At 40.7% G+C, this 288,358-nt stretch overlaps 7 protein-coding genes, 1 long non-coding RNA gene and 1 other non-coding gene across 16 annotated transcripts; 4 read left to right on the forward strand and 5 right to left on the reverse strand.

The window, feature by feature from the left end:
• The first annotated feature begins 15,907 nt into the window (after positions 1 to 15,907).
• NPAS2 (neuronal PAS domain protein 2) lies at positions 15,908 to 98,247 on the forward strand. 2 transcript variants are annotated; one of them, XM_060769760.2, is made up of 20 exons: positions 15,908 to 16,591; positions 48,125 to 48,178; positions 48,791 to 48,939; positions 52,606 to 52,697; positions 56,814 to 56,903; positions 59,133 to 59,253; positions 60,533 to 60,646; positions 63,485 to 63,603; positions 64,410 to 64,492; positions 65,992 to 66,098; positions 67,845 to 67,992; positions 69,015 to 69,096; positions 76,308 to 76,449; positions 80,777 to 80,886; positions 82,027 to 82,173; positions 89,616 to 89,816; positions 90,593 to 90,783; positions 91,625 to 91,717; positions 94,530 to 94,695; positions 96,998 to 98,247. In XM_060769760.2, the coding sequence occupies exons 1-20, from the start codon at positions 16,314 to 16,316 to the stop codon at positions 97,172 to 97,174; spliced, it is 2,664 nt and encodes an 887-aa protein (XP_060625743.2). In that variant the 5' UTR covers positions 15,908 to 16,313; the 3' UTR covers positions 97,175 to 98,247. The 2 variants fall into 2 exon arrangements, with proteins under 2 accessions (XP_060625743.2, XP_060625742.2); XM_060769759.2 differs by having other exon boundaries at positions 15,909 to 16,591; positions 94,530 to 94,728; positions 96,998 to 97,083.
• LOC132771580 (uncharacterized) lies at positions 89,559 to 101,718 on the reverse strand. Its single transcript, XR_009631093.2, has 2 exons — positions 101,633 to 101,718; positions 89,559 to 89,783 (listed from the first exon to the last, which is right to left on the reverse strand). It is a non-coding gene; the product is annotated as an uncharacterized lncRNA (long non-coding RNA).
• Positions 101,719 to 101,758: 40 nt separating this feature from the next.
• On the forward strand, positions 101,759 to 108,468 carry RPL31 (ribosomal protein L31). The gene is made up of 5 exons (XM_060769761.2): positions 101,759 to 101,842; positions 104,684 to 104,790; positions 107,129 to 107,254; positions 108,093 to 108,205; positions 108,397 to 108,468. The coding sequence occupies exons 2-5, from the start codon at positions 104,684 to 104,686 to the stop codon at positions 108,426 to 108,428; spliced, it is 378 nt and encodes a 125-aa protein (XP_060625744.1). The 5' UTR covers positions 101,759 to 101,842; the 3' UTR covers positions 108,429 to 108,468.
• Positions 108,469 to 109,573: 1,105 nt separating this feature from the next.
• Positions 109,574 to 170,318, reverse strand: TBC1D8 (TBC1 domain family member 8). 3 transcript variants are annotated; one of them, XM_060769758.2, is made up of 20 exons: positions 169,949 to 170,317; positions 160,066 to 160,221; positions 143,534 to 143,652; positions 140,737 to 140,965; positions 137,525 to 137,765; positions 133,347 to 133,554; positions 131,485 to 131,679; positions 130,692 to 130,859; positions 128,810 to 128,960; positions 126,222 to 126,436; positions 124,099 to 124,216; positions 123,283 to 123,568; positions 121,754 to 121,883; positions 121,503 to 121,601; positions 120,405 to 120,473; positions 113,298 to 113,541; positions 112,510 to 112,575; positions 111,754 to 111,843; positions 111,156 to 111,256; positions 109,574 to 110,449 (listed from the first exon to the last, which is right to left on the reverse strand). In XM_060769758.2, the coding sequence occupies exons 1-20, from the start codon at positions 170,073 to 170,075 to the stop codon at positions 110,003 to 110,005; spliced, it is 3,459 nt and encodes a 1,152-aa protein (XP_060625741.2). In that variant the 5' UTR covers positions 170,076 to 170,317; the 3' UTR covers positions 109,574 to 110,002. The 3 variants fall into 3 exon arrangements, with proteins under 3 accessions (XP_060625741.2, XP_060625739.2, XP_060625740.2); XM_060769756.2 differs by having other exon boundaries at positions 160,111 to 160,221; positions 169,949 to 170,316; XM_060769757.2 differs by lacking the exon at positions 109,574 to 110,449 and adding an exon at positions 110,456 to 110,623 and having other exon boundaries at positions 169,949 to 170,318.
• Positions 170,319 to 181,641: 11,323 nt separating this feature from the next.
• On the forward strand, positions 181,642 to 193,961 carry CNOT11 (CCR4-NOT transcription complex subunit 11). Its single transcript, XM_060769755.2, has 7 exons — positions 181,642 to 182,420; positions 186,898 to 187,062; positions 190,162 to 190,314; positions 191,348 to 191,550; positions 191,976 to 192,178; positions 192,560 to 192,656; positions 193,644 to 193,961. Exons 1-7 carry the CDS (start codon positions 181,970 to 181,972, stop codon positions 193,839 to 193,841), a joined length of 1,470 nt encoding a protein of 489 aa, XP_060625738.2. The 5' UTR covers positions 181,642 to 181,969; the 3' UTR covers positions 193,842 to 193,961.
• Positions 193,962 to 201,668: 7,707 nt separating this feature from the next.
• Positions 201,669 to 223,030, reverse strand: RNF149 (ring finger protein 149). 3 transcript variants are annotated; one of them, XR_010909681.1, is made up of 8 exons: positions 222,496 to 223,030; positions 213,944 to 214,194; positions 211,704 to 211,772; positions 210,029 to 210,111; positions 208,936 to 209,032; positions 205,948 to 206,134; positions 203,325 to 205,047; positions 201,669 to 201,900 (listed from the first exon to the last, which is right to left on the reverse strand). XR_010909681.1 is itself a non-coding variant. In XM_060769754.2 (7 exons), exons 1-7 carry the CDS (start codon positions 222,935 to 222,937, stop codon positions 204,992 to 204,994), a joined length of 1,185 nt encoding a protein of 394 aa, XP_060625737.2. In that variant the 5' UTR covers positions 222,938 to 223,030; the 3' UTR covers positions 201,669 to 204,991. The 3 variants fall into 3 exon arrangements, 1 of the variants encoding a protein (XP_060625737.2); XR_010909680.1 differs by having other exon boundaries at positions 201,669 to 202,147; XM_060769754.2 differs by having other exon boundaries at positions 201,669 to 205,047.
• Positions 202,724 to 202,832, reverse strand: LOC132772461 (small nucleolar RNA SNORD89). The gene has a single exon (XR_009631194.1). It is a non-coding gene; the product is annotated as a small nucleolar RNA SNORD89 (small nucleolar RNA).
• An 11,609-nt stretch (positions 223,031 to 234,639) lies between the features above and the next one.
• CREG2 (cellular repressor of E1A stimulated genes 2) lies at positions 234,640 to 256,898 on the reverse strand. 3 transcript variants are annotated; one of them, XM_060769752.2, is made up of 4 exons: positions 256,370 to 256,897; positions 247,698 to 247,867; positions 235,992 to 236,105; positions 234,640 to 235,483 (listed from the first exon to the last, which is right to left on the reverse strand). In XM_060769752.2, exons 1-4 carry the CDS (start codon positions 256,802 to 256,804, stop codon positions 235,336 to 235,338), a joined length of 867 nt encoding a protein of 288 aa, XP_060625735.2. In that variant the 5' UTR covers positions 256,805 to 256,897; the 3' UTR covers positions 234,640 to 235,335. The 3 variants fall into 3 exon arrangements, with proteins under 3 accessions (XP_060625735.2, XP_067322934.1, XP_060625736.2); XM_067466833.1 differs by having other exon boundaries at positions 235,402 to 235,483; positions 235,965 to 236,105; positions 256,370 to 256,898; XM_060769753.2 differs by having other exon boundaries at positions 235,421 to 235,483; positions 235,953 to 236,105; positions 256,370 to 256,898.
• A 12,620-nt stretch (positions 256,899 to 269,518) lies between these two features.
• Positions 269,519 to 282,395, forward strand: LOC132769984 (acetylserotonin O-methyltransferase-like). Its single transcript, XM_060766886.2, has 9 exons — positions 269,519 to 269,624; positions 270,035 to 270,165; positions 270,626 to 270,800; positions 272,540 to 272,669; positions 273,592 to 273,660; positions 273,748 to 273,866; positions 276,679 to 276,819; positions 278,247 to 278,369; positions 282,078 to 282,395. The coding sequence occupies exons 2-9, from the start codon at positions 270,094 to 270,096 to the stop codon at positions 282,284 to 282,286; spliced, it is 1,038 nt and encodes a 345-aa protein (XP_060622869.2). The 5' UTR covers positions 269,519 to 269,624; positions 270,035 to 270,093; the 3' UTR covers positions 282,287 to 282,395.
• Positions 282,396 to 288,358: the final 5,963 nt, after the last annotated feature.

Consider the following 288,358-nt stretch of genomic DNA (forward strand, 5'->3'; position numbering starts at 1 on the left):
TGTTGATCTTAGTGACAACTTCCCAATTTGTGGGAACTTGGGGCACTGGGACAGGATTCGCTTTATAGCATTTACCTAATATATTTATGTATATATAAATCCTCAAAGGGATTCTGGCCTCTGTCAACATTGGAATACTTTTTAACTTGCTGCCTGGAATATTCAGCATGGATTAAACTTGGACAGAGATTTTGTATTTCACACAAATTATCCTTGGCAGTTACTAACAGTTTTTTTAAGTATTTCATAGCAGTCTCCAACTAATAAGGGGACCAAGTCAAATCATGAGACCACTTGGCTGTGAATGAGAAATGGTCATATACTGTATCTCTAGGAATTTAGATATATATTTCATTTTCTGTTATTTTGTGTATTTTATTTTAATGTTATTATTTGCTGTTTGTAGTTTATTTTATTTTATTGTACTGTAATTCTGGGCTTGGCCTCATGTTAGCCAACCTGAGTCCCCTCTGGGGAGATAGTGGCGGGGTATAAATAAAGATTATTATTATTAATAATAATAATAATAATAATATGTGTGTGTGAGCCAAACAATATGCAGATGTAGCCGATTCTAAATAACATTTCTTTTGATTCATCCCAGACATCTAGTACAATGTATATCAGGGGTCCTCAAACTTTTTCAATAGAGGGCCAGGTCATAGTCCCTCAAACTGTTGGAGGGCCGGATTATAATTTGAAGAAGAAAAAAAGAATTAATTCCTATGCACCCTGCACATATCTTATTTGTGATGCAAAACCACTTAAAAACAATACAATAATTAAAATTAAGAACAATTTTAACAAATATAAACTTATTAGTATTTCAATAGGAAGTGTGGGCCTGCTTTTGGCTGGTGAGTAGGGTTGTTGTTGTTGTTGTTGTTGTTGTTGTTGTTGTTGTGTGCTTTCAAGTCATTTCAGACTTAAGTTGACCCTAAGCGAGGGCCTTCTTGGTGGCTGCTCCCAGGCTCTAGAACTCCCTTCCAAAAGAGATTAGAGTAATGTTCTCCTTGCTATCCTTTCATAGGCAGTGAAGACCTTGATGTTTCATCAAGCCAATTCCTCCAGGATGTGGAGACATTTCACATACTATGGCGATCATACTTCCTGTTCTTTAAAATGTATAATGTATTGATTTATTGATTGATTCTATCCATTTTACCTTTGTAAACTGCCTTGAGTCCGAGATTGGGGAAAAGGAGGCAACAACAACAGCATCAACACTGACAGCAATACACTTGGCAGGTGATACAAGTAGAAAGTGTATCAGCCCTGGAGATAGTGCTTAGGGTCAGTGTAAACTCTCTGTCGTGTCCCTCTCACAACCCCTTAGCATTAAACCCATGCTTATGGATCCATAACTTCTGTGTGCAAACTTTATATTTTCAGTGTAGGCTTATGATGGTCTAAATGCAGATCTACAAGAGTGAAGTGTGAATTCAGCAGAACTAAGTGCAGCCTTCAGAGACCAATGCTGTGTTGTTCATGACACTGAATCCACCACAAGATACAACAAACTTTTTTCTAGTTTTGCTTGCAAAACGGAACAGCAGTGGGTGATATTAATGGCAGAATATTCCTGAAAGCTTCTTGCATTTTTCAGGGTGGGGTGGGCAGTGTAAAAGCCTCTGCACTCCATCTCGTGCCTAACAATTCACCCAAGGCATACAGTAAACCTTCAAAATAGCTTGGCCTGTCATGTCTTGTTGCTCAAAGTTAAACTGCTTGTTATAAATAAACATGTTCCTAATAATAGTTTTCTGTCTCTTCATGACCTGGTTCACTGGAGTGGTTCAGGACTACAAATCAGACTTTCAAATGAAGGGGGACTGCAATGGTTACAGAAAATGTAACATGAAAAGGGCAGAAGAGGGTAGATTAGGGCAAGCTACATGAGCCACTGCTCATTGCAATGCTGACATTTTAATGGTCTTGTTATAGCATATATATATTCTGCTTCAAAGTCACACTAGACAGCCATCTGTGTTTTGCAGAAAAAAACATGTGTATACTGCCTCTCTCCCCCTTTTCTCTCTGTACTTACAAATTACTCATACACTGAGGCCAAGTCTACATGGCCAAATTAAAGTGGACTTATTGCTGAACTGCTGCAGGGAGTCCACATGACACATAGAGTTGCACATAGGATTTACTCTAGTTTTGGAGCTGTTGACAGGTGGATTGGACTAGATCCAGCCAGATCCGTGGTCCACATCATCCTTGGAAGCAATGCCACTGTCTTCCAGAGGCTTATTGGAGACTTCCCATTTTGGGTAATGTCATTCCTGTTGCTGGACCATGTGACCAGAAATGCGACATCTTCAGCAAACCTTGGGATGCAGACCACTATGTCACTGTATGCGTCCTTGGACTGTTCAGCTATGTAGATGGCCAAAGGGCTCCAGGGAGGCTCCTGAGATGCATCCAAACAAGTTATGGAGCCCTTTGCTCTGGATATTTCCAATATGTAATGGCATGCCCTGAGTCACAAAATATAGTAACTATTTTCAGGGATGGAAGTTCAGCTCTTTTAGGTAGTTCCTAGAGAGATCAAACTGAATTTTTAAAAATTATTATTTCTCTCCATTATGTGCTGGACCTCATACGTGCACATGCAAATCTGTTTGTGTTTGTATCACATGTGTGCATATATGGTCCAGCGCATAACAGAGGGATATTTTTTTTAAAAAAACTTCCACCGGATGTCTCTCGTCAGCCCTCCATCTTGATCTGCTACAGAGGAAGGCTGTGAGGACAGCGGGGGAACTATATCTACACAGAGACTGACAGGTCTGTGTGTAGACCTGCTGTCAGGTCCTGGGGTATTTTGTCTTAGATTTTAAACATGTATTTTGACACTGCCTGGAAGCACCCTCAAAGGATGCCATACTTTCATGCCGGCTGTGATACTGACAGCTATAACGTTGCAGCTGAACTTGGAAAAGTTACATTTGGAGTGGTTATGCTGATTGAGTGTTTGCGGGTTGGTAGCAAAATCAAAACCTTTCTGTGTTTTCTATCCCTAAGTAAGTGGTTCCATTTATACCTTTTCCAGAACTGGAATGTTAAATGCAAGGACACTTTTAGTGTCGTGTTAGTGTTGCCAGGTATTCAAAACAGCCATAAGGGACAGTTGAAATTCATGACATGTAGGCTTAACAACTGAAAAACAGCTACTAACAAATTTGTGCTCTACTTAACTGCCAAGTGAAAGTATATATTTTAGTTAGCTCAGCCATGTATTTCTTTGTAAAATCAACTTATTCTTCACATTAATAAATTACATGATGCATCTTGTTCAGTCTGTATAAAAGGAGCTTTCCAGCCCCTAAATAGAAGAGTGTTAGAAATAATTCCCTTCTTAATAGACTGATTATTTTTTAAAAAAATCATATTTTGGAGTGTGATAGAAATGGGTGCATGTCCTCAAATTGGGGGGGGGGGCATTTTTACAATAAGGGGCACCATCCAACCTTATAAGGAACCAGCTTTCCAGCCCACAAATAAGAACCATTCAAACTTTAAATGCCAAGTAGTAATTTACTAGTCTGTTCTCCCCCTTCATTTTCTGAAAATTAAAGCCTAAAATGTACTTTGTAATTTTTTTTTGTTCCAATGATGAGTAGGAACGCGCACATGCAAATCTGTTTGTGTTTGTATCACATGTGTGCATATATGGTCCAGCACATAACAGAGGGATTTTTTTTAAAAAAAACTTCCACCAGATGTCTCTCGTCAGCCCTCTGTTGGATTAGTCTTTGCTGGGGCCAGCACAGAAAAGCTCGTTAACATTTTTTTCCATGAATAAAAGGTTCTGATGTCCACGTTATGATACTTACTATGGGGAAACTATAGGCAACAATCTCCTCACTAAAATGGTGTCCTCTTTCACGTCCATAACATTTGAGGTCACCACCCTTTATGGAAGGGATCCTCAAACTAAGGCCCGAGGGCCGGATGCGGCCCTCCGAGGTCATTTACCCGGCCCTTGCTCAAGGTCAACCTATGTCTGAAACGACGTGAAAGCACACAACAACAACAACAACAACAACAACAATCCTATCTCATCAGCTAAAAGCAGGCCCACACTTCCCATTGAAACACGAATAAGTTTATATTTGTTAAAATTGTTCTTCATTTTAAAATGGTTTTTAAGTGATTTTTGCACTACAAATAAAATATGAGCAGTGTGTATAGGAATACATTCATGTTTTTTTTCAAATTATAATCCAGCCCTCCAACAGTTTGAGGGACTGTGACCTGGCCCTCTGTTTAAAAAGTTTGAGGACCCCTGCTTTATGGCCTTACAGGTGTCTGGTGCATCAAAGATTGTCATGTCAAGGTACAAAAACATGGCTGTATTGTACCATGTCGTGCAGGTGTTCCGGTAAGCTCTGACAGTAATGATGAGTGGTTGGAGCTGTAGACCAACAGCTTTCATCAGCAGTCCCAGCAAAGTATAGTAGCTGCAGGAGGAGAACCCTTAGCAGTAGCCACTATGCCCCAGCAGGAGGAGCAAGCAGAAGCCAGCACAGGGTAGGCTAATGAAAGGTTAACTGCTCCTTCTCATGTGCAATTTCACAGAGAGCAAGTTCAATCACACAGGTCTGCCAGGTTAGCTGAGAATCCACAAGCAAGACCTGTGGCCTTAGCATAAAAGTCTCTTGAGTTCGCCGTGTTGTTGCTGGAGGCAACATCTTGTTGGATGGTGTTATTGTGAACTCGTGTGACTGCCTTTGTGAACCCTGGACTGGATCTGGACTTAAGCACTTTGGATTCTGTCTTTCAATTAGTTATACTGTTACTTACTGGCTTTTTGGCCTTGGTACAAAATTATAAGACTATTAGCCTTTGATGAGTAAATAAAATTAATCTTGCCATATTTAGGTTAAACATATTTAATTGGAAAAACAGGTGTGGTTACTGTACAGGTATTTCCTTGCATAATTCAATGCATGTCTATTTATTTATTTTGTACATTTCTAGCCTGCCCTTCTCCCCATAAGGGGACTCATGTTCCCTCTCCACTTTGACTCACCTTTCTTCTAAAACAAAAAAGTCCATGAATCGTAACTACAACCCACTCCCAGACAATATGGGTGTGCAAGGAGTGTCACTCCTGACCACATCAAGAACCCGGGATCACCTCAAAGGACCTCACTTCTTCCATTTGCCCCCAAGACCACATGTAAGGAAGAAGTATGCCAGACAGGCATCTTGGGGCCACTAACAACGTGTTAGGTTTCCTCACAAGCAGAGCTTCAAAATGCTGTTTATTTGCATTACTGTTCTAAGAATTCTTCCAGTCAGTAGTTGCCACCACTTGCTGTGGAAATTAATGTCACCTCAAAAAAAAATTCTCCCTGTGCTCTGCTCAGGAGAAGTAAGATGTCACTCATCTAAGGATCCACTGGGATCAAGACCCAGGTGACAGCCAGGAAAGGATGAAGCCTCCAGCTTTTTTCTAAATGTGCCATTTGGGAAGAATTGTGAGCCAAGCAACAGCTTCCTTAGAGATCTGAGTCCCAAGTGAGCCTTCTTGAATTAGGAACATGGACAGAGATTGTGTTCATTTGCCTGACAGGTTGTTGTAAGGATGACTAGAATAATAAATCTGAAGTGCTCTGAACTCTGCCATGTCGTACTGTCTATTATTAATTCACACCTTTTACAGTGGGTGACAGCATTGCTAAGGCAGATGAACTCTTGTGTTCTAAATAAATTGTTAAATGTCACTGGATTAAAAAGCCATGGAGGGTTGTAATCCTGTGCTGGGTTAGATGAGGACAGCAATTGCTTGAGAAATTCAAAATCACAGCTTTATTGCCTCTGATATTTTTTTAAAAAAATCTGTCGTACAAAAGCTGTGCAGGTTACTCCTTTTGAATTTCATGTATTATCACAAATACTCCTAATGTTTGCCAAAGCAAATTGGGTAACCCTGTTTTACTTTAAGTGAAAGAGTTGCAATATGGGGCAAGTGGTTTTCTCTAGGTTTTTGGTGCCAATGCTTTGGAAATGGGTTGGTCTGACACTGTGTTTTTCAAACTTGCACATATATGGATCAGTGGATTATTGTTGATGGGTTCCTAATGGTCATCTTTGAGTAATGATTAGTCCAGGTTTGAAATGATCATGGAAATTCCTTTGCAGGTCAGAGGGAGGTGGTGACTCTAGCACTGTCTCTGGTAAGAATCATAACTGATTAATATACTTTGACATATAGTTATAGACATTTAGGAAATGATAGGTTAGGGAATAAAAGCATAACATGGGCAGGAGATTACAAGGAGGGATCCAAAGTAGACACAATGAAGGATAGACACATTCTATTTAAACTGGAGATTGGGGTTTTGCTGTGCAAGAGATCCACTGCTGCAGACTCGGTTCGTATGTGTTCTGGTACGAATCAGCACATATCTAAGCACTATACACACACACACACACACACAATGGGGACAGGCTTTGGGGGTCTGCTACTGCTGGTCCACCATAGGGGTTGCGGAGACCTCGCAGAAAGTGAGGGAAAAGAAATGATTTAATTTACTTTGACATAGGTGTCCTTGGTGGACTACAAATCATCGGGGAGAGGGCTACCATGTTCGACAACAGCATCACATCACTTTTGGGCACAGATTTGGTGACTTGACAATATTTTCAAAGATTAGGGGTTCTGATATTGCATGGAAACAAACTACTTCCTATTGTAGGTTTTTTGTTTGTTTTTTGAAGGGGTGGCATTTGTAACCTTTTTTGTCTTGTTTTTTTATTAGGTTTGGGATTTTTGCTGACTTCTTGAGAGGCTGCACAGGCTGCAAAAATGGCATTTGGAGGAGACATGTTGCCTATGGTTGCAGTTTTTTCATTAATGCTTTATAATATTCAAGTAATTTCTATATTATGCCAGAAGTCTATATTACTGCATCAAGTCAGTAAGATACGTCATCACCATCATCATTTTTCCTTCTAAGCAGCTACAGAGAGATAGAGAGAGGAAGAGAGAGAGAGATACATCTAATAATTGAAATTATTTTATATTCTGTTTGATAAGATTACTTTATACCACCACAAGGATTCTTGAAACAGAGAATTTTCTAGAGCTGCATTTTTTAAAAAACCCAACATGAATAAAGACTTTCCATTCATGTCTTCAGTTTCAGTGAAGCGTAAGACTTTGTATGAAATGACAGGAAAGGTTTGCAAAGCTTCTTTTCACTTTAAATAAAATCACTCCTACTACTTACTGACGGCTGAAGTGTCCCTATATTTTATCTGAGTATTACAGGAGTAGCATGAAGGTTAATAAAATTACATTCACACCAAGTGTCTGCGAGACTTATCTCAATCCCCACTTACATTTTTCTACTATCATTGTTTTGGTTCAAGTGACTTGGAGGCTATCCAATCATTTCTGAGTCACGGTGACCCTAAAGTTTTCTTGGCTTTGTTCAGAGGGGCTTGCCATTGCCTTCCTCTGAGGCTGAGAGAGTGTGACTTGCCCAAGGTCACCCAGTGGGTTTCTATGGCTGAGTGAACATTTGAACCTTGGTCTCCAGAAACAGGCCAAAGTTCAAACCACTACACAATTTCTTATAGTACTTAAGAAAGCACTCACCAGTGGGGGTGAGAATTCACATGAGAATTCTCATTATTTCTGGCACTGCTTTGCTTAATGTAAAAAGAGACTTTAAATGTCAAAGCATCAGCATTTTACCAGTTAGTATAACTTTGACTTAGCCAGTATTTGCCCACACATTGTGGAGAACAAGAGAAACGGCTGAGCACAGCCTGGGAAGCTCAACAGAACAAGTATTTTCCTTTGTTCATGGAACATAATGTTCACTCTGATGTAATAAGAATAAGAGGAGGAGGAGACAATGTAGGATGAAGCTGTTTCTCATTCAGTTTCTGTCTTCTTTGGTAGCTGTACCCACGTTGTTTATACTACAATATGATTTAAGACTTTCTCGTTTTTAAAAACACCATGGAGTGTGGCCTTGGTATCCACTGGTTTGGCTCCAGGCCCGTTTCTGGGGGTACCAAAATCTATGGATGCGCAAGTCCCTTTATAAAGATTGGTGTGGTGAAATGGTGTCCCTTAAATAGAATAACAAAGTCAAGCTTTTCTTTTGGAGATTTAAAAAATACTTTCAAGCTATGGAAGGTTAAATCCATGGATATAGATCCCATGGATATGGAGCACCAACTATATTTGCAAAGACCCCCTCACCATTGCAAATGAAATATTCATAAAGCAGCCTTTGCTACGTGCTTACAATGTTAAATATAATTAAATAATGTCATGTATCCTGTCTCCCTGATATAAAGCCCAATCCGTGGATTTCTGAGGCATTTAGAACTGACTTGGCTTTGCAGTGGTAAAGTAAAAGCTCTTCCTAAATGTTTATTTATTAGTAATTATGTTTATTTACTACCCATTTAGCACAAGGTGGCATACTATGATACTCTAACCACTATACCATAATGACTATCAGTGCTGAATTTCACATTCTTTGTAAAATTGTTTTAATAACAAAGCTGTATGTTATCACAACAAAGGGCAACTTCCAAGGACCAGGAGGTTGCTACAGGGCCCCATACAAAATCCGTCAGGGGATGACTAGTCCCAAAAGTTAACTCTGTGTCCAGTAATCATCTTCCCTGAATCTACTATTTGGTGATGGATCTGTGCATTGTATGTTTTTACCCTGTTTCCCCTTCCGCTCCCTCACCCATATTGTGCTTCAGTAGTTATATTTATATTTTTAATGTACTAAGCGTACCAAGTGTGTATGAAAATGTGACTTCTATTTCCTGTGCTGGTCTATGACCGAAATAAATGATTTGATTGATACAGGGCCCCTTGGAAACATAATATCCACCCTGCACCTGCCATTTTAGGGCCGTTTTGACATTCTTCCCAGGACTAGGAGCGCTGTGTCAAAATTGCAAGTGATAAGAAATAACTTCCAGATTTGAAATGCACCCCCTCCCCTCAATTCTAACCCTATCAGAAGTCAGAATGGTGGCCCAAAACAGCTACTAGGGCTGCCATTTTTCAGCAGTGTGGAAGGAGGCATTTCAGGACATAAAGACAGCTACTAGGGAGGAACTACGTATTTATCACTCCTGCTTTAACCCCTAGATGCTCTGATCAGGCCAAAAGTTTCTGTTAATGAGAAACACCATACTAAGCAACTTTTTCCATGTCAGGAGGAGCGACTTGAGAAAATGCAAGTCGCTTCTGGTGTGAGAGCAATTACAAGCATAGATACTATATATCTATGTATAGATATATACATAGATATATAAACCCCACTTGCCTAGTTTCCAACAGACCTCACAACCTCTGAGCATGCCTACCACAGATGTGGACAAAACGTCAGGAGATAATGCTTCTGGAACATGGCCATACAGCTTGAAAACTCTCAGCAACCCATAGATACTACTGCTAGTGATTTCTGCTGTAATATTTCAACTAAAATTAAACTCTTGTTTAACTAGATTATTTATCATCTTACATTGAGAGGATGGTTCAGAAAGAGGATAAAGCATCACACTAAATTACAATGTGTCATTCTGCTGTTGAAGATTTTCTCTTGATGCTTCGTCTGTGGGAGGCTTCTTTCATCTATGGCAGGATTAACCCAGATATTGTTGGGTTTCATTGTCCATAATTTCTCTCCATGGGCAATCCTGGCTAGGGTGGCTGGGACTTACAATCCTACAACTTCTGGGGGGGGGGGGGGGCATGTGACTCCTAACCTGATCTAAATAGTACTAAAATCATTATTTTCATGGAAGTATGTCAATTCTGGGATCATTTCCCTATAGATTTATACCACATACACACTTTTTTGTTCTTTCAGCACCAGACAAAGCCTTTTTAATTTTATTTTTCTCTCTGGGTCTTTTGCATCTTAATTTTAGCTCAACCTCAATTTTTTCTCAGTCTCTTCAGATGTATCATAACATAAAAATCAGAAAAAGGCAGTGTGTAATAGAATTAACTACCAAGTAAAACTTGTAAAACTTCCAAACTATTAGGTTTGAAATAGGTATGAGAAAAAACTTTATCAATAAAGGAAAACCTAGATGGGAAACCTTTCAGGTACACAAGCAGCAGAGTTTGCGGTGCTATGTTAAACATTAATTAATCCTGATTATTAGAAATAGGAACATTGTTTTTGTTGAGTTATTGTTCATTCGTTTGTTAATAAAATTGACATGGGAGTTTACAGATATCATGCTTGGCTTCACTGTTTCCCCCTAGTGGCACATTTTGTTATTGTTCCTACAAAAATGCACTTCCTGGAGTTTTCAAGTAAAGTTCTGCAACTTGCCATTTACCAGATGCTTTCACATTAAAAAAATCTGCAATCTGATTGATGACTGAGGATGGTGTTGTAGTCTGGTAAGCATCAGAGGATTATTCTGAATGTTCAGAGCATGAGGGGGGGGGGGGTGATGGGTATCAAAGTGAGGAGTCTGTGAGGTTTTTTTTTTATATGAGCGACTTGAGAAACTGCAAGCTGCTTTGGGTGTGAAAGAATTGGCCATCTAAAAGGATGTTTCCCAAGGGATGCCTGGATGTTTTACCATCCTGTGGGGGCTTCTCTCATGCCCCCACATGAAAAGCTGGAACTGACAGACGGGAGCTCCAGGAGTGTTCCAGTGCTAGAGTGCAACAGATGATGAGATTTATAGCCTACCAATTTGGTAAGGCTTATCTCAATCAAGGAATTTAACAATCTATTGCTCACCTCCCCAAAACATTTAATGTAATGTGAAAAGATGTCCAAGGTATGGAGAAAGGATTATATATTGGCACTATTGCTAAGAAAGTAGTCTGATACTTCAATAATAATTTTAAGATGTTACTTTCTATCTTGAGCAACATAGTGATAACAGAAATAAACATACTATTACAACCAAAAGTAAAAAGGAGATGTGTTTTTGTGTTTCAATGCTCACTTTAATCTGATTATGACTACAGCCTTTTTATTAGAACAAGACAGAAGAGAGAATGATACCAAAGATCAAAAACTCAAGCTAAAAAAGGTCTATAACTTTTAAATGGTGGCTGAAATAATTCACTATTATATTCCAATGTTTAATCCAATTACTATTTTTAGGTAGACCCATTAAACCAGTTGCTGAATGGTGAATCAACATGCATGTAAATTCCATTAATTTAATGTCTGCTCCAGATTGTAATTTAGTCCCAATTCTTTATAATATGAAAAGAAGATAACTAGTACACAAGGGTTACACAACCCTAACATTACGTGATTTTTTTTTCTCAGAATCTATCATGCTTCTCCATGCATCAATGAGTTTTCAAAAGGAGTATTAGACAAAAATAATACAAGTGAGGAGAAAAGAGACTGACCTATTTTCTTTTTGTCTTCTAAAAAGCTATATGAAAGGTTCTGCTCTAATTGACTGTGTGGCACCACATCATAAAATAGTTCCTTCGTGCTTTGAGAAGCAAAGAACTTTGCAGGGGTGTTTTCTTTTGTAGGAAAACACACCAGCATCCTCTCCCCTTTCTTTCTGCCCATTGATTTCAGTAGGCTTGGGACAAATTATTTCTGAACAATTACTTCCCTTAGGTGTGGAAAGAATCCTATACACAGTACCTCTGAGGATGCTTGCCATAGATGAAGGTGAAACGTCAGGAGAGAATGCCTCTACAACATGGCCATATAGCCCGAAAAAATCTACAACAACCCATGAAAGCCTTCGACAATACAATCCTATACACACTTGAAATATACACACATACACAACAGGAATTATTCCACAGCAGACATTCTCTAAATCAAGGGAAGAAAAAGATTCAGCAAAATGTGATTTGGAAGCCATGGTGTAATTCACAAGTAGCTTCTGGACAAGTGAAGAAAGCTTAGTAAAGGGAAACCAAAGTGGGAGCACTGAGGCAATGATTCAGCTCCTCCCTGCCACTTCCAACTGCAGTTATAGCTCACAAACTCTGGACCCTCATTCTGCCTGCTTACATGGTCCGGGAGCATCTTCATGCAAAACAGAAAATCCAATTAATATTGCAGAAGGTTTGGAGATGTGGCCTCTTTTTTGTGTGTGTGGGAGAAAATCATGCTGGAAGCATCGCAAACGATGTTTCCCTCTTATATAAGACACTTCTGAAAGTTTCTGGTGTAATATGAAAAGACCAGAAACATTTTCTATTCCCTTTCTTGCCTTTTATTTGCAGACATAGAAATGCTAATATCTAACCGTTCAATATGTTAAAACTATGTTTGCATTCCATATACAGTACCTGTCTTGCATGGGAATTTTACCTGCAGCCAGAGGCAAACAGGCTTGCAGAAAGCAGCATGCAGGAGGGGAAGGTGATCGTTTTGCCCCATAGTTTGATCCTAATGAAAGCTGTCACAGACACACACCATTTGCTATTTTCTACAAGAAGGAATTGGTTGTTGATGTCATTTACTGCTTCTCTTCCATGGCAAATAGAAGCTTTTTTATTGGGGGGTGGGGTTCTATTGTGATCTCAGCATTGACAGGTAACCCTCCATGGACCTATATGTGCATATATATGTTTAAAAACCCAAATAAATCAAATGTGATTATTTTCAATGTTACATTTAGAAACTTAGGATTAAGAATTAGTGCCATTTGACACCACTTTAAGTGCCCAAAACACTATGGAATCTTGGTAGTTTTACAAGGTCTGTAGCCTTGTATGTCAAGTTGTCTGTTGCCTTATCAAATTACAACACCCATGATTCCACAGGACTGAGCCATGAATTAATTCCGCAGTGTAGATGCATCTTGGTCACCTATTAACTATACGGAATGGAATGGAGGTCTTTGTATTACACCTATATGTAATGAATCTGAGTTTACAGGTGTTTTTGAATCTGCATCTTTGTATACTATCTGTTTACCTCAGTTTCCAAGGTGCCTAACAAAAAGAAGCAAGATGTTCAACAGGGACCAATACAAGATACTCCACTCAGGCAGAAAAAAATGATATGCAAAGATACAGAATGAGGGACACCTGACTCGACAGCAGTACATATGAAAAAAAGCTTGAAGTCCTCATGGATGGACAAGTTCAACATGAGCCAATAATGTCATGTGGCAGCAAAAAAAAAATCCAATGGGATTTTGGCCTGCATAAATAGAAGTCTAGTGTCTAGATCCAGGGAAGTCATGCTACCCTATTCTGCCTTGGTAAGACCATACCTGAAATACTGTGTCCAATTCTAGGCACCACAATTGAAAGGAGATGTTGACAAGCTGGAATGTGTCCAGAGGGGGGTGACTAAAATGATCAAGGAGAACAAGACATATGAACAAGCGGCTCAAAGAGCTGGGCATGTTTAGCCTGAAGAAGAGAAGGCTGAGAGGAGACATGATGAGGGCCATGTATAAATATGTGAGAGGAAGCCACAGGGAGGAGGGAGCAAGCTTGTTTTCTGCTGCCCTGGAAACTAGGACGTGGAACAATGGCTTAAACTACAAGAAAGGAGATTCCATCTGAACATGAGGAAGAACTTCCTGACTGTGAGAGCCATTCAGCAGTGGAACTCTCTGCCCTGGAGTGTGGTGGAGGCTCCTTCTATGGAGGCTTTTAAACAGAGGCTGGATGGCCATCTGTCGGGGGTGCTTTTATTGCGATTTTCCTGCTTCTTGGCAGAGGGTTGGACTGGATGGCCCACGAGGTCTCTTCCAATTCTATGATTCTAAGAAAAACTTAGTGAGCTTGAGGGTAATATTATAACATTAATTCTTCAAACTCCTTCAACTCAAGTCAGATTCCATGGTCTTGGATGTGGAGACAGACATTGCACCTGGAGAAACTTCAGCCCATATGTTATGTGGGCTTCTCTGCTGAGATGTAAGGCAGAGAATTAACTTCATTCTCAATTTAGCTTTCATATGTTGAGTTCTGAGGCACTTTTGTGTGTGTGTGCCTTCAAACTGCCTTGTGCATATGTGCCTTCAGAGATGGTTTGCCATTCCTTCTGAAATACAGCTGTCAGGATCCAGCACAGTCTTCTTTGGAGGTCCCCTGGCCAAGGACTAAGCCATGACAGTTAAAGTATTTTGTTTTGTTTTTTACGTCAGGAGTGGCTTGCAGTTTATCGCTTCTGGTGTGAGAGAATTGTCTGTCTGCAAGGACGTTGCCCAGGGGACACCTGGATGTTTCGATGTGTTACCATCCTGTGGGAGGCTTTTCTCATGTCCCAGTTAAAGTGATGTCAAAACTATATTGATTCTATGGTGTACATGCATCCTCTGTTTGGCACTAAAATTATAAAACAGGTGTGCAGACTTCAGTTGGGGGCGCTTTCCTTGTGGATGGCCCTTGTGGTCTCTTCCAACTCTTATGTTTCAATGGTTCTACTTAATAAACATTAAAAAGTCATTCTGGAACCAAATTTCAAATCTTTCAAAACTGTGTCTTGGAGCACTTTGAATTTTTAAACACATACATACTGTGAACATTTTAAAAAATCTGACAGGCAGACATTTATATTTAGAAACAAATGCCCGTCTAAGCAGTTTAGACTCCAGAAAGTGTCCTCTGCACCTGCCTGGAAAGGGAACACAGGTTTCCAACCAGGAGGCATCTACACTGTGGAATTAAGGCAGTTTGACACCACTTTTAGCTGCCATGTCTCAATGCCATGAAAGCCTGGCAGTTCCTAACTGCATAAACAGGAGTATTGTGTCTAGATCCAGGGGAGTCATGCTACCCCTCAATTCTGCTTTGGTAAGACCACACCTGGAATCACACTGTGTCCAATTCTGGGCATCACAATTTAAGGGAGATGTTGACAAGCTGGAATGTGTCCAAAGGAGGGTGACTGGCTTAAAAGCAGTACATGTGAAAAAGATCTTGGAGTCCTCATGGACAACAAGTTAAACGAGCAAAAAATGTGATGCGGTGGCAAAAAAAGCCAACGGGATTTTGGCCTGCATCAATAGGAGTATAGTGTCTAGATCCATCTATTCTGCCTTGGAATACTGTGTCCAATTCTGGGCACCACAACTGAAAGAAGTTGACAAGCTGGAATTTGTGCAGAGGAGGGCAACTAAAAGGATCAAGGGTCTGGAGAACAAATCCTATGAGGAGCAGCTTAAAGAGCTGGGCATGTTTAGCCTGAAGAAGAGAAGGCTGAGAGGAGACATGATAACCATGTATAAATATGTGAGGGAAAGTCATAGGGAGGAGGGAGCAAGAAATGGCTTCAAACTGCAAGAAAAGAGATTCCATCTGAACATGAGGAAGAACTTCCTGACTGTGCAAGCTGTTCAGCAGTGGAACTCTCTGCCCCGGAGTGTAGTGTTGGCTCCTTCTTTGGAGGCTTAAACAGAGGCTGGATGACCATCTGTCGGGAATGCTTTGAATGCCATTTTCCTGCTTCTTGGCAGGGGGTTGGACTGGATGGCCCATGAGGTCTCTTCCAACTCTGTGATTCTAGTTTTACAAGGTCTTTAACCTTCTTTGCCAAAGGGTGCTGGTATCAAAATGCCCTCATTCTCCACTATAGATGCACCCAAGGTCTGAGGACAGCGGGCTCAACCAAAGTCCTGAACTCCCTGGGTGAACTCTGTCTCCTGCAAGTGTGCGTTGCCCGTGTGCGCTGCCTTCTTGCCGACGGCTCTCCGGGCACACCTCGGAAGGGCTCGCTCGGATCTCAAGGCCGGCCCCAAATTCCTCTTCTCCTTCGTGTGGAATCCGCCCCCGCCTCCTCCTCCTCCTGGGAAGGAAGGGGAAGGTCAGGTCTGTTTGGCAAAATAATATGTAGGTCAGTGGAGCGCTTCCTGCCCTTGTGCAAAAACAAGAGGCGGGAGAGAAAGAGAGGGAGAGGCCGCGCGCTCTTTTTCCCGCGCAGCTGCCTTTGGTTCTCCTCCTCCTCCTCCTCCCCACGCGCCAAAAAAGAAGCCGAAAGAGCCCACCCTTCAGCCCACCTTCTCTCGGGAAGGGAGGAGGAGGAGGAGGGCGCGCGAAGGAAGCGCCTTGCCTCCCTGACCCCATTTCGCAGCTCCCTCTTGGCCGGGAGCCTCCTCAACCCAGAGAGCGAGAGAGAGAGCCCCACGCAGAGAGCATGTCGTGAGGGAAGCTTCCTCCGTGGCTCGAAGAGGATGCCCCCTCCTCCGCAGACCCCGGGGCAGCAGCCACTTTGGAGGCGAAGGGCCCCCGCGGTCTTCGTCGCAACTTAATGCCCGGCCCCGGCTCCGCTCTCCCTTCCCGCCAGAGCTGAGGAGGGAAGGGAGCGGGCAGCGTCCGGCATGCGGGGCTCCCTCACACCATGAGAGACCGGCGGCGGAGTGGCGGAAGCAGCAGCAGCAAAAAAGAAGGCGCCTCGGAGCCCCCCGTGCCTTTGAAGAGGGAGAACTCGGCCAGCCGGCAGCGCGAGTGGGAGACCCAGGGCGGCGGGAGTCCGCGCGCGCAAGTGGCCACCGCGGATAGCAGCAGCAGCAGCGGGTGCAGCAACATCAGCATTAGCAGCAGCACTCCCGCCGCCCCGCTTTGGCCTCGCGCCCTGGCCGCGCGCGCGCCCCTCTGCCCTCCCGCCAGGCTCCTCAGGTAAGCCAGCCCCGCGCGCGCCTGGCACAGTGACACACTTCAGCCTCCTCCTTCTCCTCCTTCCTCTGCCCGCGCTAGGGGGCGCCCTCGCCACCGCTCCCACGGGTGGCCCAGGTTCACCTCCCCGCACTCTTCGCTTCTCTGGGTCCTTCCACACAGCCATCTAACACAGAATATCAAGGCAGGAAATCCCACAATCTCTGCTTTGAATTGGAATATATGGCAGGGTGGACTCAGATCACCCAGTTCAAAGCAGATACCTATTGTGGGATTTTCTGCCTGGACATTCTGGGTTATATGGCTGTGTGGAAGGGCCCTCTGAAGAGAGAGGTCACCAAAAGGGTTAGAAAAGGCTGTCTTAGGAGGAGGCCCCTTCCACACTCTGGATTATATGCCAGTGTGGACTCAGCCAACCCTGTTCAAAGCAGATATTGTGGGTTAGTAAAGGGAAAGGTTTTCCCGTGAACAGACGTGGCCCTAGGTAATTTTCAATGGTAAGCAAACAGTATTTTGGTCCCCGCCCAACCAATCACTGATATATATTTTCTGTTCGTGTGGGAGTTCTATGTGCTATATTTGGTTCAATTCCATCATTGGTGGAGTTCAGAATGCGCTTTGGTTGTAGGTGAACTATACATCCCAGTAACTACAACTCGCATATGTCAAGGTCTATTTTCCCCCAGGAGCACCCCAAGAGCCCCCCTGGGCAAAATCAACTATACTGCAAATGCTTACTTTGCGTAATGGGTTGAGCCACCCCTGCCTGTGAAGTCCAGTCATGTCTGATTCTAGGGGGTTGGTGCTCATCTCCATTTCTAAGCTGAAGAGTTGTCTGTAGATGCCTCCAAGGTCATGTGGCAAGTATGACTACATGGAGCGCCTTTACCTTCCTGCCACAGTGGTACCTATTGATCTCACATTTGCATGTTTTCAAACTGCTAGGTTGGCAGAATCTGGAAGCTCATGCCACTACCCTGATTCGAACCTGCAACCTTTCAGTCAAGAAGCTCAGCAGCTCAGTTGTTTAACCCACTCTGCCACCAGGGGCTCCCAATTGTGGATCATCTGCTTTGATATTCTTGGATATAGGGCTGTGTGGAAGAGCCCTTAGGCCCCCTCCACACAGCTGTATCAGGTCCACTGGATTATATGGCAGTGTGGACTCAGCCAGCCCAGGGCCCTTCGACACAGCCCTATATCCCAGAATATCAAAGCAGAAAATCCCACATTATCTGCTTTGAATTGGGTTATCTGAGTCCACACAGATAATGAGGGATTTTCTGCCTTGATATTGTGGGTTATAGGGCTGTGTGGAAGGGTCCCCAGTTCAAAGCAGATATTGTGGATTTTCTGCCTTGATATTTTGAGTTATATGGCTGTGTGGAAGGGCCCTCTGAAGAGAGAGGTCACCAAAAGGTGGAGAAAAGGTTGGCTTAGGCCCCCTACACACAGCTGTATCAAAACAACTGGATTATATGGCAGTGTGGACTCAGCTAACTCAGGTCCCTTCCACAGAGACATATTACTCAGAATATCAAGGCAGAAATTTTCACAATATCTGCTGTCTGTGAACTGGGTTATCTGAGTCCATACTGCCACATATTCCAGATCCGAGCAGATAATGTGGGATTTTATTCGACTGTGTGGAAGGGGCCCCATTCAAAGCAGATATTGTGGATTTTCTGCCTTGATATTCTGGGTTATATGGCTGTGTGGAGGGGCCCTTTGTTGCAACATAACACATAGTTTCCAGCAGAACACAATAGACGTGACCTGCGTATCAGTATAGCAGTGGTTCCCAACCATTGGTCCTCCAGGTGTTTTGGACTTCAGTTCCCACAGTTCTTAACAGCTGGAATCTGGCTGGGAATTCTGGGAGTTCAAGTCCTAAACTACTGGAGGACCAAAGTCTGGAAACCACTATTGTACAGCATCACTCCTCAGAGCACTAGTCCCTGGACTAAGCCTGGAACCACTGCTTCTGACCTGTGGTCAATTGTTAGGAAAGAGTTAGGAGATAGGACACAAGTCCCATTTTCCCACACCACAGAGCCTGAGAAGTAGGTGCTTGTGTTGCCTGCTGCTGCCGAAAAGTATGGCAAGCCTAAAGTGACACCATCACAGGGTTTTCTGGGGCAGAGAGTATGTGACGTGCCCAAAGTCACTCAGCAGATTTCCAGGGCTGAGTGGGGGTTCAAAGGCTAGTCTCCTGGCCCCTTCCACACAGCTGTATAAAATCCCACAGTATCTACTTTGAACTGGGTTATATGGCAGTGTGGACTCGGGGCCCTTTCGTATCAAGGCAGAAAATCCCACAAAATCTGCTTTGAACTGGTTTATCTGAGTCCACACTGCCATATAACCCAGTTCAAAGCAGATAATGTGGGATTTTCTGCCTTGATATTCTGGGATATTGGGCTGTGTGGAAGTGCACTTTACTGACTTTCCTGAGAAGCCTGCTACAGAAAAATTCCAATGGTAAGTGGGACCACTTCCATGTTCTTAATTTCAAGTTCTTAATGGGACTTCCTTCATTGAGTCTACCCATCTGGAATGCAGTCTTCCTCTTTCCCTACTGCCTTCTTCCTTACCAAACATATTGTCTTTTCTAGTGAGTCATTTCTTCTCATTATGTGGCCAAAGTAAGATAATATTAGAGGTCCAATGTTTCCAGCAATGGAAAAGAAAACCTTGGGGTGCTTCAATCCTGCAGTATGAATACACTTTAATTGTCTTGGTTCAATGCTATGGAGTCATGGGGTATGTAGTTTGCCAAGGCCTTGAATCTTCTCTGCCAAAGATTGCGGATAGCTCACCAAACTACAAATCCCAGCATTGCATTGTGTTGATCCATGACAATTAAATTAAAGATGACATCTCTCAAATTGGAGCTCCAGATGCTCTTGAAATAGCTTCCTCTTTGGCTCAGCACCATGGTTACTGTATGATGTGAATCTAATGCGCACCCTAAATTTGGCTAGGCAATTTAGCCAAAAATGTGAGTGTCAAATTCAAGTAAATACAATATTTGTCTTTTTAGAAGTCCACATTTTCCATTAAGCTTTTCTGCAGCACTATATTTGAAATGAGTTGATTTTCTTCGGATGAATCTTCACTGTCCAGCTCTCACAGCAATACGTATAACTTTAGTATTCAATGACGTATCTTTACATGTCAGGATCCCACTTAGTTCCTTCATAGCTGCCTTTCCTGGTCCTAGGGCCCTTCCACACAGCCATATAACCCAGAATATCAAGGCAGAAAATCCCACAATATCTGCTTTGAACTGGGTTATCTGAGTCCACATTGCCATATATTCCAGTTCAAAGCAGATAATGTAGGATTTTATTCAGCTGTGTGGAAGAGGCTCTAGTCTTGCTCTGATTTCTTTACTGCAGCCTCCATTCTTTTTAATCATGAGCCAAGATTTGGACAATCCTGAACTATTTCAGTGTCCTCATCATCTATTATGTAAATCATCCATGGTCATTATTCTTGGTTTCTTAATGCTCAACCTTAAATCTGCCTTTGTACTTATTAATTTATTTTATTTACTTTATTTTCACCCCAAAGGGGACTCAAAGTGGCTTACAGGTTCTGGCAAAAATTCAACGTCGTATCATAGATTTAGCAATAATACATACCCTATCAAACTATAAAACAATTAAAACATATAAACAAGTCAAACACACAAAAATGATAAAATAGATTAAAAACATATAAAGTGCCGAGTCTTGATTTCCATACTTTCTTCCTTGACTTTCTTCAGTAATCATTCCAAATACAGTATTGTCTGCATATTTTGAATTGATAATTACCATAGTCATTTTACTTGTATTCAGGGTTATTTTCAGCTGCATTCCTGAAATTTTCCCTGGCTTCAGTCCAGAATTCTTTTGGCTCCTGGAACCTTTAAGTTTAATAGTGCAAATCTGTTTTTCCCATTATTTTTAGATTCCATGGGGATATTCCTCAGGTTGCATTTTGTCTTAGTGTTTGTTGTTGTTGTTGTTATGTTTATTATTATTATGTTTATTTATACCCTGCTTTCTCTCTTCACAAGGAAACTTAAAGTGGCTTACATTAAAAGCATTTCAATACAATTTAAAATCTACAAATATACAAACATTAAAACTGAATTAAATATCAATGGTATTAAAAAATTCACAGTTAAAATCCATTAAAAAGTTTCAACCTGCTGCTGGAAGAGTTCCAGAGTTGAGGGGCAGCCACTGAGAAGGAAGGCCCACTCTACTGAGTTTCCAATGGAGATTTATTCTGGTTTTTTTTTAACAATTTATGTGTCTTTTTGCTGTGAGTGTAGGGCTTCTCCATATTGTGCTCCCAATTATGTAGTCGTAATTGATATCTATCTATACAGTTGTCACTTGGGTTGCTTGAAAATGTTTTCATGATGAACAAATTGTTAGTTTTGCAAAATTCATCTCTTGCTTCATTTCTTGATTCTAGGCCAAATTTTCCTACAATCTTTGCTTCTGCTCTGTTCCTTGTCTTTGAATTCAAATTACTTCTGATTTCACTTATTTTAAAATTCTATGGGAATGTTCTTTAGGTTGCAGTTTGGCACAGTGGATGGTTTAGTGTGTTTCTTTAGCTTTAGTCTAATTTTTAATAGTAGTAATTCATGGTCTGTGCCACAATCTGCTTCGTTTATTGTTTCTTTTTTTCTTTTTGCAGAGAATGGCAATTCTCCATCTTCTGTTTGATTTCTTTATTGAATATCAGTTAATCTCACTTCTTGGGTTGCTTGAAGAATATGTTTATGATGAACAAATTGTTGGCTTGGCAAAATTCTTCTACTTACTATTTTTCTGGAAACAAATTCAGCTGAAGACAGATCTTTATACTGAATTGTTTGGGATGCATGGTTGGCTTCGGAAGAGATGTGTTACATACACATGACCTCAATTTTATTATGGCCTATGTAGATTTGTTCTACCGCAAAGAATATGTGCTGTATATTTTCATGGTTGCTGAGAAAGTATTTTAAGAACAGAAAGATTGTTATTTATGATTGGGTTGCTCCTCAAGTCGCTAATAAGGATACAATTTGAATCATAACAGTAAGGATGGGACATTTTGTCCATCTCTTCTGTTTTTGTGATTATGAGGTTATGGGTGGTCCAAATACCAGCTCAGATATCCATGTGTACAGATGTATCTGTTTGTAAACCTAGAAGAGCATTTCTCAGGCTGATTTGGGGCATTTGTACCCCGTCCTTCTCACCCCCGAGGAGGGACTCAGGGCGACTTCACAACAGGCACTCATTTAGTGCCATCCACATTCATAAAAAATAAATTTAAAACAATTCATTCAAACATTACATTAATAAGGCATTTGTTTAAAATTAAGCTGGTTTAAAATCCAAGTCGGGGTCAGACCATTGTTATTCATATCACCGGAGACTTATTCTTAATTGCTGCCTCTATCGTTCAAACGCTTGGTCCCATAATCAGGTTTTGAGTTTCTTTCTAAAAGATAGGAGAGAGATAGCCAATCTGATGTCACTGGGGAGAGAATACCACAGGCGAGGGGCCACCACTGAGAAGGCCCTGTCTCTCGCCCCCACCAGTCACATTTGCGATGATGATGGGATCGAGAGCAGGGCCTCTCCAGCTGATCTTAAACTTTGTGATGGTTAGGGTTAAAGGTTAAGACCAGCACTTTGAATTGTGCTTGGTAGTAGATCAGCAGCCAGTGGAGTTGGCATAGCAGAGGAGTTGTATGCTCTCTGTATGCTGCTCCAGTGAGCAACCTGGCTGCCAACTGTTGGACTAGTTGGAGCTTCCAGGCAGTCTTCAAAGGCAACCCCACGTAGAGTGCATTGCAGTAGTCTATTCAGGATGTAAAAAGAGCATGGGCCACTGTGGCCAAGTCAGATTTGTCAAGGTACAGGAGCAACTGGTGCACATGTTTTAGTTGAACTGGATTATATGACAGTGTGGACTCAGATAATCCAGTTCAAAGCAGATATTGTGGATTATATGCCTTGATATTCTGGGTTATATGACTGTGTGGAAGGGCCATTAGTCTACCCAGCCCCCCCCCCTCCCCCCAAGATCACTTACTATACTCAGATGCAGTGGAAAACCTCTCCTGGCACAATTGTTAAAGTAAGATATATCTTCAATGTAAAATCCATTAAAATTTATGGAATTTACTTCTGAATCGATATGTGTAGATTTTATTGTAGACGCCAATGGAGGCGGTAGTCCCATATGCATTTATGCAAGATTTAATCTCACTGAATTCAGTAAGATTTGCTTTTGAGCGGATACTTTGGTGTACCGTAAGACTGGATCTACACTGCCATATAATCCAGTTTCTGAATCTGGATTATCTGCTTTCAACTGGATTATATGAGTCTACATTACCATATAATCCAGTTCAAAGCAGATAATATAGATTCAGAACCTAAAGCCCTTTCCACACAGCCATATAAAATACAGATTATCTGCTTTGAACTGGATGAGTGTAGACTCATATTATCCAGTTTGAATCAGATAATGTGGACTATGTGCTTTGATAATCTGGATTACATGGCAGTGTAGAAGGGGCCTACGAAGTATTATTGTGTGCCAAAACGAATGCTAGAATGAATGGAGCTTGTGAGTTCAACCCTAACTTAAATTTCAGTGATGTTGGTGAGTCTACTTGGATTTAATTGGATATGTCAGCAATATATTGAAAGTCTGCACATGCTTTGGCCTTTTTCAAATGAAAATAATTTAAATTTAATAAAATAAAATGTAAATAACCTGATTAGCAGCTCAAGCTCTAAAATCCCAGAGATGAAAATGATTTCTTCTGATATTTCTGTGGGAAAAATGGTAAGATATTTACACTATTTGTCAGTTTCAAAGGAAACAATTTTATTATTATTATTTTTCTCTGATGTGAGTAGGTGACAAAATGTAGCATGAATAGTTCTAGCTACCACATTGTAATTGATTCTGGCTGTGAAATGAAATTATATACTGTAACTTTATCTATATATTTACTTTTTGTTATACTGTACTTGCTTTCTGGTGAATCAAGATACATTTTTGCAGCATGAAGAGTGTGACAATTTAAAAGCTACATAGAAATTGGTTCAGCAGGATGACTCATTATTAATGGTAAAGGTAGGAAATAACTTGTCCTTCAGCTCATATTTTGCGTAATATTTATAAGTTATTTTAAGTTGATAGCAAGGACAAAATATTTTTTTACAACTGTGACATTCTGCAGTACACACTATAGAATAGTAGTACTTTTTAAATGTATTTTATATCCTGTTAATGATCAATATGAATACATATTTATTTACTACACTCTTGGTTTTTCATATATGATTCATTTTTGTCATAATCTTCAATTACGAATTGAGAGAAGGCGAGGTGGTGACTGCTATATGCCCAGCACTTTGGCCTAAACAGAAACTGGGGATCTATTTGTTCACTTTAGAGCTTGAAATCCTGAAATGAGCCAATTGAACAAGTATGTACTAGTAATGTGGCTGAATGGATGTGCAATATCACTCTGTATCTATAGAACTGATATACATGTTTAACATCCACAGTTTCACTAAGTCTCTTCGTTTGTCCCAATGAAAATAATGTTTGCTGTTAGCCATCATTTCACATAGCTATGCAAAGTACAGAAGTGTGAATTATAATCTATGCCTTTTTGAACCATAGTATACAAAAGCAACAGTTTCAATAGATTTATTTATCTCCATTTTTGTATTAGGCAATTTATGCAAAGCAAATGTGATTCACATCATTATTGTTTTCATTAGAAGCATGATAAACTATCTTGTTCCGAGTAAGAGCATGGTCCTTCCAGCTTAGTATTATCTACAGTCCATTAGTAGGTGACATCTTTCTAATTTTTCATTGTTTCTTTCCCAGCCCTGACTGTAGCTTGAACCTGTGCCTTTTTGGGTGCAAAGCACGGCCTATAGCAATTAGTTATGGCTCTTCCCCCTCCCCTTTGTTCCAGCAGGAAACTTGGGGTGACTAAAGGTGCATCTACGTTGTAGGATTAATTAAAGTTTGACACCACTTTAACTGCTATGGCGCAGTACTATGAAATTGTGGGAGTTATAGTTTGGTGAGTTTCCAGAACATTTTGACATTATTCCATAGCACTGAGCCATGGCAATTAAATGTTGCCAAACTGCATTAATTCTACAGCAGTGGTTCCTAACCTTTGTTCCTCCAGGTGTTTTGGATTTCAGGTCCCACTGTTTCTAGAAGGTGATAAGATATCTGGGATTTCTGGGAGTTGAAGTCCAAAACGCCTGGAGGAAGAAAGGTTAGGAACCACTGTTCTACAGTGTAGGTGCATCCTAAGGGCTCTTCTACACAACCATATAATCCGGAATATCAAGGCAAAAAATCCCGTAATATCTGCTTTGAACTGGGTTATCTGAGTCCACACTGCCATATATTCCTGTTCAAAGCAGAAAATGTGGAATGTTATTCAGCTGTGTGGAAGGGGCCAAAGATCCATGAAAAGGTCTTCTGTTTTCTCCTCAGAAAACCTCTGTAATACAATTTGGAGAGTGTGGGAGTAATGGACCCAAGGTAATCCTTCTGAATAAGTAGAGGTGTAAACTAGCTATTGCAATCCTTAGTTTTTCAAATGGTTTTGGACCACAACTTCTTACCATTTGCTAGATCTGGGGGCCGAATTTCTGAAAAATCTTGGTGGAGCAAAGTTTTCTGTATTTGCTATAAGCATTGCCTAAATTCAGCATGCTACTGGTTCCAGTTCTCGCTATCAGACTGGGAACTAAAGTAATATGGTAACTGTATATTATTACAAATCCCAAGGCTAAAAAACCCCAGATATCATAATCCACCTGATGGGTTTTATAGCAGAATTAGTATGTTCACGATCTTATTTTCTCTCACTGCAGCCAATTCAGTTTGCTGCATCCCGCATACCTCTGCTTGCAACACAGACATCAAAGCCTTAGGTTGTTGGGGATGCGTGGAGAAATGAGATCTAGAAGAACTGATTCCACTGGTTTAATTTTACTGCTTTGCTTAGGGCTTAGATCTCCAAACTGAGAATAATGAGGTCAATAGGTAGTTTGAGTTTGTGCATCATTTCACCTTATAATAACTTGACATTTTGTTAAGCAGCAAAGAATATAGGATGTGATTATACAGTATTTGTCCATTAATTCTGTCAGGCTGAGTGGAAGCTTTCATATGGATGTTCAAGGAGATTAGTTAGTATTTTTAAGTGTAGCAGCACAACTTTACTCAGTTCATTGTTGTCATGGTAATGAAGTGGTCAGAAATCTAAAGAGGAAAAGAAACCTCTTAGCACTATTGTGATTCATAAAGAAACATATTGTATGGTTAAACACATTTCAGGTAAGAAAAAGGAACAGAGGATATCATTGTGGAATTAAGGGTCAAGCCACACACGTGCTGATAACTTATACATGTAGCTTTCTTCTACTATGTAGTTTGGTTGTGAAGAAGTACTGTAGATACAGAAGTGGGATTGGAGCAGGATATGTTTGATTTTTTTAAAAAAAGAGTAAAATGTAATGTTCCACATTTTTTGGCTCAAAGTGCCCTGTGCATTCCATTGAAAAAGGAAACCATGTGTACAAAATGTGGTTAACACATGGAGAAAAACTTTTTTAAAAACTGCACAAATTTCAAAGATGATTTGTAGTTTCAGACTTATATAAAATTTGCAAGTATCAGTTCTGCTGACAAAATACAATTTTTGGTATGGAAAATAATATTTCAGTGCAGAAGTGTTAATTCTTGTGCAAAGAAATGCTGTTTTCTATGCAAATCAACTATGCTACACATAACTACAGCATTTCTTTTGTTAGGAATGAATATTTTCACATTACAAGACTTTTTCTGCAAATAATGACCATGTGTGAATTTTGTGCAAAGTAAGTCATAAACTGTGAAAATTATTCTCAGTCCAAGATTCAATCATCAAGGGGCCCTTTTGGACACAGCTAAATTCCAGGAGGAACTGGGATATTAAATCTATTTATTTAGTTCCCACCCACACCCCCAACCCAACCCCCGGACTTTCCCAGAGGTTGGCCCAGGAGGAAATCCAGCCCCCGCAGCCCCCCATTCCCACCAAACATACCTGAGGGGCCTGTCACCAGCTCTTCTGACGTGTGAAAAGGATGTGACGATAGGGTGGTGAGGGGAGAGGAAAATCCCGCCTCCCCCTCCCCCACCAACTGACGCGTCATTTTCAAACATCAAGATAGTTTTCCAGATGGGCCTGCACTTTGGGGAGAAATGGGAGCTGGGGGGTGAGGGGGTAGGAGTCATCTCATCTGAAGAACCAGGATCACTGTGGGGATTAGTCAATTCCCAAAGGCTCCTCACCTGGAAAGATCTGGACTTTAGCTAAAGGTCCAGATCTATCCAGTGTTTAATCCAGAACAAACTGGGAGATCCTAGTTTTCTCAGGATTAATTCGATTTTACCTGAGGATAATCCTGTCATTTAGATGCCTCAGGTAAAACTGAGACAGGCCCTGTGTTTGGGCCTGTCTGAAAAGGCCCAAGGTTTCTCAGTAGTCAAAAAACATTTTCCCAATCATTTCCTGAATATTTTCTAATATTCTTTTCATCTCTACTGTGTATATAACCATTGGGGTTATAAAGTCAGACTCAGATTTGCAAGTTTTTAACAGTACAAAAATAAATGTTCTAAGTGTAATCTCTGGTCAGAGCAGTTAACTCTTGTTGATGTCCATTTGTTGTTGCCCCGAATGGAGTCTTTCTGTGCAGATCAGCTGAGCATAAAACAGGCAAGCCTGCCTCTTTTCTAGCCTTGGGGCTTGCACCAATGCACAGTCATAATAATAGTTTGGTGTCATCCAAGGATTTCTCTACTCAAACGAGTTCAGATGCTTTAAGGCAACTATGCATATGAAACAAAAGTGCTCTTTTTAATGCAAGATTTTTGTTAAAATACAAAAGCTTTCTCATGGTGAAAATAAAGAATGAGGTTGAATACTTGAAGTATTGCATGTTACTATTAGGTAATGAGTGTGATCAGTCTTTCAACAAAATGATTGCAATTGATTTTTTTAAAAATGATGATTATTTTATTTACAAACCAACCAAACCCTAACATTTTGTTAAGAGTCTATCTCTTTTCAGAAAAATAACATTTCCAAGCTCTAGTCATTTTTTTTCATCTTGCAGCATTGCATATTTCCCTGCTTTCTGTATTAAGTCTAGACCTTTCTCAAACCTTGAAAATTTATTTTCAAAAACTAACTCAGTTTTTATAGTTTTTTTCAAAAGTAACTTTTCCAAATGTTGGGTTCTACTTTTCCTAGAGCTTTGCATATGGAAGGGGCAGGGAGAAGTGAATGTAAAGTCCATTTAGACTTTATGGGAAGGATATTGGGATAGGAGACTGTATTGTTCCTTCCTATTTCATGGGTTTTTTTCCTGTATATAAAATCTATTGAGTAGATGTATTCCAATTTTCTGTATTTTTTCACAAAACATTAGTCCTTGCAGGGATTTTAAGCATAATGAGGCGGCATCCCAATGGAGAAGAACATGAATATTAATTAGAGGAAACATTTATATATAACTAACTAGCACCAGACATTGCATCACAGGAATTCCCACAGTGATATTTAAGGAAAGTTAATTACCTTCTACTGTTATCGTAACAGAGGATCTCTTTGTAGAAATAAAAATACTTCTACTGCTTCTCCAAGTAGTATCAGCTATTGATGAAGAGAGCTAATTCAGCCTATCATATTTTTTCAACAGAAATAACATTTGAATAATATCTCTATACATCTTCATTGAAAGCCATTTTGTTTTTGGAAATGAAAAAGAGATGATTTAAACTGAAAATAGTTTTTTCATTTGCCTGATTTAAAAGGATTATTGAGATGATGGCCATAATTATAAAGATATGAGGTTGGATTTGAAGGCTTGTTCTTTTGTGAGTTTTGTCTTTGAATATGAATAGACAACTGTTAGTCCAGAAAAAGAGTTTGTGACTTACACTAGGATGCAGTATTACTTGTTTCTTCTGTCTTCAGTTAAGTGGTTTCCATTTATTAACTATAACAATATAAATGGGAGGAGGTTGAAATTTGAAATTGTCCTCCTATTTGTTCCTTGGCTGCTATGACATTAGTTGGACATAAGGAAAAAGAACGTTTCTCCACATCAGATTCTCTGTCATTTTGGGTGATTTCTCTGCCTCAAAAAGTAAGAAAGGATTAGGTACTGTGGATTAGGGGCTAAATATTGAGAACTTTCAAATAATTACTCAAGAGGACAGTGTTTTCCCAAGAAACAGAAAATAAATGTACAGATCTCTTGGCTAATAGGGTCACAAATCTTGATAATTGGACACAGTGATAAATGGGGCTAAATCCAGTCCTTAGCTGGTGAAAATACTGGCCTTTCTTTGCCTCCCTTGTCTTTGACTCCTCTCTTGAACCACCTGATGCCTGAAAACTGGCTAGGGGAGTGGTAACAGTTGGCTAGAGTTGTTTTAGGGTCTTCCAATATGATATGGAATTATAGCTTTCAGTCCAGTCTATACTTCAGGAAATAAAACCTGACTGCTCACTGGAGGGAAGAATATTAGGGGCAAAGATGAAGTACCTTGGCCATATAATGAGAAGGCAGGAAAGCTTGGAGAAGACGATGATGCTGGGGAAAATGGAAGGAAAAGGGAAGAGGGGCAGACCAAGGGCAAGATGGATGGATAGTATCCCTGAAGTGACTGGCTTGACTTTGAAGGAGCTGAGGGTGGCCATGGCCAACAGGGAGCTCTGGCGTGGGATGATCCATGAGGTCTGAACAAATAAACAACAACAAGGTCCTCTGCAATACCATTTGTGCCACATAATACTTGGTATCAGGCTGGATATTTCCCCCCTTTTTCTCCCTCTCATGTTCAGCTTTGGAAGAACATCACAAATTACACTTTAAGAGAGATTACAAATATATAGACTTCAACATGATCCATGATACCAGGTCATTTTTTAAATGTTTTTGTGTGTATGTTTCTTCACATTGTCTGTAAATTTATGGTGACTCCATGCATTCCATAAGTTTTTCTTAGGCACACCTTACTCAAAGGTAGTTTTGCCAGTTTCTTTCTCTGAGATATATGGGTTGGGTGTCTTCCACCCAAGTACGAACCAGGGCTGATCCTGGTTACCTTCCAAAATGAGATGGGATCTGGTACCTTTGGAGTACTTACGCCATTTTAATACATGTATTCTAAAATTTAAAACTCAAACTCATAATTGTCTCATGACTCAAGTTACAACATTGTTAAAATACATTAAAATGTAAGACCATTAAAATATACATATTTAAAACACAGAGATTAAAACACATAGTTTAAAATTGACTGCTTTAAAAGGGCATTTGATACAGAAACAAATGCAGTGATTTTTTCCAGGCATCCAGCCAGAGTCTGAATCAATATCTAATTGTATTCATGGAATAATAAAAGAAGAAATTAATAGTAGCTTGGCAACTGGAGAAGTAATGCAACCATACTAATCCATTTGAGGAATAATAGCTGATTCAGCATTGGATAAGGCAGTGATGAATATGCATGAGTATTTAGAATAAATATTTAAGCCTTTAAAATTATAAATACACTGTTTCAGAACTTTTTTCATTGAATAGAAGTGAAACTCAGCCACATATATTTGTTAACTACCTTGAGTGATTAACAACAAACACATGTTTCTGGGTTGTTTACTCGCACAACCATTTCTGTCAATTGCAAAAATAAAAATAAAAATTGGGAACAGTTGTACTTCTTAAAATAATTTTTAAAAATTAAATATTTATGCCCAATGCTGTAAGCTATATCAGAAAAAGGAACTGGCAAACCCATCTGTGAGTATTCCTTGTGTAAGAAAACCCAAGAAAAACCAACAGAAGTCTGTAGGAGACTTGAAGACATATACCTTGAGTGAATTGGTGCTTGTTGTTGTGATATAGAGAAAATGAGGACATGGCCACCTTAAGAGGACAGCACTGAATTTATGATGGCTTATTTGCATGGGAGAGAGGGGGAGAGTATTCATGGGATCTGAGTGTACCCTATCTTAACATAAGTCTACAGGTTTATTTAATGTTGATTCATACATGTCCATGTAGTACAGGACACATTACAGGACATTTCTGGGATTTATACTGTATGCGGAACAGTGGACGTGAAGACTCATAAAAAGGATTAGGTTTACAATAAATTAAATTTACTCCCTTTTCTTGCACAGCCATAGTATTTTAAAGACCACAGATATATCCTTGTCTGTCTATAGTTACCAGTGTACCATGATAGATAGATGACTTAATGACAGAACAGGATAATTCAGTGAATAATAAGCACTATGTTATTACAAGAGTGCACCAAAACAAAGCGACAGCCTGTGACTCACTTAATTGTAATCACTATGTTGTTATAAGATTCCACCAAACTCTACTCCACTGAAAAATAATCATTATATCGTAGCATGTATACCTCTGTTAACAAAAAAAGTAGATAACTTCCTGGACACGATTGTTTTAAGAAAAACTTTGGTATAAGAGGAAAGAATAGAGATTGATTCCTACATCCTAAAAAATAAACAATTCAATATGTTTCATCAAAAAAAAATTTCTTAAAGCACATGTAACATGAAACAACTATATCAAATAAATCTTGCTTAAGTAGGGAAAAAAATCCTTTTAGAAATGGCTTGAAAGCGCCTTCAGAATTGTATTCAGAATCAAAGTTTTATTTCACTATCCTCCACCATTTTATTATTTCAGTGTTTGTGACCAAACCAATATATCTGTGCTCTCCCCACCCAAACATACTGGTGGGAGCTACTAAGATTGACTTATGGTATATGTTTTCTCCTTTTTACATAACACATATGTTCAGTAAGGGGTTCTAGAGGGAGCTACTGTTTACTTTGCCTGTTGTGGGCAGGCACAACAGTTGCAGTACAATTAGCTGACACTTCTGAAAACTTTCCAGCTAGAAAAAAAAGATAAGGAATAAAGGGGAGCTGGGCAGTCATAAAAAGATGCTGTAAAGACTTTATCCGGGACTTTATCCGGGACTTTGAGGTGTAACTGTATACGTTTCTGTAAATGCTGTATCATTTCATCTCTTGTATAAGTTAAGGGCAAGTTTTGGGGCCAAACTTAATCAATTTTGATACAACCCATGGATAAGCTGAGGATCATTCCACAATCACCAGTGCCATTTGGGGCGGGGGGGGGGGGGGGAGGAGATGCCCCTGGCTATCTTCACCTTTTCCCCACCCAGGCATTCATAAAAAGCCATGGCAGAGAGAGTAGATTGAGTTGGTGCTTCTTTTAGGCTGCCCTAAAATGAGCTAAAATCTTGCCTTTTGGCACTTTACTTAGAGAAGGAGACAATTCTGTTTTTGAAAAGAATTAAGGTACAGTAGTCACAATGACCCATGGATAAGTCAACTCAGGTTTTTTGACTAGATTTTTAAGATTTATACATGAGTATATAGGGTATTGGAATAAATAAATGCCACCAATTTTCTACCATCACTTCTTCAATTTGATCAGTGTCTTTCTTCGCTTTTGGCGAGGACATTGCTTAGGGGACGCCCACATGTTTTTGATATTTTATCATCTTTGTGTGAGGCTTATCTCACGTCCCCACATGGAGAGCTGGAGCTGTCAGAGGGAGCTCATTGCACTCTCCTTGGATTAGAACTTTCAACCTGATGGTCTTCAGTCCTGCTGGCACAAGGGTGTAATCCATTGCACCACCCGGGGGCACCAGAAGCGACTTGCCATTTCTCAATTCGCTCCTGACATGAAAAAAAAGTGTGTCTTTGACTTTGGAAGGCTGATCTAATAATAAAGTTTACATCTCAAACCTTATTAATCCCTTGATGCAAGAGTTTGAGCAAATGTTCTCCTGCTTTATTTTGGCTATAAAACAAGATGTTAAAAATGAATTTAACATTAAGTTTCCTGACATATGACAGAATAAAAAAGTGATATACGTAACAGCAGTAACAGCATTCCCAATGCTGAATTAGGCTTCAGTCCTAATGCTAATTGTCAGACTATTTGTGGAACGGAAAAGAGTTCTTTGAAACTTGTTCTTGGTGCAAATGCTTAAGTTATTCATTTTAAATGTAGCTTTGATAGATGCCTACAAAGCTACATTTGACAATAACAAACAGGAGACAAGCAGAACACTTAAACAGATAAAATGTATGTGGGCATTCCTCAAGTAACTCTCTGGTTGTATAACATAATAACGATGGGCACCAACCCATTCTCAAGGAAAAGACAAGAATCACAGCTCAGCCTCAGAAGTTAATCGAGAATCATTGGAAGAGAATAGGGAAACATTGCAAGAGGCTAGCTTTTATAAATAGTTTGTCTGATGCTGCTTACAGAATGAGAAAGGAATAAACATACTGCACTTAAAGAGTCTCATCGACCCATTTGATCCAGGCAGATAATGTGATTTTGCTAAAGCAGGTCACTGCACATCCTAACTCCCAGTTACTTTGGGCCAATGTAAACTTACTGTAGCGTGAACAATTGCATTTCTTAACTTGGCATCTAGAATATTATATATGTCAGTATAGTATATTTTAATATGCTTATTTTAAAGCTCTGTGATTTCTTTTTTTAAAATGCTACCCTTATAGTAGATGGATCCAGAATATTGGGTTACAAACCAGTGTTGAACTCCTACTGTCAAAACAATGGAATCTAATGCATAATGGAGGTTGATCCCCCCTTCACACTACACCTATTCCATTCCCCCCCTCTCCCCTGCAAATGCTCCAGAGGGGTAGGAAACATTTTAGAACAGATTAAGAAGCAGTTCTGAGGGTGCCAGTTGGAGAGGGACTTCTGTCAAGCCAGGCACCCCCCATTCTATATCTTTGCATTTCATTTTTTCTGCCTAAGTGGAGTATCTTGCCTTGGTCTCTGTTGAACTTCATTTTGTTAATTTTGGTCCATCTCTCTAATCTGTTCAGATCATTTTGAATTCTGCTCCTGTCTTCTGGAGTATTAGCTATCCCTCCCAATTTGGTGTCATCTGAAAAACTTGATGATCCTGCCTTCTAGCCCTTTATCTGAGTCATTAATAAAGATATTGAACAGAACAGGGCCCAGGACGGAACCCTTCGGCACTCCATTTGTCATTTCTTTCCAGGATGATTATACACCCAGAAGTCATGCTACTGAAGAATTTTGTCACCAAGTTCATCTAGCCATCAACACTGAAATGTTTGATTACCATGTGCTATGCTACTCTCCTTCCAGTCAGCCTGTTGAAGGGTCAATAAGAAGAGACTGGTCTAGGCTCATCACTCTGTCACAAAGTGAAGTGCAGCCTGACATGTTGATTGGTGTTTTTTGGTCCAAGAGAATGGTTGCACTGAATCAGCCTATTTTCTTCTTCTTGCTATTCTTGCTATGTAGATTGACTTCCACTGTGATTAGTTTTGAACATGGAAGCTCTGGCAGACTGGACAACCAGAGAAGACAGTACACAACAACACCATTGGTGATTGACTTAAGGGTTGTCGCTGTAATTTAATGTCAATAACATGAGTGAAATTATATACATGACTGTGTACTGACAGCTAGGAATATAGCATAGGAATAGTAAATAATATTAGATCATTTCTGGCAGTCTATGAAAATAGAGAAAAGCATGGAAAAAACTAGTGTTCAACCAACATGGCCACATGGTTCTCTCAGAACGGCCATTCCCGTCTTGGAAATTCAGGAGTTGTAATCCAAGAACTCACTTTTCCAGTAAACAAAATTGAATAAATTTATGTAGTATTGTCACTGACAGAGAGTAAAATTCAGTTGCTTTCTAGACCTCAATCAACAATATGAATCAGTAGAAAAGATTGGAGTTTCTTCATGAAGAGATTATGTATAGTTTTCAAAGTACTGTTTTCCTTCTGTTGCTCAAATTAAGTTACTTTCCTTTGTACCTTTTTTTTTAAAAAAAAAATCTTTGGCTCTTCTTTTGCCTCTAACTCCTCATTTTAGAGAACCCAGTTTGTTTTCCTTTACTTTACACAAGTATTTTTTGCTCTTGGTTAAAGATCTTACTGACACATGTACCTCCTGAACATATTGACAGTGTATATGTGGATGGAGGCATGTGCTAACAAGGTCTGCCATGTTTTTAATCTGTATATAATACTTGATACATTTTAAGTTCTTTGTCACTGATAAATAAGGATGATGGTCATAAACTTAACTAACATAAAATCAGTACATAAAATCTTCAGTTAATGAAGTTATTCAAGCCATCAGCTAAAATAAACCTTGCTTATGTAAAGAATAACAATTGGAACCTTCCAGCATGGCGTAGCAATTTGAATTTTGGACTAGGACACTGGGAAACCAGGACTCAAGTCCCCAATCAGTTGCAGAAATCTACTCAGTCACACTCTTTCAGCCTCAGAGGAAGGCAAGGGGTAAACCCCCTCCTAAGGTGATGCAAAGAAAATCCAGTGATACATTCACCTTAGGTTCATCATTACATAACGGACTTGAAGGCACACAACAACTACAAAGAGACAGTTTGAAGGCTTTTTCCAAAATGCATCTATTGTTTTACCAGGCTGCACTTTTTTTTTCAGATTTCAATTTTGATGAGCTATTCTTCTTCAATATCTTGGGAATAGTTGGTAGAGGCTTCTCTGCTTCCCTCTTTTATTCTCTTTTCCTGTTCATGAATATTCAGTAGACCTTTCTAGAGGCTGCTGCCATTTACTTGCCTTTTCTAGGCTACAGTAGTATTGGCCAGAGGAGAATCCCATTCCTTCCCAGTTCAAGCTTGATTGTATTGTTTACTTAGACATGCTATTGTGACCCAACAGTCATCCTTCACCATTTCCCCAATGGTAGCATTCCTTAATGGAGCCCCCGGTGGCGCAGTGGGTTAAACCCCTGTGCCGGCAGGACTGAAGACCGACAGGTCACAGGGTCGAATCCGGGGAGAGGCGGATGAGCTCCCTCTATCAGCTCCAGTTCTTCATGCGGGGGTATGAGAGAAGCCTCCCACAAGGATGACAAAAACATCAAATTATCCGGGCGTCCCCTGGGCAATGTCCTTGCAGGTGGCCAATTCTCTCACACCAGAAGCGAATTGCTCCTGGCATGACAAAAAACAAACAAACAAAAAGCATTCCTTAAAAATCCAGGTAGATAAAGTGCAAGGAAGAAAGGGTTGGACAGGTATAAAAAAACTTTTTACAAAACATCATGAAATGTAGTATGTGTATATAAAAGTTAAAGGTTTCCCCTGACATTAAGTCTAGTTGTGTCCGACACTGGGGGGTGGTACTCATCTCCATTTCTAAGCCAAAGAGCCGGCGTTGTCTCCTCCAAGATCTGTGGCCAGCATGACTGCATGGAGTGCTGTTACTTTCACGCAAGAGCAGTACCTATTGATCTACTCACATTTGCATGTTTTTGCATTGCTAGGTTGGCAGAAGCTGGGTCTAACAGCAGGAGCTCACCCTGCTCCTCGGATTCGAACCGCTAACCTTTTGATCAACAAGTTCAGCAGCTCAGCAGTTTAAATATATTCCCCATGGAAACTAGTCTTATATTTAGCTTTTATAGGTTTCTAGATGGCAAGAATCCCCACCTTTTGCCTCCTACACAGCATAACTTTCCTAAGTACAACTCAATTTATTTCATTTCTCAACAGGTCATATAGAAGGTATGGGCTTGGTTACTGCTGTTGCAATTCCAAATATACTGCTAGTGTACTCAGCTACAAAATATAATATTTGTCTTGACTAACCTTACCAGACAAGCTACTAAGAAAATGCTGGAGAACTGGAACAGATAACTTCCTACACAGCTTCTGCTAGGAGAAATCTTTCTCATCCTATCAAGAAGAAAAGGAATGATAGGCACATCCCATAGTAACATTGGCAGTAATCTACAAAATATGGGTCATTGGTTTTCTGCATTGTTTGTTCACAAACATGCAATGACTGCCTATTTCAACCAGAATACATCTCAAGAAGTATATGTACTGTGTTACCTTGAGGAGGTAAAGATTAAGAAGAAATTTAATTTTACAAATTTATGTCCCTACGAGTAAGTTATCTGGCAAAGCAATGCATAGCTTTTATCACTCTGCTCTAATGCCAGTTAAGAATGTGTATTCTAAAATAATCACACAATGAGAAGTTGGAAAGAGCTCATTTTTATTTCCAAAGTGACATTTCTTCATATAGTTCCAGTAGCTCATGTTTGTGGTAAGTAAGATAAACTTAAGCCAGTATGTCTTTTATGGTGTGTGATTCATTGATGCTGCAAAGATAAAGGATTGCCAGCATCAGCTACATCACTATGACTACCAGAGGACTTCCCAGGGGCATAATATTTTTTCCTACCTTAGCAAAGATATATGCATAAAAACTACATGGTGGCCTTATTATTCCAAGCAAGTGAATCCTTTGCTAAGGTTACAAGATACATTTTACAAACATTACCATTTCAGATTTCATTTTAGGAATGGCTGTCTAAATATGAAAGTTTAATAACATCCATGTTAAATGTACACAGTAGAACACTCATTTCCATGGGGAATATATTTCAGGATTTCATGTGGCTATGTGAAGCTATGGGTAATAGTGAAGCCTACTGAATGAACAACTTCTGGCAGAAGCATACTATACAATAGGGCCCCTTAAACTTTTTCAATTGCAACCCCTTTCCTCCAGGGAAATTTTTATGTGACCCCAGGTATATCTATATAAATAAAAATGTAATGTTCGTTTGTGGGATGAACATAACTCAAAAACCACTGGACGAACTGACACCAAATTTGGACACAATACACCTATCAGGCCAACGAGTGACCATCACTCATAAAAACACTGAAAAACACAGCAGAAGTGACTTAAAAAGCCAAAAAACAAAAATTACAATGCAACGCATGCACAAAACCACATATATATACACAAGCACACATATATACACAAATATATACAAACACAAAACACAACACATGGCAGGGTATAGGTATATAAAATACATAGAAAATCAAACATTTACTGAAAATTAATCAGCATTTGCAAGGCTTGCTAAATAGGCTGATTTTTCTTTTTGTAGAATACAGCTGAAATGCTTTCTGCAGAGTCCACTGTAAATACTTCACATTGTTGCTAACAGATCCATGTAAATGGGTGGCATTTATAAACTTTTACTGTAGCCAATTTTTGTGACCCCCAACATGGTGTGAATGTAGTGGTTTTCAGCCTGTGGGTGTCCAGATATTTTGGCTTTCAACTCCCAGAAATCGTAACAGCAGATAAACTGACTGGGATTTTTGAGAGTTGTAGGCCAAAACTCCCGGGGACCCACAGGTTGAGAACCACTGTGTTAAAAGGACCACATTTGGGGGTGGGTCCTACAGTTCAAGAAGCAGCGCCATAGAGTTGCACTGGAGGACATAGGAATGCCTAGAGAAGAATCCTCTGGGCATTGGTAGGTCTACAGCCAACTACTAGTGGAAGTTTACCATAGAATCTCCTGAAGGATCTAAATAGCCTAGAGAAGTGAGTAAAACTGCAGATATCAGTACCACAGTTACTGAATTTGTACTGTATACAAATGTCGTCTCCTTCATATGTTATTTGTGTGGAGGGCTCACACACATAAGACCATGCCTCTGTCTATGCCTGAAATGGCATGTGCTGTTCCTGTCATCCATGTGTAGCCTGGATATCTGAGTTGGGAGCTTATACTCATTCACAAGTGTGGCTGGTGATTCCAGTGGGGCAGTGAAACCATTCTGGAGATTTGTATGAACTTTAAGGGAACTATTCAGGGTGCTGAATCCTGCCACCCAAATGGACTTACCATCTTAGACAGAAACTTTAAAGCCAAGAGTAGACTCACCACTTCCTCATGATAGATGTCCATGCTAATGTACATACTTAGTGACATAGGCAAAAATGTGACTCTGCATTCTCCTTTTAGTGCATTTTGACCCTTTAGATATGTAACATCAATAGATAAGATGGCAAATACAGTACAGCTTTAAACATAGAAACAAATGCAGTGGTCAGTAGTACTGGATATTACATTTAAATACTTTGAAATGCCAAAATGAACTTGCTGTGCCTTCATATCTGTATGTAACTGTAATATATAATCCAAACTGAATACAATACATTGATTGGACAGACTTGGCTTGGTCATTTCTGTAGCCCAAATCACAGCTTGTATACATTTTTCTTTGTACTATATCTTCCAGAATCCATGGATTTTGGGGATTGTGGTTCAAACTCGTATTTTATCCATGCTATACCCCAGGTATCTGCATTAAGATGTGATTGGATTGGGAGTTGGACTGGATGGGCCACGAGGTCTCTTCCAACTCTATGATTCTATGGTTCTATGATCATTCTTACTTGTATCTGGTCCTTTGCCCCCTCTATTTCAACCCTACTTTTCCTTTGTTCTGCATCATTTGAATCTATCTGTTTTGTCCAAACAAGTATATGAACTATGAAACTATTGCTATCTAATATCTTTCATGTCTATAAATCATCACAACTGATGATTCAGAGAAAGTGTACAGAAGCCTACAGGGTATTTGTACGAGTTAGTCATCTCATGTCATTTGCTCTCAGCTTCAAGCAGTTATTTTAAGAAGGGTGCCCTTTGTAAGTACAAAGGAACAAGCAGCAGAAGTGGATGTTGTACAGTCCATTAACAAGGTCTCTTTTATATTTCTATGCTAAATCTAACAGAAAGAAAACAGTGGTCCTTTATGTTTCCATGTAATTTAAAGGAATTTAAAACAGTAGCTTCCATCTGCATGCTGCCATCCAATACATTTTCAGTGAACATCTTTTATGAATCTAGTATTGCAGATCCATGGAAATTACATCACTGTCAGACTTTTTGGTTTTATATCACACAATTCCAGCTTTCACCCAAGACCTCTTATATAATTTACCACTTGCAAAAAGAGGAGAATTTGCAAAAAAAAAAAAAAAAAAAAAGAGAGAGAGGGGAAAGTGATTTAACACCAAATTATGAAAATGATACAGAAATAAAGTACATTGAATGTTTATCTACTTCACTTTGAGTTTGCAAGGTTCTTAGATTTCTAACAGAGGCTCAGATCAAGGATTGCTAATAAAGTCCATGGGTTTGGGGAGCATGAAAACCAGGCCTTTTTTGTGATGGCTGTGACATTATCAAATTTGGTTTCCCTTGAGACTATTTTAAATAGACTTTATTTATTTATTTATTTATTTACAATATTTATACACCGCCGTTCTCACCCCAAATGGGACTCAGAGAGGCTTACAGAACATACATAGGGCAAACATTCAATGCAGATTATGCAATTAACAAGGACAGACCACACAAACAGAGGTAAAGGCAGTTTTCCCCATCTTATTTCCGTCATCTTAGAGTTGGTACTTGACTCCGGCCACCGGGGGAAAGGGGGAGGTGCTGTCACCCCCATCTCCCATTCTCAGGAGCTTTCCTCCTATCAATGTCCTTAAGGGCACCTTTATTACCTCCACACTAAAACAGTATTTTATCTACTCGCATTTCTGCTTTCGGCCTGCTAGGTGGGCAGTGAGCTGGGATTAATGGTGGGTGCTCACCCCAACCCGGTCTCAAACTGCTGACCTTTCAATTGACAGGATTTTTCCGCAGCACAGTGGTTTAACTTGCTGTGCTAAGCCCAGCCCCTTGATCATCAGGAAGATTTGGCCTTTAACAGCCTCACTATATTACAAACTCCAGAATTCTGCAGGAGGCAGAAATCAGATTTAAGGTGGATTCATTCTCTAGTGTGATGAAGAAGCTGGTCTCAATATGATAAGGCCCTAAGATTCCCAGATCCCTGTTGCCAATATATGAAAAAAAAACATTGGAGAAAAATCTTCACGGGGATGAACTGCCTATGAAGGTTTTACCTTGAAATGTGGCATAAAATATTATAAATAAAAAACTAAATAAATTGATTGTCAGGCTATTGATATATCAAGAGGAGAGAGAGAGAGAACTCTTAGCAGGTTCTTGTGAGCCCAGCTTCCTCCCACTTTCACAATTCTTGAATAAAAACGTATATTAAAAACTTCATCACTGTTTTAGTCATAAGACTTGTCTCTTCTTGCTTCTTAACTGGGATGCCAGCTCCTTTTATTTTTTTTTGAGAGTATTGCGTGGGTGTATATTTATTCATACATCTGACATTATTTTAAAAAGGAAAATGTTTTAATATAATGCAAATCTATGGTACTCTGGGGATTGGGAGGGGAGGATTTAGTGAAATCATGTCTGATAGTCAGAGTCATGCCCAGTTAAGCATCTGCTGCAAATTTGGCAAATCATTTTCTTCCCTGTACAAATGAAGTTAGTTTATACTGAACATAGTCTAGTTATTTGGGGTTGTTGTAGTTTTTTCGGAATATAGGGCCATTGTCTTAAGTGTTCTAAAATGTTTGCTTACACATTGACAGGCATATAATAAATGTTTTATTCACCATATTAGAGATTGTATGAATCTGTCCTCTTTGCCCAGCTTTAGGTGGTGCTCCAATAATGCCCCTTTCTGGGTAAAGTAGATTTGGCCATGGTAGTTTACAGCTTAATTGCTTCCTAATTTGACAGTTCTAAAGCATTTTATATGAGGTTGGACTTTTAAAACATTTGGAAGCTGAAGTTAATGCTAAAGGGGGTTATCAGTCTGATGAGACTACATATTATGATCTTGTATCAACCACAGGCTCCATATACACTGCTATATAATGCAGTTTCAAACTACATTGTATGTCAGTGTAAACTCATATAATGCAGTTCAATACAGTTGAATTGCATTATATGAGTCTACAACACTGACTCATGTAAAGCAGTTTCAAACTGCACTGTATGGCAGTGCGATGAGGCCACTGCATTATATGACAGTGTAGATGGAGCCACTAACTTCTGGTTTTCACTACAAAAGACCACATTAGTGTGCACATGTCATGGCTCTTTCTCTGTAGCAGCATCCCATACCTCCTTCCCAAGGTAAACTGGTCTAGCTCCATTACAGCTGATCTTGTGGCAAGCATGAAAACTGCAATGTTCTGCGTGACTTTAGCTTTTTTTTTTGCCCAAGGTTGGATTTGAAGACTGTTTCTTTTAAAACATTTAAATTTGTTTTTAAATAATAATATGTTTAACTGTTGTGCGTCATCTTTAAAGCCCCGAGGAGGTAAGGTGAAATGAACAAATGGTTTTAGAAAATAATAGATATTACCATTGGTGTCATTAGTGGAATATAGAAATTTGTTTCCCAAGTCTGCAGGCTGAGTTTGTGCACTTCTATGGAATATGATAGCTTTATTTAAATGAATAGTGGTGGCATATATTAATGAGGTAATCCTTCTCAAAAATAATCATATTTCTATTTGGTTGTCTTGCTGAATTAGATATTTATTCAGTCCTGTACAATAAATCAATAAAATAAGATATTTGATCTCTTCTTAGACACTCGGATTGATTAAACTTTCTTTCTTTTTGGGGGAATAAAATACAGAAAGATGAAATGGTGTACAGGTTTATCAAAAAATCTGAAATAGTCCAAAATTGTCCAAATGGGTAGCTGGGATAATGAAAAACTTTGTTTCATGCACAAAATTATTAAAATGTGTATAAAATTGCCATTAGGTTATGTGTACTAGATGTATATGAAACATCAATAAATGCTGTGTTTAGGCTTGAGTTTCCATCTCCAAGATATCTTGTTTACCACTCCATCACACTGAGCTTTTTTTAGCATTTTAGGACACTTCCTAGCTAGCCCAATGATGGATGGGCACGCTGCCCATCACATGACATCAGTGGACTTCCAGCAGAGGCTTTGCGCACAACTGGAGTGGAAGCATCTTAGGAAGCTTGCCTCCAAACATGGGAGCCTGCATGGATCTGTGCTGCTTCAGCAGTGCATCTTCCATGTGATGAGAAAAATGTTGCCGCAATGAAGTGGTGTGTGGGGCAACAAGAGTCTCCCCTCATCTTTGCTGTTTCACCACAGAGGCTGGCAAAATGGCCCTGTGGAAAGTCGCCCATGTGATGAAGTCCTTGGATATGCAAATATTCCAAAATCATTACCAAAAATATGAAATCCAAAACACTTCTGGTTCCAAGCATTTCATAAGGGACGTTTCAGTGAAAAAGAAATATGATATGACAAGGGGTTAGAGCTCAGCAGGACACTGGAAGGCCACTTATACTTTCTGACCATCTTTGGACTTAATTTGGAACATCTGTTGAGGCCACTGCAGTTGCCTCAACAGATGTTCCAAATGAATATGTGTTTTCATTCTTGCTTTTGAATGCCATATAGCACACACATCAAACACAAGGCCTGTAGGCCGAATCCGGCTCACCACGTCATTTTCTGCCTCATCACACAAGAGCATGGATCCACTTTATATCTGGTTACTGTAGTTTAGTGATGCCCGGGGTTTCTCTGGCTGAGCATTTTAAAGGCCTCTCCCCTAAACTACAAGCTCCAGAATTCTCCAGGAGGAAGCAACTGGATTTAAAGTGAATCCATGCTCTAGTGTGATGAGGTCCTCAATGTGGCCCACAAGGTTTTCAATGCCAGGGCAGCATAGTTACATGTATACAGTATCACAATTACAACTGGTCCTTTGAAGGCAACCATAAGTCTACTGCGACCCTTGGTGAAAGTGACTTGAGCACTCTGCCTTGGTCTTTTTGCCTCATTACTGCTTGGAATACACATATCCTTGATAACACTTCATGCAGCAATCTTCTTAGGTCCTTCATTGCTGAAGTCATGTGAGAAAGAGAGATGACTGTGAACAGACCATTACAATCACATCATCAATGCATCACATGGAACAGTGTTGCTGAAGTGACCTACTTTTTCTGTTTTGCGTTCAGAAGGCTAATCCTGTTTAGCATTGCTGGGAGGGAACAGGCACACCAAAGAGTGCTTTGAATTGTGCAGATGGCTGCCCTAAATGATAAATGTTTGTTTGAACTGTTTGATCTTCTCTCTCTCTCTCTCTCTCTCTTGGTAAAGGACACTTTGCAGCAGAAGTAGCTCATTTCACACACAGCTGATTCATTGTAGTAGTCCTAAGAAGTCTCTATTGACATAGACAGTACATCTTTCTTTCAGACAATTAAGAGTTCCCCAAACATTGCTGGGAAAGATATAAATATCACAGATACAGGAGTTATGCACCTTATTGCTCTCACCAATAGGGGAAGAATGGGGATTTATTTGATTTGCTGTTTAAAAAAATCAGAAAACTGTAATAGCTACTTACAGTCTCATCACACTAGAGCATGGATCCACTTTAAATACAGTTTTTGCCTCTTGCAGAAGACTGGAGTTTGTAGTTTAATGAGGCTCAGGACCTGTCTCACTGAGCAGTTTAAAGGGCCCTCCCAAAACCCAGAAGCTCCAGAATTCTGTAGGAGGCAGAAACTGTATTTAAAGTGGATCCATGCTCTAGTGTGATGAGGTGTTTAATCAGGTTCTTACAGAATTGGAAAATACAGCAAAGCTAGTGCAGTATATTGACCAAAGTGGCAAACCATGGGCCATTTCACACTAGTCAATAATAATTGTGCTGTCGCACGCTGGGCCTGTACATTAGACCGTACACAGGACATAAATTCTCTGTGCCCAACGGGACGCCGTGGCTGCCTCAGAATAAAGGCCCTTAGATTCCCCCAAACAGAGTCTTTAGAATGCTTAAAGTAAGTCCAACAAAGTTCTTTTATTAAGGAACAAACAGGTACTTTAACGGTTTTCTTTACAGTCTATAGGCTCTTTCAATCTTGTCCACTAGGAACAGGCACTGTCTTCTTAACTGTAGCTAACCGATGGGGAAATCCTAGCTTCTAATCTGGGCAGTCTGTACTTGCCTCTGTTGACGTGGAGCCCCTGCACCCGGTACCAACTGCGTCTGGCTTCCGCGAGTGACTTGCCTCAACAGAGCTTTGTAGACCTCCAGGGAAAAAGAAGGAGTTCAGGTTGCTGTGATGGCTGGCTGGAGTCCCTCAGCCAAGCTGTGGCTGTATGTCTCCTGGCCAAGCCGTAGGGCTGTATAACCCCGGCCAAGCTGTAAAAGACGAAGCTTTTCTACAGGAGCCACTTCGTTCTATGTCCTGTGTGAAAGGCTTCTCTGTGAGAACTAACTCAAAATGGCTTTTTTCCCTCCAAAACTCAAAAAGGGGCGGGATCAGGGAACCTAACTATAACTGGCAGGTGGCTTACCCTATAAATGCAGCCTATAACAGGAAGCCACCCTGCTGCAAAATCCCAAGCATGGGATTGCACACAAACATTTAAACACAGCAAATACATCTGGAGCTCCTGGAACAGCTGTTCCAGAACAATAATAATCTTCTTCATCATCATTATTTGTACCCTGCCACCATGTCACAAAAGGAACTTGGGGTGGCTTACAAGGTACTACAAGTATAGTATATAGCATAAACAGTACATGAGTATAAAAAAAATATGACATACAAGTTATAAAAACAACCACTATTAACTGATTGCCCTTTAACCACTTTGAGTCATCCTATGGATCCTGGGATTTGTCATCTGGTGAGGTACTAGATCCCTCTGGCTGAGAATTCTCTGAACTGCAAACGCCAGGATTTCATAGGATGTTGCCATGGCAGTTAAATTGGAATCAGAGGCACTATAACCGTAGTGTGGAAGTACCCTAGCATCGAGTCACCATGAAGTCACGGCCTTACTGAGTGATCTACCAAATTATACTTACAAAGATTTTGAAATGGTAAATTGAGATGGTCAGTTTTAATTCCATTGAAAATTCCATTCAAGGCAAAGTGGGAATAAATAGAACATTTTTTTTCTTTTGAATATATAATTGGACTAAGATATGGGAGATAGTTTGTTTTAGAGGAGAATTGTAATTTACAGAGAAACATTTTTTTTCCTTCACAAAAACTGCAGGAGTGTGGTCAGGGCTTTAGGGGTGACAGGAACATCAGAGGGAGTGTTGTACTTGGAGACCACAACCTGTGTGACTCCCATTACTTTTGTACATTAATACATATAATGTTTTGTAATTCAAAGTGACACAAAATTCTTCATGGTGCATTATTTGTGATACAGCAGGAGTCATGGTTTATTTGGATTGTGGCCCTCCATACTTGAAGACCTCAGGTGTAGTACCACCATTACAGCAAGTTCTAATGAAACCTAAAGTCAGTATACATGTTAATGAACTTGAATGATGAAAAAACAATCCTAGATCCAAAGCTAGGTCATCCTTATTTAGTCCCATCCATTTTAAGCTCACCCATATTTTTAGCTTTCAGTTTTAAAAAACAGGCTTGGCTCAGGCTTTGAAGAAAGAGGAAATTGTAAGATGGGTGTGGAAAGTGTTTCCTCAGGTATAGTGAACCTTAGGGTCCTTCTATACTTAACTAAAACCCAAGAGGAAGAGGGTTAAAAAACTGCATCCTCCCGGGTTTCAGTCCTCACTCCCTCCCAGAGGGCCGGAGTTTAGCACAGCTGGTAAATCACCAGCAACTATAAGATCTGTCAACCCAAAGGTTGCAAGTTCAAAGCCCCAGATCTGCATGAGCGGTTGACTGTCAGCCCTGCTCACTGTTTACGGCTTTAGCTGTAATTAGAAAAATTAGGTACCGCTAAAAGCGGGGTGACCAAAAAGGAAGGAGGAAGTCCTGATGGCTCTTCGTCATAGAGAATGGAGCAACATAGTGGCTGGACTCACCTTTCTTGGCACCAAAAACAGCTGGACACTGAGTTGACAACACCTCCTTTCTGTTCTGTCTGTCTGTGTATTGTCTATACAAAGCAGCATTGAATGTTTGCCATGTATGTGTGCTATGATCTTCCCTGAGTCCCCTTCAGGGTGAGAAGGGCAGAATATAAATAAATTGTTGTTGTTGTTGTTGTTACTACTACTACACCAGGCCTACTGGAGAGGCCTGCCAGCAGCGCAAGCCCCTCTGCACAGTCCTTCTGACACTTGAAAGTGATGAGTCAGGAAGTGGGGGGGGGGGGGAGATTTCCCTCCTCCCCCCTCCCACCTCCTGATGGAGAGTGGCATGCACTGCTGGCAGACCCCTCCAGTAAGTTTTTTTTTGTTGAGGAAAATGTGTGGCTAGCGGGGAGGGGCGTGTGCCCTCATGTTCCTTTAGCCTCCAGGAGCTTGAAGGATCAGGATGGCTGTGGGGATTGACCCCCGAGATAATGGAGCGTGGTCCCATCGGTCAATCCCCACAGGCCCAGTACCTCAACAGACCCAGATCTTTCACCCAGTTTCTTTGGATTAATCTGGTTTTACCTGAGGCATTGTTTGGACATCTCAGGTAAACCCATTACCTACCACAAATTTTGGGCCTGTGTAGAAGGGCTCTTAGAGTGATGTCAAAGATTGTAACAATACAAGAATGCAAAAGTCTTATAGGCAGTGTTGCATATTTTTTCAGTCATAGGAGCTAGTATAATGCTAGATAGGCATGTTTATATAAACATACACCTATGCACACACACACACACACACACACACACACATTTTAGTAGTCCTCTTTCTTTGCTGGATGGAAACGAAGAGCCCTTTGTTCACTCCCTCCTCTAACATTCTTTATACAACTTTGTCTTTCTTTTTTTTTCTGCTACCAATGGCACATAAAAAATGATACAATCGTTGAAGTGGTAGTGGGCTGGGTCAGAGTAGCCACAATTGATGCCCATAGGTTGACTGCTTGTTGTTTATGGGCTGCAGGTTCTCCACCTATACCCTCCATATCTGAGAATCCAAGGCATTTAGAGTTTAATAGAACTATCTTTTTTAATGACACTCCTGTCAGAAGGAAGGACAGAAAAGATGTTGAAGCAACAGGATGATGTTTCTGTGGTCCTCATCCATTTCAGGATTTTCTTCACATGCTTTATAGAATGCATTGTATTAGCTTTCAGCGGTGTCGCACAACTCACAGTTGCTCAGGTTTGAGTAGGACATCTTCGTTGTAGCTTTTCTATGTGATAGAATTGGCAAAATAATAAAGCTCAGAACCTATTTCTCTTTGGTCTCATGTGGAGTTTGTCATACTCTATTTCCTTTGCATTTATACTTTCTGGGGGTGGAGCAAGGGAACCAGCTTCAAGTTTTCTCTGGGATGCCCCTCAACAGTCTGTAAAACTCACAGCTCAAAAATATGTTTGGGCTTTTCATGTATCATTACATTTGGACTGCAATTCCCAGTATCCTATAGCCAGCCTTGAATTTACTATAGCATGTTCAAAACAAGCAGAATAATGGAATTGAGTGATGATTCATGGGGCCCACTGATTTGAATGTCATGATGAATTACGTTAAAACAATAATGAATCTGTCTGAAAACATTATAAGCATCTAGTGCACGTATGTATTACAGCTGTCCCGAATTCTTTCAACAGAACAAGCTGTTTAGACAATCTAATGGATGAGGATGAAAAAGACAGGGCAAAGAGGTGAGTACTCGGCTTCTTGAAAATTTAATTGCTTACTTGACAAAGCTATATCTCTCTCCCCCCCCCCCCCCATACACACACACAATTAACAAATCAAAAGAAAAACAAGATGAAAGCCTGGCATATGTTAAAAAAGTTTGACTCATAAGGCACTTCTCTGTGCCGTGATTTTATTTTATTTTTAAGGATAGTTGACATCTGAAACTTTGCTGGATCCAGTGATGGTGTTGGTTTTCTTTTCATTGATTTTCATTGGAATTTCTATATGGCTTTCACTTACACCGAAATACTTTGCTGGAGGAAAACAGGAAGGGTGACAATAAGATAGTCAAGTCAATATGCTGCAATCATAATATTCAGTGTAAATCTTGTTTTGCTGTGTGTCTAGTAGTAGCACTCTTTTATGTGTAGTACAAGGGTCTTTTCCCCCTGTACTACAGGTACAGTGAAAATCTTCATCACTTGATTAGGTAGAAATAATGTTTTTCTATGTCAGTTTTTAGTCTTTCACTTCCATGGTGAAGTGCTACTTTTCATATTAGCACATCATAGTAAGATATCGTAGCGATAGCAAACATTTTGCTTCTGTTAATACTTTCTTTCTGCTCCTAGGGCTTCACGTAACAAGTCTGAAAAGAAGAGGCGTGATCAGTTCAACATTCTCATCAAAGAGCTCAGTTCTATGCTTCCAGGAAACACCCGTAAAATGGACAAAACAACAGTACTTGAAAAAGTCATTGGCTTTCTTCAGAAGCACAATGGTAACCAATACAAACAAGCCTCAAATAGTCATGGCATTACCATCTTGCTATCAGTTTGTTGCCATTGATAGTGGTAAATCTTGCTCAAGCAGTCAGGATTTCACAATATAAGTTTGTAATCACAGTAGCAGAGAGATTATTAATTTTTCTGAAATAATATAGCATCAAGGTACCACCAAATTTGTAACATGTAAACTAGAGTCAGCAGATTCATGAATAAAGTCAACTCCAGTTTTAATTTTTGCAATAGATAGTGAAGCCAAGCCACAAGTCACTCTTGTGTTTTGATTAATACTAACTGAAGGGACACCTGAGACAATATGCTGAACTAGTTTTGATAAACATATTTGCACAACCAAAAAGAATGCTCATCCCATATATTGGCTTTGAATCAAACATTGTCATATTTGGAAACGCCCTCCTGCTTTCAGGCCATCTTATGTGACTTAACAACTTAAATAGGCAACTTTACAAGTTGTGACTAGCTTAAGGCTCATTGATTACAAATGGCATACTCAGACTGAAATTTGTTTGGGCCTTTACAAATGTGTAATATAGCAACATATCACATTTTCGTATTAATGATTCCTACATATCCTCTAATTTAAGGTCCAGGCAATCACACAGTCTGCACATACAGGAAAGCTGCTGCTGCACCCAATAAGGTCCATTTTGCTGTTTTTAAGGAAGCAGGTAGATCACTTTCTCCTTCTGTGAGTGATCTCTGATGTGAGACAGGATTGTGACAAGAGGCCTGCTTCTGCTGGCTGCACCAGATATCGCTCACAGGAGGGAGTGAATCCATCTTTCAGCTGCTTCATGATAAACAGAGGAACAAACACCTGTTGATTACAGCAGCTGCATCCCAGGGCTCTTCCACACAGCCCTATATCCCAGAATATCAAGGTAGAAAATCCCACAATATCTGCTTTGAACTGAGAGTAATCTGAGTCCACAGTGCCATATAGTTTAAAGCAGATAATGTGGGATTTTCTGCCTTGATATTCTGGGATATAGGGCTGTGTGGAAGGGCCCGCAGTAAGTGGAGATAGGGAATGGGAGGCTTGGATCAGAATTTACAGCTCTATGTTGTTTAGACATATAATCATAAACAACATCACTTTTTTTAAATCACTGGAGCGTTTGGGGGGGGGGGGGCACAATAAACATAAATGTCCTAATCATCTGTTGTTATTGTTCTGAATTATTTCTTCTAGTTAGAAAACATTAGGCTAGATTTATTATTTTATCATTTGAAAATATTTTGTTTGTCAATAAACTTTAATTTTTGAGTCATATTCTACAATGCTTCTATTATTGCATAGTTATCCACACTGTGGATTTGCAACAACATGTCAAAGATCCCTCTACTCCAGGCATGGGCAAACTTCGGCCCTCCAGGTGTTTTGTACTTTAACTTTCACAATTCTTAGCAGCCGCTAGGCTATTAGGAATTGTGAAAGCTGATGTCCAAAACACCCAGAGGGCCGAAGTTTGCCCATGCCTGCTTTACACATTACAAGAGAGAAAGGTGTACAGGTACAAGCAGGGAATTCCATCCACAGTTGCTATTATTCTGTTGTGTGCACCTTTCTTTCAAAAATTGGTTTTTCCCACTTGTGTTAGTGATGTTATGTGCCTGCCATATCACATCTACAGCCATATGTTTGATATGATTAGCCATGTCCACCATTACCCTCAACTATTATTCTAGATAGTAGATGAGGACCTCATACTACACAAGGTTTTCCAGGGCTAGACTCTATTTCTGTAGAGGGAGACAAGAACCTGTATTGTGTTGTTCATCTCAAGTAGAGTTGTCCCATTATATCTGTTTCTTTACTAAACATAACTGCAGACCTATCATTCAGCAGCTGATTAAATGAGTTTACTTTAGTGGAGACTAATCAAGTGGTTTGAGGCTGAGAATGACATCAGCCTTATGCCCAGGTGTACCTCCTACCCAGTTTTGCTTAACACCATCCACCTTTCACATTTCTCAAATTAAGAAGCAAATCCCCAAATAGGAAGATATGGTTGCTAGGCAGCTGTGAATTCCGACACACAGATACACATTAGTAAGGGGGATAAAGTGTAATTACACGCCCTTCCTTCCCTGTGTTTTCCTCTGCTTGACCTTCTTGTTAGAACTTGACCCTGTGTCATTAGTATTTGGCAAAAGATTTTGTTGATACATTTTAGTTGAAGGAATGAGGTTACCATTATCTCATCAACTCTTCTAATACAAGAGGAGAACATTCTTCCCACTCTAGAAAATTTCTGATGTGTGATCAGAGGTTGAAAACAATGGCTGGAATTCACTGCCACAGTTAGGAATGTGTAACTTAGATTTATGCATTAGTAAAAAAAAAATCTTATTCATGGTCCCTACATATTCATACTTGTGACATTTATCACAACCATGACTACTTCCACACAGCTGAATAAAATCCCATATAATCTGCTTTGAACTGGAATATATGGCAGTGTGCTCAGATAACCCAATTCGAAGCAGATATTGTGGGATTTTCTGCCTTGATATGGGTTGTATGGCTGTGTGGAAAAGCCACGTGTTAAAGGTTCAGAAGTCCTGCTTTAACAGCCAGAGGTCTGTTCTCCTATCAGTTGGAGAGCAGCACACTGAGGTTTCCACTCGGGTTCTGCCAGCGATCTCCAGGGTCAGGAGGAATTGTAACATGGATCCTGCTTTTGGTTGTCACACCAGAGATCACTTGAGGAAGGGGTTTAAAATGTCAGAATGCTGTTACCAATTTATTTCTGTTCCTTGCAGTCGCTACTGCCCAGTAAAGCAGGATCAGGGCAATTTTTGAACCAAATGGAACAAGTTAGGGCCCCCGTCTGGACTGCCATATAATGCAGTTTCATAATGCAGTTTAATGGCATTGAATTGGATTATATGGGTCTGCACTGTCATATAATGCAGTTCAGTGCAGTTAAACTGCATTATATGACATTGTAGATGTGGTCTTAGACACTAACTGATCTAAGATTTTGACCATTAGTGTTTTTAAAAATTTTAAAATAGAACCTGATTAGTGTTTTTGGTACGTTTTAAAGCTTTTAAAGTGATTTTAAATTTAAAAATATATAAAATTCATCAACTCATTTTAAAACTCACTTCCTCTTGGAATGGAGGCCACACAGCTGGCCCAGACCCCGGGTTTTTGCAGGAGGCGTAGCTAGATGCTCTCCCGTGCTGATCTGAGATCAACAGAGGTGGGCAGGGACACTGCCAGCCTTCCCTCCCCTGCCCTCAATTTCCCCCTCCACTTAGTAGAGGAAGGCTCTGTTTGAGGCATGGAGCCTTTCTCTCCTCCCATCTGTCCCTTGGAAGAGCTGAAAGAGGGCTTTGGGGAGGGGAAGGGGATTCTACTTCCAATGCCCTCAGTTGGCTCTTGTATGGAGAAAGGAGAGGGGAAAAGGCTCCAGGCATCATCATCTGGACGCCTCAGGCCAATCAGTCTTTTAGCCTGAGTTTTAGGGCTGTGTAGAAGGGCCCAAATTTTCATCCATGTCAAACTCTTATAATGGTCAGGGTCTTTTTGTCAAATTGGTTCTTTAATTTGCACCTCTTATTGGTACATTCTGTTTGTACATAACTTTACTTATGGCTAAATATATAATATTGTTTCTGTATTTGTTTAGAATTCTCCACACAGACAGAGATTTGTGACACGCAACAGGAATGGAAGCCTTCCTTTCTCAGCAATGAAGAATTCACTCAGTTGATGCTGGAGGTGAAAAATGCAATTTTTGGAACAATGTGAATATGGACATTTTTCCAAAGTAAATGGTGGCTGTACACTGCAAATTAGACACTTTTAGGCCCCTTCTACACTGCCCTACATCCCAGGATCTGATCCCAGATTATTAGATCCTTTGAACTTGATTATACGAGTCTACACTGCCAGATAATCTTGGATAAGCAGATAATCTGGAATCAGGTCCTGCCATAGAGGACAGTGTGTAAGGGGCCTTAATATACAGGTCAAGAGCTCCATATCTTCATAAGAGCAAATGGTCTCTCTCTTGAGATTGGTTGCTTTCTTTCATGCCAGTTTCTGAAAATAGAGCTTAACAAGGCCGTTGATTACACTATGTAACAAAATTTGAAAAAAAATCTGTTCCTGGTTTGAATGTGTTCTTTCCTGTTTAGTTGTACAGTGTTCGCTTTGAAAGTAGTTGTTATACTCCAGAAACTTCATTTTTGTGCCTGAGGGTAAATGCTATTGTTTCCTTCAGTTTAAGCACTTTATTTGTAATTTTCCTTAATGAAAATATGCCATTTTTTAGGTTAATAAACTTTTTCCACATTTTATAATAGATCCAATTAGGAAATGACATTCATAGCCCAAGAACAAAAATCGTGTTACATAGTATTGTTGGCCCGCTTTGTTGGTGCTTTATATTTTGTACAAAATTGCTTTGGAAACTAACATAGAATCTTAATGTGCTATGTAGGGAATTATTTTGCATTCATTTCCAAATCACCTGACACATTAACCTAGTTAATTATAACTGTACTAACAATAACTTACATTCATGTTGTGACATCTAAGAGCAGATGACCTATTGTTAGATTCTTTGTAGACATTTAGAGTGTTCATTCATTCATATTTGTTTTTCTTAACATGCTTGTTCTGAAACAGTTTTTGAGGCTCCTAGGAGATTTATATAGTACAATATAAACACCTCTTGAGTTGTTTGCTGTTGTGTTATTTTACAGCTTCGTAATAGAAGTTGAGTGTCCTTTATCTGGAATTCCAAAAACTAAACTATTCCAAAATCCAAAATTGCCCATATGGGTGAATGAGATAATGACACCTTTGTGTTGTCGAAGGCTTTCATGGCCAGAATTGTGGGGGTTGGTAAATGTAAATAAACAGAAGCATTACCATAGTTTTTGAAGCAAGATATACCCTGCAGTATAATAAAGTGTCGCTTGGGCTTGTGTAACAAGTAACATTATCTTTACTTCAGTTCAAAAGGTCAAATAGCGCAACAATATATACAGCAGTCTCTGAATTAATACAGAGAACAGAGGGAATAAATAGTTCTTTTAAACAGTCTTTTAAAAATGCTTCATGCCTTAAAAATGATCAGGCTTCAGAGAGTTGGCAGCCATTTCCTTGCTAGCTGTTTCCAGATAGCACTCTCTTCACTCTCCAAAGTGAAAGTGGCAGTTAAAACTGTTTGCCTCAGCAGCAAACCAGAGACAGCAGCCAATCAGAACTCTAGCTCCTGGTATGCTCAGCCAGTCAGCTGCCAGCACATATCTTTTCAGTCAACCCATTACATCATGGCATCTCTTTAGAAATTCTCACAAGAATCACTGGGTTGCTGTGAGTTTTGTGGGGCTGTATGGCCATGTTCCAAAAGCATTCTCTCCTGATGTTTCACCCACATCTAAGGGTGCCTGCCATATAAAATCAGGAGAGAATACTTCTGGAACATGGCCATACAGCCCCACAAAACTCACAGCAACCCAATGACACCTTTGCTTTCTGATAGTACCCAATCTTTTTTCATGCCCCAAACTACTTGAAATATTATACAAAATTACTGCCAGGCTATCTGTATAATGAAACATAAATTAATTTTGTGTTCATACTTAAGTCCCAATCCCCAGATATCCCAGTATTTACACATATGGAAAAACATGTATTTTAAACTCCAAAACAATGCAGCATTCAGAAAAACTCCTAGTCCTAAGCATTTCAGATAAGCAAAACCCAATCTGCAAGAAACTGGAGAAGATTGTTAGTGTTTGAATGGGTAATACAAAGTTCAAGCAGAAAAACTTTATTTTCCATTTTAAAATGTGTCTTTTGATAAAATTGAAAAAAAATATCCTGGAATAATAATATTCAATCATCATCATCATCTCCTTCTCTAAAAGAGACTCAAAGTGGTTAACTGTAGTAAAAACAAACTAGATAACATTTATTTTATAATGATATCATTTGTATTAGGATGATGATTAGCTGTAAGCTTTTTTGTGTCAGAGAGCCTCCGTGTTTAACAGCTGTGCAATAAGCAAAATTTCGGAAGATGGTTTTTTGCTTTTCATCATTGCTTATTCAAAGAAAGAATTTGTTTGCCTGTCTTTCAGCTCCTTTTCTACTGATGTAGCTATTTCTGCGAGTCATCTATATAAAAATATACTGTCCTCTGTTGCATAAACAGTAAACTGGGAAGCAAAAATAGAGGCATGACTGAATACATTCACATGATTATTCCATAAAATTCTGATGAGTGTAAATTGCATAATGGATTCAAATGAAATATATTATTTACTTACAAAAAACCTTGTTAACTCATCCAACACAAATATCTCTGTCTGTCTCTTCTTTGGATTAAGGGCTGCTTATTGTGATATATGGCTTGAATAAAAGGGTAGGAGTCTGTGGGATCAGGACTCAGATTTCCATGCAGTATTGGAAACACACTGAGTGGCTTTGAGCAAATCATACTCCCCTCAGTAAAAGAAGAAAGCAATAGCAAACTTATAGAAACATAGAGTTGGAAGCGACCTTGTGGGCCATCCAGTCCAAACCCCTGTCAAGAAGCAGGAAAACTTCCTCTGAATGAATAAAGCTTGCCAAGAAAAAAAAAACTATGATCAGACCACCATAAATTGGAATTGACATAAGGGTATATGACAACAATAACAACAACAATAATTGGAAGCATGTAGGCATGTTAAGAGTATCCACTAAATTTGCCACCTTTTCAGTGAGAAATTTCTCGGTCATAGGATACTTCCGCTTCTTTTCAAGCATGGAGAGCTACTGAGTTCATCACATGAGTTAAACTACTTCCAGCTGTCAAAAGAGGCAGAAGTGTCCAGAAAAGAGTGAACTCTGGCAATTGACCTCATCACATTGAGAAATTTCCCCCTTGTAGGACACTTCAGCCTCTTTTCAAGCATGGAGAGGTATGGAGCCCATCACATGTTCCAGGGTTGAAAAGAGGCAGAAATGTCCTGAAAGGAGGGAACTCTGACCATGGACCAGCAATTGTGTTCAGAGTTCCTGCCTCTTATTGCACTTTACTCCCATATTTACAACTGAAAAAAAGTGAGATGGGAATCATCATAAGTTTCCTGTCCTATTTCATTACCCAACCATCAGCAGTCTGTTGTATCCTATGGGCTTTGATGCAGAATCATAGGATCCTGTAGAAACAAATGGTTTTAACCTGGATCAGTATCTCTTCCATCCTATGGGCTTTGATGCAGAACCATAAGATCCCATGGAAAGAAATGGTTTTAAACTGATGTCAGTCTCTTTTAATGTAAGAGGCTTTGGGCAGGGCAAGGGATCTCTTGGTTTTTGTTTGTCCTGATTAATAACAAAGAAGTAATACTGACCTTGTGATGAGTGTAAGATGAATTTATTGCCAGCTCTTAAATTTTCGCATGTGAGTGTGATGGAGAGGCAGAATGCTGAAAGGGACTGCTGATGATATAAGAGGGGCAGCCACCCTTGGTTTCCCCTCTCAATGTGATAGTAGGTCACAATACGAAGAAATCTCCCCCAACCTTCCCCCTCCAAACTCCACAGCTTCAGTTGCTAAAATTTCTGTTACTGCAGTGAAGAGGGATTAAACCCAGATATTTCAAGGAGCAAATTAAAAAAAAATTCAAAAAGCTTCAACTAAAGTGCAAGACAAAACATTGAAACACCCTGTATAAATGTGCCGCTTTCAAGCACAGAAGCTCTTTGTGACATTATGTTTAAGATTCTGCTGTTCTGATCTAATTAGAAAGTTCTGATCTACATTGGAAATGTGTGAATCGGTTCACAGTAAATAACACTTGCACTGTGTTTTTTTTTTATTCTTTCCATCAGGCATTGGATGGGTTTGTTATAGCTGTTACAACAGATGGAAGCATTGTATATGTTTCTGACAGTATTACTCCTCTTCTTGGACATTTACCAGTGAGTAGTTCTTGCACATTTCTTTTGTAGCCTAGATGTGCTCAGCTTGTTACAAGGCATGAGACTTTCTTACAAACACAGCAAGCTACAGAAGCAGGACTGGACAGAAAAGGAAATATTAAACATGCCCAGTTTAAGTTAGCTTTCAATTTCATCCTCCAGTTGGTATTAGAAATAACAAAGGGAACTGTTTCTTGGCTTTAGATCTGACCAAGGAAGAAGTGGTGGATGAAATGAACATGGAGGGAATCTTGGGGGGAGAAGAAAAATATTATGTCATCTTCAAATTCATTGTAGCAAGGACTGTGAAAATTATTGGAACCTTTGCAAAGACTGTTGTCAAAGAAGAGTTGAGTAGATTGCCATGGCTAGAAATTCGGAGAGAAAAGGGATTGAAAGAGATGAAAAACTGCAAAAAGTGGAATATTGCAAATGTGAATTACTTTAATGAGCAGGAAAAGGAAGAGACATCTAATATTCTGAGGAGCTGGGACGTCAAAATATAATTGGAGTTCGGAAGGAATAAAGTTGACAACAGCAAAGTAGAAAAAACAGTGAGAGAAATGTTAAAAACACCAAATCCAAAATCTGTTGAGGCTATTGTGAAAGACCAAGAACAAAAAACAGGCTTTGGGGTACATTTATAGTGAGGAGAAATGCAAGGGAGGAGTAATTATGTTTCTTGGGGAAAATGACAAAGTGATAACAGAGCAGAGAGAAGGTAAAACTACTCATCTAGGTCTGTTTAATTGGATTAGTGGTTTCATGCTTTAAAAACCTTTGTACATTCTGTTTATCTATTTTTGACTTATACTGGTAAGCTTTAGATTCCATTTGGGAGAATACTCAGTTTACTTCAGTTAGATGTAGAATTATTCTTTTTCTGTCTGCAAATGAAGAGTGCTGAATATCAGGCTATCTTTAAAGTGGATCCTACCTTTCTCCTAATAATTAAATGCTCATCTCGAATTGTGTCTACTGTCTTTCAGAGATCCCATGCTTTTTCACCATTTTAAAAATATATTGGATAAAAGAGGTTTGTTTATCATATCAGCCAACAGTTTGAGGGTGAGAAGGATAGCTAATGCAGGTTGAGCCTCCCAAATTTGAAATGCTTGGGACCAGAAGTGTTTTGAAGAGTGGCTAGTGAAATAAAGCTCATAACATTATACTAAAGAATAACAGTGTTAAAGAAAGCCTGATTTTCAGCACTCTTCCTTTGCAGACAGAACAAGAATAATTCTACATCTATTAACTGAAATAAACAGAAAGACTATTGCTGACCTCAACACATTAGAGCAATGGTTCCCAACCTGTGGTTCGTGAACCACCAGTGGTCCGCAAGAACTAAAATATGGTTCGTAGCCTCACTGTTACTACACTATTGCAATGAGCTTGACTGGTTGTGTGAAACCCGTCTTATGGTGCTGAGGTTTATTAAATATGGTTCTATGTCAGCGATCAGATGGAGACTACTGGATGGCATATGTTCTGAATCAGAAACTAGAGCTGATGTGGTCTATCCAATGTAATTTTCTGAATCAGCACCCCAAATAACCAAGTCAAATCTAAAGTTGACCAAAAACTGATTCATAACCATTTTGATACTGATGTTGGAGAGTGGTCCCTGGTCAAAATAAGGTTGGGAACCACAGCACTAGAGCATGGATCCACTTTAAATCCAGTTTCTGCCTCCTGCATAATTCTGGGGCTTGTAGTTTAGGGAGGGGGCTTTAAACTGCTCAGACAGAGAGGTCCTTGGCCTCACTAAACTACAAACCTCAGAATTCTGAGACAGGCAAAAACCGGATTTAAAGTGGATCCATGCTCTTCTAGTGTGATGAGACTGAAAGGGCTATATATTAGATTTATTCCACATAGCCAATATTATTTTTTTACATTAACTTGTTCTTAATCATAGCGGTTAAGATAAGCAACATGTGTCCTTCTAGATATTGGTGCATTCCAACTCCCACCATTCCTAGCCGGAGAACAATGGTAACTAATTATGGAAGTTGTAGTTCAACAACACATGGAGAAGCCTTGCCTTTTTATATCCCAACTACCAAAATTCCTACGGACTGGTGATATATTTATATAAATTTATAGACCTGCCTACATACAGAATCACATAGGCCAGTTATCCTTTGAGTGTGCATGTTTGTGTATAGAAGGAAAACTATTGAAAGTTTTTTGTTTTTCTGATACATATTGTTTTGTCATTTACAGTCTGATGTAATCGACCAGAATTTGTTAGATTTCCTTCCAGAACAAGAACAGCCAGACATTTTAAAAATATTATCATCTCATATGCTTTTGCTAGACACTGTAGCATCAGATTACTTAAAATGTGAGTATTTCTTCATATAGATTAAAATGTCATTAGGCTATTTTATTTACTTACTTACTTACAGTATTTATATTCCACCCTTCTCACCCCACAGTGGATTCAGGGCGGATTACAATGCATGTATACATGGCAAACATTCAATGCCATTTAGACATACAAAATATATAGATAGACAGAGGCAATTTAATATTCCAGCTTTCCGGCTTTATGAGAGTATATTCAATTCCAGCCACAGGGGGAGCTGCCGCTTCACTGTCCACTTGTGACACGGAGTCCCTGACGGAGTACTTCCTCATTCTTACCCATGCTGCTGGAAGGTTTTATGGTGTCGTAAATTAGTTAAATTAGCCTCCTCGCATAATGCAGTACTTAAATTTCCTACTTGACAGATGCAAGTGTCTTCCGGGCTGCATAGGTTGACAGCAAGCTATTAATGGTCAGGAGCTCACTCCGACTCGGGCTGGCTTCGAACTCATGACCTCTTGGCCAGTAGTGATTGAATGTGTCTGGCTACTAACTAGCTGCACCACAGCCCAGTCCTAATTAAAGATACAAAACTAAAAGGAACAATAAAATGATATTATAGATACAAAACTAAAAGGATCAGTAAATCAACTACTAACATGAAATCAGATTACAGGAGTAATTAGCCAAATGTTTTGGATTTTGTCATGGCAAGAGGAAGCAGCTTCCAGTACGAAATCATTGAAATGTAAGATTAGTATCTCCTACAAAGGTCGGCACAAGTTATCTTTGGAAGTGTTTTGTCCACACATATTTCACCTTGAAGTTTATTTCATATTATTTTCATTTATATTCATAAATATTTTCATGAAGTGCATATTTATTATTGTAAAAAATAATTTGTTCTAATACATAATAGGATAGATATGGGAGAGAGACAAGGGATACACTTTCAGTAATAGGATTAGTACATTATTAAAATGTGTTATTTTGTGGTTGCTTGTCAATTAGTTGCAAAGTAGAAAGTAGACTAGTGCACTGCCCTGCTTTTTACTTGAGCCTGTGTGATTTATTTGCTGGAATGATACTGAATACTTGGGTAAGAGCTAAACCCAATCCTTTTAAGTATGCATGAGAAATGACTATTTTTAGTTATGAGCAGCCTACATTCATGCAGAGGTTCATCCAACAAAATATGAACCTTTGTAGGGTTCCAGAAATAATAATTGAATTAATTAGGTTTCTTCACAGTTTAATTTGTTTTAATTTACAAATAATTATTATTATGTCCTTCTTTCCTTTTTAATAATCCAAGCTGATGATGATTTAGAATTTTACTGTCATCTTCTGAGAGGAAGTCTGAACTCCAAAGACATTCCAACGTATGAATACATAAAATTTGTAGGAAACTTTCTGTCTTACAGTCATGGTAAGTCTATTCTGTAAATATAAGCAATGATTTGAATCAACATAGGACACTTCAGCCTCTTTTTTGTGGTGGTTGATGGTTGTGCTTGTACAGAACAAGCAGTTTACTTCTGAGATGCAGTCATGTCTGGAACAGTGGTTATTTCTAAGGGAGCTTCTACACTGACACAATCCAACTTGGAACCAGTTCAAATGGAAATGGTTTTGCTGTGAGGTGATTAGATTGACAGGTTTGGAGACTGCTTGAGGCCAGGTGGGTAATTATGTTGAACATAAAACCTGTTTTTTTCCCCTCCCCATTTCCAGGAGAGGTGCGCATCAGTGCACAAGAGGCAGAGGGGTGAAAATAAATAAGGGAAAGTGACAGTTAGCAGCAGAGGTGATTAGCCCCCTGCTGCCCAGCCATGCTCTTGAGATGTTTTTCATCAGCCCTGGTTTGAAACTCTTTACTATGCTTCAACAGGGACAGATGTCTACATTGTTCTCTGTATTTTGTGAAGTAGATTTTGCCCTGGAACTGGGCTACACAGGGATCAGCTGCAATGCAATTTTGGCTGAACTTAGACATTCTGGTGATTTTTAAAAGTGCTCTGTATTTCCCTTAATGTACACTACAGTGCATATTGGTAATGCGTCTTTTGTAGCCACCATGATCTCGAGTCAGCCATGAACTGCATTATATGGTCAGCGTAGGAGCGTTAGGAGTATATAGGACTCTTTTTTTGAAGACCCCACTGGAAGATTTTAACCTTAAATTGGCCTAGAATATTATACATAAATATAAGTTGTATAATTTGTATTTTTAAAGCAACTAGTTATATTTTGGTTGAATGAGAAAGGAAGTACAGTAGGCGCATGGATCTGACGTGGTTTGGTTCTAGAAGTCCCTGTAGATATCAGCATCCATGGATGCTCAATTTCTAAGTTGTCCCTTGTATTAATAGCAAAATCAAGGTTTGCCATTTGGAATTTATGTGGGAGGGGTTTATTTTCAAGTTGTGGATGACAACCTGTGGATGCAGAATCTATGAGTATGGAGGGCCAACCAAAACAAAGTGCCTGTTATTCCCTGATGACATAATCAAGACTATTCCTCTACCATCATTTGCAGTCTCTATGCTTTTTTATTCTACTTTACTTATTTTATGGTAGAACTTGGTTTATAGAGTGAAGAGGAGAATTGCTTTCATTATTTTTCAATATAGTATTTTATATTCATTGAGTATAACTTTCTTACTGTATGGAAAACCATACAGAAAGTGCTATGCAGCAATATATAAAAGAAACCATTCTGTAGTCTTCTCCATCTTCTTTCCGTTTCTCCATGCTGCTGAAATGGAAGCCCAGGGAGCCTGTTACATGATGCAGGGTGCCTTCCAGTGGGACTCCATTTCAACAGAATGGAGGAACGGAGACCAGAGTGCGTGCGGAAGAGTCGGATGTTACCCTACTCCTAATGGCACAAAGCAGAGAAATGCAAGGGACCTAAATGAAGAAAGGATGTAAGAGGGCAACAGATAGACCTGGATGAGAAGAAACAGAGCAAAACAGTTCCCTGCTGTCCCCTTCTTTCCCCCACGTTCCCTCGCTTTCCTCCTGCCTGTTTGATAAGGTTCAAAGACTACCATCTTTCAGATATTTCTTTGAATTCTCTCCAGGAATTTTTTACTTCAAATGTTGCTGGTATTACTGTTCAGCAATTAAAAAAGAAACAACCTCACTGTGTCTGTCAGAAACCCCAGTTTCACAATATGCAAAACTTCATTGATTGATCATAGCTTTTCAGGAGACAGGTTTATTTGTATAGAGCAGAGGTCCTCAAACTAAGGCCCGAGGGCCGGATACGTCCCTCCAAGTCATTTACTCGGCCCTCACTCAGTGTCAACCTAAGTCTGAAATGACTTATCTCATCAGCCAAAAGCAAGCCCATTGAAATACTAATAAGTTTATATTTGTTAAAATTGTTCTTCATTTTAATTATTGTATTGTTTTAAAGTGTTTTTTGCACTACAAATAAGATATGTGCCGTGTGCATAGGAATTCATTCTTTTTTTTTAATTATAAATTTAAACTGGCCCTCCAACAGTTTGAGGGATAGAGCCTATATTATCTTATTCTCTAGCCTATAAAATCCTATATGCATGATAGTTCTGCTTCATGGAGGTAACAGACCAATCCTTTGCATGTGTTCTTGGAAAATAAATCAGACTGGGTCAATTGGACTTATTACTAGTTAAGCGGGTATAGGATTGCAGCCAAATGTTGTATTTATACATATAACAATACACTAATATAGATTAAAATCAATCAGTAAAAGGGTTCCTTCTACCTCCACACAGCCACTTTTAGAAAATGAGATGAAGGCCTAGCATTAGTTTCATCACATTGCCTTGGGATTGTATTTCCTTCCTTTGAGGTAGAATGAGATGTGGAACAGCTGTGCAATAACAGGAGATTTTTAGGTGGAATAGCAGATAATTTATATTTATAGAACAGGCATGCACAGACACACAATGGGTCCATGGCAACTGCTTGGTTTCATTAAATACATTGGAATAGCAAAATGGTGTCCCTTATATAAAATGGCAAAATCAGTGTTTGATTTTTGGATTTTTAAAAAATATTCTTAAACTGTGGATGGCTGAATCCACAGCTTCGAAATATGGAAGACCAACTGTGTGCATATGTAGGCTATACAGACATACATAACTTGTAAAATATGTTCAACTCATATGTCTGAGAGATATCAAATATCAGTGCATTTCATATGTATAAAGTAGGCATTGGGAGCAAATGCACTAAGAGGCACAATTCTCTGTCTTGTAATTTTCTTATATAGTGCCTATATCCACTTATAATGGATTTGATGGTGCTGTTCCAAGAGGTTACAGAACACCACTAGGAAAACAAGTCTGCTTTGTTGCTACTGTTCGGCTGGCAACACCTCAGTTTTTAAAGGCAAGTGTGTATGTCTTAGAGTCTGTTAAGTCTTAGCGACAATATCAATCCTTTGAGTCAAGTGTCTCCCCCATTCATGAGCAGAGGGACAGATGTTGCCTTCAACTTTGGTTGAATGAAGAAAACTAGTGGTTTGCAAAACTACTTAAATACATAGTTCTTCTGCCAGTTAGATTTGGGATGATGTAAAGACTATGATGCCAAATATTTGTAGATGTGGAAAAATACAAAAAGCAGTAATGTGCCAGTGAGAGGTTCCATGGGTTAATGAAGGCCATTTTCAAGTTGACATCTTCCCATGTTGCTAAAATGCAGATTTGAGGGGGGAGGGGATATTTTTCAGAAGCTGACTTTTCCCATTATTTTATATTTAATCAAACAAAAGCTCATCACAGAGACTGATTTCTGCTGTAATTGTAGTTTTTAGGAGTGTATTCCATCAAAATCTTGTTATTGTCATGATTAGCCTCTATGCCTTTAATTTAAAACACCCAGACCTAGAGGTTCTCTATTTAGGGATAAGCAACAATGTGTTAATTAAGTTTTAAAGCTTTCATCTGTACTTGATGTCACTTGTGTAACATGCCCTTTGTGTGTTAAACATAAAATGCATACATTAAATTAGCTATATAATTTTCTAAAAGAATTGTGCTATATACAGGATGCAAACTTGCTGAGATTGTAAACTCTAGAGTTGTTATCTTCTAGAATAACAACTATACAGATTGTTAAAACTGATAAAACGTGAAAATAGATGTATTAGTCATTTGTACTACTTGTATTAATATCATTTATTTCTAACACAGGAAATGTGCATAGTTGAAGAACCTTTAGAAGAATTTTCTTCAAGACATAGTTTGGAATGGAAGTTTTTATTTCTGGATCACAGGCTAGTAAATAAAAAATTGTATTTGAAATTTTACTTGACCATTCGCTAATGCTTCATGAGGCAGATTTTGAAAACAATGCCGTTGGTGGAATTGCATTTCTGTTTTGCTTTTTAAGGAGCAAAAGTGGATATTCCTTTGCAGGAAGCCTCCTTCAAAATGTCCCAAAGCTACAAAATGCTAACTTACTGTGTATGATTACCTGTCCACCACGTCTCTGCTTCAGATAGTGTATGAATTGTCAGCAGCCTCCCCCATCCCCCAAGTGGTTTCAAAGCCACATGCTTATTCTTGGGGAAAATGTAGCTACGTCCCTGGAGACGGCAAGAATAGCTGCTGTGTGATTTGAAGTAGAAAAATGGCATGAAGGGAATAGGTAACACTTTCCTATGTTCTTTTATCTTCTCTAAACTGTCGTCTCTTAAAATGGGTCTTGTAATAAGAAAAAAGACTTGAGGCTCTTACTCTGTTAAACCCCTGAAGCAAGAAACACCTGTATAGGTCTAAGAAGGAACCTGCTCTTGTTCCTTCAAAGCTTTACTGACATACCGATTGCTTGTGCTAAGGGTGCCAGAATTCCCAATTGAATCAATTGCATAAGGTGAAGCTCTGGGAATTCCTCTCAGCCTTGTTTGTATGCTTTCTCTTTGCAAAAAGAGATAGTAGGATCCTTGAGATCAAGCATCAATACACAAAAGTGCTCAGGAAGCTGTCATTGGCTTAAATTGTTCAGTAATGTATTCTATGCTGGCTAACTGGTAGCTAATCTTGAGATAGTTCCACATGGAGATGAGGCTCAGGAAAGTTACTTTTTGTGGCTGTAATATCCAGAATTGTCCACCCATTCCATCCAGTGGCTATGCAGAATGTGTACAGGGTGCTTGGACAATTGCTAAATTCTAAAAGACTGACCAACATAATTCAGATTTCAGGGAAGAAGATGCAGAGGCCTTAAGAGTCCAGTCTAAATCATATTGGAGGTACTTGGGGGAAATAAAGTAGATGCTCAATCGCAGGCCTAGGTCTCTTTCCTAATAAGCAATTATCATACTATAATTTCACTTTAATTGCCCTAAGTCTGTCTTGTAGAAAGCTATCTAGAACTCTTTCCCACAACTGTTATTTGCTTTAATGGACTTTAAGATATGCCACTTTCAAAAGATCTTGAAAGTTTTTTCTCCAGATGATTGGAGTTCTGTCTTTAATGATATAACATAGATACATTGCGCTGCTTCACGTCGTAATGCTCCTTAAAGTTTTTTTTTTAAATCTGTAACAAATTTGTTCATTTTGCAATGCTGTCTGGGAGGGGGACATGCTGGCTGGGAATTTTGGGAGTTAAGAATCCAAAAAAAGTTTCCAAACTCTAATCCTAAGTAATCTGTAACACGCTTTCTTGATACCTTTTCTGGTGTAAGTAGAGGGATGTAGAGATATGTAACATTGCTGCTGGAATTTTTAATCACCTAATACAAATATCTACATTTATTTCTTGATACAGAGCACCACCAATTATAGGATATTTGCCTTTTGAAGTACTGGGTACTTCTGGATATGATTACTATCATGTAGATGACCTTCAGCTCTTAGCACAATGCCATGAACATTGTGAGTATCACATTTCCTACCATCATGGGAATCCAGTATAATATTTGTTTCTACATGAAGAATCAGAGAATGAGATAAATCTTAACACCAAACAACAGCTGTCATCCTATAATCCCTTACCTGGGAGAAAGTCCTATAGAAGTCAATGGCTCTAATGTTGAGGGGAACGTGTAGCATTGTGGTGTATGCACTGATAACATGGCAAATCTGACATTGAACTCAATTCAGGTTAATATTTATTTTTTTATCACGTAATTCCACATCCTTCTTTTAAAGTACTCAGTTGAGACTAACTATTTCTGTCAAACAAGCTAATTCTGCCTATGTATTTTTCTTCATTTGGAGCTACTGCTGTTTAACATGTAAATGGATATGAAATCTCAGGATGAGATGGATATCTGGTGGCCCTCAGAAACGTTTTATGATTTAAAACTGTAGAATGGAATTAACAGAAACCCGAAAAATCCAATATATACTCTTAAATAATGTTTGTCTTATTGCTTAATGGTTTGCAATAGTTCTGTTATTTGTGGTTCTGTTAGTAAGCTGATAAATTATACCAATCAAAATTATTTTTAACTTCCAGGGGTAGGAACTTAACTTCCTAACTTTATCTGCCATGATATGACTCCAGTGTCCATGGAGCTGAATTTGGAATACCTTTGGTGTGGTTCTGCTATGATTTTACCCTATGGATCTTGGGATTTGCAGTTTATGGAGGAGTATTTAGAATTCTCAGCCAAACAATTCTTGTACCTCACCAAACAGCAAATCCCAGCTTCCATACAGTATTGTCAGGACAGTTAAAGTGTCATTAGTATGATAATTACATTGTGTGAAGGGATTCTTGGTCATAGATATGCTAGTAATGGGCACTGCCATGAATTCAAACAATTGACAGTGTAGATTTAAAGTCTATGTATCTTTGCATATAGAGGTTCCCCTTTGTTTTTCAACATATAACAACTCCTGAATGAATTAGGAAATTTAAGGCACACCTTTTTCAATTCAGATCCCCTTATACAAACCTGCCTGGGCCCTGAGATCTTTGGGAGAGGCCCTTCTCTCGGTCCCACTTCCATATCAAGGTTGATTGGTGGGAACGAGAGAGTGGACCTTCCTTCCTTCCCAGGAAAGCCAGAATGGCACCCTCCTGCTGTCCTTCTGTTGTCAGGCTAAACACTTTTTATTCAGGCAGGCTTATAAAGATGAAGGTGTTTAAAATCAAGTCAGGGGGTGCTGTGGTTTTAATTTTGAACATTTTTAATGATTTCAGCTGTGAATTTTAATACTAGTTATATGTAATTCTGATTTAATGTTTGCATATCCATATATTTTAAATTGTATGCTAATGCTTTTTTATGTCAAGCTGCTTTGAGTCTCCTTTGGGAGAGATAAAGTGGGGTATAAATAATAATAATAATAATAATAATAATAATAATAATAATAATAGTCCTGGAGTCAAATAAACCATGTCTTCAGATGTGCTGTCTAGCACAACCTTCTCATGGGAAGGCAGGATGAGAAATATGATCTTCACTCCACTCAATTTTACTGTTTTTGATATATTCCATTTTATGCTGTGAGGCTATGTGCAAGATAGCTTGGCAACTGTGTTTCAAAAAGGGAAATTTATTGTTCTTAGGAAAATTTTGTTTATATTGGGAAGCCTCCAAGAACAAATAACTTTTGTTTGTTTTTTTAAAAAGATTATTTGAAGTGTACATTTTTTCTGCTCACAAACAGTAATGCAGTTTGGCAAAGGGAAGTCTTGCTGCTACCGGTTTCTGACCAAAGGACAACAGTGGATCTGGTTGCAAACACATTACTATATCACTTACCACCAGTGGAACTCCAAGCCAGAATTCATTGTGTGCACCCATACAGTTCTGAGGTATGAGGAAATAAATGAGGTTACTCTTAGGTCAATCATTAGTGTGCCTGAAGTAAACAAGAAGACGTAAACTTGGATTAAGAGACTCATAACTGCTTCCTTATTGCCCTCTCATATGAAAAAGAATTGCTAATTTTGTTTTAAATTTTGGATACATTTTGAATGGCTTGAATAGGATAATACAAAGGATCTATATGCCAGTTCAGGAAAGTTTAAATTGTAATTTGTACATTAAAATATGAATTTAGTAGTCGTTTTATAATGCAACCTTCTGGTTGCACAGTTTTGACAAAACATAACATTGTTTGTTTTGGCAAAGTGTGCCCTTCTTCACTTTCTCCCCTACTTTGCAATGGAGAGACACATGCTGGGTATTATAGACTATATCTGTTTAAAAGACTGATCAAAACTATATTGCAAATGATCTTCATTGCACTGAGGCTGAAAGCAGCTTCTTGCTGGATTCAAAAATAGGCATTCTAAAACAAATATGTTTTATCTAGAATCAGTATTATGAATGGCAGTAACATATTGGCATGCTAATAGGTCTGTAATTTTATTCCCGTCTGTTTGGCACTGTTGTTTTGCATACTATGCAACAACTACATTTTATTTATTAAGTGCATTTTGAATATAGAGGCACACCTAATCATTCTTGCCTGGCATATATACTAAAACACCAAACTTGGTGGCAAACATCATTATTATATGTAGAGATAACATTTCATAACTATATGTAAAGAAGAACATTCAAAGCAGAAGTTAGCCATACTGTTTGGGGATTTTGGAATTGTAGTCCAAAAATTAACCTTTTCAAGCTCCAATTTAAGGTTCTAGTCATTTCAGTGCAGTCTTGTACACATAGTTAAGCATAAAATTTAGTTTAATGCACCATCATATATCCATACACGAAATGTAGAATTTAATAGTGGAATAATTCTAGAAAAAATCATCAACAAACTAGTTTTCAAAACAGTAAAATGGGATATAGATTTCTACAGAAAGTTACAATTTTTCATCAGTTATGCAGATGTTCGAGTGGAAAGACGACGAAACATGATCTTGGAAGACTCACCTCCAGAAATAATCTCTTCAGTATTAAAGGTATGCTGGAATGGCAATTTTCGGAGTCTCTCTTCCATTTTTTACATAAGTTCACATATCATCAGTCTTTGAATATTTGCATAATTAGATATCATAAAATGCGAATTCATTGCTTATCTGAGCAAAGGTTGGCTAGGAACATGATTCTGTTTTCCCAAATGAAATGTTAAAAATGAAAGATGTAGTGGAATGCTGGCATATGAGAAAATTGATATTATGTCCTATGAGATACTGCTGTTCCCTTTAAACTATTTGAAGGGAACACATGGTAACACCAGGTGCTGGGCTCAAAACTGTTTAGATAGCTTTAAAATATATGCTACTTCCATTCAAGTGAGTTGGCTATTGATATCATCTCACACATGCAAATCCCTACTTCCTTTTTGGCTCTGTGTTGCCTCTTCCTCACAATTATTGCTGCCCTTTTGTCTTTTGTTATCCAGTTCAATAACTGATAAGCCTGCTGGGGCAAGCTTGCTCTCTACCGAACTCATATTGAGAATGTTATTGGTTGTCCTGTTGAGCTTGGGGCTGCCATGTCAATATGAGCTGGCATTTTATTATTTATTTATTTACAGTATTTATTTATTTACAGTATTTATATTCTGCCCTTCTCATGCTGCAGGGGACTCAGGGCAGATTACAATGTACGTATACATGGCAAAGATTCAATGCCATAGACACACAACATATATAGACAGACACACAGAGGTTAATTAACTTTCCAGCTTTCCTGAGGGTATTCTGGCCACCAGGGAAGCTGTCGCTTCACTGTCCACTGGAGTACTTCCTCATTCTTTGCTTGTTTGCTTGCTGAAGATTTTTATGGCATCATAAATTAGTTAAATTAGCCTCCCCGCATAAGCGATACCTAAATTTCCTACTTGACAGATTCAACTATCTTTGAGGCTGCAAAGTTGACAGCAAACTACACAGAATGGTCAGAAGCGCACTTCGATCTGGGCTGACTTTGAACTCATGACCTTTCGGTCAGTAGTGATCTTAATACAGCTGATTCCCAGCCAGCTGCGCCACAGTCCTGTTGTACTTACGGAGGTGTAAATCCAACTTACTCCTGCATAACTCACTTCTTAAGACATTGCAGAGTTCAGAATTCTTTGCTGAATTTGCTCAAGTCCCTTGCTTCAAAAAAACATAGCTGTTGTAGAGCAGGTTGGAGAGAGCAGAGATTTATCCAGTTATATTCCTAGAGTTAGACCAATTACAATGACCTGATTCTCTGGGAGGTCTACAGCTATGCTTTCAGCAACCAGAACATAACAGTAAATAAAGAACAGCACTCAAAGACAGGGGAATTCCAGACAAGCAACAATCAGGGTCAGGTAATCACCTCCCAACAAAGGATTCCCCCAGGGAGTAAGAAGCTAGACCCTAAAACTGCTAGGCCATTAAATGCTAATCAAGATGGTCAAATGAAACATTCACACTTACCTCAAACGGACAAGAGTTTTTTTCCCCACCCTTGACATTCCACAGATATATAAACCCAATTTTCCAACAGACCCCTTAACCTCTGAGGATGCTGCCATAGATGCAGGTGAAATGTCAGGAGATAATGCTTCTGGAACATGGTCATACAGCCCGGAAAACTCATAACAACCCAGTGATTCCAGCCATTAAAGCCTTCAACAATACATTAAACAAGAACATAGTTGAATACTTCTCTGCTTCCCCTGATTTTCCACTGGCCAGACAATGTCATGTGGGAGGGTGCTGCCTCCTCTTAAAATTGGGTGCTTTGGGGGGCTGAGGGAGGGGGAAACATGTCATAGTTTCAGCTTTGTGAAGCTTTATCACTTTCCCTGGACCAATATGCCAGCCGTAGTCTTTTGGAAGCTGCTGCAAATGTACAACTGTTATGAGTCATATTAGAAGAACCAGTCAATGTGATGAATAGATATGTAAGCTCTTCCCACATCTTATAAATAATAATAATAATAATCTTCAGTTGCCCCAGTATAATTTCATGGTTGAAAATAAAGTTGAAAGAAAAGCCTATATTTAGTACCACAGCATTTAGGGAAAAACATGGAAGGCAAACACTCCATAAGCCATGCATGGAGAATAACTTCTTTTGAAGTGCTTGTGGTATTGGCCTGAGCTCATTCCCCAATGCGTAGCTTCCTGCCTATTAACACAGATTATGCATTAGCTGCATCTCAGCAATGAGCTCCTACAATCTGTATCCTCAGTGTTTAGTGAAGTCAGTAACAGTATATTTTATGAATGTTTTACCTAAATTCATAAGGAGCCCCCGGTGGCGCAGTGGGTTAAACCCCTGTGCTGGCAGGACTGAAGACTGACAAGTCGCAGGTTCGAATCTGGGGAGAGGCAGATGAGCTCCCTCTATCAGCTCCAGCTCCTCATGCGGGGACATGAGAGAAGCCTCTCACAAGGATGATAAAAACATCAAATCATCTGGAAGTCCCCTGGGCAACATTCTTGCAGACAGCCAATTCTCTCACACCAGAAGCGACTTGCAGCGACTTCTCAGGTCCCTCCTGACATGTCCAAAAAAAAAGAAAACCTAAATTCATTTTACACCTCTGTTGCTCAGAACTATGGCTAGCAAAAGATGTGGCTTTTTATCTTCAAAAATGCATGTTTTAAAAATACAAATATCAGCAGCGCAGCCTCATTATTAATCATATACTGCAGAAAGGGATTTTTTTTTTCCGTGTCAGCCCTGATCTAGGTATGGATGTATGTTTGAACCACAAGGGCTCCTACGTGGCTTAATGGATCTGGACCAAACTTGGCACACATCTCCCTCATGATCCAAATTAAAATAATGGTGGGTTGTTTTCTTTTTTGAGTTTTTTTTTATCATGTCAGGAGCAATTTGAGAAACTGCAAGTTGCTTCTGGTGTTAGAGAATTGGCCATCTGCAAGGAAGTTGCCCAGGGGATGCTCGGATGTTTTACCATCCCGTGGGAGGCTTCTCTCATGTCCCTGTAGGAGAAGCTGGAGCTGACAGACAGAAGCTCATCCTGAGCCCCAGATTCAAACTGCCAACCTGCCAGCACAAAGAGTTTATGCAATTTAACAATTTCATCCCCTGCTAACGTGCTAGGAAAACAATGGAGAACTTCTTTTTGATACAAATAACACCTTCAAAGATGGGACTCTCCCTTAGGATTTAGCAAGTGGAAAAAGGTTTGTAGTCCCTGATAATTATAAACCCTCCCATTGATAGTGATGCCTTTCACGTCAAATGCAAAGGTGCATTTATTGTCAAGTCTAGTTGGATCTTTGCAGAGGAAAATTTACCAGTCTTGTCAGTTTGCAGACCAGAGTATAGTCATTCTTAACAGGCTCTGAAAATGCCCTTCTTGCTTTTTATTTCTCCAATCACACTTGGAGCCTTTTGATCCTTCCTCCTTGGAATAGTGAAGGTGGAATGATTTCCACTCCTAATTATGATCCACTTACGTGGGATATGTAGATGTTCACACTATGCAATTATAGCACATTGATAGCACTTTCAACAGCCTTGGCTCCATATTACAGAATCCTGGGACATGTCATTTCACGTGGTATTTAAAATTTTCTTCTGTGTAGTTCCAGTGCTTCACTAGACTACAAATCCCACAATTCAGCATGAGAGTTAAAGTGGTATAAATGCTATGATTTGTCATGTAAAAGAGGTGTAAGTCAAATTAAATCAAGATGGTTGGGATGTTAATCATATCACATTCTTGACTTGAAGCTAAGCTCCCATTTTATGTTCTTTGGGGTCTGTTATATGTCATCTATAAACAAGAATATGTGAAGAATATACTTCTTTGGGGTCTGTTATATGTCATATATAAACAAGAATTTGTGAAGAATATACTTAGGAGTTATTACTTTGAGACCCTTTTCATCTCTGGCTTGGTGTCTACATATTCAAAAAGTGTGTGATATGCATGTGCCTTTCTCTCCCTGATGCCTCCTACTTTGGGCACACCGTGACATCTACCATGTGCCCACTTGAGTTCACTTGCTGTTGATGTGTACATACTCATGCCTTGGTTGGAGACACTGTCTTTTCCACAGTGAAACTGCCTTTACTGAAATGCACATAGGAATTATATTTGTGTCTGGCAACGCATGCAGGGTGATGTGGAGCAGAGCTACTTCAACATACTAAAAATACACAGAGCTGTAATTTTGACTGGATCCCCTGGTGGTGTAGTGGTTAAACCGCTGAGCTGCTGAACTTGCTTACTGAAAGGTCAGCAGTTTGAATCTGGAGAGCAGGGGTGAGATCCTGCTGTTAGCCAACCTAGTAGTTCAAAAACATGCCTTTGATTTTCATCTTAACCCTGGAAATATTACTAAACAACATAAGAAAGGACAAGGAATTACCAGGGCTAAAAATAAGAGGCCACTCCTTTAAACTTCGTGCATTCGCAGACGATGTAGTGTGCTTTGTCGAAGACCCCATTAACAACACAAATAAATGGCTAACGGTAATTGAGAAATACGGGGAAGTAGCTGGCTTAAAATTAAATAGAGAAAAGACCCAGATCATTGTTAAAAATATGAATAAGGAAAACCAAGAGAAGTTGCAAGAACAGACAAAAATAAAAGTCAGCACAAAAGTAAAATACTTAGGGATAACAATCACACCCAACAACAATCACCTCATTAAAAACAACTATGAGAAGAAATGGTCCGACATTCAAAATAAGCTGCAGAAATGGTCGCAACTCAACCTATCGCTACTAGGTAAGATAGCAGTAATAAAAATGAATGTTCTACCTGACATTCTTTTTATATTTCAAGCGCTCCCAATCTTGAAAACAAAGACACTACTGAATAAATGGCAGAAAGCAATCATCAAATTTATATGGAATAACAAGAAACACAGAATAAAAGCAATACACCTAGTAGATGATAAAAGGAGAGGGGGACTAGCTCTCCCCGAGCTACAACTATACTATGAAGCCTCAGCGTTAAGCTGGGTGAGAGACTGGGCGACCCTAAAAAAAGAAAAGATCCTGGCGGTGGAAGGCTTCGACATAAATCAGGGGTGGCATGCTTACCTCTGGAGAAATAAGGACAAAAAGGAAAAACTCTTTAAAAATCACCCTATAAGAGCCGCATTAATTAATACCTGGAACAAATATAAAGATAAATTCCATCAAAAAACACCAATGTGGTTCTCCCCTACTGAAGCACATCATAAAAGGGAGATACCCAGGAATATATGGCTCCCATACAAGCAACTTATAAATATCAAGAGACAAGAAATCACACTCAAGTCAAGAGAAGAATTAAACCAAGCAGACCCCTCTATCTCATGGTTTCATTACCATCAGATTAGAGAAAACTTTAAGATCGATGAAACAATTGGCTTTGAAACAAAGGCATCCTTTTGGGACAACATATTAACAACGGACACAAAACTCATAAGAAAAATATACAATCAGTTACTAACGTGGGCTACTGAAACAGAACAAATCAAGACTAACATGATAAAATGGGCAAGAGACCTAGGCCATTCAATATCTCTTATCGACTGGGAAAAAATCTGGAAAAGCAAAATTAAATACACATACTCAACAGACCTAAAGGAGAGTTGGTATAAGATCTTCTATAGGTGGTATTTAACACCCGAAATCCTGGCCAAAATCAATAAGAACAAGAAAAATGACCGCTGTTGGAAATGCGAAAGAGAAAAGGGCACATTTCTACACATGTGGTGGGAATGTAAAGGGATCAAAAAATATTGGACACAAGTTCACAAATCGATCGAAAAAATCCTAGAGATAAAATTTGAACTAAGACCAGAAACCCTACTATTAGGACTCCACAACCTCAAACTGGAAAAGAATGAGGATAAAATAATTTTTTATCTAACAACAGCTGCTAGGATGGTCCTAGCAAGACAGTGGAAAAATAAAGAAATACCAACACTGGAACACTGGACCCATAAAATACTGGATATAATTAATATGGATATTTTGACACAGAGAATCTCTCAAAACTACAGTAAACCTCAGAAAACCAGTTGGAAACCAGTATTAAAATTTATACAGGAAGAGAATAAGGGGATGTACTTAATAGAGATATAACAAATACAATAACAATAATAATAATAAAAATCTTTATCCAAGAAAAAGACGAAAGTTAAAGAAAAAGCAAAAGGGGGTAACCACCCTAAGCAATTAACAAGATTAGCATTCATACTAACTCCAAAGAAAATAGCCAAAAGACACACATAAAATCAGATATCTGTTCTAAATACAACAGATGGGAATATTATGTGAAAGCTAAACTCAACGGGTTAAGCCAAAAAGTTTGTACCATACTGGATAAACCTGGAAGTTTCCAACCCCCATCCTTGTCTTCCCCCCCCCCACCTGTTTCCCCCTCTTCCCCCATGTGACCATCCCTTCCCCCCCCCCATTCCCCTTTCCTTACCCATAATTTCCCTTCGTAACCGTCCTTCACTTCCATTCCTTGTCTTGTTATTTTTTATCAATGTGTTTTGTAAAACAAAAAAAATCAATAAAAATATTTATTAAAAAAAACATGCAAAATGTGAGATCAATAGGTACGCTTCTGCAGGAAGGTAACGGTGCTCCATGCAGTCATGCTGGCCACATGACCTTGGAGGTGTCTATGGACAACACTGGCTCTTAAAAATGGAGATGAGCACCACCCCCCAGAGTCTAACATGACTAGATTTAATGTCAGGGGAAATCTTTACCTTTACTTATAAGTTTGGCTACTGATAAAAATGGTAAGTAGAGGCAGTAATTCCTGGGTGCATTTTGGAAGATGTTTCATATGGTATCTTGAAGGTTTTCTTTTCCTGTTGCAAGGATTACCTGACCTGGTTGTTTCATTGGTTTTGAATAAAATGTTACCTAAACATCTTGAGCCTCCTCCTCCTCCTCCTCCTCCTCCTCCTCCTCCTCCTCCTCCTCCTCCTCCTCCTCCTCCTCCTCCTCTTCTTTTGGGGTGTAGGAACCTAGTCCTATTCTTTCCAGGTTATTTCTGCCTCTGATACCAATTTTTTCTTTAAAGAAATTATGCCCAGGAACTTGTCCACTTTGGTAACTGAAGTATATTAAAACATCATCCTTCTCATCTAATATGCATTCATCCAAGCTTTATAACAACTGTATTCAATCTGTTTAGGTTTAAAATGACCCAAGTATCACTGGCTATTATATAATGTCTACTTTGTTTTTAAGGAAAGTAGCTCGGGTTTGGACTCTCAACAGCACTTTAGCACAATTGAATTAAGGGCATCGATTCTCAACACGAGTCGGACACTTTCTGTATCCTCACAAGCCTCTCTGAAATATGCACCTCAATCTTTATCTGAAATTGCAGGTGAGTTTCTGGTTTCTATGTAAATAATTTGAAATGTGAACTGTGATACATTTAAATATGAACAAGATTTAAATATTACAGATCAGTTCATATAAAAATAATGAAGAAAAGGTTCTGATAAGGATTTTATGACTAGTGGATAATGTCAAAGGGGCAACCCAAATCCATCTGTCTATCCATCCTGTAGGTACTCAGGATATTTTCCTTTCAACAAGGACAAAATTATCTATCCCTACTTCAGCAAAAGGCTTGGATGGTCAGTTGGTCCTCCTTATGATTCCTGTTTATCTTTGGGCAGGGAATTAGTCAAAGAAGTTACATTCATCTTTGTTTTCATAATTACTTGTGTCCTCACACATAGTGAATACACAGTAAATAAATTGTGAAATTATTGTGTCTTCGAGCCAGATCTCTGGCAGTGAGTTTAAAGAGGGGCATCAACCAGAGGTGAAAGAAAATGTATTTTAAGAGGATGCTATGCTATTGGGCTCCAGCAAAGGATCACCGCCTTGTCGGGGCGCTGGAGCTTGAGCACCTCAATGATGTCATGAGCGAAACCTTGAAGGGCCACCCAAGACGGGACGGTTGTGGCAGAGAGGTCAGACCAAGCGTGATCCCTGGGGAAGGCAATGGCAAACCACTCCAGTATCCTTGCCAAGAAAACTAAATGGACCAGTACAACCAGAGATATGTCGGTATGCCATTGGAAGATGGGACTCCCAGGTCGGAAGATGGCCAAAATGCTACTGGGGAGGAGCAGAGGATAAGTTCAACTAGCCCCAGATGTGATGACGCAGCTAGCTCAAAGCCGAAAGGAAGGCTAGCGGCCGACGGTACTGGAGGTGAACGACGAATCCGATGCTCTAAAGATCAACACACCATAGGAACCTGGAATGTAAGATCTATGAGCCAGGGCAAATTGGATGTTGTTATTGGTGAGATGTCAAGACTAAAGATAGACATTCTGGGGGTCAGCGAACTGAAATGGACTGGAATGGGCCACTTCACATCAGATGACCACCAGATCTACTACTGTGGACAAGAGGAACATCGAAGAAATGGAGTAGCCTTCATAATTAATAAGAAATTCGCTAAAGCCGTGCTTGGATACAACTCAAAAAATGACAGAATGATCTCAATTCGAGTGCAAGGAAAGCCTTTCAACATCACAGTGATCCAAATATACGCCCTAACCACAGCTGCTGAAGAAGCAGAAGTAGATCAGTTCTATGAGGATCTGCAGGACCTACTGGATAATACACCAAAAAGAGACATTATTTTCATTACAGGAGACTGGAATGCCAAGGTGGGAAGTCAAATGACAACTGGGATCACAGGCAAGCATGGTCTGGGAGAACAAAATGAAGCGGGATGAAGGCTGATAGAATTTTGCCAGGAAAACTCGCTGTGTATAATGAATACTCTCTTCCAACAACCTAAAAGACGGCTTCATACATGGACTTCACCAGATGGTCAACACCGAAATCAGATTGACTACATCCTTTGCAGCCAAAGGTGGCAGACATCCATCCAGTCGGTGAAAACAAGACCTGGGGCTGACTGTAGCTCAGATCACGAACTTCTTATTGCCCGATTTAGAATAAAACTAAAGAGATCAGGGAAAATACACAGACCAGTTAGATATGATCTCACTAACATTCCTAGCGAATATACAGTGGAAGTGAAGAACAGATTTGAAGGACTAGATTTAGTAAACAGAGTCCCAGAAGAACTATGGACAGAAGTCCGTGACATTGTTCAGGAGGCGGCAACAAAGTACGTTCCAAAGAAAAAGAAAACCAAGAAGGCAAAATGGTTGTCTGCTGAGACACTGGAAGTAGCCCAAGAAAGGAGGAAAGCAAAAGGAAACAGTGATAAGGGGAGATATGCCCAGTTAAATGCGCAATTCCAGAGGTTAGCCAGAAGAGATAAGGAACTATTTTTAAATAAGCAATGCATGGAAGTGGAAGAAGACAACAGATTAGGAAGGACAAGAGACCTCTTCCAGAAAATTAGAAACATTGGAGGCAAATTTCAGGCAAAAATTGGTATGATAAGAAACAAAGATGGCAGGGACCTAACAGAAGCTGAAGAGATCAAGAGACGGTGGCGGGACTATACAGAAGATCTGTATAGGAAGGATAATAATATCGAGGATACTTTTGATGGTGTGGTGAATGAATTAGAACCAGACATCCTGAGGAGTGAGGTTGAATGGGCCTTAAGAAGCATTGCTAACAACAAGGCAGCAGGAGACGACGGGATCCCAGCTGAACTGTTTAAATCTTAAAAGATGATGCTGTCAAGGTGATGCATGCCATATGCCAGCAAATATGGAAAACTCAAGAATGGCCATCAGACTGGAAAAAATCAACTTATATCCCCATACCAAAAAAGGGAAATGCGAAAGACTGCTCAAACTTCCGTACAGTGGCCCTTATCTCTCATGCCAGTAAGGTAATGCTCAAGATCCTGCAAGGAAGACTCCAGCAATACATGGAGCGAGAGTTGCCAGATGTTCAAGCTGGGTTTAGAAAAGGCAGAGGAACGAGAGACCAGATTGCCAATATCCGCTGGATAATGGAGAAAGGCAGGGAGTTTCAGAAAAACATCTACTTCTGCTTCATTGACTATTCTAAAGCCTTTGACTGTGTGGATCATAATAAATTGTGGCAAGTTCTTGGTGGGATGGGCATCCCAAGCCACCTGGTCTCTCTCCTGAGGAACCTGTACAAGGACCCAGTAGCAACAGTCAGAACTGACCACGGAACAACAGACTGGTTCAAGATTGGGAAAGGCGTACGGCAAGGCTGCATACTCTCACCCAACCTTTTTAACTTGTATGCAGAACACATCATGCGATGTGCGGGGCTCGATGAATGCAAAGCTGGGGTGAAAATTGCTGGAAGAAACATTAACAACCTCAGATATGCAGATGACACCACTCTGATGGCTGAAAGCGAGGAGGAGCTGAGGAGCCTTCTAATCAAGGTGAAAGAAGAAAGTGCAAACGCCGGATTGCAGATAAACGTCAAACAAACTAAGATTATGGCAACAAGAATGATTGACAACTGGAAAATAGAGGGAGAAACTGTGGAGGCCGTGACAGACTTTGTATTTCTAGGTGCAAAGATTACTGCAGATGCAAACTGTGGCCAGGAAATCAGAAGACGCTTACTTCTTGGGAGGAGAGCAATGTCCAGTCTCGACAAAATAGTAAAGAGTAGAGACATCAGACTGGCAACAAAGATCCGCCTAGTCAAAGCCATGGTATTCCCTGTAGTAACCTACGGATGTGAGAGCTGGACCTTAGGGAAGGCTGAGCGAAGGAAGATCGATGCTTTTGAACTGTGGTGCTGGAGGAAAGTTCTGAGAGTGCCTTGGACTGCGAGAAGATCCAACCAATCCATCCTCCAGGAAATAAAGCCAGACTGCTCACTGGAGGGAAAGATACTAGAGACAAAATTGAAATACTTTGGCCACATCATGAGGAGACAGGAAAGCCTAGAGAAGACAATTATGCTGGGGAAAGTGGAAGGGAAAAGGAAGAGGGGCCGACCATGGGCAAGATGGATGGATGGCATCCTTGAAGTGACTGGACTGACCTTGAGGGAGCTGGGGGCGGTGACGGCCGACAGGGAGCTCTGGCGTGGGCTGGTCCATGAGGTCACGAAGAGTCGGAGACGACTGAACGAATGAACAACAACAATGCTATTGGGAGAGAGAGAGTACAAACAGAGCTTCGTGTTTGAGTGTGTATGAGAGTGTGTGTGTGTCGTTCGCACAGCTGGAGACCAAGCTGCTGTTCAATTTTAAAAGTGACTGAAAACGGATGTAGTAAAAGCAGCAAGCTTATAAACTCTCTCGGTACGTGCAATTTTCTTCATGGGCATGTTCCGTTTTTGATCCCAGAATATCTTAGAAGCAACATGAGGACATTTGCACAGAAGCATCCAGTGCTCTCGGTTCAGCAGTAAAGTAGACGTTAGAAGAAAAAAAGCAAATAGTGTGGCCCAGGGAATCCTTTTGAGATGGAATCAGTAATGCATTTGCTCTGTAAGAAATCTGAAAGAGCTGCAGGCAGGATTAACAAAGGAGATGGGTGGGAGGAAGCAGCCTATGATTCAGACCAGAGAAAATGAATTTCCCTTCCCCTTTCCTCTAATTCTGTTTATTTTATTTTTTTGGCTTATTTGTGCTGTTTTTCATCCTATCACTGACTTGTTTTGTGGATTTTTCAGTATTTTAATGTATATTTATAACAACTTCAACAACACTGGTTTAAATTGTGGTCATAAATATTGCCAATTTAATTAATTTCCTGTAGCCACAACAACAAAGCTCATCCCCGAATCGCCTTCTTTGCAAAGAACATCCACTGTAGAGCAGGATTTATTAATACAGAGGTCTAACCAGCCTTCCAGAGATCCAGTTCAGGTAAGGAACTGTGTGAACAGAAACTAGACATACTTCGTCACATTAGAGAATAAATCCACTTAAAATTCGGTTTCTGCCTCCTGCAGAATTCCAGGGTTTGTAGTTTAGTGAGGCTGTTAAAGGCTCCTCCCTAAACTACAAACCCCAGAATTTTGCAAGTCTACAAAAGGAGGGAAGAACATTCAAATTGCCCCTCCATGGTTCTATCGTTAGTGGGAAGTGATAGCATAGCAGGCTACAGTTCAGGGTCTTAATAATGCTAAGTATTTGTATGTGTCTAACCCCTGGCAGCACAGTGGGTTCAACCACTGAGCTGCTGAATTTGCTTACCAAAAGGTTGGCGTTTATAATCCTGGAGTGGGGTGAATTCCTGCTGTTAGCCCCACCTTCTGCCAATCTAGCAGTTTGAAAACATGCAATTGTGAATAGATCAATAGGTACCACTCTGACGGGAAGGTAAAGGTGCTCCATGCCGTCATAGATGACCTTGGAGGCATCTATGGACAATGCTGGTTCTTCAGCTTATAAATGGAGATGAGCACCAACCCCCAGAGTCAGACATAACTAGACTTAATGTCAGGAGAAACCTTTACCTTTACTTTACCATGGTGTGGACTAAATTTAAAATAGTGATTTAACAATTAAATTATATTCTTCCAGTCAGTGTCATTTCATTTTGGAGGTGCATGGGAGCAACATAATTTGCTGTATCCAATTTCAAATAAAAACCAAGTCTTCCAAGAAGTTTTAACTTTGAGAAAATGGATTCTATCAACTCAACATGAGGTTCATTTATCCAGTGATGCAGTCCTTTCATTGTTCTCTCATGGATAAAAATAAATGTTCTAAGAGGGTGATTTAAAAGACAAAATGCATTTCTGATTGGAGGATTCTAATTATTATTTTATAATAATGAAAACAAAGGAAAAACTTTCTACTTTAAGAACTGGCATTCTAGGGAAGAGGCTTGCATTATCTAACAAATGGGAATGGTTCCATGGTGGCCTCAGGAGAAAGGCATGTATAGTAAAGTGTACCAATTTATGTTATTTTGCACACTTGTTATCTAGGACAGCTTATATAATAACAGCTACTATACCTAGCAGTAAAATAACATAGCTCTTTATTTTATTATTTAAGCTCTGTGCTCAGTTTAGCATGTTCCAAAACATCAAGGACCAGCTTGAGCATCGGACTCGACAACTCCAAGCCAACATTCAGTGGCAGCAGGAAGAACTGCAGAAAATCCAGGAACAGCTGTGCATGGTACAGGACTCCAACATGCAGGTCAGCAGGAGAAACTCCAAATAACACCTTTTCCCAGATGGGTTTGTTATGTTCCAGTGAGGTGAAATCCCACAGCAGAAATAGATTTCTATGCACAGAACACCTTAATGCTCATGATCTGCTGGATTAGGGTGTGGAGCTCCCTCTTTGCAACAACTTCACTTACATATTCATTATATTAAGGCAGGGGTATCAAACTCATTTTCATTGAGAGCCACATCAGTATTATGATTGTCTTCAAAGGGCCATTGAATCCATGGATGGAACATCTGTGGATACGGAGGGACCACTATAACCTTTTACATAGTTATCAGTACCCTTTAGTTTTTACCCAATTTGGGTCCCCAGATATTCTTGAACTCCCATCACTTCTAATTATCTGCCATGCTGACTGGGGATAATGGTAAATGCAACACAGCAGCACTTGTGGCTCTGAAGTTGGGGAAATGTTATAGACTTCTTAAAGTCAGACATCATATGCACAAGCCTTGTATATAAATTCAAACCCCACTATCTTGACTAAACAGAAGAAACTGCAGCCTTGCAGATGTGACTGTATCACAATTTCCTCAGCTCTAGTATTGATGTCTGATAGTGTAGAATACAGAAGTTGGAGTCCAGCATCTGGAGGGCCACAAATTTGGCCTGCAAGTCTTGAACTTGGCACATTTGCTTAAATGGGCATATTTAGGAGTGGCCTTGTAGTCTATGCAGTGAAATAGAGTAAAATCCCAAATCTGCAAAAGTTGTGGAATCTGTGAACCTCTGCTTTAAAGCCGTACATCACTACTCTGGGTTTTCCCTGCAACAACTGCCTCTATCCCTAACTGGCCTAACTTCTTATTGCAGAACTTAACTGTGGTGGAGTAACCAACACTGTAAAAAAATTGGAGGGCAGGACATCGAAAGAGTTGTCAAATGACAAAAAAGGGGTTTGGAGGCAATTATTATTTGGAGCCCCCGGTGGCGCAGTGGGTTAAACTGCTGAGCTGTTAAACTTGTTGACCGAAAGGTCACAGGTTCGAATCCAGGGAGCAGCGTGAGCTTCCGCTGTTAGACCCAGCTTCTGCCAACCTAGCAGTTCGAAAACATGCAAATGTGAGTAACTCAATAGGTTACTCTGGCGGGAAGGCAACGGCGCTCCATGCAGTCATGCCAGCCACATGACCTTGGAGGTGTCTATGGACAATGCCGGCTCTTTGGCTTAGAAATGGAGATGAGTACCAACCCCCAGAGTCGGACACGACTGGACTTAATGTCAGGGGAAAACCTTTATCTTTACCTAGGCAATTATAAAAATATTTTACAACTATTTAATAGTCATATGAATATCAGTAACAAAATTTAAAATGTCTGCAAAAATGTTTTTATCTGATGCCTGGAAAATGATGTTTATGCCAAGTAGACTTTTTTGAAAGGGGCAGCCCATAACTTGGGTGCTTCTGTATAGGAAGACTGCCACAAAAGGTCCCACTCGGTTGCTAACATCTAGCACATCTCTGATGGAGGAAACACAGATAATGTGACAACCTTAATAGTGCTCATTAAAATGGGATTGGTGTGAAATTAAATGTTTTTCAGTTGTCCCTTTTTAAAAATGTTTTAATGACAAGCAATTTAAATTAGAGTTGGAAGTGAACAGTAAGCAGTAAATATTACCGTCTCACACACATTGCGTTTGTGACACTACTGATGCAGCCACACTTTTCCTCAGGTTATTGAACTATATAACCCTTTCGTGTGTTGTTGTGAATTTATTTTTTGTATCTTAATCCATTTGTTAACAGAGTGAGAACTTTTACTGTCTTGATATTATTGCACTGCCTATCATTATATCCAACCAAACAGTTTTAAGGCTTGAATCCCATCAGGACTAGAAATTTACAGATGGCAATATCCATAAAACAGTAATTTACAGATCAGTTTATTTTTCTGAAAGAAATGTCTTTTAGCTATAAATTCAGCTTCCTGTCTTTTCTTGTGATATCTTTTTAAAAATAATTGCTGTTGGTGATAACGAGTTTCCTGTTTGATCATCACAGATGGTTCAAAATGCCTGTTTTCTAAAGGGCACATACAGAAAAGCTTTTTTCTCATATCTTTTTTAAATATGGTGCTGTCTGTTTCCAGATCTGAGAGCTGTTGTGCTTTCATGTTTTTTACTTCTTTTCTGAGAATACTAACAAGACTGCCAATTAGAAGAGATTAGTAATGTGCCTCTCACGTCTTGACACTCTGCAGAAATCGTCCTGAGGTTTGTGCTGACACATATGTGAGCTTCTGCTTTACTTTTTTGACATATCTACTTAAGAGTTACTTACAATCAGAGAGTTGGGAGAGCTGTGTGTTTTTTTCCTTTTTCTTTTTAATCTGTGTGTTTGTTTTGCTCTGTTAGAATTGTAATTCAGTGGTTGCTGATGACACGATAAATAAGAGAGTTGGGAGAAGTTCTCTTTACAACTTCTAGAATCCCTCAGAAATCGAGAAAATCAGACCTCCATCTGTAGAAACGAAAGAGAGGCCCTCGACACTGGAAACACAAACTGGGGATTGTGGGAGTTGGTTCAACATTTGGAAACCTAGTTGAGGACTGCTAGTCTAGTAAAGTTTGGATTTCGGTTTCCCCAACTCCAAAATCATTATTTATTTATTTATTTATTTATTATTATTATTATTATTATATGACATCTATTATTATTTAATGGATGTCATATAATAGGGTGGACAACTGCACCCTTTGAAATGTTGGCCTGCACTTCTTGCTCATCATTAGCTGTGCTGGTGAGGGCTACTTAGAAGTGTGGTCCAGTAACATCTGTGGAGCACTTGTCCCACATTTTTATATACAAGTTCTTGACTTTATATTCCCTCCCATAATGGTATTTCCCAGATTGCATAGCTAAGGCCCCTTCCACACTGCCCTTATATACTAGGATCTGATCCCAGATTATCCATTTACCCCATATTATCTGGTAGTAGAGACTCATATAATCCACCCTAAACAGATAATCTGGGATCAGATCCTGGGATATAAGGGCAGTGTGGAAGGGGCCTTAGCTATGCAATCTGGGAAATACGTATCCAACTCATTATGTACATCTAATAATATGTATTAGATATACATAATGAGTTGGATCTAAATAAATTCAGAGTAGATCCACTGATATCAATGGGACTTAAGTTAGTCATGGAAAAATTTTCCCATTGATTTCCATGGTTCTGCTCCAAGCAGGGCAATTTCTAGTTTAGGGTTGTAACTCTTCATTTATTTTATGTTTCTGTTCCAATACAAAGAATTAAAAAAGCTGACCCTCCAATGAGATCATGACAGCTTTTATGCATTTTTAAATTATGTGTCACACTTTGGCACGTTTGGTGAAAATTAGTTTCAACAAAAAGACTGATGTTCAAACAACAACGTTTTTCATAATTCACAGTAATTTCACATAAACATCCACACTGTTTTTTGGGTGTGTTTTTTTTTTAACTTAACCCATGGCGTTTCTGCACAAATGGAGTTTTGGATAACACACACACACACACACACACATACACCTCTGTGAAAGCCTAATGACAGTTTATGGGGGTGTTTTAACATTGACACTCATAGGCTGAGAAAACAAATCTTTTGCACACTGGGTTTCCTGCTACACCAAAGTGTTTATGTGTGAAACTATGTGCTGTTGCAAAAAAGGCTTGCACTCTTCCACAGTGTGATCATTCAAAAAGCAGGAAAAATGGGCGAGAATGATCCTGGGTCTTCAAAGCATTGCCTGCAAGGTCACATATGGCCTGCAGCTTGTATTATTCCTGTCCTTATGTAGACTCTATAATTACACATAATTTTCAAGGATAGATGAAATATGACTGATGGACTGGAGGCAATTTCTGGCAATGTATTTGATATTGAAATGCATGACTCCTGTTTCCTATAATAAGATGCCCATATTTCATCATATCCTGAATATGTAGTTACTCTGGTTTCCATAATAGCTTTATGCTTAGTTTTAGTACAGTTGTATGTGAAAGTATAAATAATTATTGTTTTTTGTTTGTGCTCCATCCTTAGATCGTCTCTTCTTGTTTAATTGTTGTTGTTTTCTGCTATATTTTCACATTTCTAGATATATTCCTTAATCACATATTTTTTTAACACACTGGTGAATTATTTCTAGAAGACGGCATAACCATATAATCTCACCTGGTAAAAAGACGTTGCTTCCCCAGAGAGTGAAGAAGTATAGGGTTATGATTAGAGCCTGTATGTTGGAACCAAACTCCCCATTGCTAAGAAAAATATTGATTTAAGCCTCAGTGGCAGCTTTTCCCAGGGAACTGCATAAGAGGAGGGTGTTTTCAGAGGATACGCAGAATGGTTGAGGATGAGTGCTAAATTTCTCTTTCCTCCTGCAACGCCAGCTTCAATCAGCTCCTCTTTTGGTCGTTTCAGACATAGGCTTGTTCATGCAAATATACATCTGGAACTCCACAAAGGATAAGAAGGTGGGGAGGAGGATTTGAAGCAGGAAAATGTGATTATGTCAGAGAGGTAGAGATAATGACAACCACCCATCATTTCTCTCATTTAATTGCCCAGGCAGTTGCTTTTCCACAAACAAAGTGGCAGCTGCAGTTTAATAGCATGTTTTTATTTTTTTCCTTCAATTGTTTATGATAATAACAAGTATATGTCAGAGGTCTGGTGAATTAAGAGTCTGGAGAATGAATGTTATGCCTGAATCCATCACTGATCTGATTTTCTAAATATTGCTACCATTCTTCCCACTGTTAGTTTAAATTTTATATTTTGTATTTGAAGCTCAGGCAACACCTGAACTATTCCTCACTGCATTTGCCCCAGAATTCACAGAGTAAAAGGTTTTTCATGATTTAGGGTTTTCACTTAGAAACTGAGCAGTAGAAATGTCAATTTTTTAAAGGTAAATATCATTTTTGCTAGTATTTTACTTTACTTAGGTGATCCCTTGTAGCCCGAGGATGATGGTGCTCCAAGTGTAGTGTCTTGGCGGTGGGTTCTATTCTTGATCCACATGTTCTCCCACAGTGAGGACATCGGTTTCCATGTGGAAGGCGGTCCTGGTCAGAGTTGGCTTGACTCATCTTCCTCTTGGCACATTTCTCCCTTTTACCCTCCATCATGCTTCTTTGAATTCTGCAGCACTGCTGGTCATAGCTGACCTCCAGTTAGAGCACTCAAGAGCAAGGGCTTCCCAGTTCTCATTGTCTATGCCACAGGTTTCAGGGTTGGCTTTAAGACCTTCTTTAAATCTCTTTTTCTGTTCACCATTACATTTCCCGTTCTTGAGTTGGTATTATAGTAACTATTTTGGGGGACGGTGATCGAGCATTTGGACAGCGTAGCCAGGCCAGCGGAGTTGATGGCATAGGAGCATCGCTTCAGTGCTGGTGGTCTTTGCTTCTTCTAGCATATTGACATTTGTCCATCTGTCTTCCCAAGAGATTTGCAGGATTTTTTTTGGAGGCAACGCTGATGGAATCATTCTAGGAGTTGAGTGTGATGTCTGTAGACAATCCACGTTTCACAGGCATATAGCAGGGTTTGGAGGACAATAGTTTTATAAATAAGCACCTTGGTCTCCCTACGGATGTCCTTGTCCTCAAACACTCTGCTTCAATCGGAAAAATGCTGCACTTGCAGAGCTCAGACGGTGTTGTATTTCAGTGTCAATGTTGATGTTGATTTTCTAACTATGGCTAGCATTTTTCCCACTGTCAGTTTAAATTTTATATTTTGTATTTGAAGCTCAGGCCACAATTGAACTATTTCTCACTGCATCTGCCCCAGAATTCACAGAGTAAAAGGTTTTTCATAATCCAGGATTTCCACTTAGAAACTGAGCAGTAGAAATGTCAAGCATTCTTGGGTAAATGTCATTTTTACTAGTCCCAGATACAGGTTAAGTGATTGTGTGGGAAAAGCCCTGCCTGACTTCATTCATTTTGCTTTAACATTACAGGGTTTTTTTTAGTTTCGATAAGCCCGAAACAGTTCAGGCTCAGACTTCTTGAGGGACTGCATCTCCTCCTACGAGCCCTCAGATCACCAGGAGGGGCCCTTCTCCTGGTCCCATCCCCGCCACAAGTGCAATTGGGGGGAATGGGAGTGAGGGCCTTCTTGGTGGTGGCCCCGTAGTTCTGGAGCTCCCATCCTAGAGAAGTGCAATCGGTCCCCTGCTTATTGGCCTTTCATTTGCAAATTAAAACCTTTTTGTGGAACCAGGCCTTTCCTGACGACTTATAATAGGCAACCGCCAGATACTTACTGGTATTATCCATCTTTGAACGCTATCTCAGACTTTGCAATGTTGTTACTTGGCCCAATGGAAATGCTAATGGAAATGATGTTTTAGGATCTTAGTACAATCTGTTTTATGGATAACCTCAGTTCAGGAAATTTTTAATGGTATATGTCATAATTTATTGATTTGTTATATATGGTTTTATGTAGTGTGCAATTTGTGTGTTTGGTTTATCATGTTTTTTGTTTGAATTTATGTTATGTAATTTCTGTTTTTAACCATTGTATACCGCTTTGAATCACAGCAATAGAAAAAAGTGGGATATAAATAAAGAAATAAATAAAACAGCTTTTAAATTTCTATAGGCACCTCTTAAAGTAAATATTGATGAGAAGCACCCTGGAGCTTCAGTTTCAGAAGAAAATAGGGAAATGAATGAATAAACTATGTATATACACTTTAAAAATGCTCTAGGTTCTTCTAGTCATGGGATACCAATATTTAACCTGTAACTTATGTGCAACTTCCCCAGGGTTTTTGGCAATGTTCTACATCATTTGACAAAAATGGGCAGAAAGCCCATCATAACCCGAGATTGTTTTTAAGCAACTGATTTTTAAAGTGGATATAAGTGATTTTAATGTTTGTGTATATTTATGGTTTTACGCATTGAATGCTTGCCGTATATATGTTGTGCTTCACCGAGTCCCCTGCGGGGTAAGAAGGGTGGAATATAAATGTTTCAAATAATTAATTAAATAATATGGAGAATGGGATACATTTTTTCAAATCATAGTGGCTACTGGGCTTAAAATCAGTTGAGAGCATGGAAGAAAATGTATGGCATTCCCCCGGCCTTTTAAAGTTATGTATGTGTGCATGTGTGTGTGCACATACATAACCACCCAACCATCAAGATATAAATATAGATACAGATACAGGACTGTGAACAGGGAGCGTGAGGTGTATGTAGCTCTCAGACCTGCAGAAGTTGCTTAATCCATACATCAAATTCATAAATATTTTCTACAATTGGATCAGGTTTAGCCTTCCGACTCCCCAATTTATAAATATTACTCAAGAAATAACAACTTGGAAAAGAAGTTCAATTTCTTGCTCTAATATACTTAGCAGGAACTTTTTGTTATTTTTGACTTCCAGGTGTTTTTACAGCAGCCAACGGCAGCTCTGAATTTCAATAGTCCACAGCAGTCAGAACCGGAGAGGAAGTCAGTGGTTGAGCCACTTCAGCAGCAGCATGAGGAGCAGGTCATTGCAAGGCCTCCTCTTCAAGGGCAGGTTACAGCTTCTCAGACAGTTGAACATCAGCTATTAAGAGAAGAAAATGTGTTATCGAATCAGGTCAGTACACAGAAATCTGCAATTTTCTTATAGCAAGAATCGACAAAATCCAGTCCATAAGGCAAAAATAGCCTCCCCTTTGGCCCTCACACTCCAAACACAACATTTCACTATAAAAGGATCCTTGCAATTTAAGGGGCAGTGGATAGAATTATGAGGCCCTGGATCTACCAACCCCATAATTCCCATTCCTTCCCAGTTTTAATTAATACAATTTTTGTCTAAAATATTGTTCTGGGGCACTTACTTATCTTTAAAATACTCTCTGGGGTCCCAATTAGAAAATATACTAATGTTATAGTTGGCAGAGATGTGACATGAAAGTCATGGAACATCATTTCCAAGTTGGCAAAAATTGTAATGGTGTAATTGGCTGAGATTAGGACATAAAACAATGATACCCTTGACTGTTAGGAATATTCCCAAAAGGTCAATGGACATGGGCAGTGTATGTGACAGGATTACTGTAGGTTTTTTTATTCTAAGACCCACACCTCAAAAACGTGATGCATCTTAGAATTGCAGATCCATCTTATGAGTTTTGTTGTGGATGGTGGTACTGAAATTAGTGTGCATCTTACAATCGAGGGTGTCTTAGAATGGAAGAAATGTGGTATTTGCAACTATAATAGCATCTCACATAATTTACTAACAGTCATTTTTTTTATTAAAAGAAAGAGTGAATTAAATCACACGTATAATTTTGTTAAAGTGTGTCTAATTTTTTTAATGTTGTATCCTTGGATAATACTCCCTAAACATTGTGGCTATTTTAGGACCTGGAATCTGTGGCTACTTCACAAGGGCTTCAAGAGGGCTGCCGTTCTTCTTCAAACAATTTGTCTTCCCAATTTAGGGAGACCTCTGTGCTCCCACAATCCTTGAGCATAGCTCCACCTCCTGCCATTCTACAGGATAGCACTCAGCAGCACAATACTTCAGATTTTGGTCATGACCGACAGTTAAGGTAAAAGAAGTGTGAGAAACTGCTGTGTTTTTAGTGCAAATTGTCATTGTCATTACTGCAGAATCTGTAGCTCCATGTTTGGGTTATTACTTCTGGAGTATCCCCTGACTTTGCCTAAACAGAACAAAAAGCAATAATAATAATAATAATAATAATAACAACAACAACAACAACAACAACAAAGATCTTGTCCTGCACTTAAACACAATCAGCACTGACAAAATTGCAATCTGCAATGGGATCTGCATGCATTATTCACTGATACTTCACATAGTCCTAGACATTTGGGAAGTGTCCAACGTGTGATCCAATACAACAGCCAGCACAGTGATCTTGTTTGCTGTGTACTAATCTTGTTGTAATAATAATAATAATAATAATAATAATAATAATAATAAATAACAACAACAACAACAACAACCCCCATGAGACACACCAGAAGTTGCTTGTGCATCATGAGGACAGCCAGCTTTCTATTTGAGGTGAGTCCAGGGTTTTGTTTTGTTTTGTTTGGTTTTTTTTTTTGCAAGTGTATACAAGGCATTTGAAAGAACAATACAACTGATTCAGTGGCTTTTCTCTACTTTGTCTTCAATTGGAATTAGGCTTTAATACAGAATGGACATCCTGCTATGAGACTGAGTAGGCCATGAGTGCGATTGATAAGATTTTAACTGTGTTTTATTCTAGAACTAATTAAAGTTGGCCCAATCTCATTTAAAAGCTCTCAATATCTCCAAACATGAAATTATCTTATGCAAAACAATTGTCTTCCCTTTTCAGTGTATTAAAGTTACTGATTTTCACCGATGCTAATTTTCTCTCATTTCCTGTTTTCCAGACTCTTACTGAGTCAACCTATTCAGCCAATGATGCCTGGGTCATGCCATGCAAGGCAATCACCAGATGTTAATGCAGTTGGACGCCAAGCAAAGTATGTCCTGAATATGTATACAGTGAAAGTCTATATATGCATACATAGGTAATTAAGATGTATTGAAATCATATTGATTTCATGATATCATGAAATTACAGGTCATTTAGAAGTAGTATTTCAATTAAGCAGATTGTCAGAGACAGAATAATAATGTAATCTTTACTGTCTCTCTTACAGTTGACATCTCTAGTTTTCACAGATCTCAGCTGCCTCATTCATTTATTTATTATTTATTTATTTGCTTTACTTCTATACCGCATTTTTCAGCCTAAGTCGGCGACTCAATGCAGTTTCATCTCTTCATCTTGTTCTTGAGAAAACTATTGGTTTCAGAAAGAAGTTTAAGATGTTCTTTAAAAAATAAAACCAAATATACTTAAGTGGATAGAAAAAAACAGAATTATAAGTTTAATCTGTCTTAAGCAGGGAAAGTTCTAAACTAGATGGGAAGCATCTTATTATTATGCTTATTGTTACTTTAGATTAGCAATTATGTAAAATGTTAACATTCTTAATGATTTTACATATACAGTGCATTAAGACATCAATAATTTCTCCTTTCTTGCTCCTTGCTTAGATACTGTTCTCAAAAGAGTTAACTGTATATGCTGTTGGGGGAAAATATGTTTTTAAAATGTCTACACACTTGGGTCCTGATGCTTGAAACATCATCTAATCTGGGGACAAACAGCCTGCATACCTGGATCCTTTATACAGCCTTTCGCTGCTCCTTTCACAGTACCCCAAGCCCGCAAAACCCCATTATTTCAAAAGATTGCTTAGAGAATGTGGGCACACTGTGTGAATGTGCCAAGTGTTTGCATGTGCAAAGATGTGTGTAGAACAGGGGTCCTCAAACTTTTTAAGCAGAGGGACGGTTCACAATTCTCAGACGAGGAGGGCAGGGGTGAACTGTAGTTTGAAAAAAAAAACCATGAATGATTTCCTATGCACACTGTACATATCTTATTTGTAGTTCAAATAGTGTAGTGTTTTAAAGTTGAATTTGTTTGTAAGTTGGAACAGCTACATATTTAAATGAAATTTAAGCCAGTTGGCTCCAGAAGAATGGAAGGAGCTTGCTGACAGTCTCCCTCACATTCTCCTCAGCCAAGGCTCTGGTGAAGGGCAGGGGAGACTGGCAGGAAATCAAAATTGGAGACAAGGGGCGAAATAACCTGTTCTGAGGTCCCTACACCAGCCTCCTTCACCTTGGCTGGGGAAGAACAGGAAGCTGCCTCCTCTCCCCCCCCCCCCCCCCCGGTTTGTATCTAGGAGTTGCTCAGATGTTCGAAACTTGGGGACTGCCAGTATTCCAACAGTAAGTGTGAACCTGCTTTTGGCTGATGAGATGGTCATGGTAATTAGGATTGTTTTTGTGTGCCTTCAAGTCGTTTCACACTTAGGGTGACTTTAAGGTTAAGGTTTAGGGTGGGGTCAGGCAAATAACCTTGGAGGGTCACATCTGACCCACGGGCCTGAGTTTGAGAACCCCTGGTGAAGAGAGAAAGCAAATAATCTGTATGCAGTGAACAAGGTAGGTATTTTTTTAAATGTGTGTATGTTGGTTAGCCATCTTATGTGCCGTATTTTTTTGGGTGCATAAGACAACCCCCCAACTTTTCAATTTAAAAATTCAATTTTTGGATATACTCGCCCTATTAGACTGCCCCTCTTGCCAGCCCCTTCAGACCCCAAAGCCGCCTTACCTGGGTTTTCAGGCGGCTTCTCGGCTCCATAGCCTCCCCTCCACTGGCAGCCAGGCCCCACCACAGCCAGCCAACCGCCACGCTCGTCACTTCCTGTTTTGGATCCAAAACAAGATGGATCCAATTTTATGCTACTGCCCCTCCAATGTTCTTGTCCCAGGAGTGTCCCCCCCCCCCCCATAGGAAGGTTGGCTTAATTTCCTATCTATGAGTTCATCCTTACAATTAGTTCTCCCCCCTTATCTCACCCAGAGTTTTTAAATCATTTTATGTACATGTGGCCCGCCCTCTGTCTCTCTGTCATTATGCTTAGTTCCTATGTTTTATGTATATTGTTTTATATGCTGTGCTCCTCCAGTGCCACTTGTCTCCCGCTGCTGGGCTTCAGCCTCACCAAGGGGCTCTTCCACTCTATGCCGACCTTGGCTGTCCATGTCGCAGCGGAGGAGGAGGCAATATACTCGCCAGATGGCCTTGTCCCTTCCTCCTCCTCCACTGCTGCTGCACACACAGCTGAGGTGGTCCTGGAGTGGAGGAGCCCCTCAGTGAAGCTGAAGCCTGACAGCGGGAGACAAGCGGTGCTAGAGGGCAGCCCTTGGGTTCCACTTATCTCCCGCTGCCAGACTTCAGCTTTACTGAGGAGCCCCTCCATTCCAGGTCCGCCTCGGCTGTCTGTGTGGTGGTAGTGGAGGAGGAGGAAGCAATGCAGCCATCCAGCGAGTATATCTCCATCTCCTCCACCGCCGCATTGACAGCCGAGGTGGACCTGGAGCGGAGGAGCCCCTTGGTGAAGATGAAGCCCAGCAGCGGGAGACAAGCAGTGCTGGAGGAACGCAGCAAGTACTTCTGCTTTGGGAACCCTGCTCCAGCACAGGGCAGCTGCCCGCCTCCCTGGACTCAACCCAAAGTGGGTTTTTTTATACCCGGTGTACTAGACAACCCCCAAGTTCAGCAAGGATTTTCCAGGATTAAAAAGTCATCTAGTATGCCAGAAAATACGGTACATAGACTGTTATTTTCCCAATCATTCTCCATAATGAACTATACTTTGATATCTATATTGTATTAGCTGGAAAACTTTGACCTGTTTCATTTAACAGATATTCTCAAAGCCTTCAGGCATTCCAAAGTTTGGAAATGCAAGCTTCCAACAACAGTGCGCCTATAGTGCTGTTACACCCCAGGTTTTCAGAAACACAGACTTCTCAGGCTTCGGCTTTGCAACCTATGCAGCAACAGCAACAGCAGCAGCAAAGCTACCTGCAGGTGGGCTGGAACAGAAATTACATGATCTAATGGGTAAGCCGCCCTGAATGTTTTTTTCTAGTTGAAGGGACGGCAGATAAATGTTTCAAAGAGAAGTAGTCCATTGTTACCAACAAGTTTTTACCAAAGGCAGGCGGTGCTGTATATTATGTCATAAATTCTGTCCATTTCCCACAACATACTGTAGTTTGAGAATGGTTCAGGATTGGGTGTGTGTTGCATCTCAAGTTACAAATCCCTTGGTTGCATTCTCTGTTTTCTTCCCTCCCCCCCCCCTCTCTCTCACACACACGCACACACTCAATCACTCTCTTTTTCTTACACACACACAGAGCAAATGGTTCCTGCATATAAATTGGGCACAGTGATGTTGATATGCATCCAAGAGCACACATAATTTTCCATCTAAAACCTTCCATTGATTGGATAAAAGGGCTTTAAATAGTGAACTGGTTTTCATTCAATTTTATGTATGTGTAAATGGAATTTCTATTAAGATTTTGAAGTGAAAAGCATTTTATTTATTTTACAAAGCATTTATTTAACTGCACTCATTAGTACAGGTTTTAGTATTAGAAGAATAATATGAATTGTACAAAATTTACCATTAGATGGGGGAAATTGAAAGAAAATGGCTCTACTTCTTCACAATTCTACAGAAAATGTGAATTATTAGCTTTCTCTCTGTTTTGTTAATTGTTTAGAATCCATGTGTGCTGTCATTCGGTAATAACACATTATGGTACAGCCACTGGGCAATGCTCCTATAGGGATCCATTCATTCAAATACAAAAGACTTAGCCAGTTAATTGTACCTATAGTATGGAATATTACTGGAAAAATTAGCTATTTGGAGATTGTGACGTTGTAAATGGAAAAAAAAAACCTTCTCACATTTTATGTGCTTCATTAAAAACATCAATTTGTTTAAACTTGATTATGGAGGCAACTGCACATAGTCACTTTCTAAATCTTATTTTAACACATTGTTTCTGTTAAGTAGATTCCCTTTTGTTTTCTGGATCCAAATTACCTACTTGTTCCTTTGTTTTTTTCCTTTTGCTACACAAAAAAATCCCTCAATGATAACCTGTCACTGGTTGCTCTTGGCATTGTAGTAAATACACTGCACTTCAAAAACAGGTCTTCTAGAAGAATAGTAAACATCAGTTGTGAATTTAAGGGTCAAATTCAAAAAAGCCCAAATATAGAGAAGAATTCTCCCTCTCTAAATATGACGAAATTTGTCCACAGGAGACCATTATTGGCAACGTGGGCTGTAGTCCTTAATGTAGTTAGTTGGCAGTAAGTACCAGTGGTACTTATTTCCAAATAAACAAGCTCAAGATTGTGCTGCAAATATTTTTACTAGTGGAAAACCTGATTGCCATGTAACATTTAGAGTCATGGCTAAGAAAAGAGGGTGAGGCAGCATTCATTGGTAACGGAAGACAGAAAAGCAGACCAAATTATTGGACAGAAAATCCGATAAACCATGAGTTGTGGGTGTTTATTTGTATAGGCTCTTGGTGGAATAATAATAATAACAACAACAACAACAACAACAACTTTTTGAACTGGAAAGACTGGCACAAGCCACTAAAGGTCATCCTAGTGGTTATCAGCACATGGGTACAGTTCCTAAAGACCTTGGTCTGTGATTATAAACAATCGGCACTGACAAAATTACCATCTGTCAGCTGCAAAAGGCGACCCTACTCGACTCTGCATGCATTATTCGCCAATACATCACACAGTCCTAGACACTTGGGAAATGTCCAATGTGTGATTGAATACAGAAGCCAGCTTAGTGATCTTGTTTGCTGTGGACTAATCTTATTGTGTATCTAATAATAGTAATAATAATAATAATAATAATAATAATAATAATAACTTTATTTATTTTATTAATGGTATGAATTAGAGGCAACCCCCTTCATCGTCGTCCTCTCTTTTGTGGTTGCATCTGTGTGCTCCCAAATTTTTGGAGCTCTAGCCACAAAAGGGGTGGATGTTTTTTCAGATGAAACCCCACCAATATTTTAAGTTGGATAAAGTCTGCCAAATTTGGTCCAGATCCATCAAGTCATATAGGAAAAATACATGCATACATATTTTTATATGTAGATAGCAAAATCAAGATTTGCTTTTGGATTTTGGCGGGGGGGGGGGGGGGGGCGGGCATAGTAGATTTTCAAGCCATGGCTATATTGAATTTGTGGATATGAAAGGGTGACTGTCCCAACTATATTTCTGTTATAAATTGATCTTTTGACCTCACCAGATTCTGTTTTGTGCCTAGGTGCAGTCTGCTGGACCTTTGCAAGGCGGGCAGGCAGATGGTCAGGTGGTACCTTCCTACTCTTCACAGAAAGGAAGCATAGGGTACCTTCATGTGCAATCACAGCAGCAGACACCTGTTGCCAGAAGAACCACTGACTTGCCTGAATCCTCAAACATGCAGCAGCGTCTGCAGTAGATCCCACCATCACAATCAGTGCACATTTAGCTTTATTCAGCGGTGGCTGGGCAGGAGGAAATGTCGGCGTTTGCATATGTGTTCATTTCAAAGCTTTGTGACCTAAAGGGACTACTAAGGGTAGACCCTTATGGATAGTGCAATAGGAAAAGGAACGGGGATTCGTTTTGCATATGTTTGCACTGGTTTTGTGACTGTGTTCTTGATATTAATACATACCATCATATGCAAATGGTGGCACTAACTGGTATGTGTTAGTAGGAGATTCGGTTGAATCTTTTGACCAGAAAATGCTCTGGCTATTCCAAAAAAAAGGGGGAATATAAGTTACTTGGCCTTCACTATTTTGATCATTTAATATGAAAAGCACTGGTTCAGAGAGATTTATTGAGAGAATGAGAGATTATTTTTTATTATGGTTGATATTATTATTTGCACAACTGCACAAAAAAGGCATAACCTAGCACTTTTGGTAAGGAAAAGTTTACTCCAGTGGCCGGATGAGCACTTCCAATGGGAGAGAGCATATTGTCATTTAGTTTAAAATAAAATCACCTTGCAGTTTGTAACCCTCAAACTCTTGACCAGAAAATTGTTACCTACCATCCTACTCTTGTTACTTCTAATGTTTAAGATAAATTACACTTGGCAGCTTCCCATTTACTTATTGAATTACAACTGTAAACATTGGGCTTAAGAACAAATATTTGCAGCTACTCTTTCAACATACTAGCCATGCTCTTTTAAGCACTTTGAAGAGAGTCTCTTCTATATACTGGACAAAACCTTCACAATTGTTCACAGAACAAACACCTGAAGGATATGCACTGTGTTAGAGCCCATTAAGTGGGAAAATGCTGCAACTGTATTACATATCTCTTCCATTATTACATTTAGGACTGAATTTTCCTCCAAGGCATTGCACTTTTGTATGCTTTATGTTGATGTTTCTAAGAGATATTTTATGTCATTACAAAATAAGTAGTGTTTAAAAAAGAGCTGTTGTAAAGAAAAATAACAAAAACCCTGACCTATTTCTATACAAAATAAAATTATATGGTATTATGTGGAAATTATTTTGTATATTGAAAGAGCCATTCATTTCACAAGTCTGGAGCTTTTTCATGTTTTTTGTGAGTAAACATATGTAAATAAATGAATAATTAGACCTACAGCTCGATCAGATGGGTGCTTTCCGACGGTGGTTGGTATGTCGTCCTTTGTCCTACTCAGCATCTGGTTTGAAACAAGTAGGTCAAGACCAATTTGTGGTGTCTCATCACCTGCTGTTTGTCATAAGGGACTGTTTGCTCACTACACACTCATTGATATCCTTGTTTGGTTTATGACCTGTTAACATTTGCGTTTTTAAGAACACAAGAACCTTGCTAAAAAGTCCCTCACATCTAACATACTTTTCACTGATGACCAACTATGTGTTTATGGAAAACCCATGAGGGCAATAATGCCATCTTCTGCAACTGATATGCAAAGGAACAGTGTTTCTGGTAGAGGACAGAAAGTTTATGTATCAGAGGGAGACAAAATGCATCCAATCTGTTTAATATCCTTCCTGGATCCATGTACATCCCCAAGTTTAGATGTCCTAAAATTAGCCAGTCTTACACACAGTAGCACTAAGGTATGTTATATGTAAAAATGGGTGAGTAAGGAACAGGTGCATCCCTTGAAGACCTTAGGGGCTTGGAACCGCCCCATGAACCCTGGATGTTTCCCACCAGATGTGTCCACTGTAACAGGAGGAGTCACTGGGAACTCTTTCTAATCACATTCCAGATAATTAGACATTGCTACATCTTGTGATGACAATTCCACTTTGTACACTACAGGTAGCCCCCAAGTTATGAACAAGATAGGTTCTGTAGGTTTGTTCTTAAGTTGAATTTGTAAGTCAGAACAGGTACATTTTTTTAAGTGTAACTCCAGCCAAAAATATATCTTTTTAAGCTTTGGACAGAATATGGAAGTGTTAACATTTCTCAATGTGAAACAACAGCTGTATAATTTGCCTCCTGATCTAGGTCAGGTAAAGGTTAATGTTTTTTTTTTGTCCCAGAAGTAAAATACAACACATTTAATAGATTTATAGCAGTGGTTCCCAACCTGTGGTCCACGGACCACCGAATGGTCCCCAAGAACTAAAATATGGTCTGCAGCCTCACCGTTACTACATTGTTGCAACAAGAGCAACTGGTCTCGCAAAACCCTCTTATAGTGCCAAGGCAACAGGGATGTCGGGAGGGGAGAGGCTGACTACCAACAAAAGACACAACAAACCTCCTGACTGCTTCTTCTCCTCCCCCTCCCTCCCCCTGAGAGATACCATTTCATGTGCCTGGAAGTGGGGGCACCTTGGTGTCTTTGTTTTTAGGCCTGCTTCTGGGTTTATTTGGGGTGCCGATTCAGAAAATTGCATTGGATAGACCACATCAGCTCTAAATTATTAAATATGGTTTTCTATGGGCAAGCAGATCGCGACTACTGGATAGCACGCATTCTGTATCAGAAACGAGAGCTGATGTGGTCTATCCAATTGAATTTTCTGAATCAGCATCCTAAATGACCAAACCGAATCTAAAGTTGACCAAAAACTGATTCTTAACCCTTTTGGTACTAACATTGGAGAGTGGTCCCTGGTCAAAGTGGTCCCTGGTCAAAAAAGGATATGGAATCACTATAGTAATAAAAAATGGTTAAAATACAGTTTACAGAGGAGAAAGAGAGAGATCCAGGAGTGATGGGGAGGCCTGGGAGTTCTATGCAAAAGAGAGGACGCTGTTCTATCTCATTCTAGCTTGTTGCCCTTGGAAAACTATAAATCCCTAACAATACTTTTTTATTAGGAGTAGGGGTTGTGGTGTTCAATAACATGTAGAAGTGGACCCATTCTCCTCTATGCAGCTGTTCATTGTAAGGGAGCTGTATAAATAGAGTTCCACATGGAAACAACACCCTTTTGAAGAATTCCATCAAGTTTTTTTAAAAAAAGCCTGGCTGACTTTCACAATTTTGATGTGCATTACCTCTATTCCTTGTCTTCAACAAGGAAAGAAATGACTGCAGGCAGACCACTGAGAGTGAGAACAAATTAAGTATATTCCTTTCTAACTGTCGTATAGAAAAATCTTGTTTATGTAAGGATAATACTGGAGTATACTGGAGCCCCTGGTGTTGCAGTGGGTTAAAGCGCTGAGCTGCTGAGCTTGGTGACCGAAAGGTCGCAGGTTCGATTCCGGGGAGCAGCGTGAGCTTCCGCTGTCAGTCCTAGCTTCTGCCAACCTAGCAGTTTGAAAACATGCAAATGTGAATAGATCAATAGGTACTGCTCTGGCGGGAAGGTAACGGCGCTCCATGCAGTCATGCCGGCCACATGACCTTGGAGGTGTCTGTGGACAACGCCAGCTCTTCGGCTTAGAAATGGAGATGAGCACCACACCCCAGAGTCAGAAATGACTGGACTTAATGTCAGGGGACAACCTTTACCTATACTGATAGGATGCCGTTGTTACCCCTAGTCTCAGCTTTATCTCCAGCCTACAATGTGAAAAGCAGCCTCATGCGTATGGCTATTTTGCTTTTTTTTTTTTGGTCATGTCAGGAGCGACTTGAGAAACTGCAGGTCGCTTCTGGTGTAAGAGAATTGGCCGTCCGCAAGGACGTTGCCCAGGGGACGCCTGGATGATTTGATGTTTTCATCATCCTTGTGGGAGGCTTCTTTCATGTCCCCGTATGAGTAGCTGGAGCTGATAGAGGGAGCTCATCCACCTCTCCCCGGATTCGAACCTGTGACCTGTCGGTCTTCAGTAGCACGAGCCTGTGTTGGCCTCATCCCATGGAAAATAATGGATAATACAGACCGAGTATGCCTCATTTGAAAAACTCACGACCGGAAATGTTTTCAATTCCAGATTTTGGGATACTTGTATTTGCACAGGCACACAGAATGAAGTATACTGAAGATGTGGCCCAAGTTTAGCCATAAACGCATTTATGTTTCAGATGGACAGACAGTATTTCAAGATATATAGTTTCAAAAAAATAATTTTGTGCATGAAACAAAGTTTGTGTACATCCAAAAAACAAAGTAAGAGACACTACTTCAGCCACTTAATGGAGGCAAAACTGGATTTTGGAAAAGACTGTAGACTGAGCAGGCCTGGGCCACCTTGGGCCCTCCAGGTGTTTTGGACTTCAACTCCCAGAATTCCTAGCAGCCTCAGACCCTTTCCTTTTCCCCCTCAGCCGCTTAAGGAAGGGGCCTGAGGCTGCTAGGAATTCTGGGAGTTGAAGTCCAAAACACCTGGAGGGCCCAAGCTGGCCGAGGCCTGCTTTACACGCTACACAGAATCCTAGAGTTGGAAGAGACCTCATGGCCATCTAGTCCAACTTCCTGCCATGTAGGAAAGCCGCATACAAGAAAATGCTATGTGTTTGTACCCGAGCAGAGGCCGCCTTCTGATTGTTCCGGCCACTCACGTCTTCGAGCCTTTCAAGTCTTTCCCGGCCGTTCTAGGAAGCCAGGCGCCGCCTTAACCGGAAGCCGCTCCCCGCGCCTTCCATCCATGCGCGTCTCTCTGGTTTTTCCGCCTCCCTTGGTTTCCTCCCGTGGTGCCCCGCGCCCTCCTTTTCGGTCTGGTCCTGAGCAGGGTGAGTAGGCCCCGCTTCGGCCCTCGCGTTATCCGGAGCCATCCGCCTCTGAGGGGCCAGCTGAGCCCGGGGTCCGAGCTGGCCTGGTTGCCCGGGGCGGTGGGGCAAACGTTGGGCTGGGCGTTTCTTAGGCAGGGATGGAAGTCTTGTCAGAAGAGTCAACCATTCCTCCGCCCCCCTCCCCACTTGGGCCCGCTTCCTCTCGGGCCTACGTCGGCTGTTCCGGGTTGAGCCTCACTCACACGAAATGAAGTGTTGGAGGTTCTGGGATATTTCTATATATATATAATAGGATCTCGTGGACGTGGCACTCAAGTCCAAACCACGACATTCATTTATATTTCATAACAGATTGGCTAGAGGTTATTTCATGCACAGTAATTTCAAATGTTTTTGCATGAGATAAAGTTAGGGTACGTTGACCCTAATCCGAAAGCAAAGGTGCCACTGTCTCGGCCTCCCGCCTGGGCAATTTTGGAGTATTTGGGCCTTCTGGATTAGGGATAATCAACCTGTGTATCAACTGAGATAGTGGGAGATGGAGGAAAGGGGACTGCAACTATTAACAGCATGACCTGATCAAAAAGGAGGTCCGAGAAGGGGACAATCTGAATATATCAACGTTGGAAAAGACTTGGGGACAAGCCTTTAAACTCTTAAAACAGTTTGTTTATTTATTTACGAGATTTATATGCCACTCTTCTCACTCCGAAGGGGACTCAGAATGGCTTACACAATACTTATACATACAATATATTATATTATTTATTTGCGACATTTATATGCCACCCTTCTCACCCTGAAGGGGACTCAGAGCAGCTTACAAGACATATATACATAAAATATATTACATTATTAGCATAGCATAATATCAGTATTATATATTACTATATTGTACTATACCATTAGAATGTAATATTATTAGTAATATTACATGTAATATTAAATATAGAATTCATTTCATATAATTATAATATATAATGTAATGTGATACAATAGTACTACTAATAATACAATATTATATTACATTATAATATTATATATATTATATTATTAGTATAGCACAAGAGATAAGTTGGAACTGTCTTCCTGGCCCCCTCTTTCTTCACTCTGGCCCAGAGCAGCAGTTGGTGCTGGGGAGAGGAGCTCCCAGCTGATGGCAAGTTCAAGATTCAGGGTTAAATCACTGCCTTATTTTATTTATGCTCCATAAAGGAGAAAGGGACTGAACGGTTGTGCTATTATTTCTGTCTTTAATATGTTAATAGATGCATAAAGATAATTTTTCTTGAAAAGTTTTGGATCTGGCACAGTAGTCATTGTGTGCATTTTGTTCAGTTCTGAGTTAATTTCTTTATTCTTCTCATTGGGGTCAGCATCAAAATATTGCACTGTATCCTGGGAAGAGTGCTTTGGCTCAAGTGCTAGTTAGGCCTTCAGGCACGAGTTGGTTTTTGGTTTTCTCACCCTGGAACTGGAGTATAGGACAATACAGTATCTTCTAGTTGCTGTGCATTGAACTCAATTCCTTGGTCTTTGTTCATCTCCTCCAATTAGACACCAGGATGTGTGGCTGCCTAATGTTGAATTACTGGAGTGGGGAGATGATGTCCATACATTTTGTTTTACTGGTGTTAGTGAGTTTTATATGTTTTCTTTTGGTTTGGTATTTCTATAAAGGATGTTTAAAACTTGAGTCCTCAAGATGTTTTGGACTTTAGTTCCCACAATCCCTGGCCATTGCCCATGATGGCTAGATTTTCTGAGAACTAAAGTCCAGAAATATTTGAAAGTTGATAACTACTGTTCTTCAGAATATTGCTGGTTCCTTCTTATTTCTCAATTTTGGTTTCAGTTCTTAGAGGACTTACTACAATCTGAAATGCGGGTATTCCGAAATTGCTTCTGTTCTCAAGCATTTAGAAAATGGGATGCTTCTCACCTGTACTCACTGTTAGAGGGAATACAGTATTATTATTATTATTATTATTATTATTAACTTTATTTGTACCCCGCTAGCATCTCCCGGAGGACTCAATGCGGCTTACACAGGCCGAAGCCTCAAAACACAATACAATAAAAACGTAACATCACAATAACAAAGCAAATCAAACAATAAGCAAAATAAAATAACTCCACAATAACTAAGCAAATCAACATATATTATATTGGGGGAGGGAGGAGAGAACAGAGACAGTATCTCATAAGATAAGAATTTGGCCTTTCCCATTTTGGGCAGAACACTCATTTCTGTATAGTATCCCATTTGAACCTCAGTCTGTCTTTTGAAGCTATATACAAATAAGTTAGAAAAGACAGCTTTGAGAATTGGTAGGAAACCCCCATAGAAATTGTATGGCAACAGTACTAATTTTAGCACCTCTGGGCTTTCAAGTGCATGAATGAATGGGTACCCTCTGGAGATCAGGGAGCACTTGAAGATCTGGAGCCTTTAAGGAAAGTCAGTGGTGATGTAATGACAAAAAGGTTGCTGAAGTAATGTATAAGATGAGTTTTGAAGGGAGACCTGTAATAAGCACTGACAAAATGCAGTCTCATTTGAGAGGACTTTTGCTATTTAGTAAGATTTTCATCAGCTTTGGAGTAGATCCTTCTCATCAGGCAGGAGGAATCTGCTGGTATTGTTCCATTCATTCAATGGTGGCTTTATTTCCTCTTTAGGGATGCTTGCAGAAAATTTGGGAAAGATCTAATAATGCGCCTGATGACACTTGGGGAATGGTGCTTCTTTAAATTAGTGGACTGTGCTATATTGTGCGTTCTTTATATTAGTGGACTGTGCTATGTTGTGCACTTTAAATGTTCTCTTGTCTGATATAGATGGCCCCCGCAAAGAAAAGTGGCGAAAAGAAGAAAGGGCGATCAGCCATCAATGAGGTGGTTACTCGGGAATATACTATAAACATTCACAAACGGATCCATGGCGTGTAAGAAGCTTTTCTTTTCCCCCCGTGTTTATGTTTCTTGTGCATTTGTGTGCTGATCTGAGGGATTGCTGAAGATTGGCACAAGATATGTTTACATTGGATTTTTAATTCACTTCCCACCTGCATCTCTGTGAAGGCATTATCCATATTGTTTTCTGCTGAGGAAGGCTTTTCCTATAGAGCACCCTGCAAGATGGTGGTTTTTATATGCAAAAAGAAATTCATTTCTTTTACGTTAATATAGACTAGGAACTGCCAACAGAGTTTTAAAAAATTGTTGAGGTACCTGACCCCCAGCAAAAGTAGCTAAAATGTGTAAGGGAAGAAACAACAACTGCTGGAAATGTAAAGAACAGGAAGGAACTTTTTCCACTTGTGGTGGTCCTGTAAAAAAGCAAAATGATTCTGGGCCAAGATGCAAAAATGCTGCAAGAAAATTTTCATTCAAAGATACAATTGGAGCCCGAATTATTTTTTATTGGTAATATCAAATAACCAGAAGAATTACTAATTTATAAAGTATTACACTACATGATTATAGCAGCAAGAATAGTATATGCACAGTTCTGGAAGAAGGCAACCCTCCCAACAATAGAAGAATGGATAGTTAAAGACTTTAAAATAACAGAAATGGGCAAATTAGCAATTATGAAGGAAGGAAGAACACACAAAAAAACTATTATCAAGGACTGGGAACCATTTCTAAACTATGTTTTAAAAAAGGAGGAAGGGAAAGTTTTTATAGACGGCTTCATAGTTTAACCTGTTCAGAATCTGTGTAGGGAATCTTATCAATAATAAATACCATGCCAGAAGGAAAATTAGAAAAACAATGTAACAGGAAGGAAGAACAGAATTATATATGAATGTCTCCAATCCAAGGGACGGGAAGTCACTAAATTGGGGAAGGTTGGAGAAGGGGGAAGAGCATAACCAAACAGGAATATTGTATAGATGTTTGGAAGTATTGCATTGGTTCATGCATATATACATGTATATAAATCTTTTTCACTGTTTTGAATTTGTAAATTGAAAATAAAAAGCATGGTAAAAAATGGTTCACAAGAGTAGGCAGCATGGTTGCTGTCAAGTCTTTTGGTCTGAATCTCCCATAATCCCTGCTCATTGGCCTTGCTGGCAGGGATGATGGGCCCTGTAGTACATCTGGAGGACATCCTGATGCTTATCTTTCACCTAATGAGCTACATGACTTGTGTTTGCAAGCTTTTGAAAGAGTATTTGAGAAAAGGAAGGAAAAGGACTTCCTTAGCGGCACAGGCTGTTCCTAGTCCTGCTTTTATGGCCCTGTTTTTAAGTGTTCGTGGCACCAAACTATGTGACTTAAAAAGCATATGTTTGGGTAAACGCCTTAAAAACAAAATACAGTGTTTGTTCATTTTGGCGGTGGTACAAGCAAAAAGACTGATAACTAACATGTAAGACTTTGTATTACAAATAAATATAAATACTAAGGATTTGTAATACTGGGATAAGAAAGATAAAAATATTTTGAATACAGAGTTGTTTCCTTGTGTTTGGACTCCATTGGATGAGGATGTAAGGCTGCTTTTAAATTCACGACTCACTGACTAGTCTGTGTAGGATAATATTTTTAAGCTGTTGGCACTTGACATCAAGAGGAAAAGAGGAAGTAGGCTTTCTCGTGTACTGTTGATGGACAGTGGAACAGATTCAGCATCTTTCCTGTTTATAACAGGCTATTTGGAGTTCATACTCATCACAATGCTGAGCAGGAAAAAGGAGTAATTTAACAGTGATGTGACTGGGAACAGCAGAAGAAATTAAAAGTAATGAAGTGACTGGAGACTCCATTGCTTTCAATTTGTGGCCCACTTGTGTCTGAAATGCATTTATTTGGAGACAAATAACTTCACTTCCTCAAAAGCAAGAGTAGAAGAGTCTATCTTTGGGGATGCTGAGTGGGCTGAGACTGCTTGCTCTCTCTCCTTGTGTCTGTACCTCAGAGAGTGGGGGAAAGGTTCAAATGCAGAGAAGACCAGACAGTAGCTACCTTGATTCCCAGCCTAATGCATTTCCCAGACTGCTGAAAATGTGGCTTTTGGAAGCAGTCTGGTTTATGGGACTCCAGATTGGCACCCAGAGATTTAGGACTGGCAACACCACTGTTTACAAAAACTGTGACACTGATTCTTAACCTGTCCTCCACCTTATTGTTGAAACTTATTTTTCTAGAATGGTAGTATCTTTGCTTTTCTGTTGTTGTATATTGTTCCCTTTTTTGAGCTATATGTACAAATATGGGCTCCTCGGGTTTTAAAGCTGTTTTGTCTCACCTAATTCATATTTTTGCATTTAGGGGCTTCAAAAAGCGGGCACCTCGTGCTCTAAAGGAGATCCGTAAATTTGCAATGAAAGAAATGGGGACTCCAGATGTACGCATTGACACCCGCTTAAACAAAGCTGTCTGGGCAAAAGGAATAAGGTATATTTTAGACAGTTCAGAACAAACTTACTTCCTTTGCTGATGGAAAAGGAAGCTATTGCTAAAAATCTCATTCTGAGAACTGTTATATTGATATACATACTAAAGTTATTGCAAAAGATACAAATGTCATTGTAATATATCTGAATCCTAATTGAGTTGTGTCAAACAAATTGGTATAAATTTTGGGGCTGAGCTGTAAGTTTTTTCCCAGTCTTAACAGTTCTGCAAACCTTTTTTTTAAAATGCTGATTCAAATGTTTGGGCATTATTTCTTCATTTTCAATGCACAAACAAACTGCCAAGACTAAAACAAGTGGAATATGGCACTAAATAGTAATAGTGATTATTACTATTATTACACCTTGGAATATTTACTTCCAATGATTCTGGATTCAGTTGTCTACCAATGGTTCTCAACATTTGGTCTTCCACTTGTTTTGGACTTCAATTCCCAGAAACCCCATCTAGCTTACCAACTGTTAGGAATTGTGGGAGCTGAATTCCAAAAACACTTGGAAAACCAAAGGTTGGGAACCACTGGCTAGACTAACCATTTTGTTCCTCACTGTAGATTGTTTGCATGGTTGAAGTATTTTAAACATCAGAGGACTGTTTTCAAAGTAATCAAGTACTAAATGGTAATATTCATAGTTAATGTTTTACAGATATAAATCTCATGAGTAATTCAAGACTTTTGAGTTTTTCTTAGTTCTGAAGAATAGCTTGAGAAATTTTTCTGCATTAGCATTACAAAATTGGAATTCTGTATTCACTGTTAATTGCTGGCTTAAGCAAGTAAATATTAAATGCAATCACATTTACAAATATTTTGTAGGAACGTTCCTTATCGCATCCGTGTGCGTTTGTCTCGAAAACGCAATGAAGATGAAGATTCACCCAATAAACTGTACACACTGGTTACGTACGTGCCCGTGACCACTTTCAAAAGTAAGTGACTTTTGTTGTAGTTGTTGTTGAATAATGGAGGAAAATTTGAAGTTTCTGCTGTGTGGGCTGTATTTTACTAGTCTCTTTAGCGTTTATCTGTGTATGGAATCTGAAGCTGATGTTTGCTAACTTCAGATTGGTATATTCAACTATTTACACAAGTTCCCTTTTTTTCTTTTTCTTATTCACAGGTCTACAGACGGTCAATGTGGATGAAAACTAAACTTTTATAACAATAAAAATTGTAAAAGTGATCCTAACAAGTTTCTTGGTGAAAGTACCTATTTTTGAGGGCTCATGTACCACAGTTCACAGATTGGCAGTATTGTTTGAAATAGTTTGAAGTCAGAACATGTAATTTCACATGATTTGAAGGTACTTTTTCTGATACTTTTGGACCTGGACCAAACTTGGCATAAATACTCAATATGGCCAAATGTGAACACTGGTGGAGGTTGGGGAAAATAACATTAACATTTGTGAATTGTAATTGCTGGGATTTTTAGTTCACCTACAATCAAAAGAGCATTCAGAATCCCACCAACAATAGAATTGGGACAAACCTCCCTCACAGAATCCCCATGATCAACATAAAATACTGTGTTTTCTGATGGTCTTTGGTGACCCTGACACCCTCTCACAACCCCCCCCCCCTCCCGGTCCTGACCCGTAGGTTGAGAAATGCTACTTTAATGTGATATTTCAAAACTCTTCTTGCTCAGTAGTTTCCAGGAAAATATTGACATGTTAGTGTTGCTGCATGCATACAATCTTGATTGAAGTGGCTTTGGGGTGGGGGAGATGAGAAGGGCAGATAGTTGGGTAGCCTTTCTTATAAAACACGTCCACTACTACTTGCTGGGATGCATGCCTTCAGATAGCAAAGATTTCTTAGTTTTTGCACTGGGAAGTGAGGGGTGAGTCCCTGCCAAACAGCTTCCTGGCAGAGCACTGCTGTGGGAGCTGCTTGCTGAGAACAAGCGGTCAGGGGTTAATCAGGCTGTTTCCTTGCCATTGATCACATTAATTTCTGATGTCCAAGCCAACAAATCTCCAGTGGAGCTCTGCTAGGAAAAATAATGGGGCTAGTTGAATTTACAGGTAGGTGTGGGCTGAATAACCTGAATTGTAACTGGATTTGGGGGGGGGGGGGTAGTTTAGAGAAGCCCCTGGTCAAAGGAAGTAAATGCTGTCTAAGAGGGGAGGGAAGACGGTACTAATAATGCTGTGACTCCACTTCTGCCTGACAGCAGGACAGTTAATTTCATGGAAGCTCCAGTGATTAAGAAAATAAATGTTCCACCACAAACAACACTGGATTAATGAAAACATTGATCAAGAGAGTAATTCAGAGGTGCAAACAACAGATGCAAAAGAGGTTTTTTTTAATTGAAAAGTGCACACACTCATAATAGACATGAAAAGCACCCTCCATCTACATTGAACAGAGCAAGACCTACAAACCTTGAGTCAAATATATTAAGTTTCAATTACCAGCATTGAAACGTCTTCAGTATTAGTGCAAAAAAGACAATCATACATAAAATTTGCAGACAGTAGCCAAAGATGACAATAAGGGTGGTTTTGTTTGTAGAACCAGTTAACACATTTACAGTATCCTCAAAGGGAAAATGTTTTCTTTTACAGTTACATTCAAGAAGAAAACCATAGTGTCAGAACATTTTGGCTTTAAAGTTCAACTGCATTTATCAGACCACCAAGGCATCAAAAAGGTCTAATACACACAACATTTCAAAATGTGCTTTGGTGAAACATAGGCATTCTCCTGGACATTTGTCAATTTACACTTAGCTGTTCCGTCTCACCCCGTGAGAGCTGACTTGTGCCATTTGTTCTCAAACTATATTGAGCTAGCTTTGCATTATCCAATTTTGGTTTCAGTTCTAAAGATTTTTCAAAGAAGTTGACCAGAGACTGTTCAGTTAATAGGGATGCCAAGATGTGTTCAAAAGAAATATTCCAGTCCCCTTCGGCCATTGACAAGGGTACATTTTTAGGGGTCTTCACAGTGTCGGTAAAAACCACATCTTGATCTGAGGTAGAGGCCTCCGCCTGGAAGTCCTCCGGAAAATCATCTGAGCCTGAGCTTGTGCTTCTTTGACCCACTTCTCCAATCTGAAGTAGCAGAGTAGTCACTGTAGCAATGGCTTGATACAACTCATTTTCCTCTGGATCTTCATGAAACATGCTGTACAAAGTCTTGCAGAACTGGATGAACTCTCGCTAGAAAAACAAAAGAGAATATTTAGGAAGGAGTATGTTACATAGAGTTTTCATGAAAGAGGAGGATTCTTCCATTCCATAGGATTATTCCACGGGAGGATTATTCCATAGGTTTTGTAGCATGTGGCCATATTTGTCCTGCCCATCTTTTTGCTGCCCTTGGAACTGCAACACCTGAAAAACAGATGAAGTTCTAGTTTTTGTTTTTGGGGAGTGACTAATATGAATTGTTTCCAGGATTATTAGTTTGCTCAGCTCTGCTCTACTAGCCCCAAAATGGTCACACAAACTATCTTAATACTAATAGAAATTATGCTGATAATGATTTCATTAGTTGGTGAATGTCTACGCACCTTTCCCTGCCTGCCTTTGTGGGAGATCAAAGAATCACCTGAAGGCGATTTTACTTTCACGTGGAAATAGAGGTTCACTAAAATCCCTGTGTGCTTCCTGCAGTGTGAAATTGAAGTGATGGGTGTCCCTGCTATTGCCTTTCAGAAAAAAAGTCTGCTACTTTTCTTACAGTATAGAAATACAACCTAAAATGAACGACAGGTTCAACAAGTCTAGTTGTTGCTTTCTGCTAAAATCTCCTATTAGTCTCTTCAAGCAAGAACTACCTGTTAAACAAAACACAGTTACATCCATACCAGGTACTACATATCTGTACAAAGAACTGTATGTTTTGCAGTCCATGATCTCTCACCTGGCTCATTTTTGGTAGTTCTTTTTCTGCCTTTTTATCTTTTTCTTTGGCTAAGTCTTTGAGCATCTGCTTCAACTGCTTCTGATAATCTATGGTGTCACCTGTTTAAAAAGATAAAATTAAGGTACAATCCATGGCAAGATACAAAGCTGTGAGTTCTGAACAAGAAAACAGAAGATCAAGCTGGGTAATATCCCCTCCTGTTGTTACCCAACAACTGCCTCTAACAGTCTTAGAGAACACTAGGATTTGCTTAATTCCTTTTTGAAGTCAACTAAATTGGTGGCCACCACTATCTTGTGGAAGGCACCCCTAGTGGTGCAATGGGTTAAACCCTTGTGCCAGCAGGACTGCTGACTGACAGGTCAGCGGTTTGAATCCAGGGAGAGTGGGCTGAGCTCCCTTTGTCAGCTCCAGCTCCCCAGGCGTTCCCCTGGGCAACGTCCTTGCAGATGGCCAATTCTCTCACACCAGAAGCAACTTGCAGTTCCTCAAGTCATTCCTCACATGAAAAAAAATCACGTGGAAGCAAATTCAACAAGTTAAGAAAATTAAGCAAATTGTTCTTAAATGAGCACCTAAAAATCAGATAGCTTACCATTAGATTTCCCAATTACTAGTGGTCTTGAGGTTGACAACAAAGGATTCCTTAGGGGTGACTGGCTGTCTCTGTCATCTTCTGTGAGTGCTATAAAAACAAACTAACTTTATTTATGATCACAGAATTACACCATACCCAAACCAGCTTTAGCAATTATTGGAGGAGATCAGTATTCTGTTGCTTCCACATTTGGTTCCAAACTTATTTTTTTATTGTCAAAGGCTTTCATGGCCTGAATCACTGGATTGTTGTAGGTTTTTTCGGGCTATGTGGCCATGTTCTAGAGGCATTCTCTCCTGACGTTTCGCCTGCATCTGTGGCAAGCATCCTCAGAGGTTGTGAGACCTCACGACCTCTGAGGATGCTTGCCATAGATGCAGGCGAAACGTCAGGAGAGAATACCTCTAGAACATGGCCATATAGCCTGAAAAACCTATAACAACCTTATTTTTTATTTCTATCTATCTAGGTCCAGACTGAAAAGGTTATACTGGGATTGTCATGTTTTTAGCTGCAGTTATAGCCCCTAGGCTGGGAAGAAAACGAGAAGAAGTTTATGGGCTTCACGAAGAGAAAGGTGCTGCTGAGAGGATTGCAAGCTACCCAAATTGGACAATTCTGTATAAAAATGGCAATATACATTATGGCTTGCCAAATGCAAGCTAAACTAAAACAAAATGTACTGTAAGGTATATATATACAAGAAAGTCATGTGTTGACATAAACTAGGCAATACAAAATGAAAATTCTTACCAGGAGGAATGTGCAGCTTGTACAACAGTTTTATTTTTTCATTCATTTCTCCATTGTACATTGTATCTGAAAGAGAAAAGGTACCAGAGACTTGACCTTCCTTTTATCATTTCTCACTATACAAAACAGTGAAGGAAAACAATGTTATACAAAGCTTTCTAAAACTGAAATGTTCATAGGTTTTTGGGTTTTGTGTGTCAGGAGTGACTTAACTGCAAGTCGCTTCTGGTGTGAGAGAACTGGCTATCTAAGTCAGGAGTGACTTAACTGCAAGTCGCTTCTGGTGTGAGAGAACTGGCTATCTGCAAGGATGTTACCCAGGGGAAGCCCGGATGTTTGATGTTTTACCATCCTTGTGGGAGGCTTCTCTCATGTCCCCACATGAAGAGCTGGAGCTGACAAAGGGAGCTCAATCTGCCGGCACAAGGGTTTAACCCATTGCGCCACCAGGGACTCCATAAGTTAATTACTAATTCTTTTGTGTTTAAAAGAATTAAAAGGTAACTTTAATGAGTGACACTTGACTGTAAGCCTTGAGGTGGTAGTATCTTTCCCAAGTTTCTATTCAAGTTGGAAAAGCAAACTAAAAGGGTAACAGTGGATAAGTGCTTCACAGTGCCAAATGAAATGACACCCTGTAGACTTTAGAAGATCAATTCTAGCTATGTGCAGCTATCAGTAGGAAAAGCAACTTTATGATTCCTAGTGGCCAAATTACCCAAAGAAGCACACAGTGATGAAACCCATATGCAGCAGTATATCCCCTTCTGAAAATTCCCCATAGTTACCTAAACACCCAGCAAAAGCTTTGAATTCAATCAGGTGATCCATGTTTTCATCCAGGAGCCGGAACAGTCTTTCTGCTACAACCTCGGTATGTTCTCCACATGTCCAGGGTGACACAAGCTTATAAAGGTTTGTGAATTGATGACAGTCAATCCTATATTGCTCAGCATAAGGTCTGCTGGGGTCATGGCGTTGAATTACCACCGCACTATTCCATTCCCAATAGCAGCTTATTAAATGTTCTTTCTAAATTTTTTGAAAATACAAATTTAGAAAGAAAACATCTGTTGCAGAGCAAATATTTAAATCCAAGTTAAAACAGCATATTAACACAAGCACATAATAATGTATACTGTCAGGGTTGTTTACTATGTAATGAACATAGGAAAATAAGTGTTGGTCCTTTTCATATTTGTAGAGTTTAGGGCAGGCATGGATAAACTTGGGCCCTCCAGGTATTTTGGGCTTCAACTCCCACAGTGTGGTTATGACGTGTCAAGCAAATTTTAGTAGGACACCAGAAAATAAATAAAGGTTGCTTACCTGTAACAGTATTTCTTCGAGTGTCTATCCGTGAAATTCACACCTATGGGTTCTCCTGTGCGCATGTGCAGCAATCCGGAACTTCTAGAATTTTTAATGAATTTTTAAATGATTATTTAAAGAATAAACATAAGCCCCGCCCACTCTCCGCCCCCCCCCCCCCGGTATATCAGCCCCCGCGGGCGTCTGAGAGGTAGTTCCCCCAGCGCCAAATAGAAGCTTAATGGAGGCATGACAGAGGGGAGGATGGGCGGGTTGTGTGAATTTCACGGATAGACACTCGAAGAAATACGGTTACAGGTAAGCAACCTTTATTTTTTCTTCGTGTCTTCCATGAAATGCACACCTATGGGTGAATAGCAAGCTACTGACCTGGAGGTGGGTCATGCCACACAGGAAAACAGTACAGCTCTGCCGAAGGCTGCATCCTTCTTGGCCAATACATCCGGTTTGTAGTGTGATGCAAACGTGGACGGTGTGGACCACGTTGCCGCTCTACAGATCTGGTCAAGCGGAACTCCACGCAAAAAGGCTTGGGAGGTGGAGAGTGATCTGGTTGAGTGGGCCACCACGCGAGATGGTGGTTGCTTTCCTGCCAATTGGTAGGCTAGTCGGATCGTCGAAACGATCCAAGAGGCTATGCCCTGGGAAGAGACAGGGTGCCCCATCATGTCTTTCCTGTATTTTAAAAAGAGCCTTGGGGATTTCCTATGAGGGGATGTCCTATGCAAATAGAATGAAATGGCCCTCTTAACATCCAATGAATGGAGGGCCACCTCAAGTGGAGACGATGGATTCGGGAAGAACGCTGGTAGTATGATGTCTTGAGACATGTGGAAGTGAGAGACTACTTTAGTTAAGAAAGTGACATCGGTACGAAGGACAACCTTGTCATCGTGGAACCTCACGTACGGTGGGTCCGATCTGAGGGCCGTGAGTTCACTGGCTCTTCTGGCCGAGGTGATAGCCACCAGGAATGCTGTTTTCCAAGAGAGGTGAGATATGTCATTGGAGGCCATGGGCTCAAAAGGCGGCTTTGATAGCTGGGATAGCACCAGCTCTAGGCTCCATTGTGGGGGAGGGGGGGCGACAGGCGGGTGGATATTTTTGTATCCTTTTAAAAACAATTGAACCAAATGATCTTGAAAAAGGGACGGCAAGCCACGTTTTCTTCTAAAGGATGATATAGCAGCTAGGTAGCACTTAACTGAAGAGAGGGAAAAACCTTTATTAGAAAGGTGGACTAGGAAGTCTAGCACTATGGAGACGGGAGCTGTAGAAGGGTTGTGTCCAACTGATTTTGTGAATGTCGTGAATAATGACCACTTATAGGCATAAGACTTTGTGGTGGATGGTTTATGAGCAGCGAGGAGTATGCGTGATACCTCCTCTGATAGATTCATTGTGGTCTGATCCTCCATGCCGTTAAGCGGAGGGAGGGGAGGTCTGGGTGGAGAACGAGCCCGTTCTCCACCGTGAGGAGGTCTGGCAAGGGATCCAGATGGAAGTATTCCGTGTTGGAAATTTGGAGGAGTGTGGCAAACCAATGTTGGCGTGGCCACCAAGGGGCGATCAGGATGCAATCCAAGTTGTCCTGAATTATCTTGGCTATGACTGGGGATAGGAGAGGGAGGGGTGGAAAAATGTAGATGAAGTTCAGTGTCCATTGGAAGAGGAAGGCGTCCCCAAGACAACCTGGGGATGCGTGAGGGAGGAGTCTTGCGCAGTATGTTGGGCAGTGGGTGTTCATTGGGGACGCGAACAGATCTATTGCGGGCGTCCCCCATTTGTGTGTGATGGCTTGGAATTGGGACATGTGGAGATGCCATTTGTGGTTGTTCTTTGATGTTCTGCTTAGTGAATCTGCCAATGTGTTGTCTTGGCCCGGTAGGTGGATGGCCGAGAGGAGGATGTTTTTCTGAATGCACCATTCCCAGATGCGAGTTGAGATTGACGTCAGTGTTTGGGATCGAGTTCCCCCCTGTTTGTTGATGTAATATTTGACTGCAGTATTGTCTGTTACTATTTGGACTATATGGTTGGAGGTGATGCGGGCGAAGGCTCGAAGGGCCTTCTCCACCGCCATCATTTCTAGTGCATTTATGTGGAAGCAGCGCTCCTGAGGGAGCCAGTGACCGCTGATTTTGAATCCCTTGAGATGTGCTCCCCAGCCTGAGTTGGAGGCGTCCGTTGTCAGGGACATGGATGGATGTGGTTGTATGAATGGCATGCCTAGGCGAACATTGTGTACTCTTGTCCACCATGTGAGGGAGCGTAGCACCACGTGTGGAGGGTGGAGGATTCGGGACTGTGGATCGTGGAGGGGGTCGAAAGTTCTGATGAACCAGTTCTGCAGAGGCCTCATCCGAAGCCGGGCAAAGGGGGTTACGCTGGTGGTAGATGCCATATGGCCAAGTATAGATTGGATGGCCCAGGCCGAGGCCTGTTGTGTTTGGATGAGTGAAAGAATAGCTTGTTGGAGTTTCAAAAAGCGGTCCTCTGGGAGGAAGGCTCTTTGGAGTCTGGAGTCTATGATGGCTCCTATGAATTGGATGCGTTGTGTTGGTTGAAGATGCGATTTTTCGTGGTTCACCACTAAGCCGAGATCCTGTAAAAGAGATAAGGTGTAGTGAATATCTGTGCATAATTGAGACTTTGAAGTCGAGGCCAACATCCAGTCATCCAGGTACGGGAAAACTGTTATGCCTTGTTGGCGGAGGTGTGCGGCTATGACCGCCATGCATTTTGTAAACACCCTGGGGGCGGTGGACAAGCCAAAAGGTAGAGAATTAAACGAAAAATGGTAATTTTGGACCGTGAAGGTAAGAAACCTTCGGTGGGAGTGTCTAATTGAGATGTTGAAGTATGCATCTCATAGGTCAACTGTTGCTAACCATGCCCCTTCGGGAATGAAGGGAAGAATGTTGGGAAGAGTGACCATGCGAAATCTGCGTGGGGTGATGAAGGTGTTGAGTTTGCGGAGGTCCAAAATGGGCCGTAGTCCGCCATCTTTTTTCTCTATGAGAAAGTAATGAGAATAGAAGCAGATGTTAGATGTGTGTGAAGGTATGGAGGAGATTGCTCCTTTAATGAGCAAGGAGTGAACCTCGTCCCATATGGTCTGGGAGGGTTGTGTGATGATGACTTTCCCAACAGGTGGGTAGTCATCAAACTCAATTGCATAACCTCTATCAATTATATCAAGGACCCAAGTGTCTGTGGTTATGGATTGCCACTGTGGGAGGAATGAATGTAGTCTATTGAGGTAAGTGAGGTGTTGGGTGGTTGGAGGGGGAGGGAAGGATATGCTAAAAACGTCTTTTGTTGTTGTTTGGGGGTCTGGTACCACGGTACTGACCTCTTGAGGGAAGTGGAGGGCGTCTCGTAGCTGCAGTGGGCGCATATGGTCGTTGTCGTCCTCTGTAGAATGAGGTGTTGTAAGGTTTGTTATAAAAGTGGGGGCGATAATAGTAGGAGCCCCAGCGCTGTCGTTGGTAAGTGTACGGTTGTTGGTCATATTTGTACACTGTTTGTTTCATCTCATGAGAGTGTTTTAGTTGTGAGTCAGTCTCAGGGTTGAATAGGCCTGCCTCATCCATAGGGAGGTCCTCAATGAGAGAACGTTGAGATTGAGAAAGGATAGCAGCTCTAAGCCATGCATGACGACGAAGGGCTACTGATCCTGCAATTAGTTTCCCAGAATTATCAGCAGTGTTTCTTGCTAGGTCTTTTTGCAGTTTGGCTAAGAGAAGGGCTTCTTGTTGGAAAGCCTTAGCCAGTGGTTGCTCAGTTGGTGGTAAGAGTTCTAGGTATGGGGATATCTTGTTCCAGAGTAAAGTCTGGTAAACACTCATGTAAACCCCATAATGGGCCATGCGTGCAAAAAGGCATGCTGAGGAATAGAATTTTTTGGCCATAGCGTCTAGCTTCCTCCCTTCTTTGTCAGAGGGGGCTGCTTGGTTTCTTTGGATAGGTTTTGGTTGAGCATCGGTCACCACAGAGTTTGCCTTAGGCATCTTAGAGAGCCATGAGGCTGTGGAAAGATCAATACGGTATAAATTTTCTGCTCTTTTAGGGGTTGCTGGAACCAAGGCTGGGGCAACTCCTGTATTTTTTAGAATTTTCAAGAGAAATGGAAGTGTGGGCAACACAGTAGATGTAGGTGTTTGTTGTTCAGTGGATGTAAAACATTGATCTGACACAGTATCTGAAGGTTCAGGAGTGGCAAGGTTTAGGGCTTTGGCAAGTCTTATTAACAGAGCTGAGAATTTTTTAAAATCTTCTAAATGTTGAGGGGAAGGGTCAGGGTCTGGTTGGGGATCTTGAATGACTGGTGTGTCATCTGTGGACTCCAAATCGATTGTATCTGTTTCTATTTGGGGGGGCATGGTAGGTTCCAAAGTAAAGCCCTGGGGATCCATCTCCCCTTGGGGATTTGGGGGACGAGAGAGTGTAGCGGAAGGAGGTTCACGCGGGGGTTGGGGAAAGTTTGGATCAGGGTAATGAGGTGGATGGATTCCCCTGAATGAATCGGGGGGGGGGGGGTAGTAGAAGGGATAAACAGGGAAGGGAGGAGGGGGAGGGTACATGTGATAAGGGTATTCCTGGTATCCATAAGACTGCTGGTGAGAAGGAGGCACTGTGCGCGTCCTTTTGGGAGGGGGAAGAGAAGGAGTTGTGGACTGGCGTGGAACCGGGGATGGAGAGCGGCGGCGGCGCCCGCTGGAGTGTGCCGAGGCGCTGGGCTGAGCCGGGGATGGTGACTCATCCGGTTCCGGGGATTGGGGAGGGCTGAGTGAAGGAGGAGGTGAATTTTGAGAGGGCAGGAGGGGCGGGGGGGAGAGAGAAGTGTCTGGAGGAGGCTGGGTTACAGCTCCATGTGGGGAGCTAAGAGCTCGAGAGGAGGGAGATGGGAGGGGTCTTCCATGTGGAGGAGGGAAGGGAGCGGTTCCTGGAGCTGCAAAGTGGAACCGGGGAGAAAAGGCACAGTCTGCAATACAGGGGGACTCAAGGGCTGTGTGCCAGTGAGTTGCCGTCCCTTTTTTTGTTTGTTTGATTTTTCTTTCGCTTTTGAAGACCTCGTGGTCTGTTTAGCTGTTTTGGATTTCTTTTTCTGCGGCTCCACAGTGGGAGAGTCCGCTTGCTCTCTGTCCCGCCTATCCCCAACGCGTGGGGAGGGAGGCTGGGAGGTAACTTGAACAGGGGAGGATTGAGAAGGGGCGGGAGGAGCTTGCGGGGCCAGGGCCTGCTTGTATAGGAGAGCTTTTAGTCTGGCATCTCTGCCTTTGCGAGCTCTGGACGTGAAGCTAAGGCAAATCTCGCAAGTCTGGAGATTGTGGGTCTCTCCTAGACATAAAAGGCATTTAGAGTGTTTGTCTGCCTCGGGGAGATTGGCCCCGCAGGAGGAGCAGTTTTTAAAACAGAGGGAAGACATCTAGCCTGATTTAGAATGGTCGTCAGCCGGTCCGTGGTCGAAGGAAGGAGAGGTCTGGTAGTCGAGGGAGAATCCTGGGTCAAAAAGCCAACAGAGTCCAAAAAAGAGAAGGAGAAGTCCTGACGATGCTGCCTGTTTGGCGTGGAAAAAGGAACTACCTCTCAGACGCCCGCGGGGGCTGATATACCGGGGGGGCGGAGAGTGGGCGGGGCTTATGTTTATTCTTTAAATAATCATTTAAAAATTCATTAAAAATTCTAGAAGTTCCGGATTGCTGCGCATGCGCACAGGAGAACCCATAGGTGTGCATTTCACGGAAGACACGAAGAAAAAATGCAGGGCATCAGAATGGCAAGTCTTCTTAATCCCCCAAATGGATAGGTGCTGCATAACCACACCCATGCATGTGGGCCACAGCCAACAAAGGCCATATGTTCAACAGCTATAAAAGGCTGTTGAACCCAGATATAAAGGCACAGAACTCCACATGGCTAAGGTCCTAAATAGCCCAGAAATACTTCGGCACAAATATTAAGATACACATCGTAAATGGGCATTTGCCAGTTTGTTTTGTGTGCTTATCTGTTAATTCTTGACTAATAGTACCCATGAATTCCATAATGGTTTTAAAGTATTTTCAAAACAGCTTTTAGTGGATTGCTTTCTGAATACATTTTTATACATATGTCTATATACATTTAGAAATGACATTATAGGGGGGTTTTTGTTCTTGTTTTATGCCCTCAAGTAATTTCTGTCCTAGGCTAACCATATCATGGAGTTTCCTTGGAATAATCTGTTCAAAGGTAAGTTGTCATTGCCTTCTTGAGACTGAGTGAGCACAATTTGTCCAAAACCATCTTGTAGGTTTCTCTGTTCCAGGGTTCTAGTCCAACATCTGGCCTATGGCACTACACTGGTTCTTGTTTCAAGAGGCACTAGGGCATTCCAAGCCCTGAAGAGAGGCAGAAAGTGGGGGGAAATTCCCCTCATGCTTCCAAAAGGTTTTTTTGGTGGGTGAACACTTTTTTTCATTCTGAGGGCAATGATGGGGACTACAAAGACGGTGCTCTCCTTGTTGTAAGCAGGACAAATCTCGGAGAACGTTATTCTATAATAGAGACATACATACCTTAAACAAGTCATACAGTTCTTCCAACTCTTCTGGAACAATGGAAACATCTGGGATGACCACTCTGAGCTGAGAAAAAGGGAAGGAAACCAAAAATAAAGTGACACTACTGCAGGTGCATCACTTTTCTTTTGCTCTGCTTTTCACTTTCTCTGGCCCGTTGTTTTATCAGTGGCTTAGCAACACCTATTTTCTTATTGCCCAGAAAGAGCTCAACGTTTTCATTCTCGTATTGCAAGATGTCTTGATAACCCTAAATGTTTCGTGTTCCACTACTTGCTGGAATAAAAGGACTACAAAGCAGAGTTGTAAAGTTAACCAGCCCAGAGCCCCACATTTCTTCCTGTTGTGGGACAAACATTTCACCATTTGGAAAACTCGAGAATGGCACAAGAAAATATGGAAACAGCCGATATCGAGCACCTTAACGTCGCTCTTTTCAGCTTCAAGATTCATATGGGTGTGTGACATTAATATTTATTTATTTATTGTTTGCATCCCGCTTTCTCTCTCAAAGCGGCGTATATATAGTAAAACCAATACAAGTCAATTTAAACCCCGCAAATACACAAACATTAAAATATAATTAAGTATTAAAAGTATTAAAAGTAAACAGTTCAGGTCCTTAAAACTGATTAAGAAACTATTCATAGCTAAAACCACAGCTCCCTTTAACCTGATCTTAAAAATCTCCTCCTTCAAAAGTCTGTCTGAATAAAAGGGCCATCGCTTGCAGCCAGGAGGGAGGGGGCCATTCTGGCTTCCCTAGGAAGAAGGGAGTTTCATAGCTGAGGGAAAGCCACTGAGAAAGAAGGCTCTATCTCTCCTCACCAATTGAGCTTGAAATGGAGGTGGGACCGAGAGAAGGCACTCTCCTGAAGATCTCAGGGCCCAAGCAGGTTCATACAAAGAGATGCAATCAGCCAAATAGCCTAAACCTGAGACGTCTACGGCTTTAAATGTCACAACCATCATTAACTTTACTTACTGGTTCTATTAGTAAGGTTCTACACAGGATGGGGAAGCTGGTGTTTATAGCTCATGTCTGGCATGGTTATAAAATAATTTTGAAACATTTTGGATTTCCACATCACTCACCACATTTTGTTTTGTGGTTTCTTCATGGCTCTGGAGGACACGGATCCTGTGCTTGTAGCGCATGCACTCAATCTGCTCCACAGAATAGTCTCCAAATTTCTAGAATACAGGAATGACTTATTACTTTAGTCGTAAAGTGCACCTCAGGCAATGTAATTAAACCAGAAACTATAGTATGTCTGTCACTGAGTCCTTTCACTCTCACTCCAAAATCTGGTTTCAAACTCATTAACTGCTGTTTTCATAATTACCTCATAAGAATCCCGAATCAGATCTGCTATCTCTGTTGTGGGACAGGGTTCCAGATCATCGCTGAAAAAGGCATGCTGGTTCCCGATCAGTGGCAAAGGACTTTCCTCATTCTTAACATGATCCAAAAACCTGTAAGAAATGCATATTCAGATCCACAAGGCAACACCCAATGTTGTGCACACACATTTGCCCTTGTGCAATGGGACTCTCCCACTAAGGCCCCATTTCCTCTTCCCTAAATTTAATACAGAGATTTCCCCAAAACTATAGAGCAGACTTTTTTTCGTGTCAGGAGCAACTTGAGAAACTGCAAGTTGCTTCTGGTGTGAGAGAACTGGCCATCTGCAAGGACGTTGCCCACAGGACACCTGGATGTTTTATCACCTTGTGGGAGGCTTCTCTCATGTAGCCGGATGAGAAGCTGGAGTGACAGACACCTCACCCTGCTCCCCAGATTTGAACTGCTGACCGCCCTGCCAGCACAAGGGTTTAACATGTTGTACCACCAGGACCTCCTATAGAGCAGATGGGGAGGGTGCTATAGAGAGCAGAACTAGCACCCTTTCTTCCACTGAGAGAAACTTCTGGATTCCTCCCTCCATCTGTTCTTACATTGCATTACTTGGCTTTTGGTATTTCTCATTTCTTTAAAACAATTCTTACTGAAGCAAACTGGTTCTCTAATAGGAAGTTGCTTCAAAAATAATAGAGTGGGACCTTGCTATCTAGTATCTGCTGATGTTTAGTTTCAGGACTCCTGATTGATAGCAAAATCTGTGGATGCCCAAGTCCTATTATATACAATGGCAGAATAATAATGGGTATCCCTAATATAAAATGACAAAATCAAGGTTTGCTTTGGTGATTTAAAAAACACTTATTTTCAAGTCACTGAGTGGTTGAATCAGTGGACACAGAGTCCATCGATATGAAGAGCTGACTGTAAATGTTTTTTTGTAAACTGATGCTCCTTGGTCCAAGGAGAAACAAAATAACAGTGGATTATCTGGTTTCTAGAAAGTACAGTTATAGAAATGCACAGCCTTTTGTCATTACATAAGTTTTATTTTTTATGTCATTTAATTAATATTCAATAATCCAATTAGCAACGGTTTAGAACAGGGGTCCACAAACTAAGTTCAGTGGATCAAATTTGATCCTTCAAGGTCATTTACCCAGCTCCTGCCCTACATTTTAGACTTAGGGTTACCCTATGTCTGAAATGACTTGAAGGCACACAACAGCAACAATTCTAATTAATGATCTGATCAGCCCAAAACAGGCCCACATTTCTCATGGAAATACTGGTAAGTTTATGTTGGTTAAAATTGCTCTTCATTTTAAATACTGTATTGTTCTTTCATGGTATTTTCACACTACAAATAAGATATGTGCAGTATGCATAGGAATTCGTTCATGTTTTTTTCAAACTATAGTCCGGTTCCCCAACAGTCTGAGGGACCGCGAATTGGCCCCCGGCATAAAAGGTTTGAGGACCTTGGTTTAGACTGTTCGTATTGAAAAATACCTGCTAAGGATCATCAAGGCGTGCCCATCATCTTTGCTGTTGCATAGCTCCTCCGCATTGGCTTCAAGAATAGCCAAACCAAACTGGAAAATGGCTTTGATCCCATCAAAGAAGAAACAGTCTACAATATTAACAGCACTTTCTAGAGGCATGATACTAAGAAACAGAGTGAGAAACCAAGATAGAGAAACAGAAGCCAGTGTGGAAAGGTCTTTTAGATGTTCAGCAAGTTCTGGTAGCCGTTCTTTGATGAGCTCTTCAAACACAGACTGGTCTACCTGAGCACCTGAAAACCAAAGGTCGTCACATTAGGCAAGACTAATATATTTGCAACGTTAACTTTCCAATCAAATACAGTTTGCAATTTAAGGCAATCTAATTCATCAATCATTATCTAACATGAAGTAGATTATTGTATGAAGCCTCATCTCCCTTCCCACAGCTCACAATGCCTAGTATTTCAGACTTTTTACATTAAAAAACGCAGAAGGGTGTTTTTTGCAACACTGTGATATAATAAACCTGCTAATTCAATATAAGAAGCACTAGAAAACAAATATTTGGGGGGGAAGGACAATGATCAAAACGAAGTGTCACTGAAGAGTTGGCACAGCACACTATTACTGATGCAACGCACCAGGTAATCTCAACCATGAAAAATCTGTGATGGAGCTGTTCTTTAACTGTCCACTACAAAAAATCCAAGTGAGGAAAAACTTCATTTGAAACAGTGCTAATGTTCCTGAATTCACCTCATTGATATACAGAATATTGTATAGCGAGAGATATGAGAGAAATAATGAGAAGGAAACCCACCTATCACTCGGTGATTAAAGTAATCTGGAAGCATCCTCTCGCACACAGCAACAAGCAACCAAAAGGCTTCTTCTTCTTTGGCATACAGCAACAAGGCAGAGGTCAAGATATTCATGGACTGTTCGGTAAAAAATGAAACAAACCCCACAATTTAGTTGTAACAAGACATCCTAAGACTTTTAATGGTTTAATTTATTTAGCACTAGGGATGGTTCCACACAGCATCTTAATGAAAGTGCAATCGAGTTTTTAAAATGCGATTGGACTCGCGCTGAAGTCCACCACCCCACCCCCCGCTAGAAAGCGTGTGCTTCTGGGGGAGAAGGGTGTCCAGATGCCCTGCTGAGCTGTCTAGCAGAGCACCAGGACACAAAAGAAAACCCCATTAAAAAGCCCTACAAAAGGAAAATAGCTCACCCAGCCTCAATTTCCCCTTCTACAGATCTCTCCTGGGTCATAGCAATGGTGTGCCTGGAGAAGGGGGGGGGGGGGCTGGAGCCATTTACCCCCTCTCCCCCTTCTCCAGGTGCATCATTGGTACGACCCAGAAGAGATCCAGAGAAGGGGAAATGGGTGAGCTATTTTCTTTTTTAAAGGTTTTTTAAAGAGGGTTTGGGCGGGGTGGGAGTTGTCTTAGTTTTTTGGGCTCCAGGAGGCCAAAAGTCCCGAGACAGCTGTGTGGATTGGGACCAGAAGTCAGGCAATGCAATCTCCAGGACCAATCCATACAGCCCTGGCAACTGGAAAGACACGGATCTTCCAAAAGACCCATGTCTTTCCAACTGATGAATTACCTCGGAACAAAGCAGGGTTTTTTTGCTTTATCCCAAAACCATTTGCATTTATCTGAGGCGTCGTCTGGATGCCCCACTTAAAGAAGTAGGAGAGCAAGTGTTTTAGGGCCTGTCTGGATGGGCCCTGGGTGCCAAAATGTTTTCAGTAGTTTACAGATGCTTAAAAATGTAGATATGATTCAAGGATAAAAGGACTGAGAAGGAAGAGGAAAGCAGCACTGGAGTAGCAGCTCTCCCTCTTGCTTCTAGAAGGGGCTGGTGATCACAGTGATTGATGGTCACTCAAGGAGGAAGGAAGAGAAGTAACCATCCAGTTCCCTGCTAGACAACAGTCTGAAGAACCTAGGTGTTCTACCTGACAGGCACAAATAAAGTAAGAACTAGCACTTGGGTGCTAAAAAAAACATTAAAGTAATGACTGCTGCAAAAGATATTTCTTCCAACTCATATTCTTCCTTTTGTTGAATGACTAAGGCTATGTCTACACACAAAAAATCTATAATCACCCTGAAACTGTTGCCAGCAATCTCCATGATGAATGGGAGCATCAGGTATATCCAAGAGTTTTGAGCCTTTAATCCAACTCTCCTCTATACTCCAGAGTTTGCAGGAAACTCCAGAGCATCCTGAGACTTTCCAGCTGTCTGGACAGCTTGATGTGTTCTGTTTCTGCCCAATCTATTGTCCACACACACTGCCGCCACCACTCTTTCGCTGAACTGAGTAGCTCAGAGAAAGGGATGGGCTGTCTCAGTGTGCCCCTCCACCAAGCCCCAGTGTCCACACAGCTCCCTGTGAATGCCTGGCCATTGCAGAACAATCAGCAAAAAGAAGGGGGCCATCCTGCCCAGCCATGCCTTGCTGATTGTGTGGATGACCCCTTATGATGTCAGCAAAAGTGACGGTGACAGTAAGGCACTTGCAGTGAGCACAGTGATTAGTGAGGAGTAGCAACAGCAGCACAGATGATAAGGGGATGGACTAGTGGGGGCAAAGCGGTTTTTGGACACCAATGTGGCATCTCAATGTGGTCCCTGTGGCTGTCATCACAGTTGATTCGGGGCCAATCTGGAACATAATGCTCCAGATGGCACTTGCTGTTACAGATTGGTAATAATCAGGAACAAGTGGAATATATTTCACTTATTTTAAGAGAGTGAATTGATATTAGTCCTTGTGGCCCAGTAAAACTTCACAGAGAAACTGGAGAGATGAGGAATCAGAATGGAGCTTTTCTAACGAGCTCCCATCTATCTTAGCCAAACTGAACCCTACAATTCTTAAATAAGTGCTTTATGTACTGATAGATACTGTAACAGATTTTTTTACCTGGCAGTAGCCAATTTTAGGGTTTCTATGCGCATAAGCTGTTAGTACTCTTCTCAAGGCAGCAATGCCTGTTTCGCTCTGGAAGGCTGGGTGTTCAGGTAATGAACGGTGCAAGTCTCGCTCGATTTCCTCCGTTGCTATGCAACACATGCCCATGGACACTTCCACAAGGTTCTCATAGTAACCAGGATGGGAATACAAATCAGTCACAGCATCTAAACCAGAGGCAAATGCAAAACAGAAGACCAGTTACAAACCTGAATCTATTGAAATATAAACACATTATTTCCCCAAAGCACCTTGGTGATGATGCTGTCTCTCCTAGTACCTATGAAACTAGATTTTCCACATAGCTAATATATTCCTTAACTGAATTATACTGGAGCATGCAGCAATGTATTTTTAAGGGCAAACATTATCCAGAAGTCAGAACATCAATCTGAAATAGGGATGTAGAAGATCAAATCCTACATAGAAAAACAAGTAATTTCAGCAATTCCCCCTAAATCTGTCAGAATACAAGGGATTCTGCACAATTATTGGCTCTCCTTGTACTATTTTGTCTAGGGCATAATTGAGGAAAATTTATGTGCAGAAAAATACATGTAGTTTTTCTGTGCAAGAACATATTTATTTATTTAAAACTTTTATATCCCGATCTTCTCAACCTCCATAGAGGGACTCAGACTGGCTTACAGCAAGGATTCAATGCTAATAGTATAATCTAAAAACATCATATAATAACGAGTTAAAATATATGTCGATTAAAATTACAAATAAGCCACTAAAGAACTGTTTTCTACACAAAAAGTAATATTATATGTTGGGGATAGTCTTATTATGTGTAAAATACAAATATCAACTGCACAAAAATTACTACTTTGTGCACAAAAAGTATATCTTGTGCTCCCCGTGCATGTCTTCTGCACTGGAATTTGCAAAACTAAAAACAAACTCACAATATGTAATTTGTTCCAGTGTATTGATTTATATACAGAAGGCATACTTTTATAGAGGGGAAATGCATTTATTTACCACAAAAAAGTTTTTATACAGAAGCTCAAAAATATTGAGGATTTGCCCAGAAACTATATCAGACAAAAATATTTATAATCTTGTCTAAGGGAACTTATGCATGTGTAAGACATCAAGAAGATTTTCAAAGATGGGCAGCTGTAGTCTGCCAGGAGGTATTGAACTGTATCTCCCAGCAGCAGCATCCAGCACAGTCCAAAGCGTCATAAAAGTAATAGCCCAAAAGCATCTAAATGGGTCTCAACTGCCCATTCATGCCCCATATTAAAACCCATTTCAAAGGAATACATTTAACCACACACATGTTGTATGCCTACAACATATCTAACCACACTCAAAAACCCAGTTTGTCACAATGAAAAGGTAATAGGAAATCTTAAGCCTGTAAAGATAAGATCTTAGCAATATCCACTCAGAGTCCTTCCACACAGTCATGCAACCCAGAATATCAAGACAGAATAACCCACAATATCTGCTTTGAACTGGGTTATCTGAGTCCACACCGCCATATATTCCAGTTCAAAGCAGATAAGGTGGGATTTTATTCAGCTATGTAGAAGGGGCCCCAGTTACATGCACTACACTATTCTGAAGTATATATTTAGCTGTACAGGATAATAAATGTTATGGATAATAAATGTTATGTTACTTTTAGTCAGTTATGAATGCGTAACATCTAAGTCTTGCGACTTTTTCATATTCACAATCCCTAAGTATTCCCTTATTTAAAGGATATTTAGGGATGACTTTTCTTCTCATTTTGAAGAACAATGCAGAGGACTTTGGGTGTGTGGCTAAGCAAGAGGACTCTTTTCCTAAGTTTACACAAAAGATGGGCAGAGGAAGTGGGTGCCATTTCCTCCACCCATTCCTGCCTGGAAGGCTACATCAGCATATATTTGACACAACAGACAGATATAACCTTACTTGCAGTTGAATTTCTCCTGATTTGGGGGCATTTTTCAGAGTTTATTATGATTATGTTTATTTATACCCTGCTTTTTCTCTCCACAAAGAGGACTTATAGCGGTCTAGAGAAGGAACATTTTCTGGGGGACTGGGTGTTTTTTCTGATATGTGTGTAAACAGTGGGCTGATTTTTTTTAAAAAAAAAGCAAAACAAAGTTTGAGCGGGCTAGAGGCCTTGGGGGATGAAAACTTGTTGCATTTGTGTGTGTGGGGGGGGGGGAGCCCTCTGGAGAGTTTTCATGGGGAAAACTGTGTTTTTTTTAATGGAGGCGGTACTTTTAGGGATTCTAGGGTCCTCAATAGCCAATGAGCTTCCCCTTTGTCTACCTATTGTCTACATAGTATGAGATATATGAACTACAACTGACTTTCTACTTTTTTTCAGTGCCTTACTCATTAAAGGTTTTTCATTTGTATACGATGAAAATTAAACCATGACTCATTTCCATTTCTTGTTCTTGTTTCAAGTCCCCAAAAAGAGGATGATGGAGAACAATCACTTCTGCTTCCTTCTTTCAGTAAGTTCAATAGTGACCAAAAAGCTGTCTATTTCTCTTTTGAAAGCAATTACACAGAGTTCTCACCTGAGAAAAGGAGCCACAGTTTGCCTCGTAAAGTTTCAGGGATTCCCATAGCAACAAGTTTCCTAATTTTTTCTGTTCGAAACATACAGACCGTTCTGCCATACTCAGTAAAATGATCATTCCACAGGCTCTCTTTGACCTGTTCCCTGGACTGAAAGCCAAGAAATTCATTTTAGTTCTATCATAATTATAGAAGTCTCAATGCAAGAAAATGGTATCTCAGTAAAAAGTGTAATTTAGTGAGCAACAGCAGTCCCAAATCTTGGCAAATATGTATGCAGGTCCACTGAAATAGAAAAACTTTTGTAAATTCGCCTTTCATTTTCCACGTCTATAAGTCATTATTCAATTCAGATTCCATTATTCAATTTAAGTCATTATTCAATTCAGATTGCAAATAACAAAACAGGGCAGCTGAAATAAATGAAACATCTAGTCCTTATATTTAATGCAATGCAGGTACTTATACCCTATTTTTAATTCCAACAGAAGGTCCAGGATAGCTGGTAGAAAGTGGAAAATATTCTAAACAAATTTATCAAAATGGCAGTCAACACATTAGGGTTGAGATCCTGTTGGCAATACATGCATGTGCAAGTTCAACACATGCCAATGTATATTTTGTAGTGTTGTTGTTGTTGTTGTTGTGGAGGTTGGTATTCTTTTCCGCCCTCCATAATACCTAAAACACGGAATGATGACTGTAATCTAGTTGGAAAGTTATGTGTAAACACTGTAGTTACAATGCTATACAGCGAATCTTGTCCCAGTCCTCAATTACTGGGCAGAAGCTGGTTGAACAATGGGTTAAATCCTTGTACTGGCAGGTCAGCAGGTCGAATCTGGCAAGAGTGAATTGAGCTCCTTCTGCCAACTCTAGTTCCCCATGTGGGGACATGAGAGAAGCCTCCCACAAGGATGGGAAACCATCAAACTTCCGGGCGTTCCCTGGGCAACGTCCTTGCAGACGGCCAATTCTCTCACACCAGAAGCAACTTGCAATTTCCCAAGTAGCTCCTGACATGAAAAAGTACAATAAATTCCTCTGTTACTCAGAAGCAGCTAACTAACATTCCTATCCTCCCATTAAAATGTCCCGAGTGTCAGACAGGAGTAGGACCCCTGTCACAAGTTCTCATCATATCGTCATACAAGGCAATGGGTAGAACTGTTACCTGTTTTGCTAACCACAAGAGAACAGAACCTTGATCGCAGTGGCTGCTGCCAGGTAGGTGGGGACCAGGAGACTTTTATGGTCCCTATGTATCCCCTAAGCCAGTGGCTATGTATAGATCATGATTATGTATAGATCACGAGTGTGTAACTCTAGGTTCACCGAGACCTCTAGAGAACCCTGCCAGATTTCAAGGAATGATATCATGGGTCTGCTGCATTTGGTATAAAGACACAGGGCATTTTCCAATCTTTCCCTGATGCCCCCTTTTCGCTCTCACTAAATGGGTCTTGGGAGAGGGGGTGCTGCAGCACCTAGACTGTGAATCTGGCTGAGGTTGAATGGAGAGATGCAGTTCAGATCTTTTACAATCCAGAATGTTTACTCTACAATTCTACAGTGTCTCAAAACCTTTTCACTATGCTCTCCAGAACCTCAGTCTATATATGTCTGGGACTGGAACTGATCATGGTGTGTAGGTAATGCCTTCACTGGAACATGGGACAGGAAGACAATCTGTATACTTTTGGCAGCATCTTTGGCCTGATTTAATTCTAGAAAAGGCCTTTTCCCCCCAAACATGAAATTTGCAGAAATTACTTTTGCTTTTGGAAATCAAACTAAAAGGTGGCATCCCTAGATGCTGCAGAAGGTAAGGTGCTGAACTCACTGTTATTTTATGACCTACTTTCAATTTTTTTTACATACCATCCTAAAGTCCAGTCCATCTGCTGCAGGAGGATGAAATGCTGAACTCAGAGCCTCTGCATTCAGCAGGTGTCTATTATTCCTGTCATTTTCATCCCTGCTGTTGTTTTGAGAAGCTACTATTCCCAAGTCCCCAAATTCATAGTTGGTATGTGATGGGTGCAAATTCTGTCATAAATAAAGAAAACAGAACTGATTTGATTGCCAGTACAGTCTAGTCCCAGTAACAACTAAATACAACAAAATAGTTTAACGGCAGACAATGTATGTAATCTTGCAGGTCTCAGTAAAGTGCAGTAGGTCCGAATGAGGATTTATACAAGGCTAGGCCATAGCCCATGCCATTAACTTACTGAACAACTTCTGAAGCCCCCCTCCCCAGCCTGCTTTGTAGAGAGCATGCAAAATAACAGAAAGTTGGGCTACATCCCATCCCTAGAAGCAAAATGATGGCAGCAGTGCTGAGACCTCCAGATGATGTTGATAGAGATGAAAGGTATCAGCAGAAATGCAACCAGCTATTTTCCTGGTCTCCTTGATCTCCATCCACATGGAAATTGCCATTTTGGGAGCACAGAGTGCAGCAGAGAAAAGGTGAGTTTTGGTGGAGATATATTATAGTTATATGCTGGGGATATGCCTCCTGATATAGTGTCTCAGCCTATATTCACTTAATCCTAAGGCAACACAGCTATTAATATTTTTGTTTTAAACACAAATATTTCTTTTAATTTAAATAATATTAGTTAAATATGCCCAATGTCCAGGTTGAAAAAAGTCAAACATTTCATACCAGATCTTTGCTTTTTGAACTATGACGGAGTGCTGGATTGCTGGCCTTCACTTGTTTCAGTCTCAGAAGCAGACTCTCCACCAGGGTATCTCTATCCTTCAGGTCAATGAACTGAAAGGCTGTTTTGCTTTTGATGCTAATGATGATTGGATTGGGAAGAAGACTAGTGTCCTCCATCTTCTCAATACTGGCCACCTGTCATAATCAAATATACACAATGTATTCGTCCACAGAGAGCCAGCACGGTGTAGAAATCTGAACAATGGACTAGGACTCTGGAGAATGCGGTTCAAACCCACTTAACCATGGAAAACCATTTGATGACCTTGGGCAAATCATAAAAATGTAAAAACATGCGTAATGACTACGTAGGAGCTTGAAGAAGGTGGCTGAACTTTTTCCATCTTTCAATACATGCCACTGTTTTGGATTGCCCATTTAAACAGAGCCCCATTTGGGAAGATCAAATTGCATTTTGAGACAATAATGTGAACAAATCTTGCTGAGAAAACTCATGATAAGATCGCTATAAATTGGGAATGACTTTAAGTCACACAATAACCAATTCATCCATAACACTTGAAGACATTCTTGGTACTCATGTGCCAGAAGAGAAAATCAGAAAAGGTTGTACATTATGTATGTCAGTACCACAAAATATTTACATGCTCTCTATTAGCAGGGCACAAAACCCCCAACTGATGTTAGCATCCAAGTACCTGTGTTTATCTTCAGTACATTTGTGGTAGCCTTAACATTAATATCACCATAGCTTAGATCTAAAGAACAATTCCAGCTCTATGTACCCAAGGCATTTCAGACAAGACTCTCCAAGAATTCCTTATGCTGCAAAGAAGGGATTTTCCTCAAAACCAAAGGTAATTTGAAATCAGCTTTACAAGCCTGAACTCTTGACTCTTAAAATAGCTTTTGTCCATAGAAACAGTGCCCTATTGGTCATCTCCCAAGGTCTATCCTCACAGCCACTTTTTAGAAATGTCACTTGCACACATGCATTGAAAGGGTAGTAAAAATTCATGATGAGCATTATGGCTGCGGTTAGCACAGCAGGTAAAAATCCGGGATGAGTATTATGGCCGTGGTTAGCACAGCGGATTAAACCACCAGTTACAGAAAATTGTGCCGATCGGAAGGTTGACAGTTCAAGCCGCAGGTGGGGTGAACTCCCACCTTCTGCTCACCTAGCAGTTCGAAAACAGCAATGTGAATAGATAAATAGGTACCACTGTTGGCGGGGAGGTAAAAAGGTGCCCCTGAAGACATGCCAGCAATTCGATCAGGAAGGGGGCGCCCACAGACAGGCTCCTCAGCGTGGAGAAATGGAGCGGCAGCACCTCCTGATGGCCGAGTCAAGCACAGCCTCCAGGTGCCAGAAATGAAAAAGAGGGGAAGCCTTGCCTCTGTCTGTGTAATGTCTGTCTTTGTTAACTGTATAACAGCATTGAATGTTTGCCATATATGTATTCTGTAATCCGCTCTGAGTCCTCTAGGGGAGACAGAGCGAAATATAAATAAATATATTGGAGGCATTATATTATACACTGCCAAAAGGATGTACAAGGGAATTCAGAAATTAATGTGTTATAATGTTGCCAAATGTGCTTAGAAAAGCTTAACATTGATTATTTATTTATGTATTTATTTTAGACTTTTATCTATGACCTCTCAATACGTAGACCAGGTCCTGAAGGTGATGATTATTGCTCAGTGAAGAGAAGCAAATTATATTTCAAAGAGCAAGCCTTGCTTGATAATAAAATATTATATGCAAAAGAGTGACTTTTCATAAAAATATGGTGTTTATAACAAAAAAAGTATCAGAGAAGGAGGAAAAGACTGACCTCTACAAGTGGAATAAGAACATTACAACAACCATCTTCTTTGCTGGCAAAACAGATATAGCTATCCGAGGCAAACAGTTTTCCAGCTGTGTGACAACGGCTGAAGGGAGTCCACAGGGAACAGTCCATAACTTCATGCAGCTTCTCTTTCTTTGGTAACCTGAAGAAAGCTCTGAAGTACTCATTCCTGGCTCTGGAATCAAGATCCCTTAAATGATGGAGGAGAACAAAATGTATTTCAAGCCTGAAACTTAACACCAATGCTGTTCCACAACATCATTTTAAAATGAAGTTGCCATATTAACAGTTTTGGGGATAACTGATAGATATATGTATCACCTTTTTTTTACTATTAAGAATTGCATCAAACTGAGAGCGCTTCCAGATAGGTCAAAATCTGCATTTCAAAAGTGGATTTAAAAATCTCGGAACCTGGGGTTATTGTCCTGTAGCTCCCGCATGCCCCCCAAATCTTCTATGCTGGTTAAGACTGCTGGAAATTTCAATCACAACTAGTGAAGATACACATGATTACCCCCGACACAGGTAATCATGTTAAAGCAGCTAAGGTAGTGGTTCTCAACCTGTGGGTCCCCAGATGTTTTGGTCTACAACTCCCAGAAATCCCAGCCAGTTTACCAGCTGTTAGGATATCTGGGAGTTGAAGGCCAACACATCTGGGGACCCACAAGTTGAGAACCACTGAGCTAAGAATTTTAATACAATAGTAAAAGTGTACTCTTTGTTCCTTTGCAAAAGAACATCAAATGCATACTTAACTGATAGGATCAACTTTGACATTAAGCTCAAGGTAAAAGTTAACCACTTCTGAACAAATGTTGCCAAGAAGACCTCAAAACACCATATTTCTGCCTTCAGATCACCATAAGCCAGAAATGACTCTAAGGTTCAACAATAAACCAACAGACTACTGATTTTCCCTGCCTTTGGAAGATTTCAGTTTACCATGTTCACGGGTGAACAATCTGATTTTAATCTCAAGAGTTCAAAACACGTTGATTCTGAAATATGCACTTAAATAATCACAAAGACACATGCAATCCCATCCCTTAGAAGCCAGATAATGGCAAACTAGTGTGTCTATAGAGGATTTACAGGAATGCTCCCCACAGGAACACACTATTTGTTAATTAACAGTAGTTATTTTTCTCTTTGAAAAATTCTCTTTCTGTTCCACTGAAACAATGCAAGGTGTGGACTAGAAACATCCAAGGAGTGCCTTCTGGCATCTGTTCTCTAATTGACAACACAAAGTAAACAAATGTGTCCTGATGGAAGGCATTTAGAAGTTAGGATTTTCTTTTCATCTCTGCTAAATGGCATAAAAACTACTTAGCATCATTATTTTGCTAAAATCAAGGGGGAAATTACTTTAAAATGAAGGACAGGCTATGGTTTTCTTAAGCAAGACTTCCTGAGATATGTCATCTCTATTTTGCTAAATAACAAACGGAAAATAGTATACAAAAGGAATGCAAGATTGTGTTAATGATCTACATTTCCTTACAGGGCATGTAAAGATCTGCTCTTATGACTAAGCTTTCACTTAGCTCAGCACTAAAAAATTTTTCCATTCTGACCAAAGTAGAAACAAACTAAGATAACATCTCTATGTTTGCAAAATCTTCTTTGCCAAATATATATAAATAAGACAAGGTGAATTACCTGCCTTTATCTACATACAAATGTAATTTTTAAAATGGGCTGGATGTTGTGCCATCTTTTTGTATTAAATTGTACAAATGCATATAAAATATTTCTATACAATGCCTATGTATCTTTGAGCTTCACTCAAGAGTTCAGCTGATAAAAAGCCAAAATGTTCAATGTAAATTAAAGATTTTGTTCTATTTTGATAAACAGGTTGTGGTATAGTCTCATCATTTATAAATTGAATATATTACAAGGTGCATACAACAAACAGAAGTAGATGTAATGGCTTCTTATTCCAAATTCATACTGCATCCATTGCCCTGACCCTTCCTGTTATCTTCTGCTGATCTTGCCAAAATGCATCTATAAAAAGGAGAAGCTATTTCATATTTAAGATATGTTTTCAAATTATTCTAAGGGAACGTTGAGGTATTTGCTTCTGGTGACAGCCTGATCTTTAGACAGTGCCCTGCTCTGGTCCTCAGCTTGAAACTCAGGAAGAGGGCAAACAAGTTCAAACAAGTTCGAAGACAATGGGCACATTTATACTAAAGACAAATTGAAAACATGGTGTTCAAATGATGTATGGTGCAAATATGTGCAGCAAGAAGAATTAAAGACTTTAAACTGGGATCAGTAAAAACAGGGAATATTCCAAAATAGAGCCTGCAATGCACATCTGTGTGCTTAAGTGCAAATGAAGGTAGTCTGCTGTTCACAGGGGCTCCCATTGCCACTTGCTTTGCCCTGCACTCATCAGTATAGAGAAAAGGGAATTGATAGAGGCCATGTCACCACTCTCACTGCTGCTGGAGAGTGTGAGTGGGAAGAGGGGAGTGCCCGTGATGACCAGGAGTTCTCCTGGAGCTCTGTAGTTGTCTGGGACAGTAATGGCAACAAGGAAGGTAAGGTGGTCTTGTCTTCCAAACAAGCTTCCAAGCATGGTCTTTCAGCAAGCTTTCAAGAATGACTAGTCCCTAGGTCCAGTCCCCAAGTTACTAGATAGTACTTCACTAGATAGTAGTTCTGCACTTCATCCAATTCCCCACCCCTATGACACCTTGTTTACACTATCCCTTGCTCAGCCCTTTTATAGCTGATTATGTCTATTTTAGTACTCCTGGCCATTGGTGCTGTTGAACCTTACCTGATGGAGCCCCCAGTGGCGCATTGGGTTAAAGCCTTGTGCAAGCAGGAGTGCTGACCGACAGGTCAGCAGTTCGAATCAGGGGAGAGAGGGTTCAGCTCCCTCTGTCAGCTCCAGCTCCCCATGCAGGGACATGGGAGAAGCCTCCCACAGGAATGGTAAAACATCTAACACTTATTTATTTACAATACTGCTGCAGGTTGAGGACGGAGTGTGTGTTTGCCTCTGCAGCCAGTCTGGAGTAACACTGAAGATGTGAGGCATAATCACAATACCAAGATTTTTATTATTGTTATGATCACAACATAATGATGTATATAAACAGACAGGTATTAGTTTCTGTGAACAGACTTTTGTAAAGCAATTAAGAAAAATAAGGGAAAAAAATAACAAGTATGCCTTTTGATAGTTTTGGAATTTTTAAAAAAGATTTATATGATTGTGTTAATAGTGTTATGTTTATGTTTTAAATGCCTACTCTGTATGTTTCTGTGTTGCTTTGCTTATGTGGAAACCACTCTGAGTCCCCTAGGGGAGATAGAGCAGTATACAAATAAAGTTTTATTATATTTATCATAGTTCTACAAGCTTGGAATGAGAATCTTTCTACTCCAACTGAGATGGAGCTCACAAGAATCAAACTACTAGGCTTGGGTAACCATGGAAAAATTTGGTTCTAAACTCATTTCGTTTTTAGGGGGGCCTTGCATTTCGTTTTTTTAAAGAATTCTGAAATTTTCCTTTAAAAAAGTTTGAAATATACAAAATTTCATAAAGTTACAAATCGATTCGTTAATGGCGGACGCGATTGCGCAATATGCTAAAAAACCCTCCCAATGGGACAGGGGGAACTTCTGAAGCTTCCCTCTCCCTCTGTTGTTGACTGTTGGTGTGATAATTTATTTTTTATCACTGTTAAAACAAACAACAACTATAAAACTTGCACCAGACATACGGAAATAATTACGGAACAATTACGAAACAATTTCGAAACAATAACGAAACAATTACGAAACAATACGAAATAAATTGGAAAAATTGTTTCGATTTTTAATTACTCCTCACAGTAGTCCTGCATGGCTCAATATTGGATCATAAGCTAATTTAAATACGAATTAATAACGAATTACGAAATTAACGAACCCAAGCCTACAAACTACATATGGCACTACTAATTTTCTAATTTCAGTTTCATATCTGTCAATTTACATGAAAGGGATATGTGTAACATTTTACAGTAGAAGATAAATCTGTCCTTTATTTAAGCTAAGCTAACAAAACAAAGACAGCACAAGGAAAAAATACTACTCAACTGTAGCCTCTCTTTAATAAATAATATAAGAATTTCACCACCTACCTTTTGGTGATCTGAGTAGGATCTTGCAAACCTGGATCCAGTTCAAAGATTTCGTTATCAAGTAGTCTGCGGAGAGTTACATCTGCCAACTGCTCCATTATCCTGAATGCCTCATCAATATTAAGGAACATGGAGAAATCCCGCTCTTTACTTTGAGTAGTGATGCGGATAATGTCAGTCATAAATATATTGGAAGTTCTCTCCAGTTTCTGGACATCAACCCAAGGAATAGAAAGTTTTACTAGCATTATAAAAAGAGAGAAAGAATTCTTTGAATAAAGGGCAGAATCCAGAATTTATCACACATAAAAACCCAATCCACAAGCAGATGTAAACACCGTTGTCATCACAATAGTGTAAGCATAAAAGGTAAAGATTTCCCCTGACATTAAATCTAGTTGTGTTCGACTCTGGGGGGGGGGGGGGGGGTGCCTATCTCCATTTCTAAGCCAAAGAGCCGGCATTGTCTGTAGAAACCTCCAGCGTCATGTGGCCGGCATGACTGCATGGAGCGCTGTTACCTTCCCACCAAAGAGGTACCTATTGATCTACCCACATTTGCATGTTTTCAAACTGCTAGGTTGGCAAAAGCTGGGCCTAACAGCAGGAGCTCACCCCGCTCCCCGAATTTGAATCGCCAACCTTTGGGTCAGCAAGTTCAGCAACTCAGCAGTTTTACCCGCTGTACCACCAGGGGGCCCTGGTATTATAAAGTAACCAAAAATAAATTTTCAGTACTCTGCTTTATTGTAATGATTGGCAAAACAGCTTCTTCAAACAAATTTTATGAGCATTCAACATTTAACCTCTTAAAGCAGGTCTGTATATATATCTATATCTATATCTATATCTATAAAAATGAAAGTGGCGTCGAACAGAGAAGCAAAACTCAAAAACCCCCCAACGAAACTTAACCAAAATTTCCATGCCCATAACACAACCCACTAGGTACAAACAATCCGAATCAAAATGAAAAACAACACAACAACACACTCACAAAACGACAAAACAACTGAGCATGCGCAATGGCACCCAGCCGAAAGTTCCCCCACGCGCGCACACGGCCTGCCGACCAACGTTCCCTCCGTGGGAACACACAACGCACCTTCACTCCTCCCGCCGCCGCCCACACACACCTTCCGCCACACACACACACACTCACGCCAGTAAGACACGCCCCCTTCCTTCCCCCCCACCCCTTCCCTCCCTCACTCCTCCCCTGCCGCAAACACACACACACACACACACACACAAAACGCACCTTCACTCCTCCCCCCGCCGCCCGCACACACCTTCCGCCACACACACACACACACTCACGCCGGTAAGACACGCCCCCTTCCTTCCGGCACACACACACACACGCCCCCTCACCACCACCCCCGTGCGGCACACACACACACGCCCCCTCACACACACACACCCCGCGCGACACACACACACGCCCCCTCACTCCCTGTTGGGAAAGCAGCAGCAACGGCAGCAGAAATGGAGCATCCACGCAAGGAAGAAGGGGAGGAGGGGGGAGGGGGAGGAGGAAGGTCCATGGTGCTTGAATGAAGGACCTTCCTTCTCTCCCTCCCTTCCCTTCTTTCCTTTCTTTCCTTTTCTTCCTTCCTTCTCCTTCCTTTCCTTCTTTCCCTCCTTCCCTTCCTTCCTGTCCATCCTTCCTTTCCTTCTTTTCCTCCCTCCCTCCCTTTCCTCCTTCTTTCCCTTGCTTCATTTCCTTCCCTCCCTCCTTTCTTCCCCTCCTTCCTTCCTCCTTCCTTCTCCTCCCTCCCTCCCCTTTTCCTTCCTTCCTGTCCCTCCTTCCTTCCCTTCTTTTCCTCCCTCCTTTTCCTCCTTTCCCTTTCTTCATTTCCTTCCCTCCCTCCTTTCTTCATCCCCCTCCTTTCTTTCCCTCCTCCCTTCCTCCCTTCCTGTCCCTTTTTTTCCTTCCTTCCCTTCTTTCCCTCCCTCCCTTTTTCCTTCCTTCCTTCCTGTCCCTCCTTCCTTCTTCATTTCCTTCATTTCCTCCCTCCCTTTCCTCCTTCTTTCCCTTTCATTTCCTTCCCCCTCATTTCCTTCCCTCCCTCCTTTCTTCATCCCCCTCCTTTCTTTCCCTCCTTCCTTCCACCTTCCTTCTCCTCCCTCCCTTCCTGTCCCTCCTTTTTTCCCTCCTTCCTTCTACCTTCCTTCTCCTCCCTCCCTTCCTGTCCCTCCTTTTTTCCCCTTCCTTCCCTTCTTCCTCCTTCTTTCCCATTCTTCATTTCCTTCCCCTTCATTTCCTTCCCTCCCTCCTTTCTTCATCCCCTCCTTCCTCCCTCCCTCCCTTCCTGCCTCTCCTTTCTTTTCCTTCCTTCCTGTCCCTCCTTCCTTCCTTCTTCCTTAGAGATAAATACAATATTAAATGGAAGGGACAGTCAAGAAGTAACGAGAGGAGGGAAAAAGGGAAGGAAGGAGGGAGAGAAGCAGGGAGGGAAAGAAGAAAAGAAAGAAAGAAAGAAAGAAAGAAAAGCAAGAAAGGAGAGAAGGAAATAAAAAAGGGAAAGGAAAGAGAGAGGGAAGTGAGAGAAGGAACAAAAGATAGGGAAGGAAGGAAGGATGTAACCAAAGAACAAAGAAAGGGAGGAAAGAAACAGGTAGAGATGGAAGAAAGATGAGAGATAGGGAAAGAAAAAGAAGAAAGGAAGGAAAGAGGGAAAGAAGGAGAGAAAGAGGGAGGGAAGGTTGGCCACAGCAACGCGTGGCGGGTACAGCTAGTATATATATATATATCTCCCTAAAATGTACAAGAACTAACTATACTTCAACCAACAACCACTAATGAATTTATTTTCCTCTCTGCAGAATTAATTAAGAAATCCAAGGCAATGTGTAGCACATGATTTCCTGTAATCACAAGGCTTAAGCTATGACATTAAGTAATATCCTTCAGTATTCAGCATAATGAATCCTTTGTGGCTAGTCAGGGCAAACAACTCATAACATAAAACCAGAGTAAAGTTTCAAATCATAATTATTATTTTAAACTGAATTCAATATTGTTTCATAACTTCAAAACTTAGGGTACATTATGAAATTAGTTAAATAAAAGATGCCTTTGATCAGGGCTAGATCAAAAATGAGCCTTAATTATTTCAGATTCCATAAGGTGGTTCTTTTTAACCTTTACCAGTTTGAAAACCAAGTGTAGAGATAACTGACCATCATAATTATATGTTTATACTTACACTCCTTGCCCAAAAAGAAGGAATAGAAACAAAGGTGATTGCTGCTCAGGTAAAGCCATCCCTGTCGAGGAACTTTGCCCTTCCAGCAACAACATGAGTAAAAGGTGATCAGTTTTTCTGCTTCAGGGAAATTAAATCGAGTCTCAAATTTGACTAATGCTTCTCTGAACTTCTCAGGATCCTCCTCTTGCTCTGCTAATTTACTGCTGGTTTCTTCTGCTATTAATGCCTATGTCAGTGATAAATAAAGATGTTATGCAAGAATATGAACTTAATTTACATGCAACTTAATAGTTGTAAGTAACCAAAAGATTTTAAGTACTTGCTACTAAACAGATATTAGCATATACATTTAATGATATATAGTTAGAATGGGTATTGTGCTTTAGAGTATTCAAGGTGCAATACACAAATGCTGGTGTTGTACTCTATTCAAGAATCCCCAAAAATGTCTATATTACTCTTCCATATTTTTCTGTGAGAAGATTTACGGCAGCAACAATATTCAAGCCAAGGATTTTTCTCCTGTCCATTGCTCTGCATTGGAAACCCTGCTTAGATATATGTTATTTAGTTCCCTCTGTTTTAATATTTGATCATTTCTGAGGTTACTCATAAGGTAAGATGCAACAAAAGCATGACACAAAGATTGGTAAGGGCTGTCTGACTTGACTTTGAAATCATGTTGTTTGCACAGTGTCCTTTAACAATGCAAAGTGCACAAAATGTTTGCTGCCATTCCAGTAAGGTTCAATAGGGTAATTTGACATTCATTTCTTTGGTTTCACCTCGAGATACCCCTAAGCATGTGACAGATAAGAAAGCCATGAGATTTGATCTTCCGCTTTTACATAGAGCCCATCTATCTACATTGGTCCGAAAGCCCAAGTTCTATCAAAAGTCACACCTGGACGTCTAGATGCTGTCCAGGAACTTTCACTATGTAACACAAGACAAAACTGGTTAGCCTGGTTTAACTCCATATTTTGAGAAGTGGAGGAATGCTCCGGAGTTTCAGCCAAACTACAGAACAGCCCTGCACTTTGGGGTCAGTATAGACTGCTGGGCCAGCTCTAATCCAAACCAGTGCACTGTGCACATGGCATGCTGCCGCTATCCATTTTCCCTCCACTCCCTGCACAAGGAAAAGGGGACAGATAATGGTCAGCAATGTCCCCTCCTTCTCCTTGGTCAGCTGGACACTTTTGCTGATGTCAGCGAAAGTGCTTAGCCATGGCCAGGAGCTCTCTGGAAGGCTGCCACAACAATAGAAACAACATAGCTGATAAGGGTAACTGTCTAGAGAGGCCAAACCAGTTTCAGCTGCCTGGATTCCATTCCTGCCACTGCTGCAGGTTGTGAATGGAGTGACTGAGAAGCCAGTCTACAGCATTTCTGCCATGAATCAGATTTTGGTGTTCGTGTAGATAACTCCATACTCTGTTATCAAATATGGTTTCCAGCCTTGGCTTGTCTAAACTGTGACAGTTCTCAGTTTACAGGTGGAATATGTAATTTTTCAAAAATATAAAAAGCTGATTCTTTCTTTAAAAAATATTAAACTCACTAGCTGTACCCTCCACGCGTTGCTGTGGCCAACCTTCCCTCCCTCTTTCCTTCCTGATTTTTTGCCATGTGTTCAGGTATTTTTCGCACCCCATTCAATTGCTGTAAGTCTCTGCGAGCCTTTATTTCATTTTTTAAAAGGAAGCTTTGGAGAAGAAAGATTTATATAGACAAAAAAAGCTGTGGGAGAGTAAAAATCCTCCAAAACACAATGAAATGGCTAACAGCACACCCACCAGGCTTTAGGAATTCTATTGGGCATTTTGGGACCACACCTTCCCAGACTTTACAGGGTGGAAGACATGGCTATTCTTGAGGACCTGCAAAAATAGCATGCACCCTAAGAAAAAATAAAGAAAAAGATAGCATGAACTATCAACGGGCCCTTCCAGACAGGCTCAAAATGTGGGATATGTCTCGTTTTTTGTTTTGTTTTTTTACTTGGAGAGTCCAAGTGACGCCTCAGGTAAAAGCAAACGATTGCAGAGTAAACAGAGTTTTTCCAGTTTACCCCACATTAATTAAACACCTCTAAAGATCCATCAAAGCTAAGGTCTGGGTCTTTAGAGGTGAGGGCCCTGTGGAGACTGACTTCCAGTCCCCATAGCCATCCCGCTTCTTTGGGCTTCCAAAAGCCAGTAGGAGCAGGAGGGTGCCCCCCTCCCCTCTCAGCCCCCCCCCCCCTTACACTCCCTAAACTTACCGGAGGGGCTTGCAGGCAATGGAAGCCTCTCTGAAGAGTCCTCTTGATGCTTGGAAATGATGCACTAGGAAGTGAGGGTGGGGAGGGAATTCCCTCCTTCCCCCTTCCTGACGAGTAATTTCTGAGCATCTGGAAGACTCTCTGGAGGGGACAGCACTGCCAACAGGCACCCTCGATTAAGTTTTGGCAGTGGGGTGGCTGGATGCCATTCCGGGTAGACCTTTGTTTGATCGAGGATGGCATCTAGCCACCTGTGGAGGGAAACCCAGGGGTTGTGGGAGGGGATGGGGACTCATATCCAGGAGGAAGCGGGTTATTTTAACCTGCTTCCTCCTGAGTTTTAGGTAACTGTAGAAGGGCCCTAAGAAGTAGAAAAATAGTCCAAGAGTACACTGTACCTACAGGAACCCAGCTAGTATATTCTGTTCCTAAGTATATTCAAAGGAAATAAACAGCTCTGATTCACAACAGCCCTTTTTGACTTATTTTAAGATTAATGAAAAAGATGCAGACAGAATATTCTCTTACTTTTATTTTGCCTCTGACAAAACTAACAATATCTTCTTTATTATCGAATACAGACAAAGTGTGGAGCAGGTTTTGTTCTAGCCAGTCCCAGTGATTATTTATTTCCTCAATTGTGGCACCTAGCACAAAAAAGAGAGGAGGAAGATAATCGATTTAGATACCACTCTGTGAATATTATTCAAATTCAGATTGTAATAACTATTATGCATATATGGAACAAAAATATGAAAACCAAATAATATTTGCAACCACAAACTGTAGCCAAAAATCAATATATTGCTTTTATCTGTATTAGTATTTCTAGTTTCAAATCTGTTTGAAAATACTTCATATAGCTACAAGGTTGAAGAAAGTAATACAAAAGAACCTGTGTTTTCATAAAGTGAGGTAGGGTGTACGCATACTGCCTGATTATAGCACTTGGATATGACTTAACTGCCAAGATTCTATTCTACAGAAACTTGGGATTTCAGCTTCATGAGGTAATTAGAATTCTTGGTCAGAGATTCAAATGGTGTAGCTTTGCAAGGTGCACACAGTGTTTCCCAAACTGGAGTCATAAGTCCCTAGAATATTCCAAGGGGGCCACAAGTGAAAAACATTTATTTGCAAACAAAACATTTAAATAATTGTCTTTCTACCAGTAGGGCGGGGGGGGGGGGCACAGAAAGCAAACAAGATCAGAAGGGGGCCAAGGTTGGAAAAGGATAGAAAACACTGCACTAAAGGATTCTAAGTTCTTCTCTGAACTACAAATCCCAGAATTCTATAGGATGGAGTACTGGCAGGTTAAGTGACACCAAACTGCTATACACCCATAGTCTTGGTTGTAGTTTTTTTGTTTGTTATGATTTCTTACACAACAACAGTAAAATACTGATTCCCCCGATGTACTCATGCCATCATTTATAGATAATTAAAGGCATGCATTTCCCACCATGACAATTTGAAGCTGAAGCAGTTTTATTTCTATAATCATACTTCATGACCACACCATTTAGCCTCATGCTGAGGGTCCTTCCAGACAGGGCAGATACTGTGCGGAAGTGGATTATTTAAATTCACTTCCTCCCAGGTTTGTGTCCCCAGCCCCAACCACAACTATCTGCTTTCCCTTGGGGAGGGGGGGGGGTAGCTATCTGCTTTGAACTGGATTATATGGCAATGTAGGATCATATAATCCAATTCAAAATAGATAATGTGGATTATATGCTTTGATAATCTGGATTATATGGCAGCGTAGAAGGGGGCTGAGAGCAATTCCTGAGCTACCATCAAGCAGTAATCCACCGAGATCTGGTCCATACTTATGGCAGAATGAGATTATTTCATACTGCAAAAATGGATGGATTAATATTATTTTAATTATTTCCCATATAAAGAAACACAAAAATACTATCGATAGGAGATTAAAGGGGAAAGGTTATTACTCAAGTTTTTTGCTGTTTTGTTCACTTTTTACTTGTGCTGAATTTTTCAAACCAGGGATCATTCAAAATTTGTTTCCTAACTACAATCCACAATGGTACAGTCTATGGCACAAGTAGCAAGTCTACTACCTTTTAAATTTCTCTTTTCACTTCCAACTAACTGAATATGTAGTACCTGAAGCAGGACTAGGCACGTGGCAATTTAGAAAGAAACAGAAATCTGGATGAATACCTATGGATAAACATATCTAGGATGCGATTCCTGATTTAAAATAACTCATATTCATAATCTTGCATGTAATCAATTTACCCAATGCCCCATGAAGAAGTCAGCATTAATTTCATGAATGGTACCAAAGCAGCCCCCCTTCCTTAATAGAAGGACCACATGGGAATGTGCAGGAGAAGCCAAATATCAGTAAGAGAATGAATGCAAGACAATGAATGCTTGGGGGGGGGGGGGGGGGATGGAAGAACCCTACACTGCTTTAATAAAAGTTAGTTCCCTACATAAATGCAAGGAAAATATAATTTCTCTACAAGGGCACCTGTGAATCTGCAAGGGAAGTGAAATATTAATGTGAGAGAAAACAATCATTATGTCAGTTGAAGTGCTGGAAAAAGGGGAAGCATCCTTCACCCTTTCTGGGCCCTTACCATAAGGTATAAAGGAAAAGGAGAACAGCAGCAGATGGCAAGGGTCAGATAAACACCATCAAACCACAGTACTGCAGTCATTAAAAATACTACACACTGCCTCATATAACATAGATGACAAACAAAGCTTTAAAAATCCAATTTCCTCTGCTGTGTTTCCCATACAGAACGTCAATTGCTAGGGAAATTTTCCAGGAGTTAACTTCCTCAACAGGAAGGCCTTGTGATGGATCTTGATAAACACTATTAATCATGATAAGCCTTGCACAAGTACATGCAGTCACACACACGCACAGAGTATCAAAATGGCCTTTGCAACCTCCCCCCCCCCCCCCCCCCCGGGGTATAACAATGCTTACTATAGTTAGGGGTTGTGGAGATACATAATATAATAATAACTTTATTTGTAACCCGCCCTATGCCCCCCCCCCCATGGGGACATCTGCCTGCAACTGGCTTTAACTGCAAAACAATCAAAATGAAGAGCATAAAAGGGAAAAAGTCATTCCTTTCATAATCCAATTTTTTTAGACGTAACTGTTGCTGTCTAGAAAAGAGATGGTATTAAAAATGTAACAAAACATTTCAGATGAACTAGTTCTACTTGTACTGATACAAAAACTGCAGACGCTTTGGCAGTATTTGATTCCCTTCTCACTTTCTCACCCTGGCTTACATATAAGGCATAATTCAATGCCACACAATTATACATCAGATAAAAAAATGTATTAAAACCAAGTACTAAAAACATATCAAACATTAAAACCACTTATTAAAATCACATAATCCAATATCATAGTCGAAGGTCATTCAAATTGTCATTGCACTAAAAATCAAATCAGAGTACATGCATTAATACTATATGCAAGTAGCACAATCTGTCTTTTCTAACTTACCACTTCTATTTTAAAGTGAAATAAAACATGCATCTTTCATTTCTAACACAGTGCAAACCTATACATGTGCTAAAATCCAAGACTGGTCCAGAGTAGCAATATGCCAGACTAGCTTTGGGGGCGGGGGGGGGGGGTGTCTCTGTCTCTGTCCCACAATGGCAACAAGGCAGACCATCCAGTTTATTTTTATTTATCGTGTCATCAGCAACCATTGTATTACAATTCTAACAGAGCAAAACAAACACAGAGATTAAAAAGGAAAAGAAAGAAAAAGAAAGAAAAAAAAACCACACAGATTTTGTAAATTTGGTATTTGGTTAAATGTCCTTTGACCAGTATCTGGCCACTTGTAGTGCCTCTGGGGTTGCCACAAGAAGGTCCTCCATCGTGCATGTGGCAGGGCTCAGGGTGCATTGCAGCAGGTGGTCAGTGGTTTGTTCTTCTCCGCACTCGCATGCCGAGGATTCCACCCTGTAGCCCCATTTCTTAAGATTGGCTCTGCATCTCGTGGTGCCAGAGCGCAATCTGTTCAGTGCCTTCCAAGTCGCCCAGTCTTCTGAGTGCCCAGGGGGGAGTCTCTCATCTGGTATCACCCATGAATTGAGGTGCTGGGTTTGGGCCTGCCACTTTTGGACTCTCGCTTGCTGGGGTGTTCCAGCGAGTGTCTCTGTAGACCTAAGAAAACTATGTCTTGATTTAAGTCGTTGACGTGCTGGCTGATACCCAAACAGGGGATGAGCTGGAGATGTCTCTGCCTTGGTCCTTTCACTGTTGGCTGCTACTTCCCGGCGGATGTCAGGTGGTGCAATACCGGCTAAGCAGTGTAATTTCTCCAGTGGTGTGGGGCGCAGACACCCCGTGATAATGCGGCATGTCTCATTAAGAGCCACATCCACTGTTTTAGTGTGATGAGATGTGTTCCACACTGGACATGCATACTCAGCAGCAGAGTAGCATAGCGCAAGGGCAGATGTCTTCACTGTGTCTGGTTGTGATCCCCAGGTTGTGCCAGTCAGCTTTCGTATGATGTTGTTTCTAGCGCCCACTTTTTGTTTGATGTTCAGGCAGTGCTTCTTGTAGGTCAGGGCACGGTCCAAAGTGACTCCCAGGTATTTGGGTGCGCTGCAATGCTCCAGTGGGATTCCTTCCCAGGTAATCCTCAGAGCTCGGGATGCTTGTCTGTTCTTAAGGTGAAAGGCGCATGTCTGTGTTTTAGATGGATTAGGGATCAGCTGGTTTTCCCTGTAATAGGCAGTAAGAGCACCTAGAGCTTCAGAGAGCGTCTGTTCTACCATCTCAAAGCTCCCTGCTTGAGCAGTAATGGCACGGTCATCAGCATAGATGAAACTCTCTGTCCCTTCTGGCAGTGGCTGGTCATTTGTGTAGATGTTGAACATGGATGGAGCAAGCACGCTCCCCTGAGGCAGGCCATTCTTCTGTTTCCGCCATCTGCTTTTCTGGCCCTGGAACTCAACAAAAAAAGCTCCTGTTTTGTAGCAGGTTTCCTATGAGGCGGGTGAGGTGGTAGTCCTTTGTGATATTATACATTTTTCTCAGGAGGAGGCGGTGGTTCACAGTATCATAGGCTGCTGACAAGTCTATGAAGACAGCTCCTGTGATCTGCTGCCTTTCAAAGCCATCTTCTATGTGCTGAGTCAGGTTCAGCACTTGCGATGTGCAGCTTTTGCCTTTTCTGAAGCCAGCTTGCTGTGGGATCAGACAGGGGTCTATATTTTCCATAATTCTATGCAAAATAAGTCTCTCCAGAACTTTGTAGAGGTGGCACAACAGGGAGATTGGTCTGTAGCTTTTTGGGTCATTACGGTCTTTGCCTGGCTTCAAGATGGCGATGACTCTTGTTTTCCTCCAGATTTTGGGGATCTGACAGGATGCAGTGCAGTTGTTCATCAGCTCCAGCAGCCAGCGCCTTGCTTTTGGACCAAAGTTCTTGATTTGTTCCATCCGTAGATCATCCAAGCCAGCTGCTTTGCCATTCTTACATTTGTTGAGAGCCATGTCCAATTCAGTAGATGTAAAGGGTTCATGGAGGTTGTTGTTCTCAATCTCTGGTTGTCTGGCTATTGGTTTCTTTCCTACTTTGGTGGCAAGGTTGGGTTTCCCATTCTTCAAGAGTTGGTGTGCTATCTGATCTGCCTTTATGTTGGCATGGGTATTAGTTTGTGAGGGATCGTTGCTCAGCCGTCTCAGCAGCCTCCACGCCTTCTGGCTGCTCCTGCCCATGTCGACCTCTGTGATCAACTTGATCCACTGTTCTTTCTTGGCTTCAGAGATGGAGGACACAATGCTCTGAGCTGCCTGAAGAGTCTGCTCACTGAATGGGTCTTCGTTGTGGAGCCTGTAATAGTTTTCCAGCAAGGCAGCTGTTTCAGGAGTAATGCCCTGGAGGTAGTGGGTTCTGCAGCCTCTCGGTATAGAGGCCCGTGAGCAGGTTTTCACTATTTCAATAAAATGCTCGTATTCCTCAGGGATTGGCGCGACCGATGTGATCATGTCGTCTAACATGTCTGAGAATTTAGTCCAATCTGCCTTTCTGAAGTTGTATCTTCGTTTAAATCGAACTTCCTGAGGCCTTATTGTTGGGAACAGTTGGCATATTATTGGTCGGTGCTGTGTGTTTGGGATTGGTGGTCCCACTGATTTGGTGCATTGCTGTACGATGCTGTCGCTCACAAATAAGAGGTCTGGGTTATAACCTCGGTGCCATCTCCCGCTGTTGTAGGATGGTGGGAGCTTGCTATCATGGATGAGTGATAGTTTGTGCAGTTCAGACCAGGACAGGACAGCCTCTCCATTTCTGTCCTCTTGGGCATAGCCCCATACATGGCTATGGCTGTTGAAGTCACCAATTACTACCGCCCTTTGGTGCCTGTCAAAATTCTCGGGGGAGGAGAAGCAGAAATCTTCATTTGGGGGCTTGTACACAGAGGTGATGGTGATCCAGTGAGGCCAAAACCAATTTAGCCCCACTGAACAGTCATCTTATGTTAGCTGTTTCCATTGCAGCTGCCAGGCAGCCATGAAGCTCCTGGAGAGCTTGTGGCTATCACTAGCACCCTTCTTGACATCAATCTCAGCGAGTTTGCCCTTCATTTTCTGCAAGAAGGTCAAAGAAGCAGTATATAAAAATCAATAGCTCTGCTGAAAAGAATCAGTCCACCTGTTGTTTTCCTGAGTACTGTTGTCACTCCTATAAAACTCTCTCAGTGCAGCTAGTGGCAGCATGTAATGGCAAGCAAACATAAATAATTCTTTCTGCATGGCTCCTTATGAGGCTCCCCTTAAGAAGGCGCAAAAATGTTTTGGTTACCCACTGCTGATCAATACAGTATTGATTTTCCAAAAATAAATTACATTCCTACTAATACAGTAACTTGTTTTTTTTATCCTACTCAAATGAAAAAGGCCTTCACATTTTCAAGCCCCAATGTGAATAGAGGATTTGTCAGACAACTAAGGAGGAGAGGAATGCAACATGGGGGAACTACAACCAGAAGAAACACATCTGAAGGGAAAAATACAAAGAAGCATTTTTATACATGTAGTTTTCAAATCCAAACAAGAAATCCAAGCATGCTAGTAAAAAATATAGTACAAAAAGCAGTTATCTCGAAGCCAAAGAAAATGCAAGAGAAAACAAAGGAATATTAGCAATAAACAAAATTACACTGTATTAAACATGGAACTGAAGTAAGTTCTTGAGAAGAAAATATGAAGAAAAATAACCCTACTCTGTCAGGACTCGGTTTCCTGGCCTTGGATGTTGGCGCAAAAAAACGGATTCCTGACATGGAGGACTGATAAGGGTTTGCAGCTGGTGGCCTTGGGAGGGGCAGTTGGTGGTTTGGCGGGGAATATTGAGCGGGATCTTTGGTCGGCGGGAAGAGGGGATTCGAATGTGGGGGAGGGTATATAAGGGTTGACTTGCGTCTGTATGCCAATCCTGGCTTTCGTTGTGTATGCATTTCCAGTAGTAAAAGTTCCTGATTGATTACGGATTGGCGTCCTGTGTCTTTTCTGGGAGCGGCTGCTGTGAGCTTACATTAAGCCAGGATTCTCGGTGCCATCCCACGGCCGTGGTGAGGTACCCCTATGCAACAGGAGGAAGATCCAACGGAGGGGGGAGAACCAGCCTCCCCTTTTGAGAATGTGGAAGAGGAGCTGGAGAGAGTGAATGCCTTGGCTTCATCGACTGCATACGCCCAGCCCAACGGGGTCACACAGAGGCGAGTGAAGGGGGCAGAGGCAGCAGCGAGAGAAAGCAGCGGGCTAGACTTTCCCTCCCCGCAGAGGTTGGATTTCCTGGAGGAAAAGTTGGCGTCCATGGAGACCACCCTCGCGATGATGTCAAAGGCGATGGAGCGGCTTGCCCCCTTGTTAGAGGAACCACCACCCCGAGGGGAGTCGATGTGGAGCACAGAGGAGAGGAGTGACCGGGGACCCGGGGCACGTCCTAAAACGCAGACGAGTTGGAGGACCGCTGCGGAGAGCGATGAGGAGGAGGAACAACCCCGGGGACTGGCGTCCCAGCAGACGCTCCTGGTGCCCTCGGTCGGAGCCGGGCGCGGCACAGGGCGTCAGGAATTGCCCCCGGGGCAACAAGGACTCCCGGGAGGGCCACCGCGCGCGGAGACCCGGGAAAGGCAGCCCCTTCTCTACCAACCCAGAAGGGAGGAGCTGAGAATCTAATTCGGAGGAGAAGCAGGGAACCTCGCGTACTTCCTGACCATGGTGAGAGGGTATCTAGAAGATAACGCCCTTACCTTCGGATCGGAGGCAAGCAGGGTGCGAGCAGTGGGCGCAGCACTGAGAGGGGGAGCAGCGGAGTGGTACGTCCAGCTCCACGCCAGGCACGACCCATGTTTGGGATCTACGAGGCGATTCCTGGCTGCGATGGAGGCACGCTTCAGGGATCCGCTCGAGAGGGTCCGGGCGAGGGAGAAGCTGCAGACGATAACCCAAGGCCATCGCTCCGTGTCCGAGTACGTGGAGGAATTCCGGTTGAGGGCGGAGAAAGTGCCAGAGTGGTCCAATACCACCAAGGTCCAGATATTCAAAGAGGGCCTGCGGAAAGAAATCTTGACCTGGGCACTTCATCGTGACGATCCGGAGGAGATAGGCGGATGGATTGAGCTGGCCGGCCGCATCGAGACAACCTTGGCACAGGTCAAGAGGCATCAAGGGCCGGCGCCGCAGCAGACGAGAGCAAAGGAGGAGAGTTGGAGGACGGAGAGAGGCACGGTCAGGAAAGTCCCAACCGGAGGTCCCAAGGAGCAGAGGGGCGGCTGTTTTGTTTTGATGGCCCTACTAATTATGAAATCCAATGCTATTATTAAGGAAGGAGAAACTCAAATTGCTAACCTTATGGAAAATATTATGAAAGATACAACTTCTCCAACCATGCTTGAGACTCTTGACAAAAAGTGTAGTGATTTATATAACCAGGTGAAGGAATTTAAAATTAAAAAATTTGATAGAGATCGTAATGACTATCGGTCCAATCGAGTCTACCCATGGCTATTGGACAAAGAGCAAGCCCCCTCTAGGAGAAGGGTCAGTTTTCATCCTCAGTTTACAGATTCCTCTACAGAGGAAGACCCAGGAAGGACAACTGAAAGCTCTGAAACCTCTGACGCACCCTCTTTAAGACGATCTACTAGACATAGAAATAGGAATCGACCATCCTCCTCGTCTTCCTCCACTACTTTTTTTCGAAGGGGCCAAAATCGAAGACACCGGACCTGATTGTTAATCTATCTGATTACAAGTTATCTGATTTAGAAAGGTCAGTAGTAAACAAAGGTCTATCATTTGTTCCCACCCCAAAATTTAATGCATTCCGAGCACGCATAGATTTGTTTAAATTGTTCAGAACCATTCGTCTAAGAGAGGTTTTCACAAACAGCACACCCAACTCCACCATAGATCCCTTCAAACCTAAGAGCAAGTTTTGCCCCTCCACAGACAACATACACATCAAGTGCTTTGAAAAAGTAGTAGAGAGGGACTTCAATAAATTAATCACCCACAGACAACCATTCCATTCTAATTTATCCGACATTGAAAGAACCACATTGGACAAATTGAGTAACCTTAAAGAGGTAGTCTGGAAACCAGCAGACAAAGGGGGAGCCATAGTGTTACTCAACAAAAAAGATTACATTAAGGAAATCAACCTCCAGTTATCTAATAGTAAATTTTATAAACCTGTCGCTTCAGACCCCACTAAACACATACAGTCCCTTATCAGGGTTGTGTGCCAAGAGGGATTATCCTTGGGATTTATCTCTTCTTCCACATTTAAATATCTACAGAAAGAATTTCCTAGAATACCCATCTTCTACACTTTACCAAAGATCCACAAAGGTGTTATTCCCCCCCCAGGCCGACCCATTATTTCAGGTTCATCTTCAGTGCTGGAACCAGTTGCTAAGTACCTGGACTCTTTTTGCCAACCCTTTGTCCCTCTCTGTGACTCCTATATCAAAGACACTAAGCACTTCATTAATGTTATAGAAAATCTCAAAATAGAGGAGGATAGTGTTTTAGTAACCATTGACGTCACTTCACTGTATACCAACATTCCATTAGATGAGGCCCGTACTACCATAGAGAATGTGCTCCATAACAGAACCAAGTCACACCCACCCACACATTTCCTTATGGATCTAGTAGATATAGTTTTGGAGAAAAATTATTTCCGTTTTCAAAATCAATTTTACTTTCAGATCTATGGTGTGGCAATGGGCAGTCCATTGGCCCCCTCTGTGGCCAATTTATTTATGGCAAATTTAGAGAAGACTGTATTATTAAATCCATCTTTAAATATGTATCACACCAATATCATATATTACGGACGATTCATTGATGACATATTCATGGTATTTAAATCAACCGAGGCCGCAGTAGGATTCTCTAATTGGATTAACACCATACATACGTCTATTAAGTTCACCAGCCATCTCAACCTGTCACATATTAATTTTCTGGATGTTACAGTCTATAAAGATCACAATAAACTTTTGGTCAAGAACTTTAGAAAACCCACAGATAAAAATTCTTATCTTCATTACAACAGCTTCCACCACTTTAGTTTAAAAACCAATCTTCCATTTTCACAGCTCCTCAGACTTAAACGGAACTCAAGCACCAAGGAACAGTTTATTCAGGAAAGTGTCACTTTAAGCCATGAGTTCAGAAATAGAGGCTACCCCAAACATGTAGTAAGAAAAGCATTAACCAAAGCTGATAAAATAGACAGGGCTACCTTACTGAAAGAATGCCCCAAACCCACAAAAAATCAAATTATTTGGACACAAGAACTATCGCACTATTCCAAACAGATTACCCGGATCATCAAAAAGCACTGGCATCTACTTCAAGATATTCCAGGTTGTCAAAAACCACCCATTTTCGGTAATAGGCGTACTAAAAATATAAGAGACTTGTTAATCCATACAGATTTAACCACGTCTATTACTACACCTAAAAGCACTTTGAGAGGCCATTACCCCTGTGGACGCTGTAAATGTTGTCCACAATCATGGAAAACTAAGGAGGTACACTATAGGAACAAAGTGGGCACCACGCTCAAACATTTTTCCAATTGTAACAGCAGTAATCTTATCTACCTTCTAACATGTGACTGTGGTTTGTGGTATATTGGAAAAACAACAAGACCTCTGAGAATTAGAATTTCTGAACATAAATCTAGAATAAAATGTTTATCTATGGAGTCCCTCCTATATTCACACTTTACACAATACAAACATTCATCCAATTCTCTCAAATTTTGTGCTCTGGAATGCATCACACCAAAACCCCATATGAATTTGGAAGAACTATTATCCCAAAGGGAAATGTTCTGGATCTTTAAGTTGAAAACCCTTTCCCCTCAAGGACTTAATGAGTTACTTAATTTTAGCTGTTTCCTTTAAGTTTCTGATTACTCTTTATAAACCTGTGAATGACCCTTCAGAACTACTCGCAGTGTGAATTTACTCCTAGCAGAGTCACTTTTTGCATTAGCTACTTGGCATGATGTGAGTATATGTTATATGTTTGATGTATCCAATATTTTCACTACTGTAATTGTGCTGGAAAATACTTGTTACTCTATGTGATGTTATGTTTTGTTATAGATAAGAGTCTAGAGTTGCTGAATTTATCAACTCCTGAGGAAGGGGATTGCTTTCCCCGAAACAGGGTACAAAAATACCCGGGCACCCCTGTTGAATGCCATTGGGACTTTTCTTTGAAGACTTATTTTGAGAAGCAGTGCTCCATTTTTCACTGGACTTGAGTTGGATCTTTTCCATGAAGATTGTTTTGAGAGTGACGCTTCATCTCCATTATTGTCTTCAGCTTACATGTAGCCTCATGACTCTATACTTACTTTGTTTATATGACTTTTTGCATTGAATATATCCCTGAAGCCTATACACAGTGGAATCCCTATCCAAACCCAGAACTGTTATGTTTGAGAGCGGTTGCTCCTTTTGATTTCTGTGTACCACTGAATTGAGCTTTGTACTGGGGATTTTGGTAAATAGAATATTTTATGTTTTCTTGATAATACACTTTGACATTACGCATAGATTGTTTTGTGTTTGTACTGATATCTTACAAGTACTCTGGGATATTGTGTTGTGGTGTTCCCGATCAGGCTAGAAGGGGAGGGGAAGTGGGCCAGCTGCAAAGCCCTCATGGATTGCGGCTGCTCAAGAAACATTATGACCCCAGAATTAGCGAACGAACTGAAATGTGAGAAAACCCCCTTGCAGAGCCCCATAGCATTCTCGCAGCTAGATGGATCAGTGGCGGCTGGAGCCCCGGCGAGATTTGAAGTGGGAGAAGTGAGATGTAAAGTGGGGAGCTGGGAAGGCAGCATAACCTTTGTAGTATCCCCTATGGCTACTTACAATGTAATACTGGGGATGCCATGGTTAAAAGAAGCTAACCCACAAATCAATTGGAGGGAAGGCAGCATAGCCTTCCAGAGCGAAGAAGGGGGGGAGTGTTGCAAGGGGGAAGAAGGCACGGCAGGCGGAGTGCAGGAAATTCCCCCTGAGTACAGAGACTTCGAGGATGTATTTGACGAAAAGGAAGCAGATCAGCTTCCCCCTCCTAGGAGTGTCGAAGTAAAGATTGAACTCAATGAGGATGCTAAGTTGCCCAGGAGTAAATTGTACCCCATGTCGGTCAAGGAGATGGAGGAACTGAGGAAATATATTGAAATAAACTTGGCCCGAGGGTTTATAAGGCCATCCGAATCACCCTTGGGAGCCCCAGTGCTATTTAGGCACAAAAAGGACGGTTCGTTGAGACTGTGCGTGGACTATAGGGGGCTGAACGCAGTGAGCACCACCAACAACTACCCCATGCCACTAACCAAGGACTTGCTATCGAGACTGTCAGAAGCAAGGGTGTTCACGAAAATTGACTTGATCGAGGCTTATCACAAATTGCGCATAAGGCCTGAGGACAGGTGGAAAACGGCGTTCACCTGTGCGCTCGGCCATTTTGAATATTTAGTTTGTCCCTTCGGGCTCAAAGGCTCTGGATCAGCATTTATGCAGATGATTAATGAGGTGTTACACCCATTATTGTATCGCGGGGTGTTTTGCTTTGTGGATGATGTAATTGTGTTTACCCGGGATAGACGATCCCATGTCAAATTGGTGAGAGAGGTACTCCAGAAATTGAGGGAGGCAAAATTGTTTGCAAAGCTGCCAAAATGTGAGTTCAATAAGGAACAGATAGATTTCCTGGGATACCGGATCTCCAAGGGAGGGATAGCAATGGATCCGGCAAAGGTGGAGGATGTCAGGGGGTGGAGCCCTCCCCAAACGCGCAAACAGTTGCAATCATTACTCGGATTTGCAAATTTCTACCGGGGGTTCATAGAGGACTTTGCGCAGGTAACATTGCCCCTAACTGAACTGCTCAAAACAAAGGGAAAGGGGGAAACGGTGAAGGTGCGGTCCCCGGGAGCAAAGCTAAATTGGTCAACAGAGTGCCAAAGAGCTTTTGAAGAACTGAAACGCAGATTCACTGAGGAACCAGTATTAATCCACCCCGATTTGACCAAACCGTTCGTAATCCATTGTGACGCATCAGATTGGGCTTACGGGGCGGCTCTGATGCAAAGGGACCCAGAAGGGAGGTTGAAACCCTGCGGGTTCATCTCAAAAAAGTTCAGCGAAACTGAACGGAACTGGCCAGTGTGGGAGAAGGAGGCTCTGTCAGTAGTGAGGGCTCTAGAAACATGGAGGCACCTATTAGAGGGAAGCGGCATCCCCTTTGAAGTGTGGACCGACCATAAAAACTTACAATACCTCACTTCACCCAGGCAATTGTCAGCAAAGCAAATAAGATGGGGGCAATATTTCAGCAGATTTGATTTTAAGCTGCGGTTCCAAAAGGGAAAACAAAATGTAATCGCAGACACGTTGTCAAGAATGCCGGAGGATGGAGGGAGGGGGCGAGGCCCAAAGGGGAGCATATTCTCAGAACGGCAATGGGGCATGGCAGTGCAAACCCGAGCACAAACGGAGCGCAGCCAAAGACTGGTGGGGGTTGAGAGCAAGGACGGGGGATGGGAGGAGGAGATAAGGCAAGCATGCAGGGAGGATAAGTGGCTGGAAAGAAATAAGGAAAAGGTGGAATGGAAGGATGGATTGGGATTTGTGCACAGGAAGTTATACATCCCAGGCAACCTGAGGGAAAAAATGATGGTCAGATGCCATGGCAACAAGGGAGCGGGACACTGGGGAGTAACGAAAACCCTGAAAATGTTGGCACGTCAGTGTTGGTGGCCCGGGATGAGGGGTGACACCAAAATGTATGTATCCCGATGTAATGCGTGTGCACAAAGTAAGGCAACCACACAAAAGCCAACGGGGTTATTGCAAAAGGTGGCAGAACCATCAAAACCGTGGAGGGTGATTGCTATGGACTTTGTGGGCGAACTCCCAATTAGCCGAGGTCAACGTTACATATGGACGGTGATGGATCTGTTCTCAAAGCAAGCGCATTTCATAGCGCTGCCTAAATTGCCATCTGCAGAGAAATTGGCTGAGTTGTTTATCAAACATATCTACCGGTTGCATGGTTGTCCGGACCAGGTGATTAGTGATCGAGGGGTGCAATTTACGGCCCGGTTCTGGGAAGGATTCATGCAGTTGATGGGGGTGGAAAGGACCCTGAGTTCAGCGTTCCATCCCATGACCAATGGGGGGGTCGAGCGCACACAACAGACCTTGGGACTGTTCCTAAGGACATACACAAACCAATACCAAACCAATTGGGCCGATTTACTCCCGTTTGCAGAAATCGCATACAATGGGGCCTGTCACGCATCCACAGGAAAATCCCCCTTTGAGGTAGTATACGGCATGGAAGTAACCCCTTTACCCAAATTACCGAGTTGGGGGGAAGAACTGGAGGGAAAGGAGGGATGGCCAGACAAAATGAAAGCGAACTGGGAGGAAGTGGCAAAATCACTACGAGAGGCCCAACGAAAATATAAATTGTTTGCAGATCGGAAAAGGAGGGAAGGTGACAGATTGGAAGAAGGGGATTTAGTGTGGCTGAGCACCAAAAACCTCAAGCTAAATACCCCCTCTCGGAAATTGTCTCCCAAATACATTGGTCCCTTCAGGATTTCTGACAAAATAAATGAAGTGACATATACTTTGAAACTACCTAAGGTGTTGGGGAAGGTACACCCAACGTTCCATTGTAATTTGTTGAAAAAATACCAAGGTCCGCTAGACAAAGAAGGGACATGATGGTGACGTGTGTTTCCCTTCCAGGAAGAAGAGGAGGTGGAGGGGGACGTTATGTCAGGACTCGGTTTCCTGGCCTTGGATGTTGGCGCAAAAAACCGGATTCCTGACATGGAGGACTGATAAGGGTTTGCAGCTGGTGGCCTTGGGAGGGGCAGTTGGTGGTTTGGCGGGGAATATTGAGCGGGATCTTTGGTCGGCGGGAAGAGGGGATTCGAATGTGGGGGAGGGTATATAAGGGTTGACTTGCGTCTGTATGCCAATCCTGGCTTTCGTTGTGTATGCATTTCCAGTAGTAAAAGTTCCTGATTGATTACGGATTGGCGTCCTGTGTCTTTTCTGGGAGCGGCTGCTGTGAGCTTATAATTAATGGGATAGTTCACACCAGCAGAAGATGGAATGGAGCCTGCCAGTATTTTTGACTGTCCTCACCGCTCCCCCCTTTCCACCCCAATTTTCTCTGGAAAGTGGATACATTTTCTGTAACTATATTATAACAACAACAACAACAAAACTTTATTAATATTCGGCCCTAGCTCTCCAAACGGACTCAAAGTAAATTACAAACACAAACAAAGCCAACAACAACACTTTATTTATATTCTGCCTTATCTCTCTGAGGGGACTCAAAGCAGATTATGAACACAAGTAAAAGCAAACATTCAATGCCTTGATACAACTAACAGAAATTCACAGACAAAGGCAAAGACACAAAAAGTATGTGTGCCTGAAGGGGAAGGAGAAAATAATGAAAGTAAGCTCACACTATTCCATGCATAGGATCCTCTGATAGTTTACAAACCCTTTAGTGCTGTTAGAAATCTTTTCCATTTGTAGAGGGAAATTCAAGATACAAGCCTTTAGCTTGTGCTTAACTGAAAGCAGCAGTTCTGAAAAGTGAAAAAATTCTCCACTACTGCCACAGAAAAGCTAAAGAAAAGGCTATGTATATACCCCAGTTGCAGTTCTACTAAAATGCAACTAATAAATCACAGCCCTTTTTACTTCAACCTGATGGATCTTCAAGACATAACAATGGCTTATGGATATAGGATTTCACAATACTTTCAAAACAGAGATAATTGTATCCTGCAACAGTAAAATCAATGCAGAAACTATACAAACGAGGATATGCGAAAGCATTACACAGCTACTGCAGAAACCACATCAGATGTACCTATTGTGTCTTTGCACTGCTTTAGGCTTCTAGTGAAAGAGTCTAAATGCTCCCCAACAATATTTTCCAGTGTAGAACACAAAGCTAATTACAAAGCTAAAGGAAGAAACATGCCAAGAGGAAGGCGCATCAAGCCAACCCTGACCAGGACCACCTTCCACCTGGAAACCAATGTCCTCACTGTAGAAGAACATGCGGATCAAGAATAGGGCTCCACAGCCACCTACGTATCCACCATCATGACACTACACTTGGAGAGCCATCATTCTCGGGCTATCAGAGAAAAGGTTTGTACTTTTTTAAATGTTATAAATATCCTTTATAACTTAAAAAACATAAATATCCTTACTTAATGTATGTGTGTTTTCTTCATTCATTTTATTATTATGTCAAGAAGAATTTATATTGTCTTAATCTACAAGTGTAAAACATTATATTATATTGCATTATTAAATAAGCTCTTATTTTAAAAAGCAGCACTATTAATTTGGGTTACCTTCAGCACCTCTGACATGCAGACCACAACATGCTCGGGCTTTAAACTTTTGTGTGGTATGCAACTCACCAATGGCTATGGCCCAGTAAACGTCTGATCCAGTCAATAACTCACCACATGCTATGGCAGAGTAAGTAGGTGATCCTGGCACTTGAAGCAAAATTCGAAATGGAGCAACACGTGCGTTAGAATCGAGCACAGCATCCAAAGCACCTACTAGACGACCTGAATGTATACATAACAGGAAGAGAAATGCATATTAACAATGAATGACTCACTTTCAATACAATATGAATCAAATAAAATTACATGTCTTCCAGAATTGACTTACACAAGAGATACATAGGCAGAAATGAGGTTGTAAAATAAAGTGAATTAGAAGGACCAGTTATGTATCAGGTGTACATTCTTTTGTCAGCTTGCAATGTTACATCTGGATCAAAACATTTTTTTCAAATTCCGATAAAACTCCTAAGCCTGAACATTTAGACCTCATTTTTCAAAAAATTGCTACTAGTGAAGATATAGCCTAATAAAACCTGGCTCTTGAGATGGATTTGTCTTAACACATTAATGCCAACTCCTCATACTATTTTCAAGGCCAAAACTGTAACTCAGTTGAATTTCACTGAGTTTGGGGATTGTGAAGGGCCTGGTTGATACTATTTAGCATATTTCTTCTTGACAAATCATACAGCATTACTACTTCTGATGCTTCTGGTTTTGGTGATAAATTATTGAACCATGATCAAACTGGCCTTCAACCTTAATGGAAATTACTGTCAAACTGCGTGGAAGATTACATGCACTGACATAAATGGAACAAAAAAGACTAAGCAATATGCAAACATTTGGACAAAACAGAATAGGAAAGGAAAATTCACTTTAGAACTATTGTTTTCAAATAAGTAGCTCTTTCCAGTCTATAGTATCAGTATGCCTGCCTTTCTGACCTTATGAGTTGTGGCTGATAAACATCAAAAGTGAAACAGCAGAGAAAGCCACATATAAATACACATTTTCAATTCCTATTATGTTTAATTCCTCTTTCTCCTTCCAAATGACTGTTTCATGAGTTAGTTCTTCATTCTATTTTAATTCATTTTAAACTTTTAAATTGTGGTCTTTGCTCTATTCACTGAAAAACAGAATTCATTTTTCCATTGGAAATGTTATATATTTTTAACACTGATTTTTTTTTAAAACAAAATTAAAACTTGCAATGGAAAAGCAATTCATTCTGGAAAACAGAACTTGAATTTCAATCCATTTGTTTTGCATTTCTCTATGGCCAGTGTGTAAATTTCACTAACCAGTGATTAATTTGGCATAGTGGCATTCTCTAAAAAAGCTACCCCTTAGGGAAAGATGTGCTACTTAGGAGACAGTAGTTTATTAGAAAATTCTAATTTCTATTAAGTTAGTGATGCTCAATCCAAAGTAAGTGTGGAAAGAACAACTACAGGATTGATCCCAATATTGTGCTTCTGTAAGGATGTTCCTGGAAACACTCCCCATCCCGACCTACTACAGCCATCAAAAATCAGGAAAGGAAGAAGCAGGGAATTCATCTTGAATGAGCCTTTGTGTGAGGTCCCATCTACACTACCAAATAAGATCCAGATTATCTGCTTTGAACTGGATTATATGGCAACGTAGATCCAGCCTGAGAATATTGCAACAGATAACATAATTAATATACTTTTACACCTCAGGGCTATGGATGTTTATCCACTTGGTGCAAAAAGACAATTCCTGGATAACGGCCCATAAAAAATTAGATTTATAACTAAGGCCCCTTCTACAGTGCCAAATAATCCAAATTATCAAATAAGATAATCAACATTATCAAACTTTGAACTGGATTATATGAATCCATACAACCATATAATCCAGTTCAAAGCAGACAATCTAGATTTTATATGGCAGTGTAGAAGTGGCCTAAATTTAAATCAGTAAAATGAAAATAATAGAATGTACTGTATTAGTCCTGTAGCATCTTACTTTGTCTTAAACACCAGTTATTTGCATTTTAATTGTTTAATGGCTATAAAAACTGACACACAATCCATAAATATGTATTTGACTATTCCATATGAACATCTACTGTAGTGTCAACATCAGCAGCTCTGTTAAGTAATGTGTACCTACCAACAAAACTTGTTTGCCTCCATTATCCACAATTATTTTTTCCAATACTGTTAATGTACATGTATCTTAAATAAATGCCTTTACATAAAGCAACAGAGAAAACGTATTTTCAGATTTTGCAACTGCATGGGCAGCCTCTATTTCACAAGGACATGCATGGAACCTGATCTGCCACATAACTACTTTATTACGTCTTGTTATGTTTTCTTTTTATCTGCTGGACTAGAAAGCTATCTTTGTATGTTATGTGTTTCAGAAGCAGAGGGGATGGATGCATGCTACAGAAGCCAGGGAAGACATGCACGGCTGAAGACAACTTTGAAGTCTGGGCTAGTGGCAAGTAGAAAGTAACTGAACTATAAGTCAAAAAATTCTAAGAAAGAAAGCTGTTTTCTTTCTTTCTTTCTACAATGGGCATGATCTTTAAAAACATGAACGTAAAATGAACATGAATTTAGACACTAATAGCAATTTACTCCAACTGTCTTAAGTAAACCATTATGTAGTATACCGTATATATCTCTTATAAAATGAACAGTCACACTGTATTTCAACTATAAAGACAATCCCCTCAGACTTCTACAGGTATTTATTTTTACATCATGGTTATATATTTTTTTGAATGTCATCTATCAATAATTCCCAAACAATAGTTAGGATGTAAGTATAGCAGTTACAGAAACAATTTTAAATATGAAAATGAATCTCTCCCAACACAGCAATTAAACATTGCAAATTGTATTTATCTCCACAGAGACCTATAGAGATCAGAAAACAAATACATACAAACCCAAGAGTTTTCAGGAAGAATAAGAAATATAGTACTGTCAAACCAATAAATAAATTTCCAGACAGGATATACTTAAGATGGAGACACTATGAAGACTAATACGAAATATCCCATAGTAATTACCCACCCACAGAAGTCTGGATTTAGTCCTTCTCGCGTTTATCTTATGAAACTACTAATTTCATAGGTAAAGGTTTCCCCTGACATTAAGTCTAGTCATGTTTGACTCTGGGGCATGGTGACCATCTCCATTTTAAGCTGAAGAGCCACATTGTCAGTAAACACCTCCAAGGTCATGTGGTCAGAATAACTGCATTGAGCACATCTACCTCCGAGACAATGGCTGGTATTCAGTGATGCAATCAGATTTATAACCCAGAGTTACAAATCTATCATTGTTCTGCATTAACTACTCCAACAGCCCATCTTGACAGACAACTGCTTCTAACCCACCTAAGAAGCTAGTTGCCAACTGGGGCAAAAAGAGGACATTTCCTCAAACCCACCAGTAAGTCAGCCTGCGATAATCAAAACTGGACTTTATTCCAGACTCACTTGATGGGAAAGGAGTGGAAAAATCATCTACTTTGTAGCCTCTGTCGACAGATGAATGGGTCTCTGTTGCCCCATCAGGCCCACTAACAGAGTGGACTAGGGTGGGAGTTGTACTTTTACAAGATCTTTAGCCTTCTCTGCCAAACAATGCTAGTACCTCACCAAACTGCAACTCCTGTGATTCCACAGTGTTGAACCATGCAAGTTAAGTGATGTCATCTTGCATTAATTAATTCTACAGTAGATGCATAGTTAGTTCTATAATTAGGTAGTTGATCTAGGATTCCAGTGAGTACTCTTAAGTAATTTACAAAAAATGAAGGGACTTTTAAAAAACGAAGTACAAATTCAGTAAAATATATCAAGTGATTAAATTTTAGAAAATCCAAACTCTATCCCAAGAATGGTAGGATGAGCAAAATATTTTCACCAGCTATGGAGGCACATAAAACATTACAGAAAAATGAAGTAGACATAAGCAGACCCTATTCCACAATAGGAAAAAAGCAATAGGAAGCTATAACTTTATATAACTTTATACAACCAATGAGGGCATGATTTGTCCAAGATCAACCAATGAGCATCCATGGCTGAGTGGAAATCTCACCTCTGCTCTCACCACATCTATATTGCCATATAATCCAGTTTCTGTTTGTCTGGTTACATACTGCTTCTGCTGTGAGAGAATCAGTCGTTTACAAAGACATTGACCAGGGGACACCTGAATGTGACACGTTCATGTGGGGAGGCTTGTCTCACGTTCCCCGCAAGACATGAGAAACTTCCCCCTGGGCACACAGAAGACTGGGTGACTTGGAAGGTGCTGAACAGACTGCACTCTGGCACCATGAGATGCAAAGCCAACCTTAAGAAATGGGGCCAAAAAGTAGAGCCCACAGCATGTGAGTGTGGAAAAAAGCAAACCAAACCACCTACTACAATACAGTCTGAGCCCTGCCAAATGCACAATGGAGGACCTTCTCACAGGAACACCAGAGGCACTCCAAGAGGCCAACTTCTGATCAAAGGAAATCTAGTATAATGCCAAATTTTTAACTTTGTGTTTTTAAAAATACATTATAAGTGTACCCTCAATTAGTTTCTGACACTATAAATAAATCAATCCATTTTCTGAATCCAGATTATCTGATTTGAACTGGATATGTCAGTGTAGATTCATATAATCCAGTTCAAATCAGATAATCTGTATTCAGAAACTGTATTCTGTTGGGATTAAACCCCACACTGTTCAAGTCTCAAATCCTCAATGAGGAACAGTTCGTTTCATAAACTAAGGGTTTCCCTTCCCCCATGTCTCCTGTACGACAGTTGGGAATGTATCTATTTCTTCTCTTCTCTGTTTCTGCTCTCATTCTGACTGGTTTTCTACTGCAAGCCTTTACTTTGACTTTAGCTTCTTCCATCTTAAGAGTATGTGTTGGGTGCTTTGAGCTCTCTCTGCTTGTGTGTCAAGAGAGATGTCGTGATTGGTGTTTTCTTCCTCTCAAGAGAACAAAAATGCAAGGATTTGCTGAGGGAGAATAAATCTGAATCTGGGAGAAAAAATGAATTTAGGAGTGTCTGGAAGCTTAAAAGCATAGTGTCAAATACAGCCTGAATGTTTGTTTTCCACAACATATCAAGAAATAGGTTGCCTCTAAAAGTGAAGCTACCACAACATCCTGACACAATACATTCTGTAAGTTAATTGGCATTCTTTAAGATAATATGGGTAATATTTGTTTTGTGAAATCATCTCTGTAAGCATCTTGGCAGATGGGGAAGAAAAGTAATGCAGAGTATAATTCTGTAGTAAATGTTGGGTCAAGAGTGGGAAAAAGAAGTAACTTTCAGGTCTGGTGCTCAACCAACCTCTGCCTTATAGACAATAAATAATTCTGAGACACTAGTTTGCATTCTGTGAAACTGTTCTTGTACTGCAGCAATAATGTGCAGTCTAGGGACAAAGAAATAGTGTTTAGGGATCCAATCAAACTTTTTATTCTGTAGCTCTGTCATGACCTTTGACTTCAATCGAGCTTAGCTGTCAGATTCCTGCAATGGCCAGCTAAAACGCAGCTATGAAATTTGCAAGTAGCAAGCTGGGACAACAACATTCCTCTTTTGTTTTGTTCTCAGTATATGGTGTTCACTGCCATTCTGTGAATACTTGGAATTGCCATGAGCAAAGAATCTTAGATACCACATATTTTGGTTATTGCAAAGTATGTCACCTAGGGCAAGCCTTGAAGAGTGAGCTTTAGATGTAGCTTCAACGTGCTGCAATAAAATTGTTAACTGGTGCATGGCACAATCATCATATTACTGAGCAATGGCCAGTTTCTTTCTGTGCTCAATTGGTTTTAATATTTAACCTGAAGGAGATGTGGCCTTTGCTACCAAAGGGACACCCTGTCTCATATGTCCATTTGCTAAGATCTTCAGGAGAGGCCTTCTTGAGAATGCCAATCTTTGTGAAGGTACATGCAACTTCTCTTGTTTGGCTAGTACCACCTTTTGGCATATGCTCCCATCAAAGATGCAATCAGTTTAACTCTTTAAAATGTTTATCTGTTTTAATAATTTCATGTATATATTTGCAGAGAAGATTACAATGGTTCTATGGTTTACTTCACTTTTTAACAATGTTGCTAGCTTCCTTAAGTGAAAATGAAATTTAGTTAAATAAATAAAAATATGGAGGGGAACAGACAGAAGGAATGTTATGTAGATAGTGCTGCTGAAGAATTTGGTAGGTGTGGGCTGACAGAATTAATCCATTTGCTATATTCCCACTTGTTTCAAAGCATGAGATGCCTCAGCTGCATACAAGTATAAGCCAAGTTTTTCAGCCCTTTTTTAGGCTGAAAAAGCCCCCCTCAGCTTATATTCGAATCAAAAGTTATTTATTCTTTTACTGTTGTTATTATTATTATTATTATTATTATATTTATCATTTTGCTATATTTATTATTTTATTATTATTACATTTACATTCTTTTACTTTATTATTGTTTTATTACATTTATTATTTTACTCTATTATTACAATTATTATTTTACTCTATTTTTATTATTACATTTATTTTAGTATATTATCATTGCTATTATTACATTTACATTATTATTACAGTTATTATTTTACTATTATTATTATTATTATTATTTTCTCTATATATTATTTGATGCATAACAAGATTAGTGCACAGCAAACAAGATAATCGCGCTGGCTTTTGTATTTGATCACACCTCTGACACTTCCCTAGTGTCTAGGACTGTGTGATGTATCAGCAAATATTATTATAACATTTATTATTTTACTATATTATTACTGTTATTATTACATTGCCATTATATTACTCTATTATTATTTTTATTACATTTATTATTTTATTCTCTTCATTTTTATTGGAAGGATACGTAAGCACATTTACAGTGACTAGGGTTAGAATAATGGTTTAATCAGAGCTGATCAGTCTTGTCTTAAATTACAGTTCTATGCAAATATTCAAAAACATTTAACCTGATGCCTCAATTAATGTAATTTCATGGGTATCTATTAATATTTTTAAATTTACCAGTAGCTGCTGCATTTCCCATCCTCGGCTTACATGCAAATCATTACATTTCCCCAGTTTTTTGTGGGAAAATTAGGTGCCTCGGCTTATATTTGGGTCTGTTTATACTCGAGTATATGTGGTAATCACAATGTAAATAAGATCTTTATTGGGCTAGAAAAGGTATATGACTGTTAGGTATCTAGCCCAAGAGCAGAACTGACTGGAGTCTGATTTCTTTTTTTATGTGGCAATGGCATTTTAGAATTAGAAAAAATTTTTTTGCTAGGGTCAGGTCAATAATATGATCCCAACAGTACAATTTAGAGCTAGAGTAGCCTTGTGGTTTGAGTTTTGAATACCCTCTTGGGCCTGAAGTTTTATTTGGTGAACATGGACAAGTCTCACAGTCTCAGACTGGATCTACACGGCCATATAATTCATATTTTCAAAGCGGATAATCCACATTATCTGCCTTGAACTTAATTATATGGGTCTACACTGTCATATAATCCAGTTCAAGGCAGATACTCCAGATTTTATATGGCAGTGTAGGCCCCTTCCACACGGCTGAATAAAATCCCACATTATGTGGTTTGAACTGGAATATATGGCAGTGTGGACTCAGATAATTCAGTTCAAAGGAGATATTGTGGGATTTTCTGCCTTGATATTCTGGAATATAGGGCTATGTGGAAGGGCCCTCAGTCCCAGAAACCCCATGATAAGTTATTGTCATCATAAATTGGAAAGACTTAAAGCCATACAGTAACAACAAAGTACAACAACGTGGGAGTCTATCCTGGAGTCACACCTGTAGCTGTCCAATACTGGAAAATGCAAATGCTGTGGGGACTTACTGCCAATTACTTTCAAAACAACACTATATGAGAGGCCACACTGAGGCCCCTTCCACACAGCTGAATAACATCCCACATTTTCTGCTTTGAACTGGAATATATGACAGTGTGGACTCAGATAACCAAGTTCAAAGCAGATATTGTGGGATTTTCTGCCTTGATATTCTGGGTTATATGACTGTGTGGACGGGCCCTAAGACAATTAAACATGTAGAAAATTTCTACTGCTTTATGTACGAACTCGAAAATATGCGTTCACATAAACAAGGCATCTTTTGCATTTCCGTCTCTCAGTGGGCCCTTTCACACAGCCCTATATCCCAGAATATCAAGGCAGAAAATCCCACAATATCTGCTTTGAACTGGGTTATCTGAGTCCACATTCAGATAATGTGGGATTTTCTGCCTTAATATTCTGGGATATAGTGCTGTGTGGAAGGGCCCTGAAACATTTTTCTCTGCTGTTCAAAACAATCCACTCCAGAAAGGAGAAAGCAAAAAACATACTCTTCTTCAAAGCTGTTTGGATTTCTTGATTACTCACCCTCTATATTTAGCCACCATGAAACTAGCTCCCTGAAAGCAGCACTCCTTTTCGAACCACTACTTTTAAAAAAGTTTATGTCTAACTATGACAGAACCTCAACAACCACAAATCCAAATATCACAAATCCAGGACACATGTTATTTATGCGCAAATCTGGCTGTGGGTGTACCTTACACAATGTACCATATGGAGACTCCAAAGTTCTATACCCAACCTGTATGAATACAGACCCTTTCCTCAAAAAGTTAGGGCCTAAGGCAGGCATGGCTAACTTGGGCCTTTCAGGTGTTTTGGACTCCAACTCCTATTATTCCTAACAGCCTCAGGCCCTTTCCTTAAGCGGTTGAGGGGGAAAAGGAAGGGGCCTGAGGCTCTTGGAGCCACCCATTCAGCCCTGCACAACCTGTTGCCCTTTAACTCAGGCCTGGGCAAACTTGGGCCCTCCAGGGGAACTTCAACCCCTACCATTCCTAACAGCCTCAGGTCACTTCCTTTCCCCCCTCTACCACTTAAGCAGAAAGGGACGGGCCAGAGGCTGTTAGGAATGGTGGGAGTTGGAGTCCAAAATGCCTGGAAGGCCCAAGCTGGCCCAGGCCTGCTCTAGCTGACCCAGCTCCCAGAATTCTACACCAATGAACGAAATGACAAGGCCTTCTGGGAAGTAGAGGCCCAGGCACTTGGAGGGCCACATGTTGTGCAGGCCTCAGCTAGGTATGAATGGATGCTTAAGTGGCTGAGAGGAAAAAAGAAGGGGCCTGAGGCTGTTAGGAATGGTGGGAGTTGGGAGTCCTAAACACCTGAAAGGCCCAAGCTTGCTCTGGCTGACCTGGCCTCCAACTGCTAGAATCCACACCACTGGATCAACTGGCAAGGCCTTCTGGGAGTTAGAGGCCCAAACACCTGGAGGGCCACACGCTGTGCAGGTCTCAGCTAGGTATGGATGGATGCTTAAGTGGCTGAGGAGGGAAAAGAAGGGGACTGAGGCTGCTGGGAATGGTGCGAGTTGGGGTCCAAAACACCTGGAGGGAGGGCCCAAGTTGGCCCAGGCCTGTCCTAAAGTTTTGGGAACTGACTAGATCTGATTCCCTTCCTAAACTGCCACCTGAAACCATACTTGCAGGCCTTTTGAAAGGCAAGTTGAAATCCTGGAGTGAGTTGACTTCCCAAGGAACTGGATCCGCTTCCCACCTGCCAAAGGGGAGAGAAAGCCTTCCTCTCTCTCACCCAGAGAGGGAAGGGGGGGAAGGTGCTTCTGTTTGGGGGGAAATAGGCGCAGACCCCATCGAAACGAACAAAGAGAGAGCCTTGTTGATTCCTGTCCTGCTTGGCAAGGGGGAAAGTCCCGTGGAGTCGAGGCTTCAGGAGGGAGAAGTTGTTTCCTGCTCCTGCTCTGCCTTTTCCAGCCAGAGAGAGAGAGGGAGAGGGAGAGGGAGAGAGAGAGCCGCGCGCGAGGAGAGGCCCACTCCCACTCCCACTCCCTCCGGCCCTCGTACCCGTGAAGCGCCCCCCGCCGTCTCCGTGTCCCCGGCGGCGCTGGAGGATGAAGTATCCGCTGCTCCGCTGGGTCACCCACAGCTTGAGGGCGTTTTTCAGCAGCACCTCCTCGGGCTTCAGCCACATCTTGGCCCGGCCCCGAGGAATCACATCGCCGCCACCGCCGCCGCTGCTGCTGCTGGACCACCGAAGCCAACTGGGAGGGAGGGAGAGAGACAGTCACCCTCCAGCAGCAGCAAGAGGAGGAGGAGGAGCTGTGGCTGCTGCTGCTGCTGCTCCCGGTCTCCGCCTCTTCGTCCAAAGGGGCTCCGAGGAGGGACACGCCTCGCCCCTCCAGCCGCCTCCGGAGAGGGAATGGCAGAGGAAGGAACCTGGCCGCTCCAGGAGGAGGAGGAGGAGAGAGAGGGAGGGAGGGGCAGAGATAGAGAGAGAGGAGGAGGAGGAGGGAAGTCCCTGCCTCTTTCCTTCTCACGCGCAACACAACACAACATAACAGAGCAGCCTCTGGGCTTCTTCTTCTTCTTCTTCATCCCGCAGGCAACCCACAACAGGCCCCAGGGCCCTCCTGCCCTACTCAAAACAGAAATGGAAGGACAGGTTTCCTCCCAGCCTAGGCTTCCTCCTGTAGGAGATTGTGTTATTAGTTAGAGGGCCCTTCCACACAGCCCTATACTATTATTATTATTATTATTATTATTATTAACTTTATTTATACCCCGCAAAATCTCCCGAAGGACTCAATGCGGCTTACAAAGGCCAAGGCCGCCAACAAACAACAGCATACAAATACAACAATAAAACTCATAAGCAAATAATAAAACATCAAGCAAAACAATAGAACAGTAAAAACAATGACACCATGATGCAATTAAAACCTAAAGGCCGGGCCAAATGTAATGGACAAAATTTAAAAGTGCTGGACTTGACAGGTGATATGTAGAGGTATTTGGAGGTAGGTGCAATGTGCAGATAATCCTAAATCTCTGACAAAGTGCATTTGGGACTAGATGCCAGGAGTTTCCTATTCTGGAAAGGCACACTGGAACAGCCAGGTCTTCAGGCTCTTCCTAAAGACTGCCAACGTCGGGGCTTGTCTGAAGTCCTTGGGGAGAGAGTTCCAGAGTTGGGGGGCCACCAGAGAGAAGGCCCTGTCCCTCGTCCCCACCAAACACGCCTGCGACACAGGTGGGATCGTGAGCAGGGCCTCTCCAGATAATCGAAGGGAACGCATGGGTTCATATATGGAGATGTAGTCACACAGGTAGGCGGGTCCCAAACCGTTTAGGGCTTTGTAGGTAAGCACCTGCACCTTGAATTGGGACCGGAAGATGAATGGCAGCCAATGGAGCTCCTTAAACAGGAGGGTTGACCTCTCTCTGTAAGGAGCGCCAGTTAACCTGAATATCAAGGCAGAAGATCCCACAATATCTGCTTTGAACTGGGTTATCACAGGGCCCTTCCTCACAGCCCTATATCCCAGAATATCAAGGCAGAAGATCCCACAATATCTGCTCTGAACTGGGTTGTCTTAGAGCCCGTCCACACAGCTCTATATCCCAGAATATTAAGACAGGAAATCCCACAATATCTGCTCTGAACTAGGTTGTGTTAGGGCCCTTCCACGCAGCCCTATATCCCATAATACCTGTCGCGTTGCCAGGGCTCGGCTGTTATTTCCAGCAGAGATGAACCAAACAAAACCCAGTTTGTATAAAACAATGTAATTAAAACAGCACTTACTTTCTGGCTGTTTTAATAGTCCAAAATGTAAAACATAAAGATAGCACTCAACCACAGAATAAACAAAAACTGATAGCAAAAGCTACACCATGTCTACGGACAACACCGGGTCTTTGGCTTAGAAATGGAGATGAGCACCAACCCCCAGAGACAGACACAACTGGACTTAATGTCAGGGGAAAGCTTTACCTTTTACCCTTATACTATTACTACCACAGATTGAAATGCTTGGGACCAGAAATTTTTGGATTTCAGATTTTGGAATATTTTCATATATATAATGGGACTCAAGTCTAAACTTCTAACGTCACTTATGTTTCATTTCCACATAGCCTGTAGGTGATTTTATACACAATATATTGTAATAATTTTGTGCATATTTTGGATATGTTGAATCATCAGAAAGCTAAAGTGCTACAATCTCAGCCCACTGAAGGGTTTGGGATTTCTGGATAAGGGATACTCAAACCTGTGTTGTTGTTGCCCTCATAGATCAGTGTAATGGTATGTGCCTTGGTGAATGTAGTAAAACAAAAGGAAAGAGCAATTTTAGCATGTATGCGTAATGTGTGTGTGTGTGGTTGAATTATGATGTCCCTATGATCTTATAGGGTTTCTGAAATATAGCCTACAGCACGTAAACATTGAATAATCTCATTCCCAGAGTGGAGGTGGGGCAAAGAAGTTCCAGCTCCAGCACAGAACGGATATGGCTTCCAAACTTAAGTTTTGGAAATGAGCCAGTGGAAATACAGTACTGTATGTCAAAAGAACAACAGGGCTCACCAAGATAATTATGATGCGTTCCATCAATCTATTTTTGCATTTCCCACAGTGTGATGGGAATGGGAAACTTTCCAACACCCACATGCACTTGCTCCAGATTTTAACATTGACACCTATGGGCAAAATATAGTCTTTTAATTTTATTATTTATTTATGTAGAGTATATATATACTTCTCTTCAGCAACAAAGGCTCTCAGAGTGACTTACAAAACATTAATTTGCCCTCAGGCTTCCCATCTACATAAAATAATAAGATGTGACAAGTAAGACATGATGGAGTTGTGTCTGGCTGACTGCCTCCCACTCGTGGCCAACAGAATGACAGTTAATTTTCACATTTTAATGTGAAAATTGCAGAGCAATGATATTCTGTACTCTCATTCATGGATGGGGCAGGTAGTGCTTGTATTTCCACCCTTTATTTCCCTGTGAAAGTGCTGGAACTGCATTGGAAAATCCTCAGGAACAGCCTTCTCCAATCTGACATGTTCCAGATATGTTGGAATACATACGAACTCTCATTATCCCCATGGTCAATGTTATTGGGAGTTTGTAATCCAACACCTCTGGAAGACACCAGGTTATGGAAAGATAATGACCAGAGGATAAATGGACACAAGTCAGATATTAGGAATAATAATTCTACTAATATCATTGTGTAAATGCATTAATTATTTGATTATTTGATTAGCCTCATCGCAAAAACTGCATGTGATAGAGAAAAAGTAACACAGATCTGAATTCTGCATGAAAAACTGTAAAAATGACCTAAAATTATATCTGATGAAAAATACTTGTAGGTTTGTGTTAGACGAATATGATGTGAAATGTGCAGACTTTACAGTGGTCAGCTGCAATGTACCATTCATCATATTTTTTTAAAATTGAAGTGATGGGAAAAAATAAAGTTATATTTAAAATCAACATAAAAAAGATTTAAACTGTGTTACTCCCATTTCTGATTATTACAAAAAGTTTGATTTTGTTGGCTTATGTAATGGTTTCTTGGCATAGTACTCACAATGGTTGACGTTCCAGCTACTAAATAGGGATTTAATGCCTAATTTATTGCAACACTTTATTGGTCCAGTACCCAAATCAATGCAGTAGACCAAGACCCCACAATCACCACCACTATTTGTATGTTTAGTTCATCATCTTGGCTGTATGTAAAACATATCTTCCAGTATCCTTTTGACTACTTTTTAAAACATCATTGACAATGAATTTGTGACCTCATCACCATACGTAAATATTTTGCATTTCTACTGCTATATACACTCCTTCCCCATTCCACTTTGGTATATTTATGTCTCTACCAAGACTTCATACACCAGATGGAGTGGGTTGAAGTTCAAGGAAGCTAATATAATAAATATTTTTTCTCAGTTAATCTTACAATATTTTTATGCTGAAACAGATTAAGGTGACTAGATCTTTATATTATATTATAGATAATTAGCATTGCACATAAATAGCTAGGGTTTAGCCACTACAACATGCTGGAACATTTTGCTCATGGTTTATTTGAAATCAGCTGAACAGTGCAAATTCTTTCTATGGTTTTATCATAGAAAACATCCAATATCATACGTCCTCTCAAGCAAGGGCTCTGCCTTTCTGGCCACGTTAATTAGCAAGAGTCAGTAACTAGCTTTGTACTTTCAAGGGTGCTGTACAATTAAATGTTCTCCTTAAACAGCAGGTTAACTAGAGGCCAAGATTCCATTCTGTGTATCTAAATAGCTGTTGCTTTTTTCCCTCTGTAGTAACAATTTGCCATTAAACTGCCGCAGCCTGGATATACTATACCGATTAGTTTGGCACCAAAATAGGGCCATTGTAGAATCAGCCTGCTCAGTAGCTTTTTCTAAACTTTTGTGCCCTGCATCTTGATTACCTTTTACAGCTGGGGGTCAAACTAGAGTGCTTTGGAGAATATTTTCCCTAAGGCATTATAATAGAAGTAAGAATGATGATTATTCTTGCATTACTTCTGTAGGAAGTTGTCCTGCCAACACATAGTTGATGTGATCAATAACATTCAAGGATATTTTATGATTAAATATATACAGGAATGCACATAGTCGGTCTTACATATCTTCCCACAAAACTATTTGAGAATGTTATGCAATATCCTTAGTTTGTTTTACTTCATAAATCTTCAACTGACATATTTTTCAATAAGTTTTTGTCTTTGTTTCTGTTCACCCCCACTCCTTTTTGTGTGTGGCCATAACAGACACAATAGGCATACACATTGTTTAGGCCCATTAATCTTCACAATAACACCTTTACTTTCCATTCCATGTTATTCTGGCTGACTTTTAGGCAGCTGTACAGAAGATAGCATTTGAACTGTACTCACACAATAAAAGTGCATACCGTGTTTCAAGGCATTTAAAAAAATCACAACAATGCCAGAATTCGTCTGTTTTATATCAATATTGTTATTACTGACCACTATAGTATAGAAAATGTATGCCTTGCCTTGCTATCTTGCTTTTTCTACATATTTTCTTTTGAATTTCAAATATACTACTGGAGTTTTCAAAGCTGCAGAAAGAAATGGAGTACAGTATAAATGTGTTCTGTTATCCATGAAGTGGATATTACTCTGGAGAAAAGGGTTCAAATCCCACTCAGCCATGGAAACCCACCAAGTGACTTTAGGCAAAGGTCACATTTTCTCAGACTTTAGGCTAAAGGTCACATTCCCCCCGCCCCCTGACTAAAACTTGCCAAGAAAATCCCATGATAGTGTCCTTTTAAAGTCACCCTAAATCATAAACTCCTTTCAAAACTAAAAATATATGTAATGCTTTATATTAGCTATGAAGACTGCAGTGTTCATATATCAGGGCTGCTAGGGAAAATCAATAATTCCCTATTAAATGCATTTGCTGCTATAGTACTGTATAAAAGCATCCTCTATCATGTGATGAAGGGGAAAATAGACACACTATAGACATACTTCATACTTCAAAGGCACTAAAGAATTGGATGTGGAACAATATACTGGAAGAGAAAAATGATCCAAGAAGCTACTCAAGGCACTTATAAAATATTGTCAACAAGAAGTAGAAATAGAAGCCATGAAGCAAGAAGCAAATAAAGAAGCAAATGGCATAAAATGTTTTTAAAACTTTATCCACAGTTGTTCTGCAGTGGTAATGATTTTATGTAAATGTATCACAAGCATTTTATTTGCTTCCAGAACACAGTTCTGCTGGCATAAAAGATGCAAAAAATAAAAGAAATTATGACTTCATTTATCATTCTCTTTCTGTTCTACCCCCAAAATGAAGGCTACCATATGGCATCTGCACTGAGGGCCAGATGAACTCTGCAGGTCCTAGCAGCCTCTATGAATTACTAAATATGTCTTGCTCTCTCCAGCACCTCAAAATAGAATTTGGACCATTGTAGACCGCTTCCTGGTGAAGCAAAGAAGTTCCAGTTTCCTTCTTAAATGCCCTATAGCATTATGAGGTAGTGATAACACTGTGCTATTTCTTCACTTCCTTTTTCTTGTAAAACAAGCTAACTGAAAGGCATCCAAGATGGGTTATTATAGTCATCATAATCACCAATTTATATAACACTACCAATGTGCATAGAAACCCACAAGAAATAGCTAGCTCTGCCAAACGTATACAATCGAGTACACACTCTGCCTATATAACACTACCAATGTGCATAAAAACTTACAAGAAATAGCTAGCTCTGCCTAACACATACTAGGTGAGGAAAGAGTAATACAAATATAAAAGTGTTTTGTATATATGATTGTAAAACAAAATTATTAAGTCAGAAATACAAAAACAAATGAAATTGCTACAGAGCAAACTGACGAATACACATAACCAACATATTAGCCCTAGAGCAGTGGTTCTCAACCTTCCTAATGCCATGACCCCTTAATACAGGTTGTGGTGACCTCCCAACCATAAAATTATTTTTGTTGCTACTTCATAACTATCATTTTGCTACTGTTATGAATTGAAATGTAAATATCTGATTTGCAGGATGTATTCACTGGACCAAATTTGGCACAAATACCCAATACGACCAAATTTGAATAATGGTGGGGTGGGAGTGGGGATGATTTTGTCATTTGGAAGTTGTAGTTGCTGGGGTGTTTATAGTTCACATACAATAAAGAGCATTCTGAACTTCACGAACGATGGAATTGAACCAAACTTGGCACACAGAACTTCCATGATCAATAGAAAATACTGGAAGGGTTTGGTGGGCATTGACCTTGAGTTTGGGAGTTGTAGTTCACCTACATCCAGAGAGCACTGTGGACTCAAACAATGACAGATCTGGACCAAAGTTGGCATAAATACTCAGTATGTCCAAATGTGAACACTGGTGGAGTTTGGGGGAAATAGACCTTGACGTTTGGGAGTTGTAGTTGCTTGGATTTATTGTTCACCTACAATCAAAGAGCATTCTGAACCAGTGATAGAACTGGGCCAAAGTTCCCACACAGAACCCTGATGACCAAGAGAAAATACTGTGTTTTCTGATGGTCTTTGGTGACCCCTCTGACACCCCCTTGTGACCCCCCCCAGGGGTCCCGACCCCCACCCCCAGGTTGAGAAACTGCCCTAGAGGAAATCTTGGAGGGCTGCAATTCCTCCCCTCACTCCCCAAATTATCTCTTCCCTAGAGATGAATGGGACATTTTTGCAATGTTTTTAAGTTGTGCATCCCAGGCGTTTTAAGCCCAGAAGAGGACTTTTAAATAATAAGTGAGTGGAAATGCTTCCAGCTTATTTTCCTTTCAGAATTGGCCCAGGGTGGCAAAAATATCCTCTAGAGGACACTGGGGACAAAAATAATTTTAAAAATTGGCAAAAGTTTATTTTACAGAAACAAACCTGGTTTTCATTAGAGGCTAGTATTTTGACAAAGACACTAATTATTTAACGAGCTAATTTTGTCCACAATTAGTGTTATGTAATTTGCATAACACACAATTGAAAAGCTGTGTTCTCAGGGCTGAGTTAAATATGTAAACAAGCTACTGTGGTAGCCTAATTCTTAAGAGAGTGAATGTATCAGAATGATACTTAATTTTATATCTTACAAAACGTGTGGTTTCTGTTTTATAATTTCCTATTTTCTAGATGGCAACATCCAGAGCACATTGGAATTTAAGACAAATTGAAGACCCATCTCTTTTGGTAGGCCTACCCAGTAAATTTTAAATTGTGAAGTTTAATCTAAATTTTATCAATGGATTTAATTTATATTTTAACTCTGGGTATCTTGTATGTCTTTTAATAGCGATTTATCTCTTGTTGTAATAATGGTGTACCCTGACTCAAGCCGCAAGGAGAGGCGGGTAATAAATTCATCATCATCATCATTAGATTAATAACAAGATTAGTACACAGCAAACAAGATCATTCCACTGGCTTTTGTATTTGATCACATGCCAGACACTTCCCAAGGACTGTGTGATGTATTGGCGAATAATGCGTGCAAATCCGACTCAAGATGGCTCACAGATAAAACTGGTTAAAATCAAACAATATTGTTTAATTTTTAAAATTTAAAATATAAAATTATTTTTACGTATTTATATTTATTTATTTATTTATTTAGAACTTTTATATACTGGTATTCTCACCTCCGACGAGCGACTCAGGCCGGTTATATGTCTTATATGTAGTAAATTATTATTATCTGTTTAGGTGGCACAGAGTTATAACTCTTTAATAATTCACAATTTTGCTTATATGAACGTAAGGCTTTTAAATTTCATGAACACACCAAACAGTACCATTTTAATATGCTAAGCAAGTTATAAATGAAGCTTTTTAATGTTACTAAAGTAATAAAATAAACCTAGGGCAATTATTTCGATTCCCCTCTAAATTTGTTTCCTCATCTTGGAAAAGTGTTTTTAAAAAGCAGGAAAAAAACATAAGAAAAAGAGAAAGCAGCATCCATATTTATTAATGTATACGCTACCTTTTCCCCAGGATAGAACCAAACAGGAAACAACATTTATAACCTAGGAACAAAACTCGTGTTACATAGTGTTATTATCCTTCAACCCTGACTTTCTGTATGGAAAAGAGAATGCCAATCTCTAAAGCAGGCATGGGCAAACTTTGGCCCTCTAGCTGTTTTGGACTTCAACTCACACAACTCCTAACACCTGGAGGGCCAAAGTTTGCCCATGCTTGCTCTTGGTAAGGTAAAGGTAAAGGTTTTCCCCTGACATTAAGTCCAGTTGTGTCTGACTCTGGGGGTTGGTGCTCATCTCCATTTCTAAGCCGAAGAGCCGTCGTTGTCCATAGACACCTCCAAGGTCATGTGGCCAGCATGACTGCATGGAGCGCTGTTACCTTCCCGCCAGAGTGGTACCTATTGATCTACTCACATTGGCATGTTTTCAAACTGCTATGTTGGCAGAACATGCTTGCTCTAAAGGCAGTGGTTCTCAACCTGTAGGTCACCAGGTGTTTTGCTTACAGCTACCTGAAATTGCAGCCAGTTTACCAGCTGTTAGGATCCTGGGAGTTGAAGGCCAAGACATCTGGGGACACACAGATTGAGAAACACTGGGCCCCGATCTTCACGATCTCATCTCCCTCTATGAACCGGCACAAACTTTAAAATCTTCCAAGGAGGCCCTCCTCTCGCTCCCACCCCGTCACAAGTACGGTTGGTGGGAATGAGAGAGAGGGCCTTCTCGGTGGTGGCCCCCCCGCCTCTGGAACGCCCTTCCTAGAGAAGTAAGACAGGCCCCATCCCTCCTCTCCTTTCATAAGAGCCTGAAGATCTGGTGGTTTAAACAAGACTTTGAGGACGACTAGTTCTAGCTCAGCCCCAGATACTGTTGAATATGGTCATATCTTTTTCTACCAAGTACCCAGGTTACTTCCTCCTATTAGGCCCTGGAAATGAACAGCCATAGACTCTACCTAATTTCCTGGGCCCTCTACAAATTGCACTAGCCTTGGCCTGGCCTTTTAAATTGCCTTGAACAGGCAGGATTATTTTAAATATATATGTGCTATTGTGATTTTTATGCTTATATTGTCTTGTTAATTTTATGTTGTTTACTTTGAATGTATTGATGATGTTACTTGGAAACCGCTCTGAGTCCCCTCGGGGTTTATTTATTTATAATGTCAGGAGCGAACCAAACCAGTTGTATTGCATTAAAAAACAGACAAACAAACAAACAAAACACAAAATTTGCAGACTTGGTATTCTATTAGATGTCCTTTGACCACTAGCTGGCCACTTGGAGTGCCTCTGGTGTTGCTGCAAGAAGGTCCTCCATTGCGCATGTGGCAGGGCTCAGGCTGCATTGCAGTAGGTGGTCTGTGGTTTGCTCTTCTCCACAATCTCATGTCGTGGATTCTACTTTGTAGCCCTATTTCTTAAGGTTGGCTCTGCATCTTGTGGTGCCAGAGCGCAGTCTGTTCAGCGCCTTCCATGTCGCCCAGTTTTCTGTGTGCCCAGGGGGGAGTCTCTCATTTGGTTTCAGCCATTGATTGAGGTTCTGGGTTTGAGCCTGCCACTTTTGGACTCTCGCTTGCTGAGGTGTTCCAGCGAGTGTCTCTGTAAATCTTAGAAAACTATTTCTTGATTTAAATTGTTGGCGTGCTGGCTGATACCCAAACAGAGGATGCGCCGGAGATGTCACTGCCTTGGTCCTTTCACTATTGGTTGCTACTTTCCAGCAGATGTCAGGTGGTGCGATACCGGCTAAACAGTGTAATTTCTCCAATGGTGTAGGGCGCAGACATTCCTACACCACTGGCATGTCTCATTAAGAGCCACATCTACTGTTTTAGTGTGGTGAGATGTGTTCCACATTGGGCATGCATACTCAGCAGCAGAGTAGCATGACGCAAGGGCCTATGTCTTCACTGTGTCCGGTTGTGATCCCCAGGTTGTGCCAGTCAGCTTTCATATGATATTGTTTCTAGCACCCACTTTTTGCTTGATATTCAGGCAGTGCTTCTTGTAGGTCAGAGCATGGTCCAGAGTGACTCCCAGGTATTTGGGTGTGCTGCAATGCTCCAGTGGGATTCCTTCCCAGTAATCCTCAGAGCTCAGGATGCTTGTCTGTTCTTGAGGTGAAAAGCACATGTATGTGTTTTAGATGGATTAGGGATCAGTGGGTTTTCCCCATAATGGGCAGTAAGAGCACCTAGAGCAGGGGTCCTCAAACTAAGGCCCAGGGGCCGGATACAGCCCTCCAAAGTAATTTATCAGGCCCTCGCTCAGGGTCAACCTAAGTCTGAAACTACTTGAAAGCACACAACAACAACAACAACAATCCTACCTTTCCAGCCAAAAGCAGGCCCACACTTCCCATTGAAATACTAATAAGTTTGTATTTGGTAAAATTGTTCTTCATTTTAATTATTGTATTGTTTTAAAGTGTTTTTTGCACTACAAATGAAATATGTGCAGCGTGCATAGGAATTTCTATTTTTTTCCAATTATAATCCGGCCCTCCAACAGTTGAAGGACTGTGACCTGGCCCTTTGTTTAAAAAGTTTGAGGACCCCTGATCTAGAGCATCGGAGAGCTTCTGTTCAACCATCTCAAAGTTTCCTGCTTGAGCAGTAATGGCATGATCGTCAGCATAGATGAAACTCTCTGTCCCTTCTGGCAGTGGCTGGTCATTTGTGTAGATGTTGAACATGGATGGAGCGAGCATGCTCCCCTGAGGCAGGCCGTTCTTCTGTTTCCGCCATCTGCTTCTCTGGCCCTGGAACTCAACAAAAAAGCTCTTGTTTTGTAGCAGGTTTCCTATGAGGCGGGTGAGGTGGTCGTCCTTTGTGATATTATACATTTTTCTAAGGAGGAGGCGGTGACTGACAGTATCATAAGCTGCTGACAGGTCTATGAAGACAGCTCCTAGGGGTGGTAGAGCGGTATAGAAATAAAGTTTTGTTGTTGTAAGGCGACACATGTCTCGGGTCATCTGATGAAAGCGCTCCGCCTGAAAAAGGAATCGGCCAATCCCTTTCCTCCTGCTGACGTTCCAAATTCGAGCAGCCAATCCAGTCTTTCCCTCAAGTATCCGAGCTGGGAAGAACCAATCAGATGGGCAAGGCTCGGCGAAAATCAATCTGGCCCATGGAGAGAGAGAATGATAGTTCCTCCCTCCCTCCGTCCCGCCCTCGGGCCAGTTTCCCGCTCCTCTGCCTTTAATTTTGCGACAGTGTTGAAAACGCGCGGTGGGGGGTAGCTTTACGGCAGGAAGGTGAGAGGCTGAACAATAGAGCGCGCGCAAGGAGGAAGAGGGGAGAGGAAGAGGCCGTGAGGAGAAAGAGAGGGAGAGGGAGAGGGGGTGGGTCGAGGCTGGATGCCCGGGGGCGGGGCCCGTGCGAGTTGTTCTGAGGGCGGCTGAGCCCCAGAGGCGGCGGGTTCGGTCCCCGGCCGCGGCCTTCTCGCCCGCGGCGGCCTTTCCTTCGGACTGGAGCCGCCCTGCCCTGAGGAGAAGATGAGCCTCTCGCCGAAGGAGCTGTCGAGCCTGCTGAGCATCGTCTCGGAGGAGGCGGGCGGGGGCAGTTTCGAGGGCCTCTCCACGGCCTTCCACCACTACTTCGGCAAGGCCGAGCACTTCCGCGTGGGCTCCGTGCTAGTGCTGCTCCTCCAGCAGCCCGACCTGCTGCCCACGCCGCCGCAGCGCCTCACCGCCCTCTACCTACTCTGGGAGATGTACCGCACCGAGCCCCTCGCCGCCAACCCCTTCGCCGCCATCTTCGCCCACCTCCTCAACCCCGCGCCGCCCGAGCGCGCCAGCGCCGCCCCCGGAGCGCCCCCCGCCACCGCCGCCCAGCCCAACGCCAGCGCCGCCCCGGGATCCGCGGGATCCGGCTCAGCTGGGCCAGGCCCGGCCGGAGCGGGGGGTGGAGGCGCCGGCGACGACGGCGAGAAGCCCCCGCTCTCAGGTAAGCCACCCATTCAGGTCTGCACAACCTGTGGCCCTCTAACCCAGGCCTGGGCCAACCTGGGCCCTCCAGACGTTTTGGACCCCAACTCCCACCATTCCTAACAGCCTCAGGCCCTTTCCTTTTCCCCCTCAGCCGCAGCGGCAGAGTGGGAAAAGGAAAGGGCCTGAGGCTGTTAGGAATGGTGGGAGTTGGGGGTCCAAAACGTCTGGAGGGCCCAGGTTGGCCCAGGCCTGCTCTAGCTGATCTGGCCTCCCAACTCCCAGAATTCTGCACCATTGGACCAACTGGGAGTTGGAGGCCCAAGCACCTGGAGGGTACAGGCCTCAGCTAGGTATGGATGTTTGTTTGTTTGAACCACACGTGCTCCTATATTGCGTGATGGATCCAAACTTGGCACACATATCCCTCGTGATCCAAATTAAAATACTTGTGGGTTGTTTTCTTGTTTAGCTTTTTTATCGTTTCAGGAGCGACTTGAGAAACTGCAAATTGCTTCTGGTGTGAGAGAATTGGCCGTCTATAAGGATGTTGCCCCCAGGGGACATCCAGATGTGTTACTTCTCTCATGTCTCTGCATGGGAAGTTAGAGTTGACAGATGGGAACTCACCCTACCTCCAATATTCAAACCGCCGACCTTTTGGTCAGCAGTCCTGGGTTTCACCGATTGCATCTCTGGGGGCGGGGTTGATACAGCAAGATGAGAGTTGTAGTCCAGTCACATCTGAAGAAGCATGTGAATCCCACCCACAATAGGTCTGGAGAAAGCTGGCTCATATATACCAATCATGACCAATGTTAGGGGGGTTAAACTACCTCCCCCCCCCCTCTCAGAGCTTAAGGAAGGAAAAAGGACATTATATTGAAAGATATATAAGTATGAGAAAAAGAGAACTAGAAAAAAGTGGGGTGGAAAATAAAAGGCACTCAAAGTGGCCAGCTACTGGTCAAAGGACATTTAGTATAATGCCAAGTTTTTAACTTTGTTTGCGTTTTTTAAATACATTACAACTGTAACCTTGGTTCGCTTCTGACACGATAAATAAATAAATACTTTGCATTGTCTTGTCACCAGTTAAATCTTGATGTCTGTGCCTTCGCAAAAGGTCTCTCTAGTATGTATTGCTGAATTATTGATTTTAATATTATTCTGAAAGATATCTAGAAAAAAATAAAGTAAAATGTAAAAGGAGAAATAGAAAGAAAAAGGGAAAGAAGGAGAACAATAAGATTATTACTGTCATCTTGTCAGCAATGAGATATTGCTGCTGTGTGCCTTCACATGTTTTTTCAGTCATGCTTTATCTAGTGATGCTAATTTTGTTGTGGAGCCCCTGTGGCACAATGAGTTAAACCCTTGTGTTGGCAGGACTGCTGACTGAAATGTTGGCAGTTCGAATCTGGGGAAGCAGGGTGAGCTCTTTCCTGTCAGCTCCAGCTTTCCATGCGGGGACATGAGATAAGCCACCCATAGGGTGGTAAAACATCCAGGCGTCCCCTGGGCAACATCCTTGCAGACAACCAATTATTTCGCACCAGAAGCGACTTGCAGTTTCTCAAGTCGCTCTAGACACTTTTAAAATTATCATTGATTTTAACTTTACACTTAAATGTATCTTAACATTTTTAAAAAGAAATACAGAAAGAAAAAAGATTATTTCTATTGTCTTTTCAGCAGTTTTAATTTGACAGTGTGTGCCTTCACAGAAGACTTCTTTGATAGTGGTGTCACTATTGATATTGTTATTGATTTTAACATTACACTGAAAGTTATCTGGAAAAGGAAAGGGAAAAAAGAGAAAAATAAGGAAAAAGGGAAAAAAATCAGATGACTTATCTTCATCTTTTCAGTAAATAGATATTGTTCTGTTTGCCTTCATAGAAGGTTACCCTGGTAGTGCTTTATCTACTGATATTATTGCCATTGATTTTAAACACTACACTGAAAGACCTCTATAACAATAATGAAAAATTAAATATAGTTGTTGCAGTGTGCTTCACAGAAGGTTTCTCTAGTAGTGCTTTATCTGCTGTTGTCTTCATTGATTTTAAAATTACACTGAAAAATATCTAGAAAAAACAAAAGAAAATAGAGGTAGAGAAAAGAAAAAAAGATTTCCAATCATATTTTCAGAAGTTATACATACTATATATGTTCTTTATCTGGAAATCTGAAATATACAAAATTATTCACATGGGTAGTTGGGATAGAGACGCCTTTGCTTTCTTGTGGTTCAATGTACACAGGCTTTATTTCATGCACAAGATTATTACAATCTTGTGTATAAAATTCCCTTAAGGCTATATGTGCAAGGTATATATAAAACATAAATGAATTTTGTGTTTAGATATCTCATCATGTATGTATGAGCAAATACAGATGTTTCAAAATTAAAAAAAAACTGCTGGTTCCAAGCATTTTGGATAATGGATACTGTACCATGTTCGTATATAATTTGGAACTATAAAAATATTGGCCAATAAGGAGACATATTGTATGTATTGCTAACTCTTGGAGCTTGCAAAACCAACATGGCACTGGCAATTCTTGGCCAATGGTAGGACAACGTGATGAAAAATTCAGACTCCGTGTCTGAAATTCAACACAATTATAAAACTTATAACTAATGGGAGTCTCCAAATGCTACAGAACACTTGTTTGGAGAAGAAAATGATTATTCATATAATCTCTCTGTCTAGAATAAGCATATGCTAAGCTTCTATAATAAATTCTTTTTAATAATCGTACTCAAAAGTTACCAAAGCATTTTCTTTCTTTGCAAAAAGTCCAAAAGGAGTTTCCAGTCTGAGAAATGTCATTTATGATCTTTTTCTGGTCAAACAAGACAATTTATCAATGCCTGCTAAGTATCAGTTCTGTCTACCACACTTCCATAATATATAAGATTTATTAAATAAGTCTGGTTAAATTACCAAGCAGAGGAAAATGGCTAGTGAGTGAAGCACTATTTCAAGGCCTTCTATTTTGTTATACTCAGGGGGACCCCCTGAGTATAACACCCATAATATTTTACAATTCTGGATATAATAAACATTTCTACAAACTGTATTGCTTTGTAAGGGGAAACACAAGCATTCATATGTGCTAATTATAGGCAGTTAAAATGTTCTTGTCGAATTCCCATTCAGCAAAATAGATATTTTCCAGCTGTATTTATATATAATTGCACAGCACTGCTGTCTGTATCTCATAAAGTTGTATCAGGCCAGCAGTGGAAATGTTTGAGTGCATAATTTTAAAGTCATAGGCCACTTTCTGACAAAAGTAGTTAATGCCGTGGTCAGTGGTTGGTCTACTTCCTGTTTCTTTCTTTCTACCACCCAGGGCAGGTTGGAAGCAGGGTAAACTGTCCTTCAGTCATGACTCCCTTCTCTGTTCGAATAATTTATGAAGGAGTAGCAGGGAGTAGATGTGTGAGGTGTAATCAGATGTATCTCTCTGGTCAATTAAGTATTTATTTATTTTTATTTATTTCAAAGTTTTCTATACCGAACTTCTCAACCTCATTGAGGGACTCAGCCCGGTTTCCAACCATAAAAACACATACAGTCATTAAAATATCATAGTGTAGGTGGGACATGGGAGGAGGCGTTAAAATCCCCCCTCTTTGTGATCCTTTTTACCAACAGATGGAAGATTCCTGGAGGGCCAGTTCTAGTTTTGAGCAACCATTAAATTAGTTAGAAGGCAGCTTGCTAGCACTTATTTCCTGTATGTGGTAGCACCTGTATGTTTTAGAACTGGATGGCCTTGAGTAAGTTGCCATTTTCTTGACTTAGTACTTCATCTACGAGTATAAGGAAAAGAATGATTATTTTCTTTGCAGAATTGTAAGGATGGGTTTGATAAACATCACAAACAATTGTTCACTAGTATCAGAAATATATTAAGCAGTGACAATTATTATAAAGTCATTCTGAAAGTTTCTCAAATGAGGGTAAACGAGATGAGAAATATAGCTTACAAAAATACTGTATTAAGATCCCTCAAAAGCTAAATATAGTTGTATACATGTATAGTCTGTCTAGATATTTTAGCTTAATTTATAGCCAAACAGTACCTTCGTAGTTCTTTTTTGTTATTCCCTTATGTTCACACACACATAATTTGCCTGTGAAAAACTAGCTATTAGTGCAACATCCAAACTGTTTTCTTCCTTTATTTGATCTTTTTAATTAGCTGCATCCAGAGCTTCCTGCTCTAAAAGAGACAAAGTTCTTACATTCATAGAAAATAGTTGAATGTACCCAAGGTTTCCACTGTGTTAACTAGAATTTCCTGGTTTTGAAAATAAGGCAGGCGGGTTTCACTAATTTTTCCTCCCTCTTGGGAGTCCCTTGGTGCCACTACCAACAGTCACTGTTCTGCTGTGCAATTCTGGAGTAACTGTGATTTGACACTTCAGTACGTGTAAAATACTTCTTTTGTGGTATGACTGTTATTATTCTTCGCAGGTTTTTTACCTCCAATAACACCGCCAGAGAGATTCTTTCTTTCCCAGTTGATGTTGGCTCCCCCGAGAGAGCTGTTCAAAAAGACTCCACGGCAGATTGCATCAATGGATGTAGGAAATATGGGCCAATCTGTAGACATAAGTGGCCTCCAGCTGGCTTTGGCGGGTAAGAAATAAATTGTGTTGCTGCAGTTTGGTTGCTGTACAGTGAAATGTCGATTTTGGGTAGGAGAGTGTATGCGTGTAAGATAGTAAGGATTACTCCTTTCTCCGTAAGTCACTTTTAAAAGTACATTGACTTTTGTGATCAAACAAATCATTTGTGGCATTTAGGTGACAACAAATTATGCCAATCCATAATTTAAAAAATTGAGGCTTTTTAATTGTTTGGTGTGGGGGCATGATGATCACTGTGAGTGCATAGAGATATATTTATGCGTGATCCTATAAGATAGCCTATGGATTTTGGAAGTGGCATATTTAATACTCTATTTATTATGAAACATACACAGCAGTTCCCAAGTTACAGATATCTGACTTCTAGTTAAGAATGGAGGTGAGACAACAGGCAGTGGAAACATACCCCTGAGAAGGGAAATGCACTCCTGAAAGAATTATCATGGGGAAAAAGGTATCTTGACTAAAGCTTTATCACCAATCCTTGTTTCCATGGTAACTCAAATTTTTCAGAATCCAGTTGTCACAGGGACAGAAAGTGAGATGGAATCTTCTGAACAGGAGTACAGACAGGAAGAGAAAACTTTAAAAAAATTTGGTTCAAATTACACTTAACAAATGTACCTGTTCCAACTTACATACAAATTCAACTTAAGAACAAACCTACAGAACCTATCTTGTCCATAGGACGATCTTGTCCATAGGACTGACTGTATAAAGTCCTGGGGACTGTCTGTTTACAGATGTACAAATTTACACCTGGAATGTTGCATTATGTCATGTTAAAGCAGATATTAGGTGTCTTATTTATCAATCAAATATATCTGTCCTGTCTTATTAAATCATTTATGTAGACCCATAAATGATCCACAGATGCAATTTAGAACTAGCTAAAATAATGTTGAAGAATGCTAATCATAGCACATGTGCAAATTGAATAAAATTAATTAGGTGAAAAACAAGCAATGTTTTGATGTGGTGCTGGAATGATAACAGCATTCATAGCAGTTGGACCACTTTCAAAAGCAAAGTGCCATTAGAAATATATTTTGATTAAATTTGGTGCTTTTACTCTCCATACTGCAAAATATTCTTCATGTGATCTGCATATTGTTTCCAAACGTTTCATTCTTTTTGCAATTGTACCACTTGTTTTACCAGTTAAAACCTGTGTCCAATGATATATCCCTGCCTGTGGAAAAAACCAAACATATTTGGCAAGGTTCTATCTTAAGTACTGCTTATTTGACAGAAGACTTTGTTGATTAAGGACCTGTGAAATGAAATCAGTATTTTTTTCCAGAACCCTTCCTTTCAAATCAAAGCAGACTTCCTGGAATTGATGAATAAGTACTAAACTACATCTCCAGTTGTTTTATTTTGAACTAGCTTAGGTACCCGGCCATGCCCGGGTTAGGTCTTTTGTAACGATAAATATGAAAAGTATTCATTGTTTGATTTTGGCCATAGTTTGCTTGTACTGGGTAAAAGTCTGGCCTAAGATCTCCCTGTCATTGTAGACTCTACTAACTTGTTTCAAGATCATTTAAAACTTACTGTTATCACAATTGTTGTGAATGAACAAGAAGCTGGAGAGAAATGCAAGGATCTGTGACATGGTGACATGCTAACTAGTCTTAGATTTCCATGATTTTGCAGTTACTGAGTCGTCCCCCCCCCCCCCCCAAAGCCATGTGTTGTGCACGAGATACAACCCTGGAGAGACATTGATGCTCAGAAATGGCAGGAATCCAAGTTTAGTACTTGATGTGAATCTGCACTTCTCCAGCCTCCCTCCCTTTCAAAAGTCACAAATACAGTACATGCGAAGTTATTTGTATTCCAAAATCCAAAGAAGTCTGAAATATGAAACACTTCTGGTCACAAGCACCTAGGATAAGGGAGGCTTGACTTGTAATATTAATGTTAATGGGATTCTTAGAAAGCACATAAGTAAGAGACAAATGAGATATGTGACATGCCTTTCTCATATAATGGTCAAGATCCCATTATGTGTAAATCTGAACATGCTTTCCCGTATCCTCCTTACAACTGTCAATTCCCCAGAGAGCCCCCTTTTCAACTTACTGGAAGCAATTCCAGATCAAAAGGAAGCAGCTGATCTCAATATGGTTGTGGGTTTGTTATGAAATTGAGTGTATGTTTTTTACTTCTCCAGGCAAAGTAGCTGAATCCCTATGGTCTAATTTGCTTCTTTCCTTTCCATCTGGCGAAAAGCATCAGGAGTAAAGCCCTCCTGATGCTACATGTGAAAGGTTTTTGGACAGAGTACAAGGACAAGAGAGTAGCCCTCTGAGACCAGTACAGAAAGGGATTTATGCTTATATGCCATGCACCTAGATGCCTGTAAATCTGTAACTGGTTAATGGTCTTTGTGCATCTATTTTACTCTATTTTACTTAGGAATACGGGAGACTATCCAAATACCGGTAATGCACATTTGCAACTATCATTTTTTAGAAAAAAAAATTACATATGCCTTCATTAGATTCAACTCAGAGAAATATACAGATGATTGCTCCAGTGGTGGACTATGATGGCCCTGTGCAAGTGTTCCCAAAAGTGTTAATTATCACACTGTCACTCGGTTAATTGAAATGAGTAAATCCAGGTACTGGTGCTGATTTTTAATTGTCTGGACTAAATTCTGAAAATATGAAAGGAATTATAAAAGTTGGTACATTGTTCTTTACTTTTGTTGTAAATTCTTTATGCATGTAGCCAGTGGAATCATATGTTTTTTTTTTCCTTCTGCAAAGCTGCAGAAAAGTCTCAAAGTATTATGAGTCTATGATTAAATTAATAGCATTTTGTGTTTCCCAAAGTCAATATGAATGTCATTGTTGGAAAAAAAATCATAAGAATATTTCCCAGTTACGGGTTGCAAGTCCTATCCTTCTGACAGCTGTATGAAAGAATGTGTTTTCAAATAACTCACAGATTTCTTTCTGCCATTTGCTGCCAGTAGGCAGCAATGTAATATAACGGATAAATTTAATCCTCTTTGATTTGAGATTTTCTTGAGATTGCGTGCTCTAAAACTGAGTTAAACTATTTTGTCTTCCAGAGCGTCAGTCTGAGCTGCCTACACAGAGTAAAGCGAGTTTTCCCAGCATTCTTAGTGACCCTGACCCAGATTCTTCAAATTCTGGTTTTGACAGTTCTGTTGCCTCCCAAATCACTGAAGCTCTAGTGAGTGGACCAAAGCCACCTATTGAAAGTATGCATTGCTACATGATCTGCTATAATGTTCCTTTTGCTTCGGTTGTAATTGTATTGATTGCAACTAATATTCAGAGTACTAGACATCACTTGACTGCAGTCTAGAAGATGGATTTTCTCCAAATCAATGACTGATGTTAGGATTTGAAAAGTCATATTTAGAGTGATGCTTTTCTTTGTATAGAAGCCAATATGAGTGCTGAAATAACCTGAATTGAACTGACATGTCTTGTTTCTGCAATGAGAGTCATAATCATATAATGAGCATCACATCCTAAAGTTTAAATAAAGACTTTGTGCAAGCATTTCCCCCAGATGACACAACAGCCTGTATAACATGTGTGCATAGCTCTTCTTTGCACCTGGCACTGAGGTCATCAGCCCTCTGAAAGAATGAAGCTCCATTCTCACTTAATAGTACAAAACTAACTGTATATAAAAACCTATATTGGTCTTTTGCTTTAAGCAACAAACTATCCAGGTGTTCTTTTGGAAATTAGCCTATGTTATTTTAAGCATAAAATAAAGCCTTTCTTCATTTGAAGGCTACATATACACTGATGACACTACATAAATAAAATATTTGAAGCCCGCCAGTATGATGTAACTTGGTTTGAGTGTTAGGCCATGACAGGGTCTGCATCTCTGCTTGGCCAGGGAAATCCACTTTGGCAAGTCATACTCTCTTAACCCCATAGAAAGGCAGAGACAACCACCCTGAAGAAATATTGCTATGAAAACCTTTGATAGGTTTACCTTATGGTTGCCAAAATTGGAAACAACTTGAAGGCACATAACGGTATTTATAATGAAGTTTCAATCATGCATACTTGGCAGAAGTGGGTTTCTTTATCTGGTGGGTAAAAGGAGGTAAGCATAGGTCTTCTGCACCAAATGGTTCAAAATAGCCATGGTATATAGAAACATAGTAAATGGCAGTGTTGGCAAACCATAGCCTGTCTAGTATGATGGATATTTATTTTTAAAACGTTTTTGTTTGAGTCACTGTGAGTATAAATTCCTTCCCCTAGGTCATTTTCGTCCAGAATTTATCCGGCCACCACCTCCACTCCATATTTGTGAAGATGAACTAGCTTGGTTAAACCCTATAGAACCAGATCATGCCATTCAGTGGGATAAGTCAATGTGTGTGAAAAACAGTGCTGGAGTAGAAATTAAGCGAATCATGGCCAAAGCATTCAAAAGTCCTTTGTCATCACAGCAGCAAACACAGGTAGGTGTGACATTGTGTTGCTATGTGTTCTGACTCTGATACCTTGCATATTACAAGTACCATGTAAAAAAGAAATTGAAGAAAAAAATACAGGCTTGTATCAAGCCCAGCAGCATGTCCCTGCAAACCTTCAAGTTGCCATTTTTGAATGGTAGGGGGCAATTTTTCACTTGAAGAGAGCGTCACCATTCAATAATTTATTTTCTAGGGAGGAAAACCTTTACCTAAATCCTGTAATGATGCAACTTCAGTATTGTATATTGGTGACATGCTGATGTAGCATGCGGAGCAAAAATTGGTTTCCATTCCCAACGCTGCAGCAGTCTCCTGTCTAAACATGAAAGATCTGTGAAGACTTTAGTCTGTTATACTGTGTCATGTTAGTACTGATATTAGTTGTTTTTGTTTTTTACTTTTTAATGCAGCTCCTTGGAGAACTGGAAAAAGATCCCAAGCTTGTTTATCATATTGGACTTACACCTGCCAAATTACCTGACTTGGTGGAAAATAACCCCCTAGTTGCCATAGAGATGCTGCTTAAATTAATGCAGTCAAGTCAGATAACAGAATATTTTTCGGTCTTGGTCAACATGGATATGTCTCTACATTCAATGGAAGTTGTAAATAGGTATGTTTTTACTTTCATAATGCATGTTTTTGACAAAAATATGCATAGAACATATTTTTCTCTGTGCCCTTTCTTTTATTTAAAGGTTTTTAAAAGGTTGAAGTGGGTGCAGTTACAGAAGGGGTTTAGGTTGAATGAAGTTTTTTTTTGGGGGGGGGGGAACTAAAATAAGAGATCTTTACGCAAAGAAACTGTCATTCGGCTGCCTAATCAGAATGTAGAAGTATATTCCCCTAACTTTCCCATACAGAGTAATATTTACTATTTGAGGGCACAATGCAGTTTGAATTTCCCCAGCCAGGACTAGTAATTTATACATCTGTTTATTTAACAGGCTAGTTGCAAATAATTTAATATAAACTCTTTTAATATTTTGAACAGGCTTACTACAGCAGTTGATCTTCCTCCAGAATTTATCCACCTTTATATCTCCAACTGTATTTCTACATGTGAACAAATTAAAGATAAATATATGCAGGTAGGTATTACTGGTGTTTCAGTTATGTAGTGCGTGTTCTAGGTTGTATGACAAATTTGAGCAAAAAGTTGTTTTTCCTAAAATGTTCCTGCATAACTTAGAGGCAAGCTGGAAAAAAATCTCAGAGCTGATAATGTATGCTTCTAAAAATATGGAAAGTATTTACAAACCCCCAGGTGGGGTTTTTACTTAGGAATGTGAAATATCCATCCAGTTTCAAAATCCTATGGTGCTGCCTTCCGTATTCATTTTAAGCCTAAAGAATCCAAAACTGAAGATCGGAAAAGCAGAGCCTTTTAACTTTTTCACCAATCTCAGATAGTAATCATGTGCTTAAGCCTCAAAAATGACCTTAGGTCTAAATATTCAATATTAAGATTTATTTAAAAAGACTAAAGATGGAAATCATAGCTTTCAGACCCCCCCCCCCCCCCAAGGTTAGTTTCAATTAACAGAATTGAAATATGATAGCTGTTGATTTGGGCTACAAAGTATAAACAGATTTGTTCCCTTAGATCAGTAGTTCTCAACCTGCGGGTCCCCAGATGTTTTGACCTTCAACTCCCAGAAATCCTAACAGCTGGTAAATTGGCTGGGTTTTCTGGGAGTTGAAGGCCAAAACACCTGGGGACCCACAGGTTGAGAACTACTGATCTAAGGGAACAAATCCCTGGGGACCCACAGGTTGGGAACCACTGCCTTAGATATGTCTCCCAATGTCTTAGTTAATGAGGATATTATTCTTACTAATTTATCACACTAGAGAAAGAATCCACTTTAAATCCGGTTTCTGCCTCCTGCAGAATTCTGGGGTTTGTAGTTTAGTGAGGCGGTTAAAGGCTCTTCCCTACACTACAAACCCCAGAATTCTGCAGGAGGTAGCAACAGGATTTAAAGTGAACTCATTCTCTAGTGTGATGACGTCTTTAATCTTTTTTCTTTTCTTTTTTACAAAGCAAGTCATATGGGATTTTTTTTTTGTTTCAGAATCGGCTGGTTCGTCTCGTTTGTGTCTTCCTACAATCCTTGATTCGGAACAAGATCATTAATGTACAGGACTTATTTATAGAGGTACAAGCATTTTGTATCGAATTCAGTCGAATAAGAGAAGCAGCTGGCCTTTTTCGATTGCTGAAGACACTCGACACTGGTGAAAATCCATCAGATACAAAGACTTCAAAATAAGACTTATTTGGAAAAATGTTTTTTATTGGATTAGGACATTGTAAGATTTCTGTATAGTTGACTTGCTTGCAAATAAGATGCGATTTGTGCTGTATTAAATACTGCTTTTGTTTTGGACAAGTTTGAATCCCGATATACATATATGACCATGCGTTGGTGGCTCTCGTCAGGTTGAAACCAGCCTAACCTTTAATTATAATGCAGAGATTAAAACTGTAGAGGGAAATAGCAGTATAGTATTACGAGTATGAGTATCACTGGTGCACTTAGGGAGAGATAAGACATGGTAACATTTTCACATTTTTTCTAGGAGCTAAGTATAATAAGACTGTCCCCCATCAAATATTTAAGGAGTGATGGAGGCTGCATTGTTTTCATGTCCAAACCAAATTGTTTGGCAGTGATTTAGCCTGATTTGAAATGCTTTTGAGGATGGCAACTGTTTATCAACTAATGTTACTAGAAATATTTTTCTTTATTATCCAAATCACGGCATTCAGTCCTGTCATCCGTCCTGTCATGACTTTGCCCAACTCATTTAGCCTTCATCTTGTTTAATGAGCTTCTCAATAAATTGAGCAGTAGAATCTATATTTGACATTTAGGAAACAGCTTAAGTACAAGGAAAGCTACGCTGCAGACTTAGGATGTACTAGTAGGCTTAATGCATTCCTTTGTTACATAATACATTAATTTTGTTCTATAGGCATTGTGGTTGAAAGCACTAGTATTCAGCTTCATCAGATACATTTCAAGATATTAATTTTCCCCTCTTGATCAAATCTACATGCTACATTGTTTTTATGTGTCCACATCAAAGTGTTTTACTGAGTGGGGCTGGGGACGACAACCAGGCATCACTGAAGTGATCATAGTCTTGCAAGCAACCTTGATGAAGCTGAACTTAAGTTTCAATATTACCTTGAAAAGGTACTTCAAAGTGCAGCCGGGGTACATGAAAACTGTTGCTGTATATTATGTTTATCACTAAACCACAATTTAAAATAGACTAGATGAATGCATGAAGGATAAGGTTATATATATTATCTCCGGTTATTTAAACATTATGCCTCTCGCTACCTGTTCCTGGGGAATGAGTAGAGGGGAAATATTTTAGCACAGGAAACCTGTTTGTGGGCTTTCCATAGGTGGTCAGTCTATTGGACAAAATAGTTTTTGTTTTGATGCAGCATAATGTTGTCATTCCCCACATACCATACAAAGCACCTGGTCAAACTAAAATTATTTAGTAAAATTGGGATCATAGGCTTTCCGATCCATTATTTTTTACTATTTCTTTTACCCACAACATCACATTTTGACAACTGAATAGGAGTTGTGTTCATTTCTTGCAGAATATATGGGTATCTTTCAGGCCTCCAGATGCTGAACTGTAAATCCCAACTGCCTTGACAGCCAGCAATGTGAACAGTCTAATAATATCTGGGGAGCTCTGGGAAACAATGGGACAATTACACAACTAGACTGGAACAACTGATATATAGTTGTGTGCCGAAGACCAAAAATCAAGAATGTATGGAACATACATTGTAAATCAGCCTTCCGGTTTAAGCAAAATGTGAAAATACAAAACCCTACAAACACAATTTTTCTTCGTGTCCTCCGTGAAATGCACACCTATGGGTTCTCCCTGCGCATGCGCAGCAATCCGGAACTTCTAGAATATTCAATGAATTTTTAAATGATTATTTTAATGAATAAACACAAGCCCCCCCCCCCCCCCCCCGGTATATAAGCCCCGGCGTGCGCCTGAGAGGTAGTTCCTTTTTCCGCGCCAAACAGGCAGCATCGCCAGGACTTCTCTTAGCTTCTCTTGGACTCTTTTCGACTCTTGACTCAGGACTGTTTTTTCGACTACCAGACTTCTCCTTGCCCGACCACGGACCGACTGACGACTCTCCACTCAGGCTAGATGTCTTCCCTCTGTTTTAAAAATTGCTCGGCTTGCGGGGCTAACCTCCCCGAAGCAGACAAACATTCCAAATGCCTCTTATGTTTGGGAGAAACTCACAACCTCCAAACTTGTGAAATTTGCCTTGGTTTTACTTCCAGAGCGCGTAAAGGCAGAGACGCCAGGCTCAAAGCGCTGCTTTACGAGCGGGCCTTGGCCCCGCAAACGGCTCCCATCCCCTCCCAATCTTCCCCTGTTCAAGACACCTCCCAGCCTCCCTCCCCACATGTTGGGGATAGGCGGGATAGGAATCAGGCAGACACTCCCACTGGGGAGCCGCCTAAAAAGAAATCTAAAGCACCTAAACAGACCACGAGGTCTACTAAATCAAAAGAAAAACCAAACAAACAAAAAAAGGGATGGCAACTCACTGGTGTTCAGCCCTTGAGTCCTCCTGTGCTACAAAAGGTGCCTTTTCTCTCCGGTTCCACCCTGCAACTCCAGGAACTGCTTCCCACTCTCCTCCAAATGGAGGATCCCTCCCAGCTTCCTCCCATCGAACTCTTAGACCACATGGAGCTGGAACCGCAGCCTCCAGCTGACCCCTCCCTCTCTCCCCCTCCTCTTCCGCCCTCTCAAAACTCACCCCCTCCTTCGCCCAGCCCTCCCCAAACCCCGGAACCGGATGAATCACCATCCCCTCGGCAGCCCAGCGCTTCGGCGCAATCCACCGGACGCCGCCGCCGCTCGCCATCCCCGGTTCCGCGACAGCCTGCAACCCTCTCCTTTCCCCATCCCAAAAAGATGCGCACAGCGCCTCCTTGCACCAACACCCTTATGGGTACCAAGAGTACCCTTACCATATGTACCCTCCCCCTCCTCCCTTCCCTGTTTACCCTTTCTACTACCACCCCCCCCTGATTCATTCAGGGGAACCCATCCTATCCACTATCCTGATCCAAATTTTCCCCAACCCCCACGTGAGCCTCCCTCAGCTACACTATCTCGACCTCCAGATCCCCAAGAGGAGCTGGATCCCCAGAGTTTTCCTTTGGATCCTAACATGCCCCCCCCAACTGGAACCAGACACAATTGACTTACAATCCACAGATGACACACCAGTGATTCAGGATCCTCAACCAGACCCTGACCCTTCCCCCCAACACTTAGAAGATTTTAAAAATTTCTCAGCTCTGTTGAGAAGACTTGCCAAAGCCCTAAATCTTGCCACCCCTGAGCCTTCAGATACTGTTACAGATCCATGCTTTACCTCTACTGAACAACAAACACCTACATCTACTACATTGCCCACACTTCCATTTCTTTTAAAGATTCTAAAGAATACAGGAGTTGCCCCGGCCTTGGTTCCAGCAACTCCTAAAAGAGCAGAAAATTTATACCGTATTGATCTTTCCACAGTCTCATGGCTCTCTAAGATGCCTAAGGCAAATTCTGTGGTGACCGATGCTCAACCAAAACCTGTACAAAGAAACCAAGCATCCCCCTCTGACAAAGAAGGGAGAAAATTAGATACTATGGCCAAAAAATTCTATTCCTCAGCATGCCTGTTCGCACGCATGGCTCATTATGGAGTTTACATGAGTGTCTACCAGACTGTTCTCTGGAACAGGATATCCCCATACCTAGATTTATTGCCACCAACTGACCAACCACTAGCTAAAGCTTTCCAACAGGAAGCCCTCCTCTTAGCCAAATTACAAAAAGACTTAGCAAGAAACACAGCTGATACTTCTGGAAAACTAATTGCAGGATCAGTAGCCCTTCGTCGTCACGCATGGCTTAGAGCTGCGATTCTTTCCCAATCACAACGCTCTCTCATTGAAGACCTCCCTATGGACGAAGCAGGCCTCTTCAACCCTGAGACTGATTCACAACTGAAACACTCTCATGAGATGAAACAGACAGTGTACAAATATGACCAACAACCGTACACTTACCAACGACAACGTTGGGGCTCCTACTATTACCGCCCCCAATTCTACAATAAACCCTATAACACCTCTTTTTACAGGGGACGACAACGACCGTATACGCCCACCGCAGCTACAAGACGCCCTTCGCTTCCCTCAAGAGGTCAGTACCGTGGTACCAGACCTTCAAACAACAACAGACGACGTTTTTAGCGTATCCTCCCCTCCCCCACCACCCACTCAACAACTCACTTACCTCAATAGATTACAGTCATTCCTTCCACAGTGGCAAGCCATCACCACAGACGCTTGGGTCCTCGATATAATTGATAGAGGATATGCAATTGAGTTTCATGACTACCCGCCTGTGGGCAGAATCATCATCACACAACCCTCCCAGACCATATGGGATGAAATCCATTCCTTACTTGCTAAAGGAGCGATCTCTCCTATATCCCCACACACATCCAACACCTGCTTCTATTCTCGTTATTTTCTCATAGACAAGGATGGCGGACTACGACCCATTCTGGACCTCCGCAAACTTAACACATTCATCACCCCACGCAAATTTCGTATGGTCACCCTTCCCAACATACTCCCCTTCATTCCCGAAGGCGCATGGCTAGCAACAATAGACCTCCGAGATGCATACTTCCACATCTCAATTAGACATTCCCACCGAAGGTTCCTCACCTTCTCGGTCCAAAATTATCACTTCTCGTTTAATTCTCTACCTTTTGGTCTTTCCTCTGCCCCAAGGGTGTTTACAAAGTGCATGGCGGTTGTAGCCGCACACCTTCGCCAACAAGGTATAACAGTCTTTCCGTACCTGGATGACTGGATGTTGGCCTGTACTTCAAGGTCTCAATTGTACACAGATATTCATTACACCTTATCTCTTTTGCAGGATCTCGGCCTGGTGGTAAATCACGAAAAATCCCATCTTCAACCAACACAACGCATCCAATTCATAGGAGCCATCATAGATTCTACACTCCAAAGAGCCTTCCTCCCAGAGGACCGCTTCACGAAACTTCAACAGGCTATCCTCTCCCTCATCCACTCACAACAGGCCTCAGCATGGGCTATCCAGTCTATACTTGGCCACATGGCAGCTACCACCAGCGTAACCCCCTTCGCTCGGCTTCGGATGAGGCCTCTACAAAACTGGTTCATCAGAACGTTCGACCCCCTCCACGATCCACAATCCCGAATCCTTCACCCACCACACATTGTGCTCCACTCCCTCACATGGTGGACAAAAGCACGCAATGTTCGCCTAGGCATGCCATTCATACAGCCACACCCATCCATGTCCCTGACAACAGATGCCTCCAACTCAGGCTGGGGAGCACACCTCAAAGGCTTCAAAATCAGCGGTCACTGGCTCCCGCAAGAACTCCACTTCCACATAAATGCACTAGAAATGATGGCGGTGGAGAAGGCCCTTCGAGCCTTCACCCGCATCACCTCCAACCACATAGTCCAAATAGTAACGGACAACACTGCAGTCAAATATTACATCAACAAACAGGGAGGAACTCGGTCTCAAACACTGACATCAATCTCAACCCGCATCTGGGAATGGTGCATTCAGAGAAACATCCTCCTCACGGCCATCCATCTACCAGGCCAAGACAACATACTGGCAGACTCATTGAGCAGATCAACAAAGAACAACCACGAATGGCACCTCCACACGTCCCAATTCCAGATCATCACACACAAATGGGGGACACCTACGATAGACCTATTTGCGTCCCCAGTGAACACTCACTGCCCAACATATTGCGCAAGGCTCCGCCCTCACGCATTCCCAGGTTGTCTCGGAGACGCCTTCCTCTTCCGATGGACACCGAACCTCGTCTACATCTTTCCACCTCTCCCTCTGCTATCCCCAGTCATAGCCAAGATAATTCAGGACAATACGGATTGCATCCTGATTGCCCCCTGGTGGCCACGCCAGCACTGGTTTGCCACACTCCTACTAATATCCAACAAGGAATACTTCCACCTCAATCCCTTGCCAGACCTTCTCTCGGTGGAAAACGGGCTCGTTCTCCACCCAGACCTTCCCTCCCTCCGATTAACAGCATGGAGGATCAGACCACAATAAATCTATCAGATGAAGTATCACGCATACTCCTTGCTGCTCACACACCATCCACTACAAAATCCTATGCTTACAAGTGGTCATTATTCACAACATACACTAACTCAGTAGGACACAATCCCACCACGGCACCCGTCCCGGTGGTACTGGACTTCCTGGTTCGCCTTTCCAATAAAGGATTCTCCCTCTCTTCAGTAAAGTGCTACATAGCTGCTATATCATCCTTTAGAAGGAAACGTGGCTTGCCGTCCCTTTTCCAAGATCATTTGGTTCAATTGTTTCTAAAGGGATACAAGAATGTCCACCCTCCTGCCTCCCTCCCTCCCCCACAATGGAGCCTAGAGCTGGTACTATCCCAGCTATCAAAGCCGCCCTTTGAGCCCATGGCCTCCAATGATATCTCTCACCTCTCTTGGAAAACAGCATTCCTGGTGGCCATCACCTCTGCCAGGAGGGCCAGTGAACTCACGGCCCTCAGATCAGACCCACCGTATGTGAGATTCCATGATGACAAGGTCGTCCTGCGGACCGATGTCACCTTTTTACCTAAAGTAGTCTCTCACTTCCATATGTCTCAGGACATCATATTACCAGCCTTTTTCCCAAATCCATCCTCTCCCCTTGAGGTGGCTCTCCACTCCTTGGATGTCAAGAGAGCCATTTCGTTCTATTTGCATAGAACATCCACTCATAGAAAATCACCGAAGCTCTTTTTAAAATACAGGAAAGACATGATGGGGCACCCTGTCTCCTCCCAGGGTATAGCCTCTTGGATCGTATCTACGATCCGACTAGCCTACCAATTGGCGGGAAAGCAACCACCACCTCGTGTGGTGGCGCATTCAACCAGATCTCTCTCCACCTCCCAAGCTTTTTTGCATGGAGTTCCATTGGACCAGATCTGTAGAGCAGCGACGTGGTCTACGCCATCCACGTTCGCATCACATTACAAACTGGATGTGTTGGCCAAGAAGGATGCAGCCTTCGGCAGAGCCGTACTGTTTTCCTGCGTGGCATGACCCACCTCCAGGTCAGTAGCTTGCTATTCACCCATAGGTGTGCATTTCACGGAGGACACGAAGAAAAAATAAAGGTTGCTCACCTGTAACCGTATTTCTTCGAGTGTCCATCCGTGAAATTCACACAACCCGCCCATCCTCCCCTCTGTCATGCCTCTTTTTAGCCTCTATTTGGCGCTATGGGAACCACCTCTCAGGCGCACGCCGGGGCTTATATACCGGGGGGGCGGGGAATGGGCGGGGCTTGTGTTTATTCATTAAAATAATCATTTAAAAATTCATTGAATATTCTAGAAGTTCCGGATTGCTGCGCATGCGCAGGGAGAACCCATAGGTGTGAATTTCACGGATGGACACTCGAAGAAATACGGTTACAGGTGAGCAACCTTTATTTACAACAGTGCTTCTCAAGCAGTAGTCTTGGTACATTTCCAGGAAACTCTGAAAATGATAAAGCACAAATATGGTAACATTCTCTGGCAGGAGATGGCTTCAGTAGTCATGTTTTTACATTATATAGTTTTAAATATGGGAGTTTTGAAGTAAAATTCTAATCTACAGTATTCTGGACAATTTATACCATTATGAAGTACACTTTTTAAAAAAAATCCTTTAATGTAACAGAAATATCAAATAATCAGTTACTTAAAGAATATGGAAATAAATTGGGAGGCATTTTGTTAATGAAAATAGAACAATAGAACAAAGTGTTTTAAGAAATAGTTTTGAATAGCACAAGATAAATCTGAAAGTTTGATCTAGTGGTCAGTCTGTCAAAACATAACTAATTGGAATAACACCAAACATTTTGCAGCAAAGTGCCTTCAGAAAGCAGACATTCAAAATGGAGCAGATTCAACTGGATAATTTTATTAAAGCTCATTTAGATTCTCTGCATTTTTGAACATTAAGAACATTTTGTTATTAAATTCCATCCATAGGGTTAATCTTTATGAAAATAGAGATTTTTGGAAGACAAAAGTCCAGGCAATTCTTTCTGTTTCAGATGGCAGAAGTTATCAAGGAAGATGCATCTTGCCAGTGAGTGCTTGAATTAAGCCTGCACTAATAATAGGTGCACCTGGATGGGAAATGGGAGGACAGAAATAACAATTTCCGCATGAAGTTGATTTAAAAAACGTCTTTAAATAGTTGCTAAAACCATTAAAACATGCAATTTGAGAGGTTTGGATCGTAAGATTCCAGTAAGCCTTTTTCTATTCAGGAAACGGGTGTTCCAACTAATAGAAAAGTGGGAGACAGAGGGATAATTTCCACAGTTTTTCTCCTCCAGCAGTAGCTCCTTCCTCACTTCATTAAGCATAAACCTGTAGATTGAATATATTTATGTAATATAATCTTTGGCTCTAATAAAAAATATAATCCTTAAGAAAACCAACATACCATTTCTTCTTAAAGGTACAGTTGTAGAACTAAAGAGTTAGAAGTGTTTCATATTTGGTAATACGGTACTTTTCTAACAGTAAGGAAGAACTATATCTAGTAAGTTAACAATAATAAAGTGGACAGATGCTTCACATAAGTTTATGTAGTACCAGGACAAGAATTCTATCAGATATAAAAGAAATTTTGCTACAACTGACAGAGCAGGCCTGGCTTGTACTAGTCTTCAGCCACAGGTGAGGTTATACAACTAGAAACTTTTCTTAAATCTGTCCACAATTCAGAATCGTGGATTGATTCTTGTTTGCAGTTTTGACCTTCATACCTCCCCACTCTGTGTGTGGCATTGAAGATGGGGAGGACACAAGTGCAAGACTACAAGACTCCACAACTGGCTGGATTCACGTGAATATATCAAGTATATCTATCACCTATAGTCTGGTAAATGGTTCTCTGCAGAAGTCACATAGCCTGTTTTGTTTTGTACTTCACGTGAAGTTGCTGAGGTCAGACAAAAAAGTCGCTTCAAGGAGTTTTGTCATCATGCCTTTAGAGAGAAACTGTTTACAGGCACTGCAATTCGGCCTTTTATTGTCATCATTCCTCAGGAGCATCACTAAACATCAGAATAGCAGCATTTCCTCTCAGACAAATGGCTGTCAACATTTTGAGTGGGATTATATTCCTAAAGCTCTAAGATTCAGAGGTTTAGCTATGTGTACTTAGTTTACGTAATTAACTGCTTTGAATGCTCTGGGTTTGGGAGCAGGCGTAAGAACAAAAGAGAAAGGGAGCATCCTGAGGTAGTACTGAGGGACACTAAATAGTTCTTATGTAGTGGAAATCTTTATTGTACATTTGAATTCCCCCACATACTACTGTGTCCTTATCTATCTGCCAGTATAATAGAGCTATCTAACACGCTGAGCTTTTCCGGGTGGCTTATTCAAAGAGGGCAACCAAAATACACTGCAAAATAATTTCCTCTGCTAGATTTTATCTGTTGCTCCCTCAATTCTTAAAAAAAGACAGGAATAAAAGTTAAGCATAGGATGCCTTACACAATCTAACGTATTCCAATTATAAAAGTTTAATACTCACCATACTCTTTCTCCAAGTCGAGTGCTGCACTGATAATGTCAAAAAGAGTCTGGAAACTTTCAAGACAACAGCATCCAGCCAACCTCCTTGATACTAAGCCAGTTATGTTGTACAAACTACAAGCAGAACTCTACTTTTTGTAATATAAAGGATAGTTACTAAACGTTCAGCAACAGGTATTTTCTGAAGAAATGGCAAGTTGCTCAATCATTTTACAGCAGATTCTTTCTTGAAGACATGATGTAGTCCTGCCATAAAATGCTGACAAAATGTTGACAGCAAAGGCCCCTCTGCTCAGAGAAGGCAGGAAGAGTTCTTCAGAGTATTTTGGAAAGAGGAAGACATCCACCTCACATATGAACCATTCCATATTTGGGAAGATCTTGTCTTGGAACATACTTCACCATTTTAAGCAGCAGATTGCATATTTTCTCAGGCATTTCAAGTGCTTTATCAAATGTTTAGCCTTAAAACATGTTGTCAAAGTTAACTTACCAACCCCATACATTCATTTATAATAACACTGGAATGCTAAAAAAAAAATCAATATTTAATAAAACTATAAATACACAATTCATCATTTTCCTAGAACCTCTTGTACAGAATTACCCAAAAGAAGAAGTAAAGTTTAACCAGTGCAATGACACTTATTTAGTATAATTCAGGCTCAGTGCTTTTCCACTGCTTCATAAAGGCACTATGCGATTGATCTAGCCCAGTCGTAAACTAATTAGTTGGGCACATCTCTAACAGGCTTTTAATAAGTCTTGATTTAACAAAAAGTAAAGAATTTTCACTTTACAAACATCTGAAATGCGAATATTGAAATATTCAGAGGAAGCAACTAGGGTAAGTCAGAAGATTGGTTTAAGAGTCCTAAAGTTAAATTATGTGCCATTAACTGGTATTGTATTCCATAGTGAACGTTTTCTCTTTTATGTTACCCTAGGCATTAATGTGCGCATTTTGACCATGAAATATCCAAATGGATAGGATAATGCAAGCTAAAAACTTTTTAAAGGAAGGCAATTTAAGAATCATTGGTTTTCTTCAGCAAGAATATGGCAAAAACTTGCAAGTCCATTGTAATGTTCTCATGTTTGAAGAGGTCTATATATATTCAATACACTTTTTAAAAAGACCACCAGTGGTACATATATGCTACATGTGATACAATATAATATAAATATTGTCTGTTTGTTAAACAGTGTACTTCTTCCAGGAATGGTCTTTTTAAATACTCTACAGAAATTTGTTCTTTCTCAGGGAAACTTTCCTATTTTCATGACAAACCAGGTTCCCTTCATATGGGTTTCTATACCCACAAAAACAAAGAAACAAAATCCTTTTAAAAAAAAATTACAAGTGTTTCAAAGCAACTGTAGAAAAGAGCAGTAAGCTCAATACGTGTCAGGAAACATTAAAAACCTATGTATTTGTATATATTTTCCTTCTTTCATCTCCCCACTCAGTCTGGTTCAGCTCCCATTCTTCGATAAGAATCAGAATAGGATTATGATATTTTGTATAGGGTACAGAATACTTAGTTTTCAGCCCTTTTAAAATAGAATTAGGAAATTAATACATTTCTTAGGCCAGGCACTAGTCCATACCATATAAATAACAATAAAATGAATCTTCAGTTTTTAGTCCAAGTCAAGCTTTCACTAAGTATTTCCACAAGACAGGTGTTCTTCATGTGGATTATCTTTACAAGTTGTTTCTAAAAATAAAATAAAAATATGAACGTTAATATTCCACTATTATATATTATTATGTGGATTATAACTAATACATATTTACACAGTGCAAAAAAAATTAATTGGGAACCTACTTATGACAGCTCTAAGCTAGACATAATTTGCACTGTGAAGAGAATTCCAGTTAGGCTTATGACTAATATTCAAATTAGAAGGAAACACATTATAATGAAAGAAAATTGAAACCTGAGACATTCAGACCTGTGGCAAGGAAGAAAACATTATCCAGGAGTACATTTAAAGTTTTATCTGGAATTTATTTCCAAGTTCCTCACAATTTCTCCCATTCTCAGTGTGAGGGCCTATCATGCCAAAGTCATGTCCTATTAAATATAGTTTTTAAGTCTTTAGAATTCTGCAAGATAAATAGTTATATGCTTAAAACTTTATCAGAGTTCAAATAGATTTTCTGGTTGTATAAGCAGTAATGCATCTGTTCTTGTGGTCCTTAGACATGTTACAATAATAATTGTGAAACCAAAACATGTATTGGACCCCCTCCCCCGTTTCCTCAGATACAGCAGCCACAAGCACACCATTTATGTTGACAAAATGACATAATCATCATACGTTCATAGGTCTAAAGCTCCAAATTTGTTAATAAGTTAAAGAAGTTAATACATTAAAGAAGTCAAATGATCCATGTCTGGACCAGTGCTGTATACTGGAAAGGAGATATTGGAAGCTTGTTTGATCTCCTGAACATTAGAGTGAAAAAAATTCTAATGCTAAACTCCTTAGCAATTAGAGTAAAAAAACAACAACAACATTTCAGTGTATCCACTACTAACATTTTAAAATTGAAGTTCTGTTTCCCCAAAGTTTCATTTTTCTAGAAAAAAAAATGCTACAGGGTTACATACCAAGTAAAGCTGTTGTTTCACCCGCCTCCTCTTTTAAATTTCTTATATTTATTACGGATTCATCAGTAGAAGATGCTGATATTTCACTTGATTCATTTCTGTCCTCTTCTTGTATAACCATACTCCAACTCTCAGCTGATATGCTACCACTTACAGATTCAGGCACTGCAACTTCTTTGGGTTCTCCCTTTCAAGTTGAAAAAAGCAGCATGAATAGCCATAATAGATATTGGAAAGAGGACTGAAGAGACTAAAATGATTTCTCAAAAGAAACAAAGTATTTCATCAAAACTATAATTTTCTGGGTTACTGTAGGTTTTTTGGGCTGTATGGCCATGTTCTAGAAGCATTCTCTCCTGACATTTTGCCCGCATCTATGGCAGACATCCTCAGAGGTTGTGAGGTCTGTTGGAAACTAGGAAAATTGGGATTATATATCTATGGAAAGTCCAGGGTGGAAGAAAGAACTCTTGTCTGTTGGAGCTAGGTGTGACTGTTTTAATTGGCTACCTTTATTAGCATTTGATGACCTGGCAGTTTTTAGGTGTGCCTTGTTACTGCCCAAGGGAATTCTTTGTTGAGAGGTGATTAGTTGTTCCTGATTGTTTCTTGTCTGGAGTTCCCCTGTGTTTGAGTTTTGTTCTTTATTTCCTGTTATAATTTTAGAATTTTTAATACTGGAAGCCAGATTTTGTTCATTTTCATCGGGGTTTTTCCCCCCATTCTGTTGAAATTGTCCACATACTTGTGGATTTAAATGGCTTCTCTGGTAGCCTGACTTGTTAAGTGCTAGACTGGTCCAGAATTTCTGTGTTCTTAAATAATATGCTATGTCCAGGTTGGTTCATCAGGTGCTCCGCTATGGCTGACTTATCTGGATGAAGTAGTCTGCAGTGCCTTTCATGTTCTTTGATTCATTTTTGGGCGTTGCGTTTGGTGGTCCCTGACTTCTTTCTTAATTTTTGTATGGTCAAGAATGAGGAATGGAGCATAACACAATATGCCTGACTGGTAAAAAAGCTTCCCAGTTATACTAATTGTATGATTAGTAATTAGATGTCAGTAATTCTGCAATTAAAAGAAAAATTAGGGGAGGTAGGTCTACTCTCTCCAATAATCTTATTACCAGGGGAGGTTTAGTTCCATCCCAGCAGTGGCACGAAACATTTATTTATTGAATACTGTAATAGCTAGCTTTGTGTTCTATATCTCAGTGCCATCACTGCTTCTAGTGCTTAGGGCAGTGGTTCCTAACCTGTGGGTCCCCAGGTGTTTTGGCTTTCAACTCCCAGAAATCCTAACAGCTGGTAAACTGGGAGTTACTGGCCAAAACACCTGGGGACCCACAGGTTGGGAACCACTGGGGATCTCTTTTTGAGAATTCCAATCTTTTTTCTTCTGCATTCAATTTTCTTAGTTAATATCTTTCTTATAGTCCTTTTATTTTACTGATTCCACTAGGCAGGAGTGGGTGGGGGTCTAGGAGATTCAAAAGGGATTTTGTATGTTTGTTTAAACTTGTTCTAACTTCCTAAGCCAATTTATCATGAACCAGAACTATATCACTCACGGAGGGCCATCTTATTAAATAATGAAATAGCCCAAATTGTTTGTGTTTTAAGTGTCACATTTAGATTTTAATGCATTCATATTGTTTATATTCAATGCTGGCTACCTTCAGTCCCTATACCAGGAGAAAGGTGAGAGAAAAATTAAGTAAAACAAACCAATATAATATTTCACTGCATAATGGTTGCACTCCCCGCCTCTTCTCTCCAAACTACTCTAGCCTCTGTAGCTCGGAAGGGAAAGGCTGGCAGATGGGCAAGTTCACCCGCTTGGTAGCCTCTCCTTTCTGAGCTACAGGTGCTGGATCTGATGGTCAAATTCACCCGCTCAATCACATCTTCACTCCAAAGCTAGAGGCAATCATGCGGGCAATCTTGCATAATAGTCACATCTGTGAACTAAAGGTGCAAGTAGTATGTGAAAAAATCCTAAAATACCAAAACTGGGACCCAAAAGGGGGAAGGGGCTGATGGTGACTATTAGGCAATGAACTAGAGTACATAACATTGAATTGCTGTGACTTTTCCTGGCTGTATGGTTATGTTCCAGAAGCATTCTCTCCTGATATTTCACCCACATCTTCTGGAACATGGCCATACAGCCCAGAAAACTCACAGCAACCCAGTTCTGGCCATGAAAGCCTTTGAAAACACAGTCCAGAAAATTCTTACATACATTCTAAAGTGACTGATTTCATCAAGGATATAACCATGTTATTTGTCTAAATAAATATGTTAAGAGGAAAACCGCAAGGTTTAGGGTTTTAAAAATGTTCTATGAGTATAGAATACATAATGGATACTGCATCTATAGATTCCACCACCCACAGCTAGATTTTTTTTAAAAAAAAATCCAAAAAGTAACTCATGGTTACTTCTTTTTCAAATTAGGCACATCATTTCCTATAAGGCACATCATTTTACAATGCCACTGTATAGTGTAACATGAGTATCCAAAGATTTTGGTATCCACGGGCGGGGGTGAGGGTAGGGTTGTGTCCTGGAACAGATACCAAGCAGATCCACCCTAATTCCTTTGGAAGATCCACCCTAATTCCTTTGGAAGATAACCCAGAAAAAAGTGCAGCTACAAAAAAGATTTTATAGTGGATGATGAACAGGGGTTTTATAGCCAATGGTTTATATTTTGTTGGGTGGTTGCCACTGTCAATTTTTATATAAATATTTAAATTTTCATTGAAGAAACACAAGGAATACTTCCCACCATAAAATTTTGGCAGGTTTGAATCCATTTGAATTGCAAGCTAGCCACCTTTCCTAAGCCTTTCTCTTGAAAAAAACAACACCAGGTACTCAGAATGCTTAGGAGTGGCACATGTATTAGCACTATTAGCACTATACCAGATAACTAGCACTTGCTCTCAGATTTAATTACAATATATGCATTTTCACAACATACCCAATATCCTAAAGCTTTGATGACATCTAGTTTGCACATTGGACATGTTCTGTGCTCCAATAACCAGGGATCAATACAATGCCTATGGAAGACATGTCTGAAAAAGAGACAGTACTTTTAAAAGTAAGTACAAGAACACTTCTAGTAATGAACTTGCTTTTATGCAATGCAACTTAACGAAACTACAAAAAGTGATAATGATAGGATTAGATAATAGGAAGGATATTCAAAGCATAGTAACGCTAAGCTAGCAAAGCAACATAGGTAAAGGTTTCCTCTGACATTAAATCTAGTCATGTCCAACTTGGGGGGGGGGGGGAGTGTTGTTCATCTCCAAAGAGCCAGTGTTGTCCATAGATATCTCCAAGGTCTTGTGGTCAGCATGACTGCATGGAGCCCTGTTACATTCCCATCAGAATGGTACCTATTGATCTACTCACATTTGCATGTTTGCGAAATGCTAAGTTGGCAGAAACTGGGCCTAACAGCAGGAGCTCACCCCGCATGTTTCAAATTATCATAGGGACAAAAGTGAGGTGAAATTTTCTGAACAGGGGTGCAGATAGCAAAATAAATGCCACAGAGGTGTTAACCCTTCCCTATGCTATCCAAAACTTGTGTGTGTGTGTGTGTGTGTGTGTGGAGTTACACTTTAGAAATGTACCTGTTCTGATTTACATACAAATTCAACTTATGAACAAACCTACAGAACTATCTTGTTCGTAATTTCTGTACAGTTTTCTCCAAATCGACTAAGTAGCTCATTCACTACTAATAACATTTTGCCTCTAACAAAATCATTTTCACTGAATAAAGAAAAGAGTTGTACAATAGCTTATGTTTAGAATATTGAAGGTCAACATTCAAAGAACTATACAAACATCTCATCATGACCAGTACAATACAAAACAAACACACATGTATATACTCTGGCATAATTGGATAAACCATAAAGCAGAGAATATTGACTGTACACTGCAATTCTTCAGTCTAAATATACTGAAGGCAGAACAGTTTTATGCAATTCATTAAATATTTCTAAAAAAAAACACAACTGAAGCAAAAATAGTTCTCACAGTTTTAATATGCTTACTTGCAAGGCAGGATTCGAACTATATCTTTTGTTTTATAGTTTTCAATGCACACAGCACAATTTTCTGCATTGACATCCAAACCCTTTAAAAAAAAAAGCCTAATTTAAGCACGACATCAAAAAAATACAGTATCCTTAATATAAGTTAAAAGTAAATTCCAATTTACAAGATTATTATAGTTTAAGAATCTAAATCTCTGCATCTAATTGTTTGATAAAAAACAGTTAAAGTTTTCATTTAGATTGCCAAAGAAACATTTATGAAGAAATAATAGAATCATAGAGTTGGAAGAGACCTCTTGGGCCATTGAGTGCAACCCCATGCCAAAAACAGGGAAAATTGCATTCAAAGCAACCCCAACATATGGCCATCCAGCCTCTGTTTAAAAGCCTCCAAACAAGCAGCCGCCACCATAACAGATGACTGCAAGAGGACAAATGCGTGCGTCTGGGAGGTTAATTTGTAAAATAAAACAGTAAAGAAAGGGAAAAAGGAGGAAGAAAGGAAACAATAAAGAAGAAAAACTTCAAGCACAATTTGCCAAAGAAAAAACTGAAACAGAGCTTCTATGGAAGTGTGACAGACGTAATAGAAACGAAAGGCAGTCTGGAAGCTGGAGTTGCATCAAAAGGATCTACTGTTAGCCCTCCACATTTGCTGGGATTAGGAACACATGATTCTCATGAAAGTGGCAAAACTGCAAATTAAAAACACATTTTTTTATAAATCTGAGAGAATACCTCTATGCCGGACACTGACCACAGAACTGTACTGGAATCTTCCAGTACAGAACTGTACTGGAAGATTCCTAGAGATGTGTTTTTCTCTAGGTCAGTGGTTCTCAACCTGTGGGTCCCCAGATGTTTTAGCCTTCAACTCCCAGAAATCCTAACAGCTGGTAAACTGGGATTTCTAGGAGTTGTAGGCCAAAACACCTGGGGACCCAAAGGCTGAGAGCCACTGCTCTAGGTCCTCCAGCATGACTATATGGCCAACTTCCACACTGGAAGATATAGAGATTCCTAGAGAAAATATCTGAATCAAATTTGCAAAAGTTAAACCCGCAAATGTGAAGGATTCTGAAGTTGTGCTATGTATAGGAACATGCTGAGGAAAATAAAGCTTTTTGTTTAATTAATCGAGGCATTTACTGTACAGTATATAACTCACAATCTAAGATTGTGACTTTTTTTGATGAAGTCCAGCATGAACAATGGAAGATCCAGAAGACAGACTTAAATATATGACAAATTCTATTAGGACTAAAAGGGCAAGGTTTTAGAAAAGACAATTTAGGTATTCCTCCAAACATGGGCACATTCACTGTTATTCCCAATTCATGTTTTTTAAGATGACCCTTACTTTCTAAACACGTCTGACATATGCCTTTGGGAATTTCTATTCATATGCTACTTTGAATTCTATGCCATTTTAATATGTAATAAACTGCAGCAATTTCTCTCTGTATACATATCTCAACTGTAACAAGTCCAATTCCTTTCATTTTGTAAAACTGTAGCAATGAAGGAAGGAACTGGCAAAACCACCTCGGAGTATTCCTTGTTTCAGAAAACAAATTCATGAGGTCACCATAAGTCAACAGACTAAGGCAGACTCTCTCACACACACACCAACAAAAAGCTTTTCACTCAACATTTAGTATGGCAAAATTACCTTATCTTCTGGCTTAACAATATGCAGTGACAGATGGCCGATTGCTTTCATTGTTTCTTCTCTGTGGCTCTTAAAAAAAGTAATTTAGGTTAGCAATGCAAAATTCAATGATATATTGTGAAGAGAAATCTGAAGTACTGAGAATTTTAGAAAGGCCAGTGATCTACTTAGCAATGCTGTAGTGAAGGATGCCAAAGATTTGTCGTACTTCTATTTACACTGCATATAGATGCACAACAATTCATATAATGAGATCAATAATTTTTCTGAATAAAATAGTTTTACACTATCAAAAATGTGAACCTGATAGATAATCAGTCCACCAGTTTATACTAATAATGAAATGAAACCAATAACTCATTTTCTTAAGTTCTCTCTGATCCTACACTTTTATTACATGGCTAAGAAAACCTGCCAAGTGCTCTTAGCTTTGTATATTTGAAACCTTACAAAACAGTAAAGACTAAAAGGATAATTTTATTATTGCTTCTCCTATGCAAGGCATAGTTATCTTATATTGCTACAACTTTTAGTAAGCTTAAAACCTTTCTCAAATGATCATGTAAATTGACAACATCAACATAAATATCTTCTGGAGCTAGCTAGAGGGAACATACTAGGCTCTATTAAAGCAGCTTCACTGTCTTCTGACAATTTTCCAGGCTCAATTCAAGGTGCAGGTTATTACCTACAAAGCCCTATATGTTTCGTGTCCAGCCTATCTTTGAGACCACATCTCTTTCTATGAACTGGCGTAGGCTTTGAGATCGGCAGGGGAAGCCCTTCTCTCGGTTTCACCACCTTCTCAAGTGCGGTTGGTTGAAATGAGAAAGACCTTCTCTGTAGTGGCTCTCTGGCTCTGGAATACCCTTTCAAGAGATTAGGTTAGCCCCCACCCTTGAATCCTTCTGTTCTAGCCTAAAAACATGATTTTTAAGCAGGCCTTTGGCCTTGAATATGCTGAAATTGGCCCATATGAGGTTGACACTCTGGGACTTTGTGTATTGATGGCAGCTAGTTTTAACCATTGATGGTAAGTGTTTTTAAAATGTGTATTTTATTTTATGTGTTGATAGTGGTTGTTTATAACTTTTATGTGATGCTGTTTCTATACTCATGTACTGTTGATGTTTATACTGCATTTGCGGTGCCTTGTAAGCCGCCCTGAGTTCCTTTTTGGGAGATGGAGGTGGGATATAAAGAAACTTTATTATTTTTATTATCATCTAGAGATTTCAATGGAAGGCACTAGGCCTTTCAAGGAGCCAACCCTTTGTTAGACAAATAAGAGTACATACAAAAGTTCAGGTCTTAGAGTATCCAGTGTCTTTGCTAGCTATTCAGCACCAAGTAAGAACAACATGATTTGCATTAAGGAAGTCAAGTTTGAAAGCTGCTTTAGAAAGGCATTCAAACTGTAATTTGAACTCAGTCCTGATCTAAACTGTAAGGCGCCTGGGGCAATGAAACCTCCAACACAGACAGAGATAATATCACTCTTTGTAATGCCAACATTGCAGCAGAATTTTCAAGAGAAAACAGCAACAGGAAGTGAAAAGGGAGTAATCAACTTGGTTGGAATTCGTATCTACCACATACTGTAAGAACAAGATGGGAATAAGTAAAGAAATATAGGGAAAGAACACCACATTCAAGCTGACATGGAAAAAAAAGAAAATGTCAAAAGCATCACATTGTGAAACAAGAAAATGGGGGCAAGGATAGCTGAGAAGGCTTGTTAAACAGATATAGCTTTTCCATTGAACCTCTTGTCCAAAAAGTTTCATTAGGAAGAAAAATGTGGATGAAATACCAAGGGTTGATTTTCTTTACTGATTTGAACTAGGCTGTTTGTTTTTAACCACAGACTTCTAGTACAGTCGGTGGAGAACTAAGTGGGCATTCTAACTTTGTTATGTCTCTGTAAGAGGCAAAGGTGTACAATTAGAACAATTAATTTCATCACCTGAAGACAGCCTCAGTTCTAGTTCAAAACACTAATTTGGATGGTAGGAGCAATTCAGGCATGTCTAGTTCTGGAAACAAGTTACACCAGATACTAAGAGGCAGCATAAAAGCTCCTGTTAAGAAACATATTCAGGTTAAGTTGCATTTATAGATGAGGCAAGAAGATTAAAAGGTTGCCATACAACATTTCAATTATGAATTTATTTAATATTTGTTTGCTAGTAAGCAAATATATTTCACAGACAGAAAAGAGAATCATCACTGATAATTACCTGGTTTCTAAAATGTGATCCAGCATAGAGGAAGCGTTGTATATAAAAAAATATAAGCCACGCTAAAGATATAATCATCATGGTGATAAATGCAATTGCCACAAAGACAACTGACTGTCCACTGATATATTCTTGTACATGTTGTTTACCAACACCAATAGTCATTTTTACTGGAATTCCTCTTCGCACTGGCTCCAAGATTTCCATTCCCTTTGGGTAGCCAACCATAATTACAACTGTATTGCTAGTACCTGTAGAAGGAGAAAAAGATATAAATCAAGTTGGCTCTTTTTACAAATCCAGGTCACTTTACAAGAAGTTTAGCAAAAAAAGAAAAAAGAAAAAGAAAAAAAAGAAGAAGACCTAAAGACTAAATACGCTAAAAGCACCAGATTCTGTCTGATCTTGTAAGCTCACAGGGTCAGTCCTGGTTATTACCTAGGTGGAAAATACCCACTGAATACCAGATGCTGTAGCTATATTTCAGAGGAAGAAACTGAGAAAACCACCTTGCCTAAGAAAACCCTATGAAATGCATGGGTTTTCATAAATTGACAGGTGACTTGAAGGCATTACACGCATAAATAAGAGCTACTTTTGTCTATTTTTGCCCTAAGATCTCTTGATCCTAAATATGTGACTTGGAGATAAGGGAGAAATAGGAGATGACAAGTAAACATGCCTTCAAGAAATATCACTTTTGTCTATAGTACTTCAATGAAGGAGGAAAATCATGTAAACTCTTTTAAAAAATGATCTTAGACTTGATCTACACTGTCATATAATCCAGATTATCAAAGAAGATAATCTCGACTATCTGATTTGAACTGAATTATATTGAATCTATGCTGCCATAAAATCCAGTTCAAAGCAGATAATACGGATTTTATATGGCTGTGTATTTGGGGCCTTAGAATCCAAGGGTGCGTTTACAATGTAGAATTAAGGCAATTTGACACCACTTTAACTTCTATGGCTTCATGCTATGAAATCCTGGGAACTGGAGTTTTACAAGTAAATTTATTTAGTGCTTAGACCAGGGGTCCTCAAACTTTTTAAATGGAGGGCCAGGTCAGAGTCCCATAAACTATTGGAGGGCCAGATTATAATTTGAAAAAAGCATGAATGAATTCTTATGCGCACTACACATATCTTATTTGTAGTGCAAAAAAACACTTAAAAACAATAAAATGAGGAACAATTTTAACAAATATAAACTTATTAGCATTTCAGTGGGAAGTGTGGACCTGCTTTTGGCTGATGAGATAGGATTATTGTTGTTGTTGTTGTGTGCTTTCAAGTCGTTTCAGACTTAGGTTGACCCTGAGCGAGGGCCGGGTAAAGGACCTTGGAAGGCCATATTCGGCCCTTGGGCCTTAGTTTGAGGATCCCTGGCTTAGACCATAGGTCTTTCACAGGACAAACCAACAAAAAATACATAAAAACTATATTATTAAATACAATATGAAATACATCATTAAAATACTACATGAAATACTATATGACATAGTTCTTGCATAGTTAAAAACCAAGTAATATTCAGTATTATTAAAACTTAAGTAAGAAACACTTTCGATATAAACAACCACACCATGATTAGGTAAAAGTATCCCCACAACAGTCGACTGCAATATCAGAAATTAATCTTGCCCGTATTTTAAGTGATGTCAGAACAAAAAGAGACACCTTGAGAGTAACCATAGGGTTAGTGTCAGGTGTAGTTTACAAAGTCTTTAGCCTTCCCTGGCAAAGAATGATGGGCCTCACCAAACTGCAACTCCCATAATTCCATTGCATTGAGAAATGGCAGTTAAAGTGGTGTCAAACTGCATTAATCCTACAAGGTTTGCACTCTAAATGCCATGGAAATTCTGAAACATGTCATAAATTGATTGGCACCCTGTTAATTGGTCCCAATCATCTGCTCTGAACTGGAATATAGGGCAGTGTGGACTCAGATATCCCAGTTCAAAGCAGATATTGTGGGATTTTCTGCCTTGAAATTCTGGGTCATATGGCTGTGTGGAATGGCCCTCAATATGTATATGTAGACTGAAAACAGGAAATGGGCCATTGTCTCCTCATTGCCTCTTACAGAACCAACCATCTGACCCATTATTTTATGAGGCCTCTGCTCTATGAGGATTAGCAAGATTCACGGATTTTTTTGACATGAGAATTCTTGTTAGGAAATATCTTGATTTTTTTCTTTAATTAGCATTTTTCTCTCTAATAAATCTCTGTTGTGCTGCTATTACAGCAAACTCACACATCCAAGTAAATCCAAACAAGAAAATGCAAAATAAGCTTCTTAAATATGTGAGAATTTAGCTGAAGATTAAGAATCATTCTGAAAACATTCATACGAACAGAAAGTTGAAAACAATCAGAATGTAATTCCAAGTATACTGATAGAATTAAATGTATGCACGCTGCTTTTTCTTCCATTGCTGACATGACAAGAAATTTAAAGGAAAAATATAAGATCTTACTGTCAAACCTGCTATAAAGAGATACATAATAATGATTCCTTTATATAATCTGTATTCTCCTGAAAAATTTTCTTAAATTTTGGTTACCAGTTCTTCATTTTATCTTGGCAAAATAGAAAACAGTAAGCATAAGAATTCAAATAGTTGTATGTTATTATTCTGCAAGATGCTATGTATTTAAGAGGCCTGAGAGCATATAACATCTAAGTAAAGGTTCCACTGACCTAGTCAGGAAATACAAGGCGGCAAAAACAACTCTGTGTGTGTGTGTTTTTTTTAATAAGAGAAAATGAAGCAGGCTGTGATTTAACTGCATTTATCATTTGTCCTATAGTTTATTTCTATATGCTGTGCTTTGTGAACTCTTGAACTTCACAGCCTCTTTTAAGAATCCTAGTAGAATTACATGAGTATACTTTTTACTTGGACACCAAGAAGGAAATAATGAAGTGGGTGTCAATACACTCTACTCATGGTATCTGGATGTGTGACTTTCGTATCTGTACTGTTGCTGTGTACAAACAGTTTCCAACCTGTGGAACAGGTAAACTAACCACATGGCTTTCTTGGCAAGAAGTGTTCAGAGGGAGGCTGTCTTTGTCTTCTTCTGAAGCTGAGAGGATATGACTTGCGCAAAGTTGCCTTCCATGGCCAGGTGAAAATCTGAACTTTAGTCCCCTAAGTCTTATTCCTACGTTCATACCATGCTGCATGGAGCCCCCGGTGGCGCAGTGGGTTAAACCCCTGTGCCGGCAGAACTGAAGACCGACAGGTCGCAGGTTCAAATCCGGGGAGAGGCGGATGAACTCCCTCTATCAGCTCCAGCTCCTCATGCAGCTTTCCTTTCTTAGTCACACAGTAAACATAAGGATGATAAAAACATCAAATCATCTGGGCGTCCCCTGGGCAACATCCTTGCAGATGGCCAATTCTCTCACACCAGAAGCAATTTGCAGTTTCTGAAGTCACTCCTGACACGACAAAAAACAAACAAACAAACAAAAAAACAACCATGCTGTATACCCTTAACTATTCATGCAAATGCCAACACATTCACAATAAATTGACCTGTTATTTTAATATAATTTAAAATAATGCAAGAATAATTATTTTTTATTTTTTACAGCTACCCCATTTATTTCACTAAATTTTCTTAGGCAAAGAATTCACTGGATTTTCTTAAGCAAAGTAGTTTTGCTAGTTCTTTCCTCTGAAATATAGCTTGCAGCACATGGTATCCCTTGGTGATCTCCCATCAGAGCAGTCTCTGTTTAACTTCCCAAACATATCATGCTATGAGGCCTTGCAGCCATTTTAAAATGGATTGCTAAGTTTCAGGACACAAACACACAAAAACAGCCAGGACTCAACTCAACAAAAGAATAAGGAAGAAGAACTCAGGGGTTTTAAGCCAGGGAAGGCTTAAGGCAGAGTGCGATCAATGTACTTCAGAACATTAGGTTTCTTACAGACACTCCATTCATAAGCATATTTTTCTAATAATTCAAAACAAGTCACTTATTCTTCCCGTAATTAACATATATTTGTACAGCATCATCCTTTTATTAAAACAGCAGGGCTCTACAGGCCTCCCATCCAGCAGCTTTCCTTTCTTAGTCACACAGTAAACATAATCACACCTCAAACAAGGATGCTGCCATGATGCCCAGTAGCTCTCTGGGTCGCAGATCAATAGTTTGGGCTGCAGATCATTTGATGTGCCACTGAAAGTACCTCCTGTTTATGTGCTCACGAAAAAAAACCCCACTTTCCTGTGTGGTGCTTTTTAGTTCTTCTTTCTCTATAACAATGATGATGACGATGATGATGATGACACAGTAAAATAAAAGCTACATACAGCATGGAGCGATAGTTTTCCCCCAGTCATAATATCAGAACATGGGATCACTCAGTAAAATTAAATGGCATAAAAGGCAGGGCGGCAGGCAGGTGGAAGTCCTTTAGGGTGATTCCAATTGTTATTTCCAAATAGATGCACTGAATCAATGGAACTTAAATAAATGTAAATTTAGGAAGTTGCCATCAATTCCATGAGACTACTCAAAGGCCCCTTCCACAAAGCTGAATAAAATCCATATTATCTGCTTTGAACTGGAATATATGGCATTGTGGACTCAGATAACCCAGCTCAAAGCAGATACTGTGGAATTTTCTGCCTTGATATTCTGCGTTATATGGCTGTGTAGAAAGGCCCTAAGATACAAGTTTCCTTACTCACTAGGACAGGCCCCCTTCACACATAGCTGAATAAAATCCCACATTATCTGCTTTTAACTGGGATATATGACAGTGTGGACTCAGATAACCCAGTTCAAAGCAGATATTGTGTGATTCTCTGTTTTGATATTGAGTTGCATGGCTCTGTGGAAGGGTCCATAGTTAATTTATGTAATTTGTTATCACAAACATGTAGCAATGTCTTACAACAGTGGTAAAATTAAAAGGGGACTGACAGTGACACATGGTGCATCATTTTAACAATAGGCTGTTGAGTCATCCTGGCTGTTGGCAACTTGCAAGTCACTAAGGGCTCTTCCACACAGCTATATAACCCAGAATATCAAAGCTGAAAATCCCACAATAGCTAATTTGAACTGAGTCCATATTCCTATATCCTGGGATATCAAGGCAGGAAATCCCACATTATCTGACTGTGCAGTTTACAGCAGATATTGTAGGATTTTCTGTCTTGATATTCTTGGATATTGGGCCGTGTGGAAGGACCCTGGGTTATCTGAGTCCACACTGCTATATGATCCAGTTCAAAGCAGAAAATATGGGATTTTATTCAGCTGTGTGGAAGGGGCCTAATATCACCTGCTTGTGGAAACAACAGGAAGGGACTCTGAGGGCAAACTGGAGGAGCAAACAAATAAATATTAGCGTATGGCTCTAGAAGACAAACAAAATATAAATGCAATACAAACAAACCAATGCAGTCATCTGATTTGATTCAGCGAGGCTTATCCATCACACTGACATGATGCAACAATTGCAATTACTCTACATGCGCAGCTGGACACGGTGCATATTTAGTTTAGAATTAAGGTATGCTCTGCAGATGTGGAGGGAACTTTCTGACTTGCAAAATTGATCCCAGGCTACAGTTGGGATTCGTCACTTCTGAAAACTACCTGCAATCTATAGTTTTAAAAATGAAACCCTACAATATGTACAAGGGAAGATGCCTAACTACACTTTTCTAAAAGAGAGAGTATCTTTGTGTTTGGCTTTTTATGTGAGGAAGTCATTCGGCTGTGGTATCTGCTGATGTCTGTATGTACAAATATTAAACATACCTACGCCTCACACCACTATAGTCGTAGTTTACATTTGATCTCAACATACATTCCACCTTTTAGCCAAACACTGTTTTCTTCACTAACTCACAGATAAATAACTCCCCACTCGATTTCCCAGTCAATTCCTCATCTTAACCTGGAATCTGTCACCTCAAATTTCAGCATATCCCTTCGTCATAATTGTTCCCACAACATGGGTTTGCAAATATCAAATTGAGCATCCCTTATTCAGAGTCCTCTAAAATGCTGGCTGAGATACTGTCACTTTTGTTTCTGATGGTTCAAGGTACACAGACTTCCATTTTATGCACAATATTATTTAAAATATTGTTCTAATATTACCTTAAGGCTTTGTGTATAAGACTGATATAAAACAAATGGATTTCATATTTAGATCTGGATTCCATGTCGATGATATCGTTTTATGTACATGTATGCAAATACAGATATTTTAAAATCCAACAAAAATCTAAAATTCAAAACACTTTCGGCTTCAATCATGTCTGATAAGAGATATTTAACCAGTATATCCATTTCTGCCATTGTTTACCTCTCAAAAAATAGGGTTTCCAAACAAATGAATTTTTAAAACACTTCTGGCCACAAGTATTTTGGATAAGGGCATATCCATCCCTGTCCCCACAAAACAGAGCTTGCAAACACTAAAGCAACTTTTATCCAGAATCTTCAAAAATTGTTAACACAGGTGGCAATTTCCCTTTTGTGAATTTTCCGAGCTGTATGTACATGTTCCACAAGTATTCTCTCCTGACATTTAGCCAACATCTACAGCAGGCATTCTCAGAGGTTGAGGGGTCTGTTGGAAACTAGGCAAGTGGGATTTAAATATCTGTGAATGCCCAGCGTGGGAGAAAAAAATCTTGTCTGGAGGCAAGTGTGAGTTGCAAATGGCCACCTTGATTAGCATTTAATAGCTTTACAGCTTCAAAGCCTGGATGCTTTCTGCCTGGGGGAATCCTTTGTTGGTAGGTGTTAGCTGGCCCTGACTGATTGTCTGGAATTCCCTTCTTTTTTGAATCACAAATCAAGGAACATGAAAGGCACTGCAGACTAATTCAACCAGAGAAGTCAGTCATAGCAGAGCAACTGATGAACCAACCTATTATTTGAGAACACAGAAATGATTGACCACTCTCACAACCACCATGTCAGACTACACAGAGATGCCACTGAAATCCACAAGCATGTGGAAAATTTCAACAAAAAGGAGGAAACAGTGAAAATGAACAAAATCTGGCTACCAGTATTATTTTTTTAAAAAAATCTCTAAAATCAAAATAGTAAATAAAGAACAACACTCTGAAAACAGGAGAACTCCAGACAAGAAACAATCAGGGCCAGCTGACATCTCCCAACAAAGAATTCCCCCAGGCAGGAAGCAACATGGCTTTGAAGCTGCAAGGCTATTCAGTGCTAATTAAGGTAGCCAATTGTAGTATTCACACTTGCTTCAAGCAGGCGAGAGTTCTTTCTCCCACCCTGGACTTTCCACAGATATATAAACCTCATTTGCCAAGTATCCAACAGACTTCACACCGTCTGAGGATGCTCAGCATAGATGTGGATGAAATGTCAGGAGAGAATGCCTCTGGAACATGGCCATACAGCCCAGAAAACTCACAGCAACCCAGTAATTCAGGCCATGAAAACCTTCAACAACTCGGGGCCCTTCCACATGGCCCTATATCCCGGAATATCAAGGCAGAAAATCTCACTCATTTCAACGCAGATATTGTGAGATTTTCTGCCTTGATATTCTGGGTTACACGGCTGTGTGGAAGGGTCCACAAGTTCCCTTTTGCTTTTCTGATGGTTCAATGTACACAAACTTCTTGAGTAAAATCACAGAAACATAGAGTTGGAACAGACCTCATGGGCCATCCAGTCCAACCTCCTGCCAAGAAGCAGGAAAATCGCATTCAAAGCACACTCAACAGATGGCCATCCAGCCTGTTTAAAAGCCTCCAAAGAAGGTGCCTCCACCACACACAAAACATTGTGTATAAAGTTTCCTTCAGGCTGTGAGTAATGTATATCAAGCATAAATGAATTTCATATTTATACTGAGACCCGGATTGCATTTCTAAGATTACCTCACTATTTGCATGGGCACAAACCCAGGTATTGTGAAACCCAACAAAAGCTGCAAACAAAAACACTTCTGGCTTCATAAAAGGCTTTCATGGCCAGAATCACAGGTTTGTTGTAGGTTTTTTGGACTGTATGGCCATGTTCTAGAAGCATTCTCTCCTGAAGTTTTGCCTGCATCTATGGCAGGCTTCCTACCAGAGATGCAGGCGAAACGTCAGGAGAGAATGCTTCTAGAACATGGCCATACACCCTGAAAAACCTACTACGACCCACTTCTGGCCTCCACAACCTTGGGGGAAGGGCTACTTTGCTGATATATCCATAACTGTCATTGGGTTCCCCTCAAAATGGGGCCTGTAATATAATATGGGTGTCTAAAACACTTGTGGGGTTAACACAGGCATGGGCCAGCTTGGGCCTTCCCTCCAGGGGTTTTGGACTCCAGCTCCCACCATTCCTCACAGCCTCAGGCCCCTTCCTTTCCCCCCCCTCAGCCGCTTAAGCGGAAAGGATGGGGGGGGGGGGCTGAGGCTGTGAGGAATGGTGGGAGCTGGAGTCCAAAACCCCTGGAGGGAAGGCCCAAGCTGGCCTTGCTCGTGGGCTTCAGAAAGAGGCACTGACTGACCCAAGTGTGGCATGGAGAAGGTGGAGTTCCCGAAGCGGGGCTCGTTGTAGACCACGACGGCGGCGGCTCCCTTCCCGGCGGCGGCGCCCACCTTCTCGGCCAGGCTGCACCCCCCGTGGGCCAGCAGGGCGATCCAGGCGTGGGGCGGCGGGGCGGGGCCGCGCGCGCCGGGCACGTGGAAGCTCGCGCCGGGCCCGCAGCCCTCCATGGCGCGGGCCGCCCCGCCGCGCGGGATGCCCACCAGGCCCTGCGCGCTCACCTTGGGCGAGCCCGCCCCGTAGCGCCCGCTCTCCCCGCGGCCCCACACCGTGCGGTTGGTGCCGGGCTCCGTGTAGGCCGTGCTCACCCACGCCGTGTACCACACCAGCGCCCCACACCACGGCACCGCCAGCAGGAGAAGCAGCCCTGCGGCGCGGAGCGGGAGCGGCTGCGGCAGCACCATGGCATCGCTGGGCCTCGCCGGGAATGAGGAGGGGAAGGCGGGCGGGCGGGCGAGCAAGGCCCTGCTCCTCCTCGCGCCGCCTCCTCCTCCTCCTCCTCCGCCTCCTCCTCCGCTCACCGCCCGCCTCTGGCCGCTTCCAGCAGAAATGGCGGGAGGGAAGAGCGCCCTCTGTCGCCGCGCGCGGGAACTGTGAACTTCTTAAACCGTCCCTCTCAGGGCCCTTCCACGCAGCCCTAGAACCCAGCATGTCAAGGCAGGAAACTCCACAAGATCTGCTTTGATCTGGAATATATGGCAGTGTGGACTGAGGGCCCTTCCATGCAGCCCTAGAACCCAGAATGTCAAGGCAGGAAATTCCACATTATCCGAGTGTGGACTCAGATAACCCAGTTCAAAGCAGATATTGGGGGATTTCCTGCCTTCATATTCTGAGATATAGGGTTGTGTGGAAGGGCCTTCAGATAACCCAGTTCAAAGCAAATATTGTGGGACTGTCTGCTTTGATATTCTGGGATATAGGGCTGTGTGGAAGAGTCCCCAGGATATCAAGGCAGAAAATCTCACAATATTTACTTTGAACTGGGTTATCTGAGTCCACACTGCCATATATTCCAGTTCAAAGCAGATAATATGTGGAAAGGGTCTCAGTGCGGCCTCTCATATAGTGTTGGTTTGAAAGTTAATGTCAGATCTCCACCAGGCTGAGTCTGAGTGAAAGAGGGTCTACCCTAGCAAACTTTTTGTATCATTCCTCCAATACTCCCATGCATATGGGATATATTGAGCATGGTGATCAGATCATGATATGAATAAACATAACAGTTTAAATAATGCACACCAGTAAGGCCTTTTCGCGGACCACCATGAGAATTTGGGGGGGGGGGGCTGAAGCCCCTCAAGCCTCCCCCCCCCCCCCCCCCGGGCTACATGCCTGGTCTCCAAGGTATTTGCGTTTTCCAGTGTTGGACAGCCACAGGTATGACTCCAGTGTAGACTCCCACTGTGTTGTACTTTGTTGTTACTGTATGGATTTAAGTCATTTCCAATTTATGGTGACAAAAACTTAAAATTGGGTTTTTGGGACTGAGGCCCCATCTGCGGGCCCTTCCACACACCCACATAGCCCAGAATATCAAGGCAGAAAATCCCACAATATCTGAGTGTGGGCTCAAATAACCCAGTTCTGAGTGTGGGGTTTTCTGCCTTGAAATTCTGGGATGTAGAGCTGCATGGAAGGGCCCTGAGAGAGTATGACTCGCCTAAAGCCACACTCCCAGGTTCAAATCACCATACCACACTTTAATTATTGATTGACTGCATTTTTATTCCACTCTTACCTCCATCCCAAAGGGGACTCAGAGCGGCTTCCAGTTTGGCAATAATTCAATGCCACATAACAATATAAAAGCAAATACATATAAAACATTAAACGTTAAAATGGTAAAATAAAGCATATAAATACTTTTAAATAACTAATTAAAATCATGGCACCTAATCTCGCAGTCACAGTCCATGCCGATTTGTTTGTATTAAGTTTGTGGTTGCATATTGTGCTGTGGTTGTGCTACTCCCCAAATGCTTGCCTCCACAGCCAGGTTTTAACTTTCTTTCTGAAAACCAGGAGGGAGGTAGCCGATCTAATCTCACTGGGGAGGGAGTTCCATAGTCCAGGGGCCACCACTGAGAAGGCCTTGTTTTTCATCTCCATCAGTCACACCTGTGAAGGGGGTAGAACCAAGAGCAGGACCTCCCCAGAAGAATCCCCTTCCTCTCTGTTTCCAACCTACTTTTTTCTTTCTTCACTTTTATTCCTTCCTTCAGTTTTCTAGCTGCCTTCTGTAATTCCTTTTCTCCCTCCCTCTCTTTTCCCCTTCCTTTCTTTCCCCTCTTCTCCCTCCCTCTTTACTTCCCTCCTTCCTTTTCCCTCTCCATACCTCCTTCCCTCCTTTTCTTCCTCCCTCCTTCCTTCCTACTTTTCCTCCTTCTTCCTTTTTTCCTTCCCCCTCTGCCTCTCTTTTTACGATCTCCTTTTCTTTCTCTTTCTTTCTTTCTTTCTTTCTCTCCTATTCCCTTCGTTTTGGAGGGACAAAGAATGGAGCTGAGAGGATTCAATCTATTTTGAGGGGGAGATGAAGACAGGAAAGGAGATTTGAGGAATATAACAAAATTCAAGGATATCTGAGGCAGGGGGGAACAAAGAATCCCACCGCTGCCACCAGTATAACACAATTAGCAGCTGACCATAGGTTAAATATATCAATGACCGATGTTTCTGGTAGATATGACTGCCACCACCTCAGCTTTTATTGGTCTGAGGAACCAAAAGTGTGAATGTGTTTTAGGTAAGGTGTGTTTGCCCTTAGTTCTTCTATTGCTTCTTCGCTGGCTGACTGGACATTAAAGAGATTTCTATTATTGACTTGACTTAGTTCTGAGGAGATTGACAAACTGAAGCTGACACCAGTTAAAAATGAACCAGAAAAGGTTTATTGAACTTTAAGCAAATATCTACTCATAGAATGAGCGGTACAGAAACTTGATTCAGTTGTAGAGGCTTAGTATATTTAAATCAGGAGTTTCACTGACAATAAAGCTTTTAAAACTGTGAGTTTCCTTAAACACACTGCTCTACTCCTAGAAACAGTATCACTTAGAGAACAGACTCCTATCTGTCTCACACACAGGGCAATAAGCTCTCTTAAACTTCTCCTAAGTCTAAGAAGACAAGTCTTTCTGTTACTGATCCTCTCAATACAGTAACTCTAGCCCTTGTCTGCTACTTATTCCCTATCCTTAAGGCTCACTTTTTAGCTTTCTTTCCCTGTCAGACTCCTATTTAGCTTCCTCTCTTAAAAATCCCTTCCTTCTGTGTCTGATGTCAAGACACTTCTCCTCCTTTGTCAAAAGCTGACAGCCTCTTTCCCTCTCTCAACCGACTCCTCCCCTCATTGCTCTGACCAATTAGGAGTCGGCTTGACTCCTCCTCCTGCTTCTGCCTGTCTTTCAATATGACAGCCACTGACTTTTAGGCTTCGGCCTGGACGCCTTAAAGGTAGATTTCACTACAAGGAGCAAAGAGGGTGGCAGTGGGGCATGAATGGCAATAGCAGCAAGACTAAAGTTTAGAGCAGGTGTTGGGTATATGACCTTGGTGGGCAGGATGCAACCCATAGGCCATAGTTTGAGGACCCCTGTTCCACAACTTGAAAATATTTCCCAAAGCACACCTCCCTCTCCCCCCCTCCCCCCTCTCTTTATATGCTATATATATATATATATATATATATATATGCACAATTTTATGTAGGGGACCCTTGTATCTACTGAAACCAAACCTCAGTGGATGCCCAAAGACCCAATGTATAGAGCTGTTTTACTGCAACACTATATATAATATACCACTGTATATACCAAAATCCAGCTTCCATGGATTTTGGTATCCATGGAGGTCCTGGCACCAAATCCCAGTGGCTACAGAAGGCCTGATATATAGCGCTATTTTACTACGTCACACATATAGTAATTGAGCACCCACGGATTTTGGTATCCACAAGGGTTCTCAAACCAACCCCAGTCGTATTGGCACTCAAAAGTGGCTAGCTTCTGGTCAAAGGAAATTTAGTATAATGCCAAGTTTTTAACTTCGTTTGTGGTTTTTTTATACATTATAACTGTATTCTCAATTTGCATCTGACATGATAAATAAATACTATATATTTTATTTCAACCATGTTTATTTCGGGGTCGTCCCTATGTAAGCTGCCCCGAGTCCTTCGGGGAGATGGAGGCAGGGTATAAAAATAAAGTTGTTGTTGTTGTTGTTGTTATGATTATTCTACCCCACCGTATATGAGACTTGAACATCCACAGAGATCCTGGAACCAATCCCTAGGAAATACCAAGGGCCCATTATAGTGTTACAATTCCGCCATAACTGTTATGGTTTCATCCTGTGGAATCTTGGGATTTGCAGTTCAAAGAGAATTTTGGAAGATTGAGAGCTCTCCTGCCTTACTAAACTACAGACCCTTGGATTTCATAGGATAAACCCATGGCACCTGAAGTGGAATCTTGATGCTATAATTTTGTAAAGTGACCCCTTTATTATAATTATAATAATCAGGGCCCATTATTATATATAGTGGTGTAGTAAAATGGTGTCCTTATATAATCAAAGTTTGCTTTTGGGATTTATTTTTTGGGGTGCGTTTTATTTTCAAGCTGGGGATGGTTGAATTGGTGGATACAGAATCCATGAATGCGGAGGTCCACAGCTAGTGTGAAAAGGTTTTCTATTGACAGGAAGAACACCCAAGATCAGAGCCTTGTGAAGCAAGGTTTGGGTGTTTGTGATTTTTTAAGTCAGGAATTTATCATTAAGGAGCAATCTGCTTAGATATGGCTGGTTTTGTGGTTTATTTCCCCCTGGCTTCCTATATGACAGAGATAGCCTCTGATCTGACCATTACATTCCACCCATTCTCTCCCGTATCATTCATAGTTGAAAGACTCTCTTTTTAACACAGAGCATAAATCCCAAAGAAATTGGCAGGAGCAACAGTCACCCACCCAACATATTTAGTGGTTACCAATGATGGATTTACACAGCCATATGATCCATATGAACAAAGCAGATAATCCACATTATCTTCACGATATGAGTCTACATTGCCATATAATCCAGTCCAACAACACATGGAACAACAATATTCCCAATTCTCCTGTAGATCTAGAAATTCTCACTAACAGTATAATCAGATTTGTTCAAAACCCTATACATTACTGGGTTGCTGTGAGTTTTCAGGGCTGTATGGCCATATCCAGAAGCATTCTCTCCTGACATTTTGCCTACAGCTCCTTGGTTTACTGAGGAGCTGGCAGTGATGAAGCGAAGGAAGAGGGAACTAGAGAGCGTGTGGCGTTCGGACCCAAGCGAGTCAAATCGAGCACGGTTTGTGTCCTTTCTAAGGGCATATGCCGCGGCAATAAAAGCCGCAAAGAAAACTTTCTTTGCGGCCACTATTGCGTCTGCAAAAAACCGTCCGGCGGAGTTGTTTCGGATTGTCAGAGATTTTTTAACTCCCGCCACCTCAGGCGGGAGCCCTGACAATTCGGTCACGCGCTGCGAAGCATTTGCTCGGTTCTTTGCAGACAAAGTCGCTTTGATCCATTCTGGGCTGGACACCATGTTAAATGCAGTCTCTGAGGATGTGACACGAGCACCTGCTTGTACTATTTTGATGGATTCTTTTCAGTTTGTGAAGCCCAAGGATGTGGACAAGATACTTGGAGGAATGAGGCCCACCACGTCCATCCTAGACCCCTGCCCATCCTGGCTTCTGAAGGAGGCCAGAGGGGGATTGGCTGAGTGGGTAACGGTGGTGGTTAATGCCTCCCTTCGGGAAGGCAAGATTCCAGCGAGCTTAAAACAAGCTATTATAAAACCGCTGTTGAAGAAACCATCATTGGACCCCACTAAATTTGACAACTTTCAGCCTGTTTCCAATCTCCCCTTTTTGGGCAAAGTCATGGAAAGCGTGGTGGCCTCACAACTCCAGGTATTCTTGAGAGACACGGATTATCTGGATCTGACACAGTCTGGTTTCAGACCGGGACATGGAACCGAGACGGTCTTGGTCGCCTTAGTGGATGATCTGCGCCGGGAGCTAGACAGGGGGAGTGTGTCCCTGTTGGTGCTCCTGGACTTCTCAGCGGCCTTCGATACCGTCGACCACGGTATCCTTCTGGGGCGCCTTGCGGAAATGGGTCTTGGGGGCACTGCTTTGCAGTGGCTCCAGTCATTTCTGGAGGGCCGTACCCAGAAGGTGTTATTGGGGGACTCCTGTTCAACACCACAGCCTTTGACCTGTGGGGTTCCACAGGGCTCTATACTGTCCCCCATGCTGTTTAATATCTACATGAAGCCGCTGGGTGAGATCATCCGGAGTTTCGGGGTGCGGTGTCATCTGTACGCAGATGATGTCCAACTCTGTCACTCCTTCCCACCTGCTACTAAGGAGGCTGTCGAGGTCCTGAACCGGTGCCTGGCCGCTGTAATGGTCTGGATGAGGGCGAACAAACTGAAATTAAATCCAGACAAGACAGAGGTACTCCTGGTCAGTCGCAAGGCCGAACAGGGTATAGGGTTACAGCCTGTGCTGGATGGGGTCGCACTCCCCTTGAAGGCGCAGGTTCGCAGCTTGGGTGTGATCCTGGATTCGTTGAGCCTGGATCCCCAGGTTTCAGCGGTGACCAGGGGAGCATTTGCACAGCTTAGGCTCGTGCGCCAGCTGCGCCCGTACCTTGGTAAGTCTGACTTGGCCACGGTGGTACACGCTCTGGTCACATCCCGCCTTGACTACTGCAACGCTCTCTACGTGGGGCTGCCCTTGAAGACGGCCCGGAAGCTTCAGCTAGTCCAGTGCGCGGCAGCCATGTTACTAACAGGAGCGGGACGCAGGGAGCATACAACGCCCTTGTTGTTCCAGCTCCACTGGCTGCCGATTTGCTACCGGGCCCAATTTAAGGTGCTGGTGTTATCCTACAAAGCCCTAAATGGTTCTGGCCCAAAATACCTTTCGGACCGCATCTCGGCCTATGAGCCCACGAGGGCCTTGAGATCGTCTGGGGAGGCCCTTCTCTCGATCCCGCCTGGCGGGGACGAGAGAGAGGGCCTTCTCGGTGGTGGCCCCCCGGCTGTGGAACACCCTCCCTGTTGACATCAGACAGGCACCCTCCCTTATGTCTTTTCGTAAGAGCCTAAAGACATGGCTATTTGAGAAGGCATTTAACTGAGTGCTACATTAATTGGTAATGACAACTGGAACGGAATATGGACTATGAGATTGGTTATGATTCTACGATGAGACGGAGCGGATTATTTAGTGTAATTATATTATTGTGTATTAGTGATATGTTGATTTTTTTGTTATTGCTTTATTGTAAATTGTCTTTTATATGTTGTACACCGCCGTGAGTCGCCCTAGGGCTGAGAACGGCGGTCAATAAATGCAGCAAATAAAATAAAATAAATAAATAAATCTATGGCCGGCATCCTCAGAGGTTGTGAGGTCTGTTGGGAACTAGGCAAGTGAGGTTTATATCTGTGAAATGTCCAGCATGGGAGAAAGAACTCTTTATCTGTTTGAGGCAAGTGTAATGTTGCAATTGCCACCTTGATTAGCATTATCTTCTCCTTCCGCTTTCCTTTATCCAACAACCCTGTGAGGTGGGTTATGTTAAAAGGTAATAATGGACCCAAGACCAACCACTGAGCTTCATGACCACAACTTTCAGACTACACAACTACAGTATTATGATTCCACTGTAGCATTTTACGGAATCCCAGGATTTTTAGCTTACAGAAGGAAAATTTAAATTATCAACTGGAGACCTACACAAGAAATCCTATGATGCAACCATGCTTCTTAAAGCGGCGCCATAGTGCTATAATTGTGCTGTGTGAAAGGGCCTCAGGAGTTAAGACCAGTGACACGACATATTGATGACTACTTTTTGTTTTTCTTTAGAGAAAAACTGATGAGCTGTTGCGTGATAATTTGGGCTTGTGTAAAGACAGAATTAACCATTATGTTATTGCAGCATTTGTGATAAATCCATGGTTGCCTAAAAAAAAAAAAAGGGGGGGGGAATGTAGTAAATCTTGAAAGAATTCAACTGAGACCTACTTTCAAGAGTACAGTAAACCTTGGAATTTATTGTGTTAGTTTCACAATCTGCATGCGAATCTGCTATGGTGACACATATTGTGGTAACCTCCTACTTACATAATTGCACCACAAATTATACATGAAGTTGCCTTTAGGAAGGGTTCAAAATTTTAGTTGGTTTAAAATGTTATGAATGGACTACTGACTGGAGCTGAACACCAAAGTCTTTGCCATGCCATCTTTACAAGCTACTGGCGATTACCTAAGTAAAATCAAAAATGTTAGGCATGACCTATAAAGTGCATTATGGCTAGAATCCAGCCTGTCTGAAGGACTCTATGGCTCCTTCTACACTGCCATATAATCCAGATGATCAAAGTAGATAGATAATCCACATTATCTGCATTGAATTGGATTATGAGTCTAAACTGTTCAAAGCAGATAATCTGGATTTTAAACGGCAGTGTAGAAAATGCCTATCTCCCCAGATGAGCTCCTTAAATTCTTTGATCTTGCAACGTCTCAAAAGACAAATTTTGTTTATTTTTTCAATATGCCTTAGTTAAAAGTATTCAACAAAATATTCTGACTGAAATTTTCAATCAATCTTTTATTATATTTACAAGACATACATGATAAGCATGATAAGCATTGTCAATGGAGAACATAAACAATTCAATTTTTGTCCAATGAAGAAAATTATCATTAAAACAATGAACATTCTTTGGTTAAATAACAGCATATAAAAGCATTACATTACACAGTTAACCAAGTGTTGTTTCATAGTTCATTGAAAATTTTTACAATCTTTTTTTTTCTGCAGGTGTGTGATGGGCATAACAAAATGTAATCTTAATTTTTTACTATACGATTCTGATGGTTTTCTATCTGATATCAAATAAAAACAGTCCTGTACAAAATATAATGCACTAAAGTCCTGATTAGGAGTGCCATTTGTTTATAGGGAGATACACTGTGATTCCGACCAGCATGACCAGCTGATATCAAGATAGTTTCATGCCCATAGGAAATATCACATAGGTCATGTGTTGATTTCTTCTAATGCTAATGCTTGTAGCTTCTAACCATAATTAATCATAGAATGAGGCATGCTGTAGTCAGCTGTTTTCGATAGAAATTAAATTAGAAATTGTCGTGAGGGCCAGTTTCTTCAGATTGACAAGGGAAAGAAAAGAGCCAGGTTATACAGCTTTGTGATTAGCACTTTTCTGGCAATATTGCAACTTCAAGATGTGGATGGCCTAACCAAAGCACATGGCAGGTATCCCATTCCCTGGTACATGTCTAGCACTTCTGAATCATCATAGAGATCCCAAGTCAGAAGTGGGCAGCACTTTTCAGACACAGGGCTAGAAGATCCTTTAATTTCATGCTGGGAAAGGCACCTGCCAAGTTGTAAGATGTTGGATGACTCACTAATGCATTGATTTAGTCCTCCCAGCATCGCTCTAAGACTTGGAACAACCAGAATTCTTGATGAGATCCTGCAAAGCCATTAGCTGTATTTGTGGGATGTGTCATGCCAATTTGGGGCGGGATTTACACAGCCATATGATCCATATGAACAAAGCAGATAATCCACATTATCTTCACGATATGCGTCTACATTGCCATATAATCCAGTTCAAAGCAGATAATCTGGATTTTATATGACAGTGCAGAATATGACAGGCAGGATAGATGACATTACAGAATTTTTTTTATCAAAATGTCTTTTTTAAAGTTAGGGAGCTGGCTATGCTTAGCTTGGATAAGGGAAGGCTGAGGTCCCTTCCACACGGCCATATAAAATCCAGATTATCTGCTTTGAACTGGAGTATATGGCAGTGTAGACTCAGATAATCCAGTTCAAAGCAGATAGTGTGGATTATCTGCTTTGATAATCTGGATTTTATGGCAATGTAAGAGGGGCCTGAGAGTGGACATGATAGGGGGACAGTGTAGACGGGATCTAAGACACAGAGGGGACAATGTAGATGGGACCTAAGACACAGAGTAATGGATTCTAACTGCAGGGGGATAGATTCCACCTAAAAATTAGGATGAATTCCTTGATGGTAAGAGCTGTTTGGCAGTGGAACTTTCCTTGGAGTCTGGTTGAATCTCCTTCTCTGGGAAATTTTAAGCAGAGGCTGGATGGCCATCTGTCGGGGGTGCTTTGAGTGTGTGTACCTGCATGGCAGGGGGTTGGACTGGGTGGGCCTTGTGGTCTCTTCCAACTCTATGATTCTAGGTATTTGCTATTTTTTGTACTTTTAGCATTTTGTTAGTAATGTGCTTTGCAATTTACATATCCACTGATAACTGTAGACCAAAATCTTTTGAGACCTGGCAGAGCATATCTGGGAAAAAGGTAAGATATAAAACAAGCAAGCAAGCAAGAAAGCAAACAAACATAAATATGTGAACAGAGAAATAAATAAATACACAGCCGGTCTAGAAACTGATTGCGGTGCTTCTTCCCATCAGCATCCCGATGGCACCCAAATGCATTATGTTCTCACCTCCTGATAGGCTGCTAAATGGATACTGTTATCGTACAGCATGCAGCTCTTTCTTCCGCACAAGCATAAAATAGCACTTAAATGGTGCCTGAGTTCTCTCTGAAACCCATCAGTGGCTGAGGAGAGAGACACCTGGGAGCCATTTGACTGCCCTTGTGCATTATAAATAGAACACTCTACACAAGATGGCACAAGATGTTTCATTCCACGAAACTTAAAAATACTTTGATTCTTTTAACCAAGCAATATTTTCATCTCAGTCTTATTTTATTCTGTCTTCCCAAAATCTAGGTTTTTCTCCATCTTATAGCTATGTCAAAAGGTTTTGCTGAAGTTCATTAACTAAATCCTAGAGCAGGGGTCATCAAACTTTTTAAACAGAGGGCCAGGTCACAGTTCCCCAAACTGTTGGAGGGCCGGATTATAATTTGGAAAAAAATGAATTAATTCCTATGCACACTGCACGTATCTTATTTGTGGTGCAAAACCACTTAAAAACAATACAATAATTAAAATGAAGAACAATTTTAGCAAATATAAACTTATTAGTATTTCAGTGGGAAGTGTGGGCCTGCTTTTGGCTGATGAGATAGGATTGTTGTTGTTGTTGTTGTGTGCTCTCAAGTCATTTCAGACTTAAGTTGACCCTGAGCGAGGGCCGGGTAAAAGACCTTGGAGGGCCGCATCCGGCCCCCAGGCCTTAGTTTGAGGACCCCTGTCCTAGAGCATACCAAATCCATTAGTAAAATACAACTGAATTTGTTGCTAGGATATTTTGTAGAACTCTTTATTTATGGGAGCTACATTATGATTCAGAAAATACAAAAGTACATGAAACTGGATACTCCTTTACATAGAAATACCAAAGGAATATAATAAAGGCCACTTAGTCCATATCTGTAGTGCTAAATTTCAACATTTTAATATTGTTCCAAACAATTCATGTTATCTTTGCTAACATCTATATGACAGAAGAGTTTTTTTAAATATTCAAAAGGCTGTCAGTGAGCAAAAGGAAACAAAACAGATCTATCATACATTCCTCTGGCAACAGATATGACACAAGTGTTGCAATATCTACTTCCAAATGATTTATTTACTGCTGGAAGAAAAATATATTTACCGACCTTTATTTTGTTTCGTTTTCTATTTTATTCCTTGGTTTCAAATTTATACTGATGATCCCTTAACTTCCTAAAAGGATGTTTCTAGAGGCATTTAAAATATCAACACAGGAAGTGAGATGAATCTTAACATCGACTATTAGTTCAGTGTTAGGAGCTGCGGTTGTGCCGGCTGAACTGCTGACCTGAAGGTCGGTGGTTCAAAACCACGAGACAGGATGAGCTTCCATCTGTCAGCTCCAGCTTTCCATGCGGGGATATGGGAGAAGCCTCCCACAGGATGGTATAACATCAGGGTGTCCCCTGGGCAACGTCTCTGCAGACGACCAATTCTCTCATACCAGAAGCTACTTGCCATTTCTCAAGTCACTTCTGACACGATAAAAAAAAAGTTCAGTGTTATATGCATGAGCTTAATTATTTACTACATATTAACTGGGATGTACTGGAAGAAGTCAGGATAATTAACCAGTTGTTTGAAATTGGTTTGTTAACCAATGTGTCTAAATTTTGAATATAACCAAAAAGAAGTAGAAAAAGAGAAGAAAGGGTTAGCTGAAAATGGAAAGAAAAGCACGGAGAAGTGCCAACCCCATGCTCATAACAAAATATATAATGTGAGGGACAGGACCATGTTTGATCCATTTTAGAGCATCACATTTTGTGAGACAATTATGTCCCTTAGGTAAAATTGGAAACTGCAATATTAACTTTACAAGCCAAACTTTTCCTGTGGAGTTGCAGTTTTTGTCCCGATTCAGAAATGTTTATTAACACATAGTATCATCATACTGTCAATGTATGTAAAAAATCAAAACTACTTAGACCATTTAAAATGTTTGGAGTGATCCATCTCTAGCCTGAAATGGTAAAATCTACTGCAATTTCAGATCTGCTTTTGGTGTTCATTTTCACATTAAAAAGTTCATACTGTTGTTTTACTCCCATTCAGAAAAATGGGGCAATTTTAAATACTTTGCACAAAATTACAGTTAAATAAATACTGGGTAGCATAGCATATAAAACAGCTTGTTTTCAAAGTAAATGAGGAAACAAAATTTCCATATTTAAATGTTCAGTCATGCTTTACTGGGAATTGCTTTGAAGTATTCCTCCAGTCCAACAGCTGAAATTCCTCCATACCAGTTCTGAAGCCAGACATGTTCAATGTTCATTTTCATAAAGAACCATTCATAACTACGAGGCCATTTTCTCATAACTGGGTGCCTGGAAGAACAAAGGTAACCAAACAGGTTTATGATAAATATAGGTATAAAAGCCAACAGTCCCTAATTTCTTTGGCAACAGAGTTGGTTTTAAAACCAGCAGAATTACTTTAAGCAGTAACACACCCTACTTGCTAAATTTTCACAAGCACACACAGCACTATGCCACCTGGAGGCAAAATGAAAATAATAAGGCTATTGTAGTATAAGAGGAATATGGAGTACTGCCTTAATGGCATATGTGGCCCTTTGTAAGCTGCTCAACAGAAATCCTGGATATCATCCATTCCATCTTAAAGCCTATTTAAAAATATTTTCATTTAAATATGATAAAGAAACATTGAGGGAAAGGATTTTAAAAGGTTTAGCACCAGCTGGAAGGAACAGTAGTTTTCAGCGGATATTAGATTCTTTCAAGATAAAGTCTAGTGTCTGACAAGGCCAATTCCAGTCAAGTGTTTCTCACTTACACATACACTCACACACATTAAAAGTAGGTTCATATGGACCTAGAAAATAACGCCTGCTTAGCAAATTCCATTTCTTCTGGAGGCACAGTAACCATTTGTCCTGTAAGAATAAGTCTGGCACATCGTGGATCATCAGGGTCAACAATAGTTTTTCTGTAAGCAAAGAAGAATATTTGTATTACCTTGCTGAACATCAGAACTTTAACTTTTAGCATAATAATGGCTCCAGATGATGTTAAACCCCAACTCCTTTCAGCCCTATCCAGCAACAGCCTAATGATTAGGAATGCTGGGAGTTAGAGTGCACTAACATTTGGAGGGCTGTGTGATTCGTATTCCTGTTTTAAATCTACAAAATAGTCTACAAAACAAGGGTCCAATTTTTTGTTTACTATAACAGGACATGCATTGCTTGTGTGTCATGCAGGCACCAATTGGGTATGAGTAGACACAACATCACACAATGAGTCAATATGTCCACCTGGAACAGTGAAGGAACCATGTGAGGATGCTTTTTGCAGAGGTGGGGAGGTAATTTCATTCAAATTGAGCTAGGAAAAGAACTAGGAAAACAACAAAGAGATAGAATCATAGAGTTGGAAGAGACCTTGTAGGCCATCTAGTCCAACACCCAGCCAAGAAGCAGGAAAATCACATTCAAAGCACCCCTAACAAATGGCCATCCAGCATCTGCTTAAAAGCCTCCAAACAAGCAGCCTCCACCAGATGTTGATGCAGAGAAGGACTCTTGAACCAACACATGAGGAACCATCTGGATGACCTCAAGATTTTCCTGTTTCTGATTTTTTTTTTTTTACATTACATAGGGCATCTCTAGAAGTTATCTTTCTCATCATCTCTGTATGCAATGAAACTGTGAAGAGCCCTCAGGCTTAGATATTTTCCCCTCTGCTCTGGTCTTTTTACTATTGTAAAAAATATACTAGGTAATCCTGCTATTACATGGGTGGCAAACCTCGTTCAACCCAAGGATTGAAATGCATTCCAGAGGACTCCTTGGCATCTGCATTCCAGTGGTGGGAAGGGCAAAAGACAAGAGTGGGACCATAAATGGTCAGCATAGCTAAGTAACTTAGCCTTAAGATAGGCAGTTCAGCTTCCTATACAAATGCCACCCAACAATGGCCCTGTGTGTCAATAGTGTGGCTGGCTAGAGAGGGGGCTATTTTCAGCCCCAGGGCATGACATTCTACAGTGCTGATTATTGTTTAAAATTGGGAAGTTCCTTAATTGGAAGATTTTTATCTTCTAGAGATGGGGAAAACACATGAGAACCATCTCTAAGGTGGAAAGAATATATGACAACATTAAAGGACAGCGAAAATGGTAGTTTCACAATGGTTATTAATTTCTAAATTATTATAACCAATATATATCATGCCGCCTTTTCAAGGGCTACATTTCAACAACTTACGGTCATATTCTTGTTAATTAATCTTGCTGTAGAAAATTGGAAATGGGTGCGATTTTATTTTCCAGATTTTGTATAAAAGCAACCATCAATGTTGTGTGATTCACAATCATTCAAGATAAGCAGAACAAAATGTTAGATCTTGTTTGCTTGTTTTTTCATCCTACATGCTCTGGATGGATATTTTATTGTTGTCATTGTATGTCTTCAAGTTGTTTCCAAATTATGACATTCTCATTGAACCTATCACAGAGTTTTCCTGGCACTATTTGGTCAGACAATTTGCCTTGCCTTCCTCTGAGACCGAGAGCATATTTTGCCAAAAGTCACCTGATATGTTTCCATGGTTGAGCAGGATTTGAAGCTGTACTCAAATGCTCCAGTCACTACACTATGCTGGCCTTATAGCCCTAATAGTCTCTATTACATGCAATCATTTATAGCTAACATATAATTACCAAGAGATAATGTAAAAACAATTTGACACAATAAACCTCCCAGCTGAATGCATATTTATTTGGTAAAAAGTAAATATGTTTTAATAGGCTACATAACTAGGAAGTGGCAGATACCATCATCTAACCTACTAACTGACAAGTTCCAGCACTTCAGCTCTCGGGCCCTGGCTTCATCATACTTTAAGACTAATTTAAGTGCCTTGGTTTTTTAATTAGCAGAAATAATGATATAATCTACCACTTCCCTTAATAATTCTCTGATCCTTCTTGAGTTAAGCTGCAATCCTCACGGTAGTGGGAGACTGGGCAAGGGAGATCTAGTAACACGTGTATTTACATTATACACAATAGGATTCCATATTGGAAATCAAAACATTTGGAAGTAGCTTAGTCGCAGCCGAGTAATTAAGACTCATTCACTTTACAAAATATTTACTTCTATTGAATACAAAACTAAACAGAATGGTCTTATGGCTGCCTGAATTTTATGGCTTCTCTTTGGGAGTGGTTATAAAAACTATGAAAATTTGCCACTATCGTGCTATCTCACAGTTTACTTAGTGAATAGGACTGCAGCCTAATAACTATAAACACAGTTAAATAAATATGCTTTAGTTAGCAATACTCAAATGCCTAGTTTATGATGGTTGTTATATATGGTACTGTTATTAAAATATTTTCAAAGCCTCATTAAGCAAATTGGCATGAACTGATACATAAGAAAATTTTGGCTTGCCACTGACATACCAGGGGTCCCACTTATTCATAATGGCCCTGATTTTCACAGCTGTTTTAATGTGGTTGTCAGTGTACTTCAACTTTACTCTTTTTCCACCCACTTGTCTTCCATTTTCAGAGCTTCCTGTCTCATGAAATGTGGATCCAGCTAGAAGGTGTTTGATTAAAATTAAAACTGGTTTGCAAACGAGACCTAAAATAGTTGCAACATTCTGGAAGATATGCCTTCTAAGGTCTTGTGAAAAAGCAGGGAGCGCATCAAGATTGCTCTTATAAACCCTTGCAACTTGCCACATAGTTATCAAGGAAGGAGCAAGACAGATGAGACATTTTGTAAACTGTTTGTCTACCTAGAGCATTGTAGCCAATACTGATGTTTCACTTAAGCACAATTAGCATTTTGTTTGAAACTCACATAGACTTCTGGTATGATGTTCTATTACTCCTTTCCACCTAATTCCAAAAAAGCCGTCCCTTATTAAACTGGTGCCTGGAAGCTGTAATGGACTGGATGAGGGCAAACAGATTGGACCTTAATCCACATTTATTGGTTTGACTTAAGTGGACCAGATCATTTAGAAATTTGATTAATCTGTTCTCTGGTAGAAGCTGAACTTTCTAGAAATGGGTTCTTTCTGATAAAAAAAGATTTTTTTTAATTCAATATTTTTCACTTCTTTTTTTAAAACCCCACAAGCAAAATTTAGATCACTGGTTCTCAACTGTAGGTCTCCAGATGTTTTGGCCTTCAACTTCCAGAAATACTAACAGCTGGTAAACTGGCTCGGATTTCTGGGAGTTGTAGGCCAAAACACCTGAGGACCCACAGGTTGAAAACCACTGATTTAGATGTATAAAACTACCAAAACTATAATACTAACCCATGTTAGTTTAAATGGAGTCGCTCAATAAGAAATAGCAGCCATCAAAGACAGAGTGTGTGCTGTGAAGATTTTTTTTATTTATAAAATAGTTGTTTAGTTGTAATGTTTTCCCACTTCGGTGGGGATCTTATGCTCCAAACCACTGGTCAAAGGACATTTAATAGAACGCCAAGTTTTCAAACTTTAAAATACCATACAACTGTTTGGTTCGCTCCTGATATGATACATAAATAAATTTTATTTGTATCTTTTCTTTAAGAAAGGCAATACAAGGGTGGGGGAGACAGAGGGGAAGGATGGACTTGAAGATTGTTTTAATATTGTCTGGGCTGCTTTATTTTGGCATCCGTATTTTTTTAAAAAATCAATAAAACATTTTAAAACGGGAGAAATAATTTTAAATGTATGTAAAACTTCTGTTTAGGTTTCAATAATAAAGCAATTCCTTTACAGAATGAAGTTGGAAAATGCTATAAGTAATTTTACTCAATATTACTTTGCCTCTGCCTTGGACTTGGGAGAGAATGAAGGAACTATGTAAAATTTTGAAAGCTCGATTACTTTTCCACTTCATCTCTTGTGTTTGCGTTCTTCATCTCTTATAACTTTACTCCTTCACCATCTGTCATTATTTAGGTTAGCAGTTACCAGCAAAGTCCCAGGGTTAAGAGCTTCAAAATTCAGCTTCTACAGGATGTACAGTGCAGAACTCACAATAAAACCACCTGGAAACAAAGAAGTAGGGCTTACTGCTTGTTGATTGTAATTCACTTCCTTGAAATTTTTGGTGCTGGTCATCGACCATAATAAATTAATAAATATATATCCTTCCTTGACATAAATCAATCCATCATATTCTGATTATGAATAAAACCAAAGATTCCTACGGCTATTTGTATCTGTAGTAATTTGAAACTTGTGACCAAATCTGGGAGACTAAAAAAAGCACAAAGCAGTTGTTAAAAAATGCAGAAGTTGTAGCCTTTGGGTAAAGAACAAGATGTGAAATGTGGGCTGTATTGGCTCCTCAGGATACTTTCTAATTTAAATTATAGTTTAGTTAAGAACAATTATGGAATTGTTCACATTGAAATTGTAATTGGGTGTTGGCCTGAATGGCCTTGTGATATCATCAACTCTACGATCCCATGATTCTGTGTAACTTAAATCAATTAATTTCGTTATAAATTGTCAATTTTCTCACTTAATTGATTGTAAATCATTATGTTCTATCACCACTCTTAAGTAGACACCATCAGTTAGGACACACTATGAAAGTCTAATGAACAGGTAGTGAACTTTTGATCTTGCAGATGTTGTAGACTAAAACTCATATAATACCTTATTATTGGCTGCCAAAAGGTTTTTCACTTCTAACTACAAAGAACATGGCATTTTGGTAACCCTTCCTCATGTTGAACTTTAATTTGCAAACTCCTGAGGGAAGAAACCTCTTTTTTTGCTGCACACATTGCTGGGATGTCTGCAAGGAGGAGAATTAATTATTTGTAATTTGTTTGAAGAGGAAAGATCCTGTTATTTATTTTAAGCAGCACAAATTCAGATTTCTCAATTAATATGTACAAATAGATTACGGAATATGAAAACAGGCCCAGTTGTGCAACTCTGAGTAAAGCAAGTACTGATTAATGCTGTTCTTTCCCACCTACTTCTTTGTAGCTTTTTCTTCATATGTGTTCCCAGATTTAGGAATGACTCAGAACAAGAGACTTACAACCTGCTTATTAAAAGATGTACCAACCCAAGAATACTGCCAACATCAAACCTTTAAATGCCTACTGGAGTTTCACTGAACCTTTTTTATCTGCTTGTATCTGATTATTCATAGTTGTCAAGAAACAACTCCAAGACAATTTACAGTGCTGCAGCACAATAAAGTTTAATGTGGGACTATATCAGTGTCAGTGGTCCCTGAATATTTTCCTCTGTTGGTACAATTTGATGTTTTAAAAAGGTCAAACAAATGACATGACTGCCTGTTAAAATTATTTTTGAGGGGCAACAGGGCACAACAATATTACTTTCAAAAATAATATAAACCTCAGCAATGTCATTATTCTTCTAAAATGGAATTATTGGCCTGGGTTTTAAAAATCTATTTAGTAGTTGTTATTGTTGTTGTGCATCTTCAAGTTGTTTCTGACCTAGGATGACCCTAAGGCAAACCTATCACAAGATTTTCTTGGCACAATTTCATCCGAAGCGCTTTGCCACTGCCTTTCTCTAAGAGTGCTTCCAGACAGGGGTAAACTCATATTGGTAAGGGTATTGTCCCCACAAGCTACTCAAAACCCAAGCTTTCCTGGGCAGGATGCCTACATGCCGTCCTGGAAACTACTGGGATGGTATACAGCCATCCAGAAGCCCCCCCCCCCCAAATGACTCTTAAAACTGAAAAAAATTACCCAGCCTTCATTAAGGTACTCCTTCAGTCCTCCTGGTGTGAAGAAATGATGCACCAGGAGACCGGGGGGGGGGGGGGAGGAAAATCCCTCCGCACCCCCCCCCCCCATCTCCCGGTGTGTCATTTCTTCAAGCCAGGAGGACGGAGGGAGTACCTTAAGGGCAGCTGGGTATGTTTTTTCAATTTTAAGTGTTATTTTGGGGGGCTTGAGGGGAGGGAGTGGGTGCCAAAAGATGCGAGATGGCTGTAGGGACTCACCCCTGGGTAGTTCCAGTTGGTCCTGGAAGTACCCGGTAGTGAATACCCACAGGTCCAATACTCCATTAGACCTGGGTGTTTCAGGAAGGCCTGGATCTAATTTAATTAATTCATTTTTACCAGGATATGGGCCTGTCTGGATGGGCCCTAAGGCTGAGAAAGAGTTGACTTCCCCAAGGTTGTTGTGTTACATGGACCTTGGTCTCCAGAGCCGTAGTGCAATGCTCAAACTACTATGCAGGCTTCTATTTATATTAATGCATGCAACTTAAAAAGCAGCATGTTCATACCTAATAGGTTTAACTTAACATAACAAATAATGTGTTACTTTCATAAAGTAACGTCTCATCCATTACTCTTGTAAAATAATATCCTAAAAGCATTCTGGATCTTGGCTTATAAGACATCTTTTAAAGTATCATCCCAATAACATGCTAGACCTTTGAACACAAAATACACAATTTCAAATATTTTGATTACACCCGAAAATTAGAATAACAACAACAACAACAATAATCATCATCATCGTTTTGTCGAAGGCTTTCATGGCCGGAATCACTGGGTTGTTGTAGGTTTTTCCGGGCTATATGGTCATGTTCTAGAGGTGTTTTTCGCCTGCATCTATGGCAAGCATCCTCAGAGGCAGTGAGGTCTGTTGAAATTAGGAAAATGGGTTTATATATCTGTGGAAAGACCAGGGTGAGACAAGGGACTTTTGTCTGCTGGAGTTAGGTGTGAATGTTTCAACTGACCACCTTGATTAGCATTTAATGGCTTGGAAGTGCCTGGGGGGAATCTTTTGTTGAGAGTGATTTAATGTGCCTGATTGTTTCCTCTCTGTTGTTTTGCTGTTGTAATTTTTGAGTTTTTTAATACTGGTAACCAGATTTTGTTCGTTTTCATGGTTTCTTCCTTTCTGTTGAAATTGTCCACATGCTTGTGGATTTCAATGGCTTCTCTGTGTAGTCTGACATGGTGGTTGTGAGAGTGGTCCAGCACTTCTGTGTTCTCAAATAATATGTTGTGTCCAGGTTGGTTCATCAGGTGCTCTGCTATGGCTGATTTCTCTGGTTGAAGTAGTCTGCAATGCCTCATCATCATCATTGTCATCATCATCATCATTTATATCCTGCCCCATCTCTCCAAAAGGACTCAGGGCATTACAGCATTAATAAATACAATGAGTAATATATACAAAATAAATACCAAATCAGTGTAAAAGGGAAGACAAAATAAAAAAGACAAATCAAACAATAAACAGTATAAAATCATTTAAAATACTGGTTCCAATAAGTTAAATAAAAGCCAAAATATCCAAATCTTATATGTGAGCTAAGAGTCCCAATTCAAATTGCCTGCATCATCCTCTTCCAACAAGTTGTTTTGGTGCTACAGGGAAGCAAAGAAAGTTAATCCCTTGATTGAGCCTTGTGAAATATGAAAGTGGAAATTTTGGTTCTAGTCCTTGCAGCAATTCATGTTCAACTAGTCTACCATTTATTAGACTCTCTCTTAGCCTCCTCTTGATTCAGACCAGAGCTTTGCATTTTTTTGATTGAAATTCCCTGAGTCCTGTATGTATCCTGGCCAATGGCCATTCAGGTTCAGGGATTCTGGAGCTGGTCTCCACAAAATACAATTTTTCCAATGTTTCTTTAAGACTTGGACTTCCAGAGAAAAATCAACAATGGCTACCATTATTCTGAGGTCTCAAAGGTGAATCAGCTTGAAATAGTGCATCCTTCCAAGTATTTTTATTCCCCCGATGACCCAAAATACCACAGAATGCAAAGTTTTATTCACAGATAAACACTGCAGTCATTGCTTTCATCTTATATTTCAGAATGAATGATTAAATGCCTTCTGTGCATCCTTGGTAGCTCACAAATCAAAATGCACCTCTAAAGAAAATGAACCAGTAAGCATGTATTAGCATTACTAATCTGCGTGGTACCAACGTCAAACTAAATCTCTGCTGAAAGCAAAATTCATAAGCTGAAAAGCTTCTCCCAATCTTTGGCTTGATGCTTTAGGGAACTGTTAACCTCCTTACCATACTGCTACTGATTTTAATATAAAGAGTTTTCCCTTTCTCCTCCCCACTCCGCACTTCAAAGCTGTGAGTTAAAATATCATATACTTTTGAGTTGAAATATCAGTCTCAAATGCAATTCGTGCATGATTAAATTACAGTCAAGCCTCCATATTTACAGGGGTTAGGGGCACAGAAACTGAGAGAACACTTTTTTATTCCCTCCAGCTAGAGATTGAACACAGAATTGCATTGGAGACTCTAAAGATGCCTCAAACGATTTTTTTTTAAAAAAATGTCAAACACACAAATATTTAATACTGACTGCAGCAGTATTAACACATTACTCTCACTACCACTATTGTGCCATTGATCAATACAGGATAATGTTTTCTGGTATCCCATCTCTAAGGTATGTACAGAAATGACCTCCTTTAAACACTCCCATACTCTAGCTGAGACAGTCTAATTGCATATCCTTTGCCACTGTTTGGAACATTTAGCTTAGCAAGATAGCCTTCTTTCCACGACAGCGCATGCACTAATGCTTATTCTCATTTACTCTCCCTTCTTCTAGCAGTGGCAGTCATCACTTTCATTTGGAAAGAATAGAATAACTTTATTGTAATTCTACATTGTGCAATGAAAATTAATGCATTCCCAGAACACATCACAAAAACAAAACACCCATCCCTCCACACTCCAACCACTACGGCACAGCCCCCAATGCCACATCAATGCGGAACTATACAGTAGTTACAGCTCTAAGATAAACGGCCTAGAGTTGCCGTGAACAGCTTACGTTTTCTATGTATTTCCATCACCAATACCTTCTCTCTTTTTCTCTCATATTTGTTCCTTTCTCCTGCCTTATTGCCTCTGTTCCTCTGCTCCTAACTAGTTGCGAAACACCGCACAAGAGTTGCATGGATTGGACCCATGAGACCCTTCCTCCTTCATTTTTGCTCATTATGACTTAGAACATAGTGACAAGTAACAGGTAGAAATCCCATAGCTTTAACTAAAAAGTAATACATTACAGCTTTGGACTTTACAGACAGAAAAGAAACATTGAATGCAACCTTTTTTTTTCAACCAGAAATAATATATTCCTTTTTTCACAAGCAACATATTATTTCTAAACTAGAACACTATGATTTTTAAAAAAATACATGGATGGGGTTACAATAAAACAAATAAAGAAGTCACCCGCTTCATTAGCTACTTTTATTTCCAAAGAGAACAGCCTCTGTGTCCCCCCCCCCCCCCCAGTTCCTTTTAGGCCAGAACAAGCCCAAGGCACTTTGCTACCTTGGACAGAAGAGCAAATTATATCAATGTATTTTCTCCAAAGTCAATAGTGCCCAAAACAGTCTGTACCTGACTCAGAAAATCCTACAACCTTTCCTTAGTAGAACAATAAACAACTAACAATTGTCTGACTGAGGTGGCTGGAATACTTGGCCTAATAATACATCAGGGGTTTTGTTGTTGTGTACCTTCAAGTCATTTATGGCTTATGGCCAAATAAGGCAAATCTATCACTGGTTTTGTTCTGGGGCTGACAGTGTGTCATTCAGACAAGTCATCTGTAGATTTCCATGGCTGAGTGGGAAATTGGACTCTAATGTCTTAGGATTTCATCGCATGGAGTTCTGGCTCCATCCTATTGTTGTTGTTGTTGTTGTTGTTATTATTATTATTATTATATTTATTTTTACTCCAGTTTATCTTTCTTGAAGGAGACTCAAAATGGCATAACACAAAAGCATTAGCATACAATTTAAAATATGTAAACATTAAAACAGGATTAAATATAAACAGTATTTTTTTAAATCCCAGTTTAAAACCATTAAAACATATTCAAAGTTAAAAGCCACAGCAACCCCCTGACATGGTCTTTAAAACCTTCATCTTTAAAAGCCTGTCTGAATAGAAGGTTTTAGCCTGCCACTGGAAGGATAGCAGGGAGGGGGGCATTCTGGCTTCCCTGGCAAGAAGGGAGTTCTTGAGTTGAGTCGAGAGTCGAGGGACAGCCCCCGAGAAGTAAGGCCCACTTTCTCCTTCCCACTAACCGAGCTTGAGATAGAGGTGGGACCAAGAGAAGGGCCTCTCCTGAAGATCTCAGGGCCCGGGCAGGTTCATACAATGGGATGCAATTGGCCAAATAGCCTGGACCTGAACCATCTAGGGCTTTAAAGGTTATAACCAGCACTTGTGCCTTGTAACAGACTGGCAACTAGCAGAGCTGCTTCAACAGGGAGGTTGTCCACTCCCTGTATCCCGCCCCAGTTAGCAACCTGGCTGCAGTCTTTGGACTAGCTGAAGTTTCCTATTACTCTTCATAGGTAGCCCCACATAGAGCACGTTACAGTAATCCGGACAGGATGTGGCCATGGTGGTACACTAAGGTGTGCACTACTATGGCCAAATCTGGCTTCTCAAGGAACTGTTGCAGTTGGAGCACAAGTTTTAAATGTGCAAAGGCCCTCCTGTTCACCACTGACACCTAGGCTTCCAAGTTCAGCACTGAGACCACAGGGGACCCCCAAAGTGCGAACCTGTGTCTTACTGATGACAAGCACTGGTTTAATGTCAGGCAGCTTTCTTGGCATTAGATGGAAAGGAGTAGTAGAGTTGAGTATCATCTGCATATAGGGCTACTTTCAGCGGAGCTCCATCCTCGAAGTATCTTAGGACAGGGCCCTGAAAACATGGGCGGCTACTTGTGTTCTCATAACCTACAACAAGGCCAGCACAAGGGGCTGGGGGAGGCGGGCCGGCAGTAACGTTTCCCCCATGTGATGAGGAAGGTGGCAATGCGGGGTGCAGGACAACTGTTTCCCCCAGTGCCCCATGGATTTGCTACGCTGCCTGGTGAATTTCCCAGTTGTCGCCTGCATTAGGGACCTCAATGTGATGAGGTTCATAGTCTATGGTTCAAATCACTGCACCACACAGGCTCTCAGATATGTCTTTTGTAAGCCCTTATTCTCATATTAGAATGCTAGCAGAAAGAACAGGTGAGTTGCTCTCTGCAGTACCTGGGAACTGAATAACATTTTAAGCAGCATTTGCAATCAGCAGTTGTAAGGTAACAATGGATCATTCTGTGCCAAGAAAATCTGTAACAGCCAATGTATCTGGGAATGCTGAATTGGTAATTCTGGAGGTCGCAATCCAAAAAAATTAATGCTTTCGACCTAGAGCACTGTTTCTTATCAAAATGACAATAAGAATATGCATGGCTATGTATGCCATGGATATTGCCATTAATAACATACTCAATAGGTGATTCTGACATTCAGACTTCATTCTAGTTACTTTATTTAGCAATCAGACATCCCCAGAAAAACCTGAGTATTAGGAAAGTAAAGTGTTGCAGAGCAGAAGTATATATGCACCTTTTTCACAGTGAGCAATAGCAGCATGTTTCTTGTAGTTTTAATGATGATCTCAAAAGATGCTAAACAACATCGAAAGCCTTCTGGAAAACACCCAAACACAATCATTTGTACCTGCAAAAATCTCCTTCTGCCTCTGGTAATGTTAATGAAGCAGTGGCATTTTTCATTAAATCTGATACCGTGTTGTCCTTTGGAGTCATATAGAAGAACGGAATTCCTGTGCTGTTGTCTGTGGGACCATCACTGATAGATAAACAATTTCCAAATGGGGTTCCTTGGATCTGAAAAAGTTTCCCAAAAACTGCAATTAAAAGGAGACAATGGTTTTGTACAGAAATTTAAAGCATCAATACATTTTGATGTCGGACTCTTCCAGATTGGGTAGTTGGAGAGTGACAAAGTATAGTTCGCCTCCAATTGAAAGTAATTTATTAATAAATGGACAATATTGTAGATCCAAAGCTAAGGTACAGTGAATCTTATGCATTGTCTGCATGTATAGTATACATATTATACTAAATTATCAATTTTAGTGCAGCGAGATGTATGAAGGGCTAGGAATCTCTAGATAAGAATTCTAAACGACTGCCATTTCCTACAATTTCACACTAGATAAGAAAGGGAAATCAGTTTAAATTATAGTTATGAAATATATTTATCCCACTTGCATATTTATAGAGCATTGTAAGGCAAAAAATTAAATACCAATAAACATAATTAGAATAATGACACAACTGTATAGCTGTATCCCTGAAAGGAAGTTTCCTTTAATTAAACATGGTTTAGGATTGTGCTCTCATGTTAGTAGGGATTGTCCAGCTCATAGTCTAAATCCAATTAGAGTAGACCCATTAACGAAAGAAGGACGTGTTAACTCGACACTAATGCAAGTTCCATTGAGTAAACTGCATTTGCTGGATCTTGGATCTTGGTCTACACATATATCAAATTGCTCTGAGGGCATCTAGGGCCCCTTCCACACAGTTGAATAAAATCCCATATTTTCTGCTTTGAACTGGAATATACGGCAGTGTGGACTCAGATAACCCAGTTCAAAGCAGATATTGTAACATTTTCTGCATTGATATTCTGGGTTATATGATTGTGTGGAAGGGCCCTAGGAAGCCATTTTACTAAAAAAACAACTGTGAGATGACGGGGAGACTCAATAGTTCAGTGTAATTGGAGACTTCAGGTGAAATTACAGTCTTCTTGTTTATAATAGGGAATATTTTATTAATGACTTCTGTTATCAACTAACCTACTTTTTTCACAGCCACATGCACTGAAGCAGAGAGTAGGTGCTTTGTCAATGCTTTCTACATATTGTAGACTGAAAGATTCTCATAAAAGAAAAAACCCACAAGATAACCACTGGTTACATTTCTGTCAATTTCACAGAGAATATTAAAGCTCATGGTTAACTCACTAATAAGTAGCAGAGCTAGAAGAAATTATTTTGCTCCCTGGGGCAAATTGTGGTCTTATCCATTACATATAAAAGTCATTTTGTTATTGAGAAATCAGACCCCCCACCCCAACAATATGGATTATATAAAATATATGAATTATGAGATAAGGCCCTATTGGAAAATATAGCCAGCTACAAGGTAATTTCTGATCATCCTAAAAAGTAACATTTCTATTAAATTCCTTGGAAATTCCTCAGAACATATACTCACCTTGCTCTTGCCTCAGCCTCACCCAGAGGCTATCACCATAATCAATATCCTTTATCTATCTGGCATGACTTGATTTAGGCTAGTCATGGGAACTTTTTTTTGAGGAGTGACTTGAGAAACTGCAAGTCACTTCTGGTGTGAAAGAATTGGCTGTCTGCAAGGACATTGCCCAGGGAATAACCGGATGTTTGATGTTTTACCATCCATGTTGGAGGCTTCTCTTATGCCCCCTCATGGGAAGCTAGAGCTGAGAGGGGAGCTCACCCTGTTCCCTGGATTCAAACTGCCAACCTGTTGGTCAGCAGTCCTGTCGGCACAAGGGTTTAACCCACTGCACCACCGGGGGCTCGTTGCCTGATCTATAGCACCTATCCGGACACCCTCTGTGAATCCTCCATTGTATGTATCTGTGCCTTAAACACCTTTTGCCCATGAGCCAGCACCTCCTTTGTCTAGCTGACATTGGACCACCAGGACCCATCAACCACCCATCAAATCAACCATAAAGCACAACCACAGGTATATATACAATCTACTTGTTTCACTACCAACAGAATCTCTGAATATGTCAGCCACAGATGAAGGTGAAATGTTAGGAGAGAGTGCTGCTGCATCAAGGCAATACAGCCTGAAAACTTCACATTTTATTTGTCATGTCAGGGCAACCAGTCAATTATATTACATTTCTAACAGAACAAAGCAAACAAACAGACAAAATACAAAATTTGTGAGTTTGGTAGTTGATTAAATGTCCTTTGTCCAGTATCTGGCCACTTGGAGTGCTTCTGGTGTTGCTGCAAGAAGGTCCTCCATTGTGCATGTGGCAGGGCTCAGGTTGCATTGCAGCAGGTGGTCAGTGGTTTGCTCCTCTCCTCACTCACATGTCGTGGATTCCACTTTGTAGCCCCATTTCTTGAGGTTGGCTCTGCATCTTGTGGTGCCAGAGCGCAGTCTGTTCAGCGCCATCCAAAAACTCACAGCAACCCAGTGATTATGGCCACGAAAGCCTTCGACAATACCCATCAAACTGCATTCCACCAGACACAGCCAGTTTCGGGGAAGACTCACTACAGACACAAGACTTCAAATCCACAAATTTCCCACCTTGCCTCTGATTGGTTCAGAAGCAGGAGCAGACTCGTGCCTCATCCAATACGGCTGCAGATTCTAGTTGGCACCCTTTAGGACCAATGAGGAAACAAGTGTGGCAATTTTCAATTGTTTTATATTACTTCTTTTTGTCAAATGTGCTAAAAATAAACCCATGTGTTCACTGCTGGGGTATGTCAGTCTTTGAAAGTGAAGACTCTACTGATATTCTCTTTGGCCATTAAAAATAAAACTCTGTTTTTGCCTTCTAACCCATCTATGTCTGATTTGAAGAAACGGTAAAGTGTAATGTTACAATATGTTTGTCATTGCAGGATCTTGGCCATTGTTTTAAAGATATGAAATCTAGACCAGGGGTCCTCAAACTAAGGCCTGGGGACTGGATACGACCCTCCAAGGTCATTTACCCAGCCCTTGCTCAGGGTCAACCTAAACCTGAAATAACTTGAAAGCACACAACAACACCACCAACAACAACCCTATCTCATAAGCCAAAAGCAGGCCCACACTTCACATCGAATTACTACTAAGTTTATATTTGTTAAAATTGTTGTCCATTTTAATTATTGTATTGTTTTAAAGTGTTTTTAGCACTACAAATAAGATATGTACAGTATGCATAGGAATTCATTCGGCCCTCCAACAGTTTGAGGGACTGTGACCTTGCCCTCTGTTTAAAAAGTTTGAGGACCCCTGATCTAGACAATGGTAAAAGAAAGAATCTTTAACACCAATAACCCTAACCAATTTATTTCGTCATAAGCTTTTGTGAACTATAACCTTCTTCTGATGTTACTGTATCTATCCCATCTTACAGTTGGTAAAAAGCTTATGCAGAACTAAATCAGATAATTTTTAATGTCACAAGCTTCCTTTCTATTTTTATACCTAACCAGCATTTTTCAGCATGATCCTTTGTATGCCGTCTTATTCAGAAAGTTTCACTGACTTACTCCCAAGCACACACTGGATTGCAACCATTAAGCCTGATTTCAATAGATGAATCAAGGATATACATAATAATCTCCCATCAATATCAAATGATGTAGTGAGCCATCATTACTCTAATTATGTAATCACTACATGATCATGCCATGCAATTCACCTTCAAATCGATGCATGAATGTTCAAAATCAAGTAATGAGGAAGTATAAAGTTCATATTAAAAGGCTAATCGCCCTTGTAATAGTAATGATATTTCAGTTAGCATGCTATTATCCAAATTACCTTGACCCACAAGAATCCACAAACCATACCATCATGTAGTAGATGCCTTGTGTGTGGGTTGTCAAGCTACTGGTATTGTGAGCAACAAAACCCCAAAGGAAGTGAATATTCATGCTTCATTAACCCTCCTCCAGACAGATGAGATGTTACAGTCCCCAAGAATCTAATTTTGTTGTAGAACTAGACCTACCAGAAAATCATTTTACAGCAGTGTCACCTGAAAAGCTGTAAACAATGCCTATGGGTCTGTTGGTACATCTATGCTCTAGAATCAATTCAGTCTGACACCACTTTAACTGCCAAGGAGTCATGGGAACTATAACAGAGCCACAGTGGCAATTGGATTAAACCCTTGTGTAGGCTGGACTGCTGACCTAAAGATCAGCGGTTCAAATCCTTGAGATGGGAGATGAGAAAAGCCTTCCACAGAATGGCAAAACATCCAGGTATCCCCTGAGCAACGTCCTTGTACACGGCCAATTCTCTCACACCAGAAGCCACTTACAATTTCTCAAGCTGCTTCTGATACGGACAAAGAACAGGAACGATAGTTTTACAAGGCATTTAGCCTCCTCTGACAGTGTGCTGGTGTCTTGCCAAATTATAAATTCCATAGCATTGAGCCATGGCGGTTAAAGTGGTGTCAAACTGCATTCTTTCATCAGTGTAGATGAACTCTATGAGTCTCCAGTACTTGTTATACACGCACACACAATGACATACACACACCCAACAGTGAGAACAAAGTGTCCCAACAAATCTACTGTATTTGTGTTGGCCACAATTTATTTTGTGTTTGTTTTTTTATTCATTTTTCAAACAAGGAAGTGTCTTCAAGAAAACTCCAACCTATAGCAACCCTGCCATGGGGTTGTTTTATTTATTTATTTGGCACAAAGTGTTCTAAGGTCATGACATTCCTATGAAACTAAGACCACGTGATTTTCCCCAAATCACCCAATGGCTTTCTATGGCTGAGCGGGGATTCAATTGATGGTTTGAATTCCCACTAGTTCCACATTTAAACCACTTTATCACATGGGATCTGTAGATGATGTTTGCCTCTCTGTGGATGGATGCCAGATATCTGTATTTGGCCATAAGTATGTGATTTATATTCTACTTGTTATTATTAAGAATAGTGTGGTTTGGACTTTTTGAGTGAGAAGTGTGCATGGGATTGTGCCACATGTTTAGCTGACATGGTAAGTCCAACTAAATGGTGAGTCCAACGATACTAGATGGAAAATCCAACAGCCATCACACCTTAAAGTCTTTCCCAGCTTCTAAGCACATAGAGACATCTTAAGACAAAAGCTACCTGTCTTCAAAAATGCCCCATTTCTAAACACTTAGAAAACGGGGTTCCAAAGACAACTCCCGGAAATAGTCTTGTGTCATTTGATGACCTCAATGGGACTCCAATTTCAAAGTGTTTAGAAATGGGGGGAAGTCTGCATATGATGAGAACCCAGGACTCTAAAAAACCAAAGAGGCCCTGCTCTCGGTCCCACCTCCTTCGCAGTCGTGACTGGTGGGGATGAGAGACAGGGCCTTCTCCATGGTGGCCCCTTAGCTGTGGAACTCTTTCCCCAGTGATATTAGATCCGTCCCCTCCCTCCTGCCTTTCGGAAAAAGCTCTAATCCTGGCTTTGAGATCAAGCGTTTGTGCAATAAATGGATCAACTGGGAAGATAATGTTTAGTGGACTGCAATGAACTGATTATGTTTGGAACTGGTGAACTGTTTTTAATTGAATGCTTATCATTGTTTTAATTGTGTTAATTGTAAGCATGTTTTAATGTATTGTTTTTGGCTTCTAATAGCTGCCTGCTGTAAGCCATCCTGAGTCCCTCTTCAGAGGTGAGAAGGATGGGATAGAAATGCCCGAAATAAATAAATAAATATGGTTCAAATCCCAAGTCAGTCATGGAAACCCATTGAATGACTTGGGCACTACAGTGGTTCTCAACCTGTAGGTCCCCAGGTGTTTTGGCCTACAACTCCCAGAAATCCCAGCCAGTTTACCAACTCTTAGGATTTCTTGGAGTTGAAGACCCAAACATCTGGGGCCCCACAGGTTGAGAACCACTGCGAAGAAGGCAGTGCCAAATCTCTGCATTAATCTTCCAAGAAAATCCTAAAATAGGGCCCTTATAAGTTGGGATCAGCTCAAAGGCACAAAGCAGCAACAGCAACTTCATGTTGATAACACAAAACCCTTATTAGTTATTGCAACCAAAGACAAAACAGCACACTCCCAGGATCTGTAGGCTATATTTCAGAGGACGGAACTGGCAAAACCATCTCTAAGTTATTTCTTGCCTAACAAAACCCTAAGAAATGCATAGCATCACTATAAATTGTCAGTCACACACTTTCCATTGAAGCCATCCCTCATCGCTGTCTGCAAATGCCAAAGCTTTGGGAAACTCTTTCTGTTTTTTAAAGCAAGACAGTCACGTACTCCAGCAAATCTTGTAGCAATTTGGTCCCTATTTTTAGAACTGCAGAAGAAAAGAGTGAGAGACTAAAGAAATGGTGACTTTTGAAATTAAAAAACCCCCAATTCCTTTGGTGCATTTCCTAGAAAGTGAGCAACATCCTCTTCTGAGCGAATGGCTATAAGACAGAGCCACATTGTAGATACTGCTAAAATATATAAAATCACCAGCATCCCCCTTTCTCCAAGGGGAAGTAGGAACCTCAGTCTTGAAGAGAAACATAAGTTGGGGATAGTGTTATATTATTATTATTATTATTATTATTATTATTATTATTTAATCGTGTTAGAAGTGAATTGAGAATATTCTGCAAGTCGCTTCTGTCTGTCTGCAGAGATGTCACCCAGGGGACAACCTGATGTGTTACCCTCTTATGGGAGGCTTCTCTCATGTCCCCGCATGGGAAGCTGGAGCTCACCTTGTCTTGCAGATTCGAATAACTGACCTTCAGTTCTTCAGGTCAGCAGTTCAGCCGGAACATGTGCTATAATTAATCAGTGGTATTTAACAGTGCCATTCATGCAACTAGTATCATTTGATTTCATGAACAGAGAAGAAAAAACTTTGCTAACAGTGCCCAAGAAGAGGCTGGCAACAACTCTCCTCTCCCACAGCACCTTTCCTGGGTTTAGCAAGGGCCACATTTTGATAAGGAGCTAAGCCAGGCATGGGAAAACATGGGCCCTTCAGATGTTTAGAACTTCACAACTCCCACAATTCCTAACACTGGCTGTTAGGAATTGTGGGAGTTGAAGTCCAAAACACCTGGAGGGCCAAAGTTCGCCCATGCCTGAGCTAAACACACCCTAAAGGTAGCAGATGCTGCTTTCTCTTGGGAGCTAACCAGAATCAGTCCTGGTTGGCACACAGATGGGAAAACTGCCAACAAAAATCAAGGACGATGGGATTATATGTTAGTTAGAGCAGTGTTTCTCAACCTGGGGGTTGGGACGCCTGGGGGGGGGGGTTGTGAGGGGATGTCAGAGGGGTTGCCAAAGACCATCAGAAAACACAGTATTTTCTCAGTTCTTGTGGGTTTTTTCGGGCTATATGGCCATGTTCTGTTGGTCATTGGGGTTCTGTGTAGGAAGTTTGGCCCAATTCTATCATTGTTGTGGTTCAGAATGCTCGTTGACTGAAAGTGAACTATAAATCCCAGCAACTGCAACTCTCAAATGTCAAGGTCTATTTTTCCCCAAACTCCACCAATGTTCACATTTGGGCATATTGCGTGTTGTTGTTCATTTTTTCAGTCGTTTCCGACTCTTCATGACTTCATGGACCAGTACATGCCAGAGCTCCCTGTCGGTTGTCACCACCCCCAGCTCCTTCAAGGTCCAGCATATTGCGTATTTGTGCCAAGTTTGGTCCACATCTATCATTGTTTCTGTCCACAGTGCTCTCTGGACGTAGGTGAACTACAACTCCAAAACTCAAGGTCAATGCCCAAGAAACCCTTCCAGTATTTTCTCTTGGTCATGGGAGTTCTGTGTGTCAAGTTTGGTTTAATTTAATCATTGTTGGGAGTTCAGAATGCTCTTTGATTGTAAGTGAATTATAAATCCCATCAACTACAACTCCCAAATGGCAATATCCACCGATCCAACCCCACCATATTCACATTTGGACGTATAGGCGATTTTGTCCAAATTTAGTTCCTGTGAATGAAAATACATCCTGCATTATCGGATATGTACATTACGATTCATAAAGTAGCAAAATTACAGTTATGAAGTCGCACCAAAAATGATGTTATGGTTGGGGGGCACCACAACATGAGGAACTGTATTAAAGGGTCAGGGCATTAGGAAGGCTGAGAAACACTGAGTTAGAGGAAAGAACTGGCAAAGCCTGACATGGGCTTGAAGGCATCACACACATGCAGAAGGAATACACATAAAGCGCTTTTGCAAAGGAATAAAGTTTTCCCTCGGAGGGTGCATCTACTCCAGGCATGGGCAAACTTGGGTCTTCCCTCCAGGGGTTTTGGACTCCAACTCCCAGCATTCCTCACAGCCTCAGGCCCCTTCCTTTTCCCCCTCAGCCGCTTAAGCGGCTTTTCCCCGCTGAGGGGGAAAAGGAAGGGGCCTGAGGCTGTGAGGAATGCTGGGAGTTGGAGTCCAAAACCCCTGGAGGGAAGACCCAAGTTTGCCCATGCCTGGATGCTCCCCTAGAAGGAAAGGGGGTCCTGCAAGAGGTGCATCCCTAAGACATCCCATCCTGAAGGAAGCCCAGGCCCAAGAGCAAAGGCTGGTGGTACCTTCTCCTGGGCGGAGGCGGCGGCGAGGAAGCCCCAGGCGGCGGCGAGGAGCCTCTCCCTGGCCGCCTTGCCGGCCCTTTCCCCGGGAGGCGCCGCCCCCTCTCTCCGGTAGGAGAACATGCGGGAGGGCGAGGCGCGCCGCTTGGCCCCTTCCCGGCCTCCTTCCCGCTCGCCCTCCCGCTTGTACACCGAGGCCGGGTGGCTCCGCTTCCAGAGGCGGCCGGGCTCGCCCAGCAGCGCCGGAGTGGCCCCTTCCCCTTCCTCCTCCTCCTCCTCCTCTTCGGCTGAGGCGCTGTCCAGCTCTTCCTCCGGCCACGAGACCGAGCTGACCACCACGTAGCCGCGCGCCAGGCGGCCCCCGCACAACGCCCAGCAGAGCAGCGCCCAGCCGGCCAGGCCCAGGCGCTGCCGGACCCGAAGGAAGCCCGCCGGCATGCTGGGGAAGGAGTAGCAGCACTGGCAACAGCAGGAGGAGAAGGAGCCTTTCGGAGCCCCCAATCGCCAAGCCAAGAAAGCGGATTGTTGGTTGAGGAACAGCGCCCCCTGGTGACCACGCCTGGACTGTGTAATCCCTCGCTTGCCTTGTAACTCAAGCAGGTTGGGCTCTTCCTGCACTCACAACCTCTGAGGATGCCAATCACAGATGCATGCAGGCGAAACATCAGGAGGAGGAAATGCTTCTAGAACATGGCCATACTGCCCGAAAAACCTACAACAGTCCGTCTCCTTGCACTGCCAGCTTACTTACTTATTTGGGCAATCCTAAATAAGTAAGGCTGGATGGCCATCTGCCAGGGGTGATTTGACTGCAATATTCCTGCTTCTTGGCAGGGGGTTGACTGGATGGCCCATGAGGTCTCTTCCAACTCTATGATTCTATTCTATGATCCCTCGTGGCTCGAGGATGATGGTCTTCCAGATGTGGTGTCTTGGCGGTGGGTTCCTAGGTGGCTATGGAAGTCAGCTGTGACCAGCAGTGCTGCAGAATTTGAAGAGGCACAAATGGAGGGTGAAAGAGAGAAATGTGCCAAGAGGAAGGCGCGTCAAGCCAACCCCGACGGGACCGCCTTCCACCTGGAAACCAATGCCCTCACTGCGGGAGATGATGCAGATCAAGAATAGGGCTCCATAGTCACCTATGGACCCACCCTGGAGGATTATCCTACTCATACAATGAGGGATTGCCTAAGTAAGTCAGTAAGTAAGTAATAAAGCCCTATTCTTGATTCGCATCTTCTCCCGCAGTGAGGGCATCGGTTTCCAGATGGAAAGCAGTCCCAGTCAGGGTTGGCTTGACACACTTTCCTCTTGGCACGTTTCTCCCTTTCTCCCTCTGTCTGTGCCTCTTCGAATTCTGCAGCACTGCTGGTTACAGCGGACCTCCAGTTAGAATGCTCAAGGGCCAGAGTGTTGCACCTCAGCTGGGGTTCACCTTGCTCAAGCACTCACCAGGAAGCCGAATGTAGAAATAAATAGTTTTTGAAAAAGCACACACAGTAAAGAGTAAAAAATCCAAATAGGTAAGATAAAAGGAGTCTCAAAAAAAACAGAGATAAAACTCCAATGAAAAAATTAAAGCATGAATATAAATCCAAGGAGCAGGGTAAATTCATGAGCTTGAATAATCCAAAAACAAGGATTATTTGATCCAAGAATCAAAGAACAATACATTAGCTTGAGTTTATGGTAAAATCCCCAAGACTTAATACAAAACTTTACCAGGACATGACTTGAAGTGGGAACCAAGGCAAGAGTTCCTTGCTCTAATTGCTAAGTTGTTCGATTTAAAAACCGAAAGCAGTTTTCCCCCTTAATTAGGACAGCAATGCATGAAAGCATTCCTTTGGCCCATCGCCCGCTTTCTCCCATCGCCTGACTCGCACCTGGAATTCTTCCCACGTAGGAGCAGTCTTGATTCTCCATCTAATCTCTCTTCCTCTCTTCGCTGCCTGTCATCCTGCAAAACAGTTTTGTTTTCACACAGAGATTCCACCAAAACCCCCTGTTTTCTCCCAACCGGGGAATTGCTATCCTGTTCCAATATCCCCTCTGTCTGAACACCTTCAGAAACATCAGGGCCTGCAGGCCCTGCAACCCCAGACCCTTCATCAACATCCTCAGCTGGCTGCACTATATCAAACCCCTCCACATCATCCTCAGCTGGCTGAGCTACAATTCAGGGCTTCCCAGTTCTCGGTGTCTATGCCACAGTTTTTAAGGTTGGCTTTGGGCCCATCTTTAAATCTCTTTTCCTGTCCACCAACATTACGTTTCCCATTCTTGAGCTGGGAGGAGAGTAATTGCTTTGGAAGACGATGATTGGGTATTCAGACAATGTGGCTGGTCCAGCAGAGTTGATGGCGGAGTGACCTTCCAGCAGGTACCAGCCAATCCCTCTCAAATGCCAGAGATACAGCTTAATGCTGTAACATTAAAAAATGTTAACAATTTCTGCTACCTTGGCAGCCACCTCTCCACAAAAGTCAACATTGGCATTGAAACACAACACCGCCTGAACTCTGCAAGTGCAGCATTCTTCCGAATGAAGCACACAGTGTTTGAGGACCAGGACATCCGTAGAGATACCAAGGTGCTTGTTTATAAAGCCATTGTCCTCCCAACCCTGCTATATGCCTGCAAAATGTGGACTGTCTACAGATGTCACATGCAACTCCTGGAATGATTCTATCAGCATTGCCTCCGAAAAATCCTTCAAATATCTTGGGAAGACCGCCAACTAATACAGCTTCATAGGCAAAGCCCAGCACCCCTAACCTCTCCCTCTTTCAAGTCTCTTTTCCCTCTCTTCCCTTCCTCCCGTCTCTGTTGTCCTTCCAACTTTGTTGTATGCAAGAGAACCATGGACCATCTATAAATGTCCCTCTCAACTTCTGGAATGACTCTATCCATGTTGCCTCTGAAAAATCCTTCAAATCTCTTGGGAAGACAGGTGGACTAATGTCAGTATTCTGGAAGAAGCAAAGACTATCAGCACTGAAGCAGTGTTTCTCCGCAATCAACTTTGCTGGACTGGCCACATTGTCCAAATGCCCAATCACCATCTCCCAAAGCAGCTACTTTACTCTCAGCTCAAGAACAGCAGAATTTTTGTTAAAGATAGGCTTAAAGCTGACCTTAAAATGTCACAGAACTGGGAAGCCCTGGTCCATGAGCATTCTTGCTGTTACCAATAATGCTGTGGATTTTGAAGAGGCATGAACAGAAGACGAAAGGGAGAAATGTGCCAAGAGGAAGGTATGTCAAGCAAACCCTTGTCAGGATCACCTTCCATTGAGAAATCTATGTCTTCATTGTGAAAGACTATGTGGATCCCGGATAGGTCTCCACAATCACGTATGGACCCCTGCCAAGTTTATGGCAGTTATAATCAAAAATCTTTACAGAACACCAGGATACCTAATTCAACCAGGTTTGGTGTCTGAACCAAGAGACTGTATTTACAGGGATTTGCTCATAAGTAATTGAAAGGTCACAGGTTTGAATCTGGGGAGTGGCGTGAGCTCCCACTGTTAGTCTCAGCTTCTGACAACCTAGCAGTTCAAAAACATGCAAATGTGAGTAGATCAATAGGTACCACTCCGGCGGGAAGGTAACAGCGCTCCATGAAGTCATGCTGGCCACATGACCTTGGAGGTGTCTACGGATAAAGCTGGCTTTTTGGCTTAGAAATGGAAATGAGCACCAACCCCCAGAGTCGGACATGACTGTACTAAATGTCAGGGGAAAACCTTTACCTTTACCTAATTGACCATAGGAACTTACTCCAATAAAATGTACCAAGGATTGCCTCATATTAATAAAACAACCTATATATTTTAAAAAGTAGAAAAGAAAAACTCAGGCTACAACATGTAAAACATCACGGCTTTCACTGTTTATCAAACCAAGCTTACATTCCAATGAACTTGTACATGTTTTAGCAAACACCTAAATTATAGTGAAATAGTGGTGCCCTCTAGAGGTTTTCTAATGTAACACCCTTAAATTGTAGCTCATTAGTCTGGTACAATATTATGAAAGGTATTGCCCAAAACGGTTTGTGAATAGAAAGTTACCTACACCTAGATCATGGAAGAGTAATCGTGAGACCACCTCTCTGCTCCTCTTTCCATTAATGGATGAGATGAGAAGGGAAAAGGCTTGCACTTCCCTACTGATCACAGTTCCAAACTCAAGGGACTGCAGTTTGTTGTAGACCAGTGGTTCGTGGCCCATCAGTGGTCCACAAAAACTGAAATATGGTCCGTGGCCTCACTGTTACTACACCATTGCATCAAGAGTGACTGGTTTTGCGAAACCCTCTTATAGTGCCGGGGCTTATTAAATATGGTTTTCTGTGGGTGAGCAGATGGCAACTACTGGATGGCATATGTTCTGCATCGGAAATGAGAGCTGATGTGGTCTATCCAATGCAATTTTCTGAATCAGCACTCCAAGTAACCAAGTAACCAAACTGAATCTAAAATTCACAAAAGACTGATTTGTAACCCTTTTGGTACTAATGTTGGAGAGTGGTCCCTGATCAAAGTGGTCCCTGGTCAAAAAAAGGCTGGGAACCACTGTTGTAGACAAACTAGTATCAAAATGTGGCGTCCAAATTTGGTTTGCTTAAATTACTTGTATAAATACATTTTTTCTGAAGTTTTGTTAATTTTGACTCAGCTCTCTAATTTGTTAAGTAGGGGGTGTGCAAATCCATTCTGTTTTCATTTCAAAACACATTCTGGGAGATTAGGAGGGGGGGGGCAGTTTGGATTCGTATTTTGGAACACATGAAAAAACAGAACTGGGGGTAAGGCAAGGGGCAGCTTACATGGGGCCAAGCCCAACTGTACAATTAAAACATATCACATTAAAATGCATATCAACAAAATAATAACAAAACCAATATAACAAGATACAACAACAACATCATCATCTCATCATCATCTTTAATTACTTATTAATCGCCCTCCATCCGAGATGCTCCAGGCGATTTACATTGCAGAAATTATACAAGATAAAATACATACATACAAATATTAAAATTAACATGGGTCAAACACTCTAGTAAAAAGCCAGGTCTTAAGTGCTAGGATAAAATGCCCTAAGTCACGCATGGCTCTCAAATAGGGAGGCAAGGAATTCCACAAGGCAGGGGCAGAAATAGAGAAGGCCCTGTATCTGGTGCTTTTCAAGTGCACTTCCCTAGGACTCGGTATATAGAGCAAATCGCGTTGGGATGGTCGTGGCGACCTCCGATGATGGGAGAAGGACAACAACATTAAGGAATACATAAAATGAACATCAGAACCAACAACCAATAGCAAAATTCAATGTCTTGTTGCTGGTGGGCGGACTGGTGCCACAACAATAGAGGATAGAGCTAATGAGTAAAGTGCATATGTATGTAGCAGCGATAAGGATAAGAACGATTTATCATTAAAGAATTGAATATTACAATAATAAAGTGCTTGGAGCCAAGCTTTTTGGGTCCTAACTGGGGCCAGCTATCCAGGGAATTGCCTAAGGCACACGCATTTTATATTAACAAATATAGGAGTGCCCCTTTTCTGGCTTTTTCTTTGCTCTGTTTAAGTGTTTTCTTTTTTCTTTTTAGTTAGGAAGTGTGGTGTTTTTTCCACCAAAAAAGGCAGGAGTGATCATTTGTTGTCCTTTTTCTAAACCAAGAAAGAAGCTCTCATTTCGTCCCAAACTGCTTCTGTACAAGCTATATCTTTCTATATTCGGTGAGCTATCATTTCTTATTTCACAAGTAGATGCCCCATTTCTTTTAAGGAGGCATCCAGCCAAAGTTTCTGCTGCAGCTACTGCTATAGCAACACAGAATATACATTACATGTGGCTCTCACTCAATAGGTTGGCTGGGAAATCTTGTCAGCAATTGGCCGATCATCTTGTCTAACTCCACCCTATCTTGAGAACCGACCCAGCAACATATGACACAAAATGTCCTGGTTGCAGCCACTACTACCTAGAAAAAAAGAAGCCAAGATGTCTTCCCTCCCATCAGCACTTTTCAGTCCCTAATGGAACAACTCATAAGTACGACACAGCATCTATTAATGGCAGTAGTATTTTGGACACCCTTGAAGTTCAGAACCAACGGCATGAAATACCCACTGCATATAAATGAGTATGTGTTTACAAGTAAAATTACTGACAGGACAGTATCTGACCCACACCTGCCCAAAGGTATGAATGGCTGGACTAATCTACAAGAAGATTTGGTACTGTTCCATTATCTTAGCAGAGGCCACAAGGGGGCACTAGACAGAGAAGGAGAGTCCACTTTATAAGTCATTTGTAGGTTGGATGCTTGTATCTGTATTGGCACTGACTCTTCTGTTCCAAGTCTCCTTAATTGTTATATGTGTAGCCATTTTTGTTGTTTTTGTTGTTTGCATGCTTTTGAGGATGAGACATATTCAGATTCTCTAGAGGAGGTGGCAACTGTCATCTATGTTGGTGTAGGACAATCAATCATCCCATCCCCATAATGGAACAGATACCCACATCTGATGACAGCATCTGCCCAATCCTATTCATTTCAGGTTGCTAGTTGCTTCTAGTCTAAGGGCTCTTCAAGACTAAATCTTCCTGGGTTTTAGTCTCCACTCCTAACCCAAACCCCAGGCTTTCCCTGGGGGGCTGGCTTTCATGCCTTCATTGTCAGATTGACATTGCAGGAGGTCACAATTGCTTCTGTTCTCACATGTAACCTTGTTCTTTAATCTATCTTATTCTTTCAGAGATCTCTTAAAAACAAATGCCTGGGGTCCATTAACATGATAAAGAGTATGTGCAGGGATTAGAAATCCTGAACAAGGAGAAACAAACTGAATACTTCATTATCAATTTTAAGATAGGAAAATTACTATCTTTGATAAGGAGAGATGAGATAGCAAAAAAAAAAAAAAAAAAAAACCTTGAGAGCTCTTTCCCGAATCATAAATTGTGCAGAACTCTGGGGAAGATGAGGGGTTCTTGGACACAGCTGAGTAGATTGTCCTTGACGAATGTATGAGGGATGACTCTAAGGAAGAGGTCAGTTTAGAGGTACAGAATTCAGTAAAAAATGAAGAAGAACAGGAACAAGAGCAACAAGGTCAGTTCTCAGGAGATCTGCAGAGCATCTTATAAGATTCAACACAGGAAAGAGCTTCCAGGGGGGATGTGTGCTAGGAACAAAAGGACAAAGGAAAGGAAGAAGACTTAAACCTCCTGGACTTTTCAGTGTGTTGCTGGGTCTCAGAAAATGAAGCAAAATTGCAGGTTAGAAGCTATGATCTACTGGTATATTTGGCTGGTTTCACCTCCCATCCACACTGCAGAATTATGGCAAATTGATTTCCACAGGTCCATTTTATGGAATCCTTGAGCTCGTAGTTTGGTGTTGCACCAGAACTCTCTCTAAGGACCTTTTACACATGCTGTAAGACTTGAAATAATGGGATAAAAAAAAAGGGGGGGGGGGATGTGGCTAAATGCCATTTAGCCAAAGTGCTAGAGTAATTGAGTCAACAGCTGAAAAGCAGGTGTCAAAAAGGTATGCTTAAAACCCGATTTTGCCTGAAATAAATACGCACCTTAGCATGAAAATATATTCCTGAAGTCATGCAAAACACATGCTTTCCTTCCCTTCCCCCTGTGTAGACTGCTTCAGTACATGTACATTTTCTTAAAGCCTGAAACAGCAGACCTGCCACTCGGGCTGTCAAATGGACACTCAAGGGAAGCACACGTGGAAAACAATTAGAACTTTCTGAAATTCTTTCTTTTACACTTTACAATCTTAAACAGAGCTTGAATTAATGATTGGGAGAAAAAAAGATCTGGTAGAAGCTTAAAAAAAATCACTCCATTATGCACTGGATCTCTTATGCGCACATGCAAATTTGCTTGTGTTTATATTAAGATAGGCATATGTGCACAAATAAAGTCCAGTACATAATGGAGTGATTTTTTTAAAAAAACAACCCTTCACTGGATGTCCTTTGTCTGCCCTCCATCCTGATCTGCTTCAAAAGAAGGGTGTGAGGAAGGTGGGGGACCATATCCCAGGACTAACAGGTCTGTTTGTGGATCTACTGTCAGGTTCCGGGATTTTTTGTCTTCAATGTGGACTTTGGTGCTGTGTGGAAGTGCCCTAAGAGAAGGTAAATATTGTTGGGTGAGTGGGCTTATTAACAAAAACCCTTCCCATGAATGTATAGCAGAATAACCCATTAGCAACAGTGTGACCCAGTACCAGTAGCCCAAAGTCATAAAAAGAACAAAAACACACAATGTTATCTCTTCCATAGGAGGCTTTTCTTTGTAGTAAAATAATATAATTGCACTATTTACAATAACAAGTTTCCATGACACAAATAAAGAAATACCCAGTAGTTTTACATGCAGCAGCCTTCTCATGCAAGGCTTCTCTCATACTGAGGTTTACCTCACACTCCTCAGGACAACACTAGCTTTGGCCCTCTAACTCTAACAGGCTTTGGCCTACAAGCACTTTCAGTGCTTGACTCACACTTTTGTAATCAAAAATACCTAGTTAATATTTAATATTTCTGACACCCCTTCTATTTTTTATTACAATTTTTGTTTATTTCACAAAACACTGGTGATTCACCTTAAAACATTCAAGAGAAAGGAATGAAGAGATTGGTAAAACACAAAAAATAATCCTCTGCTGTTAGGAACAAAAAAAAAAAACACAGAAAAGGAATCAGGAAAAGTAAAACCTCCCAGATTTTTCAGTATGTTGCTGGGTCTCAGAAACTGAAGCAAAATTTCAGTATAAAAGCCGTGAACATTTGTGCAATCTGTATGTGGTCTTACCTCTCATCCACACTGTAGAGCTATATCCTAAGACTGCCATACCTCCATCCCATGGAATCCTGGGATTTGTATTTTGGTATGGCACCAGAACTTTCTGACAGAAAAAAATATCCCAAATTTCCATAGCTTAAACCCATGACTGTTAATGTATTGTCAAACTGCTATGATTCTCCAGTGCGGGGGCAGCCTCAGTTTCATTTCTTTGCATATCCCTCCTGTAGGGAAGGAGAAGAGGTTTCGTTATACTCTTCTGTATATTCCTGGAATTCAGAGATTTTAATTTTTTTTACTACAACTAGCGGAGCCCCTAGTGGGGCCAGCAGGACTGCTGACCAAGAGGTCAGCAGTTCGAATCCGGGAAGACTGGGTTGAGCTCCCTCTGTCAGCTCCAGCTCCCTGTGCAGGGACATGAGAACAGTCTCCCACACTTACGGTAAAAACATTTTTTAAAAATCTGGGCGTCCCCTGGGCAACCTCCTTGCAGACAGCCAATTCTCTCACACCAGAAGAGACTTGCAGTTTCTCAAGTTGCTCCTGGCACACACACACACACACACACACACACACACACACAGAACTACAACTAGCCTAGTTGAGCTTTAGGCTAGAATCAAATAACAGTTTCCTTTAAAGCAGAGGAAAGGGATATGATTTTCCAGATTTAGGTAGTTTCTATCCAGCCTCGCCACTGACAATATGCTGAGATCTGCTCACTATCCTTGAGATTCCAGTTGGTGGTCAAAATTAGCTTTGGAGGGAATATGGGGCCATGTTGGATGTTCAAAAGTCTGAACTTTCCTCCCACAGAAATGGGCCTGTTGAGCTGTGATTTTGGATATTGGTGCCATTGAGCTCTACATGTTCCTGGTTAATACATTACACTTCTCCCCTAAAATAGACCCCACAGAATGGCCTGTTAATTGTTATTCAGCACCATATTGCTTATACCATAAACTTTCCTATAAGTCAGCACCGTCTAGGTTAAACTGTATTTTCCTTTAACTTGAACTTCTGATCCCTGATTACTTGGAAATCTGAACCTTTATTCCTCATGTCTCTTCAACACTGCCCCTATATCCCAGGTTCTGATCCCAGATCATCTGATTTAAACTGGATTATATGAGTCTCCACTGCCAGATAATCTGGGACAGTCTTTCTCAGGTTCCTTCTACACAGCTGTATAAAAACCAGATTATCTGCTTTGAACTGGATTATATGGCAGCGTAGCCTCAGATAATCCAGTGGGAGGGACCTCAAAATTTGCTCCTCCGGGTCTTTTGGACTTCCGTTCCCAGAAATCCCAGCAATTTTACCAGCTTTTAGGAATCGTGGAAGTCCAAAACATCTGGAGGAGCAAAGTTTGAGAAACACTAAGGATAATCAGATAATCTGGATTCAGATCCTGGGATATGGGGGCAGGTGGAAGGGGCTTCAAAATGCTTTCGAAATGAGTAACAATATGTTACACATCATGAGGAGACAGGAAAGCCTAGAGAAGACAATTATGCTGGGGAAAGTGGAAGGCAAAAGGAAGAGGGGCCGACCAAGGGCAAGATGGATGGATGGCATCCTTGAAGTGACTGGACTGACCTTGAGGGAGCTGGGGGTGGTAACGGCCGACAGGGAGCTCTGGCGTAGGCTGGTCCATGAGGTCACGAAGAGTCAGAGACGACTGAACGAATGAACAACAACAACATGTTCTCTTTCCTAAAGCTGTGAAATATATTTTGGAGCAGGTATTGGAGTATTAATCATGGAAGTCATTCTGAACAAGGACAGAAACGGACCCCTAGAAGCCGTTTTACATTCCATGCTGTTGCTGCTTTATATTGAAGGGAAAAAGTGGACTTGGATGAGTACAAAGCATTTCTCCGGTGCCTTCTACACTGCCATATAATTCAGATTATCAAATCAAATAATACACATTATCTGCTTTGAACTGAATTATACGAGTCTACATTGCCATAAAATCCAGTTCAAAGCAGACAATCTATATTTTATATGGCAGTGTAGAAAGGGCAAACAAACACATAAAACTGTAAATTGCAAATCACAATATCTATATTACAGGAAATTCTACATTAAACGTAACATGGGAACAGTAACTAAACTGATTAGTAATTATTTATACATTAAAGGTTGCTTATCAATATACTAAAAGCACCAAGAGACTTGAGTTTCCAGAATGAAAATTTCTATATATCAGGAGATTCTTCACTAGTTCATGACGCCAGGAATAGTAATACAATTATTCTGAAATGAAAAGTTGCTTGTCAATATTTTTAGAATACAATGACATTTCAGCTTCCAAAATGACAGTTTCTATGTTGCAGGATATTCTTCATCAATGCATAACATCAGGAATGGTGACACAACACGACAAGGTCTCCCAGGTTGTTTTCCTTGTTTCGTAATATTTTCTTCGGGTGTTATGCTCATCTACGATGTTTGATTGCACTAGATAAGGAAAAAAGCAACATACAGACAATAGATATACTAAGATAAGCAACCTTTCATGTATAAATAATTACTAATCACTTTAGTTACTGTTCCCATGTTACGTTTAATGTAGAATTTCCTGTAATATAGATATTGTGATTTGCAATTTACAGTTTTCTGTGGTTGTTGCTATAGATATCTGTGCATGTTACACTTACACAGTGTAGAAAGGGCTTCAGTACAGTGGGTTAATTTCAAGGAATCATAGAATAAAAGCATCATAGAATAATTGAGTTGGAAGAGACCTCGTGGGCCATCCACTCCAACCCCCTGCCAATAAGCAGGAAAATTGCATTCAAAGCACCTCCAACAGAGGCCATCCAGCCTCTGGTTAGAAGCCTCCAAAGAAGCCTTCACCACACTCCGGTGCAGAGAGTTCCACTGCTGAACAGTTCTCACAGTCAGGAAGTTCTTAATGTTCAGGTGGAATCTCTTTTCCTGTAGTTTGAAGCCATTTTTATACATCCTAGTCTCCAGAGCAGCAGAAAACAAGCCCCCTCCCTCCTCTCTATGGCTTCCCCTCACATATTTATACATGGCCATCATGTCTCCTCTCAGCCTTCTCTTCTGCAGGCTAAACATGCCCAGCTCTTTAAGCCGCTCCTCAAAGGACTTGTTCTCTAGACCCTTGATCATTATAGTGACCCTGCTCTAGACACACTCCAGCTTGTCAACATCTCTCTTCAGTTGTGGTGCCCAGAATTGGACACAGGAGGTTCACTTCAAGAAAGGAAATAATTACAGTGCCATTGTGGGAAGAAAATAATTTTGCCCCTGTGCCATTCATGTTCAATGTTTAAATAATAAAAACTTTCAACATCTTAACCCCTCTATTCAGCTCATTGTCCCAGATGCCAGTTTATTTCAATGGAAGAAAATATGATAACATGACATTATTAATTTCATTGCTCTCACCTAACTGATCTCAGCAAAGCTTGGAAGGTTGCATTTCCAAAGTAAATCATTACAAGTCATACTGTTTTAGAAATAGTTCTTCGTCTTTACTTGTTTAAAAAAGGAATTTTAAAGATTCGGTTTGTAAGGCTGACCTGCATAAAGTCCGCAAAGCTATATGTTTGTTCAGCAAGAATAGTTAAAGCTGAAGTTTACAAACTATGTTGACCAGCTGAGCAAGCTGCAACTCATCATGGGAATTATCAATCCATTAACTTTTAATCCTTGTGCAAGGATGCTCTTCTTTTACTTACGTTAAATTTTGCCCACACACAAGAGGTTTTTTTTTTACAATTTATTCTTGTCTGAGTTAGTAAGGTATTACACGCCTACCAAAGATACAGTTTGTTTTCTGATAGTGTCATGTTCCCTTTTTTTGCTATACCACATTAAATGTATTTGATAGAAATATAATAATCAGACTAGTATATAGTTATTAGGGCATGTAAGGAAAAATTGTGCAAATTCAGTTTGTCAAGTGGGTATGACTTCAGTCTCGAAAGAGAGGGAAGATGCATATTTTGAAGAGAAATACTTGAAAATGTAAACTGAACAAGAGACACAGCTCAAATTAAATACATCAATGTCATATGTAGTACGATATGTTGAAAGTGAGATTGCAACAATTTTCTCCTTGAAACCAACTCTTTCTCAAGAAGAGCATCAAGTGTGCTTGCACAAATGTACCAATATTTACTTTGCTGAACTCAATCACTTATCTATCAGATTTTAACTTCAAGGTGGCTTCTTTGTGAATAAGAATAAAAGGTTAATACATGTCATAATATGTGCAATCAGTAAGGTTCTACTTGTATTTTGAAACGTCTGCAGGCCGCTGGTTATCAGAAATCTGTACTGCCAACTTATATAAGGAAAAGCCGTGGCTAACAAAAACCAATCCACCAAATAGACTTCTTGCTTCTTTCTCTGCCAGAATTTTCAGGTAACCAATGTAATGACCTTTATCTCTTATTTTCTCTATCTTATGTTGGAGATAGTTCTGGTTTATCTGGTTTTTAGTAACCCTACTGTTCCGCTTTTCTTTTTTGGAACAGCTAGCTCTTTGTTTTAGATCTACTCATATCTTTCCTGTGTTATCAGTATGATAATTCCAACAATCTTTTTCCAGCATTCTATAATTTAACATAATTATTGTCTGATTCACTAAGACGGGCTATTTCTCTTTATCATGAACAATGTTCTTGTTGAAACAGCTTTTGGGTTATTCTGTGAGTCAATCTGGCCTAAAGCAAATTACAATTTTAAAAATTGCTCTGTGTTCTACAGTTGGGGTATTCAGAAAACATGAAACAGTAAAAAAGTGTTTTTTTCTTTTCTTGCTGCATTGAGCAGAAAACATTTTATCAAGGGAAAACAACAGATTCAAGTGATAAAGACTGCAGTGAAGAAGAATGGCTTCTACGGAAGACTCGGAACTTTTTAACACCCTATTTCGGTACCAGAATGGATTTGTCATATCAAAAGTAAGATCTTACAACTACTGACACTGGAAGCTTCAGCTCGTTAGTGGGTTTATGAAAAATACTATGACTGTCTTTTCTGAACATCATTCACTTTGTAGATCAGTGATTCTCAACCTTCCAAATGCCGCAACCTCTTAATACAGTTTCTCATGTTGTGGTGTCCTCCATTACTATTGGTCTTACACACTTCATAAAACTTTTAGTTTTGGCTGATATCATTCATTCGAAGGCAAGTCAGAAGCTCAAGGTGTCAGATTAAAGAATGAACTAATACAATCATTCAATAAACTATTCTCATCATTTTCAGCAAGTTCGTGGAAATCAGCAAGGTTAAATGTTGAAGGGTTTGCTATCTAGCAACTCATCTGGACAGTTTTGGAATTCCAGATAAAGTATACTCAGCCTGCATTGGTCATTTATTAATTCTTTTCATTTTTAATTTGCTTCCTGTTATTTCCAGGTTATGTTTACTGCTGCTGAACTGGGAGTGTTTGATCTGCTGAGTGAATCAGAAGAACCCCTGACCTCCGTGGCTATTGCCGAACGCCTGGGGACCCGTCACATAGGAATGCAAAGGCTGCTGGAAGCCTGTGTAGCTTTAAAACTGTTGAGAATAGAAAGTAGGGATAACAAAGGTAACCATATCAAAGTAAGGGATTATACTGGAGGACACAAGTACCTAAGTTCATTTCAAATCTCTGGCTGAAGTCGTGGTAGCTGAAAAAGAGAGCCAGAGCTAAAGAAAGTCCATCTAGAGCAGAGCTTTCCTGATATTTCATGTTGATGACACAGTAATTGAGTTTTACTAGCAAACCAGAGGTTAAACTGATCCCCTATGAGAGATACAGACAAATGCATGGATTGTTGTAACAAATGTATGGGGGCACATGACTAGTGAAAATTTTTCATTTATATTTTAAAATATATATGATTTATTGCTTATTTTGCATAGATTCAGAGGTTTCTTGTTATGTTCACCTACACACTGCAAGCAACAAGCAACACACAGTTTTAAAATCTCTGATCTAGATTATCTCTTGATGTAGTTCATTGAACTCTTAGTTTGGTCGCTGTTAAACCACTCTTTCCTCTTCACTGCTGCCATTTCATGTTTTTGCATTCATTTCTGCAACAGCCTGTCCTACCTTTAAATCAACAGCTAGAGGTCATTCTCTGTAGACTTATCACATCATCTTTCTGCTTTGTCCCACTGATGTCAATTCCGAATGTTACTTCTAAGTGAAATGATGTCTGGATACATGATGCCTGGATATGTGATTCTCCCCTCTCTCCAATACACACACCAGAGTCTGGCCTACCGTTAAGCACAGTAGGCTATTTGCCATTGACAAGAAATAATACAAGGTGAAGAAGGGCACCGAGGCACTGAAGGTCACGGTTCTTTATGACAGTAGATTCCTGTGTGTTCCCTAAGCTATCTTTTTATTACACAACTTGTATTTTTCAGGTTTGTTTGGTTTTCTTACTATAGTGGGGTCACATCTTCAACTTACCTCTAAGTTGGTATCACTGAAAATATCAGTTATGCTATTTGCATGCAGTGTCATTTGTAGTATTGTTGTTGGATGGATATTATGGAGGTATGTATCCGCAATAATTCTGCAATAATTAAGGCATTGAAAACATTGCAAACTATGTGTATACGTTGCTTAACCAGAAGTTTTATCAAGAGGAAACAAAAGGGTTGATTCAATTCTACCTTTTTTACACCATTCTAATGAACTGCAATCTGTCTAGCAAAATGAAATATTGTAATGATTCTGAATAATTGATTAGCAAGTTAAAATGGATTAGCAAAGTAGACCAAAAATCCTACTGTGTATTTACACGGTAGAATAAATTCACTTTGACATAACTTTAACTGCCATGGCTCAGTGTTATGGAATCATGGGAGTTATATATGGCCATACAGCCTGGAAAACTCACAGCAAGCCATGGGAGTTATACTTTTACAAGAACTTTGGCCTTCTCTGACAGAATGTTGGTGCCTCACCAAACTTTAAATCCTAGCATTCCATAATATTAAATCGTGGCAGTCAACGTGGTATCAAACTGCAGTAATTCTTCAGTGTAGATGTATCCTTAGGCCCCTTCTACACTGCCATACAAACCAGATTATCAAAGCATAAAATCCACATTATCTGCTTTGAACTGGATAATACGAGTCTACACTGTCATATAATCCAGTTCAAAGCAGACAATCTGAATTTTATATGGCAGTGTAGAAAGAGCCATAGTCAACTCTAACAGCTGTTGTTTGATAATGGGGGGGGGGGGGGGTGGGCAATCATGACTTATCAAACCTCTTTCTTTCAGGGTTTATATCACCATCTTTTCCCCTCTCTATTGTAAGATTTTTACGGAAACACAGCCCTTGCCAATCTCTACCTTGCTAAATCAAGCCCAAAGTCTCAGTATTCTTACATGAAGTTGGATTCTGAATTCTTCTATCCCAGTTTTCAATACTTGGCAGATGCTATAAGGTAAGGATGCTAGAAGGGAACTGCTTCAGAAATGGGGAAAACTGCTTCAGAAACCCACAATTTCTTTGTGCCAAGGGGACTGTAGGGACAGGCCCATGCTGCCGGCATGATACATTTGGGGACTAGAGTGAAGGGGGTAGGCACCATTCTGCTCCTCTGGGCTTTTCAAAGTAAGGCCCGGATCTAATGAGGTATTTAATAAACAAGGAATAAACCAGGGAAACTTTGGTTTACTCAACATTAATTCACTTTACCGGAGGTGTTGTTTGGACACCTCCAGTAAAACGAAGACAGGTCCCGTGTTTTTGGCTTGCCTGGATGGGCCCTAAGAGTATAGTCCAAAGTGTCTAAGAGTCAACCTGGAAATGGTGCCTGTCTTTTCAGAAATAGAAGTATGTGAAGTGAAATTGTCCTGTCCTCCTACCCACAGCTGTGGGACAAATAGTATTGGCAAGACCATGGCCATATCAATTCCTCATGGAATAGATATTTTCAAACAACATGCATCATGTTTGGTTGACAGCTGAAGCCTGATCAAAAGTATATGCAAGGTAGGATAGAATTTAGAATTTACAGCTGAGTTGTATACAACAATTTGAGCCAACTAATCCTTACCTATTCTGTGTAGAGATTTTGAATAGAGGAGTGAATTTCAAATTTTTAAATGTTGGTGTTAAACACCAGCTCAGCTATGGAAAACCTCTGGATGATCCTGGGCAAATCTCAGCCCCTGAAAACCCCGTGATAAGTTGACCTTAGAGCCAGCGTAAGTCACAAAGAAATTGAAGGCATACAACAACAACAAGTAATAAACAGTACTACACATTTATTCAATTAGGAGTATAGTATCATATGGTTTGGAGAAGAGTGTAATGTTGATTTAACAGCTTAAGCTAACAGATTTTATTTACTTTTTTTTCAGGGAAGGAAAAAATCAGATCAGCTCAATACATGATTCTTCAACGAAAGATTTTGTTCAGTCTATGTATAGGTAAAAGTAGTATTTTTCTCTATCATGTTTTCAAGAGAATTGGAAAAGAAAGAATGGTTTTGCATAAAATATTATTTCAATTCCTAGGTCAGAAGAAAAGGCGGAACTATATTTCAATGCAATGAAAAATTTTTGGACTCTGTACGGTAGAGAAATGATATCTATGTTTGATCTTTCTCATTTTCATCATATTTGTGATCTGGGAGGTGAGTAGTACACATATTCAACTGAATTCATTTATATGAATCTCAAAATCATATTCTTAGATGATATGATGAGGGAAAGAATCTTGATAAGTTTTTTCATGAAGTAGGACAGAAGTAAAGTAACTGAACTGAACATACTAGAAAAGCAAGTGACAATTAAGCCTTATGTATTGTCGAGGGCTTTCATGGCTGGAATCACTAGGTTCTTGTGGGTTTTTTCGGGCTATAGAGCCATGTTCTAGAGGCATTTCTCCTGACGTTTCGCCTGCATCTATGGCAAGCATCCTCAGAGGTAGTGAGGTCTATTGGAATTAGGACAATGGGTTTATATATCTGTGGAATGGCTGGGGTGGGGCAAGGAGCTCTTCCCTGCTGCAGTTAGGTGTGAATGTTTAGCTGATCACCTTCATTAGCATTTGAAGGCTTGCCTGAGCCTGGGAAAATCTCTTGCTGGGAGGTGTTACTCTGTGCCTGGTTGTTTCCTCTCTGTTGTTTTGCTGTTATAATTTTATTTTTAATACTGGTAGCCAGATTTTGTTCATTTTCATGTTCTCTTCCTTTCTGTTGAAATTGTCCACATGCTTGTGGATTTCAATGGCTTCTCTGTGTAGTCTGACATGGTGGTTGTTGGTGTGGTCCAGCATTTCTGTGTTCTCAAATAATATGCTGTGTCCAGGCTGGTTCATCAGGTGCTCTGCTATGGCTGACTTCTCTGGTTGAAGTAGTCTGCAGTGCCTTTCATGTTCCTTGATGCGTGTCTGGGTGCTGCGTTTGGTGGTCCCTATGTAGACTTGTCCACAGCTGCATGGTACACGGTAGACTCCTGCAGAGGTGAGAGGATCCCTCTTGTCCTTTGCTGAACGTAGCATTTGTTGGATTTTCTTGGTGGGTTTGTAGATTGTTTGTATGTTGTGTTTCCTCATCAGTTTCCCTATGCGGTCAGTGGTTCCCTTGATGTATGGCAGGAACACTTTTCCTCTGGGTGGATCTTCATCTTTACTCTCGTGGCTTGTTCTTGGTCTTGCAGCTCTTCTGATGTCTGAGGTGGAGTATCCATTGGCCTGTAGAGCCCAGTTGAGGTGGTTCAGTTCATCTTGGAGGAGGTGGGGTTCGCAGATTCTTTTTGCACGGTCTGCCAAGGCTTTAATGGTGCTTCTTTTTTGACTTGGGTGATGGTTGGAGTTTTTATGTAGATATCTATCTGTGTGTGTGGGTTTTCTGTAGACGGTGTGACCCAATTGTTGATATGGTTTGCGGATGACTAGGACATCTAGAAAAGGCAGTCTTCCTTCATTTTCTTTTTCCATGGTGAACTGGATGTTTGGGTGGATGCTGTTTAGATGGTCCAGGAACCTGTTGAGTTCTTTTTCTCCATGGCTCCAAATGGTGAAGGTGTCATCCACATATCTGAACCATATCGTGGGCTTTTTGGTTGCTGTCTCCAGGGCTTGTTCTTCAAAGTGTTCCATGTAGAAGTTAGCTATGACCGGGCTGAGAGGGCTCCCCATAGCTACTCCATCTTTCTGTTAGTAGAATTCATTGTCCCACTGAAAGTAACTGGTGGTGAGGCAATGGTGAAACAGAGCCGTGATGTCTTCTGGGAACCTCTGGTTGATGAGTGCCATGGTGTCTGCTACCGGGACCATGGTAAATAGAGATACCACATCGAAGCTGATCAGTTTGTCGTTGGTATTTAGCTTGAGATTGCTGATTTTTTCTATGAAGTGGGCTGAGTCCTTGATGTAGTGTGTAATGAGCCCAATATGACTTTGTAACTGTGCAGGCTCAGGCAGGCCTTCAAATGCTAATGAAGGTGATCAGCTAAACATTCACACCTAACTGCAGCAGGGAAGAGCTCCTTGCCTCACCCCAGCCATTCCACAGATATATAAACCCATTGTCCTAATTCCAACAGACCTCACTACCTCTGAGGATGCTTGCCATAGATGCAGGCGAAATGTCAGGAGAAATGCCTCTAGAACATGGCTCTATAGCCCGAAAAAAACCCACAAGAACCTAATTAAGCCTTATGTTTTATAAATGAGACTGGAAGAGGTTTCTTCACAACAGAAACCTGCCACCACTCAAACCAGGCAGCGTTACTCAGTCAGAAGGAGCCACAGCCCTGGTCCAGTGCTAGTCATAATCCCAGGGTTGCAATCAGTCATCTACTCTTTAGTGGGACATGCTAATTCATGCTGATCTTAACATATCAAGTGTCTACATATCAATCATGGTCTCTTTAATCTCTACTAGTTTTTGAGAAGTTTCACTTTATGGATACTGATTGACTCCTTTGCATAGATTTCTCTGTTTCTAAAAATATTCAGTCCTCTCATATAATTATGAAAATCAATTTTCTATTGACCAACTAAGCCAAAAACTGACCACAAATTATTTTTTTTACAGTTTTGACTGGGCTGGATTTCTTTATTTAAGAAGGTGGAGAACTTTGAAATGCTCTTATTGCCAAATTACACCACATTTTATTCTATAATTCAATATATATGATAAAATAATGGTTGATCTATCCTTTCAGCTATGCCAACTGGTCATACTCTTCCATGCTTCTTTGTTGTTCTGAAAGTGTTGCTTTCTTTAAGTTCTAGATGACTTTGTTTCTTTATGCTCTGATAAACTTTGACTCATATCAAATCCTTGAAGCTAAATAAGAAATGATGCTCAATCTTGTCATTGGCCCAAACTTATGGACAGTCATATTTCATATATTGTACACTGGAAAGTTTTTGAAAGTAGATTGAATAGCACAAAATATTTTTTTAATGTTGTAATATTCTGTTATTCCTTCAAGGGGGAAGTGGCATCTTTGCTGAAGAACATATTTTATCATATCCAGATTCTTCTGTGACCATTTTTGATCTACCAGATGTAGTGGAAAAAGCAAAAAATAATTTTGTAGCCTTAGAAGACAGCCGGATTTCATTCCAGGGAGGTAAAATATGTTTTCTCCTGAGACATGACCTTGGAAACTGCTCTTATTACGTCAGGCCACTAGTTCAGCTAAAAAATGCTACTGTCATCAGTATTTCAGTGTCAAAGAGCTTAAAGCATCAATGTTCGCAAGTTATACTTGTATTAAATTACAGTGTTTTGTGCAAACAAACTATCTGTAGCAAGAAGTTTTAAAAATATAAAATAGGCGAAGATAATATTATTTTTCAATCCTGGTTATGCCAACTAGGACATAACTGTTATGGAGGGGAATGGCAATTGCATCATTTGTGCAACAAAATGTATACAAACTGAATATTAACTCTGAATATTAACATATATTAACATTAACACTAATCACAAGCACAATAATTCCATTGGATACAAGCCAAAGAGTTATCTAGGACCTGAAATTTCCATTTTGGAGATCTCTGACCTACTTTTAGGACTATCCATAAAGTCTTTCACTCTATTTAAGGCTCTATATGTGACATAAAACTACTAGCACAACTGAGCAGATTATGCCATTGTTTAAGAAGTTATGAAACCATATGCACAATACAGTTCTGTCTCGCTTATCCAACTTTCGCTCATCCAACGTTCTGTATTATCCAACACACTCTACCTCCTGCCTGGATCCACAGCTGTTTCAATACATTGTGATGTTTTGGTGTTAAATTCATAAATTACTAAATAACATTATATTTATTTATTTATTTATTTATCATTTGAACTTATATGCCACCACTCCCCTGGGGCTCGGAGCGGCTTACAAGAATGGCTAAAATCTAACACAATTTAAAAACAATGTAAAACAATTTAAAAACAGCAATATCACAATATCACAAATCAAAGGCTTGTCGAAACAGGTATGTCTTACATACCCTGCGGAAAGCTGATAAGTCCCGCAAGGCACGGACTTCAGGTGGCAGATTACCATATATTGAACTGCTTTTTCAGTAGATTTGTTGTAAAACACAATATTTTGATGCTTAACTTGTAAAATCCTAGCGTAATTTGACGTTTAATAGGCTTTTCCTTAATCCCCCCTTATTATCCAACATTTTCACTTTTCTAAGTTTCTGCCGGCTCGTTTATGTTGGGTAAGTGAGACTCTACCGTACTTATGCAACAAATCCGGTATTAGATGCCACATTTATGTTAATTGTGAACATGGACAACCACTAAAACAACAGGTGTCAAACTAGGGGTCTCATCAGAATGACCAAGCAAAGTGTCCCGCTTTGCCTGGCTTTGCTGAGAATAAATAGAACCAAATCCAATGTGGTTTGCCCCAGTAGATAGCATGACCAAAATGACCAGTAGACATACCTTAACAGTAGTAATTTTTAAAGGGTAGGATTACTTACTATTTTTGTAAGACAACATGTTTAATTAAATAGCTTTGCTATACCTATCTTCTTGCAGGGGATTTTTTTAAGGATCCAGTTCCTGAAGCTGACTTGTATGTTCTATCACAAATCTTGCACCTTTGGGAAGACGAAAAATGCATGCAACTGCTAACGAAACTGTACAAAGCCTGCAAGCCTGGTACGTGTACTCAGAGAGTAAAAGTGAACAGAACTGCAGTTAGCTAGCCATTATGGACAAATGGCCAAGGCAAAACTTATTGTCTTTGGATTTGTTTCCAGGAGCTCCGAGTTTTCTGGAATTTCTCAAAAGTACAGAAGTAGCATATAATCGGATGCTGTAACAGATCAATGTACCCATGTTAGCTCCAAAAGTCACCTGTTCTTGCTCTCTCTCTCTCTCCCCCCCCCCCCCCCAAAAAAAAATTATGTTGCTGGATTGGGTTGCTTTGCCTTCAGTGTGAACTTGTGATTGTGTGACTTCGGGTTTTTTTGGTATACATGGCCTGACCTCACATCATACTGGATAGCCAGTCCAAGATAGTTTTTTTAACAAAAAGAACAACCATGTGGAAAAGGATAACAATTACTAACAATATCTACTTTAAGGTCCTCATTATCACAGGTAATTCTTTCTTCCCATTCTTAGTCAAAACTCTGTCTGTATAGCTCTACAACCTGTCAGACTCAGACCTTGTGTGTCTGAAATAAAAAACCCTGTTTACATTTATAGAACTCTGGGCCCTTCCAGACAGCCATGTAACCCAGAATATAATGGCACTCCATTGCAGTCATGCTGGCCACATGAGCTTGGAGGTGCCTACATACAACACCGGCTCTTCAGCTTAGAAATGGAGATGAGCACCACAATATATGCTTTGAACTTGATTATCTGAGGGCCCTCCCAGACAGGCCTTATATCTCAGGTTATCTGGAAGTGGGGACTAATATAATCCAGTTTAAAGCAGAAAACCTGGGATCAGATCCTGTGGTGTAGGGTCTGTCTGGAAGGGCCCTGAGTCCACAGTGCCATATAATCCAGTTCAATGTGGATTTTCTACAGCTGTGTGGAGGGGGCCTTGGTTTTGATGCATTCCGTTTCTCTTGGTGATTCCCTGCTATAGCCTTGAAACATGGGCCCCTTCTCCATTGCCATATAAAATCCAGATTAACTGCTTTGAACTGGATTATCTGACAGTGTAGACACATATAATCCAGTTCAAAGCAGATAATATGGATTATCTATTTTGACAATCTAGATTATATGGCAGTGTAGAAGGGCCCCAAGTCTGCTTAGTCCCTTCTTCACTTGGACCCTGTATTTCAGACTACAGTTTGAGGTCTACATGTTCAAATCCTGTAACCCCTTTCAAAGTAATTTGAAAGCTGAAGCACCTGTAGTTTATGTTTTGTTCTACCCCATTGGTTCCATAGTATTTTTGCATGTGGAATAGGACTTTCTACCCCACAAGTACTATCTGGCATGATCCACTTTAAAAAAGACTATACTACTCTCTATGGACTTCATCACACTAGAGCATCTTTAAATCCAGTTGTGGTGTCCTGCAGAATTCTGGGGTTTGTAGTTTAGGGAAGGGCCTTTAAACTACTCAGCCATAGAGGTCTTGTACCTCCCTAAACTACAAATCCTAGAATTCTGCAGGACAAAGCAACTGGATTTAAAGTGAATAGATGCTCTAGTGTGATGAGGTCCAACTTCTATATAGTGCGTAGAAAGCCTGGTCTGTTGGATAAACAGCTTTTTTCAGGTGCTGTCAAAACTCGGGCAATTCTAAAATATGGCATTCTCTTTTTCACAATCATTCATTGGTACTTGTGTGTTTAGGATAACAGTTGTGTTGCGTAAGTATTTCATTGCATAATAGTCAACATATTTTGGTTGGCAAAACTGGTATTGTTGTGTTCCTTGCATAATAGTTGCAGAGTCATTTGGCCTTGATTACCCACTCCTTCCCTCCCTCCCTCCCTCCCTCCGTCCCTTCCTTCTTCGAAGACAAGGCGGTTTAAAAACTCTAAAACTGAGGTATCTAGAGCCCTGTGGTTCCCTCCTTTCTTCATACTCATAGGAAAGGCAGTTTTAAAAAACCTGAAACAGAGGCCTCAGGTACTCATATCTTCCCTTCTTCCTTCCTCCCTCCAAAGAGCTCCATTTCAGATTTTGTAAACTGCCTTGCTTTTGAAGAAGGAAGGAAGGAGGGAGAAATCTTCCTTCGTTCAAGGCAGGACAGTTTAAAACAAAGAAACAAACAAATACCGGTAGAAACTAAGCTGTTTGTTTAAGACTGGACCACTCCTCCTCCTCCTCCTCTTGTCTTGGCAGTGATGTAGTAATTTTTTTTAAACCAGAAAATCAAAGGCAGATTTTTTTTCATTGCATAATAGTTGCACACCTCCCCCCTTTGATAAAAAGGGCCAAAAAGTGTGACGATTATGTGATGAAATATGGTGGTTTCAGCTTGCTTAGGTATTCTTGTATCCTGGGGAATTATCCTGAGAATTCTTTTCATAAAATGGCTAACATTTAAGCAGAGTAACACCTATAGGTTGGCATTGCGCCCCTATTAGTATGGTAAACCTGAACGTGTCCCTTCACTAGAACAACATAAGGAAGCTGGTAGGAGGAGAAAATAGGCTGATATCTTGAGTCTAAGGACCTCTTCACACAGCCCTTTTGGGCCATGCCTTTGCAATTGCTGGTGAAAATGAAAGTGCCCAGAGCAGCTTGTACCCCATGCCCTCTCCCTCCTGCCCTCATCACACAGAGAAAGCGGGAGAGGGTGCTTTGGCAGAAAGGACGGTAAAACGCAGCAACGTACGTTGCCATGCCGCTCTTTCCACCATCCCATGGCAAAAGGGAGGAAAGTGGAACTACACAGATTACACTTTCATCCCCATAGTGGAGGAGAAAGTGCTTTTTGGCACTTCTCCTTCACTTTGGGAGGAATGTGGGCGGGGCCTGCCATACACCATGTGATGGTGGATGGCAGGTGCCATCCTTGCCAAACATAAAAATGGCAAAATGAGACAAATGAAACAAAATTTTCCTTTGGTTAGGAGGTCTAAGAGGTGGAAAGTAGACATGCTCTCTTTAATCCTGAAATTTTCCTTTGGTTAGGAGGTCTAATTAGGATCTGAAATGTAGCATGGTGAGCTACATTTCTACCCTTTTAATAATAGGCTGTTTGTTGAAGTTGAGCTGTAATAATAATAATAATAATAATAATAATAATGTTATTTTTATACCCCACCTCCATCTCCCCGAAAGGACTTGAGGCAACTTACATGGGGCCAAGTCCAATCAACAGAGTTAAAAACGTAGCACATTAGAATGCATAACATCAATTTAAAACAACATAAAACAACATTATAACAAAATATAAAACAAGCATCAAACAACATTAGTATAATTCAAATCTTGATATGGGTGGGTGAACTGGCGCACAACAATTCAGAGGATAGTGCTAGTAAGTAAAGTGCATAGGACGTATAGCAACATTAAGGATAAGAGCAATATAAGAAGGATCATTCTAACTTTGAATACAACAGTAGTAAAGTGTGTGGCCAACATTTTTGGGTCCTAGCTGGGGCCAGTTGTCAAAGGAATTGTTTAGTCAAACACACAATGAAACATCCACGTCTTTAGATCTTTGTGAAAAGTGGATAGGGAGGGTGTTACTCTGATCTCCCTGGGGAGGGCATTCCAGAGCCGGAGGGCAACAACCAAGAAGGTCCTCTCTCTCGTCTCCACCAACCTCTCATGTGATGGAGGTAGAAGCGAGAGAAGGACCTCCCCAGAAGATCTTATTCTTCACAATGCCATTGAAACCAATACTCATACATTTTGTTCTTAACATTTATTTTGAACAAGGTGGTGGAGTTTTAGTAGTTGAACCTGTTCTTGGCGAGGAAAGAGTCAAATCCTTTGGAGCTCATAATATCTCCTTAAAGCTACTCGTCCATACTGATGGGAAAACCCGGACTTCATCAGAGCACAAAGCACTCCTCACTGCAGCTGGCTTCAAGGAGATTCAAGCAAAAATTGGAAGTGTATATGGTGCCCTTTTGGGACGAAAATAATGACGCCCTTGTTCTTTCTTCTCCAACGTCTGAAGGAAATCGGGATAATAAAGCTCAGCTCGCCTTCTTTCTTTTTTCAAGATACTACTTTGATACTGTATACCCATCATTAAACTGACCAAAATCTTTAATCTATAAAAAGAAACTTTATGAAATTAATTTTGGTAAAGAAAAAAAAAAGCTAGAACTGTGTACAAGAACTTAACTGATGCCAAAAAGAGAGGGGGACTAAATTTACCAGACTTAAAAACCTACTATGAAGCTGCTTGTATGAGCTAATTTAGAGATTAGATACAACTAAATATGTTCTAGTATGAGTTTGTATCAGCTGGTTTAGAGATTGGATACAACTAAAGAATACAAATTTACTTAATCTAGAAGAACACAGATTACAATTTGGGTGGCATGCATACCTATGGTATGAAGGATAGAAATTAAATAAGGATTTTAGCAAACATATAACTAGAGGAAGCCTTATAGATGTCTGGAACAGATACAAGTTAGGCATGGAACAGAAAACACCCATGTGTCTGAGATCAGGAGAAGCCATTGTGAAACCCACCTCCAAGGATGAAATAAGGACATATGGTGAATTTCTTATCAGACTCAATGGCCAATGAGCACTAAAGACTGGTTCTGATATCACCAATTATATGAAAGGTTTAAAAAGGATGAAGGGGGGGGGGTGCCTCAAAAAATCCGAACTTGAAACTATATTAGAAAAATGGAAAAAAAAGGTATAATATCAGGATTGTATAAATATATCCTGGAAGACAACCAAGTAAAAACCTCCATAATTTCATGGGCAAAAGATCTAGGGAGAAATATAGATCTTGATAAATGGGAAGACCTGTGGAACAAAGGTTTCAAATTTTCAGTTGTGGTTTCAGTTAGAGACAAATTATATAAAATGTTCTCCAGGTGCTATACAACCACAGCTCTCCTGGCCAAAATAGATCATTCACAATCAGGATTCTGTTGGAGGTAAAATAAAGAAAAGAACCTTTTCCCATGTGTGGTGGTCTTGTGAAATGGCTTATTGGAAAAATATTATTAAGGAAACAAATAAAATTATCCACAACAAAGTTAAAAAAAATCCAGGGATGTGCCTATTAGGGTTATTCAGAAAACATCTAGAGCAGCCAGAAAGAGAAATTTGCCAGTAAAGCTTTGCAGCTGCACATATAACCATTACCAAAGATTGGAAAGGTGAAAAAATGCTAAGCATTAAAAATGGAGGGACAAACTGTGGGATTATACACAGCTGGCCAAGATTTCTTGTAATTTGAAACATGGAGCCATGAAGTTTTTGGAATAAATTGGAAGCCGGCTATAGCATATCTGATGGGAACAGTTAAGAAATAAAAACAAGAGGAATCTATTGACCTATAATCATAGAGGGGTAAATAAAATGAGCATAAACTCTATGAGAATTAGTGATAATAAGGCGTAGGGTGGGTGCTGCTAGGTCTAGCTCCAGTGGCCAGGTTTTCAGAGGTAAAGGGAGAGATATTGTTTCTGCTCCTGTCATCCCAACAAAAATAAAATACACCTCTTCAGCACACTGGAAGTCTGAACTGGTGTCAGCAGTCAGGGCAGTATACCTGCACAGGGCTGGAGAGGAAGAAGGTGTTGCTAGCCTTTCCTTTCCTTCCTTCCTTAGGCGATCCCTCGTTGGACGAGTAAGATGGTCTTCCATTATGCGTTTCCTTGTGGGTTCGTAGGCGGCTGTGAAGCCCTATTCTTGACCCGCATCTTCTCCCACAGTGAGGGCATTGGTTTCCAGGTGGAAGGCGGTCCCGGTCGGGGTTGGCTTGACGTGCCTTCCTCCTGGCACGTTTCTCTCTTTCGCCCTCCACTCATGTCTCCTTGAATTCTGTAGCACTGCTGGTCACAGGTGACCTCCAGCTGGAGCGCTCAAGGGCCAGGGCTTCCCAGTTTTCAGTGTCTATGCCAGAGATTTTAAGGTTGGCTTTGAGGCCATCTTTAAATTTCTTTTCCTGTCCACCAACATTCCGTTTTCCATTCTTAAGTTCAGAGTAGAGCAACTGCTTTGGGAGGCGGTGGTCAGGCATCCGGACAACGTGGCCGGCCCAGCGGAGTTGATGGCAGAGGACCATCGCTTCAATGCTGGTGGTCTTTGCGTCTTCCAGCACGCTGACGTTTGTTCGCTTGTCTTCCCGGGAGATTTGCAGGATTTTCCAGAGGCAGCGATGATGGAATCATTCCAGGAGTTGCATGTGACATCTGTAGACAGTCTACGTTTAGCAGGCATATAGCAGGGTTGGGAGGACAATAGCTTTGTAGACAAGCACCTTGTTGCTAGCACACCTGGCATCACCACTAGCCACCCTCATCTGCACTGGGGACCCTGAGCAGCAATGCCAGAGGGAAAGTGCCTATCCCAATGGCTGGCGGGTGGCAGCATCAGGTGGAGGGACTCTTTGCCAGGGTCTTGACAAAGAAAGTTGGGCTTGAGTATGCCCAGTCATGCAGGACAGACCTGGTGGACGTTTCATTCAACCAGTACCTGGAGGAGCCAGTGAAAGGTCAATCCCATGACTCGTTTGCCTACTGGGCATCCTGGGGACAGATGTGGCAGGATCCGGTGATAGTTGCCTGGGAACACCTCAGCTATCCATCGACAAGCGTGCCAAGTGAGAGGGTGTTCAGCACAGCCTGAGATGTCATCACCCCTCACCATACCATGCTGGACCCTGCCTCAGTGGAACACTTGGTGTTCCTCAAGGCCAACCACCCTCTCCTGGGCTTCCTGGCACTGGACCCACATCTGAAGTGAGTGTGGCTGGTACTCAATGCATTGCTACAGTAAATCATCCACTCCACCAATCAGGCTGTCTGGCCTCCTTTTTTATCCCCCCCCCCCCCACCTTTCTGGGACTGAATTCATATTTTCAAATATAGGAGGAAAGGTCAAGGATGTCCAACAAAGGAGAAAGGGGATGGTGGCTATTTTATCCTGAATTGAATTAAAAACAGTGTTGTGATGCCATAGCAACCAATGTGATTATGATTCAGGGATTGACTTCATCCCCTCCCCCCCCCCCCCTCAATACTGAAGAGAAAGCCAAGGGTGTCCAGCAAAGGGGAAAGGGCGTGGTGGCACCTCTTGTAGGTTTTAAAAATATTTTTAACAGAAAATACTTTAAAAAGTCCTAAATATCAGAAGATGAATGAATCTTTCTGAAACCTTGCAGGATTGATCTCCTTTTTATGTTTTCTCATCGTGAGCAGAAATTCAAGGGGATTTATTTATCGTGTCATCTGCAACCAGAACATTGTATTACATTTCTAACAGAACAAAACAAACAAACAGATAAAAAAAACAACACAATTTTTGCAAACTTGGTAGCTGATTAAATGTCCTCTGACCAGTATCTGGCCACTTGGAGTGCCTCTGGTGTTGCCGCAAGAAGGTCCTCCATCGTGCATGTGGCAGGACTCAGGTTGCATTGCAGCAGGTGGTCAGTGGTTTGCTCCTCTCCACACTCGCATGTCGTGGATTCAACTTTGTAGCCCCATTTCTTAAGATTGGCTCTGCATCTCGTGGTGCCAGAGCGCAGTCTGTTCAGCGCCTTCCAAGTCACCTAGTCTTCTGTGTGCCCAAGGGGGAGTCTCTCATCTGGTATCACCCATGGATTGAGGTACTGGGTTTGAGCCTGCCACTTTTGAACTCTCGCTTGCTGAGGTGTTCCAGTGAGTGTCTCTGTAGATCTAAGAAAACTATTTCTTGATTTAAGTTGTTGACGTGCTGGCTGATACCCAAACAAGGGATGAGCTGGAGATGTCTCTTTCACTATTGGCTGCAACTTCCCGGCGGATGTCAGGTGGTGCAATACCGGCTAAGCAGTGTAATTTCTCCAGTGTTGTAGGGCGCAGACACCCTGTGATAATGCGGCATGTCTCATTAAGGGCCACATCCACGGTTTTAGTGTGGTGAGATGTGTTCCACACTGGGCATGCATACTCAGCAGCAGAGTAGCATAGCGCAAGGGCAGATGTCTTCACTGTATCTGGTTGTGATCCCCAGGTTGTGCCAGTCAGCTTTCGTATGATATTGTTTCTAGCACCCACTTTTTGTTTGATGTTCAGGCAGTGCTTCTTGTAGGTCAGAGCACAGTCCAAAGTGACTCCCAGGTATTTGGGTGTGTTGCAATGCTCCTTCCCAGGTAATCCTCAGAGCTCGGGATGCTTGTTTGTTCTTAAGGTGAAAGGCACATGTCTGTGTTTTAGATGGATTAGGGATCAGTTGGTTTTCCCTGTAATAGGCAGTTAGAGTACCTAGAGCTTCGGAGATCTTCTGTTCAACCATCTCAAAGCTCCCTGCTTAAGCGGTAATGGCACGATCATCAGCGTAGATGAAACTCTCTGTCCCTTCTGGTAGTGGCTGGTCATTTGTGTAAATGTTGAGCATGGAGGCAGGCCGTTCTTCTGTTTTCGCCATCTGCTTCTCTGGCCCTGGAACTCAACAAAAAAGCTCCTGTTTTGTAGCAGGTTTCCTATGAGGCGGGTGAGGTGGTAGTCCTTTGTGATATTATACATTTTTCTTAGGAGGAGGCGGTGGTTCACAGTATCAGGTCTATGAAGACAGCTCCTGTGATCTGCTGCTTTTCAAAGCCATCTTCTATGTGCTGAGTCAGGTTTAGCACTTGCAATGTGCAGCTTTTGCCTTTCCTGAAGCCAGTTTGCTGTGGAATCAGACATGGGTCTATTTTTTCCATAATTCTATGCAGAATAAGTCTCTCCAGAACTTTGTAGAGGTGGCACAGCAGGGAGATTGGTCTGTAGCTTTTTGGATCGTTACGGTCTTTGCCTGGCTTCAAGATGGCAATGACTCTTGCTTTCCTCCAGATTTTGGGGATCTGACAGGGTGCAGTGCAGTTGTTCATCAGTTCCAGTAGCCAGCACTTTGCTTTTGGGCTAAAGTTCTTGATTTGTTCCATCCATAGATCATCCAAGCCAGCTGCTTTGCCATTCTTACATTTATTGAGAGCCATTCAGTAGATGTAAAGGGTTCATGGAGGTTGTTGTTCTCAGTCTCTTGTTGTCTGGCTATTGGTTTCTTTCCTACTTTGGTGGCAAGGTTGGGTTTCCTGTTCTTCAAGAGTTGGTGTGCTATCTGATCTGCCTTTATGTTGGTATGGGTATTAGTTTGTGAGGGGTCATTGCTCCTCCATTCAAGGGGATACCTCTTGTAGTTTTGTAAAAACTATAAAAAAATTCCAAAAAATCAGTGGATGACTGGAAAGTTCTGAAACTTGACGGGCTTAATGCCATAATTTTTGCCTACAAGTGTTTACCTAGTGTACCCACTGTTCTTGAGATTCCAATTCGTGTTCAAAATTAGGTTTGGGTGGAATATGGGACCATGCTGAATGTTCAAAAGTCTGACCATGGGCTTGTTGAACTGTGATATTGGATATTGGTGCCACTGAGCTGTGCACATTCCTGGTTAATACATTACACTTCTTCCCTAAAATAGACCCCAAAGAAGAAATGGCCTGTTAATTCTTATCCAGCACCATATTGCTTATACCACACACTTTCCTATATGTCAGCGACATCAAGGTTAAACTGTATTTTCCTTTAACTTTAACTTCTGCTCCCTGGTTACTTGGAAATCTTAACTTTTCTTCCTCATGCCCTTTCTACATTGGCCGTATATTCCAGGCTCTGATCACAGATTTTCTGTTTTAAACTGGATTATATAAGTCTCTACTAATAATCTGAGAGAGTGTTTCTCAGGCTCCTTCTTCACAGCTGTATAAAAACCTGATTATCTGCTTTGAACTGAAGTATATGGGAGTGTAGACTCAGATAATCCAGTTCAAAGCAAATCATATGCATTATTTGCCTTGATATTCTGGATTATATGGCAGTGTGTGTTGACTGGATTGAGATAAATTACCTCTTTTATCTCAATCTGTTTTGACCTTTCAAGCATCTGCCTGAAAAGCATGAATGACACAGGACTCCTTAGTTCAGCAATCGAAATGAAGCGGCAATTAACTTTATTCCAAATATACACTATATACAGAAGAGAGTTCCATA

Source organism: Anolis sagrei, chromosome 3, assembly GCF_037176765.1.
Source record: "Anolis sagrei isolate rAnoSag1 chromosome 3, rAnoSag1.mat, whole genome shotgun sequence".
NCBI classification, from domain to species: domain Eukaryota; kingdom Metazoa; phylum Chordata; class Lepidosauria; order Squamata; family Dactyloidae; genus Anolis; species Anolis sagrei.

Bases quoted from the DNA above. Each gene is read 5' to 3' on its own strand.
- RPL31 (XM_060769761.2), top strand. From the start codon at position 104,684: ATGGCCCCCGCAAAGAAAAGTGGCGAAAAGAAGAAAGGGCGATCAGCC. The intron at 104,791-107,128 runs GTAAGAAGCTTT...TTTTGCATTTAG, and splicing joins CACAAACGGATCCATGGCGT to GGGCTTCAAAAAGCGGGCAC. The intron at 108,206-108,396 runs GTAAGTGACTTT...TCTTATTCACAG, and splicing joins GCCCGTGACCACTTTCAAAA to GTCTACAGACGGTCAATGTG.
- RNF149 (XM_060769754.2), bottom strand. From the start codon at position 222,937: ATGGTGCTGCCGCAGCCGCTCCCGCTCCGCGCCGCAGGGCTGCTTCTC. The intron at 209,033-210,028 runs GTAAGCATATTA...TCTCTTTTTCAG, and splicing joins GTTCGAATCCTGCCTTGCAA to ACATGTCTTCCATAGGCATT. The intron at 206,135-208,935 runs GTATGTTGTGAA...TCAACTTGAAAG, and splicing joins TCAAAGCTTTAGGATATTGG to GGAGAACCCAAAGAAGTTGC.
- TBC1D8 (XM_060769758.2), bottom strand. From the start codon at position 170,075: ATGTGGCTGAAGCCCGAGGAGGTGCTGCTGAAAAACGCCCTCAAGCTG. The intron at 126,437-128,809 runs GTGAGAACTCTG...CCTCTGGTTTAG, and splicing joins ACTGTGGCTCCTTTTCTCAG to ATGCTGTGACTGATTTGTAT. The intron at 120,474-121,502 runs GTGAGTGATGTG...CCTTTTTCTCAG, and splicing joins AAACCACAAAACAAAATGTG to CTCAGAGTGGTCATCCCAGA.
- LOC132769984 (XM_060766886.2), top strand. From the start codon at position 270,094: ATGGCTTCTACGGAAGACTCGGAACTTTTTAACACCCTATTTCGGTAC. The intron at 272,670-273,591 runs GTAAGGATGCTA...CTTTTTTTTCAG, and splicing joins TACTTGGCAGATGCTATAAG to GGAAGGAAAAAATCAGATCA. The intron at 273,661-273,747 runs GTAAAAGTAGTA...TTCAATTCCTAG, and splicing joins TTTGTTCAGTCTATGTATAG to GTCAGAAGAAAAGGCGGAAC.
- NPAS2 (XM_060769760.2), top strand. From the start codon at position 16,314: ATGAGAGACCGGCGGCGGAGTGGCGGAAGCAGCAGCAGCAAAAAAGAA. The intron at 16,592-48,124 runs GTAAGCCAGCCC...TTCTTTCAACAG, and splicing joins CCTCCCGCCAGGCTCCTCAG to AACAAGCTGTTTAGACAATC. The intron at 64,493-65,991 runs GCTAGTAAATAA...TTCTTGATACAG, and splicing joins TTTTTATTTCTGGATCACAG to AGCACCACCAATTATAGGAT.
- CNOT11 (XM_060769755.2), top strand. From the start codon at position 181,970: ATGAGCCTCTCGCCGAAGGAGCTGTCGAGCCTGCTGAGCATCGTCTCG. The intron at 182,421-186,897 runs GTAAGCCACCCA...TATTCTTCGCAG, and splicing joins CGAGAAGCCCCCGCTCTCAG to GTTTTTTACCTCCAATAACA. The intron at 191,551-191,975 runs GTAGGTGTGACA...TTTTTAATGCAG, and splicing joins CATCACAGCAGCAAACACAG to CTCCTTGGAGAACTGGAAAA.
- CREG2 (XM_060769752.2), bottom strand. From the start codon at position 256,804: ATGCCGGCGGGCTTCCTTCGGGTCCGGCAGCGCCTGGGCCTGGCCGGC. The intron at 247,868-256,369 runs GTACCACCAGCC...AAACTTTTTCAG, and splicing joins CCGCCTCCGCCCAGGAGAAG to ATCCAAGGAACCCCATTTGG. The intron at 235,484-235,991 runs GTCCATATGAAC...TTGTTCTTCCAG, and splicing joins AAGCAGGCGTTATTTTCTAG to GCACCCAGTTATGAGAAAAT.